The sequence below is a fragment of the Papio anubis genome, chromosome 3 (assembly GCF_008728515.1).
Source record: "Papio anubis isolate 15944 chromosome 3, Panubis1.0, whole genome shotgun sequence".
Taxonomy (NCBI): Eukaryota; Metazoa; Chordata; class Mammalia; order Primates; family Cercopithecidae; genus Papio; species Papio anubis.
The window spans coordinates 170581216-170831214 of NC_044978.1; the positions used below are offsets into that span (position 1 = coordinate 170581216).

Sequence of the window (249999 nt, forward strand, 5' to 3'; positions counted from 1 at the left end):
CTCTTTGAGCCCACTCTGCCCCCAAGCTGCCTCCCAAAGATGCAGCATCTGTCCTGGCAGAGTGTGAGCAGGAAGGCTGCCTTGCCAGGCTCCTGACTCCCAGTGCTGTGTGGTGCTGGTGAGCTGAGCGGATCTTTGAGGGGCCAGACCAGGTGGAAGTTCCTACCCTAAGCAGCTCAGGGCAGGGACAGACCAAATCCACGTGCACCAATTGGGGCCGTGACAGACCCTTCTGCGGGAATATCTGTGATCTCAGGAATGACCCTGAGAGGACACTGCTCTGATGCTCTGATGGGACTGAGGGGAGTTCCAAGCTTCCAGGGTGCTGGGCAGTGTCTCCCCAGAGAGTGGCTGTTCCCAATGTCAATCAGGCAGGAAGGGGAGGATGCTGGGACAGGAAGTAGCTTGGAGGTGGGCCTTAGGCTGGCAGAAGTTGCTGCTTTCTTCTCTGTGAGTTCCTTTCTCCTGGATCTGGACCCCAGAAGTTCCCAGACATAGGGAGGAGGGGTGCCAGGTGATGGGGATGATGGAGGTGGTGGCCACTGCCCTGGAGGAGGCTGAGCCAGTCAAGGGATGGCTGTGGGCAGCCTTGAGGGTTCTGAGAGCAGCCATGCACAGCAGTGGGCAGTTGTCAGTTACTCTGTTTATGTTTAGGTCTTCTCTAAAATCTTGCTAAACAATCAGGTTTGATCTCATTTGGGTTGGGGCAAATCGAGGAAATAGATCAGGTGTTCAGGTATAGATCAGAGTTTAAAGAACAGGCAAGCCTTGCCATGCCAGGGATACGATGACACTAGTGAGGTCCCAAGGGAAAGGGGGGCCTCAGTGGCAAGACTTCCATGGCCCTCCCATGTTGGAGAATCTCCCTGGCTGCTGCCAACCTTGGAGAATCAAGGGGAGCATTTGATCAGGATGCCACTGAGGGAGGCAGAGCCACCCCAGTGACTGAAGCCCTTCTCAGTGGGTTTTCTGCCCAAAGACTCGTGTCAAGGATTGTGTGCCAAGGGTCAGGCGTGTTTGTAAGGACAGAGGGAGCCAGCAGGGAGCCAAGAGAATCTGTCCCAGAAAGCCTAGGTTTAAACTCCAGACTCCAAGGATCAGAGCAGGAGCAGAGAGTGGGTTACAGAACTTGGGGTTGGGAACCCTTATTGGTGCTCTTCCTTATCTCTTTGATCTCATTTCCTAGCCCTGCTTCTTTGCTGTTCCCCGAACACACGAAGCTGGCCCCTTTTCCCCAGACTTTGCACTGTACTTTGCCTGGAACTTGCTTCCCTTGGTTATTCACTTTACTCAAGTCCTCTCAAATATCTGACAGAGAGGTCTCTGACCACCCCATGGAAAAGAACAACTCTTATCTATCCCTTACACGTTCTCTTACTACGCAACACTAATTTCCTACAATTATATTCTGCAGTATGTTTATTTGTTTTTTCTCTCATTATTGTCTGTTTGCCACAGTACAGTGTAAGCACCATGAAGACAGGAACTGTGTCTTGACCACTGTTGACTTCCAAGCACCTCAAATAGGACCTATCACATAGAAGTTTCAATCCATATTTGTTGAGTGAATGAAGACAACAGGTGTCAACTTAGCTTCTACTACAGTTCTAAGACTTTTGCTTCAAGAGGTGGGAAGATGCCAGAGGCAATGGTGAGGAGCCATGGCTCTTTCCACCTGGCCCTTTCTCCTATCTGTCCCCCTATCTTTCTGTTACTTGGTCATTTCTCCCAAGATCTGTCCCTTCAAAGGGTTCTTCGACTCCACCCGTACATTTATTCTTCCTTGCCTGTGCTCTTGCTGTTGCCTCTTACTGTTCCCTCTTCATTCTCAGCTTTCCAAAATCTTGCTCCTCTCTAAGGCCAGAACTTACTCATCCTTCAAGGGCTCACTGGAGGCTCTGTAACCTTTTTGGTAAAGTCATACCAGTTGAAACTAATATTCCTTTTCCTTGGATCCCAGAACCTTTTCCTGATACTTTGATTAAGGCATTTTTACAATCTGACATAATTAAGACCTATGAAAGGACAAAGGCTCTATCCTCCCTGGAAGATAGGGAGGTTTTTTTGGTTTGTTTGTTTGTTTCTGTTTTTGTTTTCTTTTTTTGAGACAGGGTCTGACTCTGTCACTCTGTCAGCCAGGCTGGATTACAGTGGCATGATCATAGCTCACTGCAGTCAAATTATGAGCTCCAGCATCATCCCTACTCAGCCTCCTGAGTAGCTGGGACTACAGGCACAAGCCTGTCTAAGTTTTTTCTTAATTTTTAATAGAGTCAAGGTCTCCATATGTTGCTCAGGCTTGTCTTGAACTCCTGGCCTCAAATGAGTCTCCCACCTCAGCCTCCCTGGGATTACAGGTGCAAGCCACAGCACCCGGCTGGGATTCTTAAAGACATGAATGGCCGGGCGCGGTGGCTCAAGCCTGTAATCCCAGCACTTTGGGAGGCCGAGATGGGCGGATCACGAGGTCAGGAGATCGAGACCAGCCTGGCTAACACGGTGAAACCCCGTCTCTACTAAAAAATACATAAAAACTAGCCGGGCGTGGTGGCGGCGCCTGTAGTCCCAGCTACTCGGGAGGCTGAGGCAGGAGAATGGCGTAAACCTGGGAGGCGGAGCTTGCAGTGAGCTGAGATCCGGCCACTGCACTCCAGCCTGGGCGACAGAGCCAGACTCCGTCTCAAAAAAAAAAAAAAAAAAAAAAAAGACATGAATGAAGTGCCAATATCTCTAGTGATTTGCACATAACAAATGCCCAATTAATGTTTGCTTAATTGAATAAAATTGACATTATTCTCTGAGAATTAGGTGGGGAAAATGAAGTGAATTTGAATGTGGGCTGTATGCTACACACTGGGGTAATAATGCCATAACATACTTTATTTCCAAAAACCCTCCCGGCAATCTTACTGAAGTGTATTACTATCCCTGTTTTGTAGAGGATGGTCAGAGAAGTTATGTGAGCTGCCCAGGGTTACACGGCTACTGAGAGACAGAACCAGGGTTTGAAGTCAGATTTATATATTTAAAGACAAGATGACTTATACTCATTTAAATTATTTTTATCACTATAAATTCAGGATGGGATTCCAGTAGACAGCGTAGCTACACATCAGGCATATCAGGCATAGATTTGGAAGCATATTTCCACATGCCTAAAGGTAAAAGCCATGTGTCCTTTCTCCATGAGGATGAGAATACTTTTATATAGTCTTTTCGTGTAGAAAGAGCCTAAACTACACAAAGACCTGCCCCAGATGAATCAAAACAATTGACCACGGTGAGGTCACATAAACTGGTGATACCTAGTTAACTTCTTCTCTTGAGGCCAGAGCTAGTGTTGGCACACTTGGGACTCGAGAAGGCAAGAGAGGTATTTATAGCAACAGTGACAGCTGACTGCAAGTATTCGTATGACGATTAAATTTATTCTAGGAAATCTTATAAATATTGAGTTTAATAGCTGTCACTTTGAGTTCATCAGCTGAAGTAACAGTTTAGAATTCATATTTGAAAAACTCCATTAAAGCTAAAGTGTAGAAAAATAGAGGGCTACCCTGGAGTGGTATCTTAGGGCAAATGTAGCTCCCTGAATTTAGCTTGGTCCCTAAAGAAGTAAAACTTTACAATAGTTAAGTGAACCAAAATCTTTGCCATATCAAAACTAACCATAAAAACGCATCTTTCCAATGAATGCAGCTTGCCCTTTAATAGAACATATCAGAGCATGAAAATTATCCTTTAAAGCATGTCCACTAACTCCTTCTTCAACTAAATGCTAAAGGAGTGAAAATGAATGCATTCTAAAACTTTCATGCTTTTTTTCCCCAGAAAAGCAGGTTCCCAAAATATCTAACCTGTAAACTTTGAATAACAGCAACGCTTTTAAAAAACCTAAAAAACTGTATAAAGAAGGGCTACATTTATATATTTACAGTTATTTGTTTTTCTTAAAGTTTTCCTCTTGATAATAATTAAATTTAAATGCTTTTTCATAGAAAATCTTGAAAATACACAAAAATTAAAAAGAGAAGAGAAAAGAAAAAGATTTTTGCCCAACCGCTCATAGAGGCAATCATGGTTAATGTGTTGATGTATTTTCTTTTCCCTGAGCTTTTGGTTTTCATAGTCCTTGGCTTTGCTGTTATTGATTTGTTCATCATTTGTTCTAAACAGTGCCAATGACCTCGCAGATGCAGGTTGTGGATAGCAGCAGACGTGGAGGTGGAGGCTGGGCGGCCAGTGACGCTGTGAGTCAGGTAAGTCACTTCTCCTGTCTAGACCGGACGTTTTCACAGGTTGGTTCTCAGAATCTGAGAAAAGCAGCGGACCCTCTTTCTGCAAATATTCATGATAGACCCACGCTTTGCATACAAGTTCAGGTCCCACATCCAAATCCTTTAGCGATCCATGAGCCTCTCAGGTTAAACATCCTGAACTAGGTATCAGACTTCTTGACAGTTTGCAATGCTGCCTTCCCAAAGAAGCTTGCAAATGTCTCCATTTATTATTTGAGTCAATGTGAGTTGTAAGTAAAGAAAGAAGGAGGAGAAACCCCTCTCAGATGGTCATCTGGGACTCTCTACTACAAACAGCCTTGCTATCTCCAGAAATCTCAAGCCATGCTTTCGGGGAGGAAAGTACGCTTCTGCGCATGATCCCAAGTTCACACTGCCAGCAACATCCAGACTAGCACAGTCTGTTTGTGCTGGGGTCAGTGGAGAAGAACCTATTAGTCAAGGTGCAAGGAAGGCTTTGTTTTTTCTGTCCCTGCACAATGGTCCTGAATCATTACATGCCCTGGCATGCAGTTGGTGCCACATGGGTGTGATGACCACCTCTGGGGTCTGATCACATAGGGTCCAAAGGAACCAGAGAAATGACTCGATCTAAGAGGCACCAGCTTCCCAACCATCCCAATGTACTGTATGGTAACTGCACACACACTGCCCCTGCCCACCACCACCACCACCATCTCCTTCCCTAGGGACACAGCTAAGCTGACACCAGAGAAATGCAAACAACAAGCTCTGTCAAGGACAGAGCCAGGTGCTGGCAGGAAGGGCAGAGGGTTTAGTGTGGTCAGTTGGGTGCCCAGGGATGACTGATGTCCTGGAAATAACTTCTAATTGTAAGTCTGGAAGGGAGGCTGCAAGAGAAAGAAATGAGGAAGCTTCTACTCACTGACCACATACTGCAACTAGTACTGTGTGTATAGAAATTCTATTCTTCAAGCTTTTCAATAAACATTCAAGATAGGTATTGTTCAGCCATTGACCCAACAATATTATTGGCTGGTGGCTCTGTGCCAGACCATGGGGAGAGCAGAAGTAAACTGACCCAAGTTCCCGCTGCCATGGAGCTTACCTTCTAATGGGTTAGCATTCAGGAAAGAATTGGGCAAATGCATATAAGTGATGACAGGTGTGAGTGCACCAAAGGAAAGCTGAGCTGCCGGGTCAGCGAGTGGCAGGCAGTCAAGAAAGGCCTGGGGAGTGAGGGAGCTGTGGGGGTGTCTGGGGCTGACCCTTCTGCCCCCAGGCATGGGAGCAGTCAGTGCAAACGTCTCGAGAGACAGGCTGTTCGATGTTAAGGGAGGCCAGCAGGACTGGTGTCCAGTTAGAACGAGGAAGGTGTGGGTGTTGGGGCTTAGGACAGATAGTTACAGGCCACACTGGGCACTTTGCACATTGTGCTGAGTGAGGAATGAGATAGTGTGTTGATCTGTATTGCGTTGCTCTAAAGAAATACCTAAGACTGGGTAATTTATAAAGAAAAGAGGTTTATTTGGTTCATAGTTCTGCAGGCTGTGCAGGAAGCATGCCACCAGTATCTGCTTCTGGTGAGGCCTCAGGAGCTTAAAATCATGGGGGAAGAAGGGAGAGCAAGCATGTCACAAGGTGAGAGAGGAAGCAAGAGAGAAGTGGAGAGGTCCCAGACTCTTTCTAACAACTAGATCTCCATGAATTCCTCACTGCTGGGAGGGCAGCAAACTATGCATGAATGATCCACCCCATGACCCAGACACCTCCCTGTAGGCCCCACCTTCAACACTGGGAATCACATTTCAACATGAGATTTGGAGGGGTCAAACATCCAAACTATAGCAGATGGGAACCGTCAGGGCAGTTGAGCAAAGACGTGACAGGATTTGGCTTCCATTATGAAAGCATTGCTAGGGCCACTGGGTGGAGAATTAGACCACAGAGGGGTCAGAGAGAAAGCAGGAGGCAAATCAGGAACTCCCCACCCCCTGCCATATTCAGATGATGATTCTCAGCTCACAAATGTGCCTTCAAAATCTGATGGCACCATGACCCTCTCTGTCCTGGATCACCTGGATCCTCAGGTGACTTCCCTCTGCCTTTAAAATGGAACATATACACGGGCACCCACGAGATCCCGCCTGATCTGCACCAGCCTCCCTCTGCATTGCCTTGCTGCCATGGAGTTGCCTTCTGTTCTCTCTCTCTCTCTTACTTGGTGATTCCACCCGAGACCATGTTTCTGGTACTTACCTGGCCTGTGTACATTTCCCTGATGCCTGCGGTGTTCTCCTCCACCTCTTTATCTGCCTAAGACCTGGTCACTTTAACCATCTTCAACCTTCTTTTTCTCAGGGAAGCCGCTCCTGCCTCTCGCAGACCAGGCTGGGTAGGGCTCTATACAGCCTAGGGTTCCCCCCTCTACTTTGTCCACACTGCTCACTTTTGGGAGTACCTACTCTTTTTGGCCTCCTTCTTTGGGCTCCAGTCACCAAGGCCAGGTCAACTTCTCTCTCTTGCTCACCTGTCAGCACCTAAGCCGAGTGCACAATCTCAAAAACCTGATGGCACCACGACCGTCCTGAATATTTGGACCCTTGACAAGGAATACTTTGTGAGGTGAACAGAATACTTGCCAACATCACACAGCTACTAAGTGGGCAGATCAAGAATCAAACTCCTGATTCCAACTTCTTCCCGGCCCCAGGACCTTCACACAAGTCTCAGTTTAGCCTCAGTTGGTGACAGCTGGTGAGTAAGACATTCAGTTTTTCTGGGTCTCTGTTTCCCCAACTATAAAATGACAAGGTTGGACGCTGAGTTTATTTCCAGGGCTCCAGGATCTACAAGTGCTCCCCCAGTCCATCTGACCACAAGAATTACCCAGGCCCGGGTATACTTGTAAGAATACTCACCTGAACCTGCAGAATCACAGCTCCAGACGATGGACTTGGGATTCTGGTTCTGTTTGTTTGTTTATTCAAGTGCCCCAGGTGAATCTTATCACCAAATAAGTTTTGGAAATACATTTCTAAGGGGCTCCTTCTCAAAGGAGGTTCCCAGAAGAGAAAGGTCAAAGAGGAGGCACAAACATGATTGTAGTGGCTATTTCAACACAGCAACAGCTCCTTCGCAAATGTCTCCTCTCTATTATAAAAAGAAACTTTGCATCTGAGCCTGATATTTATTTATGTGAATTATTTTGAGGGGCGAATGGAAGTCTCCAGAACTTTCACTGAAAGTTCAGCTTCCTGGACAACTGTAAATAGCTCTGCCCTGACAAACTTTGTCCAAGTGCTAATTAAAGAACACTCAAAAGGAGCACAAGCAGAGATGAGGACACTCTCAGAGCTCCTGAAAGGAGAGGCAGAAGCTCAGAGAGGTTAATCAGCTTATCTGAAGTCACACATCTGGTAGGTGGTAGAGGTGGAGCCAGACTCAGCTTTCTGCATCCCTGGCTGGTATTTTCCCTTCTGAAACATAAGAGTGCATCAGGGCAATGTTGCTTCTGCACAGAAAACTGTGGTGCCCACACTTTGGAGCAAAAGGTGTTCCGAGAACACCACATGAGTGATGACCCGCCCCAAGGATAGTGCGTGGCAGGGAGTTGGCACCCTCAGATAGGAGTAACTGATCGACTAACCCCACCTTCTTGTCACTGTGATCTAGGAATAGGGCACTTTTCAGGCTTTTTCATTCTCTGCCTTATTGGGGTAAATTTTTGGAATACATTGGAATACATTAGACAATTTTCCACCAGTCAAATGAAAATATGTTTGATAACTTAAAAAATAATCAGTGGGCTGGGTGTAGTGATCATGCCTGTAATCCCAGCACTTTGGCAGGCTAAGCTGGGAAGATCACTTGAGGCCAGGAGTTCAAGACCAGCTTGGGCCACATAATAAGCCCCCCATCTTTACAAAATGTTTAAAAATTTGCTGGATGTGGGGGTGCATTCCTGTAGTCCCAGTTACTTGAGAGACTGAGGAGGGAAGACCACTTGAGCCCAAGGGTTTGAGGCTGCAGTGAGCTGTGATTATACCACTGCACTCTGGCCTAGGTGACAGTGTAGGCCCCTGTTTCTTAAAATAATAACAATAATAATAATCAGTGCTTGATCAATAATGACCCAGTGCTAGACCAAGGGAGACAGACTTATTCTCATTCTGCCATTTCTTTACCTCTAGAACCTCAGCTTTCTCATCTGGAAAATGGGACGATGCCTCCATCATTGTGTGGTTCATGAGGGTTAGATGAGATACTACACAGTATCTGACACAGAGTCAGTCAGTATTTGTTAAACAAAAGAACGGACAAATGAATGAGAGGGAGGAAATAATTTGCTCTGTTCTGGATGTGAAATCTGTCCTCTTTCCTCCCTGCCTCTCACTGTCTCTATCAGCTGTGCAGTAACTGGAACTGGACCCTTCTGAATGAAGAATCTGTGGTTGAGGGGAGAGTGTGAGTCTACACACACTATGTGATAAAGGTAGACATGAGCATCAAATATAGAAACCCCCATAGAATCCATCGTCTTCTACTCAATGGAAGTGAGCTCTGGCTCAGTTGACCCCAGAGGAGGAGGGAGAGCATGCTTGGCAGGTTTAAATCCTTCCCCTCTTCCTTTCCTTCCTTCCCTCCCTCCCTCCCTCCCTCCCTCCCTTCCTTCCTTCCATACATCCTTCCTTCCTTCCTTCCTTCCTTCCTTCCTTCCTTCCTTCCTTCCTTCCTTCCTTCCTTCCCTCCCATTTTCTTGCTTGAAAGATGGGGAGGGAAGAAAAAGGAAAAGTGCAAATTCTGGGAGGAGTTGGCACTTTTGAGTCAGAGACCTGGGATTTAATCACTTGTTCCCCACTGACTGACATGGTGACATTAGAAAAGACACCTGCCATCATGGGGCAGACACTCAATAAATACTTGTTGGAAATAATACATGTTAGTTGCTGGGCAAAGCTCTGTGTGTGTTAACTCATTTGATCCTCACAATGTTATGCCGTATTAGGTGCTAGCCACAATATACAGACGAGGGAACGGAAATACAAAGAGGTCAGGTAACTCACCAAGGGGACGTAGACCGTAAATCACAGCCAATCTACCTCCAGAACATACACACTTTTAACTCCTCTGATATAAAACACTCAATACACGCAACTTCCTGGGGTCTCCTTTTTCTCATGTGCAGGTAGCTGGTGGGATGGGGCGATGCTTGAGCCTAAGTCATTTCCAGTCCTTGGACTGGGGCTAGGGAGAGAGAAATGTTCCCCCAAATCTCTGAATACCTCCAAGGCTCAGGTCTGACATAGGAAAATGAGGAAGAAGCGGAGATTGCTTACCCAGGGTGGACAACGGGGAAAGCAGATGGGAGCAGAGACTCCAGAGAGTGACATGGAGGTGCAGCTTCTAAGAGGCCCCCGATCTACTGAGGACCAACTGTATCCTTTCCATAAAATCCTTACAATGACAGTGTAAAATAGGTGCTGTTATTCCCACTTTGTCAATGACGAAATTGGAATTCTGAGTGATGAGAAAATATGTCCAAGATCACACAAGATATTGCGGACATAGCCTTCTACTTATGTCTGTTTGGCTCCAAAGTCCATGTTCTTCCTCCTATGCATACTCCACATTTTTGCCTAGAGCTGACCCTGCAGATAACATACTTGTCATGTCACGAAAACGTCTGGGACATGCTGTTGCAGGGCAATGCCTTCTACAGTGCACAGTTACAGTCATGTGCCACATAACAATGTTTAATCAACAACAGGCCACATATACACACCTTGGTCATCCCATAAGATTGTAGTACCATATTTTTACCGTACCTTTTCTATGTTTAGATACACAACTATTACCCATGTGTTACAGTGGCCTACAGTATTCAGTACAGTGACATGCGGTCCAAGTTTGTGGTCTAGGAGCAATAGCCTATACCATATGCATAGGTGTGTAGTAAGCTAGACCATCTACATTTGTGTAAGTGCACTCTGTGATGTGTGCATAGCAAAATAGCCTTCGATGTATTTTCTCAGAACATATCCCCATCATTTAACAGCACATGACTGTACTTAAAATGTCTTCGAAACTCCACCATCAAAGTCATTGCCAACGTGGGCTGCTCTGAGTGGCATCTGGAAAGCTGGAGCAGGATGGAAGCTGACTCAAGAAGGAAGGTGGCTGGGAGGCTTAATATAAGCTCCTATAAACCTCTTAATGCTATCCAGACATTAACACTGAGTGACACCCTGGGGTTTCCTGGCTTTAATTTAAGACTCAGGATAGATTGGCTAACAAAGATGCTGAGCAGCATGACAGTGTCTATTAGCAAGGAATTTAATGGTCCTTTCCTAAATTAAAATATTAAGCTCCCTATGAATTACAAACTTGCTCCAATATAGTGCAGACCTTAGGCGAAAAAAATGAATCACAGACCACTGGACCATGAGAAGAAGCTCGGAGATTCTGCTCTTGGATGAGGAAACTGAGGTCAGGAAGTATTAGGTAGTTCCCCAAGTCTACGGATCTGGTCAAGGGCCAAGTCAGGCCTAGAACCTCCAGCCCCTGACCCCAGTCAGCACTCAGCCTTGGCCCATGGGTCAGGAACAAAAGAGATTTCCACTGAGATTAAAATCTGGACATGGCCAGATAGTTCTGAGCACCTTTTGAAATGATTTGTTTGGTTTATTTGTTTCCAGATTTTTTTATCCATCTCCCAAACTAGACAGTAAACTTTTCCCTCCACTGTCTTGCTCTTGCTGCGTCCTGAACACTTGGCATGATGCCTACACACATAGAAGGTGTTCAGTAATATTTGTAGAAAAAAGGGAAGGAGGAAAGAGGGACAGAAATATCTGTTAGTACCTACAATATACCACACACTACAGTCACATTTCATTTTCTTTGTGTGTTAATATCTGTCTTTTCCCTCCCTCCCTCCCTCCCTCCCTCCCTCCTTCCCTCCCTCCCTCCCTCTGTCCCTTCCTTCCTTCCTTCCTTCCTTCCTTCCTTCCTTCACAGGGTCTGGCTCTGTCACCCAGACTGGAGTCCAGTGGTGCAATCATGGCTCACTGCAGCCTTGACCTCCCAGGCCTCATGTGGTCCTCTCACTTCAGGCTTTCAAGTGACTGGGACTTCAGGAGTGCATCACTGTGCCCAGCCAATTTTTGTATTTTTGGTAGAGTCAGGGTTTTGGCATGTTGCCCAGGCTGGTCTTGAACTCCTGAACTCAAGCAATCTGCCTTCTTTGGCCTCCCAAAGTGCTAGGATTACAGGTGTGAGCCATCAAGCCCAGCCTATACCTCACTTCTTTCTAAAATACAGCTATAGTCCCCATTTCCGATGAAGAAACTTAGGTGCAGAGAGGTAAAGTGATGGGTTTAAACTGACTACTCAACTAACATGTAGCAGAGCCGGATTTGAATCCAGGTTTAGATGCTTATCCCATATTCTTTTCACTACACAACCTGCTTGCTGAGAATAAGCACTCACTCATTCAACACGTATTTACTGTGCTCCAACTCTGTGCCAGGCACAGTTCTAGGCTCCTGGGATATTTTAGTGAACAAAACAGATCAACACCCCTGCCCTTGCAGAACGTACATTTCATGGGAATCTAAAATTTCCGTGATGTGGATCAGAGGAAAGGGCAATGGTCCCGAAACGAAACACACAGGAGATGGACCTTTTGGGCCACCACCTTGGGCTGAGCTTCCTACCAGGTCTGTCTCAGGCCTCATGGAAGCTTCCTCCTGGCAGACAACATTCAGGGCACTGGGGAAACACACCATCTTCACCTGCGCCAGGCCTGGCTCTTGGAAACCTAGTGGGGACAGCAACTTAAAGCTGAGCATGTCTCTGGAAGAAGTGGACATTTGGATATATTCAGATTGTCCCATTGTTTTTCTGCAAAACCTGCCCACCCCAGTGAGCCTCCAGCTATGCAAATGAACACTAAAGGTCTTCTGAGGTGGAAGCATTTGAGACCATGGCTCCCAGAAGCAAACATGCTCTGAACACTGTTGGGAAAGCCTAGCTCTCAGTTGGAGTGAGACGAAAATTCGGGCATGGGTCCCGGAAGACAAGGCGGGAGGCAGGGTAGAGGCTTTGCCCCGCCACTCCCGTGGGGGATGAGAATATTAGCATCCTTCTCATCTGAGGGGTAAGATCTTGAAGCTAATGAAACACTTCCTGGGACTCTTAGGGATTTCTAGGAACGTGCAGAGCCATTTTGAAGTCTGAATTATAGCCCCGCTTGCGGAGGAAGCCGTTCTCCCAAGATCTATGCAGCAGCCCCCGGAGCTCCAAGTTTTGAGGGCTCTGGAAGAATCTGGAGATAGCAGTGGCAGGGAGGTTGGCGTCTCAGGATGGGCTTGGTCAGCAGGGGCAGTGGAAGGGCCTCATCAGGAGGCTTTGTGGGTCGCGACCATCAGAGCTAGAACCTAAGAACATGTCAGGCCCTGAGCGGTGGGGGAGCCCCAGAAATGCCACATAGGTGCTGTAAGAGGCACTTGGTTTCCTGCTGAGGCAGGTGGAGGTGGGGCAGGGCATGGAGTCTTTCTAGCTGGGATGTAAGTGTAAAGGAGACCTTATTCTGTAGACCCAGGGTGTTGAGGCTGGCGGACAGTTGCTACATATAATAATTGCACTTTGCTTGCCAGCAACTAGGCAGAAAGAAGCAGCACAACGAGAGGTTAAACCTAATGGATTATTCCAAAATGCCAAGCCCATGAACCAGCCCTGAGTACCCACCTGGGTGACTCCTGTCAGGCTCCTCTCTTCCCACATCTTTCTCATCCCCGGTCCTCCTTCTGGGGTAATCTTCCTATAGCTAATGTCAAGCAGTTCTTCCTCTACAATCCTCAATGTCTCCCCATTGCCTTCAGATGGTCCCAATTCCTCAGCATGGCATGTAAGCACCTCCACATCCCAAGCCCCTCCAACTTACTATTCTAGATTCATCTATCGTTATTCATTTTTACCAATATTATGTCCCAGCCCACACGATCCAGCCCCACCAAACCACTGACTGAATCTGAACATGCCTGTGTGTGCTGACCTCTCTGCCCAGGGCTCCTCTCCTCTTAGCCTTGTTCTTCATCTGACAAACTTTTCATTCTAATAAGTTAGCTGGAGCATCATAGCCCTGGGAAACCTTTTCTGGAAGGTTTCATGTGGGGTTGAACTGAGACTTCCTGCCTTATGGGCATACTTATCTTGTACTCTCCCTTTATTGGTGCATGTAGAATTCAAAGTGGCATTGATTTGTTCCCCCCACTAGACAAATACCATTCTTGAAGGCCTGACTTGGTGTTAATTACCTCTGCATCCTTAGAGCCTAGTGCAGTTGGATGCAGAGCAATGCTCTGAAGAGTTTGTTTAGTGAAGGAAGGGAAGTGTGTGGATGAGCTATGGTCTTGGTCAGTATTGCAGAGTCACTCAAGGGGCCAGCACAAAATTTAAGGGCATTCCCAAACAGCTCATTAATTATAGTAAATAATACTTAATGCAATATTTTAAAAATCCATATTTATGCCCCAAATTCCATGATACACACGCCTCAGAATGTAACATACAGACAGGATCTGAACCTGTACTTGCATGACAAATTACTTGCCTCCCCTTAATCCCAATGAGTGAGCAATGAGCTGGGACTTTGGGGGACTTTACACAGTACATGGAGTATGACGAGTCCACACAGTACATGAGTGGCTGAGTTAGCACTGCCACCATGAGACTGTAGAGGAGGGGATGGATTACAAAAGGAAGATGAGGGCAATGTTGAAGGTGGTGTGTTAATCAATCAGGGATCACCAGAAGCCAACTCTGACTAATCGTTCTCCCCAGAAGAGGAATATATCCAAAGGATATTGGATGGCTCCTGGCCCTGTCAGGAGGCTGGAGTTTGGAATCAGCACTCCAGGTCAGGTACAGCCTGATTAGGACACTACAGCTGGCATGTGGCACCACCCATACCACCACCCCTGCTGCTACTCTGATGTCTGATTGGCCTCCTGTCCTGCATCACACACTCCAGAGTGAAAGTCCCAGGCTGGAGTGGCCAACCAGCCAGGCCTTGGAAGGGTCATGCTTGGGTGTGTGACAGGTGCATGGGAGGACGATTGTTAGGTTTTTGTGGTGAAAAGTGCTGGGCTGTGTCCCACTGCTACTCTCCACAAATGGGGGGGAGGTCCCCAGCAAGAAAAGGGGTTGCATGGTTCGATCCACATGACCAATAACATAGGTAAGTTTGAATTTTCATCTTGGGAGACTGATGTTATTTATTAAAATAGAGAACTCTGGAGAAGGAACAAGCTTGTATTTTTTTTTAAATGGCAGAAGGAAAATACTAAGTTGGTTTCACTTTTAGCAATGTGATTGGCCCCATCTAGGATGCATTTGGACTGTGTTTTATCATGAGGACGAGCTAGGGGGAGATTCAGGCCCTTTTGTACTTCCCTGCACAATTTTACCTGCCTCTCTCAGGGGTGGGATTGGGGTCCTTCTAAGGAAGGATCCTTGTGCCGCCCTAAATACAATCAGAGGTTGCATGGTCAGGAGGAGAGCACCAGCTCTTACTGGAACCCTCTGCCGTGCAGATGCCATGCATGCCTTGTCTCATGTGAGACTCATGACACCCAGCAGTGCTACTGTTGTTAATTCTACTTTACAGGCGAGGAAATAAGGGCTCATAGAAGGTTAAATATAAGAAGCTCAAGATGACATATAGAGTTAGGTGTGTCAGAGTCAGATTTGAACCCAAGTTAGTCTACCCCAGAGATCATGTTGCTGCCTGGCCAATAAAAGTGGTCCCTTATTTGTTAAGCCTTTGAGCATTTGACATTTTCCTTCCATAACACTTAATATGATGAAAATGGCTGAGCATATGAATGACAGCACTCTGCTTGCATGCTGACTCTGGTCTTTACTATGGATTCACCCAGCCCTTGGGTTTGCACCCTGCTTCCAGCACACCTTCCCTGCAGCCTGTTGAGGGGTGATATGGGTTGGCTGTGTCCCCACCCAAATCTCATCTTGAATTGTAGATCCCATAAATCCCTCTTGTCATAAGAGGGATCCAATGGGAGATAATTGAATCATTGGGGTGGGTTTTTCCTGTGCTGTTCTCGTGATAGTGAATGAGTCTCATGAGATCTGATGGTTTTATGAAGGCCAGTTCTGAACATGCTGTCTTGCCTGCTGCCGTGTAAGACATAACTTTGTTCTTCCTTCACCTTCCACCGTGATTGTGAAGCCTCCCTAGCCATGTGGAGCTGTGCATCCACTAAACCTCTTTTTCTTTATAAGTCGTGCAGTTTTGGGTATTTCTTCATGGCAGTATGAAAATGGACTAATACAAGGGGCTCTGGTGCCACCTCCATTTTCCAGCATTCCAGCCATTAACATTTTTTCTTCCTTTTTCTTTTTACCTTTTTATGATGAGAAATTTCAAACCTGTACCAAACAAACCCCTGATACCTATTACCCAGCTTTAATAATTTTACTGACTTAAATTTGACTTCAGTGTACCCTTACAATGTTCATTAGCATTCCTTGCATCTCTAGGTCTCCTTACCAGGGAATTTTTCCTTAGAATTCAATGTTAATTTTACTTACTTTGTTTTCTTTTTTTAAACCCGTCTTCAAATTTGGTATCTCTGAAAGCAACAAATCCTCTTTTTAGGTCTATGCATTTTAGTACTTCTCGACAGTATTAAATGGCTCCTGAAACATTGTGCAGAATGACATGCATATAAGTGTTACCTTCTGCAAATTTGTAACTCAGTGAATCTCTAAAATCCTCTAACCTCAGCTCAGTTTTCCAAGGCCTTGTTTCCTTAGGCTTATGATCATTGCTTTGTCACATTCAGATAGATCCAGGTTTTGTTGTTGTTGTTCCTATTGCCTTTTTTTTTTTTTACATTATTATTTTGCTAACCACTATCATTATTTGCCATTTAATAGAGTTTAATTGAGTAACTACAGTGTGTAAGCAGCCAAGTCCTAACAAAAAGTTTGTGGGGCTGGGATTGAAGTCACCTATATGTCCATAAGTGTCAAGGAGGGAACCTGACTGGCACAGACTAAATGCTCACTGAAAGCTCATCAAGAAAATGTCTTTACTTCCAGCCCTAGGTCTGAACATCGCTATCTGTATTTTCATGGTAAGGCCTTCCATCTTGGAAGTAGGAGGTGGGATTTGAAAACACATTAGCCGTTGATTGGCTTTGACTTTGAGCAAGCAGGTCTTTTCTGACAGTTACCCACATTCAGTTACTTCATCTGGCCTCTTGGGAGCTCTTTGAATAGGCCAGGCCTGCTCCTGCCCCAGGACCTGGCTTTGGTTGTCCTCTGTCCTCACCACCTGGCTCACTCCTCAACCCCAAACCCTATCTCAGTGAGTCCTGCTGTAATTGCTGCTTCCAAGGCTCTCTCCTTCATTCTTTTCTTCTCTATTTTTAGAGGACTTATCAACTTCTAACGACTGTGTGTAAAAGTTGAGGTCAGGGATTATTGTTTTTTTCCATGGATAGGTCCCTAATGCTAGCACCAAGCCTGGCATGGGCACCCTGTAGGTGCTCAATAACTGTTTGTTGGATGAATTAAAGAATAAATGATTTTGTGTCTTGCAGAGATAATCAGTGAGCAAAAATTTCTGAAGCACTTTCTTAAGATTTGTCTTCTTGATAGCTGGTTTAGCATAGTTGTTAAAGGTTTGGCCTCCAGGACTGGTCAGACCCAAGACAGAATTGCACTTCTACCACGTGTCAGCTGGGTGATCTTAGGCAGGTCAATTTCTCTGAGCATCAGTTACTCCATCTATAATAATGAAACTGTTGCTGGTTGAATTATGTATCTCTAAAAGATATTAGAGTCCTATTGCCAGTACCTGTGAATGTGACTTTATTTGGAAATAGGGTCGTTGCAGATGATCAAGTTAAGATGAGGTCATGAGGGTGGACCCTAACCTATTCTGACTGGTGTCCTTTTTTAAAGAGGGAAACATGGATACAGAGACAGACATGTACAGAAGGAAGATAATGGCCAGACATGGGGAGAATTCCATCTAAAAACCAAGCAACATCTGGGGCTACGAAAAGCTAGGAGAGAATCCTGGAGAAGATTCCCCCTCACCACTTTGAGGAGGAGCCAGCACTGCTAATACTTTGATTGTGGCCTCCAGACTGAGACGATACATTTCTGTTGTTTAAATCCCCCCAGTCTGTGCTACTTTGTTAGGCAGCCCCAGAAAATGAATATAGACATCATTTTATATACTTTCATAACATCTATGGAGATGCCCACTTATGTACCACTCACCTCATCTGAAAGTGTTTGTCAATGCCTGCTTTTCTTTCTAAACTGTGAGTTCTGCGAGGGCAGGGACTGTTTCCTGGTGTATTCCCACCACCTAGCCCCATCCTGGTGTATAACAGTTATTCAGTGTGCTTCTATTTAGCTTGCTGGATAATACCTACTTCCTAGGATTATCTTAAACATTAAATGAAATACGTGTGTAAGGTGATTAGAGTAATGGTTTCCTCAACAAATGGTAACTGCTCTACTGCTCCTCTTACTATGGAAATAACAGTGTAGAGCCTGGCTCTGCAAACTTCAATTTCCTTCTCTGGAAAATGGGGATAAAAATGGCCCCCTATGAGGGTTTAATTAAATAACAGAATGTATGGAAACTACTTCACTCCGTTCCTGAGAAATGGTAGATAGTCAGCAAATGGCAGCAACAAGGACATAAAACTGCCCCGTGGATATATTTCATTTATCTTTTAGACAACTTTTACTGTTACTACATTTATTTGTCTGCTTAAAGAGCTTATAATTTCACTTTATTGCCTCTGCTTTCCTCTGGGATTTATTGAAGGCTATCATCTGCTAAGCAATTTCTCATTCAGTCCGTAGGATATTTTATTAATAGTCCTTCTATTCTTTTTTCTAAGTGCTTCTATTCTCAATCAGACTTAGGAGTAAAATTTGGAGTTTTGGCAAGTGCTGGGCTACATTTGTAACAAGCATCCTGCCCCGTGTGCTGCAAACATGGAAGTGAGGAATACAAGGAGGCGGCGAGTACATTCCCTGAAACAGTTCACTTTGTAATTGTTCTGGGGCAGGCTGTCACTGGGGGTGATACGGCACAAATGTGAGAACTCCCCAGTGTTGTCCTTCTGAACTTCTTACTCTTACTCTTGCTGTCTTGGCTGTCAGGGTGTACAACTAAGAAGTCTGCGTGATTAGAGGCTTAATTACCCATCATAGTGAAGTCCAAGTTTCCCACAGTAGCCTTGGCTTTCTCTCATGCTTGGGCAGTGCACACCTTCTCTTCTGTGTTGTAGTAGGAAGGGTTCTGATGAGGATTCTGAGAGCGTTGAGCACTGGTCTGCCCCTTCTGTGACTGGGTAAATCACATATTCTGTGCGCCTCAACTCTTCCATCTGCCCGATGGGCTGATAATATCTACCCAGTTGGCTTGCTTTGAAGATTACAGGAGAAAACAAGTATCTCACAACTGCAAAAATCCTGTAACCAGAAGAAACACCTGCCCACAGGACCAGGCAGGTACCATAACTGGGTCAAGTAGGGTGGATGCACAGGTAAGTCCACTTCAGCTCATGACCGCAGTCCTTAGTATTTGCCAAAACTGCCGCCAGGGACCCCTCGCTTCATATATCTGATAATATTCTGCCTGAACTCAATCATTCCACCTGTGACTTAAAAAAAATCAAACCCTAGGTTTTGAACATATTTGGTTGTCACAGTCGGGAGTGAGAGATGTTGCCACTGGTGGGGTTGAATGTAGGGATGCTATTAAACATCCTAGAATATACAGAACAACCTCCCTCCGCAGCAGGGAATTATTCAGCCCACAGTGTGGAGAGTCCTGAGATTTAAAAACTCCAATCTAGAACAATTTTCTGACTTAACTTGTAATTCTTCTTCCTTATATATGAAAAGTGTTCTGAAAATCTCCCTCAAATTTAACCCAGGTTGGAAAGCATTAGGCATTATTTTATTCATTCTCCAAGCACAGCTTCTGCAAATAGACTCCATCCAGCCCAACCTGCCCTAATGCTCCCTGGTCTTGATCTTCTTGGGCAGGGGACTTCTATTTAAATTCTGAGGATGGATATTTTGTCAACATTTGAACTTACTTCCCACTTGCCTTGATCTTCAAGAACCTCGTCCCTGTTCATTAAAAAACAAATCATTCTGTGTTCTCAGCAGTCAAAAGGAATTTATTCGAGTCTAGGCCTTTTAATATTTCCCTTTGTCTCTAGCAGTTCCTTGGAGCCTCGAGTCAAAGCTTGCCCTAAATGGGATTGCTGTTGGGAGATCAGAAGAAAACTTGATAGGACTCTTTGGTGTGAGGCTGGCAGCACCTGTGTCCCAGCTAAAAGGCTACTATAATCCCAGATCAATATGAGAGTCTCTTGAAAGGTTTAGAGGTAGCTGTGCATTTCACCTTTCCAGTGTTTATTCAGATTTTAACTACAAATTAATTGCAGAATGTTTACAATTTGCTATTTGCATCCCTAGAGATAAGCCTCATTAAGCCTTCTAAATTGTAATTTTCAAGGAATTACAAACAAGACTTTCATGCAAATATACACTGAACACAAGTCAAAGATTTTACTCAACTCGCTAATGAATGAAGGAACTGTAAGATGTTGTGACTGGATTGGTTCAAAGGGAAATTTGAAGAACAAACGTTTATACAGGCAATTGGGGATTCTGAAATGAATATTTAAATATTTAAATTTTTTATTTTTGTGGGTACATAGTAGGTGTCTATATTGATGGGGTACTAGAGATACTTTGATACAGGCAGGCAATGTGTAATAATCACGTAGGGTAAATAGGCTATCCGTCCCCTCAAGCATTTATCCTTTTGCATTACAAGCAATCCAACTATACTCTTAGTTATTTTAAAATGTACAACTAAATTATTTTTGACAATAGTCACCCTGTTGTGCTAGCAAATACCAGATTTTATTCATTCTTTCTAATTTTTGTACCTATTAGCCATCTCTACTTACCACCCCCTCCCTGCTCCACTACCCTGTTCAGCCTCTGGTAACTATCATTCTAAACTCCAAAACAGTTCAACTGTTTTCATTTTTAACACTTACAAATAAGTGAGAACATGTAAAGTTTGCCTTTCTGTGCCTGGCTTATTTCGTTTAAAATAATGACCTCCAGTTCCATTCATGTTACTACAAATGACAGGATCTCATTTATTTTATGGCTAAATAGTACTCCATTGTGTATATGAACCACATTTTCTTTATCCATTCATCTCTTGATGGACACTTACATTGCTTCCAAATCTTGGATATTGTGAACAGTGCTGCAGCAAATGTGGGAGTACAGAAGTCCCTTCGATAGACTAATTTCCTTTCTTTTGGGTATGTACCCAGCAGTGGGATTGCTGGATCATGTGGTAGCTTTATTTTTAGTGTTTCGAGGAACCTCCAAACTGTTCTCCATCCTGGTTGTACTAATTTACATTCTCACCAACAGTGTATGAGGGTTGCCTTTTCACCACATCTTCACTATCAATGGTTATTGTTTGTCTTTTAGATAAAAGCCATTTTAACTTGAATGAGATGATATTTCATTGTAATTTTGATTCACGTTTCTCTGATAATCAGCAATGCTCAGCACTTTTTCATATCCGTTTGCCATTTGTATGTCTTCTTTTGAAAAATGTCTATTCTGATCTTTTTATTATTATTATTTAGAAATAAAGACACGGTTTCACTCAGCCTGCCAAAGTGCTGGGATTACAGGCATGAGCCACCACACCCACACTATTCAGATCTTTTGCCCATTTTTTAATTGGACTATTAGATATTTCTACTGGAGAGTGGTTTGAGCTCCTTATATATTCTGGTTATTAATTCTTTGTCGGATGGGTACTTTGCAAATATTTTCTCCCATTCTGTGGGTAGTCTTTTCACTTTGTAGATTGCTTCCTTTACTGTGCAGAAACTTTTTAACTTGATGTGATCCCATTTGTCCATTTTTGCTTTGGTTGTCTATGTTTGTGGGATATTCCTCAAGAAATCTTTGCCTAATCCCATACCTGGAGAGTTTCTCCAATGTTTTCTTATAGTAGTTTAATAGCTTGAGGTCTTAGATTTAAGTATTTATTTTTATTTGATTTTTGTATATGGCCAGAGATAGGGGTTTAGTTTCATTCTTCTGCATATGGATATCTAGTTTTCTCAGCAACATTTATTGAAGAGACTGTCCTTTCTCCGATGTATGTTCTTGGAATCTTTGTTAAAAACAAGTTAACTTTATATATATGGGTTTGTTTCTGGGTTCTCTATTCTCTTTCAGTGGTCTGTGTGTCTGTTTTTATGCCAGTACCATGCCATTTTGGTTACTATATCTCTGTAGTACAATTTGAAATCAGGTAATGTAATCCCTCCAGTTTTGTTCTTTTTGTTCAGGCTAGTTTTGGCTATTCTGAGTCTTTTGTGGTTCCATATAAATTTTAGGATTTTTTTCTATTTCTTTGAAGAATGTAATTGGTATTTTAATAGAGATTGCATTGGATCTGTAGATTGCTTTGGGTAGTGTGAACATTTTAACAATATTGATTGTTTCAATCCATGAACATGGATTATCTTCTATTTTTTGAGTGCTATTTTCCACTAATTACATCAGTGTTTTATAGTTTTCATCGTAGAGAGCCTTTACTTCTTTTGTTAATTCCTAGGAATTTAATTTTTGTTTCTGGCTGTTGTAAATACAATTATTTTTTAAATTTCTTTTTCAGATTGTTCAGTATTAGTATATAGAAATGTGACTAATTTTTGTATGTTGATTTTGTGTTTTGCAACTTTACTGAATTTGTTTATCAGTTCTAGTAGTTTTTTAGTGGAGTCTTTAGGTTTTTCCAAAAATCCTATCATCTGAAAATCAGATAACTTGAGTTCTTCCTTTCCAGTTTGGATGCCCTTTATTTCTTTCTATTGTCTGATTAATCTAGCTAGGACTTCCAGTACTATGTTGAATAACAGTGATGAAAATGTGCATCCTTCTCTTGTTCCAGATCTTAGAGGAACAGCTTTCAGTTTTTCCCCATTCAGTATGATACTAGCTATGGGTCTGTTGTATATGGCTTTTATTATGTTGAGGTATGTTCCTTCTACTTCCAGTTTTTTAAAGGTTTTTTTTTTTTTTTAAATCACAAAACAATGTTGAATTTTATCAAATGATTTTCATCAGCAATTGAAATGATCATGTGGTTTTTGTCTTTCGTTCTGTTGATATGATGATGTATCACATTGATTGATTCATGTATGTTGAATTATTCTTGCAACCCTGGGATAAATCACACTTGGTGATGATGAATGATCTTTTTAATGTATTGTTGAATTTGACTTGTTAGTATTTTGTTTAGAATTTTTGCATCAATATTTGCCAATAATATTGGCCTGTAGTTTTCTTTTCTTTTTCTTTCTTTTTTTTCTTTTTTTTTTTTTTTTGATGTGTCTTTGTCTGGTTTTAGTATCAGAATAATACTAACCTCATAGAATGAGTTTGGAAGTGTTCCCTCCTCATCTACTTTTCAGAATAGTCTGAGTGGGATTAGTATTAGTTCTTTAACTGTTTGGCAGTGAAGCCATTGGGTCCTGTGCTTTTCTTTACTGGGAGAGTTTTTAATTACAGCTCTGTCTTGTTACTTCTGAAAAAACCTGGTCTTTTCAGGTTTTGGATTTCTTCCTGGTTTAATGTTGATAAGTTTTATGTGTCTAGGAATTTGTTCATTTCCTCTAGGCTTTACAATTTATTGGCATATAGTTGCTTACAGCGGCAACTAATGATGTTTTGAATTTCTGCAGTATCAGTTGTAATGTCTCCTTTTTTGTCTCTGATTTTATGTATTTGGGTCTTATCTCTTTTTTTTTTTCTTAGTCTGGCTAAAGATTTATTCATTTTGATTATCTTTTCAAAAAACCAACTTTTTATTTTTGTTGATCTTTTGTATTTTCTTCATTTCAATTATATTTATTTCTGCTGTAATCTTTATTACTGATTTTCTTCTGCTAATGTTGGGTTTGCTTTACTCTTGCTTTTCTAGTTAAGAGGCATTGTTAGGTTATTTGAAGTTTTTCTTCTTTTTTTTGATATAGACATTTATGACAATACATTTCGCTCTTAGTACTGCTTTCACTATATCCCATAGGTTTTGGTGTGTTGTGTTTCCATTGTCATTTGTTTCAAAAAACTTTTCAACTTCCTTCTTAATTTCTTCGTGGACCCACTGGTCATTCCAGAGCATATTGTTTGATTTCCATGTGTTTGTATAGTTTCCAAAATTCTTTTTGTGGTTGATTTCTAGTTTTATTCCATTGTGGTCAGAGAGTATGCTTTTTTTAAATGTTTTAAGATTTGTTTTGTTACCTAACATATGGTTTATTCTTGAGAATGATCCATGTGCTGAGGAAGAAAATGTATATTCTTCAGCCATTGCATGAAATGTTCTGTAAATATCTATGAGGCTCCTTTGTTCTATAGTGCAGATAAAGTACAATTTTTGTTGTTGTTGTTGATTTTCTGTCTGGCAGATCTGTCCAATGCTGAAAGTGGGATGTTGTAGTCTCCAACCATTATAGTATTGAGATCTATCTCTCACTTTGGCTCTAATAATATTCGCTTTATATATCTCAGTGCTCCAGTGTTGGGTACATACAGATATATTTACAATTGTCATATCCTTTTGCTGAATTGATCCCTTTATCATTATATAATGATCTTCTTTTTCTCTTCTTACAGTTTTTGTCTTGAAACCTATTTTGTCTGATATGAGTATAGCTACTCTTCCTCTTTTTGGTTTGCATTGGCATGGAATACCTTTTTCTATCCCTTTATTTTCAGTCTGTGAGTATCTTTATAAATCAAGTGTGTTTCACATAGGTAACAGACTACTGGGTCTCTTTAAAAAATCAAGTTAGCCATTCTATGACTTTTTATTGGAGATTTTTATTCATTTACATTCAACATTATTATTGATAAGTAAGGACTTACTCCTGCAATTTTCTTATTTGCTTTCTTTTTTTTTGTTTTTGTTTTTTGGTTTTTGTTGGTCTTTCTTCCTTCTTTCCTTCCTTTCTGTCTTCCTTTTAGTGAAGATAGTTTTCTCTAGTGATTGAATTCCTTTATTTTTATTTTTTGTGTATCTGTTGTATGTTTTTTAATTTGAAATTATCATGAGGCTTGCAAATACTGTCTTATTACCTATTATTTTAAACTAGTGACAATTTAACACTGATTATATAAACAAACAGGCAAAAAGAAAATTAATAAAAATAATAAAAACTCTGCACCTTAACTTCATCCTCCTGCTTTATAACTTTTTGTTTCTCTTTATATCTCATTGTCTATGTCTTGAACAGTTGTGGTAGTTATTATTTTTGGTTTATTTATCGTTTAGTCTTTCTCCTTAAGAGTAGTTAATATACCACGGTTACGGTGTTATAATATTCCTTGTTATTTGTGCACTTACTATTACCAGTGAGTTTTGGATCTTCAGATGATTTTTCTTGTTGCTCATTACTGTCCTTTTCTTTCAAATTGAAGTCTTTCCTTTAGCATTTATTGTAGGACAGATCTGATGTTGATGAAATTCGTCAGCTTTTGTTTGTCTGGGAAAGTATTACTCCTTCATGCTGTAAGAATATTTTTGCTGTGTATACTGTTCTACAGTGTAAGTTTTTTTCTTTCACCACTTTAAATGTGTCATGCCACTCTCTGCTGGTCTGTCAGGTTTCCACTGAAAATCTTGCTGCCAGATGTATTAGAACTTCATTGTAATTTGTTTCTTTGCTCTTACTGCTTTTAGGATTCTTTATCCTTGACCTTTGGGAGTTTGATTATGCCTTGAGGTAGTCTTCTTAGAGTTAAATCTGCTTGGTGTTCTCTAACATTCTTACACTTTGATATTGATATATTTGTATGGGTTTGGGTGGTTCTCTGATATTTTCCCTCTGAATAATCTTTCTACCCCTATCTCTTTCTCTATCTCCTCTTTAAGGTCAATAGCTCTTTGATTGCCTTTTTAAGGTAATTTTCTAGATCTTGTAGGCATACTTCTTTTGAAACCACCATTGCAAAGTTGTAACTGAGGCAGTGAAAGAAATCTGGCCTAACTCACTCCATCTTGCTTTTAACCTCCAAGTTGTCTTTGTTCATTCCTGGGCATAGGCTGAACTAACTTTGGGAGAAACTTAGTTTATAGTTTGAAATAAAGACAGTAACAACCCTTTCCCCAAACCAAACCCCTCTTGCCTGGGGACTATACTGCCCTTGTAGGAAACAGATTAGCCAAAAGATTAGAAATTATGGTTTAGGAGTCATGCAGCTAGAGGCTAAAAGATTCTGACCCTCCTCAGATTTCTCCTGGGGATAATATTACTGTTGTAAAACCTAAGATCAGTGCTCGAGATATTTTGCAGACCCTGCACTTGATGGATCAGTTGGTACCACCCAGCCAGATCAATATAAGTGGTCATCTGATCTTGTGGTCCCCACCCAGGAAATGACTCAATGCGAGAGGACAGCTTTGACTCCCTATGATTTCATATCTGACCCAATCATCAGCACTCTCAACTCACTGGCCCCTACTCATGAAAGTATCCTTAAAAATTTGGATCCTCAAGTGCTTGGAGAGACTAATTTTTGTGGTAATAAAACTCCAGTCTCTGGCACAGCCGGCTCTGTGTGAATTACTCTTTATTGCAATTCTCCTATCTTCATAAATCAGTTCTGTCTAGGTAGCAGGCAAGGTGAACCCCTTGGGTGGTTACAAATTTGGGCAGTTACACATTGTTTTTTATTCTTTATTCTTTTGTCTCCTCTGACTGTGTGTTTTCAAATAGCCTGTCTTCAAATTCACTATTTCTTTCTTCTCCTTGATCAATTCTGCTGTAGAAAGACTCTGATACTTTCTTCAGTATGACAACTGCGTTTTTAAACTCGAAAATTTCTGTTTGATTCTTTTAAATTATTTCGATGTCTTTGTTAAATTTATCTGATAGAATTCTGAACTCCTTCTTTGTGTTATCTTAATTTTCTTTGAGTTTCCTCAAGAGAGTTATTTTGAATTCTCTGTCTGAAAGGTCACATATCTCTATATCTCCAGGGTTGTTCCCTGGGGCCTTATTTAGTTTGTTTAATGAGGCCATGTTTTCCTAGATGGTCTGGATGCTTGTGGATGTTCATTGGTGTCTGAGCATCAAAGAGTTAGGTGTTTATTGTAGTCCTCATATTCTGGGCTTGCTTGTGCCCATCCTTCTTGGGAATGCTTTCCAGATATTCAGAGTGACTTGGGCCTCATGTAATGTGTGGTTCTTGCAGACTTGTAGAGGTACCATGGCCACCACCACTGAGACTCCACTGGGTCTTGTCCACTGCCTAATGTAACCACTACCTGGCTACCATCTGTGTTTAATCAAGGCCGTAGAGCTCTACAATCAGGAGCTGGTGAAGTTAGCCTTGTTTGTGTCCTTTACTTCAGGGCAAGGAACTCCCTCAGACCCTGGGTGGGTCCAGAGATACTGTGTTACAGCCAGGGATTGGACCAAAAACCTTAGTAATCTATCTGGTGTTCTATTTAACTATAGCTAAACAGGAACCTCAAACCATGAGACAAAGTCCTTATCCCTCTTCCTTCCTGTTTTCAGAGGCAGAGCAACCTCTCCTTGTGGTCACCACTACTACTGGCCCACAAGGAGCTCTGCCAGGCCACCAGTGATGTTCACTTAGGGCCCAGGGCTCTTCATTCATCTTGTGGTGAATACTGCCCATTAGGGCAGTGGGCTTTCATCTGGCCCATGGCAGATCTGTAAATGCTGTCCAAGTGCCTAGGCCTGGACTCAGGTACCCAAAGAGCCTGTTTGGTGCTCTCCTCCACTGTGACCTAGCTGATACCTGAAGCCAGGACATCTCAGAGTCTCACTCAAGAAGCAAGTTTTCTACCTGCATGTTGCTGTTGGTTGTTAAGGGCCCATGAGTTCTTTAATCAACAGGTGATGAATCCTGCCAGGACTGGGTTCTTCCCTTCAAGGCAGCAGGTTCCTTCCTGGCTCAGGGTGTTTCTAGAAATGTCATGTGGGAGCTAGAGCCTGATATGGGGGCCTCACAACTCTGCCCACTGCCCTGTCCTACTGTGGCTGAGTTGGTATCCAAGATCCAAGACAAAATCCTCTTTACTCTTCACTCTTCTGTCCTCAAACAGAAGGAGAGTCACTTTTGTTGCTGTGAGCTAGGCTGCCTGGGATTGAGAGAGGGGTGGAGCAAGTACTCCCCCAGCCACCCGACCTGGTATCTCACTAGGTCATGCTTTACCCTAGTCCATTGTCTCTAAGTCCAGCACAGCATCAGGACTTGCCTAAAAATTGCAGTCCTTGTGTCCTAGACTGCCTGCCTTTCAGGTTCGCTTGGAACCCCAGAGCACTTTAGCCTGCAGTAGCAAGGCTCTCCTAGAAACTCAGTTTCCAACTGCTGGGATGGGCACTTCCCCTCTGACTGGGTCTGATCCAAATGCTCCCTCTGTGGGTAGGCACAGGCTGAGTTCAGCATGGTTTTCCTCTTTGCTCTTGCTCTCTGCAGCACTGAATTCAACGCAAAGCCCCCAGTCACTGTGCTGTCTCTCCCCCAAGTGCATATTCTCTCTTTATGCTACATGGCTGCTTTGGGGGGATGTTGGGAGGTGGCATAGGTGATTCAAGATGTCTTTACTACCGTCTTCAGTGCCTCTTTCAGTGATAGGAAGTTAAAACCAGGCACTGTGATTGCTTACCTGATTTTTGGTCCTCATGAAGGTGCTCTTCCATGTGCAGACAGTTGTTAAAATTTGGTGTTCCTATGGTGGAGCGATCAGTGGAGGTTTCTTTGTGATCATCTTGCTCCACCCCCTGAAATGAATATTTTCTAATAGAGGTAAAACTTTTCAATATCCTATAGGGCAATAAAGTGCTATGTTTGGGATCTTTTCTACAGGGTAGAGATTAATTGATACCTCCTGGAGAACATTCATTTGCATTGCTATTGGTCTTCCAAAATTTAACTTCTAATCTTGGAGAATTGTAATATAGCCTAGCCAATTGAAATATAGCCTAGCCAATCGAAATACAATCAAGGCACTCACCTCTCCAGACTCCAGTAATTCCTAGAGTGTAATCGTAGAGAGTAATTCCCTTAGATGATCCCGCTTACAGGTCAGCATATGTCTAGCTCCTTAGATCTTTCTGGCCTGGAACCTTCCAAATCCTCAAGATGTAATATGTAAATATTTGTGAAATGAAGATTTAGCTTGTGGATTCAATAGCCCTGTACTCTTAATTTAGGAAACTGGAAAATTTTTTAAAAAGGGGATGTGGTGGTTGTGAGAGAGAGCTTGACAAAGAAATAGAGCAGAAATAATAGCTACCATTTGTTGCCTACTGTGTGCCAGGTATTACACATATATAACCTCATTTAATCTTTGCAAGACCTCTATTTTATAGGTGAGGAGACTGAACCTCAGAGAGGTGAAGTATTTAAGGTGAACTTATTTAAGGCTATACAGTGACATGCCTATAGATTTGGTGGCTTGTTTAGTGCTCTCCTCTGTAAGATATAATTTCTGGAAGGGCAGGGGGCTTTATTTTCTTCTCTGCTATATCTCTTCGCTTGGTCTGTCCTGCAGAAACAACACAATCAACATCTGTTGAATGCATGAGTGAGTGAATGAATGAGAGAATGAATGGAGTAGCAGAGCTAGGACCCATTCCCAGGTCTATTTGACCTTCACATGCCATGGTTTTCCCACTATACAAAAATTGCTATTATTTTTCCCTTCTCTACATAAGTGGCTGGCTGGCACTATAATTTAACACTTTGATTGCTCTGGCAAAAAGGAAGAGTGCTCGAATTAGCATGAAGTTTTCTGGGTTTAAAATAATTATCTGATTATAGCTCAGGTAGCAGATAAAATATGAAGCAGAAGAGAATTTTGCGGAGACTGCTTTTAAGAAAAATGTTTCACATGGGGTAAATATGCAAGGGATCAGCATGAAAAAAGACAACGTTTGATAAAAAGTTCATTTTCATATGTATGTTCTGGGTCAGAGGTCGTTTCGGTAACTAGAGTCCCTAACTCCGACCTATAGTAGGTGCAGAGTGAATATCACTGAAGGAATGACTGACTGACTAGCAGATGCTTCATAAGTCCTTTCAGATGATGACGGGAATAAGGGCAAATTAGTAAGTCTTTAGAGAAAGCTAGTCATAGTAATTATTCCAAGAAAGGTGAAACATTGCTTATCATAGCAATATGTTTTGCTGTTGTATAAATTATAAGTCGTTGGGCAAATCTTTTATGGATTATGATAAAAATTGACAACTATAGAATCAGAAATTATGGAATTCTCCTGATTGCCCCCTTCAGCAATCTCTCCATAGCACTTTGGTGGATGGAACCTCCCCTTCCTGGAGCAGGTGAGAGAAAGTACCCAATGCTTTTTGTGCTGCTCTCCCTTTTTCCACGTGGTTACTAAAGGTAAGTTACAAAGCCCCACTGGAGGTGGCGCATATTAAAAATGATGTCAGAGGGAAATGCACAGATGAAAGCTGGCTCTAGAGATGAGAACTTTATTTGAAATGATCACTGAAAAACAGATTTTGACTCATGAAAGAGAAAACTACTCCTCACAGCCCCCATCAACATGTGACTGAGTTTCCCAACTGCTCCCCAGCTTTCACATTGCGAATCCAAGCTCTGAGGCACTGCCCTTGCCCGGCTCCATCTTGCTCTCTCCTCCCCTTTGTTCAAGCTGGATTGAGGTTTTCTTCCTCTGCCTTTGAGTTAGTGTGGAATGGGCTCGATGACCAGTTACAAATCATACCTGAAGGTGCTTGAAGTACAAGAAGAATGTTTGCCTGGCTTTTGGTTATTAAACACCAGCAATGCTATTTTGGTATCCAAGTCCAGAGCAAGGGAGAAAAAAAAAAAAAAAAAAAAGACAAGAGGAACAGGAAATCATGCAGTTAAATATTTACAGGGTAACTGTGGCTTGCATGAAGCTATTCAATCCTCCTCTCTCTCTTTCTCCTTCGTCTTCCCCTTTCTTCTCCCTCTCTCCTTGACTATCTTGTACACAAATTTCAGTCTTAGGAGAGCAGAGCAGCATGTGGTGAGATGACACAGTTCTCTTTCTTACAGGGTCATATGCTACCATGTTTGTTGGTTACACAAAAACATAATTTTTTTAAAGCATGGTTGTTCATGGTAGAAATTATTAGGTTAACTGGAATAATTTGCGCACAAACCTATTTTGTTTTAGTCTTAGTGACTCAGAGAAAAATAACTAAAACCTTTCCTCAGCCACTAGCCCATGTAGTCACTGAGCACGGCTATTGTGCTGAGGAGTGTGAGACCCAGGAAGGTTAGGTGACTTACCAGGGCCCATGTTGGCAGCTGATGGGGCCTGAATGAATCTCCTGGCTCTCAGTCCAGTTCTCTTTCTGGAACATCACGCTACTTCATGTTTAGATTTCATCTGGGCAGGAAAAATGAGCAGTAATTTCAGAAAGAAAGATCTAAGTTTTTGCATCTAATGATTCTGAGTATGTGTGTATGGGAATAAACATCTCACCCTTTAGCCTTGCATGTAACAAACGATGTAGGCATTCAGTTGAGCTACATTGCTGGATTGTAGAATGAGAGTTCCAAGTGGAATTGAGTGGAACAAATCATTAGGTCTTGTCACTGCCTGCAAAAGGCTGCCCAGACTAGGTCATAATATTGTTTATTATTAATTCACTCACTTATTGAACAACCACAATGATCCAGGTGGAGATGTTGGGATACGGTATGGAAATGGGTAGAAATAGTTAAAACGTTCGGTGCCCTACCATAAGGCAGTTAGCCACCCATTTCAATAGAACGTGGCAGTGGCCTGAAAAGGTTTTATGTTATCTTCTGGTGCATTGGTGATCATGGGCCAGATCTGAGTTCAAATTTAGTGCTTGACTTACTACCTGGGTGGCCTCAGGTTACTGAACCTATTTTAGCCTTATCTTTAAGATAGAAATAATAAGGTGATCTCAAACTGCTGTTGTTGCTAAGGTTACGTAAAATAATTAATTTAAAGCCAGTGCCTCATTCATATAAATGCTCATTAAGTGTGGGTGTTACTCTCACTACTACTGTTTTTTTTTTTTTTTTTTTTTTTAAATTTTCGTGAATACAGAGTAGGTGTATATATTTATGGGTTACGTGAGATATTTTGGTACAGGCATGCAATATGTAATAAGCACATAAGGGTAAATGGGGTATCCGTCCCCTCAAGCCTTGATCTTTCAATTCAATTGTATCTTTAGTTATTTTAAAATGTAGGATTAAATTGTTTTAAACTACAATTATCCTATTGTACCAGCAAATATTATACCTTATCCATTCCTTCTATTTTTTGTACTCATTAACCACCCTTTCTTTCTCCCCACCACTTCACTACCCTGCCCAGCCTCTGTTAACCATCCTTCCACTCTCTATCTCCAGGAGTTCAATTGTCTTAATTCTTAGGTCCTACAAGTAAGTGAGAACATGTGAAGTTTGCCTTTCTGTGCCAGGCTTATGTCATTTAACATAATGACCTCCAGTTTTATCTATGTTATTACAAATGACAGGAGCTCATTCTTTTTATGGCTAAATAGTACTCCATTGTGTATATATACCACATTTTCTTTATTCACGTATTGATGGACACTTAAGTTGCTTCCAAATCTTGGCTATTGTGAAGAGTGCTGCAGCCGACATGGGAGTGCAGCTATCTCTTTGATATACTGATTTCCTTTCTTTTATGTATATACCCAGCAGTGGCATTGCTGGGTCATATGGTACTCCATTTTTAGTTTTTTAAGTAGCCTCCAAACCATTCTCCATAGTGGTTGTACTAATTTACATTCCCTCCAACAGTGTGCAAGGGTTCCCTTTTCACCACATCCTTGCCATCTATTGTTATTGCTTGTCTTTTGGATAAAAGTCATTTTAACTGGGGTGAGATGAGATCTCATTGTAGTTTTGATTTACATTTCTCTGATGATCAGTGATGTTGAGCACCTTTTCGTAGGCCTGTTTGCCATTTGTATGTCTTCTTTTGGAAAATGTCTATTCAGATCTCTTGCCCATTTTTAAAATCAGAGTATTAGATTTTTTTTTTCCTACAGAGTGGTTGGAATTCTTTATTATATTCTGGTTATTAGTTCCTTGTTAGATGGGTAGTTTGCAAATATGTTCTCCCATTCTGTGGGTTGTTGTCTCTTCTTTGTTGAGTGCTTCCTTTGCTGCCCAGAAGTTTTTAAACTTGATGTGATCCCATTTGTCCATTTTTTGCTTTGGTCGCCTGTCGTTGTGGAATATTCCTCAAGCAATCTTGGCCTAATCCAATGTCCTTTAGAATTTCCCCAGTGTTTTTTGGTACTAGTTGCATAGCTTGGAGTTTTAGATGTAAGTCTTTTATCCATTTTGGTTTGATTTTTGTATATGGCAAGGGATATGGGTTTAGTTTTATTCTTCTGCATATGGATATCCAGTTTCCCCAGCACCACTTATTGAAGAGACTGTCCTTTCTCCTGTCAAAAATGCATTCACTGTATATGTATGGATTTATTTCTGGGTCCTTTATTTTGTTCCAGTGGTCCGTATATCTGTTTTTGTGCCAATATCCTGCCATTTTGGTTACTATAGCTCTGCAGTGTAATTTGAAGTCAGGTAATGTGATCACTCAAGTTTTGTTCTTTTTGCTCAGGATCCCTTGGCTATTTCTTCTAGATTTTCCAGTTTATTGGCATATAGTTGCTCAGAGTATCCACTAATGATCCTTTGAATTTCTACTGTATCAGTTGTAGTGTCTCCTTTGTCATGTCTGACTTTATTTATTCAAGTCTTCTCTCTTTTTTCTTAGTTATTCTGGTTAAAGTTTTGTCAATTTTGTTTATCTTTTCAAAAAACAAACTTTTCTTTTTGTTGATCTTTTGTTTTCTTTATTTCAATTTCATTTATTTATGTTCTGATGTTTAGAATTTATTTTTTTCTATTAATTTTGGGTTTATTTTATCTGTCTTTTTTAGTTCTTTTAGATGCATCATCAAGTTATTTATTTGAAGTTGCTCTTTGTCGATGTAGGCACTTTTAGCTACAAACATTCCCTTTAGTATTGTTTTCATTGTACCCCACAGATTTTGATATGTTGTCTTTCCATTATCATTTGTTCAAGAAATTTTTCAATTTTCTTCTTAATTTCTTTATTGACCCACTGGTCATTATGGAGCATGTTGTTTCATTTCCACGTGTTTGTATAGTTTCCAAAATCATTCTTGTTATTGATTTCTAGTTTTATTCCATTGTAGTCAGGGAAGATGCTTGATGCTATTTCAGGTTTTTGAAAAATGTCTTAAGACTTGTTTTTGACCTAACATATGGTCTATCCTTGAAAATGATCCATGTGTTGAGGAAAAGAATATCTCTTCTGCAGGCATTGCATGAAATGTTCTGTAAATATCTTTAAGGCTCATTCGACAGTGCAGATTAAGTCTGATGTTTCTTTGTTGATTTTCTGTCTGGAAGATCTGTCCAAAGCTGAAAGTGGGATGTTGACGTCTCCAACTGTTATTGTATTGAGGTCTATCAGTCTTTTTAACTCTAATAATATTTGCCTTATATATCTAGATGATCAAGTGTTTGGTGCATATACATTTACAATTGTTAGATACTCTTACTGAATTGATCCTTTTCTCATTATATAATGACCTTTGTCTCTTCTTATAGTTTTTGTTTTGAAATCTGTTTTGTCTGATCTAAGTATAGCTACTCCTGCTCTTTTCTTGGTTTCCATTGGCATGGAATATTTTTTTATGTTCCTTATTTTCAGTCTATTTGTGTCATCGTAGGTCACATATGTTTATTGTAGGCAATAGACCAATGGGTCTTATTTTTTAATCCATTCAGCCACTCTATGTCTTTTGATTGCAGAGTTTAGTCCATTTACATTCAATATTATTATTGATAAGTAAGGACTTACTCCTGCTCTTTAATTATTTGCTTTTTGGTTGTTTTGGGGTGTTCTCTTCCTTCTTTCATTTCTTCCTGTCTTCCTTCTAGCAAAGGTACTTTTCGCTGGTGGTATGATTTAATAGCTTGCTTTTTCTTTTTGTGTATTCTTTGTGTTTCTTTGACTTGAAGTTCTCGTGAGGCTTGCAAAAACTATCTTCTTATAACCCACTATTTTATGCTAGTAATTACTTAATACTGATTGCATAAACAAAGAAAACTAATAAGAGCTCTACACCTTAACTTCCTCCCCTTGCTTCCAAACTCTTTGTTGTTTCTCCTTATATTTTATTGTGCTGTCTATGTCTTGACAAGTTGTCATAGTTATTATTTTTGATTGGTTCATCGTTTAGTCTTTCTACTTAAGATAAGAGTAGTTTACACATCACAGTTACAGTGTTATAACATTCTGTGTTTTTCTGTGTACTTGCGATTACCAGGGAGTTTTATATCTTTAGATTATTTCCTATTGCTTATTAACATCCTTTTCTTTCAGATTGAATAACTCCTTATAGCATTTCTTGTAGGACAGGTCTGGTGTTGATGAAATCCCTCAGCTTTTGTTTGTCTGAGAAAGTCTTTATTTCTCCTTCATGTTTGAAGAATGTTTTTGCTGTATATATTATTCTAGGGTAAAAGTTTTTTCCCTTCAGCAGCTTAAATATGTCATGCCACTCTCTCCTGGGCTGTCAGGTTTCCACTGAACAGTCTGCTGCCAGATGTATTGTAGCTCCATTGTTTGTTAATTGTTTCTTTTCTTTTGCTGCTTTTAGGATCCTTTATCCTAGACCTCTGGGAATTTGATTATTGCATGCCTTGCAGTAGTCTTCTTTGGGTTTATCTGCTAGATGTTCTATACAATTCTTGTACTTGGATACTGATACTTTTCTATAGGTTTGAGTGGTTCTCTAATATTATCCCTTTGAATAATCTTTCTATCCCATCTCTTTCTTGACCTTGTCTTTAAGGCCAGTAACTCTTAGATTTGCTTTTTAAGATAATTTTCTAGATCTTGTAGGCATGCTTCATTATTTTTTATTCTTTTTTCTTTGTCTCCTGTGACTGTGTGTTTTCAAATAGCCTGTCTTTAAGTGCACTATTTCTTCTCCTTGATCAATTCTGCTATTGAAAGACTCTGATGCATTCTTCAGTATGTCAGTTGCATTTTTAAACTTGAAAATTTCTGCTTGATTCTTTAAAATTATTTCAATATCTTTATGAATTTTATCTGATAGAATTCTGAATTCCTTCTCCGTGTTATCTTAATTTTCTCTGAGTTTCTTCAAGACACCGATTTTGAATTCTCTGCCTGAAAGATCACATGTCTCTATTTCTCCAGGATTGTTCCCTGGGGACTTATTTAGTTTGTTTGGTGAGGTCATGTTTTCCTGGGGGTCTGGGCATTGAAGACTACCCAAAGAGTCTGCTTAGTACTCTACCTCCCTGTGGCTGAGCTGGTACCTAAGGGGAAGGAAAACATCCTCTTTACCTTTCCTTCTGCTTTTCTCAAGCAGAAGGGGTCTCTTACAGTAGCCACCACAGCTGGGAATGTACTGGGTCTCACCTGAAACCAGCAGATCTCAGAGTCTCAGCCAAGAACCACAGTGTACTACCTGGGTATTGCTTCTGGCTATTCAGAGCCCAAGGGCTCTTTAGCCAACAGGTGATGGGTCCTGCCCAGACTGTATCTTTCCCTTCAAGGCAGCAGCTTCCCTTCTGGCCCAGGATGTGTCTAGAAATGTTATCCACAAGTTAGGACCTGGGATGGGGGCCTGATGACTCTGACTGATGCCCTGTCCTACTGTGGCTAAACTGGTATTCAAGATAACAAAGTCCTCTTTACTCTTCCCCCTCTTCTCTTTAAGCAGAAGGAATGGGTCTCTTCATGCTATTTTTAATCAATCCAGCCACTAGCATTGGGACTGATGCAGACACTAAGGATCCAAATGATTTTTTTGTTTGTTTGTTTGTTTGTTTTTTAATTGCATTGGGATTAGGCAACAGAAGGGTCTAATGTGGCTGAGAGTTTTTGAGAGTGGAGCGTTTTTAGGAGGGTAGCTGCATTCCAAGAAGAGAGCTCTGCTGGGGTAAAAGAGGCATGGGTGCTAGAAAAGGGCAAGCAGTGGTGAAGAGCCACTAACAGCGCTACCTGGGGTTGGGGCAGGGGTGTTACAAGCACTCCCTTAGCTCCCCTGTCTGGTGTCTCAGTAAGTCGCATGCCCTCCAAGTCTACTGGCTCTGAGCTCAGCATTTGGGCTTGCTTAGGAGTTGCTGTCCTTTTGGCCCTAAACTGCCTTAAAGGTTATTTAGGGTCCCAGAGCACTTTACTGAAACTCTAGTTTTCACCTCTGGTATGGGCTGTTCCCTCTGGCTAGAGCTTGTCTGTGGGGGAAAAGAAAGATCAGACTGTTACCATGTCTATCTAGAAAGAAGATATAAGAGACTCCATTTTGTTCTGTATTTGAGATGCTGTTAATCTGTGACCCTACCCCCAACCTTGTCCTTGCAAGAGACATGTGCTGTGGTGACTCAAGGTTTAATGGATTTTGGGCTGTGCAGGGTGTGCTTTGTTAAACAAGTGCCTGAAGGCAGTATGCTTGTGAAAAGTCATCACCATTCTCTTAATCTCAAGTACCCAGGGACACCTACACTGCCAAAGGTCACGGGGACCTCTGCCTAGGAAAGTTAGGTATTGTCTAAGGTTTCTCTCCATGTGATAGTCTGAAATATGGCCTTGTGGGAAGGGAAAGACCTGATCGTCCCCCAGCCTGACATGCGTGAAGGGTGTGTGCTGAGGAGGACTAGTGTAAGAGGAAAGAAGGCCTCTTGGCAGTTGAGATAGAGAAAAGCATCTGTCTCCTGCCCGTCCCTGAGCAATGGAACATCTCGGTGTAAAACACGATTGTATGTTCTGTTTACTGAGAAAGGAGAAAACCACCTTAGGGCGAAAGGTGGGACTTGCTAGCGCAATGCTGCTCTTTATGCACTAAAAAGGTCTATGGAGATGTTTACATATGCATATCAAGGCACAGCACTTTTCCTTAAACTTAGGTCCCAGAGATCTTTTTTTTTTATTTTATTTTTTTTTATTTTTGAGACGGAGTCTTGCTCTGTCGCTGAGGCTGGAGTGCAGTGGCGCGATCTCGGCTCACTGCAAGCTCCGCCTCCCGGGTTTACGCCATTCCCCTGCCTCAGCCTCCCGAGTAGCTGGGACCACAGGCGCCCGCCACCACGCCCGGCTAGTTTTTTGTATTTTTAGTAGAGAACGTGGTTTCACCGTGTTAGCCAGGATGGTCTCGAGCTCCTGACCTCATGATCCGCCCGCCTCGCCCTCCCAAAGTGCTGGGATTACAGGCGTGAGCCACCGCGCCCGGCCAGAGATCTTTATTCATATATCTTACTACTGACCTTCTCCCTACGATGATCCTATTATCCTGCCACTTCCCTTTTTCTAAGATGGTAAAGTTAATGATCAACAAATACTGCCGGCCAGGCGCGGTGGCTCACGCCTGTAATCCCAGCACTTTGGGAGGCCGAGACGGGCGGATCACGAAGTCAGGAGATCGGTCTCACGAGGTCAGGAGATCGAGACCATCCTGGCTAACACGGTGAAACCCCGCCTCTACTACAAAGTACAAAAAACTAGCCGGGCGAGGTGGCGGGCACCTGTAGTCCCAGCTCCCTCCATGGGCAGGCATTGGCTGAGTTCAGCCTAGTTTTGCTTTCTGCTATGACAGGGCAGCACTGAGTTCAATTCAAAATCTCACAATCACTGCACTCTCCTTTTCCCAATCCACAAGGCTGCTGCTGCTGGGGAATGGAGGACTGGTGGCACTGGCAAATCAAAACTATCTTTCCTGCCTTCTTCAGTGCCTCTCTCAGTAATATGAAGTTAACACCAGGTATTGTGGTTACTGACCTGATTTTTGGTTCTTATGAAGGTGCTTCTTGTGTGTGTAGATAGTTGTTAAATTGTGTTCCTGGCTGAGGTGGAGGAGGGGTGGTGGTCAAACCTTCTATTTGACCATCTTGCTTCATCCCTCTCTACTGATACTACTGTTGTTGGTATTATTAGAAATGAAAATGAGTCCTGTGAGTTATAACTGTCTTCATTTTGCAGACCAGGAAACTGAGGCTCAGAGAAATATTAAGCAGCCAAAGTCACAGCGATTAAAAAAGGCAGGACCAAACTTTGACGGAGATCAGGACCCACTCCTCTGAGAACTCACCTCTTTCGCTAGCTCCAGTCTAAGAGTGCTATCTAGGAGCAGGTTTATGGGGCCCCAGGAGATGTTCAACCAGAGGCTTCTGATCTGCAGGGGCTGCAGAGGGGAAATCTGCCCTGACTAGAAGATTTGTTTCCCACCCATATTCGTTTGATCTCACATTGCTATGAAGAACTACCTGAGACTGGGTTTCAGAGGCTGTATAGTAGGCATGGCCAGAGAGGCTTCAGGAAACTTACAATTATGGTGGAAGGAGAAGGGAAAGCAAGCACATCTTCATATGGCAGCAGGAGAGACAGAACGAGCAAAGGGGAAGTGCCACACACTTTTAAAACATCAGATATCATGAGAACTCACTCACTATGATGAGAACAGCAAGGGGGAAAATCCGCCACCATAATCCAATCACCTCCCACTAGGTCCCTCTCCCAGTGAATTATAATTCAATATGAGATTCAGGTGGGGACACAGAACCAAATCATCTAACCTTGCCATGTCCTAGTGTAATTTTTGGAAGTTTTCTGAACTAACATTTCTTGTCTAGAAATATACACACTCAAGATCAATCTAACTATTAAAAACAAAAAATGCTTATTTTCCAGTACCTGTTTTATGTTAGATTCTGGGGTATATGAAAAAGAGAGTGACTTAATGTTCCTGCCTATCATTCATGTGTAGCTTGTGCATCTATTCTTTCATCTGTCTATCCATATCACAAACATGTATTAAACACCTACTGTATGCTAGACACAATCCTGAAGGTGTTTTTCTTACCTAAGTCTTTTTTTTTTTGGCCTGCCAGAGAGTACAGTATTCTCATTTCAAGATAAGAAGTGGTGAATAAGTGAAGTGCAAATTGGTGAGGACAGTTAGACACGGAGTGATTACTTCCGACAGGTTTCCACCACTCAGCTAAGTAGCAAGGTGAAGACTCCGGGAGTGAGCTGCAACTCACAGAGCGGGAAGACCAACAGGCAGTGAGAAAAGAAGGTGCAGTGGCTTCATGTTGTAGCAGATGCCTGTGTGTACACATGGAAGCGTGTATTGCTTTATGCCGTTTTTCAACTGCTTCAGCCACTAGCATTGGTACTGCTGCACACTAAGGATTCAAATGTTTTCTTTTTTTTTTTTTTTTTTTTTTTAATTGCATTGGGATTAGGCAACAGAAGCCGCCAATTAGGCGGCTGGGATGAGAAAGGAGAGTTTTTAGGAGGGTAGCTGCATTCTAAGTAAGGGACTCTGTTGGGGTAAAAGGAGCGAGTGTTGCAAGAAGGGGGTGCGGGGGTTGAGCAGGCACCTCTACAGGAAATGGATGCTGTCCAGGTGCTGGTGGGCGCCCCGGGCAACGTGGCGAAGCAACTCAGCCGGTCCAATCAGACTGCGTCCAGGGCTTGGGTTTCGCGATCATTAAGTGACTGAGGCAGATCCCCACGCCACACCTGGCCACGCGCTCAGCAGTCCCGCCGCGGTGAGTATGTTTAAGGAATCCTTCCCATTATGGCGACTCCATACCCAGGTCCCCGCCCGGGACAGAGGAAGCCGCAACAGGTCCCCCGGGGCACCGGGCCCTCTCTCCTGCCTCCAGCCATGTACAAGGGTCCGGCAGCTGGCCGCCTGAGCCCCTCCCCGGCCGGCGGTCGGGGCGGGCTCTCCGAAAGCCGTCGCGGTGGTCCCCGAAGCCGGGTCATAAATAATTCACGAGCCAGGGCCTGGCTAGCTAAGGGAAGGGCGGCGGCAGCGGTGACTAGGGCGCGAGCAGGAGCGGGAGCCGGGTGCACGGTGAGTAGCTGGGTCCTCATCCCGGAGCGAGAGAGGCATCTGCTGACCAGGCGCGGGGCTGAGCGCACTCCTTCCACTGTACTGGGGGTGTACAGTGAGGAGTGGACGGGTTCTCTCTGCGCCCCCCTTATCCTAGCCCTCTGCGCCGCCGCCCTGGCCCCTTAGCAGGTGGTGCGGACCCGGACAGCGGCTGGGGGCCAGAGGGACTGCGGGGAGCGCGTGGTGGTCCCGGTGCCCGGCCAACCCAAACTTTTTCCGCTGAGTGGTGGCCCGCGCCGCCCCGCTTGGGTCTTCTTTCCATCCACTGGGGTGGGGGCTGTGGTGGGGGTAGCCGGCGGCTGTAGCCGGCGGCTGTGGTTCCGGAGCGGGAGTCGGAGGTGGGTGTGCGAACCGGACCGGGGCCCCAGAGACTTCGGACTCGCTCTCCGCGAGAACGACGACCGAGGTGAGGTTTGCCAGGGTCTTGGGAACGAGTCTGCAGTAAAAGAAGCTCTAGGGATGGCCCCGGGGACGTGAGGCGCTGAGCTTCCCCGGCTGAGTGCGGAAAGGGGCCAACACTGTGCAGTAGACCACGGCTGGAGGAGGGATACGGGGGTGCAAAGCGAAGCCATCTCCCGGCGTCCATGGGAGAACGCAGGCACCCCTGGCTCAAAGCACCTTCCCAGCCTCCCACTCCACGGCCCTTCTGCATGCATGTGCGGGGACCCGCGGCTATCGCTAGATGGAGAACTGGGGTGCTCAAGGCGCACCCTGCCAGAACGCGCCGACCGGACAACAAAGAGGAGCTTGGACAGACCAGGAGCTTCATGGCTGTAGAAAGTCGGAAGCTCGGAATCAGTTTCCCCAGAGCCCGCGTCTGGAGAGGCAGGGAGTCAGATCGGAAGGAGGAACTAGCTCCGGAACCCCTTCTCTCTGGCAAGATCTCCCCCGATCGGTGCCCAACAGGGGCCGCGGCGGGGAACTGGCGCCGACAAGCTCGGAGCAGCCAAGTTACTCCGGCAACCCCCTCCCCTGCGCGGCTGCGAATTCCTGGAGTCTCTTGGCTTCCCGCGCCCGCCCCGCCGCTCATTCTTTTGTGTCCCGCAGCTCGCGAGAGGCTTCCTCCCAGAAGGGAGCTAGACTGGGAGGGGGATTGGCCTGGAGGTGGTTTGGAGGTAAAGGGCGGGGAAGCAGGCGCCCCAGGCTTCCTTCCGCAACAGGTTGCTCCTGGAGCCCGCGAGGGCGACTGACCTTTCTGGAGAAAGGTTTGCTGGAGTTCCTGAGGGCGGCAGCTGTTCTTTGTTAAGAGAGCAAGTGCACGATCTTAGTTCTTGAGTGTCCCCCAAGACTCACGTGACACGAACAACCGCGGCGATATGTTGGGTTGAATCATAAGAAATTGTCGGTTTTTTGGATGGAAGATATGAATATCGTCAACCTCATATGATTTAACTTGTGTGATGTTACCCATTTTTCTTTTCTCACCGTCCTCTCTGTCCCGGTTATCCTAGGAGCCCCGGTGGAGTTGAGCTCAGAGTATTGATGCTAAGCAGAAGCAGACAGACCCCAGATAGCCTTCTAGCTGCGTGCCAGGTGCTTTACCTATTAGATCGCTAGCCTGCCAACCCTATGCGAAATCCGCCTTTGACAGAGGAGCAGAAGAAGGGTTGGAGAATGCAAACAACTGTCATCTTGGCAGAGTTAGTAAGGAGGACCAGAGCCCCCTTACTGTTGCTATTGTCTGTCTGTTTAGCAGTGCCCTTTAGTTTATTCTTGTTTTTTTTTTTTAATGTGTTCCATAATTTTTTTCTAAACTTCCTTCTGATTTCTAAACTTCTGATTTCTAAACTTTTCTAAACTTCTTTCTGATTTCTAAACTTCCTTCTGATTTTTATATGAGACAGTTTCTTTGTGTTTTAGTACAGTGAAGTAAACAAATGCATCAGAGGACAAACTGAAAACTTTAAACCAAGTGTTGTTTTGTTGGTACTGTTTAAAATATAAAGGAACTAGGTTTTTCAGGGAGCAAAGAGCTATTTCTGAGAATTGTTAAGGGTCAGGATATTTTGTTAAAACAGTGGAAGCTGAGTCTGGGGTAATTTTATCAGATAAAAGACTTCTTGGAAGGATGGACCCTGAGTGGCTTAGGGAAGTGGCAGGAAGGCTAGTCAGGCTTAGGAATCCAAGACATGCCACGGGACCCCTGATGCGGGGATGGCTGCGGCTGCCAGAACAAGCCCCTGGATGTGGCTGCTGGCATTGCTGCCATCATTGCTGGAATGAATTACAGACACTGTCCTGCTTCAGATTGCGCAGGCCCAGGCCCAGAAGAAAGCTTCTGATTGGCCCAGCGTGGCTCAGCTCCGCCAGGACAGTTTGGGCACCTCAGCGGGCCTCACAATGCAAGGCAGGGCTGCCTCCCACCCAGCTCACAAAGGTGATCTCAGAAATTGGGTATCCCCCATGCCCCCACCAAAAGCACCCCAGATGGCAAAAATCCACTACAAAGATCTTTTTTAAAAAGAAAGCTTCTGAGAAGTTCCATCAAACGAAGAAAAGAAATGAAGGTGATCGATCACCATATTTGCTTTTTCATTATTTATTTATTTATTTATTTATTTATTTATTTATTTATTTATTTTTGAGACGGAGTCTCCGTCGTCCAGGCTGGAGTGCAGTGGCGCGATCTCGGGTCACTGCAACCTCCGCCTCCTGGGTTCAAGTGATTCTCCTGCCTCAGCCTCCCGAGCAGCTGGGACTACTAGCGTGTACCTCCCCTCCTGGCTATTTTGTGTGTGTGTATTTTTAGTAGAGACGGGGTTTCACCATGTTAGCCAGGATAGTCTCGATCTCCAGACCTCGTATCTGCCTGCCTCGGCCTCCCAAAATGCTGGGATTACAGGCTTGAGCCACCACGCCCGGGCCATGTTTGCTTTTATACAAGTATTGAAATGCAGTTCTCTGGACTCCAGGCTCAGAATCACCTAAGGTCGCCCAGGCTGGAGTGCAGTGATATGATTAGGGCTCACTGCAGGCTCAACCTCCTGGACTCAAGTAATCCTCCTGCCTCAGTCTCCCAAGTAGCTGGGACTGCAGTTGTCCACCACTATGTTCGCTAATTTAAATTTTTTTTTTTTTTTTAATAGAGACAGGGCCTCTCTATGTTGCCCAGGCTGGTAGCAGTTCTTCAGTGAGGACCAACTGTGTTCCATGCTCTGGGGATACAGAAATAAGCCAGGGACCTGCACAGCAGCTGGGATAGATCAATTCAAAGCTATATGAAAAGGGCATTTGGGGAGCTTTCACCTTACATCTGTTATTTTCCAATATGTTTGGGAAGCCTGAAGTGTCCTTGGAAAGTGACATGAATTGACTAGGTGGATGCTCCAGGATCGGAGTACTCCAGGAACAGAACTGTTCTCAAACTTTGTTTGAAGGATCAGTCCCCAGGAGAGCTTATTAAAAATGCAGATTAATGAGCTTCATCCCAGAAATTAGGTCCTTTAATAGTCTGCATTTCAACTAAACACCCCATTTTATCCTGAGACAGAGGCTGCTCTCAGTGGCTCTCGGACCTACTGGGATTTAGCAGGTAAATACTCAGAGCTTCTCTTTTTGGCACAACCTATTAAACCCGAGATGAAAAACTCTTCCTCTTTGACTTGACTTTAATCAGTTTCTAGTATTTCATAGTTAGTGAGATTTTAATACTTTCTTAAAATGTACTTTAAAACTTCAGGGGGACCTACATTTTGGAGCAAGATGTAAAGAAATCTGGAAGTGCAACTCCAGTTGCTGTCTATCTCAAATCATTGTCTCCCATCTTTGCTGCAGTGAGCAGTTGTGTTTCATTTCACTGGGAATTTCCCTTCCCCTGCTTTGTCACTGAGGGAGTTGGAAAGCTTGTTTGTTCATAGTTCTTTCCTGGGCAGTTTCTCTCTGTCCTGGACTGAGGCTTGGTGGAATTACCAGAAAGTGGGCCTTCTCAGCATCTGAGCCTTTAATCCTTCCAGCTGCTGTGCTGGAGGCTTAGCTCTCTGCCTGTCCTTTAGCAAAAAAAAAAAAAAAAAAGATAAAATGTACGTGTGGTGTGTTGTGCTTGCAGTAGATGTTCGAAGGGCGCCCTTTGGAAACACCAGGGTCGAGGTGTCTACTGTGGGTGTGATGGAGGGCGGAACCTGAAGCGTGGGGCACGAGGTTAGTACTGGCAGCCACTTGGGATCTCAGCAGCCCATGATTTGACAAAGGAAGAGTTTAGGGCCATTGTATTGGTAGCTCTGTGCAGGAGTAATTGGAGTGGGACAGGACTTAGAAGATGAGGCAATGGAGGGATTAGATATGAATTAACATCTTTGTTCAAATAGCTCATGAAATCCCATCTCTTGTCCAAAGCTTTCTTTGACTTGGAACATTGGTAGTGGGTCCTCTCGCCTCTTGTAAAGTATGTCACTTTCTTCACCATCCCCCTTCGGTTTCTTACAGTGTGGGTTTCGGGAGCACCGTGTCCTTATCTTGAAAGTTAGTAAGTATGTATCTAGCTCACAAAATGACAGCAGCTTGCTTTTGCTCCAGAACCCTTAATACGGAGAGGAAGAGTGGCACATCCCGGATCCTTCCAGGTCCTGTGCTGATTTGCCTAGTCTCATGAAACCGCACAAGGAAATAACATATTTTGGCTTCTACGCCAGCGCCTGCCCTGTAGCTCTGAAGCAGGCGGTGTTTGGTTTCCACCCACCTACCTGGATTAGGCTGAAGGCCTTGCTCTAAAGCTTTGCAGCCTCCTCTCTGGGGCAGTTCTTGCTGCAGGCAGGTTACATGCATTGTTGACTCTGCTGCTGTTTCTTTCCCCGCCGGGGATGGTGCCATGAGTGAAACAAGCTGCTCAGCAGGCTCTTACGAAACACCGACTGTGTGCCATGCCCAGCGTTAAGGTCTGGGGATTGAAAGAAGAATAGGGCAGGGTCCACCTTGGAGGCACTTTCAGTCCTATTTCCTTCCCAGATGCTGGAGCCACACCTGCTTTTAGGATTCTTGTTGTGTTTCTCCCTCTCCCAAGGGATAGGTAGGAGTCTCCCTCTGCCCTGGCTTTCATCTCTGAGAACCTTATTGTCAAGGTGGTTACTTACGGTGAAGGTTTCCATCAGGATTACTTAGTAAGCTTATTAGAAAGACAGGTTCCAGTGTCACACATGTGTCCAGACTCAAACAGTGTGGTCCCTAGCCTTGAGGCCATGCCCTTCTACTTTGGATTGGGGGTGAGGTGGAGAGGGGGATGTTTGAAATGAGATTAGTGAGTAAATAAGTAGAATATAAGGCAGAGTAAGATATATCTCCAGCAGCAAGGAGAACAACACACACTTGGAGAAGAAATAAGCATATAAGCATATACTGGATTACTGGGACCCCAGTGGCTCTTACTAGAGCCTGAGAGGGGGACACTGTAGAGACAGTGTCTTGACGTCATAGTTAGATCTTGGACTTTGAAGGCAAACTAGTGAGTTTGACTCTTGGCCGCATGGTTAATCACCTGTGACCTTGGGCAAGTCACCAGGACCCTCTCTGTATCAGTTTCCTCATCTGCAGAATGGAATAATACCTCAAACAAGGAGGACCTTGTTTCTATCTATGAAGCATAGATAACAGTGCCTGAAAGATAGTAAGTGCTCAATAAATGTTAGTTTCCAAGATCCCAAGCCTTCTCTACAAAACCTAGTATTTCCCGAACACATCAAGGGTGTGTGTTCTGAGTCTGGCCCTCCTGAGGAGGGACTTTATCTGAGTCATGGCTTTGATGCCAGCGCCTGCCCTGTGGCTCTGGAGCAGTTTGTGTGCTTGGTGTCCACCCACCCATCCGGATTAGGCGCGAGGCCTCGCTCTAAAGCTTTGCAGCCTCCTCTCCGGGCAGCTCCAGGTGCAGGCAGGTTACATGCGTTGATGACTCTGCTGCTGTTTCTCTCCCTGCCAGGGATGGTGCCTTGAGTGAATGACCCCCTTGGAGAACATTCTTCTGGAGATGTCCCTCGCCTCAAGCCAGCCTCAGACAGAAAACTGAAGATTCAGCAGATCCAGTGCTTCCTGCTCCACTTCTGCTCAGGAACACGCTTGTCTTCCCCAAGCCTTCCAGAACTTCTGAGGCAGGAGGCACCCAGTTCTACCTCATGTTTGGAGGATCTTGCTAGCTATGGCCCTTGTACTCGGCTCCCTGTTGCTGCTGGGGCTATGCGGGAACTCTTTTTCAGGAGGGCAGCCTTCATCCACAGATGCTCCTAAGGTTTGGAATTATGAATTGCCTGCAACAAATTACGAGACCCAAGACTCCTATACAGCTGGACCCATTGGCATTCTCTTTGAACTAGTGCATATCTTTCTCTATGTGGTACAGCCGCATGATTTCCCAGAAGGTAAGTGCTGATGGCAGGGAAAGGTAGGATTTATCTCCAAACGTACCTACAGTATTGTTTTTTAATGTCAATGCAATCAGTATATAATATATTCAGTATTTTAGTGACTGCTTTGCACAGAAGCAGAAAGCATTTAGACAGAAGTTAAGAAGACTTGTACCAGGTTAAATAGGTTGTGAGGAATGTTATCACGAGAAATGGAAGGAAACGATGTTGCTATGTTGGTTTTCCACTTCTTCACCTTTTGTTTTGCTTGGTTTTGCCTTGTTTGGGTTAGAGCAATGAATTATTTAAGGCACTTACCAAAGGTAAAAGTTATAGTAAAGTTAGGGTAAAAATGCAAATTTTATATCATCAAAGGAGAAACGAATAACTATCTAGCATCTGATGGCCACCTCAACGCTTAAAAATTTAACTCTCTTCTGCCCACCACAATATGCAAATTTTGACATTGCTTAGGGTAAGGACAAACATGTTTACCTGACCAGCTGTTTTCTTCCATTCTAAGAGCTTGGGTGTGCCGAAGAGGATTGGCACTTGCCAGAATTGTCATGCCATGGTGTCATTATTCATCACACACAGTGCCGTTTGTCATTTTCGCCTTCTTAATGTTTGTTGTTTTCCATACTCTTCTGAATTCAGGGTATATGTTCATAGAAAAGGGATTATAAATATAAAAAAGCCTGTGAGAAATATCTGCTAGTAGGGTTTGGCACCTACATTTTTGATTGGCTTAACAGTAAATCCATCCTAAGCCTGTTCTTTTAGCTACAAAGATTTGATTACAATCATTGATTACAGAATTTGCTGCAATCTTTCTTATCATTTTCCTTAGCTGGTCAGCTACTGTTTGTAAGAGTCCTAGTGGTGTGTGTATGTGTCTGTGTGTGAGAGAGAGGGAGAAAGAGAGAGAGGAGGTATTCAGTGAATCTCCTCACTTGTTTATATTATGGGGAGTTTATAGATTTTCATTAAAATACATTTGTATTGATTTTTTAACACTTATTTGTCTTAAATTGGTCAATTAAAACAGCTTGAAGTATAGCTGTCAATTTTTGCTAATTTAAATTTCAGTTCAGGGAACAAATCTCTTTGAATGGTTATTGTCATTGAAGAGAATCCTGAACAAATGCTGCTTACTGTTTATGTTGCTGTTAAAATACTAACTTTGGAAATCCCAAAGACAGAAGTAGAAAATTAGCTGAGTTTATTTATTAACATTAGATACAAATTCACTCTTCTGAATAGATATTTCTTGGTTTATTTGGAGACTTAATATATGTTACTGAATAAAATAACCTACTAACGTTTTTATTTAAAAAATATTTTAATTTTTGCGGGTACATAGTAGGTGTATCTATTCATGGGGTGCAAGACGTATTTTGATACAGACATGCAATGTGTAATAATCACATCATATAAAATGGCGTATCCATCCCCTCAAATATTTATTCTTTGTGTTACAATCCAATTACTCTTTTAGTTATTTCAAAATGTACAATTATGTTATTATTGACTGTAGTCATCCTGTTGCGCTATCAGATACTAGGTCTTATTCATTCTTTAAAACTATTTTCCTACTAGTGTTTTTAGCCTTTGCTTCTTGGTTTTGTTTTAGTATAAAAGGCATAGAATTCAGTTGTTGAATATGAATTTACAATCATTTCCTCAAAAAGATTGGAAAGCTTCCCATGCCTCATTCTAAGGCATATCATGTAATTAGTTAATCCCATAATCTCTTTCCATATGTTGCTCTATTTTGGTCCCTTCAGATTTGATTGGAAGGTTTCTTCATACTTTTTTTTTTTTAACAAGGAAAAGCAGTATATTTTAAGGTCTTCATTCTGGTGATCAAGTTAGAAGATGTCTTTTAGCTTACACAACTTCCAATGCATTACAAGGTTTTGAACTGCAACAACATTGTTAGGCCTAAGGAGGAAACTGAAGAATTGTAATCCTAATGTAATCTGAGGGTATTAGCCTAGTTTTTCTCTTGACCTTCATCAATACTTACTACCTTGCAGAAGGAAAGTCTCAAGTTTCAACAGCAGACTGGGGAAGACCAGCATTACCTCTTTGGGAGGAAAAATTATTAAGTTGCTTAAATAATATAATATTGAATTTATTGCAGTGTTGGTTTTCTTCCATCATCCCATTTGTTTGTATTCTTCCACCTAGTTACTACATTTCCTAGTAGTCTTAACGTACCCACTGGGTGCTTTACAATGTATTGGACACATATACGACAATCGTGATTTTTCCATTTGGGGCCAGCGCATTTCACAAGCACCAAATCATAAACAGATGCCCTCATAATTGAAGATACAAAAAACAAAACAGAGAAAGAGAGAGTGAGAGCATGTGCATGATTGATTCTTATATATTGTTTATTAGTTTAATACCTTAGTACATTAACCAAACACAAGACTTCAGGACCGGTCCTCTGTGGAGTAATGTCTTCATAGAAGCCGTTCTCCCATGGGTATATCCTTTCATTTGAAAGCATGCAACTGCCCAATGGGCTCTTCGTGCCTGCTGGCCAGATAGAGCCGATATATCAATGCAGAGGAACTGCACTGGAGAAAGAGTTTAATTCAAGCAGAGCCAGCTGAATGGGAGACTGGAGTTTTATTATTACTCAAATCAGTCTCTCCAAAAATTCAGGGATTAGGGTTTTTAAATATAATTTGGTGAGTAGGGAATTAGAAAGTGGGGAGCTCTGATTGGTCAGATAGAAGATGAAATCATAGGGAATAGAAGCTATCCTCTTGCGCTATCAGTTCCTGGGTGGGGGCCACAAGACCAGAAGAACCAGTTTATCTATCTGGGTGGCATCAGCTAATGCCTCAAAACAGGGTCCGCAAAGTACTCTGCAAAGTATCTCAAGCACTGATTTTCGGCTTTACAACAGTGATGTTATCCCTAGGAGCAATTAGGAGGTTTAGAACTTTGTGACCTCTAGCTACATGACTCCCAAACCACAATTTCTAATCTTGTGGCTAAATTTTTAGTCCTGGAAGAGCAGGATAGTCACCCGTCAAGAAGGGGTTTGTCTTGGGAAAGGTCTGTTACTGTCTTTGTTTCAAAGTTAAACTATAAACTAAGTTCCTCCCAAAGTTATTTGGGCCTATGCCCAGGAATGAACAAGGATAGGTTGTAGGTTAAAAGCAAGAAGGAGTTGGTTAGGTCAGATCTCTTTCACTGTAATAATTTTCTCAGGTATAATTTTTGCAAAGGTGGTGTCAAGAGTAGTGGTGCTTTAACTGCAAAGTTCCAGTATAGGTCAAGGAATAGAAGAGAGAGAGATAGCCCTGGAGCCTGGGCTTCCTCTTTTCTTACCATCTGACTGGAAAGTTTTTCACTGTTATATTCTGTGTCCTATCAATTGGTTTTCCAAATTTTGCATTTGAAACTCTAAGAGAAACCCTTCTTGTATCCCCAGGAAGTAAGGCTTTGTCTCAAGTCCCAGCTTAATAAACGTAAAATGGAAAGGTCTTATTCAGCTGAGATTTGAGACAAAGCCTTACTTCCTGGGCAGAAGAGATTAGTTTAAATTAGACAAGGAACACAGGTAACCACCCCTGTGTTGACATGGCAGAACACATTCTAGAACCTGCTGTAGGTATTTCATAAATGCTTTCCCTGGCCTGAAGCTGCAAAAGGAATACTCTACCCACGGGGCTTAGGCTCATTAAGAGAGCTGTACCAGGCCGGGCGCGGTGGCTCAAGCCTGTAATCCCAGCACTTTGGGAGGCCGAGACGGGCGGATCACGAGGTCAGGAGATCGAGACCATCCTGGCGAACACGGTGAAACCCCGTCTCTACTAAAAAAGTACAGAAAAACTACTCAGGCGAGGTGGCGGGTGCCTGTAGTCCCAGCTACTCAGGAGGCTGAGGCAGGAGAATGGCGTAAACCCGGGAGGCGGAGCTTGCAGTGAGCTGAGATTCGGCCACTGCACTCCCGCCTGGGCGACAGAGCGAGACTCCGTCTCAAAAAAAAAAAAAAAAAAAAAAAAAGAGAGCTGTACCTTACCTTTGAGAAGAGTCTCTTGTTCATTCATTCAAACCTGAAAAGATATTGGTGGCAGGGTGACCAGAGGAAGTTAGGGAAAGGGTGTTCCGGGTAGAGAGTAGGGCATGTCTAGGGTTTGTTGGAGACTGTGGTTCCAATGTGAGTGTCCTACTCCATTCAGTTTCTTGGAATAATACCATAGACTAGGTGGCTTAAACAACAGGCATTTATTTCTCAAGTGCTGGAGGCCGGGATGTCTAAGATCAAGTTGCTGGCGGATTTGCTGTCTAGGGAGGGCTCACTTTCTGGCTTGTAAACAGCCACCTTCTTGCTGTGTGCTCACATGCCCTTTCCTGGGTGCAGGCTCCTGGAGAGAGGGTGAAAAGAGATCTTCTCTTTCTCTAATCCCATCAGGCACTATTTCCATCATGAGGGTCTCACCCTTATGACCTAATCTAAACCTAATTACCTCCCCCAGAATCCCCACCTCCAAATACAGAAATGTTGGGGGACACAGACATTCAGGACATGACAGTGGGTGAAATAGGTGTTCATGGAATAAATTGACCAAGGTTAGGGAAAACCAGAGCTGGAGGACCTTGACCTCCAGGGAGTTTTAGAGAGAGAAGGAAGGTGAGGAAGCCTTCCAGCAGACGTTTCATTAGTTGGACAAGGATTTATTGAAAGTCCCTGTGTTCTGGGGTTCACCTTGCTGGATGCTGTCTGACAGGGTGTACGTGGAATTCAGCTTGGGGAAGAGGACCCAACAACAGCTGATTGGTTAGACCACAGGGAGGTGGAGGCTTTTGCAGTGGTCTGGAGGGAAGTGATAATGAACTCAAAATGAAACAAAAGGCAATAGGGGAAATGGACTCAATGTCCGTTTCATGTCCCAAGAACTTGGTTTAAATCCTAGCTCTTGCCCGTTAACTGCTGGATGATCTTAGCTAAGTTGTTTAACTTTCAGACCCCTTTTTGTGTTGGACATAAAGTGGATTACAGTTACAATCAATTTGATGCCATGATTGTTGTAGGGAGGGGACTTAGGAATCAGAAGGTGTCTCCAGGAGGGATCATTGAACTGTCCTTGCTACTGTTCCCACAGGAACATTCTACACGGCATTGCCTCGTATGAAACACTCCCTTGACTTTTGAGGTTAAGTGGGCCTTGTTCCCTTGGCAAGCCTGGCAGTAGTCTAGAAGCCAAGGTTTGGATGTGATGCTAGTTTACTGACTGGTCTTTGCTTCTCTGCAAAAATATCTACATCAGACAGGCACTTGCTTTTCTTGGTTTCTTTGTTCTTTTCTGCAGTTGTGTTTGCTCATTTGATTCTTTTGTTAAACAAAATTGTGGGAAGTCTTTGTTCTAGACTGGCCCCAACAGACCAGTCCAAACCAAAACGGACTCAATCATGCTAACTGCAATGTAATCAAACCGAAACTTTAAGGAAGCAGAGAGATCACAAAACGGACCAAAATTTTTTTTAACTCTTGAAAACAGGAGATTGCGTCATAATAACGGAGTCCCGTCTGCTCTAAAATCCACTAAAAAACAAGTAACCTGAAATAATTAGTCAGGTTTTTTTTCTATTTCTGTGTCCTTGTTTCCACCTTACAAAACCCACTGTTCTGCTGTTTTCCAGTGGGATTTGCGATTAAATAAATTCGTTAACGATAGTGACAGACTGACTTCAATGCCTAAAGTTTTGATCAGTCTCTCAAAATTGCCAAATTTACCAACCTCTCAATCTTGAGAGGTTGATCTAAAGGGGGGAAATTGTTAAAAAATTAAGTGTAGCCTAAAGCTGCCCCTTACATATTTTAAGTTTGGCCTAAATGTTTCTCCATACATAGTAAACTGTGACCTAAACACGTGTGTGAACGGACTTGTGTCCTACTCTTACAACAAGTAGCTGAGTCTTACCCAATGGCATTAGCTGTGTTTCAGCGAATTGCAGGTGGCCACTAGTTCAAATCCTGTTCAAATAAAGCAAACACCGAGCTGTAACCCATCTAGCTGCTCCTGTACCTCACTTCCGTTTTCTGCACGTCAATTTCCTTTTTCTGTACATAGATGTTATACGACCACAGGGCAGCCCCAGAGTCGTTCTGAATGTATTCCGAGGTTCCGAGGGCTGCCTGATTCATGAATCATTCTTTGCTCAGTTAAACACTATTAAATTTAATTTGTCTGAAGTTTTTCTCTGAATACTTCCAATAACTTTGGAAGGTAGGTGATGGTGGTAGGTGGTGGTATTATTTCTTACATTCCTTTCTACAGATTGGAAAACTAAGTCAGAAAGAGATTACATGTTCAAGGCACACACTAGCTTGTGGCACATTGAGAAACTCCCATCTCTAGGACTAGTTTTATCTCCTATAAAACACAGCTGCCTTGTGTGTATTTTTCTTTTATTTTACTATGATCCTTTTAAAATGACCATGGGTTAGTATGGAAAATAGTAATTTTTGCAAGTTAAAGATGTGCATTGTAAAACATTGTCTGGTGTGGATGATGAGTAGTACCACTTCCAAGTTTATGTGGCCGTGATGAACTTGGCATAAGTTCTGACCCAGATTTGAGCTATTCTAATGGAGCAAGCAAGGAAATAAATCTCCTTTGTTGTTAGTTTCCTATAAATTCTCTAAAATTATTCTCTGCCCTGTTTTGTTTTGTTTTTTTGTTTTTTGAGTTTTTTTCGAGGCAGAGTCTCACTCTGTTGCCCATACTGGAATGCAGTGGCATGATCTCTGCTCACTGCAACCTCTGCCTCCCAGGTTCAAGTGATTCTCCTGCTTCAGCCTCCCGAGTAGCTGGGATTACAGGGAGGCGCCACCATACTTAGCTGATTTTTGTATTTTTAGTAGAGATGGAGTTTTGCCATGTTGGCTAGGCTGGTGTCGAACTCCTAACCTCAGGTGATCCATGTGCCTTAGCCTCCCAAAGTGCTAGGATTACAGGCGTGAGCCACCATGCCCGGCGTTGGTATGTTTTTAAATTTAGATTTTAGGATGGTCGGCCTATTTGTAAAAACATTTTAGGTGACTCTGATTTGCTTCTGGGATTTGGTGTGTGTGGGAGTGGAGTTGGGTGAGTTGGTAGAAGTGGGGAAGGTGGGGAGTTAAGCCTTGATTCCTTGGAGTTTGAGAGGCCATCAGGATGTTAGGGTGAGTATAAGAGCTCTCTGCATTACAGGTAACAGAATCCTATTAGCTATAAGGACAAAATTATAACAAATTTAGTTTAAAGATCTCAATTGGCTATATTTGCAATTCTAGAATTGGGCAACACTTTATTCCGCAAAATTGAACAGGTGTTGCAGTGAGTCCAGCAGAGCCTAGCTTCATAGTCAGAAAAAGGGCTGAAGAAAGCAGAAACAAAGAACACAAAGTGAACTGGTCACCTCAAAGTTAACTTTCCTTATAAGACAGGGACATGGAGACAGAGCAATAGAGAAATAACTGGTTCTGTCAGGTGACTTCAGGTTAAGGATTGAAATGGAGGGCGCTTCATTATCATGCCAGTAGCAACTGGCCTGTTTGGGAAATAGGCTGCTATCTTCTCTCCTGATTCCCTAGAAGGCCAGATAACAACTCAGTTTCCATTTGGCGATGTGGAACTTTAGCATGGGTGACTTCATTTGGATTTTTATTCTGCTCTGTTGGGGCCTAGTACAGGAGCTTAGTCCAAAACAGTGGCCTCCTGTCATTTTTATTTAACATAGCCAAGGTAACCAAAAATAGGGAGTTTCTCATCAGGACACCGAGTTGTCTCAGGGCACTCAGTGACATATGAGCCACCAGGGACCAGCCCTCACTCGGATTCTCTCTGCCTCCCATCTTGGCTTCTCTGCGCATCTGCTCTGTGCCTCCTCCCCTACCCTCTCCCTCTGGCTTCCTGCACCCCTGCAGTCCTCATGGTGGAGAACCAGCTTGTCAGAATCCTAGGTTTCAGGCCAGCTCCTTGGAGAGTGGCTGGGAGTTCTTTCTTTTTCTCTCCCAATTCTCAGTTCCCAGGGAGGGCTTCTGGCTCACCCGAACCAATCACAAACCGGGGAGCCACTGAGTCACATGGCCGGGGTCATCTGTGTGAGCCTGGCTGCTGTGGGCCCTCACTGCCACCATGGCCTCAGAGGCAGAGAGAAGCGGTGCCCAGGAAAGGGGTGGCCGAGTGAATAGCCAAATTGACGTGTCTATGCCCATGTCCACGTAGAAGCAGGGTCCAACATCTGCGTGTCCTTACTTAATTCAGACAAAGCCAGCATTGTGGCCTTTAGAACATGTGACTCATGCTGGCAATGGGCCTAGCCGCAAATTAGGTCACAGAGGAAAGAACTGATATCTATTGATCCTTCCCCCTCCATGTCAGTCACTCTGCTGGGCAGCCTACAGCTGCCATCGTAACAGTCAGACTGGCAAGCACCACCATGTGCCCGCTTTCAGGGATTTAGGTGAGTCAACAGCACCAGGAGCTAAGTGCTATTATTATCTTGTTTTACAGAAGAGGAAGTCAAGGCTCAGAGGATCAAATAACTTGCTCCGGGTCCCACAACTGGTCAGTGGCAGAGGCAGGGTTTGAATCAAGGCAGGCTTCAGAGGCAAGTCATAATTGCCACTTTTCTTTTGCTGATGAGGAAAGTGAGACTCAGAGGTTAAGGAGTGTCTAGGGTCACACACTCTGATGGCTAAGAGGCCCAGCCAGGGTTAGACCCGGGGCCCTGTGCCTCCCAAGCGCAGTGTCTTCCCTCCGTGCTGAACCCTGTTGCCTCTATGGAAGAGGAGATCTGTTGTACAGATTTCATTTGACATCCCCAGTGACCTGTGAGTGGGTGGGTTTGAGTGGGAGGTGACGTGTCTGCAGATTATAATAGATTATAATAGAAACAATCCTAATCTTCCTTGTTGAGTCTTCAGTCTCATAGGGCAGTCTTTTGTAACCAAACTGAAAAACTCATGCTGTAGACTTTTAGCCTATTACCTAGCCTACAAAGTCTCTCTGAAACGGGGTCCTATCTTGCCCTACGTAAATAATCGAGGCAGGCTGTGCGCAGCTGGGAAATGTCCGGCGAAAGACACCAGAAGAAAAGCTTCCTGCTCTGCTGATCTTCAGTGAGGACATCCTTTCAGGAGGCCTTCAATACAGGCAGGAAAGGGGAGATTAAGTATGAATGTAAATACAGACAGGCCGCCCAGCAGCTGCTGCATGAAGCCACCATGGTTTTAAATAGCATCTGTCCACTGGGCTGGAGCAGAAATGAAGTCTTGAGATTTACCTTTAGAGAAGTGGCGGGAAAGTGTGGTCTGCAGGGTGGTGCCAGGTCAGAGCCTAAAGCAGGATGACTTTTGCAGGAGAGATGGCACAGATGGCCTGTGCCTGGGATCGAGATTCAGAAAGGAGCCCATACTCAGTGGCCCTGGAGTCACTGCCTGGATTGGAATCCCAACTCTGACGTCCACTAGCTCTGCGTTGCACAAGTTACTTAATAATCTCTGTTCGTTAGTTTTCCCTCTCTAAAGTGGAAATGATAATAATAGTACCTGCTTTTCAGGTCACGTTAATATTTGTTTAGGTAAATTATATTTATAAAGCATTTAGAATAGCGCCTGGTAGATACTAAGTGTTATATATGTGTTTGTCAAACAAAATATGAATGTATAAAATCCATGTTTATTAAAAGCTTTGAAATTAATCTCGGGTCTTGGTGATGACATGGACAAAAAAAGAAGTATTTATTTGACCTTCACTTTATTGGTTTCCTAGGGCAACTATAACACATGATCACAAACCAGGTAGCTTAAAATGGCAGAAGTGTATTCTTTTGTGGTTCTGTAGGCAGGAAGTCTAAAATCTAGGTATGGGCAGGGCCACGCTCCTTAGAAGGCTCTAGGGAACAATCTTCCTTGCCTCTTCTAGCTTCTGATGGCTCCGGGTGTTCCTTGGCCTGACCAGGATCACTCTCATCTCTGCCTGTCTTCACAGGGCCATCTCTGAGTCTCTTCCTTTCTAAGGACACCTGGCACTGGATTTAGGGCCTACCCCAAGTCCAGGATGATCTCATCTCAAGATACTTGATTATTTCTGCAAAGACCCTTTATCCAGGTAAAGTCACGTTCACAGGTCTTGGGGTTAGGACTTGGATCCATCATTTTGGGGAACACCATTCAGCCTGCTATTCCTGCTATATTCTTATTTAGTTTTCCAAGTAACCTTGTGCTGCTCAGAGATATTAAGCAATGCACCCAAGATCATATTTCTTGGAAAAGATGGGACCAGATTGAAACCTGACTGTCTGATTCCAAGTGCTTATTTCACTTCCGCAGAGGTGTAGCAAGGATCTACTGGGCACCAAGCCTGACGCTGTTTGGCAGATGGTGTTGGCTGGGTTCCCTTGCTCTCAAAAAGCTGACATTCAACTGAGGAGACCTCCACCTCCACAGTCAGCTGTGACACAGGGCAGGCTGGTCCGGCTTACTGTGAGTTATGAATAGTGTTCACAGCTGTCTAGAGGAGGGATTGGTCTTGGTGGGGGCAATCAGAGAAGGTTTCCTGGAGGGAGTAGCATTCAAACTAAGCTGTGAATGTATGGAAGAGTTCAAGACACAGCAAACATTCCAGGCAGAGGGAACTGAGGCCTGAATGATGCAAGTTGAGACGGGCTCATAGGACATGGCCTGGGGAGCAGTGAGGCTGGTTCCCTGCATGTCTGGAAGGTTGTGAGAACATGGGCTGGGGAGCAACTTGGAGGCATATGATTTGCAGGCTCTGGAATGTCATGCTATCAGGGTGCTGCAGACAGTAGAGACTGAGCATCACTCAGAAGAAAACCCCTAACCTTGGCCAAAGTGACATGAAGGAGGCCATGGGCAGCGTGCATTGGCCCCTGAGTTTGTTTCTAGAAATTCTTGTGTGTATTTGGACACTAGTGGCTTAGCTCAGTCCTATTTAAAGTGTGGCCTTTGGAGCCAACAGCATCAGCATCACCAGGCAGCTTTTTAGAAATGCAGGTTCTTGGGCCCCATCCCACACTTAACTAAATCAAAAAAAATTTTTTTTTTTTTGAGACGGAGTTTCTCTCTTGTCACCGAGGCTGGAGTGCAATGGCGTAGTCTCGGCTCACTGCAAACTCCACCTCCCGGGTTCAAGTGATTCTCTTGCCTCAGCCTCCCGAGTAGCAGGGATTACAGGCACCCGCCACCACGCCTGGATAATTTTTGTATTTTTAGTAGAGACGGGGTTTCACCATGTTGGCCAGGCTGGTCTTGAACTCGTAACCTCAGGTGATCCGCCCACCTCGACCTCCCAAAGTGCTAATTTTCTATTTTTTAATTTAAAAATATTAATGTTAAAGTATAATATGCATACAGACAAAGTACACGTGAGCTTACAACTTGATGACTTTTCACAAATCCATATAACTAGTACTCAGATCGTGAAAAAGAACCATTCCACGGAAGAACTGCCTCCTGTTAACCTGGTTACTGTCTCCTGCCTCCTCCTAAGGGTAACGCCCACCTAACTTTCAGTAGTATAGATTAATTATTCCTTGTGGAATCACACAATACATACTCTTTGGTTTCTGGCTTCTTATGCTCAACATTTTGTGAAATTTATCCATATTGTTATGTGTACTTGTAAATCTTCATTCTCATTGTTGTATACTATTCTATTATGTGACTATACCATTGTTTGTTGATCCCCCTACTGCACTGGCATTTGAGAGGTTTTTGGTTGGGGCCATTATGCTTAGTCCTGCTATGAAGATTTTTCCTATGTGTTTTAGTGACTATATGTACACATTTCTGCTGGGCATGTATCTCGGAATGAATTGCTGCACGATGGGGTATGCATTTTTTTCATCTCTAGTAACACTACCAAAAAGTTTTCCCGAGTGCATATGCCAAGCAAATTTTTTAAAAACATTATTGTGGAGAATTTCAAATATGTGTAAAAGTAGGAGGAGAGCCTGATGAGCCCCTATTTATCCATCACTTAGCTCCAACAACTTTCAACCCATTACCGGTCTTACTCTGGTTCTACCTCTATTCACTCCTCCTACCCTCTTCTTTTACTTTGAAGCAAATCCCAGTTGTTGTGTCATTTCATCTGTAAGTGTTTCAGTATGCAGCTCCAAAAATGAGAACAATCCCATTATCATGCTGTGGAAGTTAACAGTATATCTTCATTATAATCAAGCATTCAGGAAATGTTCAGTTTTATTGATTTTCTCATAGATGCATTTTTAAGTTTTTTTGTTTGAATCAGGATACAAATAATGTCCACACATTGCAATTGGTTGATATATCTCCTTACATCTATTTATTATTATTATTATTATTTTTGAGATGGAGTCTCACTCTGTCACCCAGGCTGGGGTGCAATGGCAAGATCTGGACTCAATGCAACCTCTGCCTGCCAGGTTCAAGCAATTCTCCTGCTTCAGCCTCCCGAGTAGCTGGGACTACAGGCATATGCCACTATGACCGGCTAAATTTTGTACTTTTGGTAGAAGTAGGGTTTCATCATGTTGGCCAGGCTGGTCTCGGACTCCTGACCCCAGGTGATCCCCTGCCTTGGCCTCCCAGAGTGCAGGGATTACAGGCGTGAGCCACAGCACCCAGCCTCCTTCGTCTATTTTTGATTTATAAGGTGCCCCTTTATGTCTTTTTCCCTCTTGCAATTTATTTGTTGAAGAACCAAGTTGCTTTTCCTACTGTATTTCCCTTAGGCTGCATTTCACCAGTTGCATCTTTATGGTGTTCTTTATCATGTTCCTCTGTCTTCTGCACTTCCTGTAAACTAGTACTTATAGAGATCAGATTCAGGTTCATTTTGGGGGAAAAACACCTTTATAGATAGTGTCGTACATTTACATCAGGAGATGAATAATTTCTGTTTGTATCTTTTGTGATGTTGGCAGCAATGATGATCACTGTCTAGATTTATTCATTCATAATGGGCCCAATTCTTTCAAAATCATTCACAAACATGCTTTCAAATATATTGCAACTTTTAGGGGGAAAAGGGGGATACTTTGCATATTTTGTAACTTAAACTTTTTATTTAACATTATATCATGGGCATCTTTCCATGTCTGTTCCTAATAGGGTGTTGCCTAAATTAAGAAAGTTTTCTAAGCAAAGAACTTAAAACATTCACCAATCTTTTGATGTAGAGCCAAGGTTTAAAATTTGTTTTTATTAGGAGTTAATTGTTAGAAGTTTCAAATTTAATGTTTCTGAAATCATACTCAAAATGCATCCTTTCTAATTTGTGGTTTCTTTGTTTTGGTTTCTTTGAAGTATAGCAAAAACTAAAACACTTAGAGTTCAGAGTTCTAGATTTTTAGTTGGTTATTTTTCTCCCCAGACTTCTAAAATTTACTCATATGTAATTTCATTCAAATGACTGGCCTTTAATAAGTCTTTATAGAACATTTGACTTAGGTTTTTAATGCTCCTTCTCTTTATGTTCATGCTTCTTTAGTTTGTGTAGTATTTATTTGTTATTCATTAACAATTGTGCTTATTATACAGAAAGGAGCCTGGGGCAAACCCAATGTTACGAGTTGAATTGTGTCCACCGAAAATTATGTGGAAGTCCTAACCTGAAGTACCTCAGGATGTGACCTGATTTGGAAACAGGGTTGTTGCAGATGAAATTAGTTACTTTTAGGTCATACTGGGGTAGGCTGGGTCCTTAATCCAATATGACTGGTGTCTTTTTAAAAGGAAAATTTGTAAACACACACACACACAGGGAGAATGCTAAGGGATGATCACACTGCTACAACTCAAGGAACCATCAGAAGCCAGGAGAGATCTCTAACAGATCCTTCTTTAGAGCCTTCAGAGGGACCATGGCCCTATTGACACCTCAATCTTGGATTTCTAGCCTCCAGAACTGTGAGACAATACATTGCCACTCCGTTGTGGTACTTTGTTACAACAGCACCAGAAAACTAATTCACCTTGTAAGTAGATACATGAGCTGGTATTTGCAGAGGGCCAAGAGCACCTGACAGAGTGGTCACCTCGTGGGGAGGGACAGAGCACAGCCATGTGTTCTGAGGGATGGAACTGATGTCCATGTCATCTGGTTAGCCGAGAAAGTGGGCTTTAGTTCCTGGTGTCTCTATTCTACATATTCTATTCTCTATACATACATTTGAATCACTTTATCTATTTAATCATGAAGATTCAACTCTATGTGCTGAAAAGGAAAAAGAGAAATTGCTTAAATAGTACATATGATTCTTCCTACTGTTCTACAGCTAGATCCCATAGTATTCAGCTGAAGAAGCCCTTACTCTCAGAGTGGACATTCTGTTGTTTCTCTATAGTCAGCTGGTAATGCATCTCTCGTTTCTTAAAATCCTAATGATTCATTTTATACAAGTCTCTGGGTGAGTTCCAGTGCGTGGTTCCACTTTTCCTGTAGAATTCGAAGTGCCTGGATTTTGTGATGGCTATTTCTATTTCAGACACTTAACAATTCATTTCCGAGATAACTGCTTGTTACTTCCGTGGACAAATTCAAGTTTATAATATTTTAGCCAACAGGGGTCCCCAGCTTAATAACTACTTAACAATAATTAAATATCTACAAAGAGCTCAGGGGCAAGGGACACCTGTGATGTGAGGAACACTTGGTGTGATGCAGACCAAAGGTGACAAGGGCTCCTAGGAACACCCAAAATGAGAAGTCATAGTGTTGAATTAAATCTGAATCATCGAATGGGCTCAATTATATATGTTGCTTTTGTGTTCATTATTTGCTAAAATAATTTCAAACTAAGTTTATTCTAAATTTAAAAACAATGTATGTGTATGTTGGGGAAAATGCAAATATCACTTAAAGGATGAAACAGGAAAAGTAAAATAACCCCATTTCACTCTCCAGAGGTAATTGATGATCACCAAGTTTTGTATGCAACCGTTCATTCATTCATTCATTCATTCATTCATTTAGTAGATGCTTATTGAGTGCCAGGCTCTGTTTTAGGCTCTGGGAAATAAACATCCACAAAATGTTTCAGACACACACACACACACACACACACACACACACACACACACACACACTTTTTTTTTTCAAAAGGAATTATTTGAGAGCCCAAGAGTTTGAGACCAACTAGGCAACATAGTGAAACCCCATCTCTACAAAAAAATGCAAAAATTAGCCGGGCTTGGTAGCATGCACATGTAGCCCAGCTACTTGGGAGGCTGAAGTGGGAGGATTGCTTGAGCCCGGGAGATAGGCAAAGGTTGCAGTGAGCCGAGATTGCACCACTGCACTCTGGCCAGAGTGAGACCCTGTCCCAAAAGAAAAACAAAAAAGAAAGAAATTATTTGACATGCTCTTCTGCCCCTTGCTTTTAAAACTTAATATATCTGGTAGATAATTCTAGTCATGCAATTCTCTTTAACTTGGAAAAAAACTGCAGGGGTAACCTATTTATATGACTGAAAATTCAAAAATGCAAAAGGATATGCAGTGTGAAGCTTCGGTCCCATTCCTGATTCTCAGCCACCTGCCTCCCTTTTTAGGCAACCACTGTTATCAGTGTTTGTGTGTGTCTGTGTCTTTCAGACCTATTTTATGCATGTAGAAGCCAACATGTGTATATGGTCTTGTCTCCATCAGTGAAAAAATATTGTATATATTATTTGGCACCTCGCTTTCTTTTTAAACATACAGCTTGGTTATTATTTTATATTAGCACAGAGAGAGACCTCTCATCCTTAATTTTTTAGATTTACGCCTAGGAGTCTTATTACCATTATTTTTTTATTGCTGTGAGGTAGTTTATTATTTATCAATTAATTTCAACCATTTTGCTGTTACATACATTGTTATAAATTATTTTAGTTATTTCACAAATATACAAGTTTATATATGGGGTAAATTCCTAGAAATAGAATTGCCAGGTCAGTTTATAATTTCGTGAATTTGCATTGAGTGATTTTTCACTCAGGATAGACTGCGGTATAGACACAATTGTAGCTCACTGCAGCCTCCGCCTCCTGGACTTAAGCGATCCTCCCACCTCAGCCTCCCCAGTAGCTGGACCACAGGCACGAACCACCCCACCTGGCTAATTTTTAAATTTTTTATAGAGACGGGATCTCCCCATGTTGCCCAGGCTGGTCTAGAACTCCTGGGCTCAAGCCATCCTCCTGCCTTGGCCTCCCAAAGTGCTGGGATTATAGACGTGAGCTTCTGAGCCTGGCAATTTGCACTTTTGATAGATATCGCCTAATGGCACTCCATAAACATTGAACCGGTTTACTTATATATCAGAAAATGCAGAAACAGCTCACTGAATTTTGTCTATTGTCTTGTGGGGTGGACATCATTTCTATTTTATGTACATGGAAATGGAGACTCAGAGAGGGTAACTCACTTAGCCAGGGGTCACATGGCTTGTGAGTGGGCAGAGCAGGAATTTGAACTCATATCTGACTGATTTCAGAATCTTGTTTTTTTCATTATCGTCTTAGACTAGGTTATTACATAGTACATTTAGGGGGTTTGAACAATGCATTCCGTGGAAAATGCTTTGTAAGTTCCAGTACTTCCTAGATGTCTAGAAAGGAAAAACAAGTAGAGTGATTTTGAACATTTGATATAAAGGTTCTGTTCAGGTATTACTCAGTGGATTTTAGCCCATTCCCGAGGTACCTTTTTGGACATTGTACTGCTTGTTTTCCAAATGTGTCTTCCCTGCTCCTACATGAATAGGCTCCAGAGTTAAAAGCTGGGCTTTATTTCCTTCTAATGTGCCTTTTAAATGAAAAATTATCTTTGTTTTATTTAGTTTATTTTTAGTAATTCTTATATTTTATTTTTGCAAGCTTATTTAATTTTTTTTTAGCTTTTTGAGGTAAATTATTTTATTTTTATGCTTATTTTCTAATAAATGCATTTAAGTCTGTAAAATTTCTCCTAAGGACAGGTTTGGCTTCCTCCTGTAAGTTTTTTAATGTGGTGTTCTTATTTATTTATTTTTTCCTGAGATGGAGTCCCATTCTGTCACCCAGGCTAGAGTACAGTGGTGTGATCTTGGCTCGCTGCAACCTCTGCCTCTCGGGTTCAAGCAATTCTCCTGCCTCAGCCTCCTCAGTAGCTGTGAGCACCACCATGCCTGGCTAATTTTTATATTTTTGTAGAGATGGGGTTTTACCATATTGTCCAGGCTGGTCTTGAACTCATGACCTCAGGTGATCCACCTGTGTTGGCATCATTTTTTATTTCTAGTAGTTTATCATTTGAGTTTTGATTCCGCTCTTTATTCATTTGGCTAATATTATTGAATAAATTTTATCTTTCTGAAAAGCAGTGATGTTTTTAAAAGCATGAGTTGTTATAGTTAGTGTCATGCGCGTCCGTGTGTAGAGACCACCAAACAGGCTTTGTGTAAGCAATAAAGCTTTTTAATCACCCGGGTGCAGGCGGGCTGAGTCCAAAAAGAGAGTCAGCGAAGGGAGATAAGGGTGGAGCCGTTTTATAGGATTTGGGTAGGTAAAGGAAAATTACAGTCAAAGGGGGGTTGCTCTCTGTGGACAGGAGTGGGGGTCACAAGGTGCTCAGTGGGGTAGATTTTGGAGTCAGGATGAGCCAGGAAAAGGACTTTCACAAGGTAATGTCATCACTTAAGGCAAGGACTGGCCATTTTCACTTCTTTTGTGGTGGAATGTCATCAGTTAAGGCGAGGCAGGGCATTTGTACTTCTTTTGTGATTCTTCAGTTACTTTAGGCCATCTGGCCTTATAGGTGCAAGTCACAGGGGATGCGATGGCTTGGCTTGGGCTCAGAGGCCTGACAGTTAGTTCAGTAAAAAATGTTAAAGCCTTCAATGGTTACGTTCTGAAGTCCACTGGGCTTTGTCCCGAGCTGTGAGCCGGATGCCTAGAGCGATTCATAAAGACCCCTTCACTCTCATTGTTTTCTGGAACTGCACAATGAAACCTGTTCCTTCCATTACAGTTGTTGAGGCATTTGTTGATCATGTTCCAGTTTCCTCTTTGTGAGAGCCTTTGGAAAAAGACCTTCTTTCTAGTCTTTTTTTTCCTGAACAATTGGCCTGGGTGATTTCAGGTGGCTGCTACTGGGAAGTTTGGAAACAGTGAATCACCCTTCACCACAGGTATAGGACTCTGGCGGTACACCATTGCTGCGTATGTTCCTTGTTCAGCAAACAGGTAAGGAATGAATGCTGTGGGGGTTGGAACCATCAGTCAGAGAACACCTGACTCTATGGAGCTCCTCTTTCCTCTTAGGTCCCCAGGCTTTTCTTTCTTTTTCTTTCTTCTTATTTATGTTATCATAACTCTATATGTATCTCTGTAAACCTGGGTAGATACGAATAAAAATAAAAATCCTAATCTTTCTTGAGTGAGATTAAAATAAGAAGAGTCGATAATTTAAAACTAGAGAAGGGAAATAGAGAAGATCTGTTTTCTCCATCAGCCTGGATGAAAGAAGCTTCTTTAGACTTGCAAAGAGAGTGGTGATCAGTTTACAGAAAACGGCTGGAGAGACAAAGACTCTGTTTAAGAAGCCTGTGGAGAAGAAGCTTCTTAGTCCACGCTGGGAGCCAGAAGGTGGTGATGTGACTATTCACAGTTGGTTTTTCCTTAGCATTGATTACTTCACGTAGGAATCTCTAAGTTCCTGAGCTATGATTTGAAATGTTTCAGTCTGATGCTGTCACTGATGAAATTAGGACATGTTGACTAATTGAGATGAAGGCTCTCTTCAAACCTGACTGCATCCTGGGAAAGAGGAGGTTGTATACATTTTTATATCCTCTTGGAAATTGGCTGACCCAGAAGCTCAGCCTAATGAGATTTGGACAGCAGGCTTCCAGGAGGGCGATTGATTGTGACATGCTGCGTTTTATGTGCCAGATCTGTGTATAAATGACTGAACACCCGGGTGCCTGCCTGGCAAGGAATTGTGTTTCTTTTAAGAGCCCTTCCAAATATAACTTGTGCATAGAAATAAAACTGAGCAGAAATGAGTATCTCCTTCTGAAACTCAAGTAAATAGCTCCCTGACTTCAGAAATGACAGCTTCCCAAGCGTTGCATTGCAAAAAGAGGAGCAGGCCAGTCTTCCTGAAGACGAACTTGCTCCCATGGAAATCACAAGCTCTCGTGTGAGAGTGTATTTCAAATCTGTCCCCTTCTGACCACCAGGACTGCCTTCCTCCAGCTGAGGCTGCCAGTTCCCTGGACCACGGCCAGGGCCTCCTAATGGGCAGAGAGAATGGGCAGCAGCCTGCAGTAGTAGCCCCGAACCCCTGTAACAGCTAGGCCAGCCGACTCCCTGGGACATGCCAAACACTGCTCAGCCTCAGACCCTTTGCTTCTCTGCCTGTTCCCTTTGCCTGGACGACTCTTCTGCATGGCTCGTTTCCTTTCCTTTTTTTTTTTTAAATGGCTTGTTTCTTGTTTCATTCCAGCCTTTGCTCAAATGTCATCTCAAAGGGACAGATCGTCTTCCACCCCCACACCCCTCACCTTGCTTCATTTTTCTTTATAGCATTTATTCTGGTATTACAGTAAATATTTGTTTATCTCACTTGATAGACTCTAAACATCTTGAAAAGGGGTAACGGTTGATTTTGTTCACTCGTCCATACAGTAGCCCTAGAATCTGGAGCAGCGCCCACAACACAGCAAGTACCCCGTAATTGTCGCGTGCATGAGTGGATACACTCTTGTGTACCCTCTCAGGGCCCCCCTCCTCTTCTCTTTGTGAGCACCCACAGTCCTGCATTATAAAGATCCTCCTGCCCTCCTCTCCCACCAGGGTTGTTCGGTGACATCCTAAATCTGGTTGCAGCATTTTCTGGTTACTCTACTTCCTCAGGCCTACACCCAAGCGGCTGACTGCTCCTAGAAACCATTGTGACTGTTCCAGCTGGACTCGCTTAAATGAATATCCACAGCCCCCACGAGGACGCTCGTACTCCTGACAGCTCTGACCTGTTTCCCAGTCAATCCTCTTTCCTAACACCCTGCTTGCACACGTCCTGTTCTCTTCTCAAATCTCCAGCCTGAACTCTCCTCTGCCAGCTGGAGACCTTACTCTTCACGGAGACTATGGATGGAGTCACATGCAGACTCACTCATCCCTCCCTGTTTTGACTTCCAGGTTTTTACTAGGGTTAGATATGCAGAAAATGTTTTTGTTCGTTTGCATTTAGGATTCTTTTCCCAGAACATTGTTAGCCAAAAGATATGATTAATTTCCAAGTTTTTGAAGGAATTATCAATCCACCAGAAGGTCTGTGAGGTTTATGCCATTACTAGTGAGGTGTTGGGTATTTAGAAAATGGAATGGTAAAGGCTATGGCATTGTGTTTTTAAAAGTATATATTTCTCATTACTGTCAAGGTTGACTATTTTCACATCTGTTTCTTTTCTAAGGGTTTTGTCTGTGAAATGCCTCTGCCTAGCTGTGTAGCAGAGTCTTAGTCTTTTTATTATTGATTCCATGACAGCCTCTCTTCAGACGAAAACCCTTTCCCTAGGCTGTTTACCATGAGTTGGTATTAGGCTATTTGGTTTTAGGGAATTTGTGATTTAGGGGAGATCTTCCGATCAGAAGTAATTATTCAATTCCCTACTTCCATTTTGTAGATGAGAACACGAAGGCCCAGATAGCGGAAGCCTGCTCATTTAAGACCATGCAGCCAAATGAGAGCTGGTAGGATAACTAAGCCAGAAAGAGGACAAGGGGAATTTTTGTCTGGGAGGTTATCTCAGCACACAAGTGATCCTCCTGCCTCAGCCTCCTGAGTAGCTGGGACTATGGACGTAAGCCACCATGACCAGCATCGTTTCTCAAGAATGGTACTGTGATTATGAATCCAGATTTTGTTTCTCCAAGGAAAATAGTCTTGCCTAGGAGAATGCTAGGTTCTTAGATCTCATTTAGATGCCTTATTTGGGGCATGCAAGTTGTACTGAGCAATTGCTGCAGGTAGACAGCACTGGGTTAGGGGTTACAGGATTTGTGTGGGAGAGAGAACATTTTCTACTTTAAGGAATGAACAGTCTCTCTAGCGGAGGAGACAAATGTATTTACATAGAATAAATAGTTCAGGGAACAGGTAAGCCAGTGGATCGTTAAATGTCACAAGTGAGTTGTGAGTTGCAGGGATTTAGTGATGAGGGAAATCAGCTGAGGACCTCCCATTTTAACTTTGAGGATAGGGATGATTTTCCCCTCCCTCCCCTGGAACTTGAGTACTGACCATTATAGGGAGGGTTTTGATAGGTGGAAATAGCATCGGCAGACCTCAGAAGGGTTATGAACAAGGCATGCTTTGGGAGGTCAGGGATCTGGCTGAACTGAAGGGGTCTCCTTTGAAGGGAGACATAATTATAGCAACTCTATTAATTGCTCAGTATGTATTGGGCATCTTGCTAAGATTTTCACACATTGTTTTTTAATGATGAGTATTTTTTACAGATGGGAAAAATTGAGGCCCAGGGAATTTAAATAATTTGCTGAAGTTACACAGCATTAAGTTTCTGACCTGGAATTTGAACTCAGGATCACTTGATTTATGGTGGCCATATATTTGTCATTTAAACCAGCACCTTTTGAGAATAAAAGAAGGCACTGGTAATGATTACGCCAGGACAGCAGATGTAAACCAGGGCTGTCTGGGCAAATCAAGATATATGTTTGGTCACTCTGACTCCAAAGCCTGGTTTCACTTTGATTTCAATTTGAAGGGCAGGGTTACATTGTGGGTAGCTTTAAAGACAATTGATGGAGGCCAAGTAAAAGGGGTTAGATAGACTGATTAACCTGATAGCACTGTATAGAATGGAATGGAGTAGAAGAGAGATGAGAGATCAAAAGAATAATTAGTGGGTGACTTCATTAAAAGTAGGGTAGATGTGATGGAGATCTGAACTGGATAATGAAATGCAAGGGAGGTAAGACGTCTTATAAATTATTTTATTTTGTTTTGTTCGAGACAGAGTCTTGCTCTGTCATCCAGGCTGGAGTGCAGTGGCACAATTTGGCTCACTGCAACCTCCACCTCCCAGGTTCAAGCACTTCTCCCACCTTGGCCTCCCAAGTAACTGGGATTACAGGTGCTTGCCACCATGCCTGGCTAATTTTGTATTTTTAGTAGAGATGGGGTTTCACCATGTTAGCCAGGCTGGTCTCGATCTCCTAACCTCAAGTGACCTACCTGTCTTGGCCTCCCAGAGTGCTGGGATTACAGGCGTGAGCCACTGCTCCCGGCCTTATAAATTGTTTATAATGAAAAATTCCACACCTACTCAAAACCAGAAAGAATACAGTGAATCCCCATATGCCAGTGGTCCAGATAAAAAATGATTTGGTTTTGTCATATTTGCTTTGTCTATCTTTTTTCCTTGTATTTTCTTTCCATTTTTCTTTGCCGAAACATTTAAAGCAAACCAAACCTCACGTCACTTTCCCTCCCACCACAGCGTGCATTTCTAAAGAATATTGACTATCCGTGGTGTCATTACCAAATTACCAAAGTTAATAAGAATTCTGATTATTTTACTCTTAAGTATCATCATTAAGTTTAGTGACCACATTTTCTGTTATCTTTTTTACTGTTTCTTTCCTTCCCTTGAATCAGAATCACAACATGGGAGAAAGAAACTCTTAAACATTGTGATTTTACTCCAAAACTGAGTCAAAAAGTTTTGAGCTTGATAAATGAGGAAAATTAGTTAACTGGTTAACTGGGAAGTAGAGTTTGGAAAAAGGAAAGTGATTGCAGAGAAAAACAGAAAGAGATCCAATAACTTTTTTCATTTCAGACTTTTATTTTGAATAACCTGAAACCTTAAAAACATTGCCAGAGTAGTACAGGTCAACACCTGTTTATCCTCTACCTGGATTCATCAGTTGTTAATATTTTGCCACACTGTGAAATACTTCAGCATGCACTTCAGGTCATTTTCCTACATAACACATGCAAATATGGCATGCAGAACATTTCACATTATTATGACACTTTTGTCTCCTAAACAGTTCATATTTACTTTTCTCAAATATTTACATTAATTTTTTAATAACTTTTATTCAAATTAAATATTTTGTCTGTGGTACTACATAAATGACATGTCCTCTCACTGTTATCACAGTAGGAGGCTCGTGATGTCAATTTGTCCCATTGTTGGTGAAATAAACAATGTGGTTAAGGTAATGTCTTTCAGATTTTTCCATATACTATCCTGTTCCCCAACAATCGTTTGCCTAGAGCTTTTAGCATTCATATTATTGCCTTAAGAAATCATTTACTGCCAGGTCCAGTGGCTCACACCTGCAATCCCAGCAGTTTGGGAGGCTGAAGTGGGCAGATCACTTGAGCCCAAGAGTTTGACACTAACCTAGGCAATATGGCAAAACCTCGTTTCTAGAAAAAAATACAAAAATTAGCCAGGCATGTTGGTGTTGTGCACCTGTAGTCCCAGCTGCTCGGGAAAGAGACTGAGGTGGGAGGACCACCTGAGCCCAGGGAGGTTGAGGCTGCAGCGAGCCGAGATCACACCACTGCAGTCCAGCCTGAGTGACCAAGTAAGACTCTGTCTCAAAAAATAAAAAATAAACCATTTACTATAGTGCTGTAATGTGGTGGTGTTCTGTTGCTTCTTTTCCATTTATTAGGGGGCATTCTGCTGTATCAGGAGCATTCTGATACCATGTTATAGGAATGGGGAAACCTGCTTATTTCATTATTTTCCCAGGACTTTATAGCGATTTTGTGGGTGGCCAGAACAGAGCTCGGGGCTGTCGATTCTGTGGGAGTGCAGTGCGTAAGGCTGGAGATGTGGAGTTGTAGAAACAGTCAGGGAGGAAAGGTTAGGTGCTTCCTCATTTGCCAAGGAGGCTTGATTTAGCCTGGCATTCTCAGTGGGGGTTCATGAGTGTTCAGGCTCAGCTCTCACAAAGCATTCCTTTTCATCTCCACACTGGCTGCAGGGTTTCCAATCCCATAGCTCATAAACAGGCATAGATATAGATCCAACAGAGAAGTTGGTTTGTTTTGTGTTTAAATTGAAAGAAGGTGGCCTTTGGGCATTTCATTCCCTTCCTTTTCATTTGGGATTTTGTTTTCTGACATTATATAGAACTTTATGTAGGAGAGATTCAAAGCAAATAAGAAGATGTCATGTTTGTATTGGATTCTAGGAAGTTTCTTGGAGGGCCACCGAGTTCTTGTAAATCCCAGTCTCATTTGGAGTTTGTGACTCTGCTCTCAGCTGCGACGAATAATTGGAAGGACTCTGTTAAAATGCTGGGCTTATTAAACCAGGGTCAGAAACCTGGTCCCGGTTTGCTCAGCTGGGAGAAAAATCATTCCGTGTCCAAAGACAGTTTGGGTCTTGACCACCTGACCAGGCAGCCACAATGACTCTGCTGTTGGGCACAAAGGGGAAGGGACTTTACAGTCTGAACTCACAAAGCACATCCTGATGAGGCCTTACATGTCCCACTCAACCTGTGGCCAAAACCCCACACTCAGCATCTTGGAGCATAAAATCAACTGATTCTATGCTCAGAGAGGGCTTGGCACACAATAGGTGCCTTCTTCACCTCACAGGATGATGGATATTTAGAGTGGTTAGAGAGTTCACAGCTGAGCATTTGTTCATGTTTCCCAGCACTTAAAAGGTTGTTAGTGATAATAATGGCATAGCATTTATAGAAGAGGAAACGAAGGCACAGAGTGGCTGAGCCACCTGCCCAAGGCCACAAAGCCATTAAATAGCAGGGCTGGAGTTCTGTGCCCCTAACTGCTATGGTAATTGCCTGTCTTTCCTCATCTCCCATCCTGGCGTTTTTATTTAAGCAGTGCCAGTTACTTGCGGTTCCTTCAACCTGTCATGTTGTCTCATGTCTGAATAACTTTGAACATGCAGTTCCCTGTCCCTGGAGTTTTTTCCCTTCACTTAATAGTTGGATATTTCTACTCTTAAGACACAGCTCAAAGATTATCTGCTCTAGTAAGTCTTTACTCCTCATAACTCTCCCAACTTAGCCAGCTGATGCTGAGCCTTATATGCCTGCATCTCCCCACACAGCACACCTCCTTTATTTTGTTTACTGATCTGTCTTCCCAGTAGGCAGTGAGCCTATTAACAGCATGGATTGCATCTTTTCATCCTTGTATCCTTAGAACGCAGTACACACTGTGAAATGTATTTGTGCCTTTTAAGCATTTTTGGGAATATGGTCTGACCATGCCATTAAATATATGAAGGGATTTCAAAATGCTCATGGAAAATATGTATATGAAAAAAATTATGCATGGATTTCAAAAGTTCTTTGCATCAAAATAAACTTATATTAATTTCTTCTAAGATATCTGAATAGGTAGTAGTTTGATTCACTAAGAAGGACAAGACACCAATTTTAGAATAGCCTGGATTAGGCTGGGCATGGTGGCTTACACCTATAATCTCAGCACTTTGGGAGGCCAAGGTAGGGAGATCACTTGAGCCCAGGAGTTTGAGACCACCCTGGGCAACATGATGAAACCTCGTCTCTACAAAAAATACAAAAATTAGCCAGGTCTGGTGGCATGTGACTGTAGTCTCAGCTACTCAGGAGGCAGAGGCAGGAGAATCACCTGAGCCCAGGAGATCGAGGCTGCAGTGAGCCATGATCGTGCCACTGCACTCCAGAACGGGCAACAGAGTGAGATCCTGTTTCAAAAAAAACAAAAACCAAACAAACACCCTGTATCAGTGCAACATGAATTCTAAAACTGAAGCAAGAACAAACATCCGTTTTTTTGTTGTTGTTATTGTTGTTGTTTTTTATTTTGAGATGGAGTCTTGCTCTGTCACCCAGGTTGGAGTACAGTGGCATGATTTCAGCTCACCGCAACCTCTGCCTCCTGGGTTTAAGGGATTCTCCTGCCTCAGCCTCCCGAGTAGCTGGGATTACAGGTGCCCACCACCATACCCAGCTAATTTTTGTATTTTTAGTAGAGATGGGGTTTAACCATGTTGGCCAGGCTAGTCTCGAACTCCTGACCTCATGATCTGCCCACCTTGGCCTCCCAAAGTTCTGGGATTACAGGTGTAATACCACCTGTAATACCATCATGCCCAGCCCAAACATCAAATTTATGGTGAAGCTTGGGTGGAAGAATAGTGAAAAAATGGATGCTTTACACATAGTGTATGGGGACAATGTCTTAAAGAAATTACAGTTTGCAAATGGGTAACTCATTTTAAGAAGGAATGAGACTATGTTGAAGATGAAGCCTGCAGTGGCTGACCATCCACATCAATTTACAAGAAAAAAATTCATCTTGTTCATGTCATATTAAATACAATAATAAACTATATATACATATCTTTATATATATATATATAAATTTAAGGAGATCAGAGCCCTCTTATTCAGTACAATCATGACTGGTAGTTGCTAAGTTTCTCATGACAAATACTACGTGCTGAAATACTGTAAAAATGGTTCTAGGTCACATATCCTACGTAAGAATATGGTGAGATCTGATTTACAGGAACCAGCATTTTTAACTTTGTTTTGTCAATAAGTGGGTATTTCTTATCTGTGGATGGGGGAAGAGGGAGATAGAGTACTAGATTAATAAAATTATTTTAAACATTTAATTTAATTAAAACAAATTTATGTGAGCTCAAACTATATATAAGGAAAACAATTTCCCCTTCACGCTGCTTCTAATCATACTGCCTGTCCTGGTGGAGCCATTGTCGACAGCTGAGCCTTTTTTCACATAGAACAAAATAGGGTTTGGCTGATTCACATTCTCACAGCAATGCTTGTGATCTCACGTGGACCTCCATACAGACCAAAAAATGTGATTCAAATAAACTTCCTTTCCAAGGTCCTCCCAGTAAACCTTCCCCCAGGAACAGCAGGGACAAAGGCTGTAAATGGAATTATGCTTTCCAGGGATATCTTAGGGAAAGAAATGCCGTCGGAATTCACAAATAGTTTGGCAGTGGTCCTTTTTCCCCCGCTCTGTGGATTCGCCAGGGGCGGCAGCACAGGGCCCCGGCCCATGGCCCATCGCACCGCGGGGGAGCCCCAGCCCAGCTACCCCATCATCAGGGTGGCTGCACCGCCATGGCCGGCATTCCAGGCTCCAGGAGACCTCTGGAGCGTCCCTTCACCCTGTGCAACCTGAGTACTCGCTTCCTCTAAAGGAACTGGAAATGATCATCTTCCCAGTGACAGGCTGGGCTGTACCACACGCTACATCCAGGTAAAGTAAAATCACAGGCCACACGTGGCTGTGAGCACATGGCTGCCAGGAGGCTAAACGGGCCAGACTGGTCCAGATGTTTTCACAGAAATAGCTTCCTGGGCAGCATGTTTTCTGAGCTCCTGACTCCCAGAGTGAGTTCGTGCCACCATTAATTCTAGTAAAAGCCAACGTGTGTCAGTCCTGCAGGGAGAAGCCACTCTGGTCAGCGAAAGGAGAGGAACTGATATAGGAAAAAAGCATCCCAAAGGTGTTCAACTTGGGTGGCGGGTGACTGTAGTCCCAGCTACTCCGGAGGCTGAGGCAGGAGAATGGCGAGAACCCGGGAGGCGGAGCTTGCAGGGAGCCGAGGTCGCGCCACTGCACTCCAGCCTGGGCGACAAAGCGGGACTCCGTCTCAAAAAATAAAATAAATAAAATAATAAAATAAAATAAAGGAAAGGGAGCTCTCCCTGTACTTTGTTATATACATGGAGTCAGCGGGGATATATTTGATACGTCTAATAAATACAACTTGGCTTCTAAAAGTCTGAAGCTTCAATCCTTTTATCGAAAACCAAACTGAATAGTTTAGTCATGTGGATGTGAGGATTTGAAGGGTTTAAACGAAAGTGCTCTGAGAAACTGAAAAGTACAGCCCTGTTGCAGCAGAAAATGGTTTTTCAATGCATATCACTCACGGACTAAATTCAGACAGGCGCAGCTCAGCCACAGCATAAGGAAATAGGCTCAGTCAGGAAGTTTGGGGAACTCCAGGATCCGGGGCCATCGTGCTGTTTGGGTCCCCCCAGAATCCCTTCTTTGGTCTCAATTTCACCCACACCAGCTACAGGAAAATGTGAGCCGAGGAGTGGACAGATTGTGTTCATTTCGTTATGAATAATGGGCACATTTAACCAAATGGGGGTGCTGGAAGGTAGAGTTGATAAATATATTTTTCAGAGAAGCCACACTTAACTCTTCAAGTGACAAACTTTTTTAGCTCTAGTATTTTCCATGGAAATCTTTTCAAAAGGCATGTATTTGAATTCAGGCCTTTGAACTGAGTGTACACCAAACATAAATCAACTTTTTTTGGGGGGGGTGGTTAAGGATCCTCATTCAAGATCCTTGTCCTCAGAGACTATGTGTGGCCTCTTGCCCTTGTGCTCACTGGGCCCTGATTGCTACCCTTTGCTTGGTTGTCGGCAGTTGTCATTCATGATGGTTCCTCTACCTGCTCTGAAACAGAGCTGCTCAGAGATATTCTGCTCCCGCACCTATGAGATATAACCATCCAGCAGGAGCAATAGCTGACTGGGGTAGAATTAGGCCAGGCTATAGTAGATGATGACGTAAACAAACATTCATCTAGTGTTGCTGCTAAAACTATTTTATAGATGTTGTTAACATCTACAACTAGTTTAACAAAACCAATTGTAATGAAACTAATTGTGATGAAACGAATTGAAACCTTTACATGAAAGGCAGTACCGGCCGAACACTGTAAGTACCGGCTGGGCATGGTGGCTCATACCTGTAATCTCAGCACTTTGGGAGGCCAAGGCAGGCAGATCACTTGAAGTCAGGAGTTCTAGACCAGCATGGCTAACATGGGGAAATCCCATCCCTATTGAAAATACAAAAATTAGCCAGCTGTGGTATGTGGCATGTACCTGTAATCCCAGTTATTTGGGAGGGTGAGGCAGGAGAATCGCTTGAACCCAGGAGGCAGAGGTTGCAGTGAGCTGAGATTGCCCCACTGTACTCCAGCCTGGACAATAGAGACTGTCTCTCTCAAAAAAAGAAAGGCAGTACCCTTGATAAAGTGAGTGGGCCTCATCCAATCAGTTGAAAGGCCTTAAAAGCAAAAACTGAGGTTTCCTGAGGAGGAAGAAATTCTACCCAAGACTGTAGCATCCACTCCTACCTGAGTTTACAGCCTGCCAGCCTGCTCTACAGATCTCAGACTTGCTAGCTCCCACAATTCCTTAGAATAAGTCTCTGAATAGCTATATTACTGTCTCTTATTGGCTCTGTCTCTCTAGGGACCCATGACAGAGACAGGCAGTTATTCCCAATGTTTGGGAATGAGAGTGGGAAGGAGTGCGTGGTTGGAGGAAGGCCTAGCCCTCTGCCTATTCTAATCACTGAAGAATCAAATGAGCAAGGTCACCTGTATCTTGATGCAGAGTCTGTGATGACCGAGTACTGTCTGAAGTACTCACTCTCTGCTGTATCTTGACGCAGAGTCTATGATGACTGAGTACTGTCTCTGAAGTACCCACTCTCTGCTGTATCTTGACGCAGAGTCTGTGATGACCGAGTACCGTCTCTGAAGTACCCACTCTGTGTAGACAGTGTGACTCCGCGAGTCAGTGGGGTCATTCTTGTCTCCCTCGAGCTTGTGATTTGGAGCTGAAGTGACTGGCTTTGCACCAGATGAGAGGCAAATGCATGTGTATTTGTATGTCTTAAGTTAAAATAAAATATCTAAGGCTTGTTTTCCTTCTTTTTCCTTTCCAGTCAACCTAACAGAACTGATTATATCTACTACACTGATTCAATGTAGATTTAAACATTTTCACGCAATGAATTGGCTCTTTAAACATTGTTTTCCTTGATGAAAGGTAAATTGAGTCAAGCTATGCAAATAACTAGACATTTCTGGATTTGTTTAAAGTCATGAGGTATTTTCCTACCAAGAGAAGACAAATTTTTATTTTAGAAAATGGAATCAGGAAGTTCTAAAGCATAAAAACAACACCCAGCAGGCCTAGCCCAATAAGGGAAGACAAGACTCAGAGGCAGCGTTACCTCTGTTAGTTACTTAAGATCCCTTCCATATGGGAGCCCTGGAGAAAATGCTGGTGGCCACATATAAACCACGTAAATGTTTATATTTTTACCAACTGGCTCTGCGTCTTGAGTTAAATCTGCATTCTCTTCCAGAAAGGGCAACCTGGACCCGTGCTCCCAACTCATTTTTACCAGCCATTTGTACTCGTAACTCCTGGAGATGCTTCTGAGATCTTAAGCCAGCTTAGCCTTGACCCCTATCTGATGCACTATTCCCAGGATAACACTGTTACCTGAGAACATTTTCCTTAAGTATTTTGGCAGTAGAGGCTTGTTTGAATTGGTGGTTTAAATTGGTTATGGACATGTGTTTTGTAGATTAGGACAATTCAATTGGTAGGCTTATTGGATGTGTCTCAGGCCTGGGATGACTCTCCAAGCTTTGTAGACCATGGATGAGAAGCAGGCAGGAAGAGTGATTCATCGGAGCTATACTCCACTGTATTTGGTCTTGATTTTCATGAGCACAAGTACCTTTTCATGCATTCTCTTTTATGAATACAGGCATTCATATCTTTGAGTGAAGATGTCTTAAAAATCTCAGTTTATGTGGGTGCTGGTCTGTAAGCTTCACTAAGTCTCTGCATGTGTCATGTGTATGTTTACTTTCTGCTGAAACCAAAAAGTTTTGTTTTGTTTTTTTCTCATTCTATGTTTAGTCAAAGCTGGCAGCATAGGCTACTGGTAGAGGAGGCATGTAGGTAGAAAATGTTGGGGGTCTTAATTCGGTAAGGTGTGTTTTTTTAGGGTAAGTAACATCCTTTGCTAAGAGAAACAAGCCCAAATCTCAGTACAAAATGTCTGTGGTTCACTGCTCAGTCCAACATAGAGGCTGCCGTGAGTTGGGTGGTGTGGTCTGGGGACTCCGGCTCGCTCCACCGAATGGTTTTGCCAGCTGCTTGGGCTTCGGAATTCTCCTCTGGATCCTCTGTATTTGGCTGAGAGAAGAATAAAGAGGGCAAACGTGCAGGGTCTTTTGGGAGGTTTCAGAGGCCAGGCCTGGACGTGGTGTGCGTGTACGTCCATCCGTGTTTTGCTGGCCAGAACTCAAGTCCCCTGGTCCCTCTTAGCTGCAAAAGAGCTGGGGAATAGAGTCAGGCTGTGGGTCAGGGAGGAAGAGGCAACACACAGATGGCACAGGACACTTTCATTCTGCGCCAGTCGCCGAGGGCGGGCAGGGAAGAGTGGAGTGTTGAAGGCCGTGGGATCCCAGAGTGGAGGTGGGAGAGGCTAACATGTCTCTTAGCGTCTGTAGTGCTCTGTATATTATATAGCAGGCACTGCACTGGACACTTTGTGCTCCCTATATTACATACCAGGCACTGCACTGGATGCTTTTCTTGGGGCAAGATGCCTCTCAATCTTCCATAGCCTGTGTAATGCCAGCACATCCAGAGACTTACCACTTTTTGAACTGTGTAGATGTGTGTTTTTTCTGGGCTTGTCAGTTCTACTTGGTTTGAATTTGGTCTAGATGGAGGCAAGTTGTCAAATTTATTTGGAAGTGCCTCCAGAAAGTCTTTTGTGCCTGGAAGGGAACAATTATAGTTGCATTTTAATTAGTATTTAATTTACAAAAATGATGCATGTACAAACCTAGTTGCTGCAAGTCTCTAAATTGAACTTGAATATTATTTTATTCTGTGTCTTTTCAGAAAATATGAATAATCCCTTTCACTTTGATCAGTGTTGTTTTAATGTATGGGTTAACATATTAAATCCTTCTTAGCACAGAGCCACGTGTGACACCCCTGAACTATGTGTGTTTAAGATGGGGCCACCAAAGGCAAAAGAGGGACTGTGGTCTCTCCGCAGAGAGGCACTTAACACTATTTATGCTCTTAATTAATCACATTTCTAAGTAAACACAAGTGCCCAAGCAAGCTGACTTACAGATACTATCAGCAAAACCTTTCCAAGAGCACTTAAGCTTGGCACAAGTCTGATAAATCTACTGCAAACAACAGGGGATTTTAAGTTCTCTATTCATTTTACAAGAGAACATTACAGGGGTGGAATTTCACTAGGCCCAGCTTGGGCCAGAATCTACCTAAGTATTCAAAGAAGCCAGTTTGGGAACAGAAATATCTTAGTCAAAGATGAGTTTTGATTCACATAAAGAAGATGGATCTCTTATAATACATGGGTCCTGCACAAGGCACGTTTCTTATTTTAGCTTACGTCTGTGGCTCAGACATCTCAACACTCATAAATCGCACACATACGCACGCAGCCTGTTGGAGAAACTCCTGCTGCATGTGCTGTTGATGGAGCCCTGTTGAAGTGTAGTGAGAAGGTGCAAGAGAATCCCACGAAGCTAAGCATCCTGCCAGCGCTATTCCCTGACCTGGGGGGTGTGTGAGAGAGAGACAGAGAGAGAGAGAGACCCTGAGTTCCAGAACTCGTTTCTGCAGACTTGGCTGCTGGCTGCAGAAGGTCCATCCTGAAGTTCACAGGGCTGCTCACTCCCAGGCCACACACTCTGGAGAGGCTGGCAGGCAGAGCTACGGACAGAGCAATGGATGGAGAGGCGCAGAACCACGTCCCAGACAGCGTCATGGGGCAACCCATGTGCCCTCAAGGACAGGCTGCCCTTATTTTCTGTACTTTCCGGGCTACAGTACGCATCCCTGCCACCTTCTCAGCACGTGCAGTCCAGAAAAATATCCATTCAAAGTGGAGCTCCCGTGATGCTGCCAGGGCTGATTCTCACGCGGGCCTTCAATTCTCAGTCTCTTGCCTTGTGCTTGGAGGACTGTGGCAGTGACTCCACACCAACGTCCTTTCCACCAAGGGCCTGGGGAAGGGAGGTGTTAGTGAGCATTTTCCCCCCCCAAAAAGCCAAGGCTTAGCTGTGTTTGGTGTGCACGTCTGTAGTTCCAGCTACTCTGGAGGCTGAGGCCAGGAGTTGGAGAGTGCAGTGAGCTATGATGGCGCCACTGCCCTCCAGCCTGGGTGACAGAATGAGATCCTATCTCTATGAAATAAACAAAACAAAAAACAAGAAACGCCAAGACTTGAGTCTGTTGAGTCTGTGTCTTACTGGCTGAAGATGGATGGATTGTCTGTTGACTCCTAAACCAAGTTAGTCTGTGTCTCACTGGCTGAAGCTGGATTGTCTGTTGACTTCTAAACCAAGTTATGGGGGTTGAGGGAATATGCTGCTTGTCTCAGACCAGAGGGTCTCACTCACACACTGTAGGTCTCACTCACACACTGTAGGTCTCACTCACACACTGTGGGTCTCACTCACACACTGTGGGTCTCAGATCCCCTTTAACTCTTAAAAATTATTCAGGGCCCCAAAGAGATTTTGTTTATCAATACTGATCATATTTGAAGATAAAATGGAGAACACCTTAACATATATTTGTCAATTTATTTTAAAAGAAAGATAGTAAACCCTTTCCATAAATAACTTAATTTTGTTAAAAATAACTACGGTTTCCAAAAGCAAAAATCATGAGAAGAGTGGCATCAGTTTTTGCATTTCTGCAGATCTCTTGAACATCTGGCTTAGTGCAAGTCAGCTGGATTTTCATATCTGTATCTGAGCTGGTCCTGTTGAAGTACTGGGTGTTAGCGTGACTGATGTATAGTGTGAAGGTCTGCTCTCACTGAGATACGTAGTTGTAAAACAGAGCCGTATTTTAGTATTCTCTTCAGATAATTGTGCATATTTTACTTTAATACCACACTAAAACTGTACAAGTGCTAGTTTGTAAAAGTTATTTGCAACATGGAATCTGGAACCATATGAATTAGTTTTTTATATTTTGATCTATTAACATCCACTGGTCTGTCTTCCACTGTATTTATTTATTTAAAAAAATTTAAATTTGTATAAATTTATGGGTACAAATGTAATTTTGTGACGTGGATAGAGCACATTGTCGTGAAGTCAGGGCTTTTAGAGTATCTGTCACCTGAATAACATACACTGTACCTATGAAGTAATTTTTTATCATCTGCCCTCCTCCCACCTCCCTGTCTTCCACTTTGAATGGATCTTTTTCCATGCAGGATTTTGTGACATGATGCATGAATCATCTGGAAAATATTCAGTCACTGAGTTTTGCACATCTCCCAAATGTGGACATATTTCATTTTATAGTATCAAAAATTCTTTAATATCCTTACTGATCACGTTAGAAAGGCGTAGGTACTGGAATGCTGTCAAGCTCATGGTGGTGGATACACATTTTGCAAAATTCTAATTTTTGCTTGAAAGCTCTAATTTTATCATTGGCAACAAATCCCGTCAGTGGCTTCTTAAACTTGCAAACTCCACTTCTTTCATTTTAGAGAAAATGCTGGCCAGACATGGTGGCTCATGCCTGTAACCCCAGTGCTTTGGGAGGCCAAGGTGAGAGGATCGTTTGAGGCCAGGGGTTTAAGACTAGCCTGGGCAACACAGTGAGACCCCATCTCTACAAAAAATAAAAAAAAAAAAATTATCTGTGCATGGTGGCGTGCACTTGTAGTCCTAGCTATGCTGAGGGGAGAGGGGAGGATAACTTGAGCCCAGGAGTTCAAGCCTGCAGTGAACCAGATTAAGGGCTGAGATTGGGTATATCCAAGTCTGAATAGTCACAATTTGTCTCTCAGTCTTTCTTATTTAGTTTTATTTATTTTTTATTTTTTTGAGGCAGGGTCTCGCTCAGTCACCCAAGCTAGAGTGCAGTGGCATAACTGTGGCTTAGTTGAACTCCTGGGCTCAAATGATCCTCCTACCTCAGCCTCCCACTACAGGTGCATGCCCCCACACTTGGCTAATGTGGGATCTCACTATGTTACCCAGTTGCCCAGGCTGGTCTCAAACTCCTCGGCTCGAGCAATCCTCTGTCCTTGGCCTCCCACAGTGCTAGGACAACAGGTGTGAGCCACCGCGCCTGGCCATCAACTTTTCTTCCAAGTAAAGATGGTGTTCCATGAAAACTATGGCTGGTTGAGCTCACAACTTAAAACACTTGCACAAATGCTTTTTGCACATTATCCTTGGATGTGCATGAAAGAGCTTTATGTGTAGTTACCATTTCTTTACACAGGATAATAAAAAGAGCTGTACTCACAGGTTGAAATTTAATAAAAATAATTTTTAATGCTTTATCAAGACCCTTCTTAAGTGTAACTGACTATTGAACATGAATGCCTAATGGGAAAGAATATAATGAGTATTAGCTGCAATCTTGATTTGTGCCAAATCACCTGCATTCTTACCTACCACTGCCTTTGCACCCTAGTGCAAATGTCAACACAACAAAAAAAGCAATTAACATCTTGTGTTTTGACCTCATGGACACCCTGAACGTATCTTGGGGATTCCCATAGCCCATGTTTGGAGACCTGCTGGTTTAGACCCGTGAAGGTCTACCTTTGTGTTGCTGGGCTCACGGCTTCCCCAGTCCACGTGGCCTGAGAGGATGGAAGGAGCAGTTCCCCAAAAGAAATCCGAAGTTTTTCATTTTGTTTTTGTTTGTTTGCTTTGTTTTGTAAGGGAAAAAATAAAAGTGAATGGATATTGAATGGCCAAAACAATAGTCTTCCACACTGCACTTACCATGGATACTGTTCTATAACCTACATTCTCTAAATTCCTTCATATAATAATAGCAGGTATATACCATGTTCCCACTATGTGCCAGGCTTGGTGCTGTTTTATTTATAAATGTTTTCTCACTTCACCCTTAGTGGTCCTTTGAGAGTAGGGACATCTTATTTTGCAGATGAGGATGTTTGTAGCAGTTATTTACCTACAGACACTCAGTTAAGTGGTGGAGCTTGGATTCACTTCTAACTCGTTTCTAGGTCAAGATCCCAAAATGCAACATATTATGCTGTGCAGCTAAATATATTTTAATAAATAGATGATTTCTCAGTTTCTAAATCAACAGTAGACTATTTATTTATTTTTATTATACTTTAAGTTCTAGGGTACTTGTGCACAACGTGCAGGTTTGTTACATATGTATACATGTGCCATGTTGGTGTGCTGCACCCATTAACTAGTCATTTACATTAGGTATATCTCCTAATGCTATCCCTCCCCTATCCCCCCTCCCCACAACAGGCCCCGGTGTGTGATGTTCCCCACCCTGTGTCCAAGTGTTCTCATTGTTCAATTCCCACCTATGAGTGAGAACATGCAGTGTTTGGTTTTCTGTTTTTGCGATAGTTTGCTGAGAATGATGGTTTCCAGCTTCATCTATGTCCCTACAAAGGACATGAACTCATCCTTTTTTATGGTTGCATAGTATTCCATGGTGTATATGTGCCACATTTTCTTAATCCAGTCTGTCATTGTTGGATATTTGGGTTGGTTCCAAGTCTTTGCTCTTGTGAATAGTGCCGCAATAAACATACGTATGCACGTGTCTTTACAGCAGCATGATTTGTAATCCTTTGGGTATATACCCAGTAATGGGATGGCTGGGTCAAATGATATTTCTAGCTCTAGATCCCTGAGGAATCGCCACACTGTCTTCCACAATGGTTGAACTAGTTTACAGCCCCAGAATCTACAAAGAACTCAAACAAATTTACAAGAAAAAAACAACCCCATCAAAAAATGGGCAAAGGATATGAACAGGCACTTCTCAAAAGAAGACATTTATGCAGCCAACAGACACATGACTCTTTCATTCAGTGAAATTTTAAACAGAAGCCTGATCTGTAAAACAGACCAAAGCAATGCTGACTGGTTGAACGGGAGGTAACCTGTGTTGTCTGAAGGGGATTAGACAGCCTTAGTGTCCCTCTGGTCCTTGGGCAGCCCCCGAGGTACTGTGAAGAAACTATTGGGGTTCCCTGGGTGCATATCAGTTTGAAAATCTCTGTTCCTGCAGCATAATCTTTAAATATCGCCCATATATCTGAGTTGTAGAGGAGAAAAGTTGTTTTGCAGAAAGCCTTTTGGGAAAGTGGCTTGCTTTGTTTTCCTGTATGTTAATCTGAACTTTCGCATCATAAAAGGAGTCGATGTAGGGTTTTCGTTTGCGCCCCTCCAGTGGTACATTTCAGGTGTGATGGATATAGTGATAGTAATGCAGCAGCTCCTTCCTGGGGTGAGAGACAGCGTACAGGGTGGCGGGAAGGCACCCGCACAGGAGGAGGAAGACCTGGGCCTTGGTCTGGCCTCCTCACGAATCACTATGTCACCCTCTCTGTCCGTGTCTCAGTTGTCTCATATCATTCTTAGATGGCGGCTCAGGGTTAAGTGGTGGCTCTTAACCTTTTTTTGGTCCCAGGCCTATGTGAGAATTTGAAAATGCTCTAAATGAATATTTATGGAAAAGTTCAAGTTTGCATTGCATAGGTTTTTGTGTACTGCTTGGAGACAGGAAGAGAAGGATTTCCCATGTTAAGAACTCTTGAGTTGGGTTATTTTATTTTATTTTTTTAGATGGAGTCTGGAGTGCAGTGGCGTAATTTCGGCTCACTGCAACCTCCACCTCCTGGGTTCAAGTGATCCTCCTGCCTCAGCCTCCCAAGTAGCTGGGATTACAGGCATGCGCCACCACACCTGGCTAATTTTTGTATTTTTAGTAGAGATGGAGTTTCACCATGTTGACCAGGCTGGTTTCGAACTCCTGGCCTCAGGTGATCCGCCTGCCTCTGAGTCCCAAAGTGGTGGGATTACAGGTGTGAGCTGCAGCACCCTGCCGAGTTGGGTTAATTTTAAGATTCCTTTCATCCATTCCTTTGTAAAATATTAATATCAGGCAAATGTGGAATTATTGAAAAATAAATTTCATTTGTGTTTCCAGATAATTAAGAATTAGCAATTTCAGCATAATTTTTATAAATCATTATTAATAAGCTGTATGTGGTTTGCTGGTAAATATTAAAGTGTATTATGATAAATTACTAACTTGAAAATGACAACTCTCTAATTCTGTCCCTGACAAAATAATAAATCAGAAGTATTTGTCTTCTATTCTTGTCTTCTGGCTAGCGTCATTAATTATTTAACTACATTAAGAAATAGGAATAAAATTATAAGAATAATAGAAATATAGTTATAATAATTTGTAAGCATATAAAGATCTTTTTCCAAATATGCATTTTATATTTTTACTGAAAAAATAATTTTGCTATTTTGTGGCTTTTTTTCCAGATACTTTGAGAAAAGTCATACAGAAGGCACGTGAGTCCAAAATTGATTATGATAAGGTAATTTTTCATTGGTGTATTTATTATTAAAAATATGAAGTATGAGAAAAATTTTGGCTGACTTGAAAGTAAATCTTTAAACAACCAGTTATTCAATCTGCAATTTTAGTAACCTTTTTTGACTAAGAACTTTCATGGAATATTGAACCACCTTACAAATCCCATTTGAACCATAGCAGAAATTTCAAAAGTAGCATTTGAAGAAAGCCTTTCAAGTTGTATGTTATTTAAAAATTAAAAACTACGGCCGGGCGCAGTGGCTCACGCCTGTAATCCCAGCACTTTGGTAGGCTGAGGTGGGCAGATCACGAGGTCAGGAGTTTGAGACCAGCCTGGCCAATATGGTGAAACTCTGTCTCTACTAAAAATACAAAAATTAGCCGGGCGTGGTGGCACTCGCCTGTAGTCCCAGGTACTTGGGGAGCTGAGGCAGGAGAATTGCTTGAACCCGGGAGGCAGAGGTTGCAGTGAGCCGAGATGGTGCCATTGTACTCCAGCCTGGGTGACAGAGTGAGACTCCGTCTCAAAAAATAAATAAATAAATAAAGTAAACAAAAAGTAAAATTTCTTCAAAAAGCAATATTACACTACTTTTCTTTTAGCTGAGGAATGAGAACTCCCTCGTTAAGTAGAATTGATTCAAAATTCCTAGAGATGGTGACAATGTACTCTGTTATAAAACATCGTTTGTTGAAAAGTAGCTTTGCATTTGTACAAGGTTTATGAATCTCTTACTGTGTGAGTACATGGCTAGAATTGAAGGAAGGTGGAGATAAGGATGATAGCCTTTGGTCTCAAGAGGCTAGAAGACAGATAGCAGGGACCTTATCTAGTTAATGTAACGAGGATCATGCAAGGGCAGAGCCGGGGGGATGGGTGGTCGCTCTGCTCACATTCCAGGCTTCAGGAACCATGTGAGCAAAGAGGTCAAGGTATGAAAGAAGCAGGCCCCTGGCAAGAGGGAGAGAAAAAAAGGTAAGATGGGACCTGATCCTGGGAGGACCTTGAACATCTCCCTGGAGTGAGTCCATAGTATTTTCAGAAAGTATCAAGGCTCCTTGCATTTTTCTGCTTATTACCCAAGGTGCTGCCAGTGCACTCCTCTGCAACTGCCTACCTAAACACACGAGTGGTCTTGATTCTGGTGTGTTATGAGTGTAAGTTGCCCATGAAGCAAACAGACAAAAGTGTGTAGCACTGAATATTAGACAATAAAAAATAGTTAAATGTGTTTGCCAGGTTCTCAGTCCTTCTCAGTAAGTAAAGCACTTTGTTCCTTCCTTTCCTGGTTTGAAGGTGGTTATCAGGCTAACCATAAGCAGATGTATAGGTGGACGTTTTTTACTGGCCTGCACAATAAATCTGAACGCTAGTGTTTCCGGCACGGGGGAGGGCAGTTCCCTCTTGCCCAGTGAATCATTACCTCAGAGACGGTAGTTACAAATGGCCTCATCATATTTTTAATTTGCAAGAAAATTATACTCAAGAGAAAAGTAAATGTGGAAGCTGAAGAGGAAAGCCTTATCCAGAGGCTGTTTCCATTCAGCAAGGGAAGACTGTGTGGAAGATAAACTGAGCTGTTCCCAGGGCTCTCAGCCTTCCCCAGCACTGTGGAAAGCATTTTCATTCCTCAGTGCCACAGGCTTCATTTACATCTCCCAAACGTGATTGCCACGTCGGCCTGCATCTCTAGGGGGAAGAAAATGACTGTTGCTTTTATATTTAAATTCAAAATTAGCATAATATGCTTAGCCAGCCTGAATGCCAACCAAGGAATGGAGTAGGGGCAGTGCTTCAGTGGGATCTGGGACTTGGAGGACAAGGTCTTGAGACCCTTAGTTGGCCTTGAGGAACCTGCGAGCCTGAGCTGGAGCTGGGCTGCCACTGACCCTGGCAGTGTCTTTGTGCTTGACTTGGTATTAGATTCGGCACTCCCATAACCTTGGTTTATACACCTGGCTCCTGTTCTCTTTTCTTGCCTTTGCAAATGAATAAAAACTCTGGGTGAGGGTGCAGTGGAGAGAAGATGCAGAACTGAACCCACATGAATGAGCTGAATCCTACTCTGGATGTGGAACTGGACCACGCTTTCTACCATTATCCAAAGAAAGGGGTTTAGTGAAGCACAGGCACCAAAGGAGCCAGGCCACATCTGGAGGAAGGTTTTCTGACTAGATTTAGTCTGATAAAGGCTGAGTGTGTTGGTTTGGTTCCCCCTGAAGCAGACCCTAAGCGGATAACTCCAGGGCAAGTCATTTGTTTGGAAGCCTCAGGGAACACAGATTCCTGGTCTTACCCATATCTTCTGACTCATGTGCTCTAGCAGAGGAGCCCAGGAGTCAGTGTTTTTCTTTAACACACACTGTGAGGTGCATCTTTATGTCTGGTGAGCTTGGGAGCTTGTGCCCTGGTTGGTAACAAGCCTGCGTGTCCCCTCCCCAAGAAAGGGAGCCTGGGATCATTTCAAATGCCCCGTGTGACCCCAGAGGCAGCTATATCTGAACTGCCCCCCAGTCCCCGTGTTTTGGGTACCTCATTTAAAAGTGATTCCCATCACAAATGTTGTTCCCTCAGATCTGCCAGCTGAGGCAATAGTTTCTAAACCTTTAGATTTCCTGGACCAGAATATTTCAAAAAAGTGATCTAGAAAATGACATAGAGCCACCTAATTTTATTTGGTCACAAAAGGACATTTAAAATCAAACATTGAGATGTTTGGAATAAAAATGGTGGGAATCCGTTGATCGCTTTAAGCACAGGAATAGCACCATCAGATTTTTATTTTAGAAAAGGGCACTTGGGAAGATGCTGCCATTGGTTATGGAGTTCTCAGATCTGATTCTCTATTTTATGAAGATCACATGGTTAGTGTGTTAAGCATTGATAACTTCCCCTCTAATTCTCCTTTTCGTAACCGATTAGCATACAGATTAAGAACCTTTTGGGAAATCCAAATGTAAATGCAAATGTGAATTTCAGAACTCAAAGTAACTTAAACCACTGTTTCTTGAATTCACACTCAAGTTTTATATTCCTTTCTCGTACTTATCCTTCTATCACCCGATTTCCTCCTTGTGGAATATGAGCGTTCTTGGTTATGGTTGATCACTCATAACTTTTTCTGTCTGTTTTCTTGATGCATGCTGCCTCTGCCAAAATTCCTCACCTGCGTTGACTTCTACAGCCAGAAACTCTAATCTTAGGTCTAAAGGTAAAGTCCTTGTCTGCTATTTCAAGTTGCTCTTTAAAAGCCTTTCTGTTCTTCACCGTCATCCTCACTGTGAAAATGTTTAAATGATCCATTTCATTTATGTTTTTACCATCACTTTTAACCTTCTCTTTTAAGCAAGATATCTCTGTAATATTTAGATGTTGATCTTCAACATAATCAGCAAAGCACTGGAAGATCTTGGTGTATCAAAAAACAGTGTAAATAGTGACAGTCCTTCATCTAGTCAGCCTAGATGTGAACTCTTGAAATATCCTGTCTTGTTCCTGATACTGCCTGATGTTTAGTCAGTAACACTAGAAAGGCTGTGTATCAAATGTACAATTTGTATTTAAAGCTAAAATTAGTGCAAATTGTATTTAAAGCTAAAACATTTCAATATATCTTATCTCCTGGGTTTGGGTTCAGTGTCTCCTGGAATTCAGAAAGCATTTACGTTTCTTTAAAATAGTAAACAATTTAGAATATTTGCTGAGAAATGATGGAAAAATACGTAAGTAAGAGTTTGGAAGGTCTGGGCTGGTTTCTTAACTGGCAAGTGATGTTGGTCCTCGAGGAAGGGTTAAGTCAGCTAATAATGCCTCTTCGTGGACACGGAATGGGGGTTAACTTAAGCGTGAGCCCGTACTTGATGAACGCAGCAAAATCCAGCCACTTTCTTTTTTTTTTTTAGCAATTTAATCTTAATATGGAAGTAGGTAATATTCAAGCGCCAGATGCACCAGATTTACTAGTCTTGAGCATTTGCTCATAGCGTTAACTACCGTTTGTTGAATATCTACTGTGTGCTGGGCACTTGGCTAGTTGTTTTCACATGCAGTTGTTCAGTTATTTGTCCCTCACAATATGTTTATGAGGTTAATGCTAATGTGATACCATCCAGTTTAGGGACCTGGAAGCCCCCGCTGGGATGTAAAGCAGGTCGCTCCTCCAAGACATCACATTTGCTCCCAGGAGCAAGACGTTGTGTTTTATTTTCCTTTGCTCAGCTTGGCTTAAGAATTCGCAGCTGTCTAGATTGTCCATTTAGTTGCAAACTGCCAACTTGCAATTTTCTGCCATTCTTTAGAAATGTAAGCAGCTACATGCATGAATTGGAATGATATCAAGTTTCATCATCTAGTTGCATTAATTTTCGTTTATCCCAGAATAAAGTCAGCAGTGATTATGAAAAGAGGTTTAGGTCACATGATTGTATCTGGAAATTGTGCTGTTCCTAGGAACTCAGGAACTGTCTGAGACACAGACTGCCGAGGTCGGTCCTTCACCGTGGATCTGACTCCTGGGCATGGCATGAGAAGCACCTTACATGTCTACTCAGTACCTGGTCCTTTGTCACATTATTTCTAATCATGCATTATCTCTAATTTTCACAATGACTTGACAAGGTACGTATTATTATTTCCAGTGTGTTAGTGGAGAAACTCACTGACTGGCCTGTGTTTAACGTGCCTGACTTAGAGTCTGAGCCTTTTTTCTAAATTAAGATACATTCCAGATTCTTGTGTAACTGTTTGCCGGCCAATCTAAAGTGCTTTGAGTCTTTCACTTCTATTTGTGCAGTTTTCCTGGTGTAAAGCACCTTATATGTAGATTATTTGTTATGCAAGTACTCCTGCCAAGATTTATTGATCCATTTAAAAACAAACAAAATACCTTTGGGGTTAAAATTAAACCGTTTGCAGCTCAAACTAGCATTTAGTTATCTTCCTAGGGGTTGAAGGACATCTTCCAGTAACCACTTGGCCCTATATTCGATAACTCAATTTTCTGCTTCCTCTGTTTCAAAAAGGAGCTTCAAAATGGAATATATATATATATATATTCAGATTCAACTAATGATGGCAGATACATTAAAAAAACAAAACATGGTCAGGCGCGGTGGCTTACACCTGTAATCCCAGCACTTTGGGAGGCTGAGGCAGGTGGATTGCTTGAGGACAGGAGTTCAAGATCAGCCTGGACAACATGGTGAAACCCTGTCTCTACTAAAAATACGGTACTTGGGAGGCTGAGGCCTGAGACTCGCTTGAACCCAGGAGGCAGAAGTTGCAGTGAGCTGAGATCACACCACTGCACTCCAGCCTGGGCAACAGAGCGAGACCCTGTCTCAAAAAAAAAAAAAAAAAAAAAAGACCTTTGTACACCGTGGAATGGTCTACGTATTATTTCGTGTTACAATATGTGCTGTTTCTTCTGTTTGAATTGCAGATTATCTACTATGAAGCAGGGATTATTCTATGCTCTGTCCTGGGACTGCTGTTTATTATTCTGATGCCTCTGGTGGGGTATTTCTTTTGTATGTGTCGTTGCTGTAACAAATGTGGTGGAGAAATGCACCAGCGACAGAAGGAAAATGGACTCTTCCTGAGGAAGTGCTTTGCAATCTCCCTTTTGGTGATTTGTATAATAATAAGGCAAGTAGAATCTTGGACAACAACTGATTGTGTTTTAGGTTGATGAAGAGTGTCTCATATTTTAATGGTTAAACCATGAGTTTAAAACTAAACAAAATAGCAACAATGAAAAAAATATCCCACAAAACAGAAAAAGGAGAGCACAAGTGCTTGTCTAGAGTGATTCGAAAGGATCTCATTAGCACTAGACATTAGCGTTGTAATGAAGCTGCCCCAACTGAGCTGATGAGCCAGCGTTTTGGTATTTTTTTCCTTTTGAAGGTATCCTGAGAAATCTTGGACTGCAGAAAGGATTTACTTTCCAGCACAGCAGACTCCTCTTAATTAGCTCTTTGCAGACAGGCAGCATGTAGAAAGGAGAGATGGATCTGCAAGTTGATTTGCTAGTTGAGTCCAAAGGAATCGTGATGGACAGATGCAGTCCCTGAATTTGGAAATTTGAGAATATTGTAGAATGCAATTGACTTTCTAATAATAAACCCATTTTTCTTATATGTGCTGTTCATCCGCTACCCTCTCTTGAAGACTGGAACACACTTCATGATTTAGGGTGTTTCTGCTGCAGCTTCTGCTGCTTTCAAAAGTTTTCCAGTTGACTGGCAGATCAGAAATACATTGCTTTTAAGATGACGTTTTTTCGAGTCCAAATTAGACTGCTCATCTGAAGAATGTGCACCACAACACATTCTTGGTTATTGTTCCGCATTTCCTCATTCATTCCACCACTGTTTCATGAAGCAACAAAAATAAATGTGCCTATGACGTGAAGGCACAGCAAGGGTTGGCCAACAGCCTTCTCTTTGTCGTTTCTCCAAACACCACATGTGCTCAGTAGCCGTAAGATTTTTTTCAAGTTTTACTAAGGAAGTAATATTCAGGAATTTTAGCTGAAAACAGTCAGTCCTATGAGTTGGAGTTCCAGCTGCAAACCCAAGAAGGAAAGTCTTTAAGTGCGGCCACCAGCAGGGGTCTGATAAGATGTGTGGCTTAGGGTGGCCACTCATTGAAATGCAGTGTACCCATTGGAGAGGACTGGGCAGCTCCGGTTTTGTTGATACCAAACAGTCACCATGACAGATGAAGTGAAAAAAACAGGTTGCAGACCATGTGTAGAACATGGCAACTATGTTAAAAAAAAGAAAAGAAAAAAAAAGATGAGGAAGGAGACACAAGCACTTGGTCATATTTGTACAGAGTGGATGGGATGTGAAAGGGTTGAAAAGCAACTGGCAACAGTGGTTGCCTCTGGGAAGGAAATTGAGGGTTGTGGAGGGGAAGGAAGGAAAGTCATTTCTTGCTGTAGCTGAGTTTTTGTCTCTTTTGATTATGTACCAGGCTCAGGTATTACCTATTGAATTAACTTAACTAAAACTTGAACAATGACAAAAAAAAATATTCACAACAGACAAAGGCCAATGCATTACCACTTACTCCAGGGCAGTGATTATTTAAGCAAAGACATACTTTTGCTGATAATAGTGGAATAATTGACCGACCTTAACTATATATATGTGTGTAAACAGGATCCAAGTGAATGTGTTAGCTGACTTCATGCACTGTTGGTTAGCCTGAGAGTTACTTGTTTTTTCTCCATGACGTTGGGGTGTGGGCATCTCTGTCTGTCAATCTCTTTCTCTCTCTCTCTCTCTCTCTCTCTCTCTTTTCTTCTCTTTTCTATTTTCTGTCTCTCCTTGCCTCTCTGTATTTTTCTGTCACTGTCTGTCTCCTTCTCTGTGTCTCCAAAAATCATTTGATCCTTACTGTTTTTTTTCATATTTGATCTTGAGAGGCAGTTTGGGATCAGGTCAGTAGCGATCATTGCAGATGTGCCTGTCTGTCTCTCCTTTATATTTGATATACTCTAAGGAATGCACAGACTCCTAGTTGTTGGGGTAGTTACCTCCTTTTCAGCTACCAGAAGAATCTCAGTTACAGCCCTGAAACCTGTCAAACCCACCAGGGATCCCTGTGTGTTTCCCATAAGCCTGAAACTTACATGCCGCATTTGTCTGGACACTTGCACAGCGATGTTTACCCACTCCATACACCCTGGACCTCAAAGATGAGATTCAGATGTGAAAGCATCATCTGAAAATATTGCCCTTCGGGCTTCTTGTTAGAGTGATTACTTACTTAACAAGTTAATAATTTTCACTTGATGTCAATACATAGCCATAATTTCAGGGAAATTCTTGATTGAATGTAGTTATTTATTTACCTGAATTAAATGTTTACATGTGTAATAATGGGTTTCCAATATTTTGAGTTTCTTTCCTTTTTTGAGACAGAGTCTCGCTGCGTCATCCAAGCTGGAGTGCAGTGGCGCTATCACGGCTCACTCCAACCTCTGCCTCCTGGGTTCAAGTGATTCTTGTGCCTCAGCCTTCTGAGTAGCCAGGATTTTCCAAGCATGCACCACCAGGCCTGGCAAATTTTTGTATTTTCAGTAGAGACGGGGTTTCACCATGTTGGCCAGGCTGGTCTCAAACTCCTGGCCTCAAGTGATCTGCCTGCCTAGACCTCCCAAAGTGCTAAGATTACAGGCGTGAGCCACCGCACCTAGCCGCTACAGTGGGTTTCTTTTTTAAAATTGAACTTTCATTTGTATTACATATAATTATGTGTTATGCATGTTATAGTTCACTCTCAGATGACTTAGTTATTTACATTATGTTGAAAATGCCAAAATATATCAACAGTAAAGCTACAAAGTAAAAAATAAACTTGGCTTCCATTTATGTATAAAATGAAAGCTACCATTTTGTTAATTCTTCAGAATTCAGACCTATCAAATCAATATATGTTTTTTCTAAGTATATTTTAATTTAGAAAATTATTTTAAAAAAATGCATGCTGTGATTCTATACCCTCCTACACACTCAGTTAAAACCATTTTTTCCCACCCAAGTAAAACATTAATGTGAAAATTGTAATTTCAGATTTCAATATAATTAAACCAAAATTGATCAACTGTTTGAGATTGTGACAAAACTAAAACTAATTTGATTTCACGTAGCACATTGAATTTATATATAAATTATAAATAGGCTTAAATGAGAGTAGTATGTGAATTTTTTTTCTCACTTTAAATTCTGATGAGAATTTAAGCTTCTTTGCCTTGAACTTTTTGATTTACGGTAACTATTTTGATGGCTTCCTTTTGAAACCCCCACTGGTTTGCAAATACCTTAAACATGAGTTGCATAATACCTACATATTGTTTGCAAGTAATCCAAGCTAGCCAGGAGGATTAAAGACCTGGGGAAAGTTAAGATTTCTACATTATGAGCAGCTAGACAGGAGAAGAAAGAATGTCAACAAAATCAGAAGATTAGATAAAAATAAGAAGGAAAAGAATGTCAACAAAATTGGAAGGCAGAAAGGGAAAGAAAGTTCAATTATGTACCCTAGAACTTAAAGTATAATAAAAAAAAAAAGGGGGGGGGGGGAGAAAGGAAGTGGAGGAAAAGATAGGAGAGTGGACTCTCTCTTGTTTAATACAGGGCCTCTAGCTGACATTGACTTCAGTGGAGATTGGACACTACTGAGAAATCATCTTTGCATATGATTTTTAAAAAATTCTTTCAGAAACCCAGAGCAGTCCACCTGCCTTTTATTGGACTCTGTCATTTTTGTGGCTCAAAATGTTACAATTAAACGCAGTTGGTTTTCAAGTTAGTTTTGAGCATCCTTTTTTATTTTAAAAAATGTAAATCTTTTCTTTAGGGGGAGAAGGGAAGACATAGGTGTTAACAGAAAGATTCCCTAGCAGATGTGCAATCTACGTGGGCATGTTCTTTCTCTGAGCGTTCCCAGAGGCAGCTGTGGAATGTGAGAATTCCGTAGACACTGACATATGTTTATGCAGTCTGTTTGACCATCAGCACAAGATCGAATTTCCACCTCTCACTGTAGACTGTTAAGCAGATGTGTCTTACTCCAGAAAGAGCCAAGTTTCTTCTCCTTTCTGTCTCTTTGCTTGTCACCACTGCATTTCTCATAAAGGTTATGGAAGAAAAAAAACAACCATGGCTTGACTTCCTCTGTATGTTTTTAAGTTTCTGAGTATGATAAGCCAACTTTGCTAAGAATTCCCATGGTGAATTGAATTCCAGTCATTTTCAGGAAGCTGGCTGTTTTCAAAGTTCATTTTATACTGGGATGTGATTGCCAATTCCTGACTGGGAGGCTACAAGGTTGTAGAAAAGAGATTGAGCTAGATATAGCAGTCCTGAAAATCGTGAAACTTTCTTCATGTGAATGACCTGTGGTTACTTACAGTTTAAATGTAATTTTTTTTTTTTTTAATAAGAGATCAGTTATAGACTGAAAGCATTTATTTGGCTTTCTTTGACTAATTTTTATTAAATCAGTAGAAATTAGTAGGAACAATAAAGTTACAAGTTTCAAAGTAAAGGTTTAAAAGTAAGGTTTAGCCTTACTCTATAAAAAGCTTATTTACTTGTAAGTATATATGTGAGAAAATTAGTTTTTCCATAATAAAATATAGAAGATGTAAGGCTATAAAAATAAAAATTCCTATCTTCTGCTAAAAATTCCAAGAGATTTTATTGTACTGCTTAAAAGCATATGTTTTTGGTTGTTTAAAGGCATTTATGTCAAATGCCAGAGAACTGATATTCACTGAAATATTATTTCCTTTTTGTGTTAGGTAAATGTCTCTTAGTATCCTTATATTCTAATAATCAACTGCTGATTGTTCAAATAAAAATATTTATTCACATACCTTTTTTTGCTCAAAAAATACATTGAACAACAGGGAGTGTCTAAATCAATACCTCAAAGCATAATTTCTTTATTCTCTATTTGTGTTTGAACAGAAGGTTTAAATTTCAGATTGCAAATGGAGACCATCAGTTGGTCTGCATAGTATTTAAAAATTTTTTTGTTAGTTGCTAATATTTAAAAATTGGGAGATCTCACATCAGAATCCAGATTCCCAGATTTTTGTGGAAAATGGGAAGATATGGTAATATTTATCTGCCATCATGGTGGTGCTTTTGACACCTACAGATTAGCTGCTCTTCCAGCCCATTTTTGATCTCCCAGCTTCCAGGACCCCATGCTACCCAATTTTTCCTTAATGCTTTCTGCCTGCTTACATAGGCATTAGAACTTAAATACAAAATTTACTTTGTGCATTAGTTTGAAAATCAGCCTTGAAAATCACTAACTTCTACTCTATAATTATGCTTAGTACAGTTTTTTTTTTTCTTTTTCTCTTTATTAATGGGGTCTTGCTATATTGCCCATGCTGGACTTGGAACTCCTGGGCTCAAGTGATTATCCCATCTCAGTGTCCCAAGTAGCTAGGGCTACAGGCATGTGCCACCACACCCAGCTTAGTATGGCTTTTTACAAAAATTCTCAGTGCTTTAATTTTAATTAGCTCTATTATTGATTAGTAGAAATGTAGGTCTAAAATACGTAGCATTGAAATCCAGTGTTGTATTGAAATGTTGTATTGCAATTCGTTTCATTGACTGATGATCTTGTGAGTAAGGACATTTATTCAATAAAGGCACAAAGACAGTTTCTGACTCACACTTCAGACATATGGCCAGTCTTCTAAATAGACCAAATGAAACCAAAGTTCGACCCCTAAACTCACCTTCATGGAGCACCCAGTGTGGACAAGACTGCATTATACAAAGTTAACAAAGAATTAGTTTCCACCTCTTTTTAGGAAAATTAAACATAGATAAGAATAAAGACGAATTAGAGTGTGAAGTGAGACATACCCCATCAATTAAAGGGAGAGCCTCTGGGAGTTCAAGGAGGTTCTTCTCCCTTCTGGAGGGGTCAGTGTGGGTCAAGCGAAAGTAGACTTGGACTGGTTCTTTTTACCAAGTTCACTTTGACTTCTTATATCTGGAATCTGATGAGTGAATAAAATAATTTGGACATGCTGGGAAGAGAGAGCAAGGATCCCCATTGTGAACCTCAGGTATGTTCAGATGGTGATCCTGACTCGTCATGGTCTAGAATGTTGTGAATTTGGCATGGTAGCATGCTCCAGGTGCATTGCTATGACTCAGCTTTTGTGTGCGTGTGTGTGTGTGTGTGTGTGTGTGTGTGTGTGTGTGTTTCTTCTTCACAAAACTCCAAAATCATTATTTTGAGTCATTTGACCTCTTTTGGCATGAGTGCCTGAGTTAATGACTCTTATTGCTATGGTGCGTCGGCTCCTAAAATACCAATGCAAATTTAGGACAAATTATAAGGCAGTCATTCCAAATGGGACAGAATATTGTTAACATTTATTTTATAAGTTTACCATCGGAATTAAACCAAACTTAAAAATCTTAGAGAACGTGTACATCCAGTACTGCTCTCCTTTACAGCTTGAGAAGCACTTATCTAATCTGAGTTAGATTGGATCTAATTTATCTAATTACACCTAAAGATTTAAACTGACCTTTTCAGTTTGGAGGTACCAACTGAAGTCCACAGAAAGAAAGTTATTTTCTCTGGCTTGTACAGTACGGTGGTGGCAGGACAGGACCCAGAACCCAAATCTGGTGTCCCTAATCTAGTACTCACTACACTGCAACTTGTTAACCATAAGAAACATTCCTCAACGTTGTATTATATAGACTTTTTTGGAGCACTGTGGGAAACCTAATGGACATATGTTATACTGCTATGGAAAAGTATGTTTTTTTGTTGTTTTTTTTTGAGACGGAGTCTCGCTCTGTCGCCCAGGCTGCAGTGCAGTGACCGGATCTCAGCTCACTGCAAGCTCCGCCTCCCGGGTTTACGCCATTCTCCTGCCTCAGCCTCCCGAGTAGCTGGGACTACAGGCGCCCGCCACCTCGCCTGGCTAGTTTTTCGTATTTTCAGTAGAGACGGGGTTTCACCGTGTTAGCCAGGATGGTCTCGATCTCCTGACCTCGTGATCCGCCCGTCTCGGCCTCCCAAAGTGCTGGGATTACAGGCTTGAGCCACCCCGCCCGGCCGGAAAAGTGTGTTTTGAAACCAGTAATGAAACAATGCTCCTTGGAATGTATTTATACTATAAGTGGGGTGAATAACTGTCCCCATTTACCCAGGATGGAGAAGTTTCCTGGGGACATGGGATTTTAGGTGCCAAAAATGAGATGTTTAGTCATCCTACCCATAATTATACGCACAAATAAAGCCTCAAGACATTGCTTTTGCTGAAGAGGCAATGTATCGATTTTCTCCATCTGATATGTTTTTCAAGTTTGCCTATTATTTGCAAAACTTACTTCTAAAACCATGTCTATATCTTCCATTGGATGATTACAAACTAACAAGTTTGTTGCTTGCTTCTGTAGGTAAAATAATTCACCTATGTTTATGTAATTCCTTACTGCCATCTAGTGGCCAGATTCAACAGAACCTTGGCAATTAGCACCTTCTAATTTAACTATTTATTCAAAGGCTTTGCCACAAAAACAGGCCAATTGGTCAAATTATTTTAAGTCAAAGGATTATTAGTAACTAGTCAACAGTAAGAGCCCTTAAAAATTATTACATTAGACATTTTAGATGGCTTGAAAAAAGACGTTTTGGTTTTTTTCACATAGAGAAGACTTTCCTGCAAGATGCCTTTCATAGGGCGTTTTTGAAGCTTTTTCTGAAGTATATTTCACATGGAGGAAAGTGTCCTTTTCACAAGTACATATGCATAAGTGTCCATGAATTGAATCCACCCATGAACAGGGTACTCTGCCATTCCACCCCTGCTCTGGGCATAACCACTGACTTCTAGCACCACCGTTTCACTTGTTTTGCATTTTCCGTAGATGAAATAATACGTAGGTGCTCCGTTGCATGCGGTTTCTCACACAGCATTTTAATGCTAAGGTAACTCATGTTTCTTTCCAACCTGGACAATACAGACACTAACAGACAATTAGAGAAACCAAAAACCTTAGAAGCTCCAAGTACTCTTGTCATTTTGATGGTTTTTTCTATAGTCTTTTTTGGGGGGTCAGGGAGCAGAAGTGTGTGTGTGTGTGTGTGTTCACATGCATGCATATGTTCACACAGGAGGGTGTGTACACACATTCACATGAGGACAGGAATGGGACTGGATCATGCATGCTGCCTTATAACCTTTTTCCACCTATTTCCTCCACAATTTGTTGTGAACATTGTTCCATTGATGAGAGTCATTTTAAACAGAATGGAGATTTGCCTCCTCTGAGAGAACTGAGTCCTGTTTTGTAGCCCCTACGTGTGTGGTGGTTTGACTGTGGGATGGCGGTGGGAAGGCTGTGGCAGGAGAGGGCAGCTGGAGAGGAAAGGCCAGTCCTTCTGCGGGCTCCTCCCTGACTCCTGCTCTGCTGCCTGGACCTGGACAAAGAACCATGGACCATGCAGTAAATGCTCTTCCTTTTCTCTGCCTTTTCCTGCAGCATTGGCATCTTCTGTGGTTTTGTGGCAAATCACCAGGTAAGAACCCGGATCAAAAGGAGTCGGAAACTGGCAGACAGCAATTTCAAGGACTTGCGAACTCTCTTGAATGAAACTCCAGAGGTAAAGACTATGATCTCTATGTACTGCGATGCTTTGTATTTTTGGCTTTTTGGAGTTCCTGTGTATATTTGGAATCTCATTCGAAACTTCTAGAAACACAGTGAATCAGCGTAGACTGGTGTTATCTATTAATGTCCTGGATGAATAAATAAAACCCCAGAAAGTGATTTTCAAAAGAGTACAAAAGCCGAATTTCAGAATTGGTATTTTAATTTTATTAATAGCTTAAATTACAGTATGTATTATAAAAGGACTTAACACTTCTAAGGCTCTTATGATTTTTTTTAAAAAGAAAAGTTTTGGGACCCTATTATCCTTTCTTTTTGGCTGTATAGTTAACTTTCCATCACTTGCACAAAGTTACTCTTGTAATGAAACCATCCAGCTTTATAAACATCCATTTACTGATGTCTGCATAGGTATGTCAAATTCCTTGGGAAGGACATGCACACATACTCACGGACACACAGATTGTCTTTAGAGAAGGCCAATAGGATGGTTGAAGGGTGGGGATGGGAGAGGAGGTTCCCTTTCTTCTGTACTCCAGAGGCATGTTGATGAATTACATCTTCAGAACATCGTTTTAAAAAGTGTCTGAGCAGGAAGCAGCCTAAATGTGTGGTGCTCATGGGTTCCAACTTGTCAGAGAGTAGAAAAGTCTCTAAGAGCTTGCTGGTTACCTCAAAATGCTCTGATTCAGGGAAATTTTTGTATATTAAATCTCTTTTTGTCCTTTTATTGCCTTCGAACCTTAGAAGGGAAGGTTTCACAGAATGTTCTTTTTCAGCAAATCAAATATATATTGGCCCAGTACAACACTACCAAGGACAAGGCGTTCTCAGATCTGAACAGTGAGTACAATTTAAAGTTGCTTCATATTTTTTTGGTTTCTTTGTTTTGACTCATCTCCCATAAAACACGGACTAAGAAATGACATACGTGAAAGTTGGGGGAAGACAGAAAGAGGATTCCCTAGCCTTATTGCCGATGTGTCATTTGTTACTCAGCGATTAGAATCTAGCCCTCATCGAAGGCATCTGTTTCACAGGCAGCATGAAGAATGTCACAGGCAAAATGAAGACTGTTTCTTCATTTTACACTTACTGGAAAGCTTTAGCATTCTTGTAGTCACAAGCGCTCATTCTCCGTTTCCTTCATGAGGGAAAGATTGTTATCCTACCAGGTGCCCTGCACAGACACAGCCGGCTCCTCAGAGAAGCCAGTGGCTTCAGAAATGGCTGGATGGAGAGGGCTCAGCCCTGCACGCCAAGGTTTAGCTTAGTGCTTCTCAACTGGGGGGTGACGTTTGGCATGTTTGGTGACATCTGGAGACATTTTCGGTTGTCACAATGAGTAAATGTGGGGTGAAGCCAGGGATGCCTCTAAGCATCCCATAATGCTCACGACAGCCCCCACCAGAGTGCAGTCTGGGTGGGAACTCTGGTCTAGTCAAAGAGATTAGATACAGAGGGAGTTACACACAGGTCAAGATGATAACACCATGTTCCTGGTATAAGTAAATACCGGGTCTGTGAGTCGTAGTGATTAATTTTTCACTGGGGAACAGTTGGTGCGGAGACCCTGAAGAGAAATCTCCGTACACGAGTCCACCCCTAGACAGGGTCCAGGATGCAAATGGGTTTTGCAGCAGGAGAGGCTGAGGCAGTGTGGAGAGAATGAGGGTGGGGTGGAGAGATGAGCAGAGGCCACCCTCACCATCCCTGTGCTTATTTGCATGTAGGTATCAATTCAGTGCTAGGAGGTGGAATTCTTGACCGACTGAGGCCCAACATCATCCCTGTTCTTGATGAGATTAAGTCCATGGCAACAGGTAAGCAGCGGGCAAAAATGACCAAAGAAAGTTCCATCCAGGAGTCCCTGGGCTCGGCAGACTCGCTTACTCTTTTCTTGTTCCCTGAGAGCTGTCTTGGGGAGAGCCACCGTCCGTGGCCATGCAGACAGTTCAGGTCAAGACACTGTGTTGCAATAGCTTGGTTGTGCTCTTTATTAAAGCTTGTGCCAAAGGTGTTGCCATTTCAGATGATAGGGGCAGAATTTGTTAGAGGCCCACCACCTGTTTTTGTAAACACAGTTTTATTGGAACACAGCCATTTGCATTTGTTTAGATATCATCTGTGGCCGTTTTCGTGCTCTGATGGCAGAGTTGAGTCATTGGAAGAGATATAGTATAACCCACAAAGCCTAAAATATTTACCATCTATCTGGCCGTTTATAGAAAAAGTTTGTTGACTCTGATACAGTAGATGAGGAACCTATAGACATTTAGGTCATCTGAGGGAAATTGATTCATTTTTCCTTCCTGAAAGTGAAACTTAGAAGCAAGGAATATACATATATATCTTAAGCCTCCATGGTCAATGATATAAGTGACAGATAAACTGCATGCTCCACTGTAATGAAAAAAGACCTCCCAGGCCCTTCTGAATGTTGAGAAAAATGTCCTTGCGAGGTACTTGTTGGAGACGCCAATTACATCTAGGTAAAACACTCATTTTGCCAATATGAATTTTGCTTTCATGAGCTAGCATCCCTGAGAACGTAGTCCATAAAGAAGATAATTGTGTAGAAATTGGAAAAGTATTCCCGTTCCTTTTGGCATGCCTTATAGTTCAACAACTGAGATGAATGTGTGGAAACAGGAGGACGTGCAGAACAGGCCAGGAGTTGTTAAGATGAGTCCTAACTAGTTGAAAGGCCTTTCCTTCCCTTTCTCCTTGACCCTGCAAAGGGTCCAGCCAACAACAACATTCTCAACATCGACAATAACATCACAAACAACATCCTCTGTTGTTGATGCCTTAGATTTCTCTAGACATCTCTTCTCTTCATCACCAAGCATTTTCTTTGCAGGCAAGGAAATGGAGACCCAGAGAAGGGATATGACCTCAGAGACCATTGCCTCCTGCCTTCCTGTCCTGGCTTTTTCCACATGGCTTCTCCATTCCTTCTTTCTTTCCTTCCATCCTTTCTCCCTTTTTTTCTTTCCCTCCTTCCCTTCTTCCCTCCTTCCTTCCTTTCTCCTTCCCTCCCTCCCCTACTCCTTTCTTCCTTGCACACCTGGCCACTGTCCATCATTCCATTCTTACTTCCATTTTGGGACACTCATCTCTGATGTCCCTTCCTCTTCTCGTAAGAACATCAGTTCTGTTGGATTAGGGACCCATCCTTATGACCTTATTTAACCTTAGTTACCCACCTAAAGGTCACATCAGTAATTAGGGCTTCAACATATGAATCTGGGGGAGACATATTAGTCCATAGCAATTGGTTAGCTGCAAAGTGGTGGAGTTGGGATTCAGACCCTGTTCTAGCAAGAGCCTGTGTTACCTGGACCACCCTAGATGGGACTTAGTACCTTGAAGAGTATTAAGATGGAGGGTGCTGTGGCGACATCCACAAGGAGGCAACACGTGCACCTCTGGAGGGAGAATTGGAAATCTGGGATTCCAGTGCTCACATGGACATAGATGATGCCAGGCATCCCTGCAGCCTGAATCCCTCGTGCATCAGTGCGTTCGCAATATTGAACAAGATCTTTTTGTTTTCCAAAAGCTTCAAAGTATTTTATGTCTATAACATATTAATTGGGTTGTAACTCTGGGAGTCATTCCAGGCCCACGAAGATCACATATAGTATGTGACTGCAGTGTTGAAGAGATCACATATATTATGTTTGCAATATTGAAGAGATCCAAGGTCTCTTCCAGCCCCAAATTAAGTAATGGTGAAGGCTGGGCAAAAGTATATGAATGATGCACTGTGGTTGATGCGTTGGAGTAGTTGTTACTTTTTGCCCAATGTTCTTGCAATTTTTAGTAACTGAATTATAGTAGTTTTTAGGTAAAAGATGATTCAAAGATTCTCTTTTTCTCTTCAGTGCCTTGTGTGTTATTATTAAAGTTCTTTTTTTGTTTGTTTGTTTGTTTGCTAAAAATGCTTTGCAGCCCTATGTGTTTAGTGGGTTTTGGAGAGAACAGAAACATGCCATTGTTTTGGTGTACAAATCATATTTGGACTGCAGATCAGGACCTATAAAGGAAATATACTATGGGCTGGTAAAATGGTAATTCACTAAAATTGAGAACCTCAGATAGCTTTTCCACTTTCTTCAGATACATAATATATATGATGATGGTGGGCCTGGACTGACTCCCAGAGTTACAACCCAGTTAATAGTTTATAGACATAAAACACTTTGAAGCTTTTGGAAAACATGTATTTATCACTTCTGAGTCCTCCCTGTGACATGACAGAATATTATCCATAGCCTAGAATGGCTATGAACAGTGCTTAATACACATTTCCTGGGCCATGCTTTTATTTTGTCACCTGTCATTCTCCGTTGTTGTTGTTGGTGGTGGTGGTGGTGGTGGTGGTGGTGGTGGTTCTTGCCTTAAGATAATTTATCTTGAAGTCAAAGTGAAAAGGACTGTGAGGAGTAAACCACGGAACATTAAAATGTGAAGTGTGTTTTAGCCTGCTCTTTTGTGTTCTTCTATGTATTTCTGGTGTATTTCGGTGTATTTCTGTGTATTTCTGGGGTACTACTGTGTATTTCGGGTTGCAGCTGAGTTCTTTTTTGTTTTGCTGTGGTTAATATTTATTGAGCTTCTACTATGAGCCAGATACCAGGCTTTTTGCTTCACCGACAATACTGGATGATAGGTGGGAGAGATGAAAAACTGATACCCAGGGTGCTCTTTGATAGTCCTAAATATTATTATAATCTTAAATATTGTTAAGCTATGATTAGACTGAAATTCAAGAGAAAATACTGTTTGAAGCAGAGTTTAAGATTTTCTATTCAGGTAAAGTGATAGAAATTTGAGACCAAGGAAGATACAGTTCAATTCTGGAAGCCTCCCCAGGTCTCTGGGTACTAGGTTGCAGTATCTAACCAGACCTAGTTAGCATGGGGGAGACCATCTCCTAAGAGCTCAGCCCCACAAGCTATTAGGGCACAGCCTGGAATCAGATTCTTCTAGTAACCAGGAGGTGACCCAACCCACTCCCTAATTTATAGATGAGACTGAGGTCCTGAGAAGTGAGAGTTTGCCAGATGTGCTGTAGCAGGATAGAAGCAGAACTGGAATGCAGCCTCGGGTTACTTTTGGCTAGACTCAACATGAAAACATTTTTAAAATGTGTGTGTGTGTGTGTGTGTTTAACACTCAAGTATTATCTGTTATGTGGCTGCCAGGAAAGGATGTGGAAGCCAGTTTTTAAGGGCATTCATACTTTTCCTTGAAACACCCAATTGCAGCTTGATCCTCAACCATCTGTTCCGTGAGCCACAGAGCAAAGACCTGACCAAGAAGATTTATTTGCTTAGAAGAAGAGCAATGCCCTCTAATTTAAATTTCACATCTTGTACTGCTGTGGCTTTGAGCCACTATAGAAAAAAGTTGTAATTCCCTACCTTCCTAGTCATGTATAGGTAGCTCCACCATCCAGATAAATCATGATAGCAAACAATTATTCTGGATTTCCTAGTACAGATGCCCCTCCACACACACGATGGGGGTCACATCCCAATAAACCCATGGTGAAGAGAAAATATTGTAAGTTGAAAATGCTTTTAATACACTGTAGAATATGCATTGTTTGCCCTCTTGATTGCATGGCTGACTGGCAGCTGTGGTTCACTGCTGCAAGAGAGTATCCTACTACATATCACTAGCCTGGGAAAGTTCAAAATTCAAAATTCGAAGTACGATTTTAACTGAATGCATACAGCTTTCCACTATCACAAAATTGAGAAATCATAAATTGAACTATTGTGAGTTGGGTACTCTCTGTATAAGAATGTGTCCTAGGGGGTGGGGCTTCCGAAATTAAACAGATAGACCACTGCCTTTGAGGCATTTTCATCTGACTGATCTAACCCCCCTGTTGCATGATGAACGTGGTGGTGTTTCTGTACTTGAAGACGAGGAAATTGGCTCAGAGTGGTTCAGGAGTCTATTTTCAGTCGCACAGCACATAGCAAAGCTAAGATCCATGCCTAGACTGGCCTCAATCTAAAACCGTGCTCTTAACTACTGTGCTAGTTTTGATTCCAACTCTTAGAATAATTAGAGCTAAAATATGTCTTCATGTAATCCATTTTGATGTGCATTTAAACTGCTAGGATTGACTTGTTTGGACTGACCTCTTCGAGGCTGGGTGGTGACGACTCTGCTGACCACTGCTGGCCAGTTAATGCCGCATCGAGGTGTCCCCATCACGCTCCTGGGTTGGTGCTTGCCCCCCTGCTTCTTGTTGGAAAGAGACCCTAAGCGGGAGAGCAGAGCTGGTTGGAGCAGCTGTTAGAGCAGCCTAGCGATGCTCCTGTATTCCCCTCAGGCTGTCCCTTGCACTGTGTCCCTCTCACTGCCATCTAAAGTCATTTACCAGTCCATCCCACGTCCGTTTAGACACACTTTTGTAGATGAGGAAGGACTTGGCATGTCTGTTCTGAAGTGGGCTGTGTTTCTACAGCAATCAAAGAGACCAAAGAGGCATTGGAGAACATGAACAGCACCTTGAAGAGCTTGCACCAACAAAGTACACAGCTTAGCAGCAGTCTGACCAGCGTGAAAACTAGCCTGCGGGCATCTCTCAATGACCCTCTGTGCTCAGTGCATCCATCAAGTGAAACCTGCAACAGCATCAGATTGTCTCTAAGCCAGCTGAATAGCAACCCTGAACTGAGGCAGGTGAGTGAGCAGGCATGAGTTTGCCATGGTCAAGGGCTGCATGCTGGGGACTGCCAGGCAGGGCTAAGCGAGGGTGACCTATCCAGTGCACGGTGGCCTGACTTGGAGAACGGTTAGCCCCTGGCCTCTGTCACCCTTCTTGAGTCATTTGATCGCCATATTGGAATGACCACAGCAGGAACAAAGGAGTAAAAGGGAACCGCTTTGTGGGAGTTCTCTGCCACTGAATGAAACACATCAGAATTAATTCAGCTTTACAAGGAGAAAAGGAAACAATATATTCATGTAGACCTTTAAGAGTTAAAAAATATTTTAAATGATGTGCTTAGTCTATTAACTGCGTATGCTGAAATAGAAGAAAAATCTCCCATTTTCCCAAATAAAAGATTTTTTAAAAAGAATTTGGAACAACTTGGATTATATAAAGTTCTGAGATGTAGGTAAAATGGCCATGTCTATTAATGATGTCTAACTTATTTGGTTAGATACACATCTCACTTTTTTTTTTTTTTTTGAGATGGAGTCTCACTGTGTTGCCCAGGCTGGAGTGCAGTGGCACCATCTCAGCTCACTGCAACTTCCAACCTCTCGGGTTCAGGTGATTCTCTTGCCTCGGCCTCCCGAGTAGCTGAGATTACAGGCACCCGCCACCACGCCTGGCTAATTTTCGTATTTTTAGTAGAGATGGGGTTACACTGTGTTGGCCAGGCTGGTCTCAAACTCCTGATCTCAAGTGATCTGTCTGCCTCAGCCTCCCAAAGTGCTGGGATTACAGGTATGAGCCACCATGCCCGGACACCTCACGTTTTATATAAAATAACATTTTAGTATGGATATACTTTTTCTCACTCTTACATTTCATTCCATTGCTTTTCAAACATTTCACCTGCAACATCTGTGTCTGGATATCACTATAATTGTTTTTGATTGAACAGTTTTTTAGAGCTTAGTTGCCTCTGAGTTGTTTGAGATAGATCCTTTTTAGGGGGCACTTTTTATTTTTAATGTTGTATGAAACGTGGAAAACTTGCAAGATGAATGCACGGATCCTTGTTCACACACCCTTTGTCCACATTCTTTAAGGGTCACCATTTTGCACCATTTGCTTTATCATATTTTATCAGTTTATCTGTCTGTTCATATCATTTAATATATACATTCATAAAATAATATGCATTTTTTTCTCAAAAGGTAAGTTGGGGATATGTTGTAGACATCATCATGCCTTTTTACCCCTAAATATTTTATTGTACTTCATAACTTTACATAATCATTATATAATGATCAAAATTAGGATAACATTGACCCGACATTACCATTTAATCCACAGTGTCCATTCAAATGTTGATCTTTCCAAAAATGCATTTTATAACTATCTTCTTTTTTCCAGTCCCGGGTCCAGGCCAAGATTACACATTGTCATTTATTGTCATGTCTCTTTCATTCCTGTTGATCTGAAACAGTTTCTAAGTGTGTCTTTTCTTTTGTGACACAGACATTTTTGAACAGGCCATTTACTTTGTAGAATGGTCTTCAGTTTAGGGTTGTTTGATGTTTTCTTGGGATTAAAGTTACTCACATTTGCCAGGGAAATATCACAGTAGTGATATTATGTTCTTGGACATCATGTGAGAGGCGTATGATGTTTGTCCCAGTGTTGGTAAGAGCCAGAGCACTTCAAATCCATGTATAATGCTGTAAGTGGAAAAACTATTCCAGATTACTCACTAATATAACCACTGACTACATTGCTTTTAAACATGACTTTAAAAAGGTTGTTTACAATTTTATTGAACAATGTTTAGTATTTGAAATTGTGAAGTCATGTATATTACATTTGTGTTAAATTTCTTTGCCTTATTTTTTTAGCTGATTATAGCAAGAGACCTCCAGACATCAAAAAAATTAGTGCTTGTCAAGGAGGGTCTGAGCTGTGTTTTTCCCAAATAAAACTCTATTGTTCAAAAGAAACTGAGATTGTACCCTATAGTATAGACGCTTTGGGACTTGGATATACAATGACTTCTTTCTTCATAAGGAATCGTTTTGAAGGTAACAACCTCGTCTTATATTTCGTTTTATAAATTTTCAGCTTCCACCTGTGGATGCAGAACTTGACAAAGTTAATAACGTTCTTAGGACAGATTTGGATGGCCTGGTCCAACAGGTATGTTTTTTGGAAAAAATACAATCACTGATTTTATATAATTTTAAAGGGTGGACTAGTACGTAAGAAAGTGGGAAACAGCAAAACAGTGAAATTCCAGAGAAGGGTTACCAAGAAGGGTGATAGCTATTACCTTCCAGGCAATCGTGTTCACCATTCCAGCTCCCAGGATTTTTGTTAAGCACCTGTGATGTGTGAAGTGGCATGCTAAGACCATGAGAGATCAAGAAGAACATGACCTCTGCTTTCCTAGGCCTCAGAATTTAGTGGGTGTAATGCTGAACCCCACACTGATTCTAATACAGAATGCTGTCCCCCTGTGCCAGTGAGTCAGCTATACTGGTTTTCCTTTTGTTCTTTCCCACCTTCATGCATTTGCACACGCTCTTCCCTCTGCTTGGCACTCTCTTCTTTTCCTCCCTCCTAGTAGCCTTGCTACTTAGTTATTTTATTTATCTATCTATCTATCTATCTATCTATCTATCTATCTATCTATTTATTTATTTTTTGAGATGGAATCCCCCTCTGTCGCCCAGGATGGAGTACAGTGGTGTGATCTGGGCTCACCGCAACCTGTGCCTCCCAGGTTCAAGCGATTCTCCTGCCTCAACCTCTTGAGTAGCTGGGATTACAGCTCTGTGCCACCATGCCTGCCTGAGTTTTGTATTTTTAGTAGAGACGAGGTTTCACCATGTTGGACAGGTTGGCCTCGAACTCCTGACCTCAAGTGATCTGCCCCCCACTTAGCCTTCCAAAGTGCTGGGATTACAGGCATGAGTCACCGCACCCGGCCACTACTTAGTTTTTTAAGCTTCATATATCACCTTCTTTTTTTCTTTTGACATGGAGTCTTGCGCTGTTGCCCAGGTTGGAGTGCAGTGGCATGATCTCAGCTCACTGCAACCTCTGCCTCCCAGGTTCAAGCAATTCTCATGCCTCAGCATCCCAAGTAGCTGGGATTACAGGCATGTGCCACCCCACCCAGCTAATTTTTGTATTTTTAGTAGAGACGGGGTTTCGCCATGTTGGCCAGGCTGGTCTTGAACTCCTGACCTCAGGTGATCTACCCACCTCGGCCTCCCAAAGTGCTGGGATTACAGGCATGAGCCATCACGCCCAGTCCATATATCACCTTCTTAACAGGCCTTTCCTGGGCTTCTTGACTAGGTCAAACCCTTTTTAATACATTCTTGCAGCATTGCAAATATTCTCTGTTAATTTCCTCATAACTGTAATTATTTCTTTAATGTCTCCCTTCCCACCACTGGACTGTAAACCCCCAAAAAGGCAGGGACAGCATTGGTCTGGAATTCCCTGATTTCCCCAGTAGCTTACTAAATGTTGCTGTTTATTCAATCAATAGATACTGAATATGCAATACGTATTTCTTTTTAGATTATGGTTCAGTAGAGTGCCTGGGCCTATGGGAAAATGAGAGGATAGTTTTATTCTTGACTCTGTCGTTTAGCATGGATGTAAAAACATCTCAGATCTCTATTAACCCATTTATGCTTAGTGTTCCATTATTGGAACGCTAAGCTCATGGGAGTTATTTATATCCTACTGCCAAATGTCATCACCAGGTTCTGATTTTTCACAAAAAATATTTGCAACCTTCAGTATAAGTGGGTTAAACACTTGTCTACGTATGTTTACTAGACACTTACTGACAAAGTAAGTGGCCCTTAAACAAGTTATTCAAAATTTCTTGGTCTTTGCACTCTGGTGTTACTTCATTTGTTAAAGAAGGCATTGAACCGGGAGATCTGTAAGACACTTTCCAGCTGTGAAATCCCCCATGGCATCTGCAAGTCCAGACACAGATGAATGTCAAAGAGTCAGGCACACAGAAACCAACACAAGCACTGGCGTGCTCACTAGCTTAGTCTCCTTGGAGGAAACAGAAGCCATGATGTTCATTTTGTAAGTCATGATGTACATTCATTCTGATGTAGCTAGGCTAAGGTGGAAACTGGCTGGCACCATAAATCTTATGAAGGTTGAAAGTGCTGTACTTTTCCCTGGCAGACAGCTAAGTACACCAGCAGACCGTGAAGAAACACTCACCAAACCCCTTCCAGAGGAAAGGCTGGACATTTAGTTGAATCATTTGGAAATAATGATATTTCCCTGTCATGGGGGTTTAGCCCCAAAGCCCTATCACTTGGCACGGTTGTTTCTTCTTTTTGTTCTATCCTCACCACAGTTGTATCTTCTGTAAGCTATGCTTTGGGATATATATATATATATATATATAAAATTTTTTTTTCAGTTACACTATATCTCTAATTTTATTTTTAATTAGAAAGTAAGATTCTGTTTTTAGAAATTCACCTTCTCTCTGCACATGGGATATTGTACCGATCAGGGTCTCTTAACCTCAGCACTGCTGACACCATGCATGGCTTTTAGCAGTGGGGGCTCTCCTGTGCATGGTAGGGTATTTATGCGCATCCTTGGCCTCTCCCCCCACAATCCCAGCAGCACCCCACAACTGTGATAACCAAAATGTCTCCAGACTTTGCCAAACATACCCCAGTTGAGAACAAAATTCTCCCAGTTGAGAACCACTGGGAGTATATATGTATACTATATATATATGTATGTATAGATATATGTGCCCATAATAGTACCTAGGCTCTGTGTAAATACGTTGATTTTAAAATTATGGGGACCCCCATATGAAAAATTTCTAACATGATCTTTGATTGATATAATTTAAAGATGATGCTCTTTAAGGGGGATTTTTTTAGACTCTTGATGACCATACAATGATCATTTCACCTTAAGATGAATGTTATATTTTTATTTTGCCTCTCTACTCGTACTAAGTTGCAAAATGAGTGACTAGTCAACTAGTCTTCAACTTACCGTGTACATCCATTTATTTTGAAATGTTTTTCAGGGCTATCAATCCCTTAATGACATACCTGACAGAGTGCAAAGCCAAACCAAGACCGTCATAGCAGGTGAGATTCACAGTTTGAGGTGATTTTGTGTCTCTCGGCTTGGAAGGTCAGTACAGAGAAACGTGTTGCCAAGTATTGCATTGTTCTTTTCCTTAAAAAAAAAAAAAAAAAACAGTTTCTCATTAAAACCGTCAAAACGAAATGAGTATCAGAGCTTTACAACTGTGTCACTTCATTCGGTGACTTAAAAACAAGAACAAACCTGTTGTTGAACATTGATAAACATCATTCGGCCCAGCCGGCAGCTGCCACATGGTTGAGAGCCACAGTGTAATCCAGGTCCCTAGAGTGTGTGCCTTGAGACCTTACAGCAGCCACAGTTGGGAAACTCATTCTGATTTTCACTGAAGAGAAAAACTGTAGATTATTATATTTTCTAGACAAACTTAAAATCCAACTTTTAAAAGGAATACTGTATAAAAGGATTTATTTTGTCGTTAGGAAGATTTTCATCTGTCCACTGACGCTGAGGCAATAGTACTTTAGGCTCCTAAGGTTGCTTACAATTTTGGAGAGACAGAATCAATGTGGAGAGGATTCTACTCAAATTACTGAATCATGCTGTATTTGGGTTATGGGATTTGGGGTGAACGTACAGAGGGAGGGAATGCAGTGGTAGCAGTTCTTTGTGCAATGATAGAGACAAACCTGGGTTATTTGCTTGAAGAAGAAATCTCTGGGCTGGGTACAGTGGCTCATGCCTGCAATCCCAGCACTTTGGGAGGCCAAGGCGGGTAGGTCACCTGAGGTCAGGAGTTTGAGACAAGCCTGGCCAACATGGTGAAACCCCATCTCTATTAAAAATACAAAAATTAGCCAGGCGTCGTGGTGCACCCCTGTAACCTCAGCTACTCAGGAGGCTGAGGCAGGAGAATCACTTGAACCCAGGAGATGGAGGTAGCAGTGAGCCGAGATCTAGCCACTGCACTCCAGCCTGCGTGACTCTCTCAAAAACAAACAAACAAACAAACAAACAAACAATAGAAAAGAAAAGAAATCTCTGAAGCTATGTAAAGCTATCTTCTATTTCTTTGAAAAATCAATTTGGTGCTGCTTTTATCTGTTGAGTAAGTGGTTTTAACATGTTATGTTAGAGATACCTGATTATTTTACCCTAATAGTGTTTTTTGACCCGTGAAGAGTTTGAGTAAAAAAGTGTTTTATCTTGCTACATAACACTTTAGATGTTTTGTGGGTTTCCTTTTGTATAGTATAAGATTCTACTTTAAAATATTAAGATATTAAGGACAGGGTTCAGACTTTCGTGTGCTAACCTCTGAAGGCTGATGCATGCTCTACGTCTGACAGTCACCTGCTCACTAATCTCTGTGTTTAATTTTTTGGTTTCCCCTCTCTGGACCTCTCCTGCCCATACGTGCAGCCCTTCCTTGTAAGTCTGACACAGCAAAGTGTGCTGCGTGCGTTGAGTGTGGCCCATGGCGCATGGTGCCATTGCCTGAGCACGAGCCAGCGTTTTCCTAGAGCCGGGTCAGTGCCGCTCTGTCAGCCTGGGTAGCAGGTGTTTAGTTTCATATCCTTAGCTCTCATCCCAACCTGAACAGATTATTTAGTGCCAACTCTGTGCCAGGCTCTGCCAGGCACTGGGCTGTGAGATGCATAAGCCATGAGTTCTTCTTGTCCTTTAGTCAGCCATGTGTACACAAACTTGTTGTCACACTCTGGCACCATGACCAGGTTGGTGCCAGGGAAACAAGTTGAGGAGAGGCTAGTGGGAGGCTGCCTGGAAAAGGGGACATCGAGAGAGGTTTGAAGAGGGTATATGATAAGAGAGGGCACCAGTCATGTAGAGAGTCGCCAGAGCAGCAAAGTCACGGAGCCGTGTCCTGTGTGAGGGCAAGCCAGGCTGAGAAGCAGGCACAGGCCCTAGGAGCTGCTCCTAGAAGACGGGAAGGCTGCCTTCCCCATCTCTCAAAATCTCAAAAGTAACCAAGAGACCCACTGAGTCATTTTGGGCTAAGGATCCTCAGGTGTTTTCACACACGAGCAATGAGCCCCAAGGAGTAACAGTCCTTTCTTAACGAGTCACATCCAGACACCTGACACTCTGTTGCTTGCTTCTGTGTCTTTGATTTCTAGATGTCATAGCTATGTGAAAAACAAACTTTAAAAAAGTTTCCAGGGCCGGGTGTGGTGGCTCACTGCTATAATCCCAGCACTTTGGGAGGCTGAGGCAGGAGGATAACTTGAGGCCAGGAGCTCAAGACCAGCCTGGGCAACATGGTGAGATTCCATCTCCCCATCTCTACAAAAAGCAAAATCATAAAAAATTAGCTGAGCATGGTGGTACACACCTGTAGTCCCAGCTATTTGGGAGGCTGAGGTGGGAGGATCCTTGAGCCCAGGAGGTTGAGGCTGCATCGAGCCATGATCATGCCACTGCACTCCAGCCTGGGCAATACAGAGAGATCCTGTCTCAAAAAGAAAACAAAAGTTTCCTGCCATTTTTATGTGATTACATTTTGAACCAAGCTACCATCTCTATTCTCTACCTAAAGTTCACCGGGAGCCTCAGGATAATATTTTGAGAACTGCTAATCTTGTCTCTCCTGCTGCAAAGAGATTTACCTCTCTTGCAGGATCAGTGGACTTTTAACTGATTAGTGTGTTCTTAGTATGTCCATGTGAAGAATCACTTGGATACAGCCACCTTCAGAACTCATGTGAGCACTGGTTCAGGTGAAATCCTGCACCCCAGGTGAGTTCGATTTTAGGACCTGTGGTGATGGACACTCTCCAGAAAACTGGTTTTCTTTGAACTTAACTCCTGTCTGAGATATTAAGACTGATAGCAAAGGAAACTGGCCACTGAGACTACTATTGGTTTTTGAATAGAAAAGACACAGGCGTACTTCCTAAGAAGTCTCAATTTGTATCAGTCAGGTAAAATTTTAACAAAAATATCACCCAGAGTCACTTGCGTTTTTTGTTTGTTTGCTTGGTTTTTAAATGGGGCCTTGAGAATTACTCCATTCCTGAAGGCTTTTCTTTTCTTTCTTTCTTTCTTTCTTTCTTTCTTTCTTTTTTTTTTTTTTTGAGGGCGACTCTTGCTCTGTCGCCCAGGCTGGAGTGCAATGGCACAATCTTGGCTCACTGCAACCTCTGCCTCCCACGTTCAAGTGATTCTTCTGCCTCAGCCTCCCGAGTTACAGGCGTGTGCCACCACAACTGGGTAATTTTTGTATTGTTAGTAGAGATGGGTTTTTGCCATGTTGGTCAGGTTGGTCTCGAACTTCTGACCTCAGGTGATCCTCCCACCTTAGACTCCCAAAGTGCTGGGACTACAGGTGTGAGCCACTGTGCCCGGCCCTGAATACCATTTCTTAGATGGAGAAATTATTATTATTATTTAATTATTTTCCCAAAAGCATGTAATGAGGACTTTAGAGTCAGATAAACCCAAGTTTCGATCCCGTTACCAGAGCTTTCTTTTAAAAGACCCATGGGCAATTAATTGAATCTCCATGAGCCTCTGGGTCGCTGTTAGTAAAATGGGGAATGGGAATATCTACCTCAGTGAAATAAATGAGTTACTATTTATAAAAGTGCCTGGCACATAGTCTGCACACCATACATTTTAATCACTTGATCTACTTTAAGTAAAGTAAGTAGAAGAAAGAAACTGGCTTGACTTCAATACCATCTCATTAAAGTCAGTCCTCACAGCTTGCTGTTTTGTTATTAAGTAATTGCTTTTCGATGGTCTTGGCTATATTCATGCTTGTTGTAGAATCTTATCATATTTTAAACACATACATAATGTGAGAAAAACTAAAGGTGGTTCAGGCTTTTCTGTTTGGTTCCAAAACAAAGATTCTATTTCCTCCATGTTTGCAAACGCATAACAAAGGTATCTTCATTTTCAGGTATCAAAAGGGTCTTGAATTCCATTGGTTCGAATATCGACAACGTAACTCAGCATCTTCCTATTCAGGATATACTCTCAGAATTCTCTGTTTATGTTAATAACACTGAAAGTTACATCCACAGAAATTTACCTACATTGGAAGAGTATGATTCATACTGGTGAGTGTCTCCTTGGAGCTGGTGAACTACAAGAGTGAACTTTGTAGAGAACAAGATAAAAAATCTGACATTAGCACCAGGATCATCTTATGATAGCAAATCGTACAAGGTCATGGCCTGATATATGTTAACCCCAGTTTATGTTTGTTAAAAAAGTTGAAGTGCTCGCTTAGACCAGGCAGCACATATACTAAAATTGAAACAATGCAGAGAAGGTTCACATGACTCCTGTGTACAGATGATACGCAAATTTGTAAAGCGGTCCACATTTTTTTTTTTTAAGTTGAAGACTGGACCTTCGTGAGCCAAATATTTGATAATTTGCAACTTTGATGTCATTAGTGGTTTCTGGAATACTAGTTATAATTATCAAACTAGGCATGTAATGAGATTTTAAAGCTTAAAAGTAATTAAGAAGGACATCTGGGAAATATCCTTTTCTATTTTATAAACCAATATAAACATTGGTTTATAAAATAAATATGCAGAGGTTGGTTCTTACTGAAAGAGCATCCTTTTCTTAGCTGTGCTTTGAAACCAGTGAATTGCTCCTAGAGCTTAGGTGAGCGGCTGTGGTGCCCACTGGTTGTCCCATTAGAAAATGTGAGTGGTGGGGTTTGGCCTGGGGTGAGGGTGGTGGACATCCCAGCCAGAGCCCTGGGGAGGGAAGGACTTGGAGGATCAAGAAATTTAGAGGATCATCTATTATGTAAGATGCACTTCTGTCTCTGAAGAGCTCAGCCACCCTTCATATCTCCCAAGCCCATGGAGAGTCCGGAGACTCATTCTCATGTAGATTATTTCTTATACAAGACCACAAGATACGTAATTAAAATTATAGCAATTGGCCGGGCGCGGTGGCTCACGCCTGTAATCCCAGCACTTTGGGAGGCCGAGACGGGCGGATCACGAGGTCAGGAGATCGAGACCATCCTGGCTAACATGGTGAAATCCCGTATCTACTAAAATACAAAAAAATTCAGTCGGGCATGGTGGCGGGCGCCTGTAGTCCCAGCTACTCAGGAGGCTGAGGCAGGAGAAGGGCGTGAACCCAGGAGGCAGTGGAGCTTGCAGTGAGCTGAGATCGCACCACTGCACTCCAGCCTGGGCGACAGAGCGAGACTCCATCTCAAAAATAAATAAATGAAAATTTTAAAAAAATTTTAAAAAGTATAGCAATCGATACCATTTAAGAGACAGTTTCAGTGTGCCCACCAAGCACTTTCTGCATGACATTTCTTTTAATCCTCTCAAAAATTCCCTGGGCTCTGTTCCATTTATAACCCTGTTTTATAGACAAGGAGATGGGCTCAGGGAAGTGAAGTGACTTCCTTAAGGCCGGCTAGCATACAGCGGAGGTGGGTTTTGAAGCTCCATCTGGCTCTGCTTTTTGTCATTGCCACACAAACAACAAGCTCCAGGCGGCACCTGCCATGATTCCCTTGTGGGACTGGGCCACCCCAGCAAGTCTCAGAAAAAACAGAAGGCAGACCCTTTCTCAATGAACTCATAATTTCATTAAAGATCAGAGCTTCACAAACGAGAAAGAATAGCACCATTACCTGTCTACCTGACTGCCATCCATCTCCCTTCCTTTTTCCCCTGCCCTGACACCATGAGCTTATCTTAAAAAGAAAATCAACTGAGCAGATGCTCCTTTAACTCTAAAAGTTTTCTGAGGCCAGCCTCCGTGACTTACTTAATTTTGTGCCCTCACTGTCTGGAACAAACCTCCCCAGAATGGTTGCCTGTGGCTATTACTATAATTACTGAGATTGCTCTTAATTGAATGAAAAGCTTCAGTGGCGACTTTTGTCAAGAGACACCCAGCAGAAGTAAATTCTTTGTTTTTTAGTGTATTAAATGTTGGGAAGCATTACTACCCTTGAATGCCTCTTGCTGCCCGGAAAGTTTGTTCTACCTTCCGGGAATGCCAGTAAGGCCTAATTGAGGATCCATTATCCTAAAATGTCTCGCAGGACCATTATGAAATTGAGATTTGTATTCTGCAGGCATTTGATTTAGGATGCTCATAAAATTCTAAATACCCCATGCATCTGCCACGTAATCTGCTTCAGTAAAGAATACAGCGGCCCCAAATATTTCTGCAACCACAAAATGTTTTAGAAAAAGGCCGGGGAAAAGAATCCAGTATTTCTTTATCTGTAGTCTAATCACGATCTAGCCATATGCCTTCATTATTATAATAGGCACTTAGAACATCAGAAACCTTAAAAGAACATAAAAATCTTAAGGGTGTTTTCATCAATAGCCTTGGAGAAGCTCAGTATGCTGTGCTTATGAACCCTGTGTGACACCTGTGGGAATCAAGGCACAGCAAGGAAGCAGTGATCCCATGACTGCCAAGAACAATGCAAACCTAGGATCAAAATAAAACTTTCTCTCTTGGTTGAATTGGAAGACAAAGGGCGGGAAGGGATCTTTTCATTCAACATTATTGCCCTCTGAGGAACTGATAGAAGACTCTGATTTTAGAAGCCAAGAATAACTCATCGGCTCCAGCCTCAGTCCAGCAACTTTTGTGTTAGGGTGGCATCGCCCGTGTCATGTATACTAACGCTGTGCTTGCCTCTCCAGGTGGCTGGGTGGCCTGGTCATCTGCTCTCTGCTGACCCTCATCGTGATTTTTTACTACCTGGGCTTACTGTGTGGCGTGTGCGGCTATGACAGGCATGCCACCCCGACCACCCGAGGCTGTGTCTCCAACACGGGAGGCGTCTTCCTCATGGTGTGAGTGCCTGCTCCTCTCTGTCACGTGGGGGTGGGAATGCAAGAGAGAGACTGGGTGCTGACTCTGGTGTTACACAAATCCAGTGCCCTCTGGGCCACGTACGCGGGGTTCCAGCTCCCAGGTCATGAGGAGGAGAGATCTTGCTATGATTGCACCTTCCTTGATTTGGGTACTCTTGTCAAGCATAAACATTAAAAACAAACAAACGAACAAAAGAAAACGACAATAACAACAAAGACACTAAATTACTTGCATTTTGATAGACCAACTTAAGAACACTATTTATATATGGCAGGCTCCTTTTAAAAGCAGCCAGGCTTGCCTTCTTGATTTGTATTGTTCCTTCTTTTTATTCATTCATTCGTTCATTCATTTACTCACCAGAGGCTGAGCCAATCTCTTGTGGGACAGCAGTATTGGTTAGCAGTATTGCTAGCTTGAAACTCTAGAAACTTGATTTAGAACTAAGGCTGCCAAGCCAGAACCCTTAGGATTTAGACAAGTAGCCTAGATTAAGCATGAGAACAGGTGTGAGGCAGCAGGGAGAGGTACTCCTGCGGCAGAAGACTGGAGTGACTGTCCCTGCTTTGAAGACATTCCCCTCCAAGTTCATGTGTTTGAAAACCTTTGACTCTATGGGCACGGCAGAGCATAGCAGGCATGAACCAGGTGCAACTGGAGCCAGAGCCAGAAATGTAAGCTAGGATGTGGTGCGATGGCTTTGAATGCTCTGCAGAGAGGGAGCTGTGTGGATTCTGTAATCTCTTTTTGAGTCAATATTCTCTTTTGGATAAGATCATGAAGAATCAGCAGTAGGGAGTGAGATGGGGCTCGAGATCAGTGGTTAAGGTTTGAAACAATTCCTTTGGGGAGTGAAGAACAAAAACCTGAGTTGTGTTCTCTCATTTATCCACTTAAGTCACTAACACGGGCCTGTGAGTGAGTGGGCTGGAGAGCAGGTGCTGTGCATTAATTTGATTAATTTGTTTTTTAAAACTTTGAGTTTTCAAACCAAATTGTCACACACATACACACACACACACACACACACACACACACACACACACACCCCAAACAAACACAAAACTTTGGGTCACTGGAACAATAAATCAGGCTTCTTATAAGCTATGATTCTAAATCCTTTCCCTAAAATAATTCGGCTCCAGTATGGTATAGGCCTTTGCTACCAAGAGTCTTAACCTTAGAGCTAATGACCTGGGGTCTACCAGGGCTGGACAAAGAACTCCACACACACAGAAGCCTAGAGGCTCACAGGCCAAAGTTAAGAAATTGTTTTTGTCCAGGCGCGATGGCTCACACCTGTAATCCCAACACTTTGAAAGGCCAAGACAGGTGGATCACTTGAGGCCAGGAGTTCGAGACCAGCCTGGCCAAACATGGCGAAACCCCATGTCTACTAAAAATACAAAAATGAGCCGGGCATGGTGGCACATGCCTTAATCCCTGCTACTTCGGAGGCTGACGCACGAGAATTGCCTGAACCCAGGAGGCAAAGGTTACAGTGAGCCGAGATCATGCCAACTGCACTCCAGCCTGGGCGACAGAGCGAGACTCTGCCTTAAAAAAAAAAAAAAAAAGAAGAAGAAGAAAGAGAAAGAAAAAGAAAGAAAGGAAGGAAGGAAGGAAGGAAGGAAGGAAGGAAGGAAGGAAGGAAGGAAGGAAGGAAAGAAAAGAAAGAAACTTAGCTGCAAGTACCTCTGGACAGAGAAGAAAAAAAAGAGAACTCACATCCAGAAGGAAAAATGAATTTGTCTTCCCTTTTTGTTCAAATGCACACAGACACACAAAAATACATTAAACAGAAAATTATTAGGTTGGTGCAAAAGTAATTGCTTTAATGTTTAATTGATTTTAAGTTTAATGTTACAAATGTAACAACCCTGATACTTGGTTGTCTGTCAGTGTTGTGGTGGTGTGTGTGTGTATATACATATATTTCCATACTTTTTAACTACTTGAAAGGTAGGGTAAATTGCTCTGAAAAACGGTGCACCCTCATCGAAATTTTATTCACTTTTTAAAGGCATACAACCAAAAACATGTGATATCCAGCTTCAAAAAAAGAAAAAATAAAACAGAGAAATCATCAACAAATTGATGGAGGCTAAAAGCTACCTTAGTTTAGATACACTAATTCTATAGACATGGAGACGTATGGCGTGGAGGCCATAGGATTCATCTCAGCAGCAGGAAGAAGGCTGGGAACTGTCAGATGTTGTTTGATTCATTTCAAGGAGTCTGCAGACTTAGGGTGGCTATGATTTCTTTATTGTTGAATGCCACCAGTCAGCACGGCGCGCTTTGCTGTGCTTGGCAGAATTCTCTACTTCTTGAGGTATCTGGTAAACAACTGGATAATTGTGAAAGGGGGAGATGATACGAGCGTCATCAGTCTAATCAGACTAATTAGAAGAACGCAGTTTCTTTTTTCAGAACTATTTACTTGCTTGTAGAAACCAGAAAGAGTACGTGTAGTTTTGTTGCAACCAAAACACCACCTGCTCTTTTAAAATGGTGACACCATCCAATCAAGAGCATGGTCTCTTTCAAAACCAAGCAGGAATTCTTATCTTCCAGAAGGATATCAGTGAAAGATGTGGAAGGAGGAAAGTCAGAGAGCCCTGGCTCTGCTCTGATCTTTCATCTTCAGAGGGTCCCAGAAGCGTTTTATTTTAATTTTAGTTTTGTAGAGACAGTCTCACTTTGTTGTCCAGACTGGTCTTGAATTCCCGGTCTCAAGAGAGCCCCTGGTCTTAGCCTCTAATGTGTTGGGATTACAGGTGTGAGCCGCTACCCCTGGCCCCAGGAGCATTTTAGCAGCTGAATAGAATGCAGTGGTGAATGTATTATCTGTTGCAGGGGGATGTAGGAGAGGCTTCTCCAGAGATAAGGAGATCTAACAGTGGCACAAGCATCTCTTGTTTTGAAGCCCATCATAAAACTTCCCATTTTAGGTATTAACAACAATGCCAAGAGTAGCCACAGGTATCACAAACTGCGCACATTCCTGTGGCTGGTGGCAGTTTCTGAGATTACAGAAAGAAGTTTGTCAGGCTGTATAGCTAAAAAGACCATGATGCTCTTTGCCCAGTAATTTCCATTTTGGGGACTCTAGGTGAAGGAAGTAGGCCAAACTATGAAGAAAGCCAGGGAAGAGTTTTTGCAGTATCAGTTAGGATAGTGAAGCAGCCTACCTGCCAGGCTGTAGAGGAGTGGCCAAGTGAGTTACGACACATCCATGCATGGAAGATCACATGGCCCCTGAAGTGATAACTGGGTGACTGTCCTGATTTGTTGACAAAAGTTTCTAAGATAAACTTTTTTGAAAGGGGGTCAGAAAATGATGCTTGTATTATCCTAACTATGCACATCAGGGGTTAGTCAGCAAGCTTTTCCCAAGAAGGGCCAAGTAACAAATATTTTAGGTTCTGCTGGCCACATACAGTCTTTGTTGCATATTCTTCTTGTTTTTCACCTCCTTTTGCTCTTTCATCTTACTCTGATTCTCCTCGTCCTCTTCATCCTTTTCAATATTTTCAGTACACATTAGCCATTATCTCACTAACCTTAGAAAAACAGACCTTAGGCAGTGGTTCCCCTACCCCTGATCTAGGAATGTGCATATTTAGAAAATAAAGGCTGGAGATGTTGACTATATGCGATTTAGAGTGAGAGTCATGGTGCTCTTTTTAGACAGCTGTCTTAGTTTTTATGAGTTTTTTTTTAACTCCAACACAGACACACATGCTCAGATGGGGATCCTGGCATGGCCCTCACTCACTTCTTCTTTGTGTTCTCCCAGACTCAGAAGGCTTGTAGGTCAGAGAAAGTCAGGCTGACCTAGGCCTTTCCAATGAACATTACTTGCTCTTTATTTTATTGAAGAAACACAAATACTGTAATTATGGCTTTGGTGTCTGCAGTCAAAGGGGAGAATCATGCCCTTAGGAGGGGGTGCTGTGGTGATTGCAAGCATCAGCCCACACCCTCCTGAGGCTCCTTCCTGGTGTGCACTAGTGATGGTATCTGATTTGGCAAGTGCCCCTAGATTGATTTAAGAGTTTGTTCTCTCTCTCTCTGTCTATACCTAGACAGCTAAGCACTGCTAGAGAAAAGTTACGCACGGGGTACATTGGGTATCCCTACAAACTTAGCATCTCCTGTCTCAAATGGACCTGCCATAGTCTGATAAATCTTTTATTTCATTTTCTTCCTTCCCTTTCTCTTTTTCTTCTTTTTCGACACCCCCCACCAACACTTTCCTGCAACAGTCTTTTCACTCTGATACATCCATCTTCCTCTACTTCACCCATCTCTTAGCAGATGGCTTTACCTCCTTCTTCTCAGAGAAAATAGAAGCCATCATGCAACTTCCCATCGTCAAACTTCCAAACACACATGCTCCCAAACACATCCCTCCCTTCTCTGCAGTGCCAGAAGCGGAGGGATTCCTCCCTGCTCAGGCTGATTCCGCCAGCTATATTCTCAATCCCATTTCTTTCCCTGATCCTGATAAAAATGGATCATCCCCTTTCTTTTCCATGTCTTTATTCTCTTCCTGTCTCCTTGACTTTCACTCAACACTTAACCAGGCTCTGTTCTTTCCCTTCTTCAGAAATAAAAGCAGAAACTCTTTACCCACACTGCCTCTTCCCTGTAGCTCTCCTTCCCCCACGCCGGGTCTCAGAGGAGTGATCTGAGTTTGCTGCCTGTGCCCTCCTCTCCTGCTGACTCCCCAGTCCACTCCAATTTGATTTCCTACCCCATCACTGCACTTGTTTTAAGTTGGCAGTGACCTCTCTGTACAATGCAGACAGCACATTGGTTGGTGACAGCCGACCACTCCCTCCTCCTGCAAACACTCCTTTTGTCCCCTAGGTGGCATCACACCCACATGGTTGCCTTCCTGCTTCTCTGCCTCATCATCTTGTTTTGGTTTGCTGGCCCTCCTTCCACCACCCGTCTTTGTAAATGTTGAAGTCTTCCAGACCCAGCCCTAGGCTGTTTCTCTCTCCAAGCCAGCCCTGGGGATAAATGACCGTGGCTAAGCTGCTGGTTCCCTAACGTACATCAGAAACCCAGATATCTTAGCTCCAAACATACTGACTCCCACACACTCTTTCCACTCAATGTCTCTGTGGCAACAAGACCAACATCCAGCCCATCTTCTCTTTCCTTCCAGAGTATTGGTGCTCCCTGGCACTGCCCTTGGAGGAGCCCTTCCTTGCCTCTACGTCTCGTGTCCAGCGCTTTCTGAGTCCTGCTATCTCCTATATTAGGCCTCCTGTGTCTCCTATATTACGTCACCATCATCCACCAACTCTCCACCAATCCTGTCCCCTTAGGCCACCCTCATGGGCCATGATAACAGCCTCTGCAATGATGTCCCATCCACGTTGGCACCTGTCCAGTCCATCCTTTACACTGTGCCAAGAGTGCTCTTGTTCAGAGAGAAGTCAGGCTGTGCTCCCCCTGTGCTTTCAGCCCCTTATTGGCCACCCCTTGTGGGTCCCAGGCCCCTATACAGTACATCCCCGCCTGCCCTGGAGCTGCCCCTCCCCAGGTCCCAGGCCCCTATCCAGTGATCCCTCACCTGCCCTGGTGCTGCCCCTCCCCAGGTCCCCAAGACCCCTATCCAGTGATCCCCCCGCCTGTCCTGGAGCTGCCCCTCCCCAGGTCCCCAAGCCCTGTGTCACTCCTAGGTGGATGATCTGTTTCACCTGAATAACACTGAAGACCCCAGGTCTATTTTATAGAGTATAGGTAGATTTAGTAAGTATCAATAGGTACTATTGAATCATTCTTTCTTGAATTACTAACCTTATATTTTTTTTCCAGTGGAGTTGGATTAAGTTTCCTCTTTTGCTGGATATTGATGATCATTGTGGTTCTTACCTTCGTCTTTGGTGCAAATGTGGAAAAATTGATCTGTGAACCTTACACGAGCAAGGAATTATTCCGGGTAAATATGATTTTCTACCCATTATGAAAGGACTTGAACAGAAACTTGGATTTCTTCATATGTTGTGTGTTACTTTAAGAGCAGTGCAAACATATAAGCAGTTTGGTTTAAATTCAGTAAATTTCTTGAAATTATTAAATTCAATAAATTTTTAAATATTCAATAAATGCAATAGATTCTTTTTATTTGTAAGAGAAAGAAAATATGGGAGTGTCCTTATTTTCTGATCATAAGTGAAATCAGGGACGGGAGTTAAGTCCTGCCCCTCAATGTGGATTGCAGTATTTGGGGAGAATAGAATTTTCCTCAGCAGTGGTTTCCAAATGTGGCTGGGAACATCAGAAGATCAGTTCCCAGGTTCCTCCCACACACCCTGGGAGATTCCCAGGTGACAGAGGTGTCCACACAGATGAGCCCTAAATTTGAAAGGAAAGAGACTGTAAGTGGATGTCTCATGACAGAGGGCTGACCTGGCAGATGTCTAGTGGTGCCACCAGGAACTGAATTCAAGCTTCGCTTTCTCCTTCTCAGTCCAACTCCCACAGATTCCGGGGGGCCAGTTGGCAGTTTTGCTTTCTTCATTAATGAGGAAATTTTGTTCTAAGTGTCTGGCTTCTAATTTTGGCTTTTCTGTGTTTTTTTCCTCCAGATTCTGATTTTTAAAATATATTTATATTTCACTCTTTCATTGTACATACATTTTTCCGCCTAAGATCTGTTATGAAATCAGGTGAATACTGTTGTGATGGTGTTTTAGTTATTTCATTGGTCGAGGGAGATTAAGTTGAGATCACCAGCGCATCAAATGATCTCCATTTGGCCTTTTGATAAAACAAAGACATCAAGCCAGGCATCATTATCTCCTGTAGAGTGTTGAATCATTCAAAGATACTTTTTCTTAAGTAGGGGATATTTCAAAACCATTTCTACTTCTCAAGCACATACATGGTCCTGCACTGATTTGCCCATCTTAAATATGTGTGGTGCTGGGGCAGAGAGTGTGTGAATTTTAATACATTTTGTCCAGAGACAGAAATAGCACAGCACTGGGTATACCACTTCATGGCTGTATATTTGCTCTTCTGATCAAATGGTCTACTCTGCTTCTATTTATAATGTGTTTGTTTTATTAAGATAAAGATTAAAAAGTTCTTGGCCAGGCATGGTGGCTCACGCCTGTAATCCCAGCACTTTGGGATGCTGAGGTGGGTGGATCACCTGAGGTCAGGAATTCAAGACCAGCCTGGCCAACATGGTGAAACGCCGTTTCTGCTAAAAAAAAAAAAATACAAAAATTAGTCGGGCAGTGGTGGTGCGCGCCTGTAGTCCTAACTACTCAGAAGGCTGAAACAGGAGAATCATTTTAACGCAAAAGGCAGAGGTTGCAGTGAGCCGAGATAGTGCCACTGCACTCCAGCCTGGGCAACAGAGCGAGACTCTGTCTGAAAAAAAAGAAAAGTTCTCAAAAAAAGTAATTTTAATAATTTTGATTGATGCTACCCAGTGGTCAATTGATTTATTCCAATTATACTATTATTTTCTAGTTATAAGTTGGAAATCAACCAGAAAAATAATGTTACGAAAAATTTCAAAAAATATATTCAACAGAATATTCACTTTATTATATTAGTATGTATGCGAGTGTAAACCTGATTTTTCGAAAATCCTTCCTAATATGTTCCAGGTTTTGGATACACCCTACTTACTAAATGAAGACTGGGAATACTATCTCTCTGGGAAGCTGTTTAATAAATCAGAGATGAAGCTCACTTTTCAACAGGTTTACAGGTATCAATATTTGCATTATACATTTTGCTATTTAAAGTGTTCTTTTTCCGGAATGAGAATTTTGCATTTGAAGTGTTTTTAAATCTTAATTATATGACTTTCCTGTTTCAGAGATAAGCTGTCCTGTAGTATTTTAAAGACACAGCGGAGATTAGATCAAAAACCTATTCCTTCTACTGAAAGCCTTTGAGACCTTGGAAAGGTGATGTTTCAAGGTCTTGCTCTCCAATAATCTCTGGAACTCGCTGGTTAACGTGACCCTATGATGCACTAACGGGACCTCATGAGAAATCTTGTTCAGGAACCACGTTGCTCTAAATAAAAGCCATCCAACAAGAATAGCGAACAGGTGATTCAGTGATTTGGATCACCGACAGGAGGAAGGCAATGCAGTTCAAGAACTGTCTGCTGTCAGGCCTTCTGAACTCTGACCCAGGCCCCCTCCTGGAGGCTCTGTGCCCTGGGCAATTCCACATCTTCTCTGTTTCATGGGGGTCATGGTCATAGGAATCTGACCCTGAGGTTGTTTTAGGGTTAAGTAAGATGTATGAGATTCGAATGGTGCCTGACACATCATTTGGACTTGATGAACAATACTGTTCTTAATACTGTTCATCTAGGCTAGCCACAGTGGCTCATGCCTGTAATCCTAGCATTTTGGGAGGCCGAGGCAGGTGGATCACTTGAGGTCAGGAGTTCGAGACCAGCCTGACCAATATGGTGAAACCCCATCTCTACTAAAAATGAAATATAAAAATGAGCTGGGCATGGTGGGATGCACCTGTAGACTCAGCTACTCAGGAGGCTGAGACAAGAAAAGTGCTTGAACCCGGGAGGTGCAGGTTGCAGTGAGCCAAGATCGTGCCACTGCACTGCAGCCTCGGCGACAGAGTGAGACTTTCTCTCAGGAAAAAAAAGAAAACAAAAAAACTATGTATATATAAAATCACTTCTGACTTCAGGTGATATATATCTGTGTAGTGTATGCTTTTCCCAGTGGTAAAATGGGCTCCTAGTCTGATGGCTGGAAGTCTTAGGTGTCTGATCTTAGACGCGAACCCATGGGCAGCTCTCTGCTATGAGCCATAGGGAAGGGAGTCACTTTAAGAGTATTTGAAATCAATTCATAGGATGCTTTTTAAACACTGGTGACACTTATTTCTCCCACCGTGAGACCGAAGGGCCAGAGGATGTGTGTTAACATGGTGTGTTCATAGTAAATGAAACTAAAAATACACAGGGCGATAGTGACCCACATTGAGAGCAGAACACTTTGTAAGTCATAGACACAGGTCCCCATCTGCCCAGAAGCCTTTCCATGCCCTACACGTGAACCACCATTCTTAGTGTTCTTATTACTCTCTCAGAGTTCCTTTATGCAATTTTAAGCAAGTATTAACCCTATGCCTAGCATTATTATATAGCTTAGTAGTTTTAGCCATCATTTGATAGTCAAAAGACTTCTTCAGCATTTTGTGAATTTGTTATACTTTTAGGTATTGCTAGGTTCTTTTTGTACTTTTAAAAAACATTTTGAAATATGCACACATTTAATTAATCAATGGTCATTAGTTCCTCTAGCCAAACCACAGAAGTTATTTTAAAATAAATACAGCTACGTCATTACTAAGTATTTATTTATTTATGTATTTATTTATTTTTTGAGATGGAGTCTCGCTCTATCACCCAGGCTGGAGTGCAATGGCACCATCTCGGCTCATTGCAACCTCTGCCTCCCGGGTTCAAGTGATTCTCCTGCCTCAGCCTCCTGAGTAGCTGGCATTACAGGTGTCTGTCACCATGCCCAGCTAATTTTTGTATTTTTAGTAGAGACGGGGTTTCACCATGTTAGTCAGGCTGGTCTCGAACTCTTGACCTCAGGTGATCCACCTGCCTCAGCTTCCCAAAGTGTTGGGATTACAAGTGTGAGCCCCACGCCCGGCCATTACTGTTTATTTCTATTACCTAATAAATATTATGCTAAGTGGTCATAGTGGTAATTTAACAAAATTCTAAGAGCTAGCACCTGCATGGTGCTTTCTGTATGCCAAGACTGATGGAAACACCTCGGATGTATAAACTTCTTTAACATCCACACCACTCTGTGAGCTAGGTACCGTACTAACTACTTTTATTATTATATGAGCACCTGGCGTAACGGGAGCTAGGTACCGTACTAACAACTGCTTTTATTATTATATGAGCACCTGTGGTAACGGGATACCTGAGATATTATACAAAATTGAATTAGACTCTGATCCTACTGTCAAGGAAAACCTAGTAGAGAGTTAGATCTGTAAAGAGGTGTTCTAGAATACGGTGATACCTACAGGTGATAGAAATGTACTGAGGCTACTCTAGAAGCCCCAAGATGGGTGTCTTATGCAGTGTGGGAATGGAGGGATTAGGAAGGACTTTCTGAGAGTAATGGCACCTAAGCTGATCTTAGTAGGTTAGCAGGGATTGGCTGGGCCAAGGAGAAGGAAAAAGGCACCTAGGCCGAGGGACACAGACAAAGGCAGGGAGGTAGGGGCAGTAGGCTGCTCTTTGGGAGCTTTTAAAAATCCCACTACCACTTTGGGGCCGAATACAAAATCAAAGGACAGAGAAAAGTCCTCATTTCCATTATTCAGCCCATGTCAGTGAAAACTGAGTTTCTGGAGCCCTGAGACAACACTCAGAATGAACTTATAAATGTTGCTTGTAGGCTTCGTCTTCTGAATCTTTCTTAAATCTTCTTCTCCTTCTCCTTCTCCTTCTCCTTCTCCTTCTCCTTCTCCTCCTTCTCCTCCTCCTCCTCCTCCTTCTCCTTCTTCTTCTTCCTCCTCCTCCTCCTCTTCTCCTCCTCCTCCTCTTCTTCCTCCTTCTTCTTCTTGTTCTCCTCCTCCTCCTCCTCCTCCTCCTCCTCCTCCTCCTCCTCCTCCTCCTTCTTCTTCTTCTTCTCTTCTTTTCTCTCTCTCTCTCTCTCTCCTTCTAACTGGTCTCCTTGTTCTCATTCCATCCTCCAAACCTCCCAGCATGATGTGATGTGGCTCAACCACATGTGTCACTTCCTGCCTAAGTTTCTCCATTGCCCATGGCAGAGGCAGCTGATAAGTGTCTGGTGCCCATCCCCCATACTCAGGGTAGACATTGATAGTCAACTGAGGTCTCCTGCTTAGCCCAGGGAGCCTCAGGCTCCTTCTGGACTGTGTGCTCTAGGCATACATTAGCAGTCTGTTGACTTTTCTCTACACAATTAAACCCATTCACCATCCCTAGGCTGAGAGGACAAAGCCAAGTGTTTCAGCCTGGCATGCTAGCTCCTTGTGATTCTGGCTCCTGCAGAGCCCTCCAGTGTTACCTCTGGTTGTTCATAATCAAGCTCTGAGTTCCAACGACACCAACCTGCGTGTTCTCTAGAGGGAAGGATCACACCTCCTAGGGATGTGGGAAGGTTGCTTCTTCTAGGCATCCCTCAGGCCTAGAAGGCCCTGGCTGCTGTGGCGAGGAAGGGATGCCGCATTCCTGGATGCCACTATTTTTGTGGCAGGAATACACATCCAATGAGGCCTACCCTTCTTAGCTCAGTCAAGTCTAAAAAAGTCAAATTTTCCTATTTTAGAGATAAGATTGAGGCATGGCGAGGTGAGGCCATTTCACCCAGGGGGCTGAGTTAGGTTACAGCAAACTGTGCTGACCATCGAGATGTCTGCGTCTCCTCCCTATCTCTGTCCTCACCACGAGGATAGATGTCTAAGCATATATTTAGTCAGTGCAGCTCGGCCCTGGAAATACAGAGTAGAAATGTTCTTGGCAGGAGCTTGACAGAATCATTTAATGAAGTTCCTAATCTACTCTGCAGTGTATCTCTTTCTAGCAAGTATTGTTTTTCTTTTTAATGAGAATTTACTTCTTCCCAATCTGTAAACTTGTGGTCCACAGCGGAACTAGAGCATGTAGGAGACAGATGGAAAGATTGATTTATCAATGCTATTGCATCTCTTCCAAGAACAGGACGGTTAGTCAAACAAGGCAAGAAGTCAGAGGTGGTGGGTGCTGAGGGATCTGTGTGGCCACTTGGGACACCCAGCCCCACTTCTGTGTTCACAGATTAAACAAAGAGAACCAGTGAGCCTTCCTCCTCCTCTTCAGCGGTGGACATAGGTAGCTGCAACAGCTTTTCTAGGTCCTAATTTCTCTGTTCATTCCCACAGTGACTGCAAAAAGAATAGAGGCACTTACGGCACTCTTCACCTGGAGAACAGCTTCGACATCAGTGACTATCTCAACATTAATGAGGTAATTAGAAGTCGTCATGGAATCGACATAACACATTCCTTCACCAAATCCGGTTGTCTTTCTTTCTTTTCTGGAAATTGAGATGAAATTTGCATAAGATCAAATTAACTATTTCAAAGTGACGTTTGGTATATTTACATGGCTGTGTAACCTTCACCTCTATTTGGTTCCGAAACGTTTTCTCACTGCCCGACCAGTTGTCTTTCTTGTGGTTTGAGTTTTTCTAATGTATTATGCAAGAGCCTCTAGAGCGGCCTCACTATGGACACTTCACAGGGAAAGATGTCGTTTTGCTGACTCTAGACGTTTTTGTGGGAACAATCCCTGTTTGTTCCTCAGGAAGGCTCTCGCTCCAAGACCAGCCTCCCTTTCTGCCAATCCCTGAAACTGGGCACTCAGTGTGGAGAAGCATGTTCCACACTGTCCTCCTTCCTTATGAGTCACATGGTGGCCCCAGGACTCTAGTGTGAACTAAAGCAAAGGATGGAAGCCAACAGAACCTGCTCTTTTCTTTTGCCAGAGCCCACACTCCAGTCTTGAGTCTTGAGACTTGGAGGAAGGGCCATTCCAGAGCACACTGGCCTGAAGAAAGAGCAAGAGTTTCAGCTGCCCAGGCCTAGGGTGCCGTTAGCCTAGACCAGCCCCACTCCCTGTACCTGGAGGCCTCTTCTGACTTTCTGCCAGAAAGAATCTGGAGCGTGCTCTCTCTTTTGGGTTTCCTGAATGAGAGCAGAAACAAAGGGATCCCAGGAGAAGAGGCTATTCCCAAGCCCCCACAGCTTGCCCACCGCTGCTAGAGTTACCATGAGGCCATGATGGCTTGATGGTTTTCAAATGTGAAAAGCTGTATTTGAAAGCTGTATATGAAAAGTTTATTATCTTCCCTAAATAGTCCATATATGTATGCATTAAACATATATAATTTTGTAACCAAACCCTAAATAGATGCCCATCATGCTGTGGGTCACTTCTCTGTGTGCTATGGCAGGTAGCAGTTGGAGAGGTTGCCTGGGACATGCAGGTACTCGATGCTGCTGGAAACTGCTGACTATCAGTACAACCCTGAATCAACGACCACGTTTCCATAATCTTTGCCCAAGTAACTAAACACTGTTCCCCAAATGATATGTCCCATTTCTTCCTGCTCCCAGCTCTTGTATGTGCTGGTCCCTTCCCTGGAATGCCAGCCTACCCTGTCCCTTTCAGCTTCTCTGTTTGTCAAAGCTGGGGGCTTAGAAGCCATGGGACCCATAAAGAAAGAGATGAGAAAGGAACAGGATGGGAAGTACCAGGAAGAGATGCCAGTCAAGTGCTTGCACATTCTTTTGTCCTTTCTGGTTTGATTGCTCTTTATTTATTTATTTATTTTTTAATTTTACATTTAAAATTTTTTAACATAGAGGCAAGGTCTCTTTATGTTGCCCAAGCTGGTTTTGAACTCTTGAACTCAAGCAATCCTCCCACCTCAGCCTCCCAAAGTGCTAGGATTACAGGCATGAGCCACCACATCCAGCTTTTATTGCTCTTTTAAAGCATTTGATTTGTGACATTCTTGGAGAATAAGGGACTGATTTCTAACTTCCTTTTTTTGCAGCATACTGCAAGCATAAGCAGTGAATTGGAAAGTCTGAAGGTAAATCTCAATATCTTTCTGTTGGGTGCAGCAGGAAGAAAAAGCCTTCAGGATTTTGCTGCTTGTGGAATAGACAGAATGAGTTATGACACCTACTTGGCTCAGGTATGACGCATGTGTTCATGCTTGATCCTTTAGGGGAAATTAGAGCGTCAGATGTGTATTTCTGTTTTGCTTTTGATTTTTTATTAAGATGAGATTCACATAAGACTAACCATTTTAAAGTGAGCAATTCAGTGGCATTTAGTACATTCACAGTGTTGCACAACTACTGCTTCTATGTAGTTCCAAAACATTTTCATCACCCTAAAGCAAAGCAGTTGCCCCCATTTGCTCCTCCCCAAACCCTTGGCAACCACCCATCTGTGGTCTCTTTTTTTTTTTTTTTTTTGAGATGGAGTCTCGCTCTGTCACCAGGCTGGAGTGCAGTGGCGCAGTCTCGGCTCATTGCAACCTTCACCTCCTGGGCTCAAGTGATTCTCCTGCCTCAGCCTCCCGAGTAGCTGGGACTACAGGCACATGCCACCACACCCAGCTAATTTTTTTTGTATTTTTAATAGAGACGGGGTTTCACCATGTTGGCCAGGATGGTCTCGATCCCTTGACCTCATGATCTGCCCACGTCGGCCTCCCAAAGTGCTGGGATTACAGGAGTGAGCCTCCGCGCCCGGCCCATCTGTGGTCTCTTTAGATGGATTTACCTAGTCTGGGTATTAAAAAAAGAAAGATTATATAACACACAACCTTTTGTGTCTGACTTCTTTCACTGAGCACGTTTTTGCAGTTCATCCATGTTATAACATTATCAGTACTTCATTCCTTTTCATAGTTGAATAATATGATTGAATAAAAATATGGCTTTATATGTATAAATAAGAATGCAAACGTTGCCACCTGTTTAAGAGTATCTAACCTCACGTGATTACTTTATGGTCATGAATCCATGTTTAATCTCTTGCCTACTAGATGTTGTATTAAGGCTTAAAGATCCCATATCCATAAGACAATTTTGTTCACTTCTATTGTAGACTGGTAAATCCCCTGCAGGAGTGAATCTTTTATCATTTGCGTATGATCTGGAGGCAAAAGCAAATAGTTTGGTGAGTTCAAATCGCCCGGTTAAATACTGTAGTAGTTGTAGATGTCAAACGTCAGTGCCATTTTTAGGGAAGCTGCTGAAGAGGTTCCTCACGCTGTGAGTAATCCCTTGTTCATAAACACCTCTCTTGTGCGTGTCATTACGTTTCCGTCCACAGCCATTGCTATGTGGCTCAAACCTCTCTGAGCCTTGAATGTTGCCAGGATGGTGTCGGGTTGATGCAGGGCAGGTGAAACCTGCTTTATTGAGGTAGCAGCAGTGTGACAGCTCAGAGACTGCTCTTCTGGAGCAGGGCGACCCCACAGGCAGTGTGCAGAAGGTAGCAGCCTAGGGACAGTTTTGTAGTCTTATTTATAACCACTTTCAATGGAATGCTAATTAAGCAGCGGGTTGTTCAGAAATAGCTAGAAAATGAGTGGTAACTTCCCAGTGTTGCCATGGCAATGGTTAACTGTCAATGAGCTGGCGGGCATGCCTTATGGTGATGGACAGGGAGAGGTGCTTTGGGCTCCTCTTCCTGGTTTCCACCAGTCTTCAATCTGGTCCGAAGTCCCACCTGCCTTCTATCTCAAGATGACTGCAGCCTTCCACCCTCTGCTTTGAGTGTGGGCACCCTCATTACTTTAGCTCTGGATCTGTTTCCACCCCTGTTAGCCCCTCCACTTCTAAACACACCTGTCCATGCACACAGGTTGTTCTCCTGCAGTGTAGGGAATAGTACCTGGGGCTGTGGGAGGAAGATTTCATGTGTTGCTTTGAATTACCAATAGTAAGTGATGAGGGAAGAGAGAGGTACCTCCCCAGTCCCACAAGCTTCCCCTTTCAACTCCTCTGCTGGTTGGTGACTACTTGGCCTTAACTGGTCCCATCCAAGAAGCAGCATACCATGGTGATGAGGAACCTGGGCTTTTGAGGAAGACCTGGGTCTAAGTCGTGACTCAGGATAGGAGCTTAGGCAAGTTACTTCTCCCTTCTGCCTTAGTTTCCTCATCTGTAAAATGCGGTAATGGTATCTACCTTATAGAATTGTTATTCATTAATAAATTAAACACTCATTGAGTATGGGTTAAATAGAAATTTCTCCATGGAACCTTGGTTTTCTCACTTGTAAAGTGAGAAGCTGAGAGTGGCTGTATCATGGTGAGGTGGAGAGAACACAGCCTCTGGCACTCAGGGAGGACTCTTGGGTGTGGGTTATTGCTGAGAGTCCATGGTTCTGTGCTTTGAAGGAGGGTGTCTTGGCCCTGTCCCTCACACCAGGCCCCATGTCCACTCACAGCCATCATTGCACAAGGAGGGCTGCGTGCTTATGTCATGGCTGCCCTCCTGGCTGCGCAGGGCCCCTGAGGATAGCGAGAGTGCTTTGAGTCTGGAAAGATGGTATTGATCTTTGTTTTTTATTCTTTTTGTAGCCCCCAGGAAATTTGAGGAACTCCCTGAAAAGAGATGCACAAACTATTAAAACGATTCACCAGCAACGAGTCCTTCCTATAGAACAATCACTGGTAACAGTCAACAACGTATTGTATTTCATTGTGACCTGAGCAAAATCTACTGCAGCAAGTTGGCTTTCATTTAGCCTGACACATACTCATCTCTCGTAGGTCCCAGCTGACTGACCTCAGCCCCAGAAGCTGAGCTGAGCTTTAGACAAAATAATTGCACCTCCCTCTTCTGCTTATTCCCTTCCGTTTTTCATTTGAGTGTGAACAGTTAGATAAAATCTGTGGCTGTCTCCTCCACCTTGCTCTAGTTTCCATTGTTGTGAGCAGGCCCTCCTATGCCCCGCATTTAGCTACAGTGCTGTGGACTCACTCGATTCTTTTTCTCCAAGCTTTGTCTAGAAATATGTGAAGGTGAGGTTAAGTGCTTCTCTCTGTAGCCACTTAGCCCTGTCTGCTGTCTTGATGGGCATTGCTTCCTCTCTCTCCTCTTCCATCCTTTCCATTTGCTTCTCACCACCTTGTGACTTCTTTTCTTAATGCAATAAAGGCAGTTTCTAGCAAAGAAAGAACGTGGACTTTGGAGTCAGACAGACCTGGTTTTAAATCCTGCTTCTGGCTCTCCAAACTATTGTAGCTTCTCAGTTTCCTCGTCTAAAAATGTTGGGATCAGTAACTGCCTTGCTTTTACCTGTTCGTGGAGATGAAGGACCTGACCTCAGAGGATCTCAGTAAAGAGGAGGAATTATTATATTATGCTTGTGTATGGGCCATATTTGTGCCAGCAAGGAGAGAAGTGTGTGGAAACTGGGTTACTGAATCAGCTTGCTCAGGTTTGGCCAAGCAAGTAAATCCACTCCACTCCAACATCCGAACATCCGAACATCCCGACACCAAACTTTCCAGGACTAGTTTCTAGTACCCTTTTTTTCTCTCTTGATTTCCTAATTTATTAGACTATTCACAAAGTCCTTTCACTGAATTTTCTTAATTTGTGTCCAGTGCTCTTTACAATTTTCTGTACACTTGTTTATGCCTAACACAAATTTGTTAATATTTTAAGCTGGCTTTGCGTTTGTTTTTTTTTTTAATGCTTTTTTTCCAAGTACACAGGACCCTTTGGCCTTTTCAGAGCTAGGGCAACCTGTCCACAAATAGGCAAAGTGCTTTGTACATGTGACCTATGATCTAACCAGGGGTTGGCAAGCTAGGTACCCTGCCAACTACAGCCTGCAGGCTAAATTCAGCCTACCACCAGTTTTTGTAAATAAAGTTTTATTGGAATATGGCCATACCCACTCATTTGCAAACTCTCTGTGGCTGCTTTTGACTAGAAGGACAAAGTTGAGTAGTTGGGAGTATGGCAGATAAAACCTAAAGTGTTTATTCTGGCCTTTTACAGATAAAGTTTGTCAACCTCCAGTCTAAACCATTCAGGTTAACCACTCTTGTGGGGCAGGCTCTATTTTAAATAATGCCTTCCGCTTTGATCAAACCTAATTCAAAGGGATTTCTTGGATGCCTCACATGTGATTTGCTGTTCTTCACAGCTTTAGGATATATATCCAATTTTTTTCTTCAGGTTTTCTTACACCAGAGGCATAGAAGGTATACATTGTTAATTGTGCTGGTTATTTTTTCTAGAATGAAACCATTACAGTGTAAAGACAGATTTGATGGCTGTCTTGTGGGAAGGGAGGACACAAGGTATGTGATCTTGCTGTTTCATGTCATAATTTTGGAAATATTATCTATGTTTTTCGCCAGAGCACTCTATACCAAAGTGTCAAGATACTTCAACGCACAGGCAATGGATTGTTGGTAAGGGTTTACTTTGTTTTCCATCATGGGGTTTTGTTATAAAACACCACACAAAGAATGCTAGAAATGTGATTTTTGTAGGTACTTTAAGTTTAAAAAAAAAAAAAAAGCCTTGGTTATCTACCTATTTATACCAAATTGAGTTTTCTTACTATTTCCTTTCTGCAAGTACTTCTATTTGCAGACATCATCTTAGCAGACTATTAGGTATGTAGGTGAAATCTATATTTTGATGTGCAGGATGCAAGCTTTGAAGGTACATTGGTCACTTTCACAGAGATAATGCTGCCTAACACACAATCCCAAACCTCAGTGCCTTCTAAGTATAAGTGTTCATTTTCCCTGCTGGTTTGACAACAGGCTTCTCTACACATCTTCCCATTGAGAGACCTGGCCTGAAGGAGCAGCTCCTGTCTGGGGCACCTCATGTCCTCATAGTGGAATTCAGGAGATAAGAGGAGGCACAGATTGTCCTTTAAGCCACTGCTCAGAACGGGCACCCTGCCCCTTCATCAGCATTCCATTGGCCAAAGCAAGCCACATGGTCACATCGTCATCTGCCTGGGGAAGTACACTCCACGCTCTGGGAAGTTATCCAAGGAGCGTATCAATAATCCTGAGCAGCTAATGCAATCTACCACAGGGGCCACGTGCAGGCTGCAAGCATTCTTGCAGCAGACACTGAGCTGCAAGGCTGTGTTGTATTCATCTTGTATCCACAGCACCAACGGGCAACTCAGAAGATAGTTTTTCATTGAACGAAATAGCCTGTCCATGAGAGGTTTTGAGCATCAGCCTCCATGATAAAACTAAATGTTCCCTCCTTCCACTTTTCTCAATGAGGCCAACATCGTGGCTCAGCTCCTCTGAAGATGTTTACATTTACTCTGCTCCGGGACCCTCCCTATGCCTCTGATCACAGTTGCCATTTCATGAGTGTGTGTCATGCCAGGGGAACCTGGAAACACACCAGTGACTACGTGCAGGTGCTTTGCTACTTGTGTGCACAGGGCGAGGGTGTGCAGTGGTACAAGGCCTTTCATGAGGGACCCAACCAAGGGGGTTAGTGGGGGGCAGAAACTGGCCGTTGACTCACTCGCCAGGCTCTGTGCCCTGAGGTCCCTGGGCAGAAAAGGCCCTCTTTCCAATTTGCACCAAGCTGCCATGTGGGTTGGCAGAGGACTCGTCTTTGCTTGTGTTGTGGTGCAAAGACTACGGGCTTTGCGGTGGGGAAAAAAAAAAGTTTGGTGCAAATCCCAGCATTGTCGTATGCTTCCCCAGCATGGTGACCTTGAAGAGGCTGAGCTGCCTCATCTGCGAAGGGAGCCTAGCAAATAGTACCTTCCTTCCTGCCTCCTTGTGAGTTTCCAGCAAGGCCATTCCTATCAAGGACTAGCCCAGTGTCTGGCCTAGAGTAAATGCCCCTCTCAGCTCATCTCCTTCCCTGCCCTCAGTGGGCTGGGCGGGTTCTGTCTTCCTCTTAACTAGGAGGTCCAGGTCATGGTGTTGTGGAGCTGAGTTACAGTACTTGAATCAGTATGCAAATCATCTAATTAAATCTTTGTATGACTTGATACCCTGCTAACTGTGGCTGTGTGTTTCAGGAGAGAGTGAATAGGATTCTAGCTTCTCTGGATTTTGCTCAGAACTTCATCACAAACAATATTTCCTCTGTTATTATTGAGGTGAGTCTTCCTTTTTAAAGTAAGCATGTCCATAAGTGGGCACAAGAATGTTACAGATTAAATATTTATAATGTTTAAGTATGCTGTCATCATTTTAAGGCTTCTACTCATCTTCTGTTTCTTTCCAGGAAACTAAGAAGTATAGGAAAACAATAATAGGATATTTTGAACACTATCTGCAGTGGATCGAGTTCTCTGTAAGTAGTTTATCTTTTATGAATATTAAGGGGGGGGTCATGTTTTAGGATAGTCATTTTTCTAGGGTAAAATCTGGAAGAAATAAAATTAAATTTCCCGTAATTTGGTAGGAGGTAAGTGAAAGGATATTGACGTGCAGGACCAAGACTTCTGGGGCTGCCCATCAGGTCAGAGGACAGCCACCTCCTGGTCCCCTTTGCTCACCTTTGCCATATGCAATTCTTCCATTTGCTTCCCGCCCCCTTTTTCAGGTAACAAAGGGGCCAGGTAACAAATTTGAACTAAAACACTACGCTGGGCACAAGAACTTTTTAATTCTCTCAGGAGTCCTGTAGGTTGGGTCACTCTTCCAAAACAAATGAGGAAACTGGAAACCAAGGCTCAGAGAGACTAAGGATCTTGCTTTAAAATATGTACAATTGTCCCTCAGTATCCATGGGTGATTTGTTCCAGGGCCCCCTGCAGATACCGAACTCCTTGGGTGCTCAAGTTCCTTATATAAAAGATACAGTTATTTGCACATAACCTATGTACATCCTCCTGTATGCTTTAAATCTCTCTAGATTACTTATAATACCTCATACGATATACATGCTATGTAAATAATTGGTATACTGTATTGGTTCAGGAATAATGATTTAAAAAGTCTGTACATGTTCAGTAAAGATGCAACTCTCTTTTTTTTCTGAATATGTTTTAATCTATGATTGGTCGAATCCATGGATGCACAATTCAGGGATATGGAGGGCCAACCGTAACTGTATATGCAGAACTCATCCATGCACATCAGCCGTCAGTTCCATGTTTTAGAGCAGCAGTCCCCAACCTTTTTGGCACCAGGGACTGGTTTAGTGGAAGACAGTTTTATCCACAGACTGGGGGCAGTGGTAGTTTCGGGATGATTCAAGGGCATTACATTTATTGTGCACTTTATTTCTATTATTAATACATTGTAATATATAATGAAATAAGTGCAACTCACCATAATGTGGAATCAGTGGGAGCCCTGAGCTTGTTTTCCTGCAACTAGATGGTTCTATGTGGGAGTGATGGGAGACAATGACAGATCATCAGGCATTAGATTCTCATAAGGAGCACAATCTAGATCCCTCGCATATGCAGTTCCACAATAAGGTTCATGCTCCTATGAGAAACTAATGCTGCTACATTAGAGGCGGAATATAGGTGAAGCTTTGCTTGCTCACCCACCGCTCACTTCCTGCTGTGGAGCCCGGTTCCTAACAGGCCACGGACTGGTACTACTAGCTGGTATCAGTCTGTGGTCCAGGGGTTGGGGACCCCTGTCTTGGAGGACATAGAGATCCTTTTTGTGACACCAAGTCAAAAGTAAATGGCACGTCTCATTCCTGTGGATTTTTGTGGATGCGGCTCAAAGTTTGCCTGTGTTTCCACCCCCCTAGATCAGTGAGAAAGTGGCATCCTGCAAACCTGTGGCCACCGCTCTAGATACTGCTGTTGATGTCTTTCTGTGTAGCTACATTATCGACCCTCTGGTAAGATTTCATCTTTCAAAAGAAGACGCAATGAATCCATCATCTTTGGTTGTTTTTCTGAATTGTGATATACACTTTAATAATGTTTTCTGCTTGAGGGAATCCAAAACCTAAAATGCAACATTTTGATCAATGTATTAATATGCTAATAGACTAGAAAAGGCAAAATTCTGGGCGGTTATCTTTTTTCCTTACCAGGATTATATTTACCAGTCAGGAAACCTGCAGGGAGAAAACTCCTATTAGTTCAGAATAATCAGAAAGACAGTCACGGGTGTGCAGATTTCTAATCTTCAAAAGAATACTCAGTACAACTACATATACAACCCCAAAGTTGCACCAAACTTCATTTGTCATTAAAAAGCCTTGGAAATGTGACTATCAGGATGGCAAGTTCCAGTTAATCAGGCTTAATCCTCAGCTCTGTTCCCTCCTCAATAGACGCTAACTCTCTGTGAGCGGATCCTCTCCCTCTGCTGAAAGCACCTCAGTGGCTTCCCGTTGTTATCTAAAGATCAGGATCCTTCATAGGTCATCACACTAGGCCCTGCATGGCTGGGCCTCCCCATTCCAGATCTCACTGTGTGCTCTCTGCCTGCCTGCCTTTCTTTCTGTGCTCCAGACACACTCATCTGCTTTCACTTTGTCAAATACATCTCAGTTTCCTCACCTTAGGGCCCATGCACATGCCGTTTCTTCTGCCTGGACTGGAGATGGGCACACACCACCCTTCTCTTTCTCTCTCCTCTTCCCCTTTCCACCTACCCACTCCCCACTGTAAGACCTAACTCCTCTAGGTCTGGTAACACAATGGTGGAGAACATGAAGTCTGAATGAAAATTCCACTTCTATATTTTCAGAACTTTGTGACTTTGAAAAATTACTGAAATTTTCTGAGTTCCTCGCCTACATGGGGCTCTTTGATGGTTCAGTGAGAGGTCACATGTAAAGCCCTTCACGCTGTTGAAACATCAACGTTCAATGAATATTCACTACTATTGTAGTTCAGTCTTCAGATCTTAGCTCAAACATGTCTTTTTTCCAGGAAGACTTTTCTGATTCCCCAAACTAGGTTGGGTTCCGTTTTCCTCATTCCTGTAGAACTCTATGCTTTTCCTTTAGAGTTGTTATTGCTGTTCAATTACATGTTTATATGTTTCTTTGATTAAGACCCATCCCTCCAGCACACTCTAGACTCTCCACTCCATGAGTCACCAGCGCATTCAAGGCTGTGCCCCTGTTGTCTGGCATAATACCTGGCACAGAGTATCACTGATGCGTTGTCAGGTGGCATCAGTTGTTGTCTCTGTCACAGTTCATCCCTATTGCCCTGTCTGTCTATCTCCCTCATTCACTTGTCCATCTGTCTGCTGGAGGGACTTTCATGCCTGAGTGAAAAGGATTCTGCCACCGACCCAACCTGAGCCCTGCTTCCTGGATGCTTCCTTCCTCTAGGAACTACTCTTTTTTGTCCTGTGCTTGGTGGCCCTTGCCGTCAGCTTTGGCTGAAGCCTTCGTTAGGGGAGTCCAACCTGCTTGATTCTGAATTGACCTCTCTTTATGTCCAGCCTCCACCACCCACCCCATTCAGTCGAACCACGTAGGCACCAGATGCCTCTCCATAGATCCAGGGACAGAGGGGAGGCCTAGAGGCTGCTCAGGAAGATCATAGGCTGAAGCTGTATAGCAGAGGGTTTACATCGTAAGGAAGAGCTCTGGGCATCCATTTAGTCAATCAGATAGACTGTGGACTAGCTCACATGTTTATTTTGTATCTCAGTTGTCCTCAAAAGGATTGAGGCAGCTTCCAGAAAAAAGGATAGGGTCATTATAAAGTTATAAAGCTTCTCAAGACAAGGTTGAAAATAGAAATCTAACAGACCATAGAGGGAAGGGAAAACAAATTGACTAGAAGTTAAGAGCCAAGAGATGCCACCTCTGTAATTCTGAACTCAGCCAGGAGCAAAGCAGAAATGCAGGGTCAAGCTGTGAGGGTGAAGCAGGTGTTATTTCCAAGTGGCATGTGGCCTCATGGTGGGCTGGGGAGAGTCGTTCTAGTGTTACTGACAGCATTATCTTAAGGCAGGGATATCGTCAGACTTGAACTTACATAGGAACTTGGCAGGTTGCAGATTTACATAGCAGGCCAAGTGTAGGATGCTAGCCAGAGTGGCATTTAGCCCATGACATCTATGCATGGGTCCTGATTGTTTGTCCATAAGGTTAAATCATTTGGAATATCACCTTGCAGATGTGAGTGGTGTGGACTATGTCACCACTGAGGACAAATGTCCCCTTGAAGGAAGAACCACTTCCAGACTATTGCTTTGTGGGAACAAGGGTTCAATGTTAAGAGATGGAACTTTAGATTTTTGAAGAAAAGATGTAAATCCAGGTTTACGTGTGAAATGTGACCTACAAATGTTGGCAACTATTTAAAAAATTATACTTTAACATTGCTCTTTAGACAAAACATGGTCATCTAGCTTCTATGTACCTTCAAGACTGGTTAAATTAAATGTGGAACATTGAGACCCTAGCATGCAGTGAGCATTGCTTCTAACTTCTTGACACAGTAATGTTATGGAATGAAGATGCAGGCATCTCAGCTGCTCAGATGCAGACCAAAGCCAGAAGGGTTAATTTGTCATCTTAATAACAAACAACTCGCCGGGCACGGTGGCTTACGCCTGTAATCCCAGCACTCTGGGAGGCCGAGGAGGGCAGATCACAAGGTCAGGAGATCGAGACCATCCTGGCTAACACGGTGAAACCCCATCTCTACTAAAAATACAAAAAATTAGCCAGGCATGGTGGCAGACGCCTGTAGTCCCAGCGGGAGGCTGAGGCAGGAGAATGGCGTGAACCCAGGAGGCAGAGCTTGCAGTGAGCTGAGATCGCGCCACTGCCCTCCAGCCTGGGGGACAGAGTGAGACTCCGGCTCAAAAAAAAAAAAAAAAATACAACTCATAAGAAGGATTGAAACTCAGACCTGCTGGCCATCCATGCTCTGATTACTGGACAGTCGGGCAACAAAGAGAGTCTGTTGGGGGTGGTTAGAAGTTGGGTTAGAGTGGCCTAGATTCGCATCCTGGCTTTGCCACTTGCTGCTACTGCTCCTCCTTTGTAAAATAAACATAATATTAGGATCTACTTAAGGTTTTTAGAAAGATGAAATGAATCCTAACAATGTGAGTAACACTTCACATAGTGCTTGGTCCACATGACATTCTCAAATTGTTTTAAAGAACAAAATGACAGCTCATTTTTTAAACTTCCAAAAAAAAAAAAATCCCCTGAGCAACTGTTTTTCCCATTTCCCATCTTCAAACATTCAATTCTCCTGATTTTTTTTTTTCTAGAATTTGTTTTGGTTTGGCATAGGAAAAGCTACTGTATTTTTACTTCCGGCTCTAATTTTTGCGGTAAAACTGGCTAAGTACTATCGTCGAATGGATTCGGAGGACGTGTACGATGAGTAAGTATGTGGCCTTCCACAGACATGGGGGTCATTTCCTGGGTGGTGCTGTCTTCAACGAGTTGCTAAAGATGAGTTCTGATGAGATTAAACTTGACTTCTTTTTTTTTTTTTTTTTTTTTTTTAGTAGTAGTAGTTGGGTCATTTCTATTCAGGTGAATTTTTTTTTTTTTTTCTTGGTACTGATTTTTCTATACTTGTTTTAACAGCCTTTTTCCTCTTGCTTAATCCTCTCAGCTTCCCTAACCAGCCTTTTTATTTCTTGTTTGCAGTTCCTCTCTCTCGGGGACCTGGCATTTCACTTTATGATAACTGTTTTTACACTTTCCATTTTGGCTCTGTAGTCTGCCCCTCATTCTGTGTCTGGTGAATGTGTACGCCTCGTTTTTCACTTTGCCCATCTTTCAATGTGGGTCTCTCCTGAATTTGCACTGTCAGTATCTGTGTTAGAGTAAATATCTGGGGGATGTAGTTGCTGAGCTTTCATAATAATTAAAAAAATTAATTTTATCTCCCTTTTTTGTATTTTATAGTGTTGAAACTATACCCATGAAAAAGTAAGCCTTTTTTAAAAAAACTATATTCTTAGATGGGATGGGGGAGGTTTATATTATTATGTAATGGACCTTAAACATTAAGTTATTGGCATCTTAAAATTACGTAGAAACAGCAGATCTGTCCAGGCAAAAATAAATTGCAATGCCTCTTCAAAAGAGGGCTGGCACAGGGAAGGTGCTCAAGAAATACTTCATGAATTAATGAAAGTTTTATATGCTAAGTTTATTAATCTATAAAGTAGTCATTTGGTCTTTGAAATTTAAAAGGAGCAAAATGTAAACTACTCATTTGTCTTGTTTTTAGATTTAACAAATTTTTACATACTTTTCGTGACCATTACATTGTCTTTGTAATCCATGATGTAAATACTTCATCTGAGAGATAACATTGTGTTTTGGTGTATTTATTTTTGTTACAGTATGGAAAATGGTAATAATGGTTATCATAAAGATCATTTATATGGTATTCACAATCCTGTTATGACAAGGTAAAGCAAAGTCTGGAAGTGCATGCCTGTTCTGTGATAAACCGTCTCATCTCCTATATATCAGCACTGAATTTTCTGCATGCTGTTGATGCCTTCACTTCTCTGTGTGTGATACTTTATCAATGCGAGTCTCCAATCATGCTCTACATAGTGTTCTATGATGCCATGAGTTTAAATGTTCAGTAGATTTCTAAACAACGGAATTATTCAGCAACTAAAATTTGGTGTCATCTTAAAATGCTATGTATGGTTGTAGATCATTACAGATTAAATGCATGCATACCTTGCATTTAGAATTTCTCTGCACCAAATAAACTGAGTAGTTACAGTTTTCAAAGCCCCTTCCTTCCTTCCTTCCTTCCTTCCTTCCTTCCTTCCTTCCTTCCTTCCTTCCTTCCTTCCTTCCTTCCTTCCTTCCTTTTTTCCCTTCCAATAAATTAACTGTAACCAACCAGAAAAAGAACCCCAATTCTTCCTCCAAAATCTTTATGAATTTACGTTCTCTAGAAGTAAGGAGCTTCTCTGGTTCTGGATATGTTATATATCAGGTAACTCTGAGCTTTGCTTGCCAGAGGTCAATCCTCTTCTGAGGCTCTACTAAGAATTCAGACCCACACGTCAGCCAGGGACCTATCTGCTCAGAAGAGGTGGAGCCATAGTGTGCAGGGCAGCAGGGCCACAGTGGGCTGTCCTCTTCAGTGGGCGTGGTCCTTCCCATGCCCATGCAGCTGGCCCCCTAGTGCTCCCCCGAGCCCTGCTCTGCACAGTGATGTCTCAGATGCAAAAACGTGAGTCTAACGGTGCATGGGGGGGATCCACCTTAGAAGGCTCATGCTCCACATGGGAGGCGTCCAGTTAAAAGTGCCCACATTCAGGGAAGCCCACAGCTTTGGCTTCACACCAGGTATTTCTATTTAGAGCCTCCCAGGCCAGAAGCTGCTCATCAGTCAGGCACATCCTTATCTTAAGCAATATTACCTAATAACAGTTGATGCTGCACCTTGGTCAGATTTCAAGGTGAACAGAACCAGAAAGTCATAAAATTTGTCCTTTCAGAAGGATAAGTGGCTTCCTGGACTTAAAACTTGGAACATTGTAAAAAATTCAGAACTTTTCATTATAATTTTCCATTTAGGGGAAGAGAAGTTACCTGAGTGCATTCCAGCTGCTATAACGAAATGCCTTAAACTAGGTAGCTTGTAAACACCAGGGTTTATTTCTCACAGTTCTGGAGGCAGGGAAACAAGACGAAGGTGCCATCAGATTCCGTGTCCGGTGAAGGACCACTTTCTCATAGGTGGCGTCGTCTTGCCAAATCCTCACATGGCGGAAAGGGCAGGCTGGCTCCTTGGAGTCTCTTTTCTAAAGGCGTTAATGAGAAACTAATGAGGGCCCTGCCTTCATGACCTAAAGCATCACTGTGATTATGATTTCAATGTATGAATTTTAGGAGTGCACATTCAGCTGAGAGCAGAAATGGTGATAATAACAAAAATAAAGTTCTCGGTCAGGCACGGTGGCTCATGCCTGTAATCCCAGCACATTGGGAGGCCAAGGTGGGTGGATCACGAGGTCAGGAGATCAAGACCATCCTGGCTAACGCGGTGAAACTTTGTCTCCACTAAAAACACAAAAAAGTAGCCAGATGTGGTGGCACACGCCCGTAGTCCCTGCTACTCGGGAGGCTGAGGCAGGAGAATCGCTTGAACCCGGGAGGCAGAGATTGCAGTGAGCCGAGATCATGCCACTGCACTCCAGCCCGGGTGACAGAGGGAGACTCCGTCTCTAAATAAATACAGTTCTGAAATGGCAAATTGACTTCATCTCATCTGATATTTCCAGTATGCAAGGCTTGGTGGCTAGAGTGCTGTATTGTGACAGAGTTGAAGATAGAGTTAAGTATCAATTAGCCAGGTATGCTCTGGGGATAGCAGACAGCACGGCTGCCTGCATAATGTCCTCGCCTTCTTTTTCGTGGTGTAGCATGCTTGGAGGGTATCTTATATATATGGACAGAGATTTTCAAGATCAGAGGACAGCTGTTCTCAATTACCTCGGTTGCCCTAACATCGGATCTTCTAGGACTACTCTGAATTTGTAGAATTGCTTCCTGGTGCTTGCCTGTTGGTTGTGAGGGCACTGAAAGTACTCTCTGTTCTAAGAAGAGTCATCCAGGCTGCATGGAAGATGCTAGAGAGAGACGCAAGCCTGGGTGGAGGTTGCCACAGGCAGATTTTCTGGAAGCAGTGCTGAAATGGAGTTTGGAGTGCAGGATGTTTATGAGGATCCATGGTTGTGAAAGAAAGGGGGAGAAGTTGAGGTTGGCCTGCCCAAGCCTTGGCCCGGCTGGTCAGGAGCTCTGGATCAAGCATGGCCTGTAGGGAGTTGCCCACATTGGGCTCAGCTAAGCCTTTGCACCCCATCTTCCCCCAGAGCGGTAGGCTCTGACAACTGGAGGTTCTCTGCTGGCCATGCTGCCCCCAGCTGGAGGCAAGTCATTCTTAAAAGGGAATCTAGAAGGCACAACTCCATGGCTCCCTGAGAGGCAGATGCACGGGTGGGCCTGGATGAATGTGCTGCATCCAAGAAATCCTCCCACAATTGAAAGGGAGGTGTCAGTGTGCAAGCTGGCAAGACAGCCTTTGAGATGCCAGGGTCCTCTCCGCACACCAGTACTGCCACAGACCTTTGTCACTAAGGCATGATCATCACAGCCAACCGGACTCTGGCTAATTCCCAGCTTCAGATCTGAGTGCTGGAAATAGGCAGGCGTCAGCTGTCTTCTGTCTTACGCCACCACGTGAGCCCTTTCCTACAAAGGAGGGTAGATTTCCATTTCTAGCATCAATAAGAGAATAACCGAGCACCTATTTAGTGCCACAGATGTCCTGTGTATAGCGTCAAAGACTTAATTGTCTAGGCTCAAGAAGCTTGTTGTGGCTCTCCTTATTTACTAGTTTTTACCCACATTGCTGGAACAGCGTAAGATTTGCTAACTCTTGGATTTAACTTGCTACACAAGAAAAAAGACATGATAATGATGGAAAATAGGAAAATGTTAGAAAACAGCCCTAGCCAGTGTTGAGAAATGCCACTCTTCTCACTTGCTAATGAACATTTCATCTTGGGCTGTTAGCGTTGACATTCAAACTAGATTAAATGCCTTCGTTCTGTTAGATACATAAATGAAGCTTTAGGATGATTCTGTGGTCATTCTTACTACAACAGACATTGGAAGGACTTGTCCTTGTGAAGGGCCTAGCACTTCACACATCTGTGAAGCCTGGGACTAGGGATATACTAATGTTGGGTGACCTTCCTTAACGGTCCACAGTACATTTGAATTTTTTTCTACTTTCTATATTCTGTGTTCTACAGTAGAGCTCTAAGGGCAGGTTGAAGTGTTTTGTTTCAATAAGAGAAAAATCCCAAAGACTGACACCGTATGTGAGTTTCGCTGAAGCACCTTTCATGGTAACAATTAAATTGAGACTTGTTTCCCTTCCTGCACACCCACCTCCAGTGGGAGCCCTGGCAAGTCTCCTGGATGTTCAGCCCGTCTACAGGCAGTCAGTGAAGAATCATAGTTTTGATTTGGTTTATTTGCAGAAGGTTAGGAAATGACAGCCCAGAAACTAGGGACATTGGGACACCTTTCTTTTCCACCCAGACCCTCCTAGAGGTCCCCGGGGTCTGAGTTGGAGTGGATCCTTGCTCTGCCTCCATGTGTCATTATGGAAGTGCTATTTAATGTCCTTGAGCCTCAGTTTTCTCACTTGTAAAAGGGGGGAATAATAAAAGCTTTGAGGCTGGGTGCCGTGGCTCACGGCTGTAATCCCAGCATTTTGGGAAGCCAAGGCCGGCAAATCACAAGGTCAGGAGTTCAAGACCACGCTGGCCAACGTGGTGAAACCCCATCTCTACTAAAAATACAAAAAATTAACTGGGCGTAGTGGCAGGCACCTGTAATCCCAGCTACTCGGGAGGCTAAGGCAAGAGAATCACTTGAACCCGGGAGGCAGAGGTTTCAGTGAGCTGAGATCGCACCACTGCACTCCATCCCGGGCGACAGAGTGAGACTCTGTCTCAATAAATAAATAAATAAAAATAAGAGCCTTGTTTGCATAGGGTTGTGAGGGTTCAGTGAGGTAACCAGGCAAAATATTCACCCTTTGACCACAGTGAGCCCTTATTTAAGGGTTTGCGGTTCACTATAAAAACCGTAATCTTTTCTTATTACCCTGGCATTTCCGATGGAGGGAACCCAAAGGTGATTCAGAAGATAACTAAGTGTGGCTCTAATCTGTTAGCTGAGCCAGCTCCACTTAGCCTCCATCGATGACACCAACTGGGCTATGGATATTAGCAGACACCTCGTGATACCGTCGTACAAATGAACTCGAATTGATGCCTCCTTCACATGGCTTGAGACTGTGATTTTCCCCCAGTGTTTATCGCCAACAGTTTTCAGGTGTTGGCTGCATTTCAGGACAAAGCTAGGTTTAAGAGGCAAATGATCAGTGTACAGAGAAGGTGCTTGGCTATTTTAGAAAAGCCTTCTGGCTGATGTGGTGGCTCACGCTTTTAATCCCAGCACTTTGGGAGGCTGAGGAGGGAGGATCACTTGAGCTCAGGAGTTCAAAACCAGCCTGGGCAACATAGCAACACCCTGTCTCTATAAATGAAAAAAAAAATTCTTTTTAACGTAAGAATGAAAGAAAAGCCTTCTGCAAACCAGGACGTTAGTACTTACCAAGTGTGGAGCAGTTTGATAACTAATATTGCTTCATGGAGTGTTTCCCAGGAGAATTCTCTTAAGTAAGAACCATAAAGTGGGGTGCTTCTGAGTGGCAAACTCAGTTTCATGGACTAGTTTTTTTTTTTGTTCCCCTTTTCTTTTATCTTTGTTATTTCTTAAACACTCACACACATGTATACACACACATACTGTAATTAGTCCCTTATACATACAGTCTGTGGTTATTTGCTTTTGATTGAAGGAAAAGTTAATAGACTTTCATATAAACCTACGTAAGCCTGGATTTTCTTTCCAACGATGCTTCTGTCTGCCACACAAAGTCTCCAGAGCAAGTGGAGGCATTTTCATTTCAGGAAATAATGAGTGACTCGTTTCCAAACCTTCTTCCTAGCCTTTCATGGATCACTAGAGGTCACTCAGATTGTGATCTTTCTCCTGCTAGTGTGTGTGTGTAAACTTACTCTGTCTAGCTCTGACTTCAGAGATCAAGAGAGAAAGTTGCTCCATGTGAGGCCACAAAGGCTTGAGAACAACCGAACACCAGTGTTGGTCCGGTAGCCCCAGCAACCGGGCAGGATGGCCACCCTGCCTCATCCTGCACAGTCCTCACATTGGCCCTTTTGGCTATCATCACCTCCCTGTTGTCTGTCTTTTGCAGGTAGACTCAGGGACGTGTAGGCCATGCCCAGGTCTCCACAGCTAGCCAGGGCCAAGCTAAGATTTGAGCTATTTCTCCTATTCTCCCAAAGGCAGGTGGACAAAGAAAAATTCCCAAAACAGGTGGAAAGACCACAGAATAATTTGATTATTTTTCCCAGTCTTCACTCTGAAGACTACCAAATTGGCAGAAGGAGGAACAAATAAGAGGCAAATGTTGCTAGAAACTCTAGTTTATCTGAAAAGGAGAGAAATCTGATTTTAATATGAAATTACCCTTTTTAATGTTAGCAAACAATGTTGAGGAAAAAAATACCATGGGGGCCCAACAAAATATGTCTGTGAACCACCTTCTTGCTAGTTCTGCTGCAGATGGTGTTCATTGTGAGTGCTGTTGTAGATTCTTTGTTGTTGTTGTTGTTGTTGGAGACACAGTTTCACTCTGTCACACAGGCTGGAATGCAGTGGTGTGATCTCAGCTCACTGCAACTTCCACCTCCTGGGTTCAAGCGATTCTTGTGCTTCAACCTCCTGAGTAGCTGGGATTACAGGCTCACACTACCATGCTCAGCTAATTTTTCTGTTGTTAGTAGAGATGGAGTTTCGCTCTGTTGGCCAGGCTGGTCTTGAACTCCTGACCTCAAATGATCTACCCCAAAGTGCTAGATTACAGGCATGAGCCACTGTGCTTGGCCAGATTCTTAGATAGAAGTAGGAGGGGTTCGCATGGCTGTACCTCTGCAGCCTGGAGGAGGAAGCAGGTGGATCCCAGGGAATGCTACATGAACAGCAGCTGACCTTCCCCTGGGTAGGTTCTGGCTGCATAGGTCTTGGGTGCTTGGAACCCCTTCCCTTGTGTGATGTTTTAGGTTCTTCAGGGACCAGGACCTTCCTTTTTCTGTGAAGGGATAGTGCATCAGTGACAAACAGATTCCACCTCCTGGGCCAACTTCTCTCTGTTGATCACGTTGCCCAGAGCCCTGTGTTGATTGAAATCTGGAGGTTTAATCCAGACTGACTCAAAAGTGCTGTCATCAGTGTGTGATGTCCACTCTGGGGACAGGAGAGTCTCAGATGTCATGCATTGGCCTTCTTTATTTTATTACTTTATTGTGTCGGGCACCCAGGAAGTTATCATTCAGAGCCCAAATCCTAATGGCCTGAAGAAAAATGTCTTCCAGTTATGGTCTCATCTAACGCCCTTTGTTTCTCTTACATCAGGATCTTCCAGGATTAGTTTTAGTTACTTGCTATAGTTTCATTGTCCCCTCCAAAACTCATGTTGAGATTTAATTGCCGTTGTGACTATATTAATAGGCGAGACCTTGGACAGGTGGATAGGTCATGAGAGCTCTGCCTTCATAAATGGATTAATGCCATTATCATGGGAGTGGGCTCCTGATAAAAGGAGGAAGCTGGACCCCATTCCCTGTCTGTCTCTTGCACTCATTTGCCCTTCCACCATGGGATGATGCAGCATGAAAGCCCTCACCAGATGCCAGCACCAAGCTCTTGGACTTCGTGGCCTTCAGAACTATAAAAAACATTATTTCTTTTTCTTTGTAAGTTACCCAGTCTCTGATATTCTGTTATAGCAGCAGAAAACAGACTGCTGCCTAAATTGGTTTGTTTCGCTCATTTCCTGCTTCTGAGGTCTCCAGAGTTCCATCTCTTCCAGGATAGGATGGATATACTGTCTGGGGGAGAGGCACTGCTAGGCAAGAGGAGAAGAACTAGTGATCCTGTTAGTGTGCGCAGTATCCCTCTGCTCAGTAAGGCAAATGTAGATATTCTTTAGAAATGATTGCCAGAGCCTACAGTCCTTCATAATGTTCAGCTCCAGGTCCTGGTGAGGTGGACAGTAACAAGAGATTGAACCAGCCCCTGCTTGCACCCTTTTCCGGGGGCCCTTTGAGCCCTTTCAATAAAGAGTTTGTTTCTTTACCGAAAGCATAAAGAGTAGTGCAGGAAGAGGCACACAGAACCAAGCATGTGCACTTTCTCAAGTGAAACACTTTAGAAGGAATGTCTTGCCTGGCAGGTGCCCTGATGTCCTCTGTGCACATCCTCCCCCAACCTCATGTGTCTGATGCAGCACTGGAGTGAGGCAAGGTGGATCCTGTAGGTTCAGGGGGGTTGTGATCCACCCAAAGTCACAGTTGGGGAGGGTGGTGCCCGAGTTGAAACTGCAGACCTTCCAGATGGAGTTCACTAGTCTTCCCCTGGCGTATACCTTTTGATTGTCAAGGCCATTATCCCGGAGTCACTTTAGAGGACACTAGGGCTACTGTTGATGGTTCACCCGGAGAGCCACTTAGAGGCCATATGCACTGCCTGATCTTACATCCAGGAATTTGTAGTTGTAATAAGGTCCCTGCGGAACTTCCATTTGCTTCTCTCCTAGAAGCAGACTTTAGAAAGACTCCTGTGGTAGACTGGTGTGTACTGCGGTGTTGCTGCTGGTCTATTGTCTTCAGCATGTATTCTTAGTGACTCTTAACACTTTTAACCTTAGATTGTGAATATTCATTTATATGATATTCACATATCATTTATATGATAAACTGTCATAGTCTGTTTATCCTCTTTATCTTCTAGTCTCTTTTTAAAAGTGATACAAACAGAAGCTAGAGTAACCAATGTTTTGTTGGACACATTCTTCTTGATAAACTTTATGAGGTGTGGTTTATATTCGTCTGTACCTTTAGTAACAGACCTGCTTCTTAGCACAGAGGTGATGAAACCACCCACAGCTTTCCTGGGGGTATTATATTTCTTTATTTTTTTGTTTTTTAGCCCATCACATTGATAGCTGATGTTGAAATTGCTTGAGGTAAGTTTGATGCTTTCGTTGAAGAGAATCTATAGGACTATAGTTTTTAGTTTTTAGAACATCAAAACATAGCTATTCCTAATACATTAAGTGGGAAATCTAGGTCAGTATATTACACATGATGATTTTATATATCCAGTCCACCCTCTGTACCTGCAGGTTCCACATCCATGGATTCAAGCTGTGGATTAAAAATACTGTAAAAAATGTTTTTTAAATAACAGTACAAAAATAAAAATAATAAAAACAATACAGTATAACAACTACTTACATAACACTTACATTGTATTAGGTATTATGAGTAATCTAGAGATGATACACAGTATGCTGGAGGATGTGTGTAGGGGTCCTGGAACCAATCCCACATGGATCCTGAGGGATGACTGGATATATAGATACGATACAATGACCTTCTCTGTATATACATACATTGCTATATAAATGTGTGTGTATTTATATATGTATATACACACACACACACAGAGTAAGTATGTGTGTATATTTTAAAAAATAAGTTTTTTTTTTTTAAGTAAAAAAATAAGGGCTGGCGCGGTGGCTCACACCTGTAATCCCAGCACTATGGGAGGCCGAGGCGGGTAGATCGCTTGAGGTCAGGAGTTGGAAACCAGCCTGGCCAACATGGTGAAACCCTGTTTCTACTTTAAAAAGTTAGCCGGGTGTGGTGGCAGGCCCCTGTAATCCTGCCTGTAATCTCAGCTACTCAGAAGGCTGAGGCAGGAGAATCGCTTGAACCTGGGAGGCAGAGGTTGCAGTGAGCCGAGATCGCACCACTGCACTCCAGCCTGGGCAACAGAGTGAGACTTCATCTCAGAAAAAAAAAGAAAAAAAGTTTTTTTAGAGTAAAAAGTAAGCCAGGCATGGTAGTGCCTGACTGTAGTCCCAGCTACTGGGGTGGGAGGTGGTGGTAGAAGGATTGCTTGAGCCCAGGAGTTCAAAGATGCAGTGAACCATGATTATACCTGTGAAGAGCCAACACACTCATGCACTCCAACTTGGAAAATGTAGTGAGACCCTATCTCTAAAAAAACAAACGAACAAACAAAAATCTAGAAATCTGTGTACCAACCACATACCTTGAGTATTATAGACTTAAAATTTTTTTCTGGCTGGGCGTGGTGGCTCATGCCTGTAATCCCAGCACTTTGAGAAGCTGAGGTGGGCAGATCACTTGGGATTAGGAGTTCGAGACCAGCCTGGCCAACATGACGAAACCCTATCTCTACTAAAAAATATAAAAATTAGCCTGGCATGGTGGCAGGTGCCTGTAGTCCCAGCTACTTGGGAGGCTGAGGCAGGAGAATCACTTGAACCTGGGAGGCGGAGGTTGTAGTGAGCCAAGATTGCACCATTGCACTCCAGCCTAGGTGACAGAGTGAGACTCCCTCTCAAATAATAATAATAATAATAATAATAAAATAAATAAACAAAAACCACAAAGTTTTTTTCTATATTGCTATATTTTAACAAATTGTTTTGCAACAAACATATTGTTGTGCCTCTTGAACGAGTTTATATTTTCCTTAGTTCTTAGGCTCCTGGTGGGTACCATTTTAGGATTATGCATTCTTGGTTTTCTCTTTATTAATTCAAAAGCAATTTCTAAAATTGTGTTTAACTTTCATTTCAGCATCAGGATACTCAAAGTGGAAAGGATCACAGATTTTTGGTAGTTTCTGGGTCTACAAGGACTTTCCAAATCCAGGAGGAACGCCAGTGGCAACGTAGTGACTCAGGCGGGCACCAAGGAAACGGTGCCATTAGTCTCTGGGTAGTGCTTTAAGAATGAACACAATCATGTTTATAGTCCATGGTCCATCACTATTCAAGGATGACTCCCTCCCTGTCTATTTTTGTTTTTTACTTTTTTACACTGAGTTTCTATTTAGACACTACAACATATGGGGTGTTTGTTCCCATTGGATGCATTTCTGTCAAAACTCTTATCAAATGTGATGGCTAGGTTCTAACATATTGCCATGTGTGGAGTGTGCTAAACACACACCAGTTTACAGGAAAGATGCATTTTGTGTACAGTAAATGGTGTATATACCTTTTGTTACCACAGAGTTTTTTAAACAAATGAGTATTATAGGACTTTCTTCTAAGTGAGCTGAATAAGTCACCATTGACTTCTTGGTGCTGTTGAAAATAATCCATTTTCACTAAAAGTGTGTGAAACCTACAGCATATCCTTCGCACAAAGATTTTTATCTATTATACTTTATCAAAGATTGGTCATGTTCCATTTGGAAATGGCATGCAAAAGCAATCCTAGAGAAACCTGCGTAACTCCATCTGCAAATTCAAAAGAGAGAGAGAGATCTTGAGAGAAAGAAGTGCTGTTCGTTCAAAAGTGGAGTTGTTTTAACAGATGCCAATTACAGTGTACAGTTTAACAGAGTTTTCTGTTGCATTAGAATAAACATGAATTGGAGTGCAGCTAACATGAATATCATCAGACTAGTATCAAGGGTTCTAAAATGAAATATGAGAAGATCCTGTCACAATTCTTAGATTTGGTGTCCAGCATGGATGAAACCTTTGAGTTTGGTCCCTAAATTTACATGAAAGCACAAGGTAAATATCCATTTGCTTTAGGATTTTCATGTTGGATCTGTCATTATCAAAAGTGATGAGCAATGAAAAACTGGTCAGACAAAATTTAACATTGACATAATGAAATTCCAAATGTAGGCTTTCCCCCAGGTCTTTTCATGTGCAGATTGCAGTTCTGATTCGTTTCAATAAAAAGGAACTTGGAAAACATGGTCTGTATGTTGCTTCCTTGAGTAGATCCAGCGACTCACAAGTTAGATGATGAAATTTGGGCATATATTATTTGTGAATTTATTCCATTACTTATTATTAAAGGCCCATTATACAGAAGTAATTCAAGGTCAAGGTCAAAGTGGGCTTTTTTTTTAGATCTTCAGATCTAAAGTCATCATTTCTTAGGGAACTGTCCAGGTCACAATACACACAATTGGATACCAACTATAGGCAAACTCTGCTTTGCCTGATGTACTCCTAAACATACACAAGTAAAAATGAATTTCTTTAAAACAACACACAAGAGGCTTGCAATTTAAACAAGACTATGTAGTGTATAATTCTTCCAGAGGAAATTATCTCCTAACTTCCCATTTTTTGAAAACCTGATTTTTCTATCGCCCATTTAAATAGTTCAAGTTATTCAAGCCAACTTAGTACTCCTAGTGTCACTCTTGCAACTTTTATTTATTTATTTTTCAGTATCTCAAATCACCAAACACAGTGGAAGGATATGGTCCTAAAGTTCTTTTTTTTTTTTTTTTTTTTTATTTGAAAAATGTAACAGTCATTTTATTTCAGCAGTTTAAAATTTTTCCTTTTCTTAAAGAGGAAGAAGGCATTTTCACACAAGGCTGGCCAGATGGGAAGAATCTTCAGCTTCAGCCTGGCCTCATTCACTTGAAAATAAAATATTTACATGAGGCCGCACCTGTGTCCAGCTGAAAGCAGGTCCTTCAGAGCGTGTGGGGGATTCTCTGCCAGCTTGATGGGCTCCTCTAAGCCAGCTGCTGGAGACGTCACCGGCTGAGGGACTCCTGCAAACGTTCATACATGATTTGATCCTTTTTTGATATAGATGATCTTACTTTCTTGAAAGCTTCTTCAAAATGCTTATGACTAATCTTGAGTTCACCTTTTTCATTTCCACTCTTCTGTCTTGCCATTTCCTGTCTCAGGGCACAGATAGAAGCTTCTCTTACCAAAGCAGAGAGATCTGCGCCCGTATAGCAATCACAGCGAAGGTCACCAGCAATTGCTTACAACTAAAGAGTTTTTCTTTTTGCTAAAAAAAACATCAGCCTGGCCAGGCACGGTGGCTCACGCCTGTAATCCCAAGACTTTGGGAGGCTGAGGACAGTGGATCATGAGGTCAGGAGATCGGGACCATCCTGGCCAACATGGTGAAACCCCATCTCTACTAAAAATACAAAAATTAGCTGGCAGTGGTGGCACGTGCCTGTAGTCCCAGCTACTGGGGAGGCTGAGGCAGGAGAATTGCTTGAACCTGGAAGGCGGAAGTTGCAGTGGGCTGAGATCATGCCACTGCACTCCAGCCTGCAGAGAAAGCGAGACTGTCTCAAAAAAGAAAAAAAAAAATCAGCCTTTCCTCAACCCGACTGCTACACTCAGCCTGGTAGTACAACGTGTTTTCTTTTTTCCCTCTCTCTTCGGAAATAATTTCCTTGAAAGAATTATCTACACATCTCTATGTCCACTTTCTCATTTCCACTGGTTCTTCAGCTCCTGTGACCTGGCTTCTGTCCCCACCAGTCCTGAAGGGCTCCTGCCGGGGTCTCCAAGGACTTGACTTTTGTGAACACATCCCCTTTACAAAGATCTCCCTTCAGGCTGCCAAAGGAGCCCTCTCCAGTGTCTTGTTGGGGCATGGCTGTCTATTCATCAGTCTCCTTCCAACACTCATCTCTCCAGTTCTTAAATTTAGGTGGCATTCGCGGGTTCTCTCCTGGTCCGCCCCTCACTCTCTCCTTGACTGATTTCATTCACTCATCACTTCACCTGCTCCCTTTGGTTCTCTCGTCACATAGAGCTCTGGCCACCCCTGTGTTCATGACATGTTTCCACCCAGATGCACCTTAAACTAGAGGTTGGCAACCTTTCTCTGTAAAGGGTCAGACAGTGAATATATTTCGCTTTCTGGGCCATGTGGCCTGTGTCTCCTCAACTGTGTTGTAGTGCAAAAGTAGCCATAGGCAATACGTAAGTGAATGGATATTGCTGTGTTCTCCAAAAATTACAAAAGCAGGCCACATGGGCCACAGTTTATAGCACCTGCCTTAAACCACTGTCCTGACCTGCACATCCCCACAGCTTCTCCCCGCCACGTTCCCTTTCTTGAATTTCTCCACCTTCACCCTCTCACTGGAGCCAGAGGAATCTCTTAAGTCTGCTTTCCCCCTCCCTTCCATCCACTCTTGGTCACCAAGCCTTCCTCTCCATCCCCACTGATGATCCTGTTACAGTTTTCATAATGTCTCTTGACTAACGAGGCCTTCCCCTCTTTCTTTTAGGCTTCCAGCCCCCTGAGTTTTGGCTAGACATATGGCTACCTCATGGGGACTATATTTCCCAGCCTTCCTTGCAGCTAGATGTGGCTGAGTGACTAGGCTTAGGCCAGGAGTAAGTGAAGTGTCTACTAAGACAAAACTGCAGATCCTGGACTTGTTCCACTGGAGTGGCAGCAATCAAACAAACCTTGGAATCCATGTGTTAAATTTGAAGAACTGCCAGGCATGAATCTGGAAGACTGGTTCATAACAGAGAAGGTCTTTTTGTTACAGCAACTCAACCCATACACAGCCAGTTTGCCCACTTCCCTCCCTGTGCACAGCCTCCCTGTCCACCAATCCTTTCTCAACACAGCAGTCTTACAGTGCAAATCTGATCATGACACTCCACGCTTAAAAGATGAACAAGCAAATAACAAGAGAAATTGGGCTGGGAATGGTGGCTCATGCCTGTAATCCCAACACTTTGGGAGGCCAAGGTGGGTGGATCATCTGAGGTCAGGAGTTCAAGACCAGCCTGACCAATATGGTGAAACCTTGTCTCTACTAAAAATATAAAAATTAGCCGAGTGTGGTGGCATGTGCCTGTAGTCCCAGCTACTCAGGAGGGTGAGACAGGAGAGTTGCTTGAACCTGGGAGGCGGAGGTTGCAGTGAGCTGAGATCACACCATTGCACTCCAACCTGGGTGACAGAGCAAAACTCCGTCTCAAAAAAAAAAAAAAGAGAGAGAAATCACTGCCTTCAAGAGTATTAAAGCAGGATGAAGTGATAGAGGAACAGAAGAGCTCATTTACATTGTATAGCAAGGGAAGGCCTCCTTGAGGGTGGCAGGGAGAAGTTAGGCATGCAATGTTCGGGAAAAGATACTCAGGCAGTGAGCACGACTAGTGCAAAGGTCTTGAGGCTTGGTTTGTCCCAAAAGCAGAAGGAGGAAGAGCGTGATTAGAGCTCTCATGATAAGTTCCCATTGAAGGGTAAACTCAGCCTCACTAAGGCGTTGAAAAGGGCTGGCCATAACCTCAGGGCGGCTAGATGGGTCTAGCAAGCTGTTGCCTGCAACACTGTGGTGGGTGGGAGAAAGGAGGTTGGAGCTGAACACCTGCCTTCCTCTGGCCACGACATGGAGCCTGGCTTGGAGTGCTGTTTACTCCAGGGGCTCCTGAATCGGAAGCACACGAAGGGCAAGGCTCTGTCTCAGAACCGACCCTGTGGATTGGTACAGGGGCTGTGGACCCCACCCTGAGTCACCTCTCCAGCTTGATTCTCACCACTGCCTCCTTGCCCCTCACATTTCAGCAGTCCATAAACCTGCATTCCAGGAGCACTCCTTTACAGGAAGCATTGCCCTGCCTTAAGAACCTGCCCTTGGCCAGGCACAGTGGCTCATACCTCTAATCTCAGCACTTAGGGAGGCTGAAGTGGGCTGATCACTTGAAGTCAGGAGTTCGAGACCAGCCTTGCCAACATGGCGAAACCTCATCTCTACTAAAAACAGAAAAATTAGCCTGGCATGGTGGTGGGCGCCTGTAATCCCAACTACTCAGGTGGCTGAGGCAGGAGAATTGCTTGAACCTGGGAGGTGGAGGTTGCAGTGAGCCAAGATTGCACTACTGCACTCCAGCCTGGGTGGCAAAGTAAGACTGTCTCAAAAAAAAAAAAAAAAAGAACCTACCTTTAGCTGGTTGTGGTGGTTCACATCTGTAATTCCAGTGACTCCAGAGGACAAAGAAACAGAAGGATTGCTTGAGGCCAGGAGTTTGAGATCGGCCTGGACAACAGAGTAAGACCCCGTCCCTAAAAATTAAAAATTAAAAATTTAGCTGGGTGTAGCAGCCCAAGCCTGTAGTCCCAGTTACTTGGGAGGCTGAGGCAGGAGGAGTGATTGAGCCCAGGAGTTGGAGGCTACAATGAGCCAGTCAGCTATGATCACACCACTGCAGTCCGGTCTAGGTGATAGAATGAGGCCCCGTCTCTTAAAAAAAAAACAACTGCCCTTTACCCTTTCTCAACCTGGCAAGTTGACTGACTTGTCTTGAAGGTTTGGCACCACTTGGAAGCTTCCTCTGCTCCCCACCTGGGGTGATGCCCTCTTCTGGGAGGCTCTCACTGCTACACAGACAATGGCTGCCAAAGCTCAGTCCGACTTTAGTTCCAGCGCTACTAGGTCTTCTCAGGACTCAGGTTATCCAGGCGGAAGGAAGGCTGTGCCAGGTACCAGCTACCCCACGTGGGATCGCCAAGATAAATCCTTCACATTCAAACTAGTCCCGCAACGTCCGTCAACCCTATCCCTAACAGCAAATTGCCACCTTTAGTCCACTCCACAGTGCCCTCTGGAAAGTCATCAAAAGACAGTTATGACCATACCAAAATATGATTCTTGACACAGAACCAAAAGTTATTTTCAATTTATTTTGGGATTTTTTCTATTTTTAGAACAATAATAATAATGTTTAAAATCGTATTTTTCTGGGATATAATGAAAACTGTGTTATTTCAATTGAATTTGAAATAGAATTCATGGTCTAAAATAGACTGAATCCCAGTGTGAACATATATTTGCATGCCTTCCTGGTCATTCAGTTGGTGCAATTGTCAGGCGTGCAAAAAGAAGAGAAGTGAGCATTGCAGCACTGTGGCCTGTGGCCATGGTGATGGTGGGACAGCCCCACAGAGGCCACACCAGGTGACTCTCAGCTCGGTGGGTGGGAGGGGGAGTGTCTCTGTGTCCCTCTAGCACACACATCCTCACACGGCCTCACATAGTCTTTTTTGCATTTGCTAGGCCATCTCAACACCTCGGCTCACAAAATTCTGGCATCCTTTGGATTATCTAAACCCATGGTCCCCCAAGATGGGGATTCCAAGGAGCAGGGGGGAGCCTCAAGGCAGCCCAGACTCCCAGCTACAAACCTCTCTTTCCAGAATTCCACTGCCACACCTTGGCATATACCGAATGTTGACAAAGAAGGCTGTTCCCGTACAAGGGCCAATTTTAGAGCAAGCTCCCTGTGGTTGGAAAACTGTAAAACCCTCAACCCCAAAGCTGTGTGTAGTGCTTTGTGTGTGACAGGGCCGGGGCAGATCTCTCTGATGCACTCAGGAAAACCATTCCCTTTGCTTGTGGTAGGTGGCCCCTGGTGGCTGCTCTGCCCTTGCCAAGTGTCTAAGGTCTGTGGGCATGTTTCTCATTTGCTGTGAAACACCTTCCCCACCCTTGCAGAGAAAGAGTCTTTTGTGCAGCCCCCTTTAAAGGGTGACTCGTCCCACTTGGGTTCTGTCTCCTGGTGCAGGGTTGCAGGCAAGTTGATTAGAGCATCGCCATGAAGTTCGTCCCCTGCCTCCTGCTGGTGACCTTGTCCTGCCTGGGGACTTTGGGTCAGACCCCGAGGCAAAAGCAAGGAAGCACTGGGGAGGAATTCCATTTCCAGACTGGAGGGAGAGATTCCTGCACTATGCGCCCCAGCAGCTTGGGGCCAGATGCTGGAGAAGTCTGGCTTCGCGTCGACTGCCACAACACAGAGCAGACATACTGGTGTGAGTACAGGGGGCAGCCCAGTATGTGCCAGGCTTTCGTTGCTGACCCCAAACCTTACTGGAACCAAGCCCTGCAGGAGCTGAGGCGCCTTCACCATGCATGCCAGGGGGCCCTGGTGCTGAGGCCATCCGTGTGCAGGAAGGCTGGGCCCCAGGCCCACATGCAGCAGGTGACTTCCAGCCTCAACGGCAGCCCAGTGCCCAACCAGCAGCCTGAGGCTGGGACGCCATCTCTGAGGCCCAAGGCCACAGTGAAACTCACAGAAGCAACACAGCTGGGAAAGGACTCGATGGAAGAGCTGGGAAAAGCCAAACTCACCACCCTACCCACAGCCAAAGCTACCGAGACTAGACCCAGGCCTGGAGGGAATGAGGAAGCAAAGAAGAAGGCCTGGGAACACTGTTGGAAACCCTTCCAGGCCCTGTGTGCCTTTCTCATCAGCTTCTTCCAAGGGTGACAAGTGAAAGACGCCTACAGGTAACACCCTTTCCTTTACTCACATACAGAGACTACGTGAGCGGCACTTAGCACTTTCACAGCTACTGCGACCACATCAGAGTCTCAGCATGTGTTTGGGGGTGGGTTTGAGGCTGTCTGTTGCAGAGCAGAGTAGATGAGGTGGTTCATCAGGGGTGGCACTTACCCTGGGGATGCACAAGAATCACCTACAAGAAGCTCTAAAAATGCTGGTGCCCAGGCCCCTCGCCAGACGGTTCCATCTATGTCTCCAGCATAGCAGAGCAGGAATGGATACTTTTAAAACGCTCCCCCAAGCGATTTGAATGTGCAGCCAAGGTTGAGAATCTCCTTGTGATGGGGCCACCCCACTGTTAAACTTAGGCCTTTGGAATTCTCCCGGGTGATGTTTCCTACTGAACCAAGCCTTTGCGACAGCTGTTTGTGGCCGAGGTGCTGTGTCACGGTGGAGGTGTCGCCACACCCCGTCTTGTTTCCTCTCCTGCGGTGGAGTTAGGGTGGGGGGTGGTGTGCACCGAGGAAAGTTTGAGTCAAATAATCTTCAAAGTCTTTCTCACAGCTCTCAAAGCCTTTAACTATTTTTTGTTCATCACGGAAGAGAAAATCTAATTAATAATAACAGATTTAATCAACTCCAAGTATTGCTTTTAAAAGACCAAACTTTTTCTTGTGGAAATAAAGCTTATTACTGATCTTTCTCCTTAAATGCAGCAGCTTTCATTAGTTGTATACATCAGCAAGGAGTTCATTTACATGGGATTCTAGTCTTGTTCGTGCACTTTGAGTTTAAAAGGAGAGTTTCTGAGGGTTTTCATATTATCCATGTCAGAAAAATAGGAAAAAAGCAGATTTCCTGATAAGCAGCACTTTGATAACTAATACCACAAAACAAATAAGGCTTGTTCTAATAGCGCCCGGGCAGCAAGAAATGTCGGGTCACGCCAAAGTTGTTCTGGTGTCCGCTGCTGTGGGCTGGAGATTTCCTGCTTGTTTAATGTTTCAGATCGGTCCCAGAGGAGAAAATGGACCCCTTAAGCCAAAACAAAAAAATTACTGTTGAGGGGAGGTGCTTGTTTGTTTGGTTTTTTTTTTCTTTTAAAAGTTGATTTTTTTGGTCTTTCCACAAATAAGACACACAAAGCATTTGAAAAATTCAAACACAACAGAAAAATACAAAGAATTTTAAAACTTCATCCATAGTCTCACCACACAGAGATAAACAATGTTAACCATTAGAAGAGTACCCATTTAGACATCCATCTATGCATATTTATACAGACAGATGTGCAGCTTACATACAGATGCATACAGGTGCTAAAGCTTAAAACAATATCTTGATCCTGCAGATGAGCCGCGTAGGACTACTGTATTAGCTTGCTAGGGCTGCCATAGCAAAATGCCACAGACTGGGTGGTTTAAACAGCAGAAATATATTTTCTCACAATTCTGGAGACTGAAAGTCTGAGATCAAGTTTCAGCAGGATTGGTGTCTTCTGAGGACTCTCCTTGAGTCATAGATGGCAGCCTTCTCACTGTCATTCCTCTGTGTGGATCTGTGTCCTCATCTCTTTTTGTTAGGACACCATTCATACTGGATGAAGTCCCACCCTAACAACCCCCTTTAACCTTAACCACCTCCTTAATGGCCCCTATCTTTAAGTACAAACACTCCCTGAGGTACTGGAAGTTAGGACTTAAGTCTACGGTTTTTAGGTTTGGGGAGGGACACAGTTCCACAATTCAGCCCATAACAACTAATAAAGAATTTTTCATCCCTTCCTTTTTTTTTTTTTTTTCAGAGCTGACCTCTCCCTGACAGAGAACCATCTCTTTTTGTATTATGCCGCTTTCAGTCCAACGTTCTCACACAGGAAGAAGGGAGTTTCTAACCGGATGCAACTGGCCAAATTCTTGATCTGCAGCTTCTCTGAAGTTTGGAAAAGAAAGCTTCCTTTCTGGAGTTCACAGAGTTCAGCAATATGATAGGGAACAGGTGCCGATGGGCCCAAGAGTGACAAGCTTACACATCTACTTTTTATCTGTAGAAGTTTTGCTTTGTTGATCTGAGCCTGTTATGAAAGTTTAAATCTGTAAGCATTCATGAATTTCCAGTTTAGCCTTCTGAGCAAGACATGAATTTGTCACATTTCATTGCATGGCAACATGGACTTGGAGTTAGAGGAAGTTCAGTAAATAGCAGCCATGTGTGTGCAAAATAAAGGAATGATTTCAGAAATACGATTTTAATCTTCTTAACGAACGCGATACCTAGATGCTATAGAGATCATGGCTACCCATTAAGTCATGGTGTTTTATTCAGGCTGCCATGATGCATTACACAGACTAGGTGGCTTAAAGCAACAGAAATGTGTTCTCTCACAGCGATGGCGGCAAGAAATGCCTCAAGATGTCACCAAAGTTAGTTTCTCCTGGAGGGTCTGAGGGAAAATCTGTTCAATGCCTCTCTCTCTGTTTCTTAAAGTTGCAGGAATCCTTGACATTCCTTGGCTTATAGACATATCACTGTAATCCCTGACTCTGTCTTCACATGGAATTTTCCCTTGCGTGTATGTTCACATTTCCCTCTCCTGATAAGGGCACCAGCCATTGGATTAGGGCCCATCCTAATCAAGAATGACCTTGTCTTAATTCCATTGTGTCTGCAAACACCCTATTCCCAAATAAGATCATATTCACAGATTCCAGATGGACATACATTTTTGGCGGGCACTAGTCAATCCAGCACAGCCACCCTGCAGCAATAGCAGCTAGCCAAAAAGGTAGAGAAGTGAACCTGAAACAGGACAACCCTGTACACTCAGCAATTGAATTAATCAACAGAGTTGGAAAGGAAGGAAGTTGGATTTTACTAGACATACGCAAAAAGTGACTCATTCTGTTCTTAATTTCATATTTGTTTTACTTAAGAACACATTAATAGTCCACTCTCTGTCTTTTTTTTTAACGGCTATTTATTTATGTGTTTATTTTTTTTGAGATAGAGTCTCACTCTGTCACCCAGGCTGGAGTGCAGTGGTGCGATGTAGGCTCACTGCAACCTCCGCCTCCTGGGTTCAAGCGATTCTCCTGCCTCAGCCTCCCAAGTAGCTGGGACTACAGGCACGCACTACCATACATGGCTTATTTTTGTATTTTTAGTAGAGACAAGATTTCACCATACTGGTCAGGCAGGTCTCGAACTCCTGACCTCAGATGATCCACCCGCGTTGGCCTCCCAAAGTGCTGGGATTGCAGGTGTGTGCCACCACGCCCAGCTAATTTTTGTATTTTTAGTAGAGACAGGGCTTCACCATATTGGTCAGGTTGGTCTTGAACTCCTGACCTCAGGAGATCTGCCCACCTCGGCCTCCCAAAGTGCTGGGATTACAGGCGTGAGCCACTGTACCTGGCCCAATAGTCCACTCTTGATGTACTTAAATTATTTCCCCATCTAGCCCAGCAGTGCCTAACCCTAGCTACATAATGGAGTCACCTGGGGCAACTTTTCAAAAACACTGGTGCTTGGATGTCAGCCCCAGAGGTTACGGTGTAACTGGCCAGGGATAGGGCCAAGCATGTGCAATTTTACATTTCCCCTGGTGACCCTAATATGCAGCCAAGGTTGAGAAACACTGCCCTTGATTCATTGAATTAGAATCTCTGGGGTGTATCCTAGGTCATCTCCAGGCAATTCTATGTGTAACCTGAGTTGAAGACTACTAATATTGCCTCTATACGTAGTTCACACAATTAACAAATATTTATTCATCATCAACTAGGTCCTAGGCACTGTGCAAGACATTGGATAGGGGAGAGATGAACTAATTGACTAGGTTTCACATCTTAGAAGTGCAGTGAAGTAATGGAAACCAAGACAACACATTGATGAGTGTAGGAGATAACATAGATGGCTGTGGGTGGGGGGCAGTCAGGGTACGTTTGCTGGGGTTGAGTTTCTAAAATATATATACATCAAACATCTACTGTGACATACCAAGTCTATTTCTTATAAGGGCTCTGAGCCTTTTACTTGCCCCCTCATATAACTCTCACCACATCCCTAAGAGGTAAATAGTTTTATTCCCAATTATAAATCAAGGGACTTGAAAGCCTGGAGAGGTGAGTTACACACAGCTTGTAAGAGTCAGGACAGCAGAGAAATCCAGGTCCACCTAATTCTAACGCTCATGGTGTTCAATTTATAAACATCACAGGGTAGGCTGGGATTTGTCACAGACCATTTTTCACCAACATTTTAAACTAAGGTCACCACATAGCTGACCAGTGATTTTAATGACGAAACACAATTCAAATCTGTGCTACCCAAAGGGTGACAGGTGGGCCAGAGGCATCTGCTTCTGCTGGAGACTTTAGAAATGCTCATTCTCAGCCAGGGGTGGTGGCTCATGCCTGTAATCCCAGCACTTTGGGAGGCCGGAGGCAGGCAGATGACCTTAGGCCAAGAGTTTGAGACAAGCCTGGCCAACATGGCGAAACCCTATCTCTACTAAAAAATACAGAAAATACCTGGGTGTGGTGGCAGGCGCCTGTAATCCCAGCTACTCAGGAGGCTGAGGCAGGAGAATCACTTGAACCAGGGAGGCGGAGGTTGCAGTGAGCCAAGATTGCGCCACTGCACTCCAGTCTGGGCGACAGAGCAGAACTCCATCTCAAAAAAAAAAAAAAAAAAAAAAAACCTAATTCTCAGGCCCCACATCAGACAAACTGAACCAGAGTAACTGGGGTGAGGCCCAGAAATGTGTATTTTAACATGTCCATGTGTTCTGTGAACAGTAACATTGGCCAAGCAATATTTCAGTCATCCTAAAAGGAAAGGCTTTATTAAATCTTAAAGCAGATAATTCTGACATATGCTGCAACATGGATGAACCATGAGTACATTATGCTAGATAAAATAAGCCAGTCACAAAAGACAAATACTGCATGATTCCACTGATACGGGGTACCTAGACTGGCCAAAAATCATAGATATACTCAAAGTAGAATGTTGGCTGCCAGAGACTATGGTGAGGTGAGAATGGGAAGTTGGTTTAACGTTTATAGAGCTTTAGTTTCAAAGATTAAAAGAGTTCTTGAAGTGGATAGCAGTGATGGTTGCATAACAAATGTAATTAATGCTACTGAACTGTACACTTAAAATGGCTAAGATGGCATATTTAATGATATATGTATTTTATTTGAATTTTTAAAAAAATTTAAAAAAAGAAAAGGAAATTATTTTCACCAAAAGATACTGAAATAACAGCATATCTGTAAGAAAAATGTGAATACTATTACTTGATACAAAAAATAAACTGAAATTGGTTTATATACCGAAAGGTAAAAGGTGGTTTCTCCCTAGTACTGGGAGTGCTCCTTTCCTTCAACAGTGACATAATCTGTTTGCTCTAATTCAGTAACTGCTACATCCATCTTTATTAATGAAGTACTCACCCACACCCAGGCCTTTCTCATCGATGAGCCACCAATCATGAGGGCTGGGCACAGTAGTAGAACTGGGCCACTGAAAGAGTTCATTAGGGCCCACAAATTCTAGCAATTAATCATATGATCTTCCATATTCAATAACCCAAACCAGGTGGTGATAGAAGCAACAGATTGGAGTCACCCTTTTTGTGTTGTCACTGATGGTGTCGCCTAATGATTAAACTAGTGAGGCATCCAAGGCAGTAGGGTCAATTATGTTTTTTAAAAAAGAAAAGGAGCATTGGTTGAGAGATTTCATGGTGAAATCATGGACATAGAGAACCGATCTCCCTGAATCCTGCCTCTTCTGTCCTGATTTTCTCCAAACATCTCCTCCGAAGGGGAAAGCTTCCTCTGAGGAGCACCTGCATGTAATGCTCACGCTGTCTGCTAAAGACGTGTAGGACACAGTGCAGATAACATCATCTGTCCAGCAATTTTCTCAGTCACATCTTCCAAAGTCTATCTTACCACTTAAAAATGCCACCAACCTGAGACCAAGGACATGAAATGTGCATTGAATGTTTTGTCCATTAGCCCACTACTGGGGGCCCCATCGCTGTGAACAGGTGGCATTGTCTAACTACAAGTGAACCAGATACTAAGCAAGGCAGAGAATAGTCTGCAGTGCCACTATGGTGTGGCCAGAATCTGCCAGCTTCACAGAAAGGCAACTCCATGATGACAGTTGTCAATTATCCCTGCATACCAGTGATGGCCAGCAGGTGACAGCAGAGGACCAATGTATTGTATTTGCCAGACAAGGGCAGGTACCACCCCCAGAGCTTAGGATCCCTGTCACCTTTAGACAGAGAGATCAACTGCGGAGAGGGATCACAGTCCCCATAGGCCATTTTACTCTCTGTGGCACTCAGAGGAGGCTTAACTTTTGAGCCTATTGTGTTAGTGGCAGTATTACCATCGCCAGTCCAGTAATGAACTGAGACAATGATGCTGGCCACCAGGGCTGGAGGGTCCAGTCACCCACTTTATTTCATGTTGTCTCACCTCATATGCGTCCTTTCCATGGCATCCACAAGGGTTACAAAAATGTCTCAGGAGGCTGCAGTAGCGGCTATCCATAGCCCCATAGAGGAGTGTCCTTAATATACCAGTTGGTTGTCACCAACCAGGCAGCTTGCTGGCTGTACCCAAGAGTAGGTGAAAAAGGCGTGTCTGGTTCTTCCGAGCACTGAATAAGGCAAAGGCGATGGCTTTCCATGTAGCTCATTGGGCTATGGGCTCTTCCTGCAGTAGCTCTTCCAGAGTTGTCTCTGGGGTTAGATGACGGCTGCCACCAGGTGGACACCAGCACTTTTAGTCTTCAGTAAACCAAGCCCCAGCATCCTCACAGACTTCCTGGGAGTGGTCTCCAGGTAGTCAAAAGCTGCCCCTGTGAGTAATCAAGAGAGGGACAAGAAGACCCTGAAGGTGAGGTCTCAACTCACTTGGGTAAAGAGAATTATCTGTGAGACCAGACTTGCCCTATGACGTGTTCCACTTCCATTTAATATGAGAAATCTGTGCATTTCGATTCTGTCCTTAGTACTTGAGGGGAACCAGTGCAGCATGGAAATATCTGGTGCAATGGTAACTAGGAGTCCTCTCTAAGGCCCAGGTGCAGGACAGCAGCTGTGTCTCAAGCAGAAGGTTGCAGGGAGCCATGCCCTTGAAATCAGTGCCCCAAGGGGTGGGATCTGGGCAGAGGCTGCATCCCTTTGCTGCAGGCTCCACACAGTGTGGATAAAGGTAAGATATACCTGTAGTTCCCAAAGGGTCTTGGGGGTTACAGGCCCCAAAGTTAGGGGGTGCCAACATGCCTATTAAACTATTTCCATTGCACCTGCTGTGCAAGTCACTCCCCTTCAGCACCCAGCCCCCCAAATACATTTGGTTGATTTGACAGATTTTCTTTGTCAATTTGTACACAGAGCTGACCAAAATACATGGGTGATGTACATTTTCATCTGCAAACCCCAAACATTTCCACTAAGTGCTAGGCTTCCTTTCGGAGTAGTGAGGTCTGTAGAGTGGGTACATTTTCCTTTACTGTCTTGGGAGTAGGTCTTTGAGCTTCTGTCCACAGAGCTTCACAGACTTGACGTGGATGTCTGGTCTCTGTATCCTCTTAGGACTCATGAGCCACTCCTGGGCTTTCCTATAAAGCAGAGTCTACTCCAAAGTGGTTGCCAACTGTTCTTTATCGGAGCTTATCAGCAGGACCTCACCAACACAGTGGAACCACATCAGGTTCTGCAAGGAGAAAGGCTCATTCTGCATTTTGGTCCATCTGTTGGTGGCAAATAACAGGATAATTCAGTGCCCCTGTGGCGGGACAAAAAACAGGTTTGGGAGGTTCCGGTCACATTCGAGGGAAACTGATCCTTGATGCTTGGTGCCAAAAAGATTGATAAAAAGCACTAGCTGTGTCCCAGACAGTGTACTGTCAGTTGGACATTTGATTTAACTACAGACACAAAGTTTGCAAGAGCCAGGGCTATAGTGCCAACAACGGATTCAACTGGCAATGATCCACCGTGGATAGAAACATCCACGTCAGACTTCTGTTGAGGCAGAAATAATCTTCTTGTGTGTTAGGTCCCTGACAGGTGGAGCTTTAGTTTTTACAAATAAGGCAAGTATTTGTCCAATTAATCAAATGGATGGATTTAAACTGTTGGCATTGACCTACATGATCTCCACTATACATTCCTGCACTTACATTCAGCAATTCAAAGGTTGTTTGATTTTGGGGGCATTTTGGACACTAGGACAATTACTGACATTTTTAACAATTATCAATCACACCTTCTGCAGAAAGAATTTAAGTAATTCCAGATGATGCATAAATTATGGCATCTAACTATTTTGAATAAAATGGCTAAGAAAAATACGAGCATAAAAAATCCTTTGCTAGGTGATGCAGTTTGGCCCTATTCTCATCCAAATCTCAACTTTACTATTATCTTCCAGAATTCTCCTGTGTTGCGGGAGGGACCCAGTGGGAGGTAATTGAATCATGGGGCCCAGTCTTTACTATGCTATTCTCATGATATTTAATAAGTCTCATGAGATCTGGTGGATTTATCAGGAGTTTCTGCTTTTGCTTCTTCCTCATTTTCTCTTGCCGCCACCATGTAAGAAGTGCCTTTCACCTCCCACCATGATTCTAAGGCCTCCCCAGCCATGTGGAACTATAAGTTCAATGAAACCTCTTTTTCTTCCCAGTCTCAAGTATGTCTTTATCAGCACTGTGAAAATAGACTAATACAGTAAATTGGTACCAGTAGAGTGGGGCATTGCTGAAAAGATACCCAAAAATGTGGAAATGACTTTGGAACTGGGTAATAGGAAGAGGTTGGAACAGTTTGGAGGACTCAGAAGACAGGAAAATGTGGGAAAGTTTGTCACTTCCTAGAGACTTGTTGAATGGCTTTGTTCAAAATGCTGATAGCAATATGGAAAATAAATCCAGGCCGAGGTGGTCTCAGATGGAAATGAGAAACTTTTTGGGAACTGGAGCAAAGGTGAGACTTGTTATGTTTTAGCAAAGACACTGGTGGCATTTTGCCCCTGCCCTAGAGATTTGTGGAACTTTGAACTTGAGAAAGATGTTTTAGGGAATCAGGTGGAAGAAATTTCTAAGCAGCAAAGCATTCAAGAGGTGACTTGGGTACTGTTAAAGGCATTCAGTTTTAAAAGAGAAGCAGAGCATGAAAGTTTGGAAAGTTTGCAGCCTGACTACATGATAGAAAAGAAAAACCTGTTTTCTGGGGAGAAATTCAAGCCAGCTACAGAAATTTGCATAAGTAGCAAGGAGCCTAACGTTAATTCCCAAGGCCATGGGGAACATATCTCCAGGCCATGTCAGAGACCCTCAGGGCAGCGCCTCCCATCACAGGCCCAGAGGTCCAGGAGGAAAAAGGGGTTTAGGGGACGAGGCCCAGGGTCCCCATGCTGTGTGCAGCCTTGGGACTTACTTGGTGACCTGTGTTCCAGCTGCTCCAGTGAAGGCTGAAAGGGGCCAATGTAAAGCTCAGGCTGTGGCTTCAGAGGGTGGAAGCATCAAGCCTTGGCAGCTTTGAGCCTCACACGGGGCACCAGCTGCTGGGTCCATCCCACAGACGCTGGCCCAGCAACAGATGAAAGGAGCACTCAGACACAGGCATGCAGTGTAACAGCAGCTAGGGGGCTGCTGGCACTAGGGACCAAAGAAAAGAGCAGCCTTGATAAGCAGGAGCTGCTTGCTTTTATTTAGTACAGGCATAAAGCCAAAAGCCTGGAGCAAACATAGCCTGTGGGTAATTAACATTTATTGTTCTCCTTTTAGGGAGTGGGTCACATGTGCAGATGATCAAAAGTCGGTTTCTGGTCAAACTGAGTAAACAAGCCTATTTAGATCAATTCCCCTACACTCCCTTGTACCTACTTCTTGCCTTCTGCCTCAGGGTAAGAGAACAGCTGCCTTTATCTTATTCTCCCCGAAGCTTTGCAGAGCCTTCTGACCTTTCAGAAGGTTTGTGCCCTTTCCCTATAATTTCTCCCACCACTTCAACTGATCTCCTACAGTGTTGAGCCTGCAGGTGCACAGAAGTCAAGAACTGAGGTTTGGGAACCTCCATCTAGATTTCCGAAGATGTATGGAAATGCCTGGATGCCCAGGCAAAAGTTTGCTATAAGGGTGGGACCCTCCTGGAGAACTTCTGCTGGAGCAGTGCCAAAGGGAAATGTGGGATTGGAGCCCCCACACATAGTCCCTACTAGGGCACTGCCTAGTGGAGCTGTGAGAAGAGGGCCACTGTCCTACAGACCCCAGAATGGTAGATCCACCAACAGCTTGCACTGTTGTGTGCCTGGAAAAGCTGCAGACACTCAGCGTCAGCCCATGAAAGCAGCCAGGAGGGAGGCTGTACCCTACAAAGCCACAGGGACAGAGCTGCCCAAGACCATGGGAACCCACCTCTTGCATCAGTGTGGCCTGGATGTGAGACCTGGAGTCAAAGGAGATCATTTTGGAGTTTTAAAATTTGACTGCCCGGCTCGATTTTGGACTTGCATGGGCCCTGTAACCCCTTTCTTTTGGTCATTTTCTCCCATTGGAACAACTGTATTTACCAAATACCTGTACCTCCATTGTATCTAGTAAGCAACTAACTTGCTTTTGATTTTATAGGCTCATAGGCAAAAGGGACTTGCCTTGTCTCAGACGATACTTTGTACTGTGTACTTTTGGATTAATGCTGAAATGAATTAAGACTTTGGGGGACTGTTTGGAAGGCATGATTGGTTTTGAAATTCAAGGACATGAGATTTGGAGGTGGCAGGGGTGGAATAATAAGATTTGGCTGTGTCCCCACTGAAATCTCAACTTTAATTGTATCTCCCAGAATTTCCAAGTGTTGTGGGAGGGAGCAAAAGGAAGGTAATTGAATCATGGGGGATGGCCTTTTCCATGCTACTTTCACGGTAGTTACTAAGTCTCACGAGATGTGATGGATTTATCAGGGATTTCAGCTTTTGCTTCTTCCCCATTATCTCTTACTGCCACCATGTAAGAAGTGCCTTTTTCCTCCTGCCATGATTCTGAGGCCTCCCCAGTCATGTGGAACTGTAAGTCCAATTAAACCTCTTTTTCTTCCCAGTCTCAGGTATTTCTTTATTGGCAGCATGAAAACGAACTAATACACCAGGCATAGGAATGACATAACGGACTTTGGGGACTCAGGGGGAAAGGGTGGGAAGGGGGTGTGGGATAAAAGAGTACAAAAGGGTTCAGTGTATACTGCTTGCAAGATGAGTACACCAAAATCTCACAAATCACCACTAAAAAACTTATGTGACCAAATACCACTGGTTTTCCAAAAACCTATGGAAATAAAAAAACCTAAAAAAATCCTTTGTTGTGTTTCTAATTTCTAATATGTAACATAGTTTTGTGCCCCGCAATGATTACAGTTAATAATCAGCACAGAGAAACTCTTAAAGGACGTATTTTGCCTCTAGATCAAGCCTAATGCCATTCTGTAGGCAACTGGGAGTTTTTGTAGCTGTTCCTTAAACAACATATTTCTTACCTTCCCGTGAAGTCATTATATAGCTATTGACACCCTAGAAATTGGAGCTGGGAAAGTCTTTAGAGCTGTTAAATGAGAGTGACCTGTTTTATGTGAGCACATATTCACCATCCCTCTCTAGCCTTTGAATAACTCACCCTTTGTCTCACACCTCCCTGTAAGTGTCTATTCCCTTTCTTTCTCTCCTTTTCTGTGGTCCTCTCTGCTTCTCGAAGCTAAACCAGGTCAGGCTGTGAACTGAAGAGGTACCAAGATTTCCCCTGTGCAGCTTTATACTGGACTCTTCCTAGAAGTGTGCATCAGTTACTGCCATATTTAGTAACTGAAGTAAATGAAACACTTCAACAAACTTGAGGGAAGTCACTAAGAAGTCAGTTTCCTCATCTTTATTTCAGGTGATAACAATGGCTACTCCTTATGGAGGACTATCAAGATCTGATGGGGCTGGGAGCAGTGGCTCATGCCTGTAATCCCAGGACTTTTGGAGGCCAACACAGGAGGATTGCTTGAGTCCAGGAGTTCAGGACCAGCCTGAGCAAAATAGCAAGATGCTATTTCTGCAAAAAAAATAAAATAAAATAAAATGATTTTTAAAAGATCTAATATAGTAATAACACACAGTGAAGGGCTTTGACAATGATATTGTGCTATGCAGATTCTTAGTATGATTATAAATCAGGTAGACAGAGACAAAGTTGATGAAACAGGAAGGAAAAACTCTTCATATGTCAGACTGGTCTTCCTGGATAAGGTAGCCACACGCTATCTCAGTGGAGTCACAGGTGCTTCTGAAAACTGGAAACAGGAGTCTTGCAACCAAATCTGGGAAAGACGTGAGCTGAAATCAGCCCGATCACTGCTAAATATGAAAATTTACCACAATATTTTGTGAGTGTAAGTTCTAAGCCTAAGACAAATTAAGTTGTTGAATTTATTCAGATAATTGTTTTAAAGGCAGAGTGAAACAGGTTTCTGGTCCCTTTTTTGTTTTCAGATCATTTAAATTGACAGAAGGGGGACCACATTACTAAATCAAACCTGGCCCGTGGGCTGGCGTCTAATTCTCTGTCCCTCCCTTTGTCACACTCAGATGACACCGTCCCTCTGTAGGGTTTGTCTCTGACATGTTTGAAATGGTGTCCAAGTTCTCAGGATGAGCTGGTTATGGGATGCCTATACTGTTTTTCCTCTCCCAGTCCCACTGTGGAATTTCTTCCACTTGGTCATTCAGGAGTGGCAGCCTGTGTTATCTCAGAGTTTTCCAAGTGGTGACCCCAAAGGACTCCAGAGCAGGGGCGGGCTTGGGGTAGGGAGAATAGACGACACTGGTCTAGAAAGGGGAGATGTTGCAGGGATTCATGAGGCCATTAAATTAGCAACACATTGCCAGGCACAGTGGCTATAATCTCAGTGCTTTGGGAGGCCAAAGCGGGAGGATCACCTGAGTCCAGGAGTTCGAGACAAATCTGGACAACAAAACGAGACCCTGTGTCTACAGAAAAAAAAAAAAAAAAAAAAAAACCTTAAAACTTAGCTGGGTGTGGTGGAATGTGCCTGCAGTCCTAACTACTTGGGTGGCTGAGGTGGGAGAATCACTGGAGCCCAGGAATTCAAGACTGCAGTGAGCTATAATTGTACCACTGCATGCTGGCCTAGGTGACAGAGTGAGACCCTGTCTCTAAAAAATACTTTATGTATGTATTTATTTATTTAGAGATGGAGTCTTTCCAGGCTGGAGTGCAGCAGTGCGATCTCAGCTGATGGCAATCTCTGTCTCCCAGGTTTAAGTGATTCTCATGACTCAGCCTCCCGAGTGGCTGGGTCACAGGGGCTCACCACCACCACCAGCAAATTTTTGTATTTTTATTAAAGAGAAGGTTTTGCCATGTTGGCCAGGCCGGTCTCAAACTCCTGGCCTCCAGTGATCTCCCCGCCTCAGCCTCCCAAAGTGCAGGGATTATAGACACGAGCCACCGTACCAGGCCTAAAAATTATTTTAAAAGAAAAAATAGCAATTAGTAACATTTATTGTAAGCAAATGTACAATTCATTTTCAAATGACCGTAGATAGTATTGTGGTAAATAAAATGCAATTGTATTTAAAGGCATTACCAAGTTCCTATGTGCTATTGTGGTATTTTTTTAAAGTTTATTTTTACTTTTTAGATAGAGTCTCGCTTTGCTGCCCAGGCTGGAGTGCAGTGGCACCATCTCAGCTCACTGCAACCTCTGTCTCCTGGGTTCAAGTGATTCTCCTGCCTCAGCCTCCCAAGTAGCTGGGAATACAGGTGCCTGCCACCAGGCCAGGCTAATTTTTATAGTTTTAGTAGAGACGGGGTTTCACCATGTTCACCAGGCTGGTTTCTAACTCCTGACTTCAGGTGATCCACCTGCCTCGGCTTCCCAAAGTGTTGGGATTACAGGCATGAGCCACCGTGCCCAGCCGTGTGGCACTTTTTGATAACATAGGTTATGTTTTGATAACATAACATAGGTTAGGTGAATACATTTTTTTGAATCAATGATCTGTTTTGGAGTCTGGCCCACCAGTCACTAGCTGTCTGGCCTTGAGTGATCTTTTATTTTCTCCTCTCCATAATGTGAATAACAACAGTACCTGTCTCCTAAGCATGATTCAAGGATTATATGAGATTATCCACGCAAATGGCAAGGAGTAATAGCTCAAGTGGTAGCTGCTGTCACTCTCACCATCACATTGTTTCTCAGTCACAGTTTGTGACTCAGTGCTGCGATGAGCAGGTCTGCACAGAGTGTAGATGTTGTAAAAAGGATCCTCAACCTTGGAAAGATTGGCAGCCCCTGGTCTGGATGAAGCCTAAGGTGAAACTTTGAATGCTCCCCCGCAAAACCTCTTTGTTGACCTTATCCGTAGCTTTCTTCCAGCCCAGGCATTTATATGATAGATTCTCTCCCTTCTGGGAACAGCGCTCTGTTTCTCGGAGAATAGTTACTCCTCCTCTAAACCCAACTGCATGTTTCAGAGGCCTGGGCTGTTCATCATAGAATCCTGCTCTTTGGCCATGGTTGACAAGTCCAATGGCAGAAATGGAACTCAAGACCAACCTATCGTATCTCTCCCTGGGATTGTTCGCACTTCTGTTTGGCTTGGAACTGGTGACACCCGTGTTTCCCACGAAGTAGAGAAAATTAGTCTGAGAAAACAAAGCACAAATGCAAAGAAAAGCTGAGGTGATACAAAACCAAGCATGACGGTGACATTCAGGTTACTTAATCTATGAGACTGGGTGGTTGTATTAATCACGTGCTTTAATTTTTTCAACTCATGCTGTTTTGATACCTTTGGGAGCCTTATAAATTCAGGGAGAGACAGACCCTCCCTGGATTAGCTAATGCCTAAAGATAATACAGCATACTTGGGATCACAATTGCCACATGTAAGCCAACCATTCCCTTTATCTAACCCTCACACACCAAGCCAGTGTTTACCCTTACCCTAAATCTACCCAGGGACAGGACCAGACAGCCAGACCACATGCCCCAGAGCCTGCTAGAATTATTCAAACCAGCACATCCTAGACCGTGTTCTCCATCCAGCCTCGACTTTCCCTTGGAAATGATGATAAAGGCTCTGGCCTAGGTGTTCCCTTGCTCCCGCTTTTACCACCTGACTCAAACCTCGTGTTTCCCCTGCTGAAGCCCTGTGTGCTGTGGCATGCCCCTTCTCTTTGGAAAGATGAGTACAGTCATGCCTGGGCATTTAAGGAGAATTAGTTCCAGGACCCCTATGGATACTAAAATTTGCAGATGCTCAAGTCCCCTCTATAAAATGGCATAGTATTTGCATATAACCTATGCACATCTTCCTGTATACTTTAAGTCATCTCTAGATTACTTACAATACCTAATACAATATAAGTGCTATGTAAGTCATTGTTACAGTGTATTAGTTATTTGTATTATTTTTCATTGTTGTATTTTTTATTTTTATTTTTTAAATAGTTTTGATCTGCAGTTGATTGAATCCACAAATGTGAAACCTGCAGAAAAGGGAGTGGGGGGAGGAGGTAATTGTAATAAATTATTTTTCCAATGGCACCAGCACTGTGTCATCATTCAGTCACCTTCATGAGTTAAAATCCAACAGGTACATTTTGGGACAGTTGAGCAGGCGGCAAGGTAACTCAGTGTTCCATAAGGACCGTGCGTCCCGCTGCTCTTGGCTCGTTAACTGACTATGCCAACCAGCAAGCTCTACCTGGGAGGGCACCGCCCACTGGTAGGGTGCCTGTGCTTTGGCTGCCACTGCTTTGTGCTACCTCTGCTGTGCCCTTTCACAGTTTTCTAGTCTAAATTGTGGCAAGGGAAGGACCACAGATCTTGCTTTGCACAGGTAGTACCATTGGGAGTGAGAGAAGTCCCCAGTGCACACCTTATTGGACCAAGTGACCAGGCAGATGTGAGGTTAAGCAGGCAATTTAGGCTAATTATCACAGCAAAGTCTTCCTGGAGCGAGGAGGAGCAGGGAGTGGCTGCCCCTAGGATGCTTTGAGGGCACCGAGACTGATGCCCTGCCTGCCAAGACCGTAGACAGGGCTCACTACAGAGCGTGCAGGAGCTGGGCATTCAGGCCCAGGCACAACTCCCTTCTTGTAACAAATCTTCTCTTACTCTAGTGGACAAAGTCCTGGACAAGTGAAGTCCTTCTTGAACAGTCCAATATGGGTTGACACTGACTGTTGGACCCCTGAGCATTGGGACCCTGTAAAGATACTGACCCATTTAATCCCAAATTTGGATGGGCCCATCTCTAATGGTTGGTGGTGAGGTGCAGGGTATCTCCCCATGGAAAACCATGACTCCCAAAAACTTTAAATATTGCTATACGGGCAAATCTCTTTGTTGTTTCTGGCCTTGCTGCTATTGTGATTTGTCCCTCAACCTGGTGGGGTGCAATGGATCACATCCCTGGACACAGAAGGTCAAATTCTTCATGAAAGAGGAAAAGAGGAGAAATAATTCCCATCCTGCTCTCCCTGAGATGCCTGGAGATGTTCTTCAGCCTATGAAAGGTTGCCAACCTCCAGGCCAACATGCCTGGGCACTCCTGACACCATGATTTCTCAATAGAAGAGCCTCTTCTTAAAACTCAATTGCCCCAAAATGAGAACTCTGCCATTATTGCCCTCCTGAGTGTAGCTCCCATCCTCTCTGAGGTTACTTGGGACACTCTAGAAAGGGAGACCTTTGCCCACAGCAGAGGCCATCAGGACCACCAGGAGCTTGTCAGGTAAGCACTCTTTGTCAAAACAGAAACAAAAAACTGGTACTGAAAGGAGACCAAAAAAAAACAAGAAAGAAAGAAAGAAAGAAAGAAAGAAAGAAAGAAAGAAAGAAAGAAAGAAGGAAGGAAGGAAGGAAGGAAGGAAGGAAGGAAGGAAGGAAGGAAGGAAGGAAGGAAGGAAAGAAAGAAAGAAAAGAAAGAAAGGAAGGAAGGGAAGGAAGGAAGGAAGGAAGGAAGGAAGGAAGGAAGGAAGGAAGGAAGGAAGGAAGAAAAGAGTTTGCCATCTAGAAATACAATCTATTATAAAGATTTAGTTTAAAAGGAAGGAAAAGAGGGAAAGGTACTGATTATGCTTTGCATGGGGGCTGTCACAGGGACCCTGGGTCCTTCCCCTCCTGCTCCCCAACTTTTCTCAAAATTACTCATTCTATCCAATCAACAACTGACAAGTATTTCACTCTTACTAATGTGACTAATGTTCTACTTGATGCCTCTTTCAACAGCCTGTCATGTGTAGTTTGCCCCCTACTACAAACAGACGCATAGACCTTCCAGGTTATCCATGGGGTACCTCAATAGAATCATTGCAAGACAAGATCTTAGCTGCTGCCACCTTTCTCCAGGAGCACAAGTGTGACATTACCTTGATGACAACCTCCTCCAAAGGGATTCACTGATGCTCATTAGGGACATAAAAATCCACATGTTTTAGTGCCTTTGTTTGTTGTTTGTTTTGATGGTAACATATTTCTCATTTACAAATTTTACTTCCAAAGTTAAATCAAAAGTCACTACCGTTAGTGCCTTCAGAGAATCTTTCACTGTAGAGGGTTTGCCAACCTCTTCTCTTGCCTCCTGGTGCCCCTGGACCACTTACAATGGCCATAAGTTGGCCATGGTCTTCTGATGCAAGATATTGCTCCTCTCTGTTTCATGCTGTGCATTATTAAATAAAAAAGAGCTGGATGCCTGCTGAACACTCCTGAAAATAGGAGCCTTCACAGACCTGAGCCCATGACCCTCTATACTCATTATGTTTTGGGTCATAGGTACAGTACCCACAAGCTCACACAGCTACTGAGGGCATCTTAGACAGGATGGAGCCAATACTGGGTCCTTGGGCATATTCTATCTGTATAGGGGTGTGACTTTGTTCATTCTCCATCCCCTGGCAGGTGTCATTATGTTACAGGAGATCATAGGTCCCTGAAAACTGGTGTAGTTGAGATACATAATGGCCTCCTCAAACAAATTCTTTTAAAATTTCGGGCCATCAAATAAACACCTAAATGAGTTTCTTTTTTGCCCAGGACTTAAGGTGTCTTTATAAAAATTCCATCTTGCCTCCATCACATAAGGGGAGGAGGCCCAATATAGGGCCCAACCTGTACAGGGATCAATTACCATAAATTGTGCCAAGGGCTAGGCAGATATGCGACTAATTTCTTCTATCAAAATTGAGACTACCTAGTGTCATCCTGCACACCATTCTGTTGACTTTTGATTTTATTACTCTTGGTCTTTGCATCCCCCCAAAAAAAACTCATGTAGAGGCATGGTCCCCAGTGTAATGGCGTTGAGAGGTGGTGGGACCATTACAGACATTTGGGTCATGAGGGATCTGTCCTCATTAGGAGATTAATGTTGTCTTGTGGGAATAAGTTCTCACTCTCATGAGGCTAGATTAGTTAACACAAGAGTGCGTTGTTATAAGGCTAGGTCCCATTTGTGTTTGGTCTCCTTTGCACCTTTGCCTGTTCACTGCTCTCACAGGCATTCTCCATGTGATGGTATCCAGCATGTTATGATGCAGCATGAAGCCCTTCCCAGATGCAGCTGCCCGATCTTGAACTTCCCAGCCTCCAGAACTGTGAGTTCAATAAACTCCTTTTCTTTATAATTACTTGGTCTCAAGTATTCAGTTATAGCAAGAGAAAATGTACTAAGAAGTCAGTCTGGGTTCTTTCATTAATTTATGATCCAATGGCTCACACCCTCCTAATAAGCCATTGCTTTAACCAAACATGGCCAATGGTAAGACTCACATCAACTCCAGTGGGTACTTAGTTGGAAAGGATATGGCCTTTCCAAGTGGACACGGCCCTTACTCAGAAGTTCATCCAAAAATAACATCACCCCAGACAACATCACCTCTTAATTTGAAGCCAAAACATCGGAGTGATGAGGTATCACCACTACAGCAATCATCAGAGAGTGAGCCATAGACTCACCTGGTCAGGTGTAGGAACAGGAGCCAAACCATGTTCATCTTCTCTTCCCTTGTGGGCCTAGTACTTCACTTTGCTGAAAGTAGTTACTGAATAATGACTGAAGAGATAACATCCCATTTTGCCCATTGTTCAACTGTCTTTGCATAATTGCTGGCTCTTGAGAAATTCTTCTCTGCCTCTGGTAGGCTGGATGTCCCAACTCAAAGCACTACAGTTTTCCCTCCAACATAGTCGTTAACCTCTGTATTGTCATAACTGATATCCTTGACCTTTCCCCTATTGTCTGCTAACTCCTCAAGGGTAAGGACCATTTTTCTTGGCTGTACTTCCAGCTAATCATTAACACTGAGGGCCTGGACACAGTAGGTACTTCATGTGTGCTTTTAGGTCAAATGCAAAAATGACTGAGTGGTAGTAGAAATGGTGTCTCGTTAGGGTCCAGCCCTGCAGAGTCTCATTCCTCTGCTCATTCCTGTCTTCTCCTAGGCAGCATGCCACACGTGTGGGTCCTTTTGCTCTTTGTGCAAGGGCATTCAGCACAGAAGGGTATCCTGTGCTGAATACCCTTACAGGTCTTTTCAGAGGTGCTTTTCTGGTTTGGTTTTTCTAAATATTGTCACCTCTTCATGTGAAGAAAGGAATGTGGTCATAAGCCAATGTGCCTCATGACTCTCAGCCTTAACACCAAGAAAAGGCAGCTTACCTTCTCCCTTTTTCAGCTTTCCAAGGGAGCAACTGGTGATCTTTGCAGCACACATGGGCTAGAGGCAGAAAATCCAAAAGGGAGACTCTCTAGGTCCTTCTTTTTCTCCAAGATAGGAAGTGAGGTGGCATATGGAAATGTGCACTTGTGTGGGGTTATGTGATATGTGTGCATGTGTGTGGGAATGCATGTGTATATGTGAGTGCTTTCTTAAGTGCACGTATGTGGGGGTACCTTGAAAAATTTTATCCAAAAGACACAGACCTCCTTAAAGGGTGTTTGACTCTTTAAGAATGATTTACGGAAGACCCAAAAAGCAAAGAAGTGATCAAAAACCTTGATTTGTAGGGACAATTGATTATAGAAGAGCTAAAAAAAAAATTACAAAAAGAAAACACTGTATAAGGCTTTGAAACAGCCCTATTACTTGAGGAAAAATACCTGTTATTAAGTGGCTTCATTCAAATGGCTATTTTAGCACTCTTGACTTACTACAAATAGTAGTTTCATATGATTTAATCTAACATAAAAATTGAGTTAGGTTTCAAATGCATTGAGAATCAGAACCAACAATTAAACATCGTTTCTAAAAACATGTTAATATGATTCCACTACTGGGGATATACCCAAATGAAAGTAAATCATTCTAAAAAACAAGCAAACAAACAAACAAACAAAAAAACAAACAAACAAACAAAAAACCCCACACACACTCATATGTTCATTGTGGTACTAGTCACAATAGCAAAAACATGGAATCAACCTGGATGCCCATCAATGGTGAATTGAAAAAAGAAAATGTGGTACATATACATCATGGGATACTATCTATGCAGTCCTGAAAAATAATGAATCGTGTCCTTTGCAGTAACATGGATGCAGCTGGAGGCTATTACCCTAAGCAAATTAACACAGGAATAGAAAACCAAATACCACATGTTCTCACTTATAAGAGAAGGAGCTAGGCCAGGCACGGTGGCTCACGACTATAATCCCAGCACTTTGGGAGGCCGAGGCGGGTGGATCATGAGGTCCGGAGTTCGAGAGCAGCCTGGCCACCATGGTGAAATCCCGTCTCTACTAAAAATAAAAAAATTAGCCGGGCATGGTGGCAGGCGCCTGTAATCCCAGCTGCTCAGAAGACTGAGGCAGGAAAATTGCTTGAACCCCGGAGGCGAAGGTTGCAGTGAGCGAAGATCGTGCCACTGCACTCTAGCCTGGGTGACAGAGCAAGACTCCGTCTCGGGGGGAAAAAAAAAAAAAAGAGAAGGAGCCAAATATTAGGTAAGCGTGGACATAAAATTGGCAATAATACGGCTGGAGACTACTAGAGTGGGGAGAAAGGGAGGGTAGCAAGGTTTGAAAAATTACCTGTTGGGTACTATGCTCACTACCTGAGTGACAAGATCATTTGTACAGCAAACCTCAGCAACATGCAATTTACCCATGTAACAAAATTACACATGCACCCTCTGAACCTAAAATAAAAGTTAAGGAATGTGTTAATATTATGTGGTTAATAACAACATTCTTTCTAAGGTAAATAAACTTAATAGGTTTTCACCTTGCAATCATACCCAATACTATAGAATCCACACTTTGCTGTCTCTTCGTTTTCTAAAGAAATAAAACTTTCGTTGTCCTAAACAGGAATCCTGAAATCTCATGATGAATGAGGACTTAAAATTTGGAATGCAAATACTCTTGAGTAGGTCTGAGATTAATGCCTTTTGCCCAATGAATTATATTTTACTGATGTTTGTTTAGCCCAATGTCCTTATTTTCTGATAATAAATATATTTTAATGCACATTAGTTGCCCAACAAATTAATATTGCTTTAGTGCAGCAGCTCAGCATTTGCCATGTCTGTTTATAAAGTAACCTTTGAAGGAAGGGTTGATTTTTGACAACGCTGGCCTGGCGATAAGTTTGGCATAGTTAAGACTTACCTCAGAACAAAATTGCACCCATTCATATAATCTCTGGTGACTGCATAAACAGGGCCAGGTCTCTAGGTCAAGAAGCTACATGGTAGGGACAGGCATGAGAGTAAAATCAGCTTTTGAATTTCAAATCCCCAGCTGGTGACTAGACACGCATTCAATTACCAGCCTTAACCAGTGTGCTTTTAACAATTGTGTTCAGACTTCCTTTCACACTCCCAAAGAAAGCATTCATCATTTAAGTTTTGTGTGATCACGAGAAGAATAACATGATCCCAATCTAACCAGAACATGCCAGACAATTTCCAAATTAGGGACATTCTCATAACACCTAACCAATTCTGCAAACCGCCAGTCATCAAAAAACACGCAACATCTGAGAACCAGCCATAGCCAAGAAGAACCCGGAAAGTCACGATCACTAAATGCAACATGGTGTCGTGCTGGGTTCCGGGACAGAAAAAGAACAATAGGAGCTGAAAATGTAAGTCTACACCAAACCTGCACATGCATGTTTACAGCAGCTCTATTCATCGTTGTCAAAATGTAGAGGCATCCAAAATGTCCTAGATGAATGAATAAATGAACTTGGGTACATCCAATCAATGGAATTTTAGTAGTAGGTGAATGAATAAAGGGACTTAGATATATCCAATCATTGGAATTTTATCAGCACTTAAAAGAAATGTGCTATCAAGTTATAAAAAACACAGCGAAACCTTAAGTGCATATTACTAAGTAAAAAGTCAATATAAAAAGGTTACATACTGTATGATTCCAACTATATGACGTTCTTAAAAAGACAAAACTGTGGAGACAGTAAAACGATGAGCAGTTGTCAGGGGTTGTAGGGGATGGAGTGGTAAGTAGGCAGAACACAGAGAATTTTTAGGGCAGCTAAACTATTCTGTATGATACCATAGTGGTAGGTATTGTCATTATACCTTTCTTAGTTAATTGATATTATGCATGTCATTATACATTTCTCAGAACCCAAAGAATGTACAGCACTTGGAGTGAACCTAATGGAAATGATGGACATTGGGTGATAATGACATGTTAACACAGTTTTATTACTTACAGTAAATGTACTACCCTGGTTCATGACGTTGAGGGTGGAGGAGACTGCCTGCATGTGGCGAGGGGTACATGGAACTTTTGATACTTTCCACTCAATTGTGCTATGAACATAAAACTACTCTAAAAAATAAAGTCTGTCAATAATAACACTAATAAAAAACTAGAACAATAGGTAAATTCTAAGCAAGTCTGAAGAAAATATGGACTTCAATTGACAACAATGTATCAATATTTGTTAATTAGTTGTGACAATGTACCATAGTAATTAACAGGTAAATAGGGAACCCATGTGAGAAGTGGAATGATAACTATCTTTGCAATTCTCTGTAAACCTAAAATTACTCTAAAACTTTAAAAAAATTTTTAAAGGGGCAGAGAGAGGAGAGTTCCACAATTTATCAATGTATGGGTACATTGCCTCATTTGTGGTGGCCTCCAGATAATTCTTCTCTAATTGTGTTTCAGACACTGTGCTTGGTCCGCCTAAGCCTTGGCTCCACATCCATCCCATGAGGACCTGGGCCAACCTTCCTCCTGGGGTTCTCGTGAAATGGACCTTTATGTACTCATCCCCAGGAGTTACAGAGCACCTCTGTGCTGGGAGCATGGGGGAGGCGGAAGGGCCTGAAGCTACTGGAAACTGCTATGCACCGCATGGCCAGGGCTCCGTGTCCTCTGCTGTCTCCCCAGAGCCATTGTAAAAGGACATCGTTTCCTAAGTTCATGGAGATGTGAGGAAAGCTTGGGGAAACAGCCTTAGCGCAGTGCCTGGCACACTGTGAGCTCATTGGAGGACATCCTGTGGACATCCATGAAGGCGTGGAGTAGCATGCAGAGTGTCAGGAGCCTATGACACCAACAGAGAGGGGCTCGCACTGGAGCCTGGCCTTGAAGGATGAAGTGGTATGTGCCAGGCAGAGTGGGTCGGGAAGGGGATGCCAAGTGCAGGGAACAGCAGAGGCAAAGGCAGTCAGTGGGCGTATGCATGGAGTATCTGCAAATGGTGGGACAGGGTTTCAGTGTGGCCAGATTGCAGTGTGTATGTGCATGTGTGCGTGTGTCTGTCCCTGTGTGTCAGTGTCTCTGTGTGTGATTGTGTGTGTGTGCCTATGAGCATGTGTGTGCATGTGTCTATGTGTCAGTGTGTGTGTCTCTGTGTGTCTACAAGTGTGTGGTGTCTTTGTGTTTGTGTGTGTTTGAGTGTGTCAGTGTGTGTTTGTGTGTGTCTTTGTATGTGTATCAGTGTGTATGTGTATTTATGTGTCTGGGTGTGAGTACCTGGAAATGAGGTTGGAATGGCAGCATGAGCCAAGGAGGTGACTGCCCCACAGCCTGCTCTGATGCTGTGCCGCTGAGTCTAAAATGGAAAGAGCAAAGCAGACGCTGGGATGAGAGTCACAGGAAGGGGAAGGGCCCCAAGGAGCCAGTGGGGAGTGTGCAGTGTCACCTGGCAAAGCTCGGAGAAGCACTTCCCAGAAAGACTCCGGAGTCCACATGTTTCCTTGTAAATATGTTTTGTGTTCCAGCTGCAATCTGCCTCCGAAGAATCTGCCTGCCTCCCAAGGATCAAGTAGAATTTTCCATTTGGTAGGAGACTCCCGTTGTTGAGCAAAGCAGCTTTGCCTTGCCTATGTCCAAATAATCCTCCAAAATACTGCATGAGAGAGCCTGTTCGTGGAGGTCAGGGCCTGAGTGGGGTGTTTGTGAGGATAGTGAGGATGGACACTTGGGTGAGGCAATTTTAGGAGAGAGGCACACAGCTTCAGAAAGGGCTGCTTCTGACACATTCATGCAGAGACTGAGCCTCTGAGTGAATCAGTCAACATCTATAGCTATGACCATGGAATTCTCAAACAGGTGGATCATTCATAAAATCCAAACACAGTTACAAGTTTTGGCCTGCATATCATTGAGCTACAATTTTCTTTTTAGAAAATTTTAATTAGGTGTCAACCAATTTCATATAAACACATCTGGATTTCGGGACGTCGCTTTAAAAATCAGAAAGTGTGACAATACTGAACCTAATCCCTGCATTTTTTCAGTCAATTGGCGATGAGTGTTGACCTCTACAGAGGCAGAGACTCTCTAGTTTGCCACAGTCCCCATCACTCCCTATTGCCTTATCTCAAACCTGAAAGTCAGTTGCCAGTTAATATCACACTTAAACAATAGTTTTCTTACGGCTGAATTAAGGAAAGGTGAATAATTTCTTGTTCTGAAAAATCTATGAAAGGTGAGGTGATAACATATAACAAGGGCCACATCTTCCCTGTAGAAGTGAGTTTCTTTTTAAATGCTTCATATGTAAATAATAAATGTCTGTTTTCAAAGAATACAACTGAAGACCTTATTATGAGGCAAAACAATTCTGCTCCACTTTATGATAACAGCTTAGCCCAGTAAAAATTTAGTACACAGCTCTAAAGGAGATGTTGTTATTGTCAGCACACTGCAAATGGATGATGGGAGAGGCTCAGTGGTTAGGGCATAGCACTCAGCTAAACACATGCTGTGGCCAGGATTCCACCTGGGTCATTCCGGTGTGAGACTGTGCCTGTAGCAGGCAGGGCAGCCTAAGCTCTCCGAATGAGACCTGAAGGTAAATATTTTCAACAGTAATCTTATATTTAAAATTCCCTCTTTACCAGCCTCTTGGAGCCTCGTAGAATCAGGGAATTTCCCTACTTCTAGAATCAGGGAATCCTCTGCTTATGTGGTAACTTCAGATGGAAAAAGGAACTCAGACACTAAGAAAGCTTCGGTAACTTCAGTCACCCATTCAACAAATATTTATTGAGAGTGGCAGGCAGGAAGAGATCAGACCATGGACGTAGAGAATCTCACATTTAATTTTGAGATCTTCCTTTTCCTGCCTCTGTGAACTTGGACAAGCTATTGCATATCTCCAGAACCAATTCCTGGTTTTGTAAAAGAGGAAGAATCATTGCATTCCCTACTAGAGCGGATGTGATGAGGGAAAAGGAGAAATCAGGTAAAATGGGCTCAGTAGTTTGGCAGCTCAGATCATGTCATTATTGTTATTTTACTTCTCCATAGACATCACTGCTGGGGTCCTCTCCCCATCAAGGAGGGTCATTGCAAGGCTGAGTTGTCCTCCTATCCTGGCCACAGGGTGGACAGGGAAGGGCCTAGAGGAAGCGTTTAATGGCATGCAGGTAACCCCCCCTTTTCACTGGATTACATCCAGCACTTTCCCTGCAGGAACTGGCTCCCTTGGAGGGGCGTGACTGGGAGGAGCTGTGAGTAAGGTGCCATAGTGTTATAAAAACCCAGTGAGTGTTGTAAAAACCCAGTCAGCCTGGCTCCTGTTGAATAGTCCACCCTCCTTGCACTCTACCTGAGACAGCTGCAGCCTGCAATTCACTCCCACCTCCTGGGATTGCACTGGATCGGTGTGCTCAGAACAAGGTAAAAGCCTTGCTCCTTTAACAGCTTTATTACCTGCCACCACTTATCACTGCACCAAGGGCCTGGAGTTCCTTGGGCCTGCATTCCATCATGGGCAGGTGGGGGCTGAGCCCCACGTCCGTGAGAAATGGCTGGGTGTTTTTCTGGCATATCTCATCTCCTCTTCACCATTGATTGCTGTTCTCTGCCCTTTTGTGATTGTCTTTCTCCTCCTTAACCCTAGAAGATGGCCAACTTCTAGGGTAGAAATCAGATCAGGACCATTTCCTGGGCCTGCCTCTTTTTATAAAAATTCTGCGCTTTGTTTTAAATGGAGCACAAATCATACAAATCATCTTATCATTATGTGTTATATCAAACTAAATTGTCATCATTCATAGTTGTTTTTCTTATTCTTTGGCAATGTTTTTAAAGGGCAGAGTAAATGTGAAAAGCAAAAAGTGATCAATCAGGGGTGACAGAAAGGAATAAGGAGATTGATCTGGCTACCCATACCAGCTTTGAACTTGCCCACTATGAGATCCTGAGCAATTTATTTACCTGTCTGAGCCTTAAGAGTCAGAGCTGTCACCCGGGATGACATATTAATAGCTAACTGGAAGGGCTCTTGCGTGGATTTAGCAAGGTGGGAATCAAACCCTAGACCAGTACTTAGCATATAGGAGGTGTCATATAGAAATTGGCTTCTCTTCTCCTGTTAAGCATGGGTTTTTAATTGTACACATGATCAGATCCAGGTAGTTCAGTGTGACATTGATGTTCATCCTATTGATTCAATGATTTCTCATGATCCTTGTCTTCGATCTTGTAGTGTGAACTATCTGGTTGAAATTCACCTGTCTCCATCCTGGTTCACTTTGTGCAGGCAAATCAGATGACCACCACACCTTACACCTTTCCTTAAACTCTTACTTCCCCCAAAAAAGCTCCCCCACCCCCACAAACCCAGCCACCCCACCCAAACCCCAGGCATGTTCAACTCTGGGTCAACATCACCTTTCATGACGTTTACCACGTCCTTTCTCATTTTAGGCATCTGTCACGTCTTTTCTCATTTCAGGCATCCATGCCCATATGGAGTCAGGAGATAGAAATCCAGCGCTTTGGAGCTGAAAGAAAGTTTAGAGCAGTAACTTGTTTCAGATCAGAGACAGAGATGATGAGACAGATTCCCTGATCAATGCTATTTAAATTCTGCCAAAGAGTGGCCTCTAAGCTCTTTCAAGTCTGAGACTTTCTCAATCATGGTGATTTCTTCAACACCTAGTCTAGTGCGTGGCATATAGTAGGTGCTCAGTAAATGCTTGTTAAATGAGTGAATGAAAGAGTGAGGAGTGAGCAAATGCAGGAGTTAATGAGTGCGTAAATGATAAATGAGAATTCGTGAGGCTCCAAAGAGTGGTAGTTTTGTGATACTCAAGACTCAAGTCAAGTGGAAATGTGAGTAGACAGGCTGTTTGTCTAGTGACTCCAGGAGCCAGAAGCGTTCTTGGTCTACTCTGAAATCAGGCAGGTACCTGTCAGGGTAGGGGGAGGCCAGTGTGTAGTCCTGCATAGCTGAACTGCTGCCTACCACTGACTCACCTGCCTTTTGTCAAACAGGTGCCCGCCCAGCTGCAGCCATGAGGATCCGTAGCCTCACCCTGCTCTCCTTCCTCCTACTGGCTGCTCAGGTGCTCCTGGTGGAGGGGGAAAAAAAAGTGAAGAATGGACTTCACAGCAAAGTGGTCTCAGAACAAAAGGACACTCTAGGCAACACCCAGATTAAGCAGAAAAACAGGCCTGGGAACAAAGGCAAGTTTGTCACCAAAGACCAAGCCAACTGCAGATGGGCTGCGACTGAGCAGGAGGAGGGCATCTCTCTCAAGGTTGAGTGCACTCGATTGGACCATGAATTTTCCTGTGTCTTTGCTGGCAATCCAACCTCGTGCCTAAAGCTCAAGGATGAGAGAGTCTATTGGAAACAAATTGCCCGGAATCTGCGCTCACAGAAAGACATCTGTAGATATTCCAAGACAGCCGTGAAAACCAGAGTGTGCAGAAAGGATTTTCCAGAATCCAGTCTTAAGCTAGTCAGCTCCACTCTATTTGGGAACACAAAGCCCAGGAAGGAGAAAACAGAGATGTCCCCCGGGGAGCACATCAAGGGCAAAGAGACCACCCCCGCTAGCCTAGCAGTGACCGAGACCATGACCACCAAAGCTCCCGAGTGTGTGGAGGACCCAGATACGGCAAACCAGAGGAGGACTGCCCTGGAGTTCTGTGGAGAGACTTGGAGCTCTCTCTGCACATTCTTCCTCAGAATAATACAGGACACGTCATGCTGATGAGGTCAAAAGAGAATGGGTTCCCTTAAGAGATGTCAGGTCGTAAGTCCCTCTGTACACCATAAAGCTCTCTACAGTTGCCCCCAAAATATGAACTTTTGTGCTAAGTGAGTGCAACAAAAATATTTAAACAGATTTTGTAATTTTTGCTTTTGTGTTTCGGAATTTGCTTTATTTTTCTTGGAGGTGAGGTTCAGAGGCTGTTTCCTGCAGCGTGTATTTCCATGGCGCACACAGCTATGTGTTTGAGCAGTGAAGAGTGTTTGAGCTGAATGAACCAGAGTGATAATTTCAGCGCAATGAACTTTCTGCTGAATTAATGGTAATAAAACTCTGGGTGTTTTTCAGAAATACATTCCAACATTGCTTGGTTTCTCTGTGTCTGTTCCCAAATAAACTCATAAAGTAGTCCCCATATATCAATGGAAAAACTGTCTAAATAGCAACTTCTAGTTCCCCACCCTGCTCAAGTTATGTCTTCCCAGAATCCTTCTTTATAATTGTATCCATTGGTCTGTGGTGTTTGGTGCTTACTGAAGCATAATAATTAAGATCCCTGTTTTCAGGTGGGATACCTGGTACATGATGTGATTAAATCATTTGTCAGGGACTCATAGATGGTAAGAGGGGAGGTAGGATTGGAACCCAGGAGTTCTGACAGCTGAGTCTGCAGGGTTGAGGAACCTCTCCTACTGATGCATGTCAGAGATGCCCATTCCCTCCCCAACCCGAAGGACCCCTGCCTTGCAAAGCTCATTTCTGGAGAAGAAATGAGCTTCATTTCTTCATTCTTCATTCTTGGAGAAGGAAGGCCTAGTTAAGTACAGTGGCCCATGATAAGGGCTGTAAAGGAAGGGGGAGAGGGCTATAAGGAAAACCAGAGAGAGGAGGCAGAAACTGCTGTAAGATCTGGGCTTGAGTGTAACAGGGGAGGTAATAGTGGAGCTGGATTTTGGAAAGAGTATCTGTAGGAATAAAATGGGGCAAAGTGGAGGCACTTTAGGCATTTGATAACATGAATGAAAGTGAATAGATGGGAAGTTCCAGATTCTGGGAGAGGTCAGGTATCTGGGATCAGATGGGATGCAGCGATGAGACTGCCATTATTCATTTATACGTTAATATGAAGGATCTGAAAGTTGTATTTTAAGAGTTTGGGAGAGAGGATGAACTGTCCCCAATGCCTTGTCACAATTCCACAACCAGGGAAAAGAGGAGCAGAAGATGATGAAAGCACTGTTCTTTAGCATGTCTGATGGTGGCAGGGAGGAATGGCAGGTGGGGTGGGAGGAAAGCCTTTTACATTCACCAACCTACTGGGATGCACACTGAGGATGTCAGAGGCCGATCCACAGTGCCACAGTCGCAGAGCGACATTTGGATGTCATCATGATCATCAACAAAACGAACACTTATCTCTTATCTGCTATGATCAAGCACCGTGCTAAGGCTTTCCCATGGATGGTGCATTTATTCATTCACTCACTCATTCAACATATAACTTACAGGGCACTGACTCACGCCAGGTTGTGTTCCAGGCACCAGAGATACAGCCACGGATGTCCAAGAGATGAGTGCTCTGCCCTCCCGGAACAGTGGGAAAAGTGATGATTAGTTCATGATTACACATGAGTTAAAGATTATTAAAGCAAGGGAAGGGGACAAAGTGATCGAGGGTAATGAGCTTTAGATGGGGTGATCAGGAAATGCCCATCAGGAGGTGACTTTTGAGCCTAGACCTAAAAGGAGGAATCAAGCCAGGAAACTCTCCTGAGTAAGAATGTTCCAAACAGAGGGACCAGTCAGAACAAATGCCCTGAAATCATGGTTAATCTATTATTCCATCTTATTTGCCCCTTCTCTATGCCAGGAACTCTTCCAGATGTGAGAAATAGCAACCAAGGAAAGAGAAAAAATCCCTGTCTTCATGGCACTTCCATTCCCATGACAGGGATCATGATTGGCGTGTTGGAGAAATGTCCAAGAGGGTGGGGTCACTGGTCACTGTAGGATGGGGCCTGGGGCCTGACCTGTGAACCCTACCACCAACTCCAAGAGCACTGAAGCAACATTCCAGACCCTCCCCAAGCTCCTTCTAGTCACACCAGAGAAAGAATATTTTCCCTTAAGGTCTACACAGGCTTTAGGCAGCCTGTGGCCCCCTCCTCCACATATATAACATAGCCCTGAGATAGAAAAAGACTGATAATCCCCTCCAGCAGTCATTCAACAGTCATCAGGTTTGTTATGGGTTGGCATGAACATTGGAGAACAGACCCAAAGCCTCCTTAAACTCCTCCAGGCCCACAGTTGCTGGTTTGAGTTCACTCCTGGCCTCTGGCCACTGGTAGAACTGGAAGGAGTTTTGCCTCTACCATAGAAGAGTGACCTGGATCTTGGCACAAAGTTTGCTTCTGCTGATAGATAACCAGTCTCAAGGCTAATTATTTAATCTTCTGAGCAGAAATGAGCTCACCTTGACAATGGAATCATGAAACCCACCCACTGTGAAGGGTCCTGAAACACTAACAATATCTCTGAATTTCTTAATACTATGCCAATAGTTAGATAATAGTTGTTCAACACCACTGACCATTTAAAGTCCACAGCAGGAGACTGAATTGTAGAGGGAAGTCAAAAGTCCCAGTGAAAACTCTCTAACTGTGGGAGGTTTTTGGTTTTGTTTGTTTGTTTCTGTAGTACAAGTGACCAGGAGCCACCCTTATGGATCACCCACTATGTGTCAGTGGTTTTGCTCCATTGTCTCATGAATCCCCCACAACTCCATCCAGTAGAAGTCTCACCCTCATTTTCTTGATGAGGAAAGTGAGGCTGAGAGAAGCTGAGGAACCTGCCTGGGTTATGAAGTTATGAAGTGGCAGAGCCTATAACGAGAATCCCTGGCCTGGAGGCCCCAAGCCCTTTCTGCTCTGAAGTGCATGATTTTCTTCACTTGGTGAGCGAAGAGTGACATTTATGGTCTCTGGATGTGGGCCAAACTTGACAATGAACAAGACCCATCAGTCCATTCCACATATATATCCTCTTCCTTGTCCTTACAGAGAGAAAGTTCTAGAAGTGAACACTTCCACTGCACTCAGCCTCTGATCATAGTCACATGCTGAGGGGACATTTTAAGAACACAGTAAAAAGAAATATGTAAATAGAGGCTCCACAAACTTTACATTGACTTTCTTTTTTACCTTTTATTCTTTCTTTCTTTCTTTTTTTTTTTTTTTTTTTTTTGAGATGGAGTTTTGCTCTTGTTGGCATGATCTCGGCTCACTGCAACACCTGCCTCCAAGGTTCAATCGATTCTCTGGCCTCAGCCTCCCGAGTAGCTGGGATTATAGGCACCCACCACCACACCCAGCTAATTTTTGTATTTTTAGTAGAGATAGGGTTTCAACATGTTGGCCAGGCTGGTCTCAAACCCTTGACTTCAGGTGATCCACCCATCTTGGCCTCCCAGAGTGCTGGGATTATAGGCATGAGCCACCATGCCTGGCTACATTGACTTCTATTCACCTTAGTGCTACCTATTTTCTCCCTGAGAACTTTCTGGATATGAAGTAGAGAAGCCACCTTTCTCTGTGTGTGTGATCTTTAAGGTATGACTTGTTTTGACAGCAAAAAATGGAAATTTTTAGGTAGGTAATATGTGCTGAAGAATAGCGTATTTGTATCCCCTAAAGCCACTCGGAAGTGGGAATGTCTCTCTTCCCTTATAAAACCATATCTCAGCAGAAAGAGGGCCTCTTCCCTCCAGCACCCCAGCTCTGTGTGGTAACTCACAGTCACACCAGTGCTGACTTGAATTTCTGGAATCCAACATATCTCACCTAGCCTCTTTCCCCAGCCTCTCTCTGAAGTTGTTTTTGGCAGAATCAGCCAAGAATGCCAAAGTGTTCGGCGTTGAAAGCTTTCAAGCAGATATGACGCCAGCCATCCTCTGATGTGTTGGTTTGCTTAATGTGCTGTGTACAATTCACACCTTGAAATGTCTCACTCAAAAATACTTCATGCAACAATATCCGAGAAAATCTTTATGAGACTCCCTCTGAAGAATAGGAGGAATGGGGAGAAGATTCTAGAAGAAAGCTGGCTTGGGACCTGGAGAACTTGAGGTGGGCTATCCAGGGGGAGTTTTCATAAAGTAGTTGAAAATGTGTGATACTCTTTGGCTGTGTCCCCATCCAAATCACATCTTGAATTGTAGCTCCCCTAATTCTCACATGTCATGAGAGGGACCCAGTGGGAGGTAACTGAATCATGAGGGGCAGGTGTTTCCCATGCTGTTCTCATGACAGTAAGTCTGATGAGATCTGATGGTTTTATAAAGGGTAGTTTCCCTTCACAAGCTCTCTCTTGCCTGCAGCCAAGTAAGACATGACTTTGCTCCTCATTTGCCTTCAGCCATGATTGGGAGGCCTCCCTAGCTATGTGGAACTGTGATTCCATTAAACCTCTTTCCTTTATAAATTACCCGGCCTCAGGTTTGTCTTTATTAGCAGCATGAGAACAGACTAATACAAAGTGGGTAATAACACAGCAGAAATGAAATCTGTCTTGTCCACATCGTAGCCCTGGTGCCCAGTGCATGCCCAGCACACAGTGGATCCTCCATAAATATTGGTTGAGTGCATGAAAGAGAAAGAGAGAAATCACTGCAGGGGCAATGATTATGGGCTCCAGAGTAAAAGAAAAGTGACCTGCAACAAGTTATTTCATCTCACACTTGCCATTTCTAAAATGGGTCTGGAATATGTATCCAATAAGAACTAATCACAATTAAAACCTAAATCTTGGTCCTTACACATATGTATTCTCATTAAATATTTGCTATAAGTAAGTGAATGAAAGAACCAGTTAGCTGAGAGAGGAGATAAGAAGGCAATTTTCTAAAAGAAGCTACACCAGACTCAAGATAGGCCATGCCAAGGACCTGCCTGTGAGATGGAGCCTGGCTGTGTGCAGCATGATCATGGGGTTCCTAAAGCCTCTACCCAATGGGCCTTAAGAACCCTGTGCTCATGAACTTCACAGAAGCACTTTGCATGACGAAGGAGGAAGATGGAGACAAAGCTGGCACCTATGAGCAGCCTCTGCGACTTTCTTAACCTGACTTCCAGCTCACTTCCTACAGGCTCCTCCTGCTCAGGCTCCTGGGCATCTGCTTGCCCTGAAGACCCTTCTGTGGGTACAGCAGCCCCTACCTTCGCTGCTCTTAGATCTTGGTGCTCAGGTGAGCCACTGATAAGAATAAGGATGCCACTTGCTGTGGGTGCTGGGTGAGCAGATAATGGATCTGCTTCGCTTCCCACTCTATTCTCAGCACCCACCCAGTGCATGGCAGCTGCTCAATAAACCTCAGAGGTTACCGAAGCGTTTCTCAACCTCGACACTGTTGAAAGTTTGGGCTGATAATTTCCTGGAGTAGGGAAAAGCCCTGTGCATGCCTGGCTGTGGAGTAGCATCCCTGGCCCATAGTACCCAGATGACTGTAGCAACCTTCCCCCTGTTATGACAACCAAAAATATCTCCAGAAGTTGCTAAGTGCCTCCTGGGGACAAAGTTACCCACAGTAGAGAACAACTGAACTACGGTGAAGTTGCAGCACACTCACAATTCACTTAGGCTCCTTCAACAATATGTGTCCTGCTGTGGAGGGGGAAAGAGAGAAGTGTAAAGACATCAATACTATAAGCAATTTAATCCACCCTTGGATGCAGTGAAAATATGCCCAGTATGTGCTTGAGAAAGCAGATGGGAGTTTGCTGCTTTTCTGTCTGTCTCTGGTCTTCCAGTGTTTAAAAATGTGTATTTTATTTTTGCTCTAAATGCAAACCAATGCCTTTATCTGGTACACAATGAAAGACAGGTTGTTAAGCGTAATTTTGACTAAAATAAATTTTTACAAACATAAGCACTGTCTCCAAAACCTGACTGCCAGGCACAATGTGATTTAGTAGTGGCACATTTGCTACCAAATGCTGTCAGAACTAGCATCCAAAGTAAAGCAACAGCCCCCTGCCGTTGAAAGTGGCCAAGGTGAGTGATGTCATAGGAGAGTCCCATAGTTATCTAGGATCCCTCAAAGCTGAAAGTGCCACCTGCTTCTACACCCACTCCCATTAACATGACTGTGAATTCAGTTCCCGGAATCGTCTTTCCCGGACTGAGTATGAAGTTTGCTCTAAGCCAAATACTGGTAACCCCAGGGTAGGCTGGGGTTTTACAATGGCAGGCGTCCAAAGACCCAGATGGACCATCCTGGCATACGTGCCAATGTTGTTGGAAAAGCCCAGAGCCAAGCCCTTGCACTCTGGGAAACCAGGCAGGGCAAGGGTGGGGAGGGGAGTGGTCATGGTTTCAGAGCAGAAGCAAGTGTGGGGGCCAGACAGGACAAAAAAGTCCTAGCCAACATTTATTAGGTGCTTCCTGCATGCTAGAGGCAGTGGTTCCCAGCCTTGATGCAGGTTAGAATCACCTGGGGAGCTTTAGAAACTCCTGATGACCAAGCTGCACCCCAGAGCAGTCCTATCAGAATTGTAGGGGTGGACAGCTCAGGAATTTTTAAAGCACCCCGAGTGATAGCAACGGACAACCAAAGTGGAGGTCCACTCCTCTGGGCACTGTTCAAACTGCTTTCCCTGCATTAGCTCTTTCATCCTCATGACCACCCGATTGTCAAGACTGTCCAGGGAGTGTAAGGAGTTTTGTCAATTTCCAGCGTCACAGAGTTAGTAAGAGCAGAGCCTGGAACCTCTCCAGGCAGCCGTGCTCTCAAGCACTCATATTGAAGCAGAGGAGTCTGCTGTGGAGGCAGCCCCAAGCAGTGGAATGAGCAGGGCCCTGGGTTTGAAATCCATTCTGCCTCCCACTCTCTGGGGAGGCCTCAGGCAGTCATTTCATTTCTCTGATTGTCTTCGCCTTCTTGTCTATGCATTGGGGGAACGTTATCACCACTGCAGAGTGCAGGGAGGATTCAGTGAGATGGTGTTTATGAAGCTCCTGACATTATTTCTGGGGCATAGCCCAGTGCCCAGTTATTTATTCTTATTATTAGACCACACTGCCAAAAAATGGTTCAGCAGGTGGAAAAGCAGATATTGAAAAGGATCATCAAGAGACATTGACATGCTGGGCCGGGTGCGGTGGCTCACGCCTGTAATACCAGCACTTTGGAAGGCTGAGGCGGGCAGATAACCAGAGGTCAGGAGTTTGAGACCAGCCTGTCCGACACAGTGAAATCCTGTCTCTACTAAAAATACACAAAAAAATTAATCAGGCATGGTGGTGGGCACCTGTAATCCCAGCTACTCAGGAGGCTGATGCAGGAGAATCACTTAAACCTGGGAGGCAGAGGTTGCAGTGAGCTGAGATTGCACCACTGCACTCCAGCCTGGGCAACAGAGTGAGACTCTGTTTCGAAAAAAAAGAGAGAGAGAGGGACTGACATGCTGAAGGGGCAGGTGTCAGGAGTCAAATGTGAAGGCAAAACGGAGGCAGCGTCCAGGAGGGAGGACCACGTAGTCCAATAGACATAGAACATGCAAGAACGGACAAGGCCAGGATGGCTGGGGGCACGGAAGAGGCCATGCCAGGCAGCACCTCCACTGTCAACTGCACACCCTCACCCACACTCTTGATTGTGGCACCTGTGTTTAGCCACTTTGTTGTGTGGAAGATGTTGCGGCCACCCCATCTCCTTTAGTACTCCTTTTTCTCTTCCCTCCCTCTGTCCCCAGCCTATGCCCATTTTCTCCTAAGCCTTGCCTGGAAAAGTTCAGCAGACAACTGACATTTACTAAAAAGAAGCCAAGGTGAGACCCCCTGGCTTCCCTTCCCTACACCTTCAACCAGGGCCCTGCCCCTTTGAAAACAGACATTGAGGCCAGGCGAGGTGGCTCACACCTGTAATTCCAGCACTTTGGGAGGCAGAGCCAGGTGGATCACGAGGTCAGGAGATTGAGACCATCCCGGCTAACACAATGAAACCCCATCTCTACTAGAAATACAAAAAGTTAGCCGGGCGTGGTGGCAGGCGCCTGTAGTCCCAGCTACTCAGGAGGCTGAAGCAGGAGAATTGCTTGAACTGGGGAGGCAGAGGTTGCAGTGAGCCGAGATCACACCACTGCACTCCAGCCTGGGCAATAGACAAGACTCTCTCTCAAAACAAAAAGAAGAAAAAGAAGAAGAAGAAAAAAAAAGAAAAGAGACATTGAAAGAAGGAAGGGAGGAAGGAAAAAAGAATGTGCTATTCTTTTTTTTTTTTTTTTTTAGAATTTGAAAGTAATGATTGTACGTAACAACAAACCAACCAGAGAGCACAAACAAGTCAAAGGAAGAAAGAGCACAGGCCCACCCATTCGAAGGCACCACCCTTCACGCTTGGGCACAAATTCTCCTTAGACACACACACAAATCTTTTAATTGGATGGTAATATCATAGGCTTACATCTTTTCTGTTGCTTAAAATATCACAAATCCAAAGAAAAAAAAAATCACAAGCAACGTTGTTGATGGGCTTGTTGCTGCAACATCTTTTTAAGTATGAATCATGTTTTGTATGTGGATATATTGTAAGTTATGACAGGACCATCCCACTGCTGGAAAATCAGAATGTTGTCAACTGTTTGTTATTATAAACAATGCTGTCACAACCCATCCTTAAAGAGAAATCATTTTTTTTAAAAAAAAATCATTCTCCAAGGTTCAAGAGTTTGCTTTTGGCAATCAGGGGGTTTTGGGAATTTTTTTTTTTTTTTGAGACAGGGTCTCATTCTGTCACCCAGGCTGGAGTGCAGCTGTGGCACAATCATAGCTCACTGAGGCTTCTATCTCCTGGGCTCAAATGATCCTCCTGCCTCAGCCTCCTGAGTAGCTAGGACTACAGGCTTACACCACCACACCCTGTTAATTTTTTTTTATTTTTTGTAGAGATGGGGTCTCACTGTGTTGCCCAGGGTGGTCTGAAACTCCTGGCCTCAAGTAACCCTACCGCCTAGGCCTCCCAAAGAGCTGGGATTACAGGCATCAGCTACCGTAACCAGCCAGAAAAAGACTTTTATTATTGAAAAAGTCAAACATTTATAAGCAAAGAGGATCAGAGTAATGAATGTCAGCGTATCCATCATCCAGCCCAAACAACTATCAGCTCGTGGCCCATCTTGTTGCATCTACGTGAGATCTCACTCATCCCCACTCCCTGGATTGTTTTGAAACAAATTCCAGACAGCATATCATTTCATTCATGAGTATTTAACACGTATCTCTCAAAGACAAGGCAAGAGTACGCATGTTTAAAACTCTTGGTATAGACTGCCAAACCGCCTGCCAAAAAATTCTGCAACAATTCCCATTCCCACCACCAGTATAAGAATGTGGCCAGGTCTTGGCCAGGTTATACACCAACAGTACAAGAATGTGGCCAGGTCTTTCTCCTCAGTCTCGTCAGCCCCGGATATATCAGTTCAGTGTCCAGTTAAGAAGAGGTGAGGGAATGAGATAAAACTGAAACAGATAGTTCAACAGAGGTGATTAAAAATGGGAAACCAGGCTGGGCATGGTGGCTCACCCCTGTAATCCCAGCGCTTTGGGAGGCCAAGGTGGGTGGATCACCTGAGGTCAGGTTTTTGAGACCAGCCTGGCCAACATGGTGAAACCCGGTCTCTATTAAAAATACAAACATTAGCTGGGCATGCTGGTGCATGCCTGTAATCTCAGCTACTGGGGAAGCTGAGGCAGGAGAATCTCTTAAACCCGAAAGGCGGAGTTTAAGTGGGCCGAGATCACGCCATTGCACTCCAGCCTGGGTGACAAGAATGGAAGAACTCTATCTCAAAATAAATAAATAAATAAAATAAAAATGGAAAACCAGTTACAAAGATATTGGAAAAGCCAAAAGGGCAGCCTGGGCACAATGGAGCAATCCAACAGCCAGAAACTTCCCACGGGAAGCCCCAGGGTTGGAATGACAAATGGAGGAGGCAGGGTTGCCAAAGCCCAGGGGCCAGGGCACCCAGTTAGAGCCAGGAAACCTTGGCAGGGCTGCTGCTGCAATGGAACCCTGGTGGGAGGAACCACCCCAGGGACACTGGAGTCACAGTGACTGCTGAAAATGCCACCAGAAACAGAGAGAAGCAGTATCTTGGCTTCTTCCCTCCCTCTGCTCCTACTGGCCACACCTAATGAGAAGCAATGAGCAGGGGAGCCTGGGAAATGAGTTTGCATCCACAGCCTCACCCCAACCTCATATAGACCAGTGGGGAAAGTGGGGGGATGGATCTGAGAGCCCGCAGGGCAGTGACAGGCACCCTGAGCATTGCTGCTTTAGTTTAGCTTTTTTAATGAATATGATCTTTTCCGGACCAAAATACTCTTTAAGTCATGAGGGAAGGCATGAGTGTAGACTACAGAGAGAGAAACCACACTACTGGGGAGAATGCAAATGAGGACAACCCATTTTCAGAAGAATCTGTCAATAGCGCTCTAAGTTTAAAATCACATTCCAGGCCGGGAGTGGTGGCTCATGCCTGTAATCTCAGCACTTTGGGAAGCTGAGGCGGGTGGATTGCTCTGAGCCCAGGGGTTTAAGACTAGCCTGGGAAACATGGTGAAACCTCATCTCTACAATAAGTACAAAAAATTAGCCAGGCATGGTGGCACACACCTGTAGTCCCATCTACTCAGAAGGGTGAGGCAGGAGGATTGCTTGAGCCCAGGAGTTAGAAGCTGCAGTGAGTTATGATCGTGCTGCCACTGTACTCCAGCCTGGGTGGCTGCACAAGACCCTGTCTCAATAAATAAATAAATAAATAAATAAATAAATACTTTAAATTAATTATTAGTGAATTAAATTTTAAAAATAAAATCACAGTCATTTCCAGAGATTTATGCTATATATATTTGCACATCACAAAGATATGTGTGTAAAGATGTTCATGATGACATTGCTTTTCTTCTTCTTCTTTTTTTTTTTTTTTAGTTTTTATTTTATTATTTACAGTACCAAAGACTGGAAGCAATGGATGTACTCACTCATAGGTACTGGCTAAAAAACATGAATGAGTTAGCTGGGATGATTTCTAAGAGAAATCTAAGCTAAATAAATAAAGATTAAAAAACCAGTATGAGTTTCATGTGTCTGCATGCTGATAAATTAATGCATATGTTCAATGTTTCTCAAATGGTATACAATTGCTTCTCAGATCACTGGCAACAAGAATTGCCTTTGGGGAGAGGAAGCAGAAGATTGGGATAGAAGAGAGACCTATGTACCTTCACTGCTTTTAAAGTTTGTTCACTCTGCTTTGTATTAGGCTAATCATACGAAATCACCAATACTCTATCATTTTTGACTCCTCAAACAATTTCATATGGTTCAAACTCCTATTCCTTTATTAATTAAAAAGAAGCTGATTTTCAAAAGACCAGCAGGAAGAGCTGCAATTGGCAGGTATGTGATTGGCAGTGCATTTGGAGTTGGCTGTTCTAATAAGACAAGAATGTGACCCAGTAATATACGATTCCATATTTCCTCAGAATTAAATTAGAAAAGGTAGGATGCAGTCCCACAAGCTCGAATCTTCCAGAAGAATCACCATCCCAGGATGTCATCCTGATTCTCAACACAATATCGGCATTCAAAGTAGCTCAAAACGAAGGCGTGCTGGGAAGGCAGATGGGGGCTGTGTGTGCTTTTTCATCCACTCCAAGTACTGCCGAGGGCCCCGAACAAACCCAAACTAGGAAGCAGACAATTCCTCTGCAACTCTGAGGGTATTGTGCTTGTGTCTGTTTACAGAGCTGAAGTGCAATTTTGTTCACTTTGAGACATAAAAAGAAACTTAATCAATTTTGACAGACTCTGATGAAAAACTCCCCAAGGCCCTTCACATTCCAGAGCCTGGCAGGGAATTCTGGGCCTCTGAAGAGTGACTGGACTTGTTCAGATTCAGCAGGAGCATCTCATGGTGCACATGGGGGCTGCAGCTGCAGAGGTGACGCACAGGAGGAGGCAAAGTAACACCAGCAAGTGACGAGAGCGTTGGCAGGTACTGAGAGCCATACAGGCTTTATGTCACCACATCCCCCTCAGGAAAGGGCAGCACCTTGCACCATTTTCCAGGTGAGAAATAAGGACAATAAGGAGGTTGAACAACCTGACTAAAGGCATACAGAACCTAGGTCTGTCTTAGTCCGAAGCTCATTCTCCTGATGGTCACCCGGGTGGGACAAATGCTAAAGACGACAGCTGGTGATGGATGACGGCAGCTAGGAGAGCAGGAGAGGTGGATGCTGGGCAGGTGGGGTTCGCTAGGCACAGGCTGCTTAAGGATGAGATGGGGCAGTGGGCAGTGCATCTCATATCTGCTTTCAACCCTTTAGTAGCTTCTCATCACCTTTGAAATACAATCCACGTTCAGCTCAGAGTACAGGAGGTGTTTTGGGCCCCACTTGCCTGGCCAGTCCGCCTCTGCCCCCACCTTCATGCCCCTGCTAGACACCATTGCCCAGCAGAGCCCCAGATCCTTCTCTTTCCGCAGTGCACTGTGCCCTATCAAGCCCCCTGCCTCTGCCGGGAGTGCCTTTCCCCCTCACTGTCCTCCCGGCTGACCAAGGGAGTCCGTTTCTAAGACTCCTTCCCCCTCCATCCCTGCCTTTCTCATCCCTAGTTGAGCAGGGACTTCTGTATCTCCTGTGCTTCCCTCTATTATAACACCCTTCCTCCCACGCTTCCTCCTTTCTCCCTTTCTCTTTACTTCCTCTTTCCCTTCTTCTTTCCATCTTTTATTCCTTCTTTCTTTCAACACCTTTTCCTTGAGCACCTACTATATGCCAAGTACTCGACTGCATTTGAAGGAGGATGAAAGTTAGGTAAGTAAAGGTCCTTTCTTCCTAGAGATCATTGTCAAGAGCATGAAACACACAGAGACTGAAAGCTCACAGTTGCCAAATGTTTCTATATGTCCAACACTGTGTTACACTCAGCGCACATGGTTTCATTCATGAACTACCATGATCCTATGAGATAGCAACTTCTCATCTTCAGAGGGGAAAACTGAGGCAGGACCAGAGTTTGAACACAGGCAACCAACCCATCATCAAATTTTGTGCTCCTACGTGCTAAGAGAAAGGAAGGATTTAATAGGAATGTGTCAAATGCAATGGAAGTGGACAGAGACCTACACCTAACCTGGGACAGACAGAAGCCTTCTAAGAGGTGACGCTTCAGAGAGACATTAGACCATGTAAGGAGGAATGGGAAGGGGGCTGTAGGCAGAGGGCTAGCCTGGGCAAAGGCTTGGAGCTGAGGAAAAGGAAGGCTCCTGTGGAGAAACCCAAGCAGAAGCAGTGGGGTGCTGCTGGGATGCAATGCCTGAGGATAGAATGGGGGAGCACGAAGATGAGAGTCTTAGCAGGAAGCAGGCACAACACACAGGGTGGCTGAGGAGTGTTAATGGGGGGCCTGTTAGCAAGGATGCGGGCAGAGTTAAGGGAAACCAACAATGGGTTATGAGACACTTGGGTTAGCAACTACAAGCCCAGGAGCCACCACCTCCCCTAGGCTAAAAGAGGCAAAAAGGGAGACCAGAACTCAAGAAAGAACGGTGGCTGTGGCTTTAACACTAGGGACCCCCTCCTGCTACCACCACACACCACTGGAGCTGGAGCTTCTGGTAGAGAGATCTGCAGCTGCGTTGAAACTGAGGCAAGAGAGTAAATATCCCAGCTATTTTTCTCTCCTGCGTTCTGATATCTTTCTATGCCTCCCAGTGGCCAAACCCATCCAGAAGGGAGAAGGCTCAGCTGAGGTGGTCCATGGAGGTCAGCCTTCCAGGTCGGAGAGGGTAGAGAAAGGTGGTGAGTGAGTCCAGAAAGGCAGGTGGAGAATACCCAGCACATGTGGTTAAAGAGTTGATATTTTATCCCACCCGTGTCCAGGCTCCATTGAGGGATTTTAGGTATGGAGGCAACATGTTCAGATACGGATTTTAATAAAGACCTCTCTGGCAGCAATTCAGTAGACAGAGCCGTGGGCCACGAGGGATGAGCCTGGGAGACCAACTGGACCAGGGAAACAAGGGCCAAGGTGGGAGATGGTAAGGCTGAAAAGGGTGTGAGATGGAAGGAGACAGAACTTACCCAGGTGAGAGATGAGAAGGAGCTGAAAAGGAAGTAACAGAAAGGACACAAATAAGATTGAAATTTGATTTTTTGAAAAACTGAGAGGTCACAGTGAAGACAGAAGCCAGACTTCATATTTGGATAATCAACTGAATTTTAGTGCCAACAACTGAGATTAAAAATAAAAATACAGGGCCGAGCATGGTAGCTTACACCTGTAATTCCAGCACTTTGGGAAGCCAAGGAAGGCAGATCTCTTCAGCTCACAAGTTTGAGAGCAGCCTGGGCAACATGGCAAAACTGTGTCTCTACAAAAATTAAATTTAAAAAAAAAAAATATATATATATATATACACACACACACAAAAAAAAAAATTAGCCGGGGCTGGTGGCACGTGCCGGTAGTCCCAGCTACTTGCAAAGCTGAGGTGGAAGGATGGCTTGAGCCTGGGAGGCAGAGGTTGCAGTGAGTCAAGATTGTGTCACTGCACTCCAGCCTGGGCAACAGAGCCAGAGTGTGTCTCAAAAGAAATAAATAAAAATAAAAGTAAAATTAAAAAAAATAAAATAAAAACACAAAAGTAGCAAAAAACAGAGAATGGTGACTGATGAGTTTTGTTTGGTAAAGTCGAGTTTAAGTTGTTTGTAGGACATCCAAGTGTAAATGTCTAGCAGACATTCAATTTGAATTCAAATATTGAGTGTTCTCTGTCTGGAGATTTGGATATTAAAGCCACCAGTAGGCTGGGTGCGGTGGCTCACTCCTGTAATCCCACCACTTTAGGAGGCTGAGCCAGGGGCATCACCTGAGGTCAGGAGTTCGAGACTAGCCTGGCCAACATGATGAAACTCCATCTCTACTAAAAATATACAACATTAGCTGGGCGAGGTGGTGCATGCCTGTAATCCCAGCTGCTCGGGAGGCTAAGGCAGTAGAATCGCTTGAACCTGGAAGGCGGAGGTTACAGTAAGCCAAGATTGCACCATTGGACTCCAGCCTGGGTGACAAGAGTGAAACTGTCTCAAAAATAAATAAATAAAGCCATCAGTAGGTAAATTCTAGTTAAAACCCTGAGAGTAAATGAGATGTCCCAGGGAGAAGGAGTATCTAGAAAAGTGGACAGGTTGTTTGGGGAGGACCAGCACTGAGAAGTGAAAGGAAGAATCTGCAAAGCTATAGACAAGGAATGAAAGATCTGAGAAGACAAGAAGAAAGAAGCTTCCTGGGAGCAGAGGCTGGAGTGACCAGTAGCGTTAAATATGGTAGTAAATACGGGACAAAGAGTATCTGCTGCTTAGGACTGTGAAAGGAAAATATCTTGGGCTTCCAAAAACACTAAGCTAAAAGGAAAATTCAAGCTGGAAACTGCTCCGCTCAAACCTGTCTCCTGTTCTATTCAAACTCATCCCTCTGCTCACTGAGATAGATGCATATTCTGATGGCCTCCTTTGTAAAGGCTTATTAGAACCTCAAAAGAAGGCAACCATTTGTCTCTCACCTACCTGTGACCTAGAAGCCTCCTCCTGCTTCGAGTTGTCCCTGTCTTTCTGGACAGAACCAATGTACTTCTTACATATACTGATTGATGTCTCAAATCTCCCTAAAACCTATAAAACCAAGCTGTGCCCTGACCACCTTGGATACATGTCATCAGGACTTTCTGAGGCTGTGACATGGGTATGCATCCTCAAAGTTGCCAAATGAACTTTCTAAATTAACTGAGACCTGTCTCAAATTTTGGGGGTTCACAGAACTTAGGAGGTTGTAGGTGACTTTAGAAAGCGCAGTTATGACTCTCTTGGTGGATGGATAGCCGGGAAGACTCTCTTGGTGGATGGGTTACTGGGGGTTGAGGTGTGAAGTGAAGGTAAGGTAGGCATTGAGGATGTAGATTACTCTGTTTAGAAGTCTGGATGAGGAAGGAGAAAGGTAGGATGATGCCTAGGAGGGACAGCCAGGCCAGTGGATGAGTTTTATGGTATTAGGGAAAGGTAGAGAGGGAGAAGCTGATGATGATGCAGAAGGCGGAAGATTGTTAATGAAGCCCAGACCTGGAGGGGTCAAGAGAGCACAGATTCAGGCACTCTCTGTGCTCCTATTGCCTGATCACTTGTCCGTACTTGTCCGTCCTCTACATCCCTCTACTAGTCAGGGAGCTCCATATCTGCTGTGCTGAGAGCGTTGCTGGCATACGGCCATGGCATACTTGCTGAGTGAATGGATAAGTGATGGTTGAGTGGATAGTCAGGGATATAAACCCAGACAGAAGCAAAGTGTCTTTGGCAAAGCTTCTTAGCTTGCACAAGATGGCCAAGGTCTAAAACATGACATCTCTAGCCAGATAATTGTCTGTACTAAGGAAATCATCAAGATTTACTTTACAGATGCACACCCAATAAGCAAAACCTGCAAACACAGCATGCTGAATGAAGACCTCTATGGTGAGGGTGGTTGGATTAGAATCAGTGACACTGGAAACTGACAATCTTCATGTTTAAATCAATTGGGCACTTGAATAGGACTGATTTTTATTAGCTCATTTAATTTGGCTTCAAAGGTTGCTATAGTTGTGCTATCTTGCTTTTTATCTGGGGCAGGGGATGGAGTTAGAGACTGTCTTGAGACTTCTTCAAGTTTTCAGTTTACTTTTCTTCCCAGAGTGACTAAGTGTTTAGCCACTTGCAAAGAAAGCGGAGGAAGGGGTTTTTGCTTTACTTGATCAAGGTCTCTGAGGACTAGAGTCTCCATACTCATCCCTCCTATCTGGCAACAGGAATATTTGGGTCTGCGGTAGGCTGTATCAACAGGGAAGTCAATGCATGGCAGCTGAGTGAGAAGCTGCTGGAAGCAAGACAGGGAAAATAGTAACTTCCGGAAGGGAGTAAGGGTAAATGAGGAAAGCAAAGAATTGATATTTCTTTTACCAACCAAGTTACCAGTAACTTGAAGGAGCAAAATACACTCACACCTTGGGTCCCAGCCTCATGTTTCCCATGAGTTTGGGCAAACGTCCATGAACCTTATTTGTGAAATGGGAACATGTTACCAGTGTAAGTTATCCGATGGAAGGTACCAGGCGGTGAATGCCTACGAGTCTGCAACAACCTCAATTCTTGCCTCTTCAGGAGAAAGAATTTGACAGAGGGGCCTAAGGCAGAAAAGGAGACCAAGGCAAGTTTCAGAGCAGGAGTAAAAGTTTGTTTAAACGCTTTAGAACAGGAAAGAAAGCAAAGGAAAGTACACTTGGAAGAGACCCAAGTGGGCACGGAGGTCAAGTGCGACGTTTAACCTGGATCCTAGGACTTTATAGGCTGGCCCTTTTCCCATGATTCTTCCCTTGCGAGGGCTGCCCGCATCCGCCGAGCCTTCCTTACCTGTGGGAGGTGAGCATGCGCAACGTGTTTAGGAAGTGGTGCACACGCTCATCTTCGCTTTTCCAGCGGAGTGCCCCGGGACGGTCAGACTCTGCCAATTTGTCTCTCTCTTTTTTTTTTTTTTTTTTTTTTTTGAGACGGAGTCTCGCTCTGTCACCCAGGCTGGAGTGCAGTAGCGTGAACTTCCCGGCTTCAAGCCATTCTTCTGCTTCAGTCCCCCGCCACACACCCCCACCCCCGCACCTGCATTCAATTAACACTTTAGTGCAAAAGGTGTGGACCATCAGGAAATGATCTCTCTCTGGTGCTGGCTGCCAGTTTATAACTTTTAGAGAGGGAATGTGATCATTTGTGATCATTGCCAAACCATCACCCAACATTCCTAGTGGGTGGTGGGAGATCCCGCTCCTGCCCGACTTAGGCCTGTCTAACTGCCTGTAAAAAAGTCATTCAATTAAAATTTAATTACCCTCTGTAATGCGCCACACACTGCTCCAGGCACTTGGAGAATATCAGTGAGAGATAATTCCCCTTCTTTAGGATGTTTTGAGGAATAAATGAGATAGTGCATGTAGAATTACCTGATGATGATCTGTAAAAGGTGCTGAATTGGAGGTAAGTGCCATGATGATGGTGGTTCTCGTACAGAGAAAACAACGATATGAGGATGGTAGTGGACTAATGGTTGATGAACTCAGTTGTCATCTGGGCTGTGAGCTCTGTGAAGCAAGCTGGGGACCATTCTGGGGTCCTGGTAAGTAAGCAATTACTAGGAAGGGGCCCCAGGTAGGGCAGGGCCCCAGGTGGGGAAGAACAATGAGCAATTGTTCTTTGAGAGATGGCTAATCACAAACAACTGAAATTAGAACCCTCCAGCCTCTGCCTCTTTACAGACAGAGCCTTCTCAGCTGTTGCTGCCTGTTGCCCCCTTGCGATATATTTTCATACTTTCTCTAATAAATCTGCCTTTCTTTACCTATGACTGTCTTGGTAAATTTTTTTACCACCTGTGAAGTCGGCCCCAACCAGTTGCACCCACGATAGCCACGTCTGCCTTATGTATCTCTCTGAATTCCTGGCACACTGCATGGCGTAAAAATATGTGGTCATCAGTAAGAAATCATTCTCAACCAATCATTGACAATTAAGTTATGTATCCCTTTAAAGTTCACATTCTTAAGCTATAAACACACAGTGTCCTAGGGCCCTTCTGACAACTAGAGAAGTTCCAAGGTACTGGGTGCAATGTCTGGTCCATAGAGGTGACTGGAAAACCCAACCAGTTCCTACTGGTCACTTCCTTTTGTAGACTCAGCCCATTCATTTACTCACCTAGTATTCACAAGAGGGAGCCTCCAGAGCTCCTCCAGTGGTCCCCAACGTGTACAGGAGAGAGATTAGGCACAGTGATGGGAAGGGGCAAGTGCCCAGAGCCACTCACCCAAGGAGAGACAGAGCTGGGCCTGGGCCAAGCTAAGGGAGATATGCAGGAGGCTGGTCAATGCCCTCAAGGAATATCTAGTGTAATGTGGGAGATAAGCCACTCACAAGTGAAACACTTAAATCCACTGTGGCTGATTAAGTGTCGAGTGCTGGCAGAGTCCCACGTGGGAAAAGAAGAACAGGAATAAGGGAGGAGGCTGCATGAAAGAGCTGAAATCTCAGCTGGGTTTTGAGTGAGATAAGAGGAGGTGACAGGGAGGGATTTATAACCAGAGAGAACAGCATGAGCAAGGGCTCAGAGGTGAGAGTGGGTGTGGCCAATCCAGGGGACAAAGAGGAGAGCCAGACTGTGGGAAAGAACCAAGGTTGCCTGACCAGGGCTTTCTATCCTAGTTCATTTCACCCCTCCCAGAAACGTGTGAGACAGATTTTGTTGTTGTTACCATTTTATAGACAGGAAAACCAGGACTCCTTGGGGATGACAAAGCTGGAATTTGATCCAGGTCTAACAACAAAACTCTTGTGCTTCTCACTCGGCCTAGGTATCTTCCTGCACGGTGCAAAAGGGGCTTCACTGGTGACGAGATGTCCCATTGGAACTTGGGAGATCCTGGTTCTACTTCTGAATAGATGAGAATCTGGGCAAGTGATTTAGCCACTCTCACCCTTCTTCCCTCCTCTGTAATATGGGACATTAATAATTCTTATTATGCAAAGGGAACAGCAGTTCCTGCTACAGTTGACCCTTGAATAATGCAGGGGTTAGTGGAACAAACAAACCCCAGTGCAGTCAAACTTTTGACTTTCCCAAAACTTAATAACCTACTGTTGACCAGAAGCTTTACCAATAGTCAATTAACACGTTTTGTATGTCATATGTATTATACACTGTATTCTCAAAATAAAGTCAGAGAGAAAAGAAAATGCTATAAGAAAATCATAAGGAAGAGCAATTACATTTACAGTACTGTACTGTATTTATTGATTCTGTAAGTTTACAAGATGAACAATCTAAAATGGCAGCAACTGCAGCTGCAAACCTCAATTGATGGTCCATATCTAGCAATTCGATGTTTTCTTGTATGTCAACCTGTGACTTTGCTTCCTGGGAGCCCTTCTAGCATCACTAAATGGCACTCTTTGTGTGGGGTCCCATGGTGTTATTCAAGATTTAGAGTATTGCACTTAACACAATGAAAAATACTTGAGAACTACACGAGATCACTATTTACTGCAATAAGCTAATTGCTGGAGAAATGAGCTGCTCATGTGGAGTTGATCAGTGTCACAAGGCATTTTAAGTGGATACTCACAACACTTGAGCTCACTGTAATAGCAGCCAACGGTGGCTACAAAATTATTACAGTAGTTCATATAGTATGTGCTGCAGCTAATTTTATGCAGTTATGATCTAATACTGCATCTTTACATTTATCTACATTTCTCTTGACTGTGAATGGCACCATGTATGGTCTGTAAGTGTTTGTGTAAGTTTTGATAAATTTTAAATTTTTATTATAGGTTCATATATATTTTCTGGTAATAAATGATGAAATAGACTAGTATCTACATACATTTTATACATTCTCAACATACTTAACTTTTTCTAAGTTTTCTATATTTTTAGGATACATGGTTCATCTGCAAGTTTTTTCAAATTGTCACAAATCTCCAAAAAATATATTTATTGAAAAAAATCCAGATGTAAGTGGACCTGGATGGTTCAAACCCGTGTAGTTCAAGGGCCAACTGTATATGCCTGTCTCAGATCAGTCCTGTTTCAGATCAGCCTTGTCTCAGATTAGCCCTGTCTCAGATCAGCCTGGTGGGAAAGGGGTGTTCCTCTGTGGGGTTCTCATACCAGGACCTGGGCAGATGGAATGCTGTGCTCACTTTACCTGTGGGAAAGAAGGAGCATGGTAAATCAGCATGACTTCTGAAGCTTCCACCCAGTGACATGCCCATTTCAACTTCTTTGGCCAATGCCAAGCCAGTGGCTATGCTCAACCTTACAGGGATTGACAAGTCCCAATTACTATGTATCTGGATGGGAGAAAACTGAAAATATTAATGATCACATGTATTATTCTGAATGTTTTGCAAGAGCTTTTTACATACCTGAGTTCTTTTCATCTTTAGAACTCCCTGTGAAATTTCAAATCTCAGGATGAAGAAATTAGATGTGATTCTAAGCAACTGGGGAGCTCTTTAAGGTTTCTGAGGAGGGAAAGATAGAAGTGCTGAGTTCAATAAGTCAATGAAAGATATAATCAAAGTGGTGTTGAAGATCAATGATAATGGTGAAAGAATGCAGAATGCATTTGCAATAGGAGAATCTGAAAACATGGGAGCTGTGGGAAAGATAATGGAATTGAGGCAGGAGAATAAGGAATTAGGGGAACCAAGGGTTAAGGCATAAGCAAAAGAACAGCAGGTGCAGCCAGTTCTAGGCAAAATTGGGCAGCATACAGGCCCCATCCTTATTCCTGTGATAACGAGACAGAAGCTTCCACTTCAGCCTCTGATTGGTCACAGGCCAATCCTTCATAGGGTGTAGCCAACTGGAGGCCTCTAAAAGCACTTAGGGGTGCTACCAAATTTTTTTAGCTTAGTAAAAACCCTAAAGAACATTGTAATCATGGCTCTTAAGCCTCTTGCTAGAGCCTCCTCCCACTCTGTGGAGTGTATGTTTGCTTCAATAAATCTGCGCTTTCCTTGCTTCTTTCAGTGCTTCATTCTTTTGTTGGTTTGTTTGTGCATTTTGTCCAATTCTTTGTTCAATGTGCCAAGAACCTGGATGACTCACAGTGAAGACTTTCCATCCGGTAACAGAATGATCCAGGTACAACCTCGACTTAGGATGCTAGTGATGGAAAGAAATGGCACATTCTGCAGAGACAATTTTATGCAATAAACACTAATTTTGAGTACCCACTTTCTGCCAAGCACTGTTTGGAGATAGATAAGAACAACCTTACTGCCAAGGCACCGCCAGTTCTTGTGGATGAGACAAATGTGAATTCAACGTGTCTCGCCTCCCATGGGCAGCCTCTGTCCCTATTCTGTGCCTACCTCAGAGAAAGACCCAACATTGAGCTGCATCCCCAACAACATCCCGTTAATGAGTGGTCTATATTTTCCTGGAGATGTGGAGAGACTGAGAATGCTATATGGCACACTGCACAGCAAAATGCATTACCAGTTCCTGTCCTTTCACTGTGGATAGCTCAGAACAACTCAGAAATGACTCAAACTAACCAACCGAAAACCTGCTTACCCCACCTTGACCATTTCTTCCTGCGGAAACCAAAGGCTCCTGCCGCATTTTCCTCCCGCTCCCCCTGCCTCGTGGTGCTTCCCCCATGTGGCCCTGAGCACTGTAGCACGCCCCTCTTCTTGGTGCTCGCCCACCCTGAGTGGTGTGGCATGCTCTCTCCTGCAGGGAACTGTGAGTAACAAACTATTTTTTCAGTGGCAGCCATCTCCTGGTCTGATGGCCTCACCATACCCGAAGGATACAATAAAACCTACATTTTAAAACACCCGCTTTGTGCAGAGGGCCTGAAACAGTGTATGCAATATCTGAACGCTGCTTAGTTTTGCCTTGGATGGGGAGGAGGGGTCTCTGACTTGTCTCAATCTTTTCATGTCCTGAAACTTCACTGGGATTAACAGAATTAAGGTAAGATCTGCGGCAGAGAGGTGAGTCATTGACAATTTGACAGGTCCCAAAACAGAATTAACATTGGTACAGGTTTCCCATGTGCTGTGGTTTTGTGGTGAAGTTTGTCAGTATCCTAAGCCATGAACACTTTTTCCACAAAATCCCACAGTCTTCTTAAAGCAAGATATCTCTTATACAAGATAAGGAGCATAAACACATAATCTATGAAATTTGGGCCCTTTTAAGAATTGTATTTGAAAATGGATTACACGTCTCTATGTGACGTTCATTCAAAAGGGACATGTATAGTCCATAGACAGGCAACCAAAAGAAGATGTACAGTCATTGTGAAGGCCCAACATACACAACCATCTTTCAGCAGAACGTGTGAACTTTAGTGTCCAAGTAACTATTTCAACGTTTTAAAAGACATTTGTCATATTTCTTTCTAGCTTTTTGGAAAGTTGTAGTGATACTCATTTTTATTAGTATAATTAACAGTCAGATGCCTTGACTGATTCTTTACTATCCTCATTGACAGATGAGGCAAAGAAGGATGTTTCTTAGTTTCTCTAAGCATCCCAAGAATTTATGGCTAGAGAATAATGGAGCTACGATTTGAAGGCAGATCTCTATGGCCTGATTTCTCAACCTCATGTCTATGCCAAACAGCTAACATTATCAGGTTAGGAACTTGTGGATGACTGGCGTGCTACTGAGTTTCACCTAAAGCAAGGCTCATTTGGAATGCTGTTGGAATGAAGTGGAATGCCATTAAAACTGATAGAATAGTACAGAGTCAAGCTCCAGCTGGTAGTTTCTATGACACACTTCCTGAGGCAACAAAACACCATATCATTGCTCATTTAGGGAGAGTGTACCCATAGGTTATTTCCCTGCAGGTTTCCCAGTCCGCGAGTGTTTTATTCAGCTTTTTGTTGGTTTGTTTGTATTTACCCAAATGTCATGAATATCAGCTTTTCACCAGAGTTGCCTGATTAAGAGCTTGTCTGTTATCTAGTACCAGCCGTGTTGCAGTTTTGAAGTCTAGTGACCTGGAGCCATGTGCGTCTTTGCCTCAGAAATATCTTCCACAAAGTACTCTTGAGAGATTAATTTGAGACACAGTTCCGCACTCCACCATGGCAAATTTGGTGCAGTATTCACATAACTCTAAGTCCTCCTTGCTTTCTAGTATAATGAGCCTTGGTTATGAAACCAGGAATGTGGGTTCTATTCTCAGCCTTTCTACTAGCAAGATGTCACCAAGAGCAAGTCATTTAATTTTTATGTACCTTAATTTCAGTCAGCTCACTTAGAAATCATTCACTGAGGTCCTGCTAAACTCCAGGCCCCAGGTTAGGTCACATATCAGAGGTGTTAAGAATGCAGATTTTGAAGCCAGACAGACCTGGGTTTACATTCCAGCCCATGACCTCATGGATTCTGTGAACGTGGGCCAGCCACATCTCTTCTCTAACCCTCTGTTGATGAGATTAGTGTTGTTGAATGGATTAGAGAGGGAATGGTACAAAGAAAATGCTGAATGTTCCAATTTCCTTCTCCTGCTTCCTCTTACAAAGGCTCTGGTGAGGCCATTGCTATACTTAAATACATTTGCTCAATAGCACAGAATTTAAAGAAGGGAATTCCTGATAGAGTGACCCATTTGTCCCTGTTTGCCCAGGACTGGAGGTCAGAATGTCCACAGCACAGGACTTTTCAGCGCTAAAACTGGTTAAGTCCTGTGCAAGCCAGTATAAAATGATCACCCTAACTTCTGGGTTACTGAAAATGCTCAAGCTGTAAAAATCCCACAAGGCACGGTCACAAAGGGGTTAACTTGCTAAATCTCTTTCCCTGTGAGAGGAAGCAGTTAGCCTGCTTTTCAGCTTATTTGTCTCACAGATGTCTCAGGATCCTTTGAAACTATAGGTTCCTTGACTTATTAGGGTACAGAACTGCACAATTATAACTTTTATTCCTTGCCAAGTGTTGGTTTAATTTATTCGAAGTTGTCCTAGTTTCCAATTCCTCCTTGTCCTTCCTGTGAAGCCTAAACAACACCCAACAGTCTCTAGGGAAAGAAGCAAAGAGACACTCAATGTTTTGTTCACTCGATGTGTCATCTCTAATACATACAAAATTGTGTTCGCACCCCTGGTGGCTTGTGGCCAATGAGAGTTTGTGGTAAAAGCATCTTCACTGAGGACCAGAGCTCCTTGGGAACTTGAGCTTAGACAGAGCACATCCTTCCTCAGGAGAGGTCGAGTGATCCAGCCCCTGAAACTGCTCTTCTGCTCCTCTCCTTGGCTTGTGGATGGCCATCTTTTCCTGGGTCCTCCCATGTCGTCCTTCTGTATTTATCAGTGTCCCAATCTCCCCTTCTTAGAAAGTCGTCAGTCATATTGGATTAAGGCCCATCCTAATGCCCTCATTTTAACAAATTAATTATTCAAAGACCCCATCTCCGAATCCAGTTACATCCCAATGACTTCAGGATGGGAAATACTGGGAAGCACAATTCATAGTTTAACAATTCCAGCAGAGCAAAAGATACAACACGAAAACGGAAGCAGTTTTCCTCTTTCCCATGGCTCTCCACACAGGGAACCACTGCTAACAGTTTCTTAGAATTCTTCCCCTGTCTGCTCACCACTTAATTTATATGCACAGACTAGCATAGACACTCCCCTGTCCCCCACCATGAAAATCATGTAGGGAAATGGGATTGTAATTTTTACAGTTTTGCATCTTGCTTTGTCCACTTAGCAATATATCTTGGTTATCTTTCCACATCGACATACAAATCTGTCTCACTCTGGATGAGCTGCAGAGCCTTCAAGCACAGAGAAGTACCTACTTGATTTAATTTGGCCCCTGTGGATGAAAACTTGGATCGCTTTCTATATTTTTATTATCACATATAAGGGTACAGTGAACATCATTGCATGTTTATCTGGGCAGACTTTTAAGAGTAAATCCATGGAATAAGCTCCTCTTGGGTGGACTGCTGGATCAAGGGATGGTGCAGCCTTCATTTTGCGGGTTTGTGTCAAATCTCCACCTTGTTTATGTTCCTACCAAGAGTGGATGAGGGAGCTCATTTCCTGAGAGTAATATCCATGTTGTGTATAATAAATTCCCCACCTAATCTGATGGGTGTTAATTCATATAAAATCATCATTGCACACTCTTTGGGATACCTTCGTGCCTTCTGTGCCTCCAGGTGTTTGGGCAGTCACTTCCTTCTGGGTCCCCAGCTGCTCTTCTGCCTTTTTTACAGCTGCCACAGTTCCCTGCATGCATTGATTTAGTTGTGAGTTCCTGAAGGGCATAGAAATGTCTGCTTTACCTCCATATGCCTAATGCCTGGATCTTAGTAAAGTGTTCCTTAAAGTTTAGTGAATTGCAGATTGACTATTCGGGTCCCTTGTTAATCTTACAATCCTGTGAGTCTGTGTTGGAGATGGTGTTTTATTCACCTGTATTTCCCTAAACCTCAACACAGCACCTGACACAGATGAGGTGTTTAAGAAAAGGTTCCAGAATGGAGCATGTTCTCAGATGATGAACTGACTCTGCTTGTTTTGTCCCCTCTGCTGAGGGGCAGGGGCACTGAAGTTGCAGAGAAGGCAGTTAAGATGTGAAAGCATGGTCCAATGGCAGAGGCACTTTTTGCTCTGCAGAAGCGTACCCAGAGGGTCTTCAGACCAGACACCTGAGGAGCAGAGGACCTTATACTGAAGGAAACATGCAAGCCAAGTCCCAACGCATCTTGGGATAGGTCTGAACCTGCCAGTCAGAGGTGGTGATACAGTCCATATGGCCTGTCAACTAAAGAATGTCGAGGTTCATAAATCTGGAAAGGAGAACTTTATTTCTCATAAACAATTGCCACCTGCAGGATGGCCATTCTGACAGACTAGGAAGCACAGTCTGGCCAAAAGCCAACAACAAACACCTTGAAGGAGAGGCAAGGGGAACAGGAATTTATGCTGAGCATGGAAGCTGAATATATATATTCTATAAGCTATAGGAAGAGTCATGAATATTTACAAAAGGAGAAATATGCACAATTGAACTTCATGCCACTTCTGGAGTCCCATGCATAAAAAAAAATGGCAGTGTTAGCATGATCTGAGGGTGGAGTTTTGGGCCATCTGGTGTCAAAACATGAAGCAGAGGACACAAAAACCCTTAAAGGACATTCTCCACAGACTGGCTGGAACCACTCCATGGTCAGTAGTCTCTTATTAAACAAAAAAGGAGGAACAGCATCAGGCAGTTAGTTGACAGTAATGGTGAGGTCTTTTGAAAAGGCTGGTTTCTCTTTAGCCCTTAGGGAAGAAAGGCTCATGGTGGCTTATGAGGAAGGAGGTATAAGGAGGTGTGTTCAACCTCCTATCCTGTCACACCTGAGAACTCAGTTTTCAAGGTTGGGGTCTCCTTGCCCAGGAGATGGTTCATTCAGTCAGTTGTGAGACTTAGAATTTAATTTTTCTTTCTTAGGCTTCATTGTAACAGGCAGGTCTCCTTGACTGGGACCTCCGGGTGGGGAGGTGGTACCTCTTTGATGTCTCAGTGTCCATCAAAGTAGAGATGCCTCCCCTCACTTGGCAAGCCAGGACTTTGATTTTTTTTTTTTTCATTGTAAAACTTTAGAAACTCACTTTAGGAGGCTGAGCCAGGTAGAATGCTTGAGTCCAGAAAATTGAGACCAGCCTTGGCAACATGGCAAAATCCTGTATCTACAAAAATCACAAAAAATTAGCCGGGTGTGATGGCCCATGCCTGTAGTTCCAGCTACTTGGGCGGCTAAGACGGAAGGATCACCTGAGGTCACGTTGAGGCTGCAGTGAGGGAAGATCGTGCCACTGTGTTCCAGCCTAGGTGACACAGTGACACCCTCTCTAAAAAAAAATTAAAAAATAAACTTCAGAAATTTCAGGGTACCTAAGCAGACATCTAGCGTGCCTTTCTTGCCCATCAAATACATTGCTAAGTAACGTTCAACTCTTACCTGCACTGCTTTGAGCCGTCCGCTGAGAGTGGTGTTCTAGGAAGTTTGGAAAAGTCCTGGGCCCCGGGCTATCAGGAAGTCATATTTTGTGTATGGTCCATGATCAAGCTCTGTGGGATTAACCAGGTGACTATTTCATGTGGTGACAATCAGGAAGAAAGTGGATTGTCCTGTTATTTCTTTCCCCAGGCAGAACATGTCTGTCCATAGTATAACACAATCACTATTCTCTTATTTCACTTAAGATATTGAGGGTCCCTGCCCAAATCTCATGTTGAAATGTAATCCCCAGTGTTGGAGGTGGGGCCGGTGGGAGGTGATTAGATCATGGGGCGGATTTCTTATGAATGATTTAGCACCACCCTCTTGGTATTGTCCTCGAGATAGTGAGTGAGCTCTCATGAGATCTGGTTGTTTAAAAGTGTGTCACCTCCTCCCTCATTCTTTTGCTCCTGCTCTGGTTTTGTGACATGCCTGCTCACTCTTGACCTTCTGTCATCACTGTAAGTTTCCTGCGGTCTCCCCAGAAGCCACGCAGATGTCAGCATCATGCTTCCTGTACAGCCTGAGGAACCGTGAGTCAACTAAACATCTTTTCTTTGTAAATTACCCAGTCTCAAGTATTTCTTTATAGCCATAGGAGAACAGACTAATACACTTCATAAGAAAGCAAGCCAGCACTCTCCAAACAGGTTTTGAGCAAGAGCTTACGATGTGTCAATGTGCACTTTCCTCTTCCTAGGTATAGGGTAATGGGTATCTTCTGGGGACATCCAGACCTTTACATAGCTTTGCTTAAGGACAGTAGGCTGGGGTGTCAGCTCATTGATTAGAGAGGCTGTATAATTGAACTCCTCATTTCCGTTAGTCCCCCTGGGCTTCTCTGTTGGCCTGCCCTGGGCAGCCTACAACACCCCAAATTCTAGTGGAGGAAAGAGAAGACTGAAGCAGGGTGTTAGTTTCCCATGGCTGATGTAACAAATTAACTCAAACATAATGGCTTAAAACAAGACAAATGTATTATCTTACAGTTCTGGAGGTCAGAAGGCCAACAAGGTCTCACGGGGCTAAAATCAAGGTGTTGGCAAGGTGCGTTCCTTTCTGGAGGCTCTAGGGAATAATCCACTAATTCGCCTGATTCATCTTCTAGAGGGCATTCACGTTAATTGGCTTGTGGTTCCTTCCTGAATCACCAAAGCCAGCATCATTGCATCTCTCTGACCACCCTTCCTTCCATAGTCACATTTCCCTCCAACCACAGCTGAGAAAGGGTCTCCTTTCTTTCAGTGATAAACATGACTATTACCAGGCCTACCTGGATAACCCAGGGTGCTCACTCCATTTTAAGATTCTTAATGTTGACATATCTACTAATTCCCTTTTGCTGTATAAGGTAACATATTGACAGGTTCCAGAAATTCAGATTGAAGGCAGGAGCATTTTTCTGCCTACCATAGGCAGGGACTCTCTTGCCCTGGTATATTGTCAGTCTCATCTATGCACATTGGTAGTGATGAGTGTCTTTGGGTATACAAGCTCATAGGTATTCACAATTTTCTGATTTTATTGTAGTTGGGAAGATATTGAATTGAAATAAAAAGAAAATATTTTTCAAATGGCTCCATTTTATTTGGTTTAGGGAGTTACCTATTTTACTGTGTGATGTCCAGGACACTTACAACCTTTATTTAGATGAGTGAGCACAAAGCAGTAATATTGGCAGAATATGAATTGGAAATGAAAATCAAACAGTCCAAGACTTGGTCTGGGGACTTCCCAAAAGTCTCAGACCCTTTCAGGGTCGTCTAAAGTCACAACTATTGTCCTAATATACTAAGATATTATTTGCCTCTTTCATTCTCTCTCCCTCCAGAGTCACTAGTGGAGTTTTCCAGAAGCTACAGTGGTATCATGACAGATTGGATGCAGAAGCAGCAAAAGCCAGCTGGCTTTCATTAAAGCAGACACTAAAGAGATTTGCAAAAATGTGAAGCAATGTCGCTATTCTAGCTATGTTTGGTTTTGGAAAATGTAGTTATTTTTTCATAAAACTGTTTCTGTGAACATGTCATGGGTTTACTATTGTTTTAAAATAATGGTTTTTTATTTTCTCAGTTTTAATTTCTAATACAGTAACTATTAACAGCCATAACTCACAGAAGCAGAAGCTTTTTGGAGTTCCTAATAATTTTTGAGACCATAAAGGGGTCCTGAGGCCAAAATTTTTGAGACCTCTGAGGCAGGCAGTCAAGAGGCAGGGTCACCTGCTATATCCAGAACAATCTGGAGGGGACTGGGCTGGCCTGGCCTGGCCTGGTTGGAGCTACAGGCAGGAAGAGCCTACACTTCCTAGGCTGCCCGGAGAACAGTCCAGAGGCAGTGGGCAGTTTGGAACCCTTTCTAAATTTCTGATTCAGTGATTCAGTGATATTAGAAATTCAAGGCCAAGCGCCGTGGCTCATGCCTCTAATCCCAGCACATTAGAACGCCCAGGCAGGAGGATTGCTTGAGCTCAGGAGTTCAAGATCAGCCTGGGCAACATAGTGAGATCTCATCTCTACAAATAATTTAAAAATTAGCCAGGTGTGGTGGCACGCACCTATAGACCAAGCTCCTCAGGAGGCTAAGGTGGGAGGATCACTGGAGTCCAGGTGATAGAGGCTGCAGTGAGCTCTAAGGGCACCCCTGCATTCCAGCCTGGGCAACAGAGTGATCCTTGTCTCAAAACATTAAATAAAATAATGAAATAAAATAAAAATAAATAAGAAATTAAAGACAAGCAGGTTTGAAGGGCAGGATTGGGAGTGTGATTTTTAGGTAGATGGAGATTGAGGTCTGTGTGGACTCCTTGTCACCACCTATAAGGCAAAATATTAGTTTTAAGTCCCCAAGAAAATCTGGGATAAATAAGAAGATGCTTATTCATGGCAACTTACATTCCTTTAAAAAAAAAGAAAAAAAGAGGATTGAGTGGTTCAGTCCTTTTCAAGGCAAGGGGCTGAGGCTGGGAAGCCTGACTTTGCCACTTGCCGACTGCAGCAAGGGGACAGTTCTTATCTCTCTGCGCCTCCCTTCTCCTTACCTATAAAGTAGGAATTTAAAGCAGCCTCTACTCTCGGGCTTGCTGTGAGGGTGCAAAGAGCCAGAGCATATAAGCACGCCACACAGCGCCCAGTACTTAGCAGATGGGTCAATACATGGCCCTTTGCACGGAGGGGAAGGGGAAGCTCCTTTGAAGATGGCCATCTCTGCGTCAGGAAACCTTTCTCATTCTTTCTAAATTCACTTTCTCACCCCACCCACCTGGCAGACTGAGTCACCCACTTGGCAGCCAGCGGTTGGGGCTTGGTTGCTCGCACGCTTGCCTAATCACACCTGGAGAAAAAGGGAACTCGTGCAGGGGCAGGACGCACCCCGCAGAGCGGTGGAGCCCCAGGCCAGAGGCCAGCCCCGCCCGGGCCCGCCCGCCGCCTGATGTCGCCCCATACGCGCGGAGCCAATCAGTGAGGCCGCAGCCCTAGGCAGGCACCCGGCTTGCACTTGCCCCAGCGAGCTGGCAGACTTGGGGCGCGCTCCCCGCTCCCCCCTCCTCCCCTGCTCCAACCCGCTCCGAGCATTCACCCCCAGCCTTGTCCTCACTCGCCCATTCCATTCCTTTTGAAGGCCCCTCCCCTTAAAGGACGGATACGTCAATGCCTAAGTGGGGATGGGAGAGGGAAAGAACTTTTTTTTTTTGGTTTGTTTTTGTTTTTTGGGTTTTTTTTTTAAACAAACAAACAAAAAACAAGAATTGGGCTTAGACTAGCTTTTTAAAAGTTTATTTATTTTCCCTAAGACCTACACTGGCTTGTTCCTCGTCACTGGCAAAGGTCGTCACACGGAATAGGAAATGAGGACTGGGCAAGAGTAGCTGGTTCGATGTGAAGACAGTGGAAGGGGGGTGCCATGGCCAAGGTCCCAAAGGTGTGGCTGCCAGGCCACCCCCATCCAATTACACCATGAGTGCCCTTAAAGCAAGAAGATTCATCTGACTCGGAGTCCCCGCCCTGGGATGCACATTCCAGAGGAAGATATAATGCCTCTCTTAAATACTAATAATTTGTTAAGATCTATTGAGCGCTTATAAAATGGCAGGCATCCTGCTAAAATGCTTTTGCACCATTATCTTGTTTAGTCTTCTCTGGGAAGTTTGCATCATTGCCCCCAATTTGCAGATGAGAAAACTGAGGTCCTGGGACGGTAGTTTACACAACGAGTAGGGGCAGCTGGAAAGCAAAGCCCTGGATGTGACCACTCTGCATTCGTATCCCTCTTAATCCCTAAGGGATCAGTTGACAATTCAAGAGAGACTCAGACTAGAACACAGCGGTTTCCTGGGCAGAGAACATGAAAACAGGGTGAGGGAAAATACCTATTTAGTGGTGACCGTCCAATTCACTTTGTCTCCATCGCCCACCATCAGAATATTCCATGATTTATTTACTCTTTCATTCAACAAACATGTGGAGCCAGGCAGTGCAGCAATCAGGCAAAAATCCTGGTGGAAAGGGGAAGACTGGCAATGAACAATAAATGTAAGAAAACCATTTAATTATATAGCAAAGTAAGTGCTATGAGAGGAAGCAGAGCATTAGGGGGAATTGAGAATGGAGGGGAGGCGAAAGCAGATTGCCATTTTAAATAGGGTTTCCATGGTACAGCACATTGAAGACAGCCAGGATGTGAGCTTGTTGATATCTTGGGAAAGAGTTTTCCCTGTGGAGGGAATGGCTAATGCCATGATTCTGAGGCTGGAGTATGTCTGGAGCAACAAGGAGGCTAATAGGGTTGGAGAGACAGGGGAGAGTGAGGGGGAAAGAATGGTAGGATCTAATGTTTGGGTAGGGGTCAGGGTCATGTCATGACCCATAGGATCTTGTATGTCATTATAAAGACTGACTTTCACTCTGGGTGGCATGTGAGGCCATAGGAGGAGTGACATTATCGGACTTTCATCTCAAACAGGTTACTCTACCGGTGTGCTGAGAATAGCATGCAGGGTGTCATGGGTGAGAGAGAAGACTACGTAAGAGGTATTCCCAGCAATCCAGCTGACAGACCGTTGTAGCATGGACCAAGGTGGGAGCAGTGAAGGCGGAGAGAAAACTTGGATTATGGATATATTTGAAGCTGGTTTCAATAGGATTTGGAGGTGGACTGGTTTATGGGTTATGAACAAGAGCAGCCAAAAATGGTCTGAAGATCTAACCAAATTCAAAGAATGGAGTTGGCATCAGCTGAGACAGAAAATGCTATAGAAGGAATGTTGGTGGTGGAGATTAGGAGTTCATTGTTGTTTCTCAGCAATTGGGCAAACAAATGATAAGGCATGACCATATTTGGTGTGGGTTGTTTTAGTCCATTTTCATACTGCTATGAAGAAATGCCTGAGATGGGTAATTTATAAAGAAAAAGAGGTTTTATGAACTCATAGTTCTGCATGGCTGGGGAGGCCTCACAATCATGGTGGAAGGTGAAGGAGGAGGAAAGGCACATTTTACATGGTGACAGGCAAGAGGAGGTGTGCAGGGGAACTGCCCTTTATAAAACCATCAGGTCTAGTGAGACTTATTCACTATCACAGGAACAGCATGGGAAAACCTGCCTCCTTGATTCGATAACCTCCCAATGGGTCCCTTCCACGACATGTAGGGATTATGGGAGCTACAATTCAAGATGAGATTTGGGTAGGACACAGCCATACCATATCAAGAGGCTTTCCCCACACTCCAGCACCCTGTTTCGTCATGTTGATTGGATTTGCACACCTCCATGCCCTGACTTCTGTGGCCCACTGTGACCACAGCTTCCTTTCTACCACCACTGCTGGGTCAATTTCCACTTATCTATAAAATCTTAGAAAATTGGCATCTTTCTGTGTGAATCCTCTGGTTATACCCAGGCCTCATTCCCATAAACAATCTCAGTCCCTATAGTCTATGCCATCCAACTGGACACTTGATTATCTGCAGTCATTTGTGGTTTACCAATTCCTTGAAGTGTGCCAGCTATCTTTCTTAAAAGATCAGTTCTTACACTTTATCTTTGGCATCTCACAGGGCACTTAAACATGGAGGTTGGCTCATAATGAGGCACTGATTGAGCTTCTTTTATACATTGTGGTGATTGGCAATTGCCACATCAGATGGGAACCACAGATTTGGAATCATTCAGCATTTCTCTAGGTCAAAGCTCTTTTCATCAGATGAGAAACGGTAGTACCAGAGAGTGGAAATAACTTGCTCAGTCTTTTAGGGAATTAGAGAGCCATGACCAGTACATAGAAGCTCTGATTTTTAGACCAGTGCTCTTTCCGCTATACTCACAAAGCTTGAGCCCTGGGCAAGAGGCACCTGTGAAAACAGACTCCAGGCTGGGCGCTGTGGCTCACACCTGTAATCCCAGCACTTTGGGAGGCAGAGGTGAGCAGATCACTTGAGGTCAGGAGAGTTTGTGACCAGCCTGGCCAACATGTTGAAATCTTGTCTCTACTAAAAATACAAAAAATATTAGCCAGGCGTGGTGGCACACGCCTGTAATCCCAGCTACTTGGGAGGCTGAGGCAGGAGAATCACTTGAATGTAGGAGGCAAAAGTTGCAGTGAGCCGAGATTGCCACTGCATTCCAGCCTGGATGACAAAGGAGATTCCATCTCAAAAGAAAAAAAACCAGACTCCAGTTTGAGACTCTTATTGCTTAAGAGTGGGCACAAAAGAGGATGTTTTGAAGCAGGCACTCTCCTACTCTGTTAGTAGTAGTATGATTACCACAACCTCTTTAGAAAGAAATTTGGTAATATCTGTTCAAACTTTTAAATAAGCCAACCCTCTAACCCAGAAGATCCATTTCTGGATATTGCCCTAAAATGCATGTGGTGAGTGACGTGTATGCAACATTACTTATTGCAGTAGTGTTTGTAATAGGGAAAGCTGGAAACAACCTAAAAGAACATTAGTCGGGAAGTGGCAAGATAAATCGTAGATATCCATCTAAGGTTGGCAACTGTGAAAAGGGATGCAGAAGATATTATTGGCTGATAAAAAATCAGGCACAAGGGGAAAAGGCAAAATACAGAACTGTGTGTGCAAGATGTTCTCAACTGTATAAGAAAAATATGGACATGTCTATATAAGTATGTTTGTTATATACACAATATATTACTGGAAGGAAATATAACAGTAGCTGTTTAAAAGAGGAGAACTGCGGGGAAAGTCTTTTTACTTTATACACATTTGTATTAAAAAATTTTAACATTCATGTATTGCCATTTTAATTTAAAAAATTGTTAACAAAATCTATCCATATAATTTAAATACTAAATATTGCAATAAAAGTTGGAGAATAGGTATTGCTACCCACCTTTTCCTTGCCTTTGACCAGGATGAGTAAATCCACCATCTCTGAGAAAGGAAATTTGTCAGTAACCACTTCCCTTAGAAAATTCACTCACTTTGACTGTCATTTGTGCTTTCATTCTTGCTGATGACTTTTGACAAACTGGGAAAGGACCCCACCAGCGAGGTGTCCCTGAGACGCCAACTTCAGAAGCAGATCAAGAAAATGAGCCTCCACCTGTTATCTCTCCGGAGTACCTGGGACTACAGGTGCCTGGTTGCTCAGGGATGGGCTCCAGGCTTGTGCAGGTGTGAATCACCCATTTCTGAATGGTAAATATGGCAGCCGCCAGGCCTGACCTAATGAATTAGAATCTCTGGTGTGAGGCTCTGACAGCTACAATTTTTAAATCCCCTCCCTGCCCCATCGAGGTAGTTCTGAGACCCACAGCTTAGTTAACTGCCTCCCTCTCCAATTTACACTTAAATCCCCTGAGTTTGGCCTCACTAAAAGGTGACAGTTTCCTAATGTACTTCTTGGCATGATGACATAAGAAGTATCCCCTATGAAGCTGGAAGCAGAATACTGTTCAGCCCCCAACAAGGGTGTCCATGTTCTAATTCCTGGAACCTACATATATGTTATATTCCATGACCAAAGAAAATTTCCAGATCAAAGTAAGGGACTTGAGATGGGGATGGCATCTTGAATATCTAGTTGGGCTCAATCTAATTACATGAACCCCTAAAAGAGAAGACTCCCAGCTGCAGTCAGAGGGAAAAGTGTATGGACAAAGAGAGGTGATGGTGCTGACTTTAAAGATGGAAGATGGGGCCACAGCCAAGGAATGTGGGTGGCCTTTAAAAGATAAAAAACTCAAGGAAACAGATTGTCCCCTGAAACTCCTAGAAAAGAACATAGCCCTGCCGACATGTTGATTTTCATCCACTGAGACCTGTGTAGGGCTTCTAGCCCTTCCTGCTTGTGTAGGGCAGGAAGATTGGCTTGAGCCCAGGAGGTTAAGACTGTAGCAAGCCATGTTTCCAGTACTGTACTCCAGCCTGGGCGACAGGACAAAACCCTGTCTCCAAAAGAAGCAGCAGCAGCAGAAGCAGAAGAGAAGAAGAAGAAGCAGAAGTGGAAATGGAAGTCAAAGCAGTAGCAGCAGCAGAAGAAGAAGGAGAAGAAGAATAAAGAGAAGGGGAAGGGGAAGAAGAAGGAGAAGGAGAGGAAGAAGAGGAAGAAGAATAGAAGAAGGAGAAGAAGAAAGAAGAAGCAGTAGACACTGCAAGGCAGGATTGAGGATGCAATCAGAATAAATTTGTGTGAGATGATAATTTTGTTTTAAGCCACTAAATTTGTGATACTATGTTACAATGGTAATGGGAAACTAATATATAAATATGTGGGGCAAAAGTGTTCAATGTGAGTCTAAGATTACAAGAAATACAGGGAATAAAGGAATGATTTAAATGATATTACAAAGAAATAACTGGGCCTGAGTATGGTGGCTCACGCCTATAATTCCAGCACTTCAGAATGCCAATGTGGGTGGATTGCTTGAGTCCAGGAGTTCAAGACCAGTCTGGGCAACATGGCGAAACCCCATCACTACAAAAAATACGGAAAAGTAGCTGGGCGTGCTGGTGCATGCCTGTAATCCCAGCTACTTGGGAGGCTGAGGCAGGAGGATCTCTTGAGCCCAGGAAGCGGAGGTTGCAGTGAATTGAGATCATGCCATTGCACTCCAGCCTGGGCCACAGAGCAAAATCCTGTCTAAAAAAAAAAAGAAAGAAAGAAAGAAAGAAAGAGAAAAAGAAAAAGAAAAAGAAGGAAACTAAGATTTAGCATGTTATTGAAGCAGCCAAATCTTAGTTTGGCTTTATAGATTGGCTAGATTATTCACAAAGCAATGTTAAGCATTAAAAATCCAAGAGGGACTGCTTTGGGTGAAAACAGACAAAGGAAACATAACCAAAAGCAATATATGATGCTTGATTAGATCCTCATAAAGCAACCTATAAAATACATTCTTGACACAAATGGAGAAATTTGAATATAGTCCTTATAGCTGATTATATCATAGAATTATTATTACTATTCTTAGTTATGAGAATGTGGTTAGTAGAAGAATGTTATTATTCCTGGGAAATACTTGCTGGAACAGTTAGGGGCAAGGTATCATAGTGTCAGCCGCTTACTGGAAACAAAGAAGGAAGGGAAGAAGGAAGAAAAGGAATGAAGAAGGAGAAATAGAGAGTAAAGAAAGAAAAAGAAAGTATAGATGGTAAAATGTTAACTCCTGTTTAACTGGACTGAAGGGTTTCTGGGAGTTCATTGCATAATCTTTTCATTTTTCTTATATTTTAAGATATTCATAGCAAGACTTGGAGAACTGAGCTAGTGAAGAGTTTGAAGACAGAAGAATGGACCCTGAATATCTGTCTTGCAGATACTGTAGATGGATTGGTGTTTCTGTATTGGATTTTGCTATGGCTTTCATTCATGTCTTCATTCATTTATGTATCCTTCTAGGCACATATTTATCAAATACACATTAAATATCTCTTCTAATCTGGTTCTACTTTTAGGTAACAAAGTTGTGAATTGTTTTTCAGTTGCCATGGCCCCCCAGGTTAAATGTCAGATAACATGAGCGTGCCCAGATCAAACAAGTATGCAACCATGCTGGAACCTGTTCTCAGACTGAGAGCAGAGACTGAATTAAGTGGACACTGGGAAGATGCAGTGCCTCACTACTGGAATCCCAATGCTTTGGGAGGTTGAGGCAGGAGGATCACTTGAGCTTGGGAGTTTGAGACCAGCCTGGGCAACATAGCAAGACCTCGTCTCTACAAAATAAAAAATAAAAACTTAACTGGGTGTGATGGCATACACCTATGGCCCCAGCTACTCAAGAGGCTGAGAGAGCATCATTTGAGCTCAGGAGGTCAAGGCTGCAGTGAGCCATGGTCATGCCATGTGCTCCAGCCTGGGTAACAGAGCAAGACCCTGTCTCAAAAGAAGAAGAAGAAGGAGAGGGAGAAGAAGAAACAGAGGATCCAGTCAGATCAAGCCCTGGTATTTCCCCATGGCAGGACCCAATCAGATCATCACCTCACTGCAAGATCCAATCAGATCACACCTCATTACCATATGCTTATAAAACCTGACCCAACCCCAAACTCAGAGAGACAGATTGGAGCCTTTCCTCTTGTCTTCTTGTTAGTTGACTTGCAACAAAGCTTTCCTTTTCTCAAAAGCCAGTGCCGTGGTGTTGGCTTCTATGTGCCTTGGGCAGTGAGCTCATTGATTACTCATTAATAATTTATCCCCAAAGAGATCACAGGGAAAAGACTCCTCCCAGGGGAAGTGAATGATCGGATTGATATTTCCTGCCAACCCCCAGGCAGTTGGCCAACCTCAAGTGAGGAGGAACCACTTCAAGTGAGAGCAGGTCAGGCCGGAAGAGATCTTTGCATCATTGCCTTTTCTGGGGGTCATTGAATGGCAAGAGGGAAAGGAAGGGAATGGGAAAGACCTCCTCACCCTTACCCCAATTACTTTGAAATCCAATTTCAAAAAGTTGTGTTTTGCCTTAATCCCAGGGTACATCAAGCAGGGCACTTGACTCAAAGACCATTCATCTTTTAGAGCGGGACAAAATCATTCATTCTTCCATTAAACCAATATTCATTGAGCTCCTATCATGTGTCAGGAGCTGATCTTGACTCTCATAGTGGAGAAAACAAAACTTCTACCCTCATGGAGTTTATATTATTTTTGAGGATGGAGATGAAAAAAAAAAAAAAAAGCTTACCTGATAATGTCAGGCAGTCATAATTACTACAAAAACAGACAAAGAAGAATGGAGTTTAGAGAGCCCCGCGGCTCTTTTCGATAGAGTAGTTGGCAGTGGCTTCCTGAGAAGCTGACCTATCAGCAGAGACCAGAGTGAAGAGAGAAAATGTGCCTTGGGGACAGATGTCTTGGGAAGGGAAACAGCATAAATGGAGTTCCTTGTGGAGAATGTTTTTGACATATTCAAGCAAGGAGACAGAGTGGTAGGAGAGGGAGCAGGAGAACAGGAAAAGAAATTGTGACATAATAATTATATTTCTTAAAATAGCCCTTGTCTAGGGTTTCTGGCACAGAACTTCCAAAGCCTTTTGAATTTCCTGAGTAATAGGGGTGAGAGGAATGTCTTTCGCTATTCTTAAGGAGCCCCTTTCTCCCATACCTCAGTTTATGCTAATGAGACAATTCTTGGAGAACCCCTGGATAGCTTCAAGATGGGGGCTGGTCTCCAGAAAGACTAAGCCTTTGTTATAAGCTTGGAGTTTTCAACTAACCTCGGGGAGGGGAGAGAGGCTGGAGATTGAGTTCAATCTCCAATGACCAATAACTTACTCAATCATGTCTACATAATGAAGTCTCCATAAAAACCCCTAAACGATGAGTTGAGCGGCTTCCAAGTTGGCAAACATTTCCATGTGCCAAGAGGATGGGGCACCTCAACGCCATGGAAACAGAGATTCCTGCACTTGGGACCTCCCCCTATGTACCTCTTCATCTGACTGTTCATTTGCATCCTCTATAATCAACTTTAATAGTAAGTAGAATATCTGCCCGAGTTCTGTGAGTCATTCTAGCAAATTATTGAACCCGAACCCGAGGCAGGGGGAGGGTGATGGAAATCCTCAACTTTGTAGCCATGTTGGAAGAAATGTAACTGGTTACTTGCAATTGGCATCTCAGGTGAGGACAGTCTTGGGAGACCAAGCCCTTAAACCTGTGGAGTCAGAGACTTACTCCAGGTTGTTAATGTCAAAATTGAATTGTAGGACACCCAGTTGGTGTCAGATAATTGGTTGGTTAGTGATAAAAACCCTGTAAAAGTAGAGGGTGCCCAAGAACCAGACTGTGAAAGACCTTACAGGCTATGAAGAGAAGTTTGGATTCTAGTCTAAGTAATTGCTTTTGTATCATTTTTATTTTTGGAAGGCCAACTCAGTAACCATCTCTTTACATACATGAATTCCTTTACTTTCGACATCCTCAATGACTCTTTGAGATCAGCATCATCATGTCCATTTTACAATTAAGATAAAAGTAAGGCTCAGAAATCATGGGTAGCTTACACACGGTATGAAAATTGGAATGGTCGTTTGAATTCAGTCCTGCCTGGCAAAGACCTGACAAGGACAGTGGCAGGGATAAGGGCGGACAGCTTCCCTGGCTGCACATGGCTTCTTTGAAAAGCAGCAATAAGAGTGTGCACTGGTGAAGTTCACGACAGGAGGCCACTGCTCAGAGATGGACGAAAGGCACATTAGAAGTAAGAGCAAATATAGTTCATGGGACCACACTGAGGGATGTTGTAAAGGGACAGACAAAAAGGCGGTAATGTAAAAATAGTGTGCCTGATTTCATAGTTGTATTTTTTATGACTTTTAGAGCATATTGCCCTGTGGCAACAGACCATGCTGGATCAATAGGTTTCTTGCTTTGGGAGAAGGCCAAATTTGAAGTCATTTCTTAGTTTTCTTAAAGCAAACTAAATACGGCCTGAGAAGGAATCCTCCCTACTTCTATATCTGAGTCCTTGTGGATGAACTGCAACCTAACTTCAACCTAACTTCATAGGTAGACAAGACTGAAAACCTGGCTTAAGAGTATGTGCCTGTAACAATCACTGAGGCTTGGTCAATCCCCCCAGCCATACTTCTACCACTCATACACTGCTGAGTGTTCAAACTGTCTTCAAACAAGGCAAACACTGAGTTGTAACCAATCCATTTGTTTCTGTACCTCATTTCCGATTTCTGTAAGTGACTTTACTTTTTTGTCTGTAAATTTGCTCTGACCACAAGATGTCCCTGGAGTCTCTCTGAATCTTCTGTGATTCTGGTGGCTGCCCAGTTCGCAAATTGTTCATTGTTCAATTACACTCCTTTAAATTTCATTTGGCTGAAGTGTTGTTTTCTTTTTTATTATTATTATTAAACAGTTTTGAGTCCCAAAGTTGATTTTCTAGAGTCCCTAGGGGGACAGTAGTGTTGAATATCGGGCTTTTTTTTTTTTTTTTTTTTTTGCAGGAGAAAAGGGTTTCTCTACATTGGAAAAGTTCCCCTTTACTTATCAAGAGCCAAGCCTAGCTGTGTAGAATCACAGCTACAACACAGGCCAGAGGGGAGACTCTAGATGTGATGCATTGGAGCAGGAAGGGAAGTACAGGAAGATTAGGGCAAGGGGATGCCAGCCACTGTCTTGACTACCCCTCAGGATGGACGCTCCAGAGGGTGGGGGGAAGTGAAGAGCAACAGAAACGTCTGCCAAGCTTTGGAGTGGATCTAAAGGAGGCTTTATTTTTGCTTCTCCCAGCCTTGCTCAGGTAAATTATAACACCCTGAGAGAATGCCTTTGTTAAACATGGCACCCACAGCTACACTGCAGGCCAGAGGGGAGACCCTGGATGTGATGGCTGGGGAATTTGATGAGGGCAGTAAAAGCTGCCCCAGAGTTCCTGTGCTACTCACCTTGCAAAAGGGTACACAAAGGTGCTGAGAGAACTAGTGGACAGAAGAGGCACCTCTTCTGGTTCCAGAGCCCAGAAAGAACCAGCCAGCAGGAGCCACACCTCAGGGACACCAGCAAAGAGTAAGGACTACTGGTCTCACCCTGGCCCCATACACTCCCTCCTGCCCCCAGATGCCTTCTTGCGAATGAGATGGTGAAGGAGAAGCTTCTTGAGGGAGGGAGAAAATAACCCTGATGAGCAGTTTGATCTTTGAAGTTACTATTTACCCCAAAGAGGCTGAGTTAACCTCAAACAGCTAAAACTAAAACCTAGAGATGAAGCAACCTTTAATTGCCTCACTAGCCCTCTCTTCCACCATTATTGGAAGGAATGGGATTTGGCAGACAATACCAGCAGTTTACAGAAAATGGTTTTTGCAGACCTGCCTGAATTGTAATGTATTTGTTTTCCCTTGTGGATGCTCAGAGCTCACCTCACTCAGACTCAGTCTTTCATGAGTTCCTCCCTTTGAGTGGCTGTGGTGCATCACATTCCCGGTTTGCCTCTACTTTATAGATCACACTTTATAGGTCTACTTTATAGTTCTTCTCTGTCGCCTATGCTGGCCTCATCTCCCCCTTTCCACCTTCACATATCGGGGTGCTCAAGGGATCTGTCCTTGGAAACTTTCTGTTGTCAGCTACATTCTTGCCTTCCAAAGAATCTCAAGACCAATGTCTCCTCTAGGTTCATACTCATGTATCCAATTGCCCTGTTGGCATAGTGCTTGGATGCCCTGTGGTCATTTCCAAGAAAGCACATCCAAAAGTCTTGACTCTCAACCTGTTCCTCACCCAGATGTCCCCATCTCTGTAAATGGCATTCTCGCTCATTTATCTATACAGGTTCCATGTATTCAGGTTGTAAACCTATGAGCCATCTTTCACTCCTTTATGCCTCACATCTGATCCATTAACAAGTCCTGCTAGCTCCACCGTCAAACCACCACCATATCTCACCATGTCTCCTCACTGGGCCTCCTGTTTCCGTTCTCCTACAGGCAATTCTCCATGCAGCAGACAGAACGTTTTCTGAAACATAAAACAGACCTATCACTCCCCTGCCCAGGACCCTCCAAAGTCTTCTTGTCACATGTGGAATAAAAACCAGCCTCCTCTGCATGGCCTACACGTCCCTGTAAAATCTGACCCTTGCTTCCCTCTCTGTTCTCATTTCTAATTTCTGATACCTCTAACTCATTTCTCTGTCTACCTTAACATGACTTTGGTATTCCACAGTCTTCTTCAATATGCTTTTACTATGCAAGATGAAACTTTTTCTTTATTTTCTCTTTATAAAAATTCTCAGTAAAATCAATATTGTGTGACAATACACTGCTTTTTGTTGTTATTGTTGTTGTTGTTTTGAGACGGAGTCTCTCTCTATTGCCCAGGCTGGAGTGCAGTGGCACAATCTCAGCTCACTGCAACCTTCATCTCCCTGGTTCAAGTGATTCTCTGCCTTTGCCTCAGCCTCCCAAGTAGCTGGGACTATAGGCGCATGCCACCACAGCTGGCTAATTTTTTGTAGAGATAGGGTTTTGCCATGTTTGCCAGGCTGGTCTTGAACTCCTGGTCTCAAGTGATTCACCCGCTTCAGCCTCCCAAAGTGCTGGGATTACAGGTGTGGGCCACCATGCCCAGACAATACACTGGGATTTTTATGAATATAAACGATTGCTGAGTCATGCTTCCAGGTTGCTGAGTAGCAAAATCTTCAGTCATTTCATCTTCATTAATATGACTTTACTATTCCAGGAAACCCTTTCCCCGGAAGAGAAAAAGACTTTATATCGGAACTTCCTGGGCAACTGATTTAAATGAGCATGACACTGTTCAATATTTCAATGGACTGTATCAAATGACTGTTCATATACACCAGGACTCTTGTAAACCTTCTCCCGGGAGTCTGTATTAGTACGTTTTCACACTGCTATAAAGAATACTGACACTGGGTTATTTATAAAAGAAAGAGATTTAATTAACACAGTTCCACATGGCTGGATAGCCTTCAGGAAACTTACAATCATGGGGGAAGGTGAAGGGGAAGCAGGCGTCTTCTTCGCAAGGCAGCACGAGAGAGAGAGTGCAAAGGGTACAATTGCTAAACACTTTTAAAGCATCAAATCTCGTGAGCGCTCACTCTCTATCATCAGAACAGCATGGGGAAAACCACCCCCATGAACCAATCACCTCCCATCATGTCCCTCCCTCGACATCTGGGAATTAAATTCCAGATGAGATTTTAGTGGGGACGCAGAGCCAAATCATATCAGAGTCCTTAACTTACTGTGTCTTCCAGTCCTGAAGAATTGTATAATGATCCTTACCCAATTCTCATCAACCTGTTTTGAAAGACCCACCTTAAAACAAACCCTGAAGCCCCATGAACATCTAAACACCTTGACTTTGTCTTCTTTGCTCTGGGACTCTACTAAGTCTCTGTCAGGGTTGCACTAAACTCCACTTGGCTGACTAACTGGTTGTTGCAGTGGTATTGTCAGAGAACAGGCATTTGAGAGTAGCCCTGCATCTGAGCTCTGTGAAAGTGTGCTTGGGGTATGAATGTGCGTGTGTCTGTGTGCACGTGCACATGCTCAGGGACTTTCTGAAGAAAGGGATATCTAAGTGGAGCCTTTCTTGGGCCAAATAGTTTTGCATCCTATTTACCTGTTGTCGACTGACCTGCTATCATTATGGATCCCTTTCCTTGGGCCATCACTGAAGTTTGAAAATGGTAAAGTTTCTGTAATTGTAAAGGTCACACGGTACAGTGGGTGGACTTGGAACCATGGTGAGTCTTTGCCCTGCCACTTACTAATACAATGGTTTAGGGGATGTCTCTTAACTTTTGAGCCTAATCTTTAAAATGCAGTTAACACTATGGGCTAGTCATGGTTCTCTAAGGAAACAGAACTAATAGGCTGTGAGGAGAGAGAGAGAAAGAGAGATTGATTTTAAGGAACCGGCTCACATGACTGTAGAGGTTTGGCTGGTCCAAACTTTTCAGGGTAGGCCAGCAGGCTGGAATCCCAGGGAGGAGCTGAGGTTCCAGTCCAAAGGCCATCTGCTGGCAGAATTTCCTCTCCCTCAGGGGACCCCAGTCTTTTCTTTAAGGCCTTCAACTGATTGGATGAGGCCTGCCATATTGTGGTGGGTAATCAGCTTTATTGAAAATCTGACTGTGGTGTTATGATATATATTAGTTTTGTCTACAGTTCCTGGCTCATAGCTCTCATAGCCCCTATACGGTCTTTTGTTATAATGTTGGGTGGGTTAGGCTTCATGGGCAGGGCTCTGATTGCCTGCCTTCCCTTCACTCTAATTTTCCCTTACCTTTCTGACTGTGAGTCTTAAGACCCTCCCGCAAGAGGGGCCCACCCTATACCCTGGGGAAAGGAATGCTGATGTCATGAAGCTTCTGTAAAAACCTGAGAGGACTAGGTTCAGTGAGCTTCTGAATAACTGACCCCGTGGAGGTTCCTGGAGGGTGGCGCACCCAGGGAGGGCATGGAAGCTCCATGCCCCTTCCCCCATAACTCACCCTGTTCATCTCTTTGTATCCTTTGCAATATCCTTTATAATAATCACTAAACGTGTTTCCCTGGGTTCTGTGAGCTGCTCCAACAAATTAATCCCACCCAAAGAGGGGGTCATGGGAACCCTAACTTGAAGTTCTGGAGGTCCAGACTTGCACCTGGTGTCTGGGGATATGGGGAGCAGTCTTGAGGACTGAGCCCCCAACTTGTGGAATCTGATACTGTCTCCAGGTAAATAGACAGTGGGTAAACAGTGTCAGAATTGAACTGGAGGACACCCAGCTGGTGTTCACTGCTTGGTGCATGGGGGAAACCCCCCATACTTGATCACAGAAGTCTTCTTCTGTGCTGATGATTGTGGATTGAGAGTAGAGGAAAAAACACAGTTAGAGAAAGCTTTCCCTTCACTCTGACTTAAATATTAATTTCATCTAACAAAATACCTTCACAGAAACATCTCCAATAATGTTTGACCAAGTATCTAGATATAATGTGGTGTGGTCAAGTTGACATATAAATTATCATCACATAATATCAGACTTTGTTTCAGCAACAATAACAAGAAATCCAACTTAATCTTATGTCATTTTTCCAAACTCCCAATATTATCATTTTCTTCTTTTCTAAAGTCATCAATTAGCAGTTACTATTTTTCTTTAAATTGACTCAATTTTAAATTAAGCTTATTTTATTTTATTTATGTTCTTGAAACAGGGTCTCACTGTGTTGCCCAGACTGGAGTGCAGTGTCATGATCTCAGCTCACTGCAGCCTTGACCTCCCGGGCTCAAGCGATCCTCCCACCTCAGCCTCCCAAGTAGCTGGACTACAGGCGACCAGCACCACACCCAGCTAATTTTTCTACTTTTAGTAGAGATGGAGGTCTCACTATGTTTCCTAGGCTGGTCTTGAACTCCTGGGCTCAAGCAATCCACTTGCTTTAGCCTCTCAAAGTGTTGGGATTAAAGGTGTGAGCCACAATATCCAGCCTTAAATTTATTTTCAAAGGAATGTTTATTTTGTTTTTATGTTAAAATAAAAGCTAGTATAATTTTATATATCAGAAAATAATTATACAAATAGATACTCCATGAAGAAATTTCAGTCCTTAAAGTCTAGCTAGAAAGACTGCCACGTCTAGGCTCTGAGACTGAGTCCTGCTCCCTCTTTGAAGAAAGAAAGAGAGAGAGGAAGGGAGAGAGGGAATGAAGAAAACAAAGAAGGAAGAAAAGAAAAAAGAGGAAAAGAAAAATGATGGGCATGGGGGGAAAAGGGAGAGATAATAAAAGGAGAAAAAAATTAAAGGAAATAGTTTTCCTAACCCAAAACTTGTTATTATGTTGTTTCTGGGAATTATCTAAAATCATTACAAGTACCAGCAAAAATTGTCTTTTTGGATATTTATTTGACTTCTTAGAAAACATAGACGCCTAAGAGGGAGGCTGTGCTTTCAAACAGAGGGAATTCAGTGTGTAAAGCTAAGAGAGAGTACATGTTTGGTGGATATTTGGGGAATGAAATGCTGCATGCGCTGTAAACTTTTTTCTCTCTTTTCCCTAAAAGCCTCTCAGTAAAATCTACTTGGGATGCTAGGCAATGAGTTTCTTCAGAATGTAAAAAAAAGCATTGAGTTGTGCTTCAAAGTTGCTACTTGGCAAAAACAAAATCAGTCAGCCAGCCAACACATGGGTGATAAATGCCACTTCGCTCAACAAGCAGGGGTTGGACATCTGTTAGGTCCAGGCTCTGGCCCCGTCACAGGGAGTGTGGAAATGGATGAGACCTGCTCCCTCCTCTTGTGGTGCTCATAGTAATCAGATGGATGTGGTGGGGGTGAGTTGTCTCCCACAGAACAAATGAGCTTTCACAGGGTTACATGTTGAATTCTCGATTTTTTTTTACATTTTAGAGTAAGAATGTTTAAAGACCATTGTGGTTTTAAAACAACTGTAATAAATGAGTTTCACTAGCCAGTGATTTTGGTCTCAACCAATCCTGACTAAAGTTGGAGAAATCCAGCCGGTAGCCCCATTGGCGTTACAAATTCAAGATTTCCTCTTCCTGTTTTAGTTTGCTATCAGTGGCATACATTGGAAACCACTTCAGAATGTTGCTTGTTAAGTTTGGCCAACAGATTCATCCGTCAGTACTCTTGGGTCTGGAGCCAACCAAGTCCTATTGTTCAATAAGAATCATGGTGTTCTGACATTTAAATATGAATCAGATGTGCCACTGGTGACCTATTGCTCTATAGATGATTCTTGGATTATAAGAACTTCCCTGTGGAGGAAATCTAGAGGGAAATACCAAGCAATCGAACTTGTATTGAACATGTTTGAGTCTAAAGATAGCGAAAAGGACGTCAAACCTCTCTGCCCACCAGGCCATCAGGACAGGGTTCAAAAAAGATTCTCATTGAGACCAGTAGTGAGTCACCTGCTTTAATCAGTTTCTTCATGTCCCACTGAATAAGTGTTAGGATTAAAGGAAGTGAACTTTCTTCCATAAGCCTGGAGCATCTCTTAAAATTCTTTCAATACTGGAATTGAACAGAAAAAGAAGAACTAACTCTTTGCTTAAACCAGTTGAGCAAAAGGAGACATAGAATATTTTATCATTATCATTATTATTACTAAAAATCCCTCTTAGATAAGTCTTTACATTTGTTCCTATTTCCAAATATCCCATATTAATGCATCTGTTTGCTCACTGTCATTCATTAAACCAACATTTGCTATTCATAGCGTATGACAACCACATAAAGTGCCTTTTCCCTTGAAGAATGGATGGATGTAAATAAGTAAATTGGCCATATTGGCACATTATCCGCAGCTAAGCCAGGATGGTCAGGAGAGGCTTCCTGGTGTCAGAGAATGGGATTCTAGAGAGAACAGCACAAAGGAAGGACTCAATCTGGGAAAAGAATGAGAACAGCAAATGCTCAGTGTGACTGAAGTGATGGCACCTGGGGGTGATGGTGGGAGAAAAGTTTATAGAGTTTTAGCCCAACCACAAAAGTAGTGGAGAGCTATTTAAGAAATTTAAATTAACTTGGACCCTTCAGTACCATGTAGATGAAGTGGTAGTAGTACTACTGACAGTAAGGGCCATCTCACACAAATTTTTTTAAAAAGTATATCTAAAACCACAATGCAGTATCTTCTCACCCCCACCAGAGTGGTTAAAATGGAAAAAAATAAACAACACCAGGTGTTGGCAAGGATGCGGAGTGACCAGAAGTCTCATACCTTGGGAGAGTGTCTGTTGTGACAATCACTGTGGAAATTTTTGTTGGTAACAACTACTGATGCTAAGCACATGCATAACCTATGACTCAGCCATCCACTCCTTAAACGTACCTGAGAGAAATGCGCACACAGGTTCGCCAAGAGGCATGTACAAGAATGTAGCAGCGTTACTCTTATTAATCCCAAACTGGAAAGTACCCAAATGCCTATTAAGAGTACAATAAAGAAACAAATTATGATATATTCACACAACAAAATACTGGGTAGCAATAAGAATGAGAAAATTAGAGCACACAACAGGAATGAATCTTGCAAACACAAAGTTGATCTGAAAAAGTCAAATACAAAAAAGTTTATGAAGTGTGGTTCCATTTATATATATTAAATAAATGTCAATGGAGACCATAGAGGGAAGTATTCTGAATTAATTCGGGTCCTGAAATAAATATGATTCAAAAATATGTGGTACACATAAAACTTTGTGGCACACAAAGTTCAAAAGAGGCAAAAAACCACTCTGTAGTGTTAGAAACCAGGATGTGGTTACCCTTGGGGGGCAGTTGCTAGAAAGGGTATGAGGGACGCTTTTACAGTGGTGCAAATGTTCTTTCTTGACCTGAGCGCTTGTTACACGGTGTGTTCATGGGTGTTCATTGTGCATGTGTGGTGAGAGAGACAGCAAGCTCTCTGGGACCTCTTCTTATAAGCACGCGAATTCTGTCAGATCAGGGTCCCATCCTTCTGACCTCATGTAACCTTCATTACGTTGTTAAAGGCCCTGTCTTCAAATACAGCCACATTGGGGGCCAAGGCTTCAACATATGAAGTTGGCAGGGAGCGGGAGCCACAGACATTCAGCTCATAACAGGAGCTGCACACACTTCATATCCATTTTTAATTTGCCACACAGGAAGTGTTCAAGGCACTCAAGAGCAAGAAATGGAGCAGGAGCTAACAGGAAGTGGAGCTGGACACTGGAAATCCCTGGAAGCTGAGGCTGCCTCTCACTCCATGTTCTCCCTCAGTGCAAGTGCTCCATTCTCTTCTCTCTCCACCGAATCCTGGGCCTATTGCTTGTGGGGTATCCCTGACCCTAGACCTTGAACTCCCAGTTTCTCCGGTCATCATCAGATGCTGTCATTCTCTGGCCTCCTGTTTCAAATTATAGACACATAGAGAGAAATCTGATTGGTTCAGCCCAGCAATACTCTGCCCTAATCCTGACACACACCTCTTCAGTCAGGTTTCCATAAGCTATTTCAAAGAGTATATTATGTGATGTCTTGTGATGTCTAGGGCTTCCCTTTGCAGAAGTGGAGGACTTAGCAGAAATGTTTCTAATATAAGTCCTTATGGGTCTTAAGTAGTTGTTGTGGAAAAGTTTAAAAATCCAAATCTTTCAGTCTATAATTCAAGGTTTCCCAAACAGTTCAGAACCAACCCACCTGTACCCATTAAGAATGCCTTCAATCACAAGTAACAGAAAATGAGGGTCTAGATTTATTTTTAACCCATTATCAGATGTTTAGAGCTGGGTAATTCCTGCCTTTAATTCAGTGGCTTGATGCGCCAAGGCCAAAGTCTCTGATATTTTCTAGGCCTTACCTTCATGCTTATCACCACATAGTCTCAAGGTGGCTGCTATACCTCCAGACATCACATCCACTAGCAGTATGTGTCTGCCTCTTCCAGACCAAAAAAAAAAAAAAAAGAAAACCTTCATCAGAGCTCCCAGAAAACTTCCACACACACACACACACACACACACATATGCAACAACTTGCTTAAGAATAATCACCAATTGTCTCACATATGTGTGAGTTTATATATATATAAACTTTTCTAGACTTTAAAGTAAAAGGTGGCAAGAGAGAATAGAGCTGAAAATGGCAGTTGGGATAGCCAAGCAGAAATATGTACCTCATTCTTTTGAATAGTATTTCAGGAGCTGAATGAACTCAGATTCTTCCCTCTATGGTCTCCAATGACATTTATCACATACAAAAAATAGAAATGTTAGAAAACAAAGAAACAGACACATGAAAAAATGATGATCTTTTTATTTCCCACTAAATGCAGCCCCAAGTGTTATCTGGATATCACCCACGCTGCCCCGTCCTCTGCCTGGCGGGGCGTTGAGCCATCCAGCAACCCAAAACTGGCTCCTCTGGCACCTCAGAGAAGGGAGTGTCCACATCCTGTAGCAGCATTTCTGCCAGCATGACTCAGCAGCCATTCCAAAAAAAAAAAAAAAAAAACAGAAATAGAGGATCCACCCCAAAGAACAGAAGTTGAGAACAGGAGCCAGGGAGACCTACATGTTACCTTGTTTGGAGAATGCTCGATTGAGCCATCCAAACAAGGCTCAGTTTGAAAAAGTGAAGGACAGATTCGTTTTCCTCTTCTTGAATTAAAACATTTAAAACCAGAAAGCATAAGTTTTAGACAAGAAGGACTTTGTTGCAGGGGAACATGCAAACTCTACATGTTTTCTTCCTGTTTCTGTCTTCTGGAAAGGGACTCATAAATCTTTGCAACAACTTGCTTAAGAATAATCACCAATTGTCTCACTTCGCTATTTACATTTTGGAAAGGAAAAGTCATTACCCAATAATGCCACAGCGGCTCAGGGGGACCCAAGGGATTTTCCAGAGAGTGCCCCAAGATGCTTCAATTCAGCTGGATTGACCTCAGTAGCCACACCTTGATTATCTGTGCTGCCAAAACTTTGCTTAAACCCTTCTCCTCACTTAGAACACCTTTGCTCCTCCACACCATCTACTAAAGTAATCGCCTTCCTTAAAGACCTTTGCAAGTACAATTACCTTTTGCTGCAAGAAAGCAGTAACTTACATAAGTAAACAGGTTTATGCTCCTCATATAACAAAAAACCTAGAAGCGGAAAGCCAGGGCTGGTGCATCAACTCCTCAGTACTGTTAGGGATCCTGGCTTCATTTGTCTTCCTGCTCAGCTATCCTTATTGTTATGGTTTGAGTGTTTTTGTGTTGGGAGCTGAATCCCCCATGCAACAGCATTAGGAGTTGGTGCCTAATGGGAGGTGTTTAGATCTTGAGATGGTGCCTAATGGGAGGGGTTAGGTCTGCCCTCATGAATGAATTAATGCCTTATGAATGGATTCATGCTGGAATAAAGCTCTTCACTATAAAAGTGGCCTATGAGAGAGGGTTTGCTTTCCTGCTCTTCTGTCACACGAAGAAGTTTCCCTCTCCCCTGGTGGATGCAGCATTCAAGGTGTTGATGGCTGATGTGTTACCTCAGATCTTGTCTTTTTGGTTTAAAAGAATTTAAACAAGAGACACATAGCATAGAAAGTGCAGCATAGAGCAATTTATCACAAAAGAAAAATAATACAGAATAGGCAGTACACCCTCAGAGGGAGATTTCAGGGCGGGCTGCTCGTAAGGGTGAGACAGCAAAGACTGGCACTAGGGAGACTCTCTTTATGGGAGCCTTACATGGTTATTCATAAGGAGGTATGAAGAGGTGTTACTAGTAAGCATGTTCTGGGTAGTCCTCTGTGTACACAATGGCAGTAGCTGTACATGCTTGTTCATATATCACGTTCTCATTAGCATCTTAAATCTCCACCCAAGGGTGTGTTTTTCACTATTATAATCAGCAAGGGGTTAGTTTGAGGACAGGTAAAGTCAAAGGGTGTATGCTATCTAGAGGGGAAAGTCCCTATTGAAGATAGCTTTGCTTGAGTGAGCTCAATTACAATGCGAATGCTAAGGCTTACTGTGTTGGCTGTACTGTCACCACGGCTGCTACATTCTGAGAACATGGTCATTTCCTTGACTACCTATCCTGCCTCAAAGGCACCATCTTGGAAGAGGAGACGCAGCCCCTCACCAGACAACAAACCTGCCAGCACCTTGACCTTAGATTTCCGAGTCTCCAGAAGTGTGAGAAATACATTTCTGTTCTTTATAAATGAACCGTTCTCAGGTATTTTATCATAGCAGCACAGCGTGGACTGATAAGGTGATGGTGTTCATCATCATGCTTGTTGTTTTGTGATTTTCAATTGGCTGCTCCACCTCCAGCCTCGTATCCATGTTGCAGATAGGAAGACAGGGAAGGACGAAGGACCAAACGAAGGCTTGGGTCAGCTCATCTGTCCTTTGTCAAGAGCTTTCCTGGAAGATTCTCATGGAGATGGGTTTATGCATCAGTCTAGACTTAAAGTGAGGCTGTGATGGGATGTATGGATTTTTTGCTTGTTTGTTTTCGGTGTTTTCTGTTTGTTTGTTTTTTGAGACAGAGTTTTGCTCCTGTTACCCAAGCTGGAGTGCAATGATGCAATCTCAGCTCCCAGCAACCTCCATCTCCTGGGTTCAAGCAATTCTCCTGACTCAACCTCTCGAGTAGCTGGGATTACAGGCATGCATCAGCATGCCCAGCTAATTTTGTATTTTTAGTAGAGACAGGGTTTCTCCATGTTGGTCAGGCTGGTATCAAACTCCCGAGCTCAGGTGTTCCACCCGCCTTGGCCTCCCAAAGCGCTGGGATTACAGGCGTGAGCCACTGTGCCCAGCCTTGTTTTGGTTTTTTATTAACATAAATGATCACATTGCAGCCCTGAACAAAAATCTATGCTATGTTTAGAGGAAAAAGGAGAAATTGATATTGAGTAGGTAATCAGCAGTATTTGCCACAAGGACCCTTCTCAAATTCTGTCTCCTCAGTGAAGGCTTAGTTGACATTCTCAGCCGCAGTGGTCCCTGCTTCCAGAGTTCCCACAGCACTTTATGTTTGCATTATGCTTTCTTAGTAAGGCTTCCATGCCTGTCTACCTAGGACGTTCTTTGAGAGCTATGCGTCTTTTGTGCATCCAGACCATGCAGTACATTTCCTTGAACAGAGCAGATACAGTGATTGAATTAGTTCAAAGGATAACACATATGTAGGTCCTCATAACTTTTCTATGGACAATACAAATCAGCTTTTTTTGTGTCTTTTTGTTTCTTTTTTTACTAAAGCGTTTTTAATTTAAATTCCCATGTGTTTTATAAAGACAAGTTCAACTTCAATATTTATCTGCCTCGTACGATTTGATGTTCTGATCTGACAAAACTTTTGCAAGTGGATTTGCCTCCCAGCAGGGTTTATTCCTGAGTCTTAAAACTTTCATTCCACTTGACATGTCTAAATTCTTAATAAAATTTTATTAAAATTATGTAATATAATTTTAGAAATTATACAATAACATCTTTCTGTCAAGGTTTTGATTTGATTTCACCACGTCCTTTCAGCTTCCATTTCAATGCCGAACATCTGATTTTAGAAAGTCCTGTTGTATTAATCAGTTCTTGCATTGCTATAAAGAAATACCCAAGACTGGGTAATTTATAAAGAGAAGACGTTTAATTGGCTCATGGTTCCACAGGCTGCACAGGAAGCTGACGGTGACATCTTTGTGGCTTCTGGGGAGGCCTCTGGAAACTCACAAACATGGCAGCAGGTGAAGGGAAAGCCGACGCTTCACATGGCTGGAGCAGGAGGGAGTGGGTGGGGGAGGCACTACACATTTTTAAACAACCAGATCTCACGATAACTCACGCACTGTCACAAGAACACCACCAAGGGGATGGTGGTAAACCATTCATGAGAAACTGCCCCCATGATCCAATCCCCTCCCACTAGGCCCCACCTCCAACATTGGGGATTATAACTGAACATGAGATTTGCGTGGGGACACAGATCCAAACCATGTCACCCGTCAACACTACCTGTAGAGCTGGAATGAGGGTGGCACTTTGCATCTTTACAATACAGTCTCAATGGTCTGAAATTTTGTGTGCAAAAGTTTTCACTTTATGCTTCTTGGTCATTCTCATGAGATTCTTCAGAGCTCTTCAGAAGAAAAGAAAACTCAGTTTGGGGAAGAGTTTGATGAAGAAATGCGAATTTGCAAAAAGCTACTCTTCACTGTGGTGTCCTCAATGGATTGACTGCTAGCAATTCTGTTTTGAACACATTGTTTTTCCTGGCTCCTAAACATTACAGTGCTTTCAGATGACACAGTTTACTATTCAAATTGCTATTGTTTATTTAATGTTTATCATGTATGCATTACACGGTAACAGTCACTATGCTGGGCATTTTACTTATGTTTTTGCATTCAGTCTATGCAACAACAATATGAACAATATGTAGCAGAAATTTTATTCTGACTTTGCAGATGGGAAAATAGGCTCTGAGTAGCTAAATATGCCCAATGTCACATAACTAAGGAACAGAGAAGGCAGGACTTAAACCTGGGCCTGTCATCTGCAAAGTCCACCCTCTAAACCCCTGCTGCCTTATTCCATCCTGCAACGGGGGTTTCAGGATCCCTTCCAGCAGAAGAAGGTGAAGGTTCTTCAGCAATAATGAGCGTCTTTCTGTGGACTCCTGGTACCCCGATATTTAAACTATGGAGGACAAAACCAAGATTGAAGGAGCCAACAGTCTCATTGTAGATGCTGATGAAGTTTATTAGCAGAATACAAATAAATCTCATATGGGACCGTCCCACATCAATGATATGAGTGAAAGTAAGATTGGGCATTTGCTCCTCATACCTGAAACTTTTTTTTTTTTTTTTTGAGATGAAGTTTTGCTCTTGTTGCCCAGGCTGGAGCGCAATGGCACGATCTCAGCTCACTGCAACCTCCGCCTCTTAGGTTCAAGCAATTCTCCTGCCTCAGACTTCTTAGTAGCTGGGATTACAGGCATGCGCCACCAGGCCCGGCTAATTTTGTATTTTTGGTAGAGATGGCATTTCTTCATGTTGGTCAGACTGGTCTCCCGACCTCAAGTCATCCACCCGCCCACCTCGGCCTCCCAAAGTGCTGGGATTATAGGCATGAGCCACCGCCCCTGGTGAAACCTTCTTATAGATGATTCTCCTGCATTAAAAAAGCTCTATATCCTAGAAAAGGAAAGTATAATGTTTTTAAAATAATTGAAATGTTGTTGGTTCCAATGAATGGATAGTATGGTAGTTTTCTGTCGTATGAAAAGAATCTTACATATAAAACAGTATGAATATGAATATGGTTATGAATTTAATGTCCCAAGAAAAATTTACATACCAGCTCTTCTACTTGTTAGCTGAGTGGGGTTGGATGAGTCTTTCCACCTCCTTGAGACTTGGTTTGATCATCTGTAAAATGAAGTCTTATGACACCTGCTTTACCCACTTTATAGGATCACAGTGCTTCAGAGATTGTCTGTGTTCAAATTCCAAGTCTACTGTTTACTATTCTTGAGCCTGGGTGCAAGTTATTTCATCCCATGATGGCTTCAGTTTTCTCAACTGAAGTAAAAAATAGTAACTCCATTTTCCTCATAGAATAATTCTAAGGATTAAATGAATTTACACAAAGAAAGCTCTTAAAGTAGTGCTTGGAATAAGGTGTGCCCTAGAGGAATATTTACTATTATTCTCAATAGTGGCGTGTGTCTCTCTGTGCTTGAAAACAAGCACCACACAGGGTTTGTGGTTGCTATTATCAGAGGACTTACTCACATCACGGAGGGTCTTCTCTGGCTGCATACAATGACATCACAGGTATCTGTGTAACAGGTGAATTGGCGAACACAGTCAAGAGCAGTGCCAGTCTGGATAACAAGATCCAATGCAAACAAAGATTTTGAGAACTGGAGGGATTAATTTAGAAGAATCCAAACCTCAGTGTGAGTGAGCCATCCACATTCAACTAACAGTTAATTAGCCATAAAAAATAACTAATTATACTAGACGGATTCTTCATGGTACATCATCTGCCTGGTTGCATTTTGTTGTCTGCAACTAATTTGTCATCATCTGCATGGCCTTCGTACAGTCAAAGTTCTTCCTTGACTTTACTTAAAAATGCTTTCTGAAGTGATTTATCTTCTGTTTTTTTAAACTTAAGTAAGTTTATTTAGAAAGAAATCCTCATTTACTCATTAAATGATAACGCAAAATGATACCATCTGTGTGGAGGGGAAATTATTCATGCATTTACCTTTTGTTCCAACAACTGAGCTCCTAGGAACTCATCCTATAGTAGACTGCATACGTAAGAAACGCCACGAATGCCGGGTAATTCACTGTGGACGTGTCTGAAAAGTCAAGATTGGAAATAACCCGAATATGTAGCAATAGGGACTGGTTGAATGAGCTGTGGAACAGCCACACAATGAAGTATTGTACAGTCATTAAGAAACAGCGATGACTGTCTGTTCGTATTGATATGGAGAGATATCCAGAATGAATATATTGTTCAGTGCAAAAAAGCAAAGTGTTTAACCACATAGAGTACGTTGCCTTTTGTATAAAGAGGGAGAGATCACTATCTATAATATGTGTATGTTTTTAGATGTGTGTATGCATGTGTATTCATGTATATAAATGAATCAACCAGAGACTAATAAAATGCTTTACCTGTAGAGGGCGAGAGGGAAGAAGGTGGGAGACACAGAACAGAAGGACTTTTCTGTTGATCTTTCTAAATAGTTTTGACTTTTAGATCATATAAATGCCTTGCCTATTCCAAGGGGAGAATCCTATCACCCAACAATGAAATTAACTTTAAAAAATTTAAAAGAAGCCCTATTACTATCATAAATGGATATGCCACTTGCCATAAATACATAGCAACCATAAAAATAAGTCATTACTAAAATCTCTCTCTCTCTCTCTCTCACACACACACACACACACACACACGCATTTGTATCTGCACCTCTCTGTGTACCACCCTTTGGAAAACATTCTTTTAAACACTGCCTTAGAGGGTGAACCCTCTAGAAAGCTCATTTGAACCTATTCCCAGAATGGGTTAGGTGCCCCTGCTGTGGGCTCAGTCACTGCATGTTCCACACTCTATTCTAACGATTTGTTTGGGATTCTATCTTCTCTGCTGGACTTGAATTCTCTGACGGCGGGAAATGTGTCTTTTTCGTCATTATAACCCTAGAGTCTAATTATTTGTAAGTGAATAAGTAAATACATACATACATAAAGAATGAGTTACTGAGTGCATTTTTATTTAACCAATGCTCTCTATGGACTGCAGGTGTCTTTTGTTTTTGTTTTTTTGAGACGGAGTCTCGCTCTGTTGCCCAGGCTGGAGTGCAACAGCGCGATCTCGGCTCACTGCAAGCTCCGCGTCCCGGGTTCACGCTATTCTCCTGCCTCAGCCTCCCGAGTAGCTGCGACTGCAGGCGCCTACCACTGCGCCCGGCTAATTTTTTGTATTTTTAGTAGAGACGGGGTTTCACCGTGCTTCTGCTCTTCCTCTCTGTCACCAGGTATATAGTTTCCTGTGGCTGCTGTAACAAGTCACCACAAACTTGGTGACTGAAAACATCACACATTTATTCTCACCGTTGTAGAGGCCCCAAGTCCAAAATTAGCTTCACTGGGCTGAAATCAAGGCGTTGGCAGCACACATGCTCCCTCTGGTGGCGGAAGAGCAGAATCGCTTGCTGTCCTCTTCCAGCCTCCAGAGGGGCAGTCCTTACACTGCTTGCAGGTGGCTTCCACCTCTATTTTAGACGGCATCAGAGTAGCATCTTGCCCTAGTGGTCACATTGCCTTCTTTGTCAGACCTCTCCCTGCCTCCTTCTTATAAGGACACTTGTGATTGTATTTAGGGCCCACCTGGATGATCCAGGATAATCTCCCATCTCAACATCCTTGATTTAAGCACATGTGCCAAGTTTCTTTTGCCAAATAAAATTATCATTCACACATTCCAGGGATTAGGGCCTGGATCTCCTGTGGGGTGTGATTCAGCTACCACACACCTGTCCTGCCGTGCTGTTCAAACGGAGCATCCTGCTGCCTGGTAGGGGATGCCTCTCTCGGTCCTCATCACAATGGCCCCTTGCATTTCTGCTGACCTTTCATCCTACATGATTCTCCAGTCTCTCTGGCAGCATTCGGGGAGGAAGGATCGATCTGGTGTCTGTTCACTGGGCTGGGAAGAAACAGCTTCTGGATGTAGTTCCACCCTTGGGGCCATTTTCCTGGAAAAAAACAGATATTTTACCGTTTATTATTTTTTTCTATATGCTTTTCCCAAAACTTTTTGCTCTCTGGGCAAAAATCAGGACATATAATACAATGGTAGAAAGTGTAGCAGAATCTCAAACTGTGGCTGTTCCTACCAAGAAGTCAGCATAAATCCATCAGCTCTTTGCTGAGCCTCTGCATGTGGGTTACACCTGTGTTTCATCAACAACTGTCGGCCTCATCAGGGTTACTTCCCACACACTATCAAATTGGAAATGGTAACAGGAAAGGGGAAAACAGGAGAGGGACTATATTGCTATTTAGTCCCTCGGCACATAAGAAAGTGATTTAGAGGGAACTGGGAGAATTTCTGCCTCTGCTAATTTGCATTCTGGGATCTGCCAGCTTTTTGCCCATGTCATCATTGGTGGGTCAGAGTCCTACAATACTAAGAGGGAAGATTCATGAGTCATAGTGCCTGAATACATACAAGTCATGGTGCAGCCACTCACTAGCGATGCGCCTTGGGCAAATGATGAACTTTTCTACTGTGCCTCAGTTTCCTCGCCTAGAATATTAGTATCTGTCCTGTAGAATTATTTTTGGAATCAAGTGAGATAGTATGCAGAAAGCACTTTTAATACTCCCTGGGCCTTAGCAAGTTGAACTATGGTACTAAAATAAAGGGAAAGGTACGAATACATTGAAGGTGAGTAGACTAGGACTCAAATCTGAACTCCAATACTTACTACTGGGAGTACAACTTGCAGTAGATCAGGACAGATCCAGCAGTAAGACAGTTTTTGGAGTCATCAGTATATGGATAGTATATAAAGTGATGAGATTAGAGGCAAGAAAGGAAGTGAATGGGGCCGGGCACGGTGGCTCATGCCTGTAATCCCAGCATTTTGGGAGGCCTAGGTGGCTGGATCACCTGAGGCCAGGAGTTCGAGACCAGCCTGACTAATATGGTAAAACCTCATCTTTGCTAAACATGCAAAAATTAGTTGGGCGTGGTGTCAGGTGACTGTAATCCCAGCTACTCGGGAGGCTGAGGCAGGAGAATCGCTTGAATCTGGGAGGAGGAGGTTGCAGTGAGCTGAGATCGCACCCTCACACTCCAGCCTGGGTGACAGAGCAAGACTCTGTCTCAAAAAAAAAAAAAAAAAAAAAAGAAAGGGAGTGAATGTACATGGAGTTCAAGGACTGAGACTTGGGTCTACAACATGAGACCTGGGTGAAAAACAGGCAGCAGCAAAAAGGGGACAAAGAAGGAGTGGGCCATAATACAGGGCATCACCCGAGAGAACATGGCATCCTGAAAGACAAGGGAGGAATTGCCAGGGATGCAATGACCAACTACGCAAATATCAAAGTGAGCATTGATGAAGGACCAGTGGACTTGGCAACACGGAGGTCATTATGACTTTGGCAAAAGCTGTCTTGGTGGAGTAGTGGACCAGAAGGAAGACAGAATGAGTTCAAGAGAGAATGGGAAGGGAAAAAGTAGGAATTAGTAAGTTTAGTCAACTCTTCCATGAAATTTACTGTGACAGTAAATGACAGCTAAGAAATGAGCCTCCAAATGCAGGGGTCCAGAAAAACTGATTTTCTATTTGTATACCTATTTTTTGCTAAATGTGAGAATTGACTGCATGTTTGTATACTGACGAGAATAACCTAACAAAAAGGAAAAAATATATAGAGAACAGAGGGTAATTTCTGGAAAATGGTCTTTAAAAGACAACAGGAGTGGGATCTAGTCCACAAAGTGACTGGTTTTATACATCATCTATGCTGGTAGCTGAGAACAAAGGGCATGTGGGTACAGACGCTGGTTTACGGAAAACC

The 249999-nt window shown here is 43.2% G+C and overlaps 3 protein-coding genes and 1 non-coding gene across 20 annotated transcripts; all 4 read left to right on the forward strand.

Annotated features, from left to right (window-relative positions):
* Positions 1-402: 402 nt before the first annotated feature.
* On the forward strand, positions 403-154888 carry PROM1 (prominin 1). Of its 17 annotated transcripts, XM_017958581.3 has the most exons (31): positions 417-514; positions 1459-1651; positions 4177-4259; positions 6797-7016; positions 46327-46762; positions 85004-85059; positions 88244-88270; positions 90500-90705; positions 99114-99234; positions 100022-100085; positions 100976-101065; positions 105736-105953; positions 108046-108120; positions 111026-111089; positions 114974-115133; positions 117732-117884; positions 123745-123868; positions 125553-125656; positions 129853-129937; positions 131532-131675; positions 132599-132670; positions 134082-134174; positions 135879-135932; positions 137537-137617; positions 137746-137814; positions 139237-139329; positions 142692-142807; positions 143341-143364; positions 143784-143852; positions 152065-152101; positions 153750-153925. In XM_017958581.3, the coding sequence occupies exons 5-30, from the start codon at positions 46543-46545 to the stop codon at positions 152075-152077; spliced, it is 2595 nt and encodes an 864-aa protein (XP_017814070.2). In that variant the 5' UTR covers positions 417-514; positions 1459-1651; positions 4177-4259; positions 6797-7016; positions 46327-46542; the 3' UTR covers positions 152078-152101; positions 153750-153925. The 17 variants fall into 17 exon arrangements, with proteins under 17 accessions (XP_017814069.2, XP_017814072.2, XP_017814070.2 ...); XM_017958580.3 differs by lacking the exon at positions 1459-1651 and having other exon boundaries at positions 403-450; XM_017958584.3 differs by lacking the exon at positions 1459-1651 and having other exon boundaries at positions 497-514.
* LOC116274285 lies at positions 115295-115406 on the forward strand. The gene has a single exon (XR_004182918.1). It is a non-coding gene; the product is annotated as a U6 spliceosomal RNA (small nuclear RNA).
* Positions 154889-159659: 4771 nt separating the features above from the next.
* On the forward strand, positions 159660-163450 carry FGFBP2 (fibroblast growth factor binding protein 2). Its single transcript, XM_003898510.5, has 2 exons — positions 159660-161217; positions 163017-163450. Exon 1 carries the CDS (start codon positions 160526-160528, stop codon positions 161195-161197), a length of 672 nt encoding a protein of 223 aa, XP_003898559.2. The 5' UTR covers positions 159660-160525; the 3' UTR covers positions 161198-161217; positions 163017-163450.
* A 23150-nt stretch (positions 163451-186600) lies between these two features.
* Positions 186601-190116, forward strand: FGFBP1 (fibroblast growth factor binding protein 1). The gene is made up of 2 exons (XM_009206557.3): positions 186601-187431; positions 189034-190116. The coding sequence occupies exon 2, from the start codon at positions 189054-189056 to the stop codon at positions 189756-189758; it is 705 nt and encodes a 234-aa protein (XP_009204821.1). The 5' UTR covers positions 186601-187431; positions 189034-189053; the 3' UTR covers positions 189759-190116.
* Positions 190117-249999: the final 59883 nt, after the last annotated feature.

Excerpts from the sequence above, each read along its gene's own strand:
- PROM1 (XM_017958580.3), top strand. The coding sequence starts at position 46,543 with ATGGCCCTTGTACTCGGCTCCCTGTTGCTGCTGGGGCTATGCGGGAAC. Across the intron at positions 90,706-99,113 it reads GTGATTTGTATAATAATAAG|CATTGGCATCTTCTGTGGTT; the intron begins GCAAGTAGAATC and ends CTTTTCCTGCAG. Across the intron at positions 143,365-143,783 it reads GAAACTATACCCATGAAAAA|TATGGAAAATGGTAATAATG; the intron begins GTAAGCCTTTTT and ends TTTTTGTTACAG.
- FGFBP2 (XM_003898510.5), top strand. The coding sequence starts at position 160,526 with ATGAAGTTCGTCCCCTGCCTCCTGCTGGTGACCTTGTCCTGCCTGGGG.
- FGFBP1 (XM_009206557.3), top strand. The coding sequence starts at position 189,054 with ATGAGGATCCGTAGCCTCACCCTGCTCTCCTTCCTCCTACTGGCTGCT.